The 232,595-nt window shown below is 41.0% G+C and overlaps 1 protein-coding gene across 1 annotated transcript; it reads left to right on the forward strand.

The window, feature by feature from the left end:
• Nucleotides 1-14,025: 14,025 nt before the first annotated feature.
• Nucleotides 14,026-189,036, forward strand: LOC136858471 (acyl-CoA Delta-9 desaturase). Its single transcript, XM_067138028.2, has 6 exons — nucleotides 14,026-14,215; nucleotides 114,063-114,271; nucleotides 159,055-159,185; nucleotides 173,539-173,744; nucleotides 176,783-176,968; nucleotides 186,993-189,036. Exons 1-6 carry the CDS (start codon nucleotides 14,061-14,063, stop codon nucleotides 187,312-187,314), a joined length of 1,209 nt encoding a protein of 402 aa, XP_066994129.2. The 5' UTR covers nucleotides 14,026-14,060; the 3' UTR covers nucleotides 187,315-189,036.
• Nucleotides 189,037-232,595: the final 43,559 nt, after the last annotated feature.

Genomic DNA, 232,595 nt, shown 5'->3' on the forward strand with positions numbered 1-232,595 from the left:
TTGTTTTTCTTCCAGTTCTCGAATCAGGCAATCCTGGTGAGGATCCCATTCACTGGAACCATACTCCAATTGTGGACTTCGCGCGAACAACCGAGCTCAGGGGGAGGAGGACAATGATGTTAGTGACATTACGCTTTAGGAAGTGAAAATGGTGGTAAATAAACTCCACTGTCATAAAGCAGCAGGAGTAGATGAAATTAGACCTAAAATGGTGAAATATATTGGGAAGGAAGGAATGAAATGGCTTCATAGAGTAATAAGATTAGCATGGATTATTAGTAAGATACTTTCTGATTGGACGAAATCGGTAATTGCACCTATCTATATGCAAGAGAACAGGAGGGATTGCAGCAACTATCGAGGTATCTTCATTGATTAGTATACCAGGCAAAGTATTCACTGGCATTTATTATCTGCGCACTTTTTAGCGATAGATTTACACCTTAGTGCTGAATCGGTCGACCTCGGCAATCTTCGAGATTCGTACTGGCAATCTTTGTAACACCATCGCCCTCTATACTCCGCACGGCCTTACTTCTAAATTGAAGTTTCGCAAAACAAATGAGCATCGCCTTCCCTCTGTTGCCAGGGCGCTACGCCCGCGAGAACAGCTGATGCAATATGACCGCGGTAAACAGCCCTTTTAAATTGTAATACAGTACTCAGAAAAATGAATGAATATGGATTGAAAACAAATTCACAAAAACTACACTTTCTAACAACATCTGGCACTAAAAGAGAATATATTATTAACAATAAAAGAGAATGAGGAAATAACACATCACTAACGGCTAATGGCTGGCACAGAAAGGAGGTTATGGCATACAAAGGAAACAATCTACTGATCTCAGAGTCACTGGAACCCTCCAACAATATGAAAAACACACTAAATATTGAAGGAAAATGCAAAAGATCGCGAACCGTACTGAATACCATACGCGCTGAGCGAGATAGGTTAACCACGTGGCGAATGTAAATATTAGAATTGGCAACTAGGTTTCGAGATCGTGCTCTGCCGATATAAATCGATATGAATGGCAGCTTGGGATTGGTTGGATGTCTATGCTTCAGCGCATAACCACCAGACAGAGCCAAAATCTGCTGAAACGTCAATTTAGAAGTAGAGCCGTACGGAGTATAGTATACCTCTCAGCCTCCCCACTTTAAGAATACATGCGAACATCAAGAAGTACTCACTTTCTCCATCGGAGCGCTGCAAGCGTGGCCAGTCAGAACGAGCGGCATGCAATTCCCCACAGCTATTAGGCCTACATTCTGATGATCTTCCTGTTGATCGGCTTACTATTTAAGTATTTCAACCTCTCAAAACGTTCAGTCACTTCATGTCCAATGTTTTTTAAGAAACTCGGAATAAGAATTTTGCAGATTACCTGACCTAATTTCTCAGCATGATTAGAACTGTCATTTGAGTCGCACTTTAAAACCTCCGAACTCTTCAAAACAGGCAGAACTACGATAGTTAAAGTCATACAAGCTCCTGTATTAACAAATTTTGCAGCTCCACACACGAAATCATTAGCAAAGTTTATAATCCACACCAACCGTTCTGATGGATAGAAGAAGACATTACACTGATCTTGCTTAAAAATTATCTCCATTAGTGGAGAACTACATTTTTCTTGTTGAATTAGGCTACGGCATGATTCATAAGTTACTTCTTTTCTTATTTCCTTCACAACGAAACCACTGAGGAAAGCAAGCGATGCAAGTTTAATAGACACTAATTCCAGACCTATAAAAGAAATAAGGGTATTAAGTTTACTGCATAATAACAGTATGGTTATTATTTTGATTACTGTTATCTAATAACCAACAGTAAATCAATTTTGTAAAAGTGAGTATACGTACAATGCGGCTTGTGAAGATTTTGCAGGATGTCTGCCACTGTTCCTGGAATGTTAGGGATCACTTCCGATGGGACTGATTGAGATGACTTGACACAGCTAATAACATTCATCTCACGAGTACGTTGATTTCGCCGTTTCAAAGGAATTCCTAACTTCAAAATTTTGTTGAGGGGAAGTACTACAGCCCTTGAATCCAGCATGTCATTGTTGCCTGAAGTTCTCCTCAAAATGCTAAAGAACATTTCTAGGGAATCGCTGTTAAATACTCTAGTTAGCACAAAGTGAAAGCCAGACGACAATAAGTATCGGATACAGAGAACTGTAGAACACGTAGTTAGCCGAATAGCCTCGTAAGTTTCATTGCTGAGAAAACTCGCCCCTTGCTCATGGCATGCTTCCTTCACATCCTCAAGATATACCAGAAACTCACTCTTCAGCTAGTGAAGCCTGTCATCATCTGTGTTGAAAGAAATGGACCTTGTCAGGGCAAAACTTAGCGTTGTTGTGACTGCTAACATCATGGATATTGAATCATTTCTGAATCATTTTCATGAAGTATATAGTCGCTGTGCAGTCTTGGAACAGGTGGGCGTTTGGATGTCCAGAATGTTTTTGGAGATATTCCAGAGCTGTTATTATTGGTGTAGAAAATATGTCCTTCGCTCGTTTCACATTCATTTTTTCTATGTTGTTTGGGCTTACATGTTTTCGAGTCAGAAAGCGAACAGGTTTTACCACTTGATTTGCTTGCAATTCATATAAATTCTTCACGTGAGAGCCACTTATTGTGTCTTCTCCGTCAAACATGGTCTTCTCTAAAAATGTGTTTCTTACTTTCTTTAAAATGTGACATTGGTCAAATGCAAGAAATAAGGGTCGGTTCGGGTCATTTGGGTGAGTAATTTGTGGCTTCAAAATCTTGCTATTGGAAAGTCGTCTCATCATATTAACATTGGTCTTATGATTATCGGAAGCTAGACGTATTACAAGAAATCCACAAGCCTCAATCTCTCTGATAACAGACAGTGTCAAATTATACAGTCCCTTACCTGAGATTCGTTTGGTAAAGAAGTACGCGGCTGGAAGTCTGTACTTAGTGCATAACCCTGCTATCATAAAATAAAGCAAATTATTGGCGAGAATTTCAGATTCCCTCACATTCTTGACGTTCTTAATTTCGGATATAGTATTATCTGGAACAGATGTGGTTTTGTGACCAGAGAAAGTATCGAGCTTTTTGTCTTATTGCAATTGTTGTTTTATTGCCATTTCATCCACCATCAAGGAACATACTCTTTCAGCCTCATTCAAACGTTCAGATTCTAAGGTTAATCTCTCTTTCACAAGGTTCGTAACTCCTGTGTCGCATGAAGTATCACCCAAATACCTGGACAGTGTGCTCTTCATGGGCGCCCGCAAGGGGGGGGGGGGCAAGGGGGGCACTTGCCCCCCCCCTGGAATTCTAAAGATGTTGATGTTCAATTGTTTAATATCATACCAGATTATTTCATAAATTGAAATTACTGACAGTCATCTAGCATATGTTATAACTGGAAGTTTCTGTAAACAATTTAATGTTGCTGACGTTATATTGGTTTTTATATTCAAGAAAATTGTTAATGTGCCCCCCCCCCCCCTGGAAAAGATCCTGCGGGCGCCCATGGTGCTCTTAGAAGGCAACTTTAGTATATTTTTCCTAGCATACCTATAACCTTTGGGCGATATGCATTCCCAAACTATACTGTGTTTTACCGTGGATTCTGTCCATCTCGGAGAGCATTTCTCAAAATTCGCTATTTGCTCAAGAAGGAATGAAGACTTGGCATTTGAGGGATCATGCACGGCTGTTTTAATTATTCGTGACAAGGCTTTATGATAATTATTGTTATAAATCTCCAACTCCTGATTAGTTTTATTCAGTTCGTTTTCAAGACCTGAAAGTTTAGCCCGCGCTCCCCACAGTTTTAGTCGCAATTTATTCGTTTCTATTTTGAGTAGCTTCTCGTCTAAAATGCCGCACTGGACATCAACGGAACGGTGAAAGTCATGATTTGCGGGACACTCGTGCAGGGAAACACCTGAAGTATTACTTTCGTCACAGCTTGGCTCAGTTGATTCATATTTCCGTTTCTTACCTTTGGCAATGTCTGAATGTTTTATAATAGGTCTACGTTCTGCTTTGAACTGTTGGACTTCGTAAGATGGATAAGAAGGGAAAACAGAGGGAACAGCAGCATCCTGCAGTTTCTTAATTTTCTATCCAGGTCGATAGTCAGACTCACGAAAATGAAGGCTACATACCACAGGAGATCTAGAATTTAAATTGGGCCTGAAGTCTGCTCTTGATATAGCTTTAAGCCATTGTTCTCTGGGGTCAGTTCGGTTGGGAAATGATACTCCTTTCACTTTACTACTCCGGCTTGTGCAGCAAGGCACGCAGCAATACACCATTGCTATTGATAGATAGAAACCTGCAATAGGACATTAATATGCCAAGTTAATGTAGCCTTTGGCAAGATCGTAAGCAATAACTAATTAAAGCAAATATATTACGATAGCCTTCAGTGAAGTAAGAAATTAGATTAAAAGGGTATGAGAAACTCGAACGGTGCGCCGTTGTAATTACTTATTTTAATAAATTACTACCATTACATACCTTCTTATGATGAAATAAACAGTCTGTACTTCCACTAATATCATAACTCAACACAATCTCAGTAAACCACATAAAGAAACGACACTCGACACCAAGGTAGATAGAGTATATTAGGTAGGCCATTCCCGCTCAAAGCGCTGTCATTGGTTGATCACGCGTGACGTAGCCGGGAGGGCTAGAAGCGCGCGCCTGCATTGCCTGCATGCAGCATAAACCTCGATAATTAAGAAAAATAAGTTCAATTTCTTATACATAATTAAAAAGCTGGCTTCATTATAATAAAGAGGTACTTTACATACCACCTGCAATCAGTGATATAATACTGTTGATAGAAAATAGAAGAAACTTTAAGTAATTACATCTTAAAAGCCGGCTGTAAGAACAATACATGCATAGAAACACTGGAACAGTTATTGGTTTAACTGTATTTAAAACTCACGTTTTGATGACTTAGGAAGGTGTTGAAGAGGCTGAAGCTGCCCACAGTCGACTCTTTTTCGCTTAATACTTCTTCATAGCATCTATATGATGTTTTTGTTGAGGTGACATATTCTAATGAAAGTCCTAGTTCTGACTACAGCGATATAATATTCTAGTCAAGTTCTGATTTTATTATAGAAGTCAAAGTCTGCATTACTCTTTCACATTTAGAAATATAAATCCCGTGAAAACTACCAAACAGTACATCAAACTGCATAACATTTTGATACCATTCTTCGGTTGGACGAGTAAGGACTTCTTTTGAAATGATTGATAACCAGTCGTGAGGCACTTCCTGTGGCAAGGCAAACATTTCACCTTTGTCACCCAAGCTATCATCAACAGAGCGACATTTGAATTCCAAGTAGCCTGCAAGATATTTGATTGCATCCTGGTTTACGTCTTCAGTTTCGAAGTTCTGGCTAAAGTCTTCCAAGTCTTAACAACTCCAACGTTTCTTCCTGTTCATCTACGGGTACAGTTGTTAACGGCCCCTCAAAAACATCTATATATAGTTCATTGCTTGCGGAGCTCAAGAAATCTTCCTCGTTATCAGCATCAGGATGAAAAGTACCCGTATCACTCGGCAATGAATTATTTTCAACTTTCACTGACGCACTACAGGAGAGAGGGATTTCATTACTCCCTGTGAGTAATAGAAGTCGAATTCTGTTACGAACTTCAAAAGGAAACGGATTGCTATAAAAAAAAAAAAAACTCCTAGGCCACGGGCACGTGGTTTAATCTGGCAGTTAAAATATAAGACATATTTACATGTTCCATGTCTTCAAATAATCCTAAGAGAGAGTTTGTAAATATTATGAACCCCTTCTGAAACGGAAGTAAAGTTTTCCGTTTACCAAATCTCACTTGTGTAATCACCTTTGAGAAAGCGCTTCAGAATATTTTCCTGGCTCCTTAAGTTTAAGCAGTATCCACTCCTAAGGGGAGTCTTTTCATCTTTAGGTGGCCTGAAATTCAACACGTCGAAGGTGTCATTGACTAGCTCGATGAAGTTGCTTTCAGCGTCCTTGTTTAAAGTATACCGCACTGCCAGAGCTGTGCGCAGCCATTCTCACATTCTGACAGGATCTGTCTGTTATACTCACAAGATGAGCCTCATTAAATGATGTGTAGTTGATAGGTCCCCTGTTTGAATTTGTAATAGGTGTTCTATTGTCGTCTTCTGAAATTCTGAACCATCAGCTAACGTCAAACATTCATCTAAAAAGTTGTTTCTCAATAATTTCAAGAGGTGGGGTACATCACAGAACCCCCATACCTTCCTTTCATCATCCACTGGACTGGCAAAAAGTTCTTGTCCTTGTTTAGGGTACGTTTAGTTCCTTCCACACTTTAAATTTTTGCCCCCCAGGGTCACAAGTTACTGCGACAATATGCATGTCACAAGCCTCAAGTTTAAATTACGTTTTTTAAAAACTCTGACGTCATTGTCACGTCGAAATCATAAAAAAATCGGTTGCTTCCATGCAGCAAAGAGCCCTCGAACCATCGCTACCTGGACGTTGCTGTGAGGCCCTAGTATGCGGTCATCAGATGAATGGTATGAAATACGTCCGTCTATAATAATTTCATCAAATGTCAAAACCGCGATCTTTTCAGACTCCTTGTAATTTACTGCGCACCTCACATTTTGGAAATCTGTGGTACAAGACACCAGTTGTTTTTATCCCCAATTAGTACATTGTGCCATAGCACAATTAACTAAGTATTATTTAGAAACCTTACTCATCTTTAACACAACAATCAATACAATACTGAAAATGTTACAAGACTGCGTACCGCAAAATAGACCTATACTGAAAGTGAGTTCCTTATCGTTCACCGCAACAACTGCCGACAGACCTCCACGTGACGTCAGCATGAGGCGATGTTACGCTGGAAGCAAAGCGCGGGAGTCGGGAATGAGCTCCCCTGACTCGACACATTGTTTACTCCCTCTTTCTTGTTGTTCCTAACGTGCCTTCAGCGCGGGTCTCGTCCACGCTTCTAGCGCCACAGCGGCCAAAGTAGTCCCTACGTGATGTTCGCAAAGAAGCACGCAAGCCGAGCGAAGTGGGAAGGCTGAGAGTAGTGATGGGCTAGCGACGGAATCGAGTAGAATCGAGTAATGTGCTCTTAGAATCGGTATTACTCGACTCCAGCCTCGAGTCCAAGCATACTGGTGTCGCTATCTGTGGACATGCCTTAGAACTAAAATCTACTGTACTGGAGTGCACGGCATTCAGGGTCACCCACAGAATATTTTTGTGGTGTGGAGTGCAATATGTTTGCTGCTGATGATTGATGTTGTTCAGTCATCGGTCGTCAATAATTCGATTGTTATGATTATTATTATCATCATCATAGGCACTAAAGGTTGTGACTTACTAACAAACTGTCAGCTGTTTAGCTAGAACAGAATGACGTTCTGTCCGCTGATTTGCTGCGTGAACGTACGTCACATTCTGGATGCCTCATCTTAATACCCGACATTATATCTGCCGAAAGTATGATGTACATATAAACTGCTGTAATTCACCTGTTCCCCCGGACGATTGTAGGCTTTGGCGCGGTTAGCAATAGGCTATGGTTACAAGAAATCTGTCATACTAACGATCATATTAGCACATCTACGCCCGTGTATATGCATAATGGCTACATGAGATATAATTTACCAGTAGCGAAGCAATACAATGTGTGCAGAAATACCGTCTATAGTCTACAAATAGCACATGTTTAAAATACACTAATTACAACATACATACCGTGACAGGGATTTGAAATAATAATAATAATAATAATAATAATAATAATAATAATAATAATAATAATAATAATAATAATAATAATAATAATAATAATAATAATAATAATGTTATAACTTTTACGTCCAAGTACGTACATTTGTATGGTTTTCGGGGATGCCGAGATACCGCATTTAGTCCCCCGGGAGATTTTTTACGTCCCAATAATTCTACCGACACTAGGTTGACGTATTTGAGCACCTTCAAATACTACCGGAATAAACCAGTATCGAACCGGCCACGTTGGGCTATGAAGGCCAGATAAGCTATATTATCAATATTAGAATAGATGGCATATTCAGTGAAGTGTGTGCGAGACGCCGTAAACGGATATTTTCATATCTTATTATGCGTATTAAGTGGCATTATTATCGTTCTCAAGTAATTATCAAATTTAGGTTATTCCTTTTGCGCATTCATTCGGTTTTTTCATATCGTACTGCGCTGTCGCAATCCCATAAACCCTCAGCGACCGCTTGTACGCATGCTTCATCCATCTACGAGCCGGCGAGTGAGCGAACGTGTGACGTCATGCTATCATCGAGCCTTCGCAAGCGAAGCGAGTCCGAGCCTGGACTCGAAAGAATCGAGTACCGCGATTCCAGGCATCACTCGCGCACATCACTAGCTGAGAGGTATACTAGAGGGCGATGGTAACACAAACCGTTGCCTACACTATAATACAAGGCCTGGAAATAGAGCCCGTAAAACGCTATAGAAGTGGTCACACTGCAGTTCATTGGCGGGCCGCTAGGATCGCTACCTTGCCCCCTGTTTACCAGGTTCGCGCCTTTAAACGTGTGTATTGAGTTGGTTATGAATGTGTGTATTCTTGTGATAATAAGCACTCGCACGTTCAATCATGGTTTATTGCTGTGTTCCTTATTGTCATTCACGACAAATTAAAGGTAGTGGAATTTCATTTCACAAGTTTCCAGTGAATAGTGCTTTAAAAGAACGGTGGCTTGTTGCTATATCTCGCAGAGGAGACAAACCGGGATCTCTCTGGGTTCCTACAGAAAAATCGAGGGTGTGCAGTAAACACTTCAGAGAAGAAGACTTTAGTATATGTACATCTAAAAAGACACTCCTGCCTAATAAAGTCCCTTCAGTTTTTACAGAGTTCCCCAAACACAAACAAGTCAGTTTAAAATGTAGGAAAGCTCCTAAGAAAAGACAGCTTGAAAAAACGGACAGTAAAAATGAGTATATAAGAAATAAGAGAAAATGTGTGGAATAATCGGATTCTCCTGTGCCTGATAATACTGGAGAATCTGACCTAATAAATGTAGGCACCACAACAGTAGGTACGCAGTTTTCTCCCGTCCTAAAATCAACAGTACCAAAATACATTACCAGGAAATTAAGGAAGGAGATCAGAAGAAATAGAAAGCACGTGACAATATTAAGAAGTTGCGCGTAAAAATTCGTGACTTGGAAGCAGAACTTAGTAAGGTAAAGAAGGATCCCGGAAATCTTGCAAGTCGAGTTTCTAAAATTCAGAAGGAAGCTGAGGGAGGTAATATGAAAGCAAACGTTTTGTTAGAACAACTTCAGACCTTTGGAAAAAAGAAATGTAAATACCAGGAGACTACAGTTAAAATTTGTGTGCTATTATCTTCAAGGTCGCCAACTGGTTATCGGCTTCTCAGAACACTCGATATTTTGCATCTTCCTCATCCAACAACGTTGAAATCGTATGTTGGATACTCAAAAGGGGAAACGGGCATAACTTCGCTAACTAAAGCCCGATTACTGGCAGAAAAACTGTCGTTAGTGAACGATAACGAAAAGGTTGGTTCCCTTATAATAGATGAAATGTCCATAAAGCCGAGACTTATGTATGACAGGAAATTATATATGTTTATTGGACTGAATGACATTGACATTGACGCTCTTGGAATCGAAGATAGGTTGGCCAATAAACTACTCTGCATTTTGTTCAAGGGACTCTCTACATATTACAGAATACCGGTGGCTTTCTATTTCACTTCATCCGTTACGGGCTCACAACTTGCAAAATTAACCTTGGATGCGTTAAATGCTGTTGAAGAGTGTGGTTTCAGAGTGATCAGAATTGTGACCGACAATTCTCAGGTAAATGTTTCGATGTTCGAAACATTATGTGGAGGAAGCATTACGCATGAGATACGACATCCAGCTGATAAAACTAGGCCTCTGTTCCTAAGTTTCGATCCCAGTCACGTCATAAAAAACGTGCGATCCCAACATTTGTCACGAGACTTTTTTGTAAACAATTGTGTCGTGACCGGCGATCATTTGAGCGGCCTTTTCAAACTCCAGAAATCTTCAATTATGAAGCCGGTGAGGAAACTAACCAGAAAAGTAGTTTACCCTACAAATTTGGAGAAAATGAATGTAGCAAGAGCCAAAATTGTATTTTTCCCCTGAAACAATCGCTGGTTTGAAGAGTATGGAGGTGGTTTGTCCCGAGAGCATTAAACACAGGAACAGTTTAAAAGAAACAATTTCTTTCATGGAGCATTTTATGAAGTGGTTCGATGCCCATGATGTCTGCAACACCTCGTATGGGACATATTCCAGGAATGAGAACAAACTGGCATTTTTCAGCATTGAAGATGAACGCCTCAGTAGGTTAATAAATGATTTCCTGTCATATATCAAGAACATTCAAATGCATCCAGAGAAAGAGAAAAGATTCACGAGGGAAATGTCTTGACTACCCAATCCACTGTGGCCTGCGTAAAATACCTCATAAGTATAAAGTTTCATTATGTCTTGACGAGGAATCTAACAAGCGATGATATCGAGCTTTTCTTTAGCCACCTACGACGCAAAGCGGGATACAATGACACAATGGACGCAAGGTCATGCCTTAACGCAATCGAAACAACGCTCCATACAGGAATTATTGCGGCATAAAAACATGGCAATGTTGAGCTGAGAGATGAAAATAAGATCCGCAATGTACGAACCAGTTTACTACAACCAAGAATGTGCCAGATGGATGAAAGATATAGAAGGAATGAAAGTCGCGATGATGTGCAAATTCCGCAGCTTCCTGAACACGTAATATCTATCATTACAAAACCCTTGCAAGGTAAATTACATCAGATCTGTGTGAACAATACTTTTTTATTTAAGTGTTCGCTAGTACATAAATATGATTAATTTGTTTCAGATTCAACAGCTACAATACCTGGTATTTCTATAGCTATGGTAGCAGGATACTTAGTGCGTGTGGTAGAAGAACAAACAGACTGTGAAGGCTGTTTAGAACATATCACTTCTCCAGCTAGTGAAAGTCCAACATTGTGTCTTATTCGCTTTCAAGATCGAGGAGCCCTCAGATACCCGAAATCATCGTTTGTGGCTCTTCTGCAGCGCATGACGGAATTTGTTACCTCTGCTGTGCAGTATTTACCCCGACGACAGTTACTGAAAATGTGTACGTTTTTTCTTAAAGCCAGGTTCATCAGTGAAATTAAGTGTAGAGAGTGTAAAGACGACAAACTACCTCTTTTTCTACTCCAAAAATTTCTGAGACCTCTATTAGACAACATTGCTTCGAGCCACTCAAGTAGAAGTGAGAAAGTTTTGAAACTCGATAAGAAGCCCCTGAGTAGGAAAGTCTTAAAACTGTAGACACCTACAACATTCAGCTCTCTTTGTTTAGGATATAATTTACTTATAGACATACACGGCCATGCGAACACAAGGGGGCAACAGCGCGATCCTAGTGGCTGAATGGTGATCTAAGATGGCACCCGTTTTCATTAGTGCATTTCAAGGCCTTGTATTACAGCGTAGGCAACGCACAAACTATGAATCGCCTATGTATCGCTGCGCGACATCTGGCGTACACTTTACGTACTAGAACTGTTGTTATTTACACAGCAAAGCCAAACTATAGAATTCACTCTAGGAATAAGATTCGCATCGAGAAATGTATTATAATGTTATATAATGTGTGTGTGACACAGTTGTTGGCTTAAGATAACAAAGGTTTAGAAAATTCATATCGATCGATCATATTATCGATTCACTTTAGATTTCATTTCCATTTAGTTGGCAGTCCTACCGGCACCGAGAGAGCTCCCTCCTTACTTCTCAAACTCGTACACTAATCTAGCGCTAAAAAGAGCGCAGATAATAGGAAGGGAGGATGCGATCAGTGGTTGAGAGTAAGTTGGACGAAAACTAGTGTGGTTTCAGATCACAGAGAGGCTGTCAGGATCAGATTTTCAGTATACGCCAGGCAAAAATTCTACGAGAGGAATAGACAGTTTGTTTATGTTACGTAGATCCAGAGAAGGTATAGAGTGCCAACGGAAAAAATCTTGGCCGTAATGGGAGATTATGGGATTAAGAGTAGATTATTAAAAGTGAGAATTGGGCTGCAGTTGAGAAGTGACGGTAGAATGAGTTCTTTGTTCAAGATACTTACACGATTAGGCAAGGGTGCAATCTTTCACCTTTGTTGTTCATAGTTTACAGGGATCATCTGCTGAATGGTATGAAGCGGTAGGGAGGGATTCAGTTAGGTGAAAATATAGTAAGCACTAAGCAGTGTGGCCTATGCCGACTATTTGGTCTTAATGGCAGATTGTGCCGAAAGCCTGTAGTCTTAATATCTTGGAACATGAAAATAGGTGTAATGAGTATAGTATGAAAATTAGCATTTCCTTTGGTGTCAGTAGGTAAGAATTCCAAGAGAATTGGTTGTCAGATTGCGGATACCAAGCTGAAATAGGTAGATCATTTCAAGTATTTAGCATGTGTGTTCTGCCAGGAGAGTAGTGTAGTACGGTGAGATTGACTCAAGGTCGAATAAAGCTAACGCACTGAGCTCACAGTTGTGGTCAACAGAAGAAGGAAGTCAGCTCCCGGTCGAATCTAGCTTAACGCCGGTCTGTTTTCAGACAACTTTGCTTTACGGGAGCGAAAGCTGGGTGGAATCAGGATATCTTATTCATACATTAGAAGTAACAGACATGAAAATAGCGAGAATGATTGATGGTACAAACAGATGGGAACAATGACAGGAGGGTACTAGAAATGAGGAGATGAAAGATAATTTAGAAATTAAGTCAATGGTTGAAGCTGTATGCATAAACCGGCTTTGGTGGTGAGGTAATGTGAGGTGAATGGAGGAGGATAAGTTACTGAGGAGAATAATGTTCTCTGATATGAAGGGCAAGAGAAGTAGAGGGAGACCAAGACGACGATGATTAGACTCATTTTCTAACGATTTGAAAATAGGAGGTATAGAACTAAACGAAGCCATAGAACTAGTTACAAATAGAGGATTGTGGCGGTGGTTAATAAATTCACTAAGGCTTGCAGACTGAACGCTGAAAGTCAGAAGTGTCATAACAGTCATTAATGAAGATGTATGTATGTATGTATGTATGTATGTATGTATGTATGTATGTATGTATGTATGTATGTATGTATGTCTTCTCTTCCTTCTTCTACCGCTTTTCCCACACCTGTGGGGTCGCGGGTGCGAACTGCGTCGCACTTGTGGATTCGGCCCTATTTTGCGGAAGGATGTCCTTCCTGACGCCAACCTTATATGGAAGGATGTAACGACTATTGCGTGTTTCTGTAGTGGTTGGTAGTTTAGTGTGTTGTCTGAATATGAAGAGGAAATTGTTGGAACAAACACAAACACCCAGTTCCCGAGCTAGAAGAATTAATCAAGCACGATTAAAATCTCCGACCCGGCCGGGAATCGAATCTGGGACCCTCTGAACCGAAGGCATCAACGCTGACCATTCAGCCAATGAGTCGGACTATGTATGTATGTAATTATAATTGAAAGGGCACTTATGGCCTATTATTGTTATTATCCACCATGTGGATTGTCTTCGTGATACATATCGTGTAGCTGGAAGCTTGCATTCGTTGGGTGGTGGCTTCGAACCTCACAGTCGGCAGCCATGAAGAGGTTTCCCACTGTTTCTATGTACACATCATGCAATTTAATTTCACGGTCACAACCTCCCTCTCCTACTTCTTTCCTATGCCGGTATCGCAGATAATTTGTATTTGTTAGAATGACGTTAACGGTCAGCAAACGAAGACAAAAGTTGGCATTGTCGCCAATAATGCTAACCAAGTAGACCAGGGAGTTCCAGGTAGGCAGACTGTCCACGCGCTAAGTGGTGAAATAATAAACACGAAGTTGACACATTACTTAACGCTGTATTCGCAATAACAGAAACATTTGAGGTCGCTCGTCATTGCTAGCCGAACACTTGAATGAAACGCTGGTGCTATGTCAGCGACTTCACTTTAAAGTGCCCTGGTAAAATGCCTGCAGGCCTCGTTACGGCCACTGCAAGGAAACGACTCGACGATGTGTCAGCTGGAGATCAAGATAGCGCTGAGGACTCGGATTACCACCCTAACCACAGGTACAGTAAACAACCGACATTCACATATTAATTTTCATTCTAAGTCTGTACAATGATTACTGTTGCTGTTCGAGGGAAATGTAATTAGATTTGGTGATCCTTAACTTAATTATGTGTTGATAATTTCACTGATCGTGGAGTAATGCAGGTAAAACTTACGTAGAGAGTGTCGAAGACCTGTCATTCCAAGTAGACGAATATTTCCATCGACTTCACATCCATCGCGCCTTTTTCTTCTTTTTGGCCTTTTCCCAGTTACCTGCGGTCAGTACTACGTATGTATTAAGGTCTTTTTACAGCCAGATGCCATGTTTTTGTGCTGGCTGGTAGTATGGTGTGTTGTATTGTGTTGTGTTGTGTGTTAATGAAGAGAGGATAATGCGACGAACACAAAAATTCAGTTCCTGAGCTAGAGGAATGAACCAAACGTAGCTAAAATCCCAGGTCCTGCCGGGATTGATCCTGGGACTCTCTGCAACGAAGACCGAATACAAGAAGCTAGACGATTTCAGATCCATCACTATAATAATAATAATAATAATAATAATAATAATAATAATAATAATAATAATAATAATAATAATAATGGCGTGTGGCCTCCGGAGAGGCCTGGTGCATGTCTTTCGAGTTGATGCAGTGGGCGACCTGCGCGTCTGTGATAATGAAGTCTAATGCTGAAAATGTCACAAGCACCCAGCCCCCGAGCCATAGGAATTAACTAATAAAAGTTAAAATCCCCGACCCGATCGGGAATCGAATCTGGGACCCCTTCAACCAAAGGTCAGCACGCTAACCATTTAGCCACGGAGCCGGCCAGATCCGTCACTGGTAAGGTATAATTTTTATTTATTGTAGGACTTTTAGTGCCATGTTCGGCTCGGCTGGTACAATTCCTTCTAGTTGACGTCCATAGGCGACCTGAACATCTAGGTTGAGATGATATTAAAAATGAGGTAGCTACCCCTGCAGATCAGAGGCAGAATGTCGGCCTTCGGATCCCCAGACCGGGGTTCAAACCCGACAGAGGTAGTCGGATTTTTGAAGGTCTGGAGTAAAACGGAACGTCAAAATTGACGAGCAGTCAGGCCATACGATTCTTCGTCTTCTTCTTTCTTTATTTCTTTCTTAATCTGTTTACTCTCCAGGGTTGGTTTTTCCCTCGGACTCAGTGAGTGATCTCACCTCTACCGCCTCAAGGGCAGTGTCCTGGAGCGTGTGACATTGGGTAGGGGGATGAAGCTGAAGAGGAGGACCAGTACCTCACCCAGGCTGCTTCACCTGCTATGCCCAACAGGGGCCTTGTGAGGGGATGGGAAGGTCGGAAGGGATAGACAAGGAAGAGGAAAGGAAGCGGCCGTGGTCTTAAGAAGTTAGATGCCTGGAGGAGAAGTGGAAAACCACGGATGGCTGAGGAGGGAATTGAATCCACCTCTACTCTGTTGACCTCCTGAGGCTGAGGCGACGCCGTTCCAGCCCACGTACCACTTTTCAAATTTTGTGGCAGAGCCGGGAATTGAACCCGGGCCTCCGGGAGTGGCAGCTAATCACACTACCACTACACCACAGGGGCGGATTATTATTATTATTATTATTATTATTATTATTATTATTATTGTTGTTGTTGTTGTTGTTGTTGTTGTTGTTATGAGATAGTGAGAGAGTGAAACTCGGTGCTGACACACAGCCAACTACTGTCGAATAACACCAAGGGGTCTACTCAAGGCTTAACGTTCCGTCCGACGGATGATTCACCATCACCAGCGTCATATGCCTTCAGTCCATATGAGAATTGCGGAGAGGTTTCGAATTGTATCCAGGCTTTTGGCACGTAATCTAGTGATAAATTATGTACCACCACCTGTCCTACCCTGCCGGCCAAAATTATAATGGTGAAAATGTTTTCGACCAACGCGACTCAAACCGGCTAACCACGATGTGAGACCATAAGTCTACAAAATTGACGCCTTAACGACCGTAGCCATCATTATTTCACACTATATCGAATTTCATATGTGAACGTATTTTTTAAAATAATGTGGAGAGTGGAATTTCGTCGATACTGCAGTTACTTACCACACTCAACTTTTACCAACATAAAATATACCATCAAAAACCTTTCTAAGTGCGCGTGGAGCAGTAGCTGCATACCACAGACATATAGAGGTAAACTGGCAATGAGCAGCAGTATTCTGAAGCCGGAAGCATGCGGCTGCGGCCATCTTATGTCACTACACTACCCCGATGCATTAATGTAAAATAGTAGCCGAAGCGGGAATATTGGACAGCAGATAATTAAAATAATTAAAAGCACATCGAAATAATAACAACAAAACTGATTAATTAGACCTATTAGGACCTTCATTTTACTGTTTAAAAAAAAGAAACACTGGTATATCAATTTACGACTGCTTAAAAATAGTCAACCTGCCTTAGACCGATCTGTGGTCAAATCTGCTTCCATTCAACTCTCTTACAGCACGATTTACACGTATTTTCAGGTTTGTTTGTTTGTCCAACCCTTGTCACTTTTCTGTATGGGGTCGGGTATGAAGTGAGATGAATCTGTCGTGGCGAGTTTTTATGACCGGATGCCCTTCCTGACGCCAATCTCAACAGAGGAGTTAATGAGCTGAAATGAATCACGTGATATATGGTAGTAGGAAGGGAGAGGGTGAAACCCGATGTCGGCACATAGCCTTTTCCTGTCGTATAGCACCAAGGGGTCTGCTCGAGGCTTATTATCCCCATCCGACGGACGAATCACCATCAACAGCGTCATATGCTCTCACTCCATTTGAGCATTGCGGAGTGGTTTGGAATTTAATCCAGGCTTTTGGCACACAATCTAGTGATTAGATATTGTATACCACCACCTCCCCTACCTTGCCGGCCAACATTCTGATGGTGAATTTTTTTCGACCAATGGGACTCGAACTGGCTAACCATGGTGTCAGATTGCTTTAGAGTTCAACGCCACCAGGCGGATTCTGACACGTATTTTCAGGTACAGTAATGAAATTACACTAATAAGGCGATAAAAACGTGCGTGTCCTTTGAGTTTAGATCTGAAGCATGTAAGCTTAAACTTGAAAAAACAACAACAACAATGTTTTATACAACTTAGCTGTGACTTCATTAGGTATGTTGCCTTTCATGACTGAGCTTAAACGATTACATGTATTCTTCCCGAAATACATCTCAGTAAGTTTGCACACATGAACATCTTTCGTAGGAATGTGCAGATTACCTCCATTCTTAAAAGAAATGAATGGATAAGGATTTTCCAACAATAATGTCATGGGCGCCCGCAGGATCTTTTCCAGGAGGAGGGGGGTGGGGCACATTAACAATTTTCTTGAATATAAGAACAAATACAACGTCAGCAACATTAAATTGTTTACAGAAATTTCCGGTTATAACAGATGCTAGATGACTGTCAGTAATTTCAGTTTATGAAATAATCTGGTGTGATATTAAACAATTGAACATCAACCTTTTTAGAATTCCAGGGAGGGGGCAAGCACCCCCCTTGCCCCCCTTGCGGGCGCCCATGAATAATGTTTAATGTTATTTATTTTACGTATTACTAACTACTTATGTTTTCGGAGACGCCGAGGTGCCGACATGTTGTCCCGCAGTTCTTTTACGTGCCAGTAAATCTACCGACACGAGGCTGACGTATTTGAATACCTTCACATAGACGTATCTGAATACCTTCAAATACCATAGGACTGAGCCAGGATCGAACCTGTCAAGTTAGGGTCAGAAGGCCAGCGCCTCAACCGTTTACGCCACTCAGCCCACCTAAGGATTTTCTTTCTTGTAGGCTACAATACCTTCCTTCCAAGTATCATACGGTATATGACAACTGACTAACATCTTTACCACCAAATCCTGAGGTACATTCAATAATATTCTGTGATAATAAACCTAACACCTATTTTGATTGTTACAAGCTTACCAATCTTCCACTCTAATTTTAACAGTAATTTTGATATCCTTACAATTTATCTTTGAAGATTAGAAGAGATCGAGGCCACTATTATTCCATTACTAACAGCACCGAAACAAAAACCTAACTTATAACCCAATGTTGTATTATTGTTATCATTACGCCCTAGCCGCACTCCATCACAAGGAGGCTAACACCGACAAATATACACCGGAAGGAAGTGAATTAGGCATTTTTATAGTGAATAAGATTGTATTAAAAAGTAGGCAACAGGTGTACATGAGCACATGTACGCCACTTACTGGTGTACTGAAACTCCCATTTCTTCCTTATTCTTTCTTCGTAAGTAGGAAAAACCACAACCAAACACTACGCAGGTATTCACCATTCTGCCGCACAATAGTTAGCCGAAGCATTATTGTGAATTGTGCATTAAAACAGCATAAAACAAAACTGCACGTAACACAGTAACATGCATGTTTACCGTGGCTCTGTAGTGACGTAAGATGGCGGCGGCCGCAAGCTTCCGGCTTCACTTGCACCAATGCTACGAGATAGGGCGCTGCCAGTCTATTTACTATATGTCTGTGCTACACACACACAAGATGGCTACAATTGCGTTATGTGAGCGAGACAATACACGATCGACTGATGAATGATATCGATTGCCATGGATACGTCGACTATTTGAATGGTAGGCCCTAAACTGTGCATAACGAGCTCATATTAATTACTATTCCATTATTTCATACTCTGAAAATATTGCACCTTAGTCGGGCGAAAGTAATTTACATGTTTATTCGTTTCGAGCATTTCAACTGACACATTAAACCTAAGTTTCGGCCGTGCTTTATATCGAGTAGAGGGGCGTAGCCACGGGAGGGTTACTGGGGGTTAACCTTCCCCCCCCCCATGGAATTTTTATAAAAGACAATAAACAGAAACTGACGATAAACAAGTGAAAGTCGACTCAAAGGGTTGGCTCCTTTGAATATTCATAACGACAAAATCTTGAATCCTGAATCTATTTTCTAAGGAGCATCGAAAGTTGCATTTTAGGTTGTAATCTGAACATACCATTCACCGTAAAACTATTTACTTTGATCACTTGTTCTGTATTTTAATGTAACATGTTGTAATGTACCGGTATATCAACATAATTTACTTTGTATCAGTGTCCTTATGACATTCGTGCATGCGCGCACCACACACGCACATGTACCTTCATTGGGTTCTATCATCATTTTGTAACTATAACTTTGCCAACCGTCGATCCTGGCTACGTTACTGATCAGGTATGAAGTGACATGAATCTTCGTAACGAGTCTTTACGACCGGATGATCTTCCTGACTTCAACGTCATTAGAGGAGTTAATGAGATGAAATGAAATGTCGTATGGCTTTTAGTGCCGGGATATCCCAGGACGGGTTCGGCTCGCCAGGTGTAGGTCTTTCTATTTGACGCCGTAGGCGACCTGCGCGTCGTGATGAGGATGAAATGAGGATGAAGATAACACATATACCCAGCCCCCGTGCCAGTGGAATTAACCAATTAAGGTTAAAATCCCCGACCCGGCCAGGAATCGAACCCGGGACCCTCTGAACCGAAGGCCAGTACGCTGACCGTTCAGCCAACGAGTCGGACGTGATACATGATAACAGGAAGAGCGAGGGTGAAATCCTGTACCGGCATATACCTTACTCTTGTCAAATAACACCAAGGAGCCTGCTTAAGGCTTAACGTTTCCATCCGCCGAACGTATCACCATCAACATAGTCATATACCCTCACTCGATATGAACTCGATGGAACTTAATCCAGGCTTTTCGTCACGGTTGCCTCGATCGTGCATGATTTGGGTGGCGATGCGCCAAAAATTTTCATAATATTTAATTTAAAATAAGTATATCCGCCATAGTGTGGAATAAAATATTGTACTCAATAAGTGGTAAGTTCACCTTACTCGTTTCGAAATTTCGGCCTCGCCTGCGTTTCGACGTAAACATCTCTGTCGTAAGGTAAGCATCACATTGCATAAAGAACTATTATCGACCTGCATCGGTCTCATCTTTGGCTTTGAATACGTAAAAACAAGCAGCAGAAGCAGGTTCAGCTAGCACCTGTGAAGAAGGGAGTGAGAATATGGTTTATGGAGCCGGTTGGAGTGTACGTCTTAGTGGACTTGGCAGACTCATATGTATACATTATAGAATCTTATGGCTCATGAGGAAAGCAAGGGGAAAATGCATCAGTCCTCATTTCGCTAGTAGGGTTACACTTCTTCAGTGACGTAGAGGCTTTCTGATGGTAGAGCTGTTTAGGAACCAACACCCTTCCAGGGAGGATTCTACACACATACACACATTGTTACTCCTCAGGAACAGTTAAGCCGCTGCCTTGGAAATATTTGCAAGTAAGGAGACGAACAGCTCGGCTAAGCGGAATGTTTCGAGCTGCTAGTGGAAAGATGGCTTGGAATGGCATTAGAAGACAAATGAGCTTGAGTTTTTAAATGTAGAAAAGATCATAAAATGATAAAGCTGGAATTCAAGAGGACAAGTATTTGTTTACAGGAAGAGGAAATAGGGATTGGAATAACTTATGAAAGGAAATATTTGATAAAATTCTTTGAAATCACTTAAGAACAGAGTACGTAAAGAACTATTAGGGGATCGCCTCCTGGGCGACAATCCTAAATGCACATTAATGGTGACTGATGGACGGATTAAAGAATTCGTGAGTTTAAAGCTGTAATAACGTTATTGGTTTTACGTCCCATTGATGATTATGGTTTTTGGAGACACAGAGCTCTCGGAAGTTTGCTCTGCAGGAGATACTTTAAGGGGCTGCCTAGCCGATGTCGTAAAGACGTGCTTGGCTTACTCGGAAGGGCATGGGTTCGATTTCCCGTCAGGAAGTCGAAATTTTAGAAACAAATTTTCAGCTTCTGGAGAGACACAGGGGCCCTGAGGTTTACTCAGCCTACATCAAAAATGAGTAACAGGTTAGAGCAGAGAGCTAACCACTCTAATCCACTTAGCGCCGAGGTTACGGTTAGTGGAAGCGTTCACCTTCCACAACTCCAAGGGCCTTCATGGGCTGTACGAAGATGACTTTGCTTGAGAATTATTTTAATGTGCCAGTAAATCTACCGACACGAGGCTGGCATATTTGAGCACCTTCAAATACCACTAGGGTAAGCTGGGATCGAACCCGCAAACTTGAGCTCAGAAGGCCAGCACTCTACCGTCTGAGCACTCAGTCCGGCAGTTTCAAGTTATTTTAGACAGAGAAATCCGGCCTTAATGGACTGTCCACGTTTTCTATCTTGACATTCTGAATATTTCCCTCCAGTATAATACTTACGTTTAAGTTGCCATTTGTGTAGATGTCATGAACTCTAGTTTTATAGTCAGAATTCACGTAACATAGGCAGCCACTGACAAAATAATTATGATGCGAAGTTGCACATTTGTGTACGGTACCTATGATCTGTACAGGTTAATGAGATACACCGCATACTTATCGTCAACAAAACCAACATTGTTATATTGCCTTCATTTGGCTTATAAGCCCAGTTTGATCCATCTAGTTGATTCCTAACTTAGTCTATATTTCCTCATTCCGATTCTCCCCACCTGTTTGTACCAGTAATATTCTCGCTACTTTCACATGTAAATGTAAACAGCCTATGGGCTGGGTTTAAAGCCATTGTTGAGAAATGTGTAAACAGGTATGTATCTTTAAAAATAGTGAGAAATGTTAAGGATCCACTATATTATACCAGGGAAATAACGAGATTAAGAAGGAGGTCCAGATTAGAAAGAAACAGTGTTAGCAATATTCTTGCGGGAGTAAGGAGGAAGGGACTTATTAGGAAATTAAATTTAGCAAAAAAGTCAGCTAAGGATAACATGATGGCAAACATTATTGGCAGTCATACGAATTTTAGGGATCAATGGAAGGATATGTATACAGTAGATACTTTAAGGCAGGAACAAGTTCCAGGATGGACATTCTAGGGATCGTTAATGAACAAGGGTAGCGTATATGTGAGGATTGGCAGAAGGATCCAGTTAACAGTATATAAAGGTAGCTGGGTATAAGGATAATGCCCAGATAGATGAGGCGACTAATACTGGTGAATTACTGAAATTTACCTACGATAACAAAGACATCTAACAAAAAAAGATACAAACGTTGAACGCTAGAAAATCAGCACGGATTGATAAGATTTCTGGGTATATATTAAAGCCAATGAGTTGGGATAAAGTGTCATATATGAAATATTTGATTACTGTTTGCATGAAGGGGTGATACCAAATGAACGGGGAGTTGCAATAGTAGCTCCAATATACAAGGGTGATAAGCATAAAGCGGATAATTACAGATCGGTCAGCTTGATATGTAATGTAGATATGATACTGTATAGGCTTTTGGGCTTATGACGTGTCAAGAAAATAAGGTGAAATTCTTTACGATTCGCAGAGAACTGTGCTCCGCGTCATCAGAAGAAAATCTCGACTGCCCACGAGAAAGCCTTCTTATAAGAATATATATATATATTGTGCCCTACTGGACTCTGAGGTTCCGGCCAGGCGAAAGCCGGTCTCGAACCCAAGGTACAGTAGTGATAGAACTCTCACAAACGTGAGCTGGTGCACATAGTCTTACCTGAACACACGTCCATACTCAGCCGGATACAAGCGCTCTTCTCAGGGATAACATGGGGATCAATGGGCAACATAAAAATAACACTAGGACATGTGACTAATCAGGTAAGAATCGGCTAAATTAAAATTAAAAAAATATCTAACAGAAAACATCGCTGCATTCAAAGTTTAACAAACAGGGATTTATTACATAAAATTAAATTATTTACAAATGAAAGAGCTTTTCAAAATGCTTGGGTCAAGATAATGTTGAGCCGATGACAACCAGTTCACTGCCTTCACGAAAACAGCTGTGCTGTAACAAGCATGTTACAATTATGTAAGTAACGAATTCTAGAAAAACGGATATCTGCTGAAATACACATCTAACAGTAATTCCCATAAAATGTACTATGCCTCGTACCATCGAACCCCGGTGCAAACAAATATCACCACAAAATGTACCGTGTCCTGACTCGGCCACGAACCCTAGTCCCATGAAGAGTAAGGCGTATAATATTCATATGCAAACAATATAAAAGAACACAACCAACATATCCTAGGGTGTCAATATCAAACGGGTCAGTGTAAAATGAATGTAGAGCAAATAGAACATTAAAAAAATCTCTCTCAGCTTTCAAAACATCAAGGTCGTCTCTTCCCCTTACACACTCGACAAGCTGCAAGACGGCAATATCACCCAGTTTCAAGACTGTGACGTCAGACACCACACCCTCACCCTCCGACCACTTCACCAGCGACAGTCCACATAATTTACCAGCTCAGCTGGGCTGCAGGCTAAGAAATCTCGCCTCTCAAAAACACCGTACGTAATCTGACTGCTAAAGCACTCCTTTAAATACACCTGGGCTATCCGCCCTTATCTCACTATCACCAGCACTATAATATATCTTACTTCCGCCTCCCATGGGCTCAACCTTGATAATACAAAAACACAAATCACTAAGTGATAGTCACATGGCCATACTAAGGCATCTCCAATACATCAAATACACTCTCTAACTGTGCTGGGCTTTCTCATATCAATACATACAGTCAGCTGTCTGCATAATGCTCATGTCTCTCAAATATTCGGACTCGCTCGCCCTGTCAGTGAAGCTAGGTGGATTACGGGTTATATCCTGGTCACAACTATACACATCTACGTCTGCAGAAACAAATGCCTAAATGCGATACAATAAAAAGTGCCTGCCTGTTAGACTAACCTCCTATGACCAAGGGAGTTCGATCTGACCCATAAAGACAACACGTACGCTAATATAATGCAATCAAAGGAAATATAAACACACCCACAACGAATCTACAAACAATCATCTACCCTAATGTACGGGGTTCGAGCTTGAGGCCTAGCTCTATATTACTAAGAAATATTCCTACCATAGCTAATCTGTTGACTGACGGCCCCCCTATTCCTATCTAAATTTAAATGACATGCTTGAAACAGAATTGGAAAGCTCTGACCTTATGTTATTGATGACATGACGGAGCGGCCCTCCCTGTGGACCACTGAATTTACCACATCATGACAGACTGCGACGCTTGCAGCAGATACTGTTGACCACTTGGAGACATTCTTTCTTGCGTGACTCCTTCGTACAGCTCCCTAGATGGTTGGAAGATGTCCCCTTCGACGTCGCGCTGATCAGGTGCTCCCAACGTTCCTGGATCGATGCCCGTTGTCGTGTTGGCTTCAGCTCCGGTTGTGGCTTCCTCGCAATGATGATGTCAAAACTCGTTCTGACTTGATGCTGGGTTTACTGAAAACAAATTCATTCATTACAGACTGTCCAAACTCGATGCCTGTTTCCACTACTATCGTGTCTCACACGTTACATTGACCAAGTCTTGTTCAGAATTTTAAACCTGGTACACAATAGTTTCTTCACTACTCTTAGTCACTGTTATTTCATCCCTTCACTCGGACAACATGTAGTACTTGAATTACCCTGACCCTATATTTATTTTAGCATTTCGTACTGTTACAACTTGACCTCACAGAAATATGAAGCTACTAGTTCATCAGTCTCTTACAGGCAGTGCCTCATCTCCCCATAGCATATCCTCACAGGTAAAGTCAAGAATTCAGCTGAATATTCAAGTTGATTACTTACTTCCTCGCAGATACAGTAGTACTAGTAGTATGTGCAGCTCGAAGACAAAGCGTTGTTCTCAGTACCAACACGCAGTATGACGACTCGTTCAAGCAGCCTTCCGGTCAAAGAATGAGACTGATATGCCAGGCGGCCTTACTTTTATAATCAGTTAGCGTAACCACGCCACTTGATCGCGTGCAGGATACGCGCGCCCGCGATTCGCAGTTCTCCCGCGCAACTCCCGCCAAGTACTCTATTTAATGAATGCATTTATGATTGCAGCCCCAATGCATATCAAAATTAAGCAGAAATTATGCAGGTTGCAATTCTTGCATCAAATCCAATGCAACTCTTCCGTAACCAAAGATATTAATTTAACTCTTTCTTCCCTCCTACTGTAAGTTTTGCCGGGATCCGGGAAGCGTCCCCAATCTTCATTACGAGGCTTGGCTTGGGACATAACTCCCTTTAATGAGGTTCTGGAGATTTCTCATAATGACGCTCTAGCTCCCTTCACACAAGAACGCTTCTTCTGGACTCCTTTATGAAATATACTCTAAGACAATGACTTCGTGGGTGGTCTTATGTAATCCCAATATCCAATACTAAAATCTATGCCATTGGCTCATGAACCGTATGGTTCAATATATATATATATAATAACTTGTCCTGACTGACTGACTGACTGACTGACTGACTGACTGACTGACTGACTGACTGACTGACTGACTGACTGACTGACTGACTGACTGACTGACTGACTGATTCATCGTCGCCGAGCCAAAACTACTGGACACAAAGAAATTAAATTTTGGGGATATATTCATATTAGATGTAGGTGCTCGCTAAGAGAGGATTCTTGGATATTCCGTCGCTAAGGGGGTGAAAAGGGGGAGGGGTGAAATTTTAAAATGATTGTATCTATATCTCAAAACTTTAAAAGTTTACAGATGTAAAAATTGGTATTTAGATTCTTCTTTAAAAATAAGGAAATACGTATTATTTTGTTTTCAGAAAATCCCAATAGGAGGGATGAAAAAGGGTGAAAAAGTGGTTGAATGCCTTTAATCAGGATACCGGTACTTATATCTCAGAAACTGAAGATATCACAGACCTGAAAAATGGTAATTTTGATCTCTTTTAAAAATAAAGAAACACATTTTTTTGTTTTTGGAAAATCCAAATAATGGGAGGGTGAAAAGGGGGGGGTGAATTTTTAAAATGAGTACATCTATATCTCAAAACTTTTAAAGTTTACAGACGTAAAAATTGGTATTTAGAATCTACATTAAAAATGAAGAAACACGTATTCTTTTGTTTTCGGAAAATCCCAATAGGAGGGGTGAAAAGGGGTGAAAAATGGGTTGAATGCCTTTAATGAGGATACTTATATCTCAGAAACTAAAGATATTACAGACCTGAAAATTGGTGTTTGGGATCTACTTTAAAAATAAAGAAACACATATGTTTTTGTTTTTGGAAAATCCAATTAATGGGGGGTGAAAAGGGGGTGAATTTTTAAAATGAGTGTGTCTATATCTCAAAACTTTTAAAGTTTATAGATGTAAAAGTTAGTTGGTGTTTAGAATCTTTTTTTGTTTTCGGAAAATCCCAAAGGGAAGGGTGGAAAAGGGTGAAAAAGGGGTTGAAAGCCTTTAATGAGGCTAATTATATTTCAAAACCTGAAGATATTACAGACCTAAAATTGGTATTTGGGATCTAATTTAACAATAAAGAAACAGGTATGTTTTCGTTTTTTTGGAAAATACAAATAATGGGTGGGGGGGGGTGAAATGGGGGGGGGGGTGAACTTTTAAATTGAATGTGTCTACATCTTGAAACTTTAAAAGTGTACAGATATAAAAATTGGTATTTTGAATCTCCTTTAAAAATAAAGGAACACGTATTTTTTTGTTTTCTGTAAATCCCAATAGGAGGGGTGTAAAAGGGTGAATAATGGGTTGAATGCCTTTAATGAGGATACATATATCTCAGAAACTGAAGATATTACAGAACTGAAAATTTGTACATGGGATCTCCTTTAACGATAAAGAAACACGTAGCCTATTTGTTGTTTTTGGAAAATCCAATTAATGGCGGTTAAACAGGAGTGACAAATTGGGGGGAATTTTTCGAAAGACTATATCTACAGAATATCTGAGAAACGTAAAATGTTACAGACGTAAACAGTGGATATTTGGAATTTCCTGTAAATGTAAAGAAACATAGGTGATTTGTTTTTGGAAACTCCACTTAAGGGGAAATAAAAAGGGGTTAAATTTTGAAATGAGAATTTCTACAGTATATCTCAAAAAACTTAACATGTTACAGAAGTGAAAAATGGTATTTTTTATCTCTATTAAAAATAAAGAAACTTGTATATTTAGTTTTCGGAAATACCACTTGGGTGGAAGGGGGGGGGTAAAAGTGACTGAAAATGGTGTTGATTTCTTTTAATTAGGCTACTGATAACTCAAAAATGAAGATGTTACAGACGTGAAATTTGATATTTGGAATCTGCTTTAAAAGTAAAGAAACACGTATTCTCGGAAAATCCAATGGGGGGGGGGGTGTGAAAAATTGAAAATACATTGTCTTAATTGTATGAGAATACTGACATCTAATAAAAACTAAAGTTGTTAGGGCCTACAGACGTGAAAATTGGTATTTGGTTCTCCTTTAAAAACAAAGAAAACCCCATTTTTTGGGGAGTGGAATCATCTTGGGGGGCGGGAGTGAAAAGGAGTTGAATTCCTTTCATGAGGACACACAAACAAGTATTTTTTGCCGGACAATTCTCTTGGGGGGGGGGGGAGGAGTGTGAAGGAAGTGAAAAAAGTGAATTATTGTTATGGGGATACTTATATCTCAAAACTGAAGGTAATAGACGTGAACATTGGTGTTTGGAATCTCCTTTAAACATAAAGAAACACTCCTTCTTTTATTTTTTGCGGGGGGGGGGGGGGGTAAATAAACTTAACTGCGGCGGGGTATAAAAGGAGGTGAGAACAATTGATGTTACTGTTCATAATATACTTATAAGGAGTCTCCGTTGCTCAGGCGGCATCGCACCGGCCTCTCACAACTGGGTTCCGTGGTTCAAATCTCGGTCACTCCATGTGATATTTGTGCTGGACAAAACAGAGGCGGGACAGGTTTTTCTCCGGGTAGTCCGGTCTTCCCTGCTATCATTCATTCCAGCAACACTGTGAAATATTTCATTTCATTTGTCATTTATCGATCATTGCCCCAGAGGAGTGCTTCGGCAGCCGGCACTGTTCCTACCGCTAGATGGGGCTTTGTTCATTCCATTCCTGACCCTGTCGAATGACTGGAAACAGGCTGTAGATTTTCGATGTACTTCTTCTGATCATGAACCGATCATTTTTAATCTTTCCTGGGTTCGTTTTCAACAGCCATCTTTTCCTTTGGAGAACGTTCTTTGATTAGAGTAGATTCTCCTGGCATATAAATAAAAATTTAAACACATTTGAAATACACGATAGGAATGAGATTGACCGTCAAAGTTTTCACCTCTATAATAAGGTCAATAATGCACTGAAGTATGGCATTCGTATCACCAGAAATCCCGCACACTTGCCTACGCGCGACAATGGTGCTGGTCACATTGTCAACAATGACAATGGCAGCAAATGTAATTTACCGCCAAGTAACGGTCTTGCATCTTGCTGTGGGGTCCAGAACTTGTAATAATAATAATAATAATAATAATAATAATAATAATAATAATAATAATAATAATAATAATAATAATAATAATAATAATATGTTCTGGACCGTCGTCAAATGTGCGGACCGCGCTGGAAACGGGTCCTGGACGGGTAATGACTAAGAATGCAGTCCGGCCGCGGCTTCATTACCGCCCTAGGCACCCAAGACGACACCACGCCGGATCTCCTGAAGGATTTGATCCATAATAAAATGCTTATAGGAAAAGATGGCAAAGATTTAGGGACCCAACTGACCGGGTGGAATACCTGAATCGAGTCCGGGCAGTACGAAATCGATTGCTGGAAAGAAAGATTGGAAAATTTGAGAAAACTTGCCGTAATCTATTAGAAAACCAGTCAGATCGCGAATTTTGGCGGATTCTCGCAGAAAACGAGTCAGATCACGAATTTAGGCGGATTATATATCTAAAACAATAAGCATTCAATTATACATTTCAGTATAATACCGTAGCGAAGCACGGGTATCTTGCTAGTAAGAATATATATCTGCGAAACGTAAAGAATTTCACCTTATTTTCTTGACACGGCATAAACCCAAAAGCTTATACAGTATCATGTCTATAAGTACGGGCCGTAAAAGTATCAATGGCAACGGTGATATGTATATTTTGTAAGTTCTGGGAAGGCTTTTTTCTGATTATTTTAGACACGTTTGCGAAATTACTAACTGATTTGATAGAAGACAGTTCGGGTTTAGGAGAGGTTATTCCAGTGGGGCTCAACTTGTAGGATTCTAGCAAGAGAGCAGATCATCATCATCATCATCTGTTTACCCTCCAGGTTCGGTTTTTCCCTCGGACTTAGCGAGGGATCCCACCTCTACCGCCTCAAGGGCAGTGTCCTGGAGCTTCAGACTCTTGGTCGAGGGATACAACTGGGGAGTATGACCAGTACCTCGCCCAGGCGGCCTCACCTGCTATGCTGAACAGGGGCCTTGTGGAGGGATGGGAAGATTGGATGGGATAGGCAAGGAAGAGGGAAGGAAGCGGCCGTGGCCTTAAGTTAGGTACCATCCCGGCATTCGCCTGGAGGAGAAGTGGGAAACCACGGAAAACCACTTCCAGGATGGCTGAGGTGGGAATCGAACCCACCTCTACTCAGTTGACCTCCCGAGGCTGAGTGGACCCCGTTCCAGCCCTCGTACCACTTTTCAAATTTCGTGGCAGAGCCGGGAATCGAACCCGGACCTCCGGGGGTGGCAGCTAATCACGCTAACCACTACACCACAGAGGCGGACAAGAGAGCAGATACCCGGTATATTTGATTCAGGAGGTCAAATGGTTTGCTTCACTATCGACCTGTTGAAGGCTTTCGATAAGGTAGATCATGAGAAAATACTGACGAAAATGAGGGCTGTTGGATTAGACAAAAGAGTGGTTGAATGGGTGGCTAAATATCAGAGAATTAGAGAAGGTGAAGTATGCTTTTAGAGGCTGCCTGGCCGAGGCGGTAAAGACGTGCTCGGTTCGCCCGGAAGGACGTGGGTTCGAATCCCCGTCAGGAAGTCGTAAAATTTAAGAAATTAGATTTCCACTTCCGGAGGTGCACATGGCCCTGAGGTTCACTCAGCCTACACCAAAAATGAGTACCAGGTTAATTCCTGGGGCCAAAGGCGGCCGGGCGTAGAGCTAACCACTCCACCCCATCAAGTGCCGAGGTTACGGATAGTGGAAGCCTTTACCTTTCACTCCTCCAAGGGCCTTCATGGCCTGTACGGAGATGACTTTGCTTTGCTTTGCTTTGCTTTGAAGTATTCTTTTGTAATGACTAAGAATGGAGTCCCAGAGGGCAGTATTATTGGCGCTTTATGTTCCCCTATATATCAAAATATGAAGGTAAATTTGGAATTCAAGAGGAAAAATTGGAGCAAATATTCATGTATAAGACGAGGATCAAGGAATTGGAATAATTTATCAAGGAAAATGTTCGATACATTTACAAGTTCTTTGAAAACATTTAAGGAAACTGATAGGAAATCTGCCACCTGGGCAACAGCGCTAAATTCAGATCGTTGATGACTGATTGGTTGACATGTTACTTCCAACATATGAATAAGATATCCTGAGTCCACCCAACTTTCACGCCCGTTGCTACAACAGTCGCGTAACATCATAAGATTCCTTGCTGTTGAAAATCCACAGCCGGTTTCCAGTCATTTAACCGGGTCAGGAATGGAATGAATGAAGCCTCCATCTAGCGGCAAGGATAGGAAATGTGCCGGCTGCCGAAGCCTGTCGCACTCCTCTGGGGCAATGATAAATGGCTGACAGATGAAATGAAATGTTAATAGAGAGTTTTGCTGGAATAAAAGATGACAGTGAAAACCGGAATATCCGGAGAAAAACCTGTCCTGCCTCTGCTTTGTCCAGCACAAACCTCACATGGAGCGACCAGGATTTGAACCGCGGTATCCAGACGTGAGAGGTCGGTGCGCTGCCGCCTGAGCCACGGAGGCTTCTTGCGTACTGTTATGAGACCAAATTATCCCACCAGCATGAAATAATCAACCTGGATATCCTGCACCGTAAGGAGGCTTTTATTAGATTGACTGAGGAGTGTGTGGGATACGACTCTTTCCAGAAAAGAACGATCCCCTTATAGTCGTAACGGAAAGGTGAAAATATTTATATAATGAACCGTTGTTGGTCTAAATATATCGAATCGAATCATTGATCGTTGTATGCGGAGATACAAAGGTAGAGAAAACAGCAGAAAATTAGCTAAAATTAGAAATGAATTCCACAAGTTTCGGATTCGATCACAGACTTGTAGACCAAAAGTTAAAAGTGACCTGCCACTGTCAGTACCTGATTAAATTTCCAGTGCGAGGTGTTTCTAAGAGAACCCGTTCAGTTCAGAGACATTGCCTTAGCTTCTCACTCCGTCAAGCGCTCAAGTGCTTGTGGGGCTTTAAAAATTAAAAGTGATGTTCGTATCGTTCGGAAGCCATGTTAAGTTATGGGTTCCGTGACCTATAATTAAAAAATCAAGTCATGTATAAATCCTGTCTTGTTTGTTTGTGTGTTTTTTGTTTCTTTGCTTCCTTATTCTTGAACTACGAGCTCGTCGTATAATAAAAGGAGCAGTGGATAATATTCGCCTCACTAATATGTTAGGCGTAAACCAAGAAATTAGGAAATAAATTCTGTGTACAGTTAAATTTCTAACCATGTCACGATTGACTATAATCCTAAGGGTTTGAACAATAGGCCCTATGCTGGCAATCACTAGTTACGGTCATCCACTCTCAAAGAGTCTGTTGGCACTTGGTATAGGCGATCTCCTTATACTGGGAGATAATCGGTCCCTTCATTCGTTAGCCACCTGCATATAAAATATTATTTTTATATGCAGTCGTTGCCCCCTCTCTACCGCGGGGAGGTGAATGTCAGGATTTCACCGTCATTGAAACAAGGACCAAATGGCATTTCCTTGTTTCTCTGGTTCTTTAGAGAGGACGAGTCCACTATCGTAATAAAAAAAAATGAGGACTGAATCCTCTCATCCTATGAAAAGCACACGAGCTCTCTCCTTAGACAAATGACAACAAACGACAAATAACACTGCAGGACATATTGGCAACAAAATATGACACGCACAAATACCTAAAATAAAAACATAAATGAACACTTGTCTTGTCGAGATAAATACATGCTCGTCTTCCCAGTCGGCTGCTTACCTGATGTTTATTAACCTGCTGCCGTGATGGGTGGTTAACAAGGTCGTCTGCCTTTCTACGTCCCAAACAAAACATTCCTCTTCGTTGTAGAATCACATTTACTCGGGGAAGGTCGCCGCAAACACAATAGAGATAATACATGACAGTCTGCGAGTTATCGAGGGACAGCGATTAGAGCTCTTTCTAGCGGAGTGACCTGGACTTACTGATTCTGTCAGGAGCACGTGTATTTGTTTGTGACATTTTGGTGTTATTTATGCGTTTGCAGTAAGTTAACATAAGTAAATAGTAGCGTGTGTCATTCCTTTACATCTCCTCTCAACATGAGTGGAAAGATATGTGCTGTGTTTGGCTGCAATAACTATGAAGTGCAGAAGGATTCACGGTCTTTCTTCCGTTTCCCCCGTGACAAGAAAATGTAAGTAAATATTGTGTTTGCATATATATTCTTCTTTGCCTTTGCTGGCGGGACCTAGTGTTTACAGTGCACTATGTCTTCTGGTATGGGCTAGAGCAATCTTGTTACTTTCATTGATCTGTCTCAGTCGCCTCTGTGGTGTAGTGGTTAGCGTGATTAGCTGCCACCCCCGGAGGTCCGGGTTCGATTCCCGGCTCTGCCACGAAATTTGAAAAGTGGTACGAGGGCTGGAACGGGGTCCACTCAGCCTCGGGAGGTCAACTGAGTAGAGGTGGGTTCGATTCCCACCTCAGCCATCCTGGAAGAGGTTTTCCGTGGTTTCCCACTTCTCCTCCAGGCAAATGCCGGGATGGTACCTCACTTAAGGCCACGGCCGCTTCCTTCCCTCTTCCTTGCCTGTCCCATCCAATCTCCCCATCCCTCTACAAGGCCCCTGTTCAGCATAGCAGGTGAGGCCGCCTGGGCGAGGTACTGGTCATTCTCCCCAGTTGTATCCCCGACCCAAAGTCTGAAGCTCCAGGACACTGCCCTTGAGGCGGTAGAGGTGGGATCTCTCGCTGAGTCCGAGGGAAAAGCCAACCCTGGAGGGTAAGCAGATTAAGATGAGAAGATCTGTCTCAGCTTTATCCTTCGCTTTGACAAAATGAAAGTGACTGAGGTATGAGTGATGCTAGTAATGCCATTCCTTCTGCAGCCAGTCCCTGCTATGAATGGTGTGAAAATATTGTTCATAGGGTCGGTTGGTGCATGCATTTCAGTGGGCTTGGCAGACTGATATGCAATAGCAACTTCTGGCTCGGTGAGGAAAGCAACGGGAAACTACCTCACTCCTCATTTCCCTAGTACGCCTCTTCAGTGATGCCTAAGCAATCTATGACAGCTGATGGCGGAGCTGTTGAGGATCCAACCAGCTTTCGGGCTGAGGACTAAACATACATATATTCTTCCAGTGACAAAGAGATCTTTATAGTACTTTCTAAACTTCTGACCTGCTCAACCCATATTTTAACTGGCTTAAAATTTATAATAAGCTTATTTGATTGTATAGTGCAGCAGTTATTCTTCAATACCGATGTGTTGTTGTAGGTGTGAACTGTGGGTTTTGAAATGTCAGAGAAGTGACTTCGATAATGTATTGTATGTGAAAGAAGGACGTTACGCTTGGATAAGAAGTATGCGATCTGTTCAGATTATTTTCAGGTCAGCGACTTTACAAATCCCCGACTATACAGTGAAGGGTATGTTAAATTCTTACTCTAATTATACGCAAATATTCCTCAAAACATAACTATTGATAGCATTTTCATACTTTTCTTTATTTTATCCCACTCCTCAGATTAAAGCCGTGATTGGTACCAATAAAGAATCTCAAAAAAAAAAAAAAAAAAAAAAAGAAACATCAAATGCTACCGACCCTTCCAAAAGGGGTAGTCCTTTCAAGAGAAAAATATTGACAAGTGTCTTAATGTGATGATTAGGGCCCGGATTTTTTAAAAATGCATATGCGCATATGCAATTGCATATTTTGACATATTTTGAGGGTTAGTGCATATTCTAGACGTAACAGCATATTCCGGTATATAATGTCTGAATTTAAGGATAATTACAAGAACTACTAAATACTGTAAATCTGTTTTGTACATCCCTAGCTAGTTGCCTATTTTATGTGCATTCCTCGCTAGTTGGTATTTTCGACTGTCTGTGTAACGGCACTTTACTTTCACAACTGAAAATGGCAACAGATAGCTTAGGTGTGGGTAGGCAGGCTGGACTTCCCTGAATTCCTTTCTCTACCACAGCAGATAATAATCTCAGGGGGCTGGGCACTTGGTCAGGAGAGAAGTATCTTCAGTTCACTAGTTACGTTCCATTTTAGTGCCCTGCATCTCATTTCTAAAAGTGTTAGTTTTTAAAAAATGCCTAAGGAAAAGAGCAGCAGAAGAGATTTACTAAATCAGTGGGTGTCGGGTAATAGGGACTAATCAACAGATGGTGTCATCGTGTACTGTCAAGTTTGCTCAAAGGAAGTGAAATGTGAAAAGAAATTTCAGCTTGAACAGCATTCAAAAACAACTGCACATATTAAAGCAAAGGAGGGGAAGAGCAGCACACCACAACAACTACTTTTTACACAGGTAAAGCCCAAGTCCTGTAGTCTTAATACATTTTCAAATGATCTTTGTCGGGCTTTCGTATGCAGCAACATTCCATAGAATAAATTAAACAATCCAGTTCTGCGATCATTTCTCGAGAAATATTGCGTAAATCAAAAAATACCAGATGAATCAACTCTTAGGAAAAATTACCTACCTCCGCTATATGAATCTACCCCGGAATTGATCCGTTCTGATATCGGAAGGAACTGTGTCTGGATATCGGTGGATGAGACAACGGATTCGTGTGGCCGTTACATAGCAAATTTCGTGGTTGGTAAATTACATCCAGACGAACCCGGTAAGCCACATCTTCTTGCTTGTAAAGTACTGGAGAAAACCAACCATAGCACAATAGCAAGATTTGTAAATGATTCTCTGCGACTATTGTGGCCATCTGAAATTGAGACTAATTGTTGTAAAGTGCTTGTACTACTCACAGATGCAGCTTCGTATATGTTGAAAGCAGCAAAGGCCCTCCAAGTATTTTATCCAAAACTCATACACGTAACCTGTTTAGCGCACGGATTACACCGCATTGCAGAACAAATACGCGCACAGTTTCCAGCTGTTAACAATGTAATTGGATGTGGGAAGAAACTGTTTCTGAAAGCACCAGCTCGTGTCCAGCTCTACAAAGATTGTCTACCTGAAGTTCCTTTGCCACCTGAACCTGTCCTGACTAGGTGGGGGACATGGTTATCTGCAGTATCATTTTATCAGGAACATTTTAATGAAGTGAAAGAAGTGGTTACAAAACTTGAAGATGAACATATTGCGTGTGTCCGTGATGCAAAAGGTGTGTTTGAAACCGCTACTGTTTATCAAGATGTGAATTTCATTCATGCATATTTTTCTAAACTTCCAAAAGCCATTGAGAACTTAGAATCTTCTGGTACTCCCCTCCATGAATCACTTGATCTCGTTGAAAAAGCTGCATCATGTTGAATTACTCTCCAGGCGAAATTGGAGAGAAGATTAAATGCAAGTTAGAAAAGGTGTTGAATTCGAACCCAGGACTGAAGAAGATTAAGTTAATTAGTCAATACTTGAGTGGAACTAGGGTATCCTTGCCAGATGTATGCTCCGAAACGTTGGTGCCCATGTATAAGTACTGTCCAATTACGTCAGTTGATGTAGAACGATCATTTTCAGCCTATAAACTCATTTTGACGGACAACAGACATAGTTTGTCTCCAGAAAACATTGAAAGACTACTAGTTACCTATTGTGATGCTTCTTTTTGCAATAAATGATACCTGTAAATAGGTAAGTGAATAAAATTGCATGTTTTTAAGAGCATATTTCCTTATTTTCCGTGCATATATTGTAACTTTTTAGTGCATACTTGCATGCATATTTTCAGGTTTTTTGGTGCATATAAATCCGGGCCCTAGTGATGATACAATGTTTTTTAATGAGGGAATAGACAAAATCTAACCGGAAACGTTCAGGCAGGAATGCTAAATCAAAAAGTAATGCATAAATAAAAGATCAAGCCCTTTTACAGCACCGCATTTCACATCTTGAGTAAATGTCTAATTTCAGTCTTTAAATAATAACCTGTTGAATAATTCTTCTTTCTTTTCTCCAGAATTACTTTAGCAACTTCGAAGTTAGTATCTTAATAACACTTTCTTTCTTAATAACACTTTCTTTCCAGACGTAATTTATTTATCCATTTCCGTATTTGAATTTTCACCGATATTTGAATTTAGCGCGAATTTTCATGTCACGCCACTAGGAGCGCCACTTGCGAATTGTCCCGCATTTTAACAAGGCTAGATCCGGAAGTGTCGTGTGTTGTCTATACTGTATTTGCTGTAACTCAACACGTGGTTTAAAAGGGTCTTCTCCCAGCCTGTCACTCAGGGTCACACGTCTCAGCTGGGCAGCATTCTTACCTCCATCCTCAGGAGAAACACCTCAATATTACGGGCGCCTATGGTCCTCATACATCTCGCAACAAAATCTCTTATTGATCTGGTACAATTATTGTTTTTCCAAACTCGTAATTCAACATCGGGTAGGCCTTCACGTGCTTTGACATGCGTTACCTGCCGAGATTTTCCCAGAAAAATCTTCCTAACTCAATGGTGAGGCTGACCGTCCACAGCTTACTCTGAACCACTGAAAAATTCTCTCACAGCACTAATCTCCCGGTTCGATACCACGTCAGGCACTACTGACCTTACTTTCAGGATGACCATATCACCTCAGACTCTCTCAAATAAAACAGACAGGAATAACATTATCTGACAAGACCTCAAACTCACTAAACAGTTGCCCATGTCTACCAACATCTAATACAACGCTAATAACCCTGAACTAATGCATGCATGGTCCTAAACCTCCTAACCTATTTACATTTATACAAAGACTTGTCTGAAGGCATGATTAAATTAATATTTACAAAAAATGCGAATCCTGGTTTGTCCTAATCCATGCTGAACATTTGTTCAGACTTATCTGTTCCTGTGACGTTCGCTCGTCCATCCAAGGCCGCACTGCGTGACTTAGTGCATGATTGCACTACTAACGTTCATAGTTGCAGGTCCTCGGTTCGGCTCCGTGCGGTCGTCCGTGAATGGTGCCATCTGCTTGATTAACACATTCTGTAGGAAGCTCCGTTACCGTGGGAAAATCAATTTGCGCAGGGAGATCTATGCGTTGGAAGTTCAATTTGCTGCCTACTGCAATTAATGCAGATTATTACATTTATGGATATGGCTTACGACTAGGCCCATCCCTCTTGCGACTATCCCTCTTGGGAAACGTTTTATTTCAGTTTCTGCTAACTGAAGCTCAATCCGTCTCCATGAAGTGGAAATGACGTATGGCTTTTAGTGCCGGGAGTGTCCGAGGACATGTTCGGCTCGCCAGGTGCAGGTCTTTTGATTTGACTACCTTAGGCGACCTGCGCATCGTGATGAGGATGAAATGATGGTGAAGACGACACATACACCCAGCTCCGTGCCAGCGAAATTAACCAATGATGGTTAACATTCCCGACCCTGCCGGGAATCGAACCCGGCACCCCTGTGACCAAACGCCAGCACGCTAACCATTTAGCCATGGAGCCGGACAATCCGTCTCCATAAGCACATAGTCACTCTTACTACATTCAACTACGAACAACTCGTCTTCACAGCTCTCTTTTTGATCCCGGGCACTGACTCTTTCTTGGTTAATTACTCGAAATAGTCTAATTAACATGAGTCGACATGTTCGCTGCACACTTCTACTTGAAGCGAACTCGGTAATTATACTCTATTGTCTCCGATTGTACCTTACGATACTGTCTTTGTTCAAGAGCTAGATTTCCGCAATACGTATGGTACCATGTTCACATATCAACAACGAATCCGTCTCAAGGATCACACCCTTTTTATAAGTTCCCATGAGGGACGCGGCGTGAGTCAGCTCCCCGACAAACATTGCCTTCTCCTTTGTGTCAATTAAGCTTCAGTTCCCAAGCTCCATAAAAATGTGAATATTAATTAGTCAGAGCAGCAATATGAGATGTTTTCAGCTTTTTTTTTTGTTGTTTTTTGTTTTGCTAGTTGCTTTACGTCGCACCGACACAGATAGGTCTTATGGCGACGATGGGACAGGGCAGGGCTAGGAGTGGGAAGGAAGCGGCCGTGGCCTTAATTAGGGTACAGCCCCAGCATTTGCCTGGTGTGAAAATGGGGAACTACGGAAAACCATCTTCAGGGCTGCCGACAGTGGGGGGTTCGAACCTACTATCTCCCGAATACTGGATACTGGCCGCACTTAAGCGACTGCAGCTATCGAATATTTTTAGCTAAAGACACTTGGAAAATTACATAACAACATTTCTCTGTTTTACACTCGTAAACAGCTAACTGGCGTAAATTTGCAGGTCCAAACAGTCATAAGATCTCCCGCTCTTCTACTCGTGGGATTGAGTTGGGTAATTCCCCTAACTTCTGTCTCTGCCAAAAGCTTCGTTTCTCTCTCATACAAAAACCACACCCGTGCGTGGCGTAGGTGGCCAACTATACTGCTACCCTGAACGTTCGCGGGCTTTCAAGTTTTCATGCCTCGGTGTCAGTAACGTTACATATTGGCCCTATCACATAATAGGGGCTGCCTGGCTGAGGCGGTAAAGGCGTGCTCGGTTCGCGCTGAAGGACGTGGGTTCGAATCCCCGTCAGGAAGTTGTAAAATTTAAGAAACGAGATTTCCACTTCCGGAGGTGCATATAGCCCTGAGGTTCACTCAGCCTACACCAAAAATGAGTACCAGGTTAAGTCCTGGGGGCGAAGGCGGCCGGGCGTAGAGCTAACCACTCTACCTCATCACGTGCCGCGGTTAACAATGGTGGAAGCCTTTACCTTCCACTCCTCCAAGGGCCTTCATGGCCTGCATGGAGGTGTCTTTGTCTTTGTCCTATCACATAATACAATATGGTTCAGTGCACATATGAGTTACTATCTCAAAAAAAATTACTGAGGCGGTAATACACCCCTAGGCTTGAGGTGACATGCAGAACTAATTGAAATGAATAGTGAAAATCCGAATGCCGTTTACATCCAAGTCCAGCCCCCATCGATGGGGGTGAGAAGAGATGAAAGAAAGGAATGTCCAAAATGACCGATATGATGGATGTGTTTGTGTTATGTTCCGGCATAGCTCACAACCAAACTTGGTAAACCCATGACTTACTATCATGAAGAAATACTGTGGGGGGTAAAACAACCCTTAACGAGGGGGTGGGGAGGGGGCGACATGCATAAATAATCGAAAACGACCACTATTAGTGTCGAATCCATAGTTTTGGGAATCACTGAGATGAATTGTGACACTCCGGTTGCCGTTTTTTTTTTTTTTTTTTTTTTTTTTTTTGCTATTTTGCTTTACGTCATGGTTCATGTTTGTGGGTTACTGTAGTCACGTCCTAGTTCGTGAACCATGGGCAACGGCTGAGTGGCCTAGTAAGTGGTCCTGAGAGTCGGGATACCAGTTACTATGGTATGGAATGTGAGTGGGCATCTCGGACATATTCTGAGTCGTGGCCCTCCTTGTGCTCAGGCGGCTAGGACTATACAATTCACCGGTGGTCCATAACCCGTTAGAGGAGAGATCCTCACTTGGACTATGTGCAAGTAGGGCAGCATCCTGCTTCATGAATTTACCGAGCTCAGAACACTTTAAGCAAGCCTCGGACCTATGGGAGTAATGGAGTCCCACTCCCATTTGACAGGCGAGGGACTCCTTGGAAACAACTTGGCGAACGAAATGGAATTCGATGGGAAGCTATCAATATTAATGGGGCTTATGGAAGAAAGAAGGTAGAACTGGCTGAGTCAGCAAAGAGGATGCATTTGGATGTGCTAGGAGTAAGTGATATTCGGGTAAGGGGAGATAACGAGGAAGAGATAGGAGATTATAAAGTGTACTTGACGGGTGTTAGAAAGGGAAGGGCAGAGTCTGGGGTAGGGCTCTTTATCAGGAACCATTGCACGCAACATAGTTTCTGTTAGACACGTAAATGAGCGAATGATGTGGGTAGATTTGTCAGTTGGAGGAATTAGGACAAGAATTGTGTCCGTGTATTCACCATGTGAGGGTGCAGATGAGGATGAAGTTGACAAGTTTTATGAAGCATTGAGTGACATGGTGGTCAGGGTCAACAGCAAGGATAGAATAGTGCTAATGGGCGATTTCAATGGGAGAGTTGGGAATAGAACTGAAGGATACGAAAGGGTGATTGGTAAATGTGGGGAAGATATGGAAGCTAATGGGAATGGGAAGTGTTTGCTGGACTTCTGTGCTAGTATGGGTTTAGCTGTTACGAATACATTCTTCTAGCATAAGGCAATTCACCGCTACACATGGGAGGCTAGGGGTACCAGATCCATAATAGACTATATCTTAACAGACTTTGAATTCAGGAAATCTGTTAGGAATGTAGGAGTTTTTCGGGGATTTTTCGATGATACAGACCACTATCTGATCTGTAGTGAACTAAGTATCTCTAGGCCTAGGGTAGAGAATTCAGGAAATCTGTTAGGAATGTACGAGTTTTTCGCGGATTTTTCGATGATACAGACCACTATCTGATCTGTAGTGGACTAAGTATCTCTAGGCCTAGGGTAGAGAAAGTGAAATCTGTCTGCAAACGAATAAGGGTAGAAAAGCTCCAGGATGAGGAAATTAGACAGAAGTACATGGATATGATTAGTGAGAAGTTTCGAACAGTAGACAGTAAGCAGGTTCAGGATACAGAAAGTGAATTGGTGGCATACAGGGATGCTGTAGTAGAAACAACAAGGGAATGATGAAGTGAGAGCAGCCTGTAAACGTAAAATGAAGGCTTATCCGAAATGGCTCCAAACAAGGGCCGAGGCAGACAGAGATTCTTACGTAGATGAAAGAAACAGAGCGAAACAAATAGTGGTTGAATCCAAAAAGAAGTCATGGGAAGATTTTGGTAATAACCTGGAAAGGCTAGGTCAAGCAGCAGGGAAACCTTTCTGGACAGTAATAAAGAATCTTAGGAAGGGAGGGAAAAAGGAAATGAACAGTGTTTTGAGTAATTCAGGTGAAGTCATAATAGATCCCAGGGAATCACTGGAGAGGTGGAGGGAATATTTTGAACATCTTCTCAATGTAAAAGGAAATCATCATAGTTGTGTTGCAAACAGCCAAGCTCATGGGGAGGAGGAAAATGATGTTGGTGAAATTATGCTTGAGGAAGTGGTAAGGATGAAATTAGACCTGAAATGGTGAAGTATAGTGGGAAGGCAGGGATGAAATGGCTTCATAGAATAGTAAAATTAGCATGGTGTGTTGGTAAGGTACCTTCAGATTGGACAAAAGCAGTAATTGCACCTATCTATAAGCAAGGGAACAGGAAGGATTGCAACAACTATCGAGGTATCTCATTGATTAGTATACGAGGCAAAGTATTCACTGGCATCTTGGAAGGGAGGGTGCGATCAGTCGTTGAGAGGAAGTTGGATGAAAACCAGTGTGGTTTCAGACCACAGCGAGGCTGTCAGGATCAGATTTTCAGTATGCGCCAGGTAATTGAAAAATGCTACGAGAGGAATAGGCAGTTGTGTTTATGTTTCGTAGATCTAGAGAAAGCATATGACAGGGTACCGAGGGAAAAGATGTTCGCCATACTGGGGGACTATGGAATTAAAGGTAGATTATTAAAATCAATCAAAAGCATTTATGTTGACAATTGGGCTTCAGTGAGAATTGATGGTAGAATGAGTTCTTGGTTCAGAGTACTTACAGGAGTTAGACAAGGTTGTAATCTTTCACCTTTGCTGTTCGTAGTTTACATGGATCATCTGCTGAAAGGTATAAAATGGCAGGGAGGGATTCAGTTAGGTGGAAATGTAGTAAGCAGTTTGGCCTATGCTGACGACTTGGTCTTAATGGCAGACTGTGCCGAAAGCCTGCAGTCTAATATCATGGAACTTGAAAATAGGTGCAATGAGTATGGTATGAAAATTAGCCTTTCGAAGACTAAATTGATGTCAGTAGGTAAGAAATTCAACAGCATTGAATGTCAGATTGGTGATACAAAGCTAGAACAGGTCGATAATTTCAAGTATTTAGGTTGTGTGTTCTCCCAGGATGGTAATATAGTAAGTGAGACAGAATCAAGGTGTAGTAAAGCTAATGCAGTGAACTAGCAGTTGCGATCAGCAGTATTCTGTAAGAAGGAAGTCAGCTCCCAGACGAAGCTATCTTTACATCGGTCTGTTTTCAGACCAACTTTGCTTTACGGGAGCGAAAACTGGGTGGACTCAGGATATCTTATTCATAAGTTAGAAGTAACAGACATGAAAGTAGCAAGAATGATTGCTGGTACAAACAGGTGGGAACAATGGCAGGAGGGTACTCGGAATGAGGAGATAAAGGCTAATTTAGGAATGAACTCGATGGATGAAGCTGTACGCATAAACCGGCTTCGGTGGTGGGGTCATGTGAGGCGAATGGAGGAGGATAGGTTACCTAGGAGAATAATGGACACTGTTATGGTGGGTAGGAGAAGTAGAGGGAGACCAAGACGACGATGGTTAGACTCGGTTTCTAACGATTTAAAGATAAGAGGTATAGAACTAAATGAGGCCACAACACTAGTTGCAAATCGAGGATTGTGGCGACGTTTAGTAAATTCTGAGAGGCTTGCAGACTGAACGCTGAAAGGCATAACAGTCTATAATGATAATGTATGTATGTATGCTTTACGTCGCGACGATGGGATAGGAAAGGCCTAGGAATGGGAAGGAAGCAGTCGTGGCCTTACGGAAATCCATCTTCAGGGCTGCCGACAGTGGGGTTCGAACCCACTATCGCCCGGATGCAAGCTCACAGCTGCGCGCCCCTAACCGCACTGCCAACTCGCCCGGTAGGTTGCCGTTTTAGTTTATGTTCTGCCCCCACCGGGATGGAGGGATTATGGCTGTATGTGTGGATGTTCCAGTAGGCCTATTGCTCTCCACCAAACTTGGTACACATATAACTTATTATCCGAAAAAAAAAAGCGCGCTGTAGTGATATGACACCCCTAGAACCCGTAGGGGAGGGGGTGACATGAAAAAATGATCGAAAACGATCAATATGATTGTCTAATCAATAGTTTATGGGGTCGCTGAGATGAATTGTGACACTCTACATGCCTTTAAGTCCAAGTTCAGCCTCCATAACAATAAATCATAAAGTACAAAACGTAAAATATCAGTCAACCTCACAATAAAAAATATAAAAGAAATCGCTTCACATATACTTATTACGTGTAATAGAAAGCCTAAAAGCAAACATTCAGTAAAGTGCCCGGGCAGCACCGGGTAATATATCTACAAAAAATAAAATAATGTATTTCATGCAATTTATGTAAAAACGATGTTTGTTAAAGAATATTTTTTATTTCGCTTTTAAATAAATAGTTCTATTGAAATATTGTTTAGGGCTGCAACTCGGCCAACATATCTCTAGCATTCCCTGGAGTCCAACTACAAAACTTACGAAGTGACAAAAAGTAAGGCTCTCCGACACAAAGAAGCCATTTTGTAATGATAGGATGAATAGCTCCTAACTTTCAAATTTGAATCATGACTATCGTTAAACACGATATTTGACTGTGTTACAAATTACCACTGTACAAAGTATTGTAGCAAGAATACAAACATACTGTACAAGGGAAATTAACTTATATACATTTTTAAAACACTTTAGCGTATTTCTTATCAAAATTCCTATCTAGAGTGTGTCATACATTACTGCAGTGTCGAATTTTCAATTACAGTATATTGAATGACCGGAAAATTTTTACCGGTGGCCAGGTGCAGATTCAATCAATCACTACTCATCTGCATTTAGGGCAGTCGCCCAGGTAGCAGATTCCCTTTCTTAGTTTTCTTAGTCTTTTCTTAAATGATTTCGATAAATTGGAAATTTATTGAACATTTCCTTTGGTAAGATATTCCAATCCCTAATTCCCCTACCTATAAACGAATATTTGCCCCTATTTGTCCTCTTGAATTCCAACTTTATCTTCATATTGTCATCTTTCCTATTTTAAAGACACCACTTAGTCGAGCAGTTCGCCTTCTTTCGACCAAGTTGTTTGATACTATCTATGAGGATGCGCAGAAGTAAAGTTTATATTCGTAATCAGTCCCACCGCATTCGGCGGAGGATCATGAATTTGATTATGAATTACCGTATTCAGTTCATTGTTGCTAATTTAATAAGAAGTTTATTTTTTTCCAAGGTAATGTTAGAATAGTAACTGGCAAGCATTTAACTCACTGTAGTGTAAATACTTAGTAGGAAGTAAGTTGTTGTGTAGTTGAAGAAATATAACCTCCGTACATCCTCATTCGACGTACCAATCTTTTTTTTTCTAGGGGCTTTACGTCGCATCGACACAGATAGGTCTTATGGCGACGATGGGATAGGAAAGGCCTAGGAGTTGGAAGGAAGCGGCCGTGGCCTTAATTAAGGTACAGCCCCAGCATTTGCCTGGCGTGAAAATGGGAAACCACGGAAAACCATCTTCAGGGCTGCCGATAGTGGGATTCGAACCTACTATCTCCCGGATGCAAGCTCACAACCGCGCGCCTCTACACGCACGGCCAGCTCGCCCGGTGACGTACGAATCACCATGAACAAAGTCGTATACCCTTACTCCATATAAGAGCTGCGGAGAGTTACGGAATAAAACCCAAGCTTTCGGCACGCACTCTAGTGATTAGGAAATGTATAGTATCACCTCTAGTACCCTGCCGACTAATATTTTGCGAGTAAAAAAAAAAAAAAAAAAACTATTGGGACTCGACCCGATAATTAACGGCGAGGCCGCAGTACCTTTATCTACCGTGAAAGCTCGTCAATGTACTCCTCGTGTGCAGCTTATGTAGTTAGTGGTAACAACTTGCTAGTTTCGGAAGTCTTTAAAAATTCTGTAATAGCTGGACAGGAAGCGTGATGTCATCATCATCATCATCATCATTTGTTTACCCTCCAGGGTCGGCTATTCCCTCGGACACAGCGAGGGATCCCACCTCTACCACCTCAAGGGCAGTGTCCTGGAGCTTCAGACTCTTGGCCGGGGATACAACTGGGGAGAATGACCAGTACCTCGCCCAGGCGGCCTCGCTGCTATGCTGAACAGGGGCCTTGTGGAGGGATGGGAAGATTGGAAGGGATAGGCAAGGAAGAGGGAAGGAAGCGGCCTTATGTTAGGTACCATCCCCGGCATTCGCCTGGAGGAGAAGTGGGAAACCACGAAAAACCACTTACAGGATGGCTGAGGTGGGAATCGAACCCACCTCTACTCAGTTGACCTCCCGAGGCTGAGTGGACCCCGTTCCAGCCCTCGTACCACTTTTCAAATTTCGTGGCAGAGCCGGGAATCGAACCCGGGCCTCCGGGAGTGGCAGCTAATCACGCTAACCACTACACCACAGAGGCGGACAAGCGTGATGTATTTAACAAATATATACCAAAACCCCATGGCGCAACAGCTCCGAAGTGCCATGTCCTACCAACCGACCACTGCTCAGCCCGGAGGCCTGCAGATTACGAGGTGTCGTGTGGTCAGCACGTTATTCTTGGCTTTCTAGACCGGGGCCGCCATCTCACCGTCAGATAGCTCCTCAAAACCCCTGTGTGCTGTTTAAAACTTTCAAGTTCATTTTTATTTCGGGGTGGGGGACGGGGAGGGTTGTACACTCGTAAACGCCCCGTCCCCCCGCCCCCTGATTAAGGTAAAATACACGAGTACAGTCTTGGCTATACAGCGCTCTTCTAGTAATTCCAACAAACCCATTGTACAATTTTAAAGATAAATATTGCTATTCTTATTCTAAGATCAGATACTGAAAACGAAAGACTGAAATCTTACAACCCTGTTTTTCTCAGAATTAACATCATTGACTTAATGTTTTGCTTCTAAACCCACGAATGTTGATCTGAAATTGTTTTATCAATACGTATTCACATTTATCCACCTGGTGACCATGATCGCCATGATCGTTAATTCATCAAGTCTATATGGTCTGATACCCCATTTAGCCGGTTCGAGTCCCGTTAGTCGAGAAAATTGTCACCATTAGAATGTTAGCCGACAGGGTTGGAGAGGCATACAATTTCTAATCACTAGATTGCATGCCAAAAGGCTAGATTCAGTTCCAAATCTTTTTGCAGGGTTCATATGGAGTTATGGCATATGACGCTTTTGATGGTGGTTCGTCTGTCGGATGGAGACGTTCAGCCATGATCAGACCCCTTGATGCTATTCGACAGAAGTAGGAGTAGGCTAAGTTTCTAGAAAATAGAACTCAGAGAATTAGAGTAGGCGAAGCTTTATCTGTCCCTGTAATAATTAAGAGGGGAATTCCTCAAGGCAGTATTATTGGACCTTTATGCTTTCTTATATATATCAATGATATGTGTAGAGAAGTGGAATCTGAATTAAGGCTTTTTGCAGATGATGTTACTATGTACAGAGTAATAAATAAGTTACAAGATTGTGAGCAACTGCAAAATGACCTCGATAATGTTGTGAGATGGGCAGTAGGCAATGGTATGTTGATAAACGGGGTTAAACGTCAGGTTGTGAGTTTCACAAATAGGAAAAGCCCTCTCAGTTTTAATTGCTGCGTTGATAGAGTGAAAGTACCCTTTGGGGTTCATTGTAAGTACTTAGGTGTTAATATAAGGAAAGGGTAATCACATAAATATGATTGTAAATAAAGGGTACAGATCTATGCACATGGTTATGAGGGTATGTATTTAGGGGTTGTATTAAGGATGTAAAGGAGAGGGCACATAGATTTCTGGTAAGACCCCAACTAGAGTATGGTTCCAGTGTATGGGACACTCACGAGGATTACTTGATTCAAGAACTGGAAAAAATCCAAAGAAAAGCAGCTCGATTTGTTCTGGGCGATTTCCGACAAAAGAGTAGCGTTACAAAAATGTTGCAAAGTTTGGGCTGGGAAGAACTGGGAGAAAGGAGACGAGCTGCTCGACTAAGTGGTATGTTCCGAGCTGTCAATGGAGAGATGGCGTGGAATGACATCAGTAAACGAATATGATTGAGTGGTGTCCTTAAAAGTAGGAAAGATCACAATATGAATATAAAGTTGGAATTCAAGAGGACAAATATTCGTTTATAGGAAGGGGAGTTAGGGATTGGAATAACTTACCAAGGGAGATGTTCAATAAATTCCCAATTTCTTCGCATTCATTTAAGAAAAGGCTAGGAAAACAACAGATAGGGAATCTGCCACCTGGGCGACTACCCTGAATGCAGATCAGTAGTGATTGATTGATTGATTGATTGATTGATTGATTGATTGATTGATTGATTGATTGATTGGCTATATGCCAACACAGAGTTTCGCCCTCTCACTTCCTGCTATCATACGTCACCTCATTCATTTAATCTCATTAACTTCTCAGATAGGGTTAACATCGGGAGGGGCATCCGGTCGTAAAACTCACTACGTCATACCCGACCCCGTGGAGAAACGGGACAAGGATTGACACATTTCTTCTCCAGTTCTTATTTCTGCACCATTGATTACATTACCTCAGTTGCTGTTTCGTTTTCTTTTACTGAATTCTATCTCTGCAAAATATTCATGTTTTTTTAAACTTAATAACAAATTCTGTATCCAAACACATTTATAAACAAGAAATGTGCGTTGCAGCTTTGTAGCTATTGTTGAAGTACTGAGTTTTGATTGGTAGATTTTCGCTGCTGGACACTAATTTGTCCTTGATACTTCCTCCTCAACGGTATTTCAAAATCCCCTTTACTGAAACGAATGAGACACCGAACTGCTGACAGAAATGTGAGAGGTTGGCACACTTACTTTCTCTGCCGGCCCTCCAGGAACAGTAATTAGAGTCAGTTACTGCATTGTCCATGGCCGAGCAGCTGCCATCTTCGCTCCTGTAAGTACCTCACTTTAACTTGTTTGAGCAGAGATGGGAAATTGATGGTAATATTGCGATAGTTATCTATTAATTGGAGAGGGGTTGAATGGATTGCCCAGACAGCCTGAAAATGAGAAACCATTTGTACCTGATACTGCAACTCTTAGGCTAACTGGATGTTCGGTTCAAGGAAGAATAAAATATAAAAATATACTTTTTCCCCCTTGGCTTTCGGTCTTGCGAGCATGCAGCCACCATGCACGTATACATGAATAGGACAATGAATGGGATACAGAGAAGCATATGAGAAACAAATAAAACAGTCACGACTGGAAGAGAAAACACTTAGAAACACATTAAAGAAACATTCAACACTTTCTGATGGTCCAAGAAACGTTCATATAGTCAAATTTGTTTCACGAAGATCATCATCATCATCATCATCTGTTTACCCTCCAGGTTCGGTTTTTCCCTCGGACTTAGGGAGGGATCCCACCTCTACCGCCTCAAGTGCAGTGTCCTGGAGCTTTAGACTCTTGGTCGGGGGATACAACTGGGGAGCATGACCAGTACCTACCCAGGCGGCCTCACCTGCTATGCTGAACAGGGGCCTTGTGGAGGGATGGGAAGATTGGAAGGGATAGGCAAGGAAGAGGGAAGGAAGCGGCCGTGGCCTTAAGTTAGGTACCATCCCGGCATTCGCCTGGAGGAGAAGTGGGAAACGACGGAAAACCACTTCCAGGATGGCTGAGGTTGGAATCGAACCCACCTCTACTCAGTTGACCTCCCGAGGCTGAGTGGACCCCGTTCCAGCCCTCCTACCACTTTTCAAATTTCGTGGCAGAGCCGGGAATCGAACCCGGACCTCCGGGGGTGACACGCGGCTAACCACTACACCACAGAGGCGGACTTCACGAAGATACTGAAACTAAATATATTTCACGCTTAAAAGGGGATAATAGCACTGTGACACTGGTAGGGAGGGTGATTCGAAGTTCGTGGATCCTTTTATGTAGGTGGTTTTGAGCAACTTACAAGCCAATATTATGTGGTTGAGATCTGCAACACACGACGGATCACAATCACACATGGGAGAGTTCAACACACGGATTCTATGTACAGTAAATGGCTGGGGTAACAGCCGTGTCCCAAACGCATGCGGATGGGGTTGTAAGGGGGCGCCTCTGAAGACGCAAATATTGAAACCAGGGTCTTGTGGGAACTTCTGGCTCGATGACTGCATAATGTCGTCCTTTTTGAGCCTGTGATTCTCTTCACTCGGCCGACCACTTTACGACAAAAATATATTTCGCATTTAGCAATAATTTGTCTTTACTAGAATATGACTATTGTTATTTTTAAATAGGTATATTTTGTTATTGAATCTTAATTTTGTTATACAGGGTTATTCAGCTAAGTTGTCCACCTCAAATAACTCGTGGACGGTTAATGGTATTGACATTCCGTTTTCACTTTCAGCAATGGTACTATGGAGCAAATAATCGGACTTGAATTACTTTTTCATGACGTCAATATGTTCGGAGAACTTTGTTTTTTAACATGGATCTACACTATTTTATACTCATAGCCTTAAACCTATAAACATTACAAATTCAGCACCACCGAGTTCGATAGCTGCAGTCGCTTAAGTGTGGCCAGTATCCAGTAATCGGGAGATAGTGGGTCCGAGCCCCACTGTCGGCAGCCCTGGTTTCCCATTTTCACACCAGGCAAATGCCGGGGCTGTACCTTAATTAAGGCCACGGCCGCTTCCTTCCACTTCCTAGACCTTTCCTATCCCATCGTCGCCATAAGACATATCTGTGTCGGTGCGACGTTAAGCAAAATAGCAAAAGAAAAAAATCAGCACCTTGTTTATTTTGAAAATCGGGCATATATTTCTCGAGAAAACGAGCTTCATTTGCCAGCTGCAGACTGCCCTGTTCGATTCTCGCTACGAATGAAACATGAGCTAGCTGTTGATATACAGAGGTGCTTCACCTTCTTCTGATATATAGGCATTCTTTACTGTACTCGTAAATACATTATGACATCATGTATGATTTAAGACCTTTAATGTTGCCGTAGGTAACAGGTAAAGGAAAAACGGATATGCGACGGGTTCTATGAGCCTACTTTCTTATCCTGACGTGACATTAAACCTTACAGGATCGAACGAGCTAGCTGCGCGGTGTGGGCCGCTTAATTATTGACTTATATTTAGGAGATGGTAGGTTCGAACGCCACTATCGGCAGTCCTGAAGATGATTCTCCGTGGTTTGCCATTTTCACACCATTTTTACTTTAATTAAGGGCATGACCGCTGTCTTCCCGGTCCTAGTGCTTTTCTAACCTATCGTTACCGAAATCCCACCTGAGTTAGTGCTAACACTAGGAAAAGAGAAAACCGTACATGATGGATGTCGGGAAGGACATCTCCCCGTAAGACGGGGCCACATCGCTATGCGTGACACGGATCGCAACACATCCCCACCAAGTTGTGGGAAATGTGGCAGAGAAAGGAGAAATAAACAAAAAGAAAAGAAGGCGTAGTTTGAATGTTTTAAAGCAATGGGGGTAGTGGAAGTGAGTATTATTTGAAGAAGGAGTACAACTGGGCAATCACCCCTTCTTAACACCAATCAGAAGGGGAAAAATAGAAGTGGTTCCATTCTTTCAAGAATGAACAAAAGAAGGAAGGGATAGAAGTCTTCAGGGCTGCTGACAGTGGGATTCGAACCCACTATCTCTCGGATGCAAGCTCACAGCCGCGCGCCCCTAACCCCGGTGGTATTTGAAGGTATTTGAAGGTGCTCAAATACGTTAGCCTTGTGTTGGTAGATTTACTAGCAAATAAAAACCTCCTGCAAGACAACATTCCGGCACCTTGGCGTCCCCGAAAACCGTAAAAGCCAATAACATTACTATTATTATCCATACATTTTATCATTGTGTATTTAGGAGCACGGTAGAGAGAATACCTACTGTAGCTGTCAGAAGAAGGTAAAGCAACTCTGTACTGTATGTCAACAGCTAGCTTATGTTTCATACGCAGAACGAATGGAACAGCGCAGTCCTCAGCTGGAAAATTACATTTTCTCGAGAAGTACTTATCCAATTTTCAAAATAATCACGGTGCTGAATTTGTAATCTTTGTATGCTGACGACTTGGTCTTAATGGCAGACTGTGCCGAAAGCCTGCAGTCTAACATCTTGGAACTTGAAAATAGGTGCAATGAGTATGGTATGAAAATTAGCCTTTCGAAGACTAAATTGATGTCAGTAGGTAAGAAATCCAACAGAATTGAATGTCAGATTGGTGATACAAAGCTAGAACAGGTCGATAATTTCAAGTATTTAGGTTGTGTGTTTTCCCAGGATGGTAATATAGTAAGTGAGATTGAATCAAGGTGTAGTAAAGCTAATGCAGTGAGCTCGCAGTTGCGATCAGCAGTATTCTGTAATAAGGAAGTCAGTTCCCAGACGAAACTATCTTTACATCGGTCTGTTTTCAGACCAACTTTGCTTTATGGGAGCGAAAACTGGGTGGACTCAGGATATCTTATTCATAAGTTAGAAGTAACAGACATGAAAGTAGCAAGAATGATTGCTGGTACAAACAGGTGGGAACAGGTAGGAACAATGGCAGGAGGGTACTCGGAATGAGGAGACAAAGGCTAATTTAGGAATGAACTCCATGGATGAAGCTGTACGCGTAAACCGGCTTCGGTGGTGGGGTCATGTGAGGCGAATGGAGGAGGATAGGTTACCTAGGAGAATAATGGACTCTGTTATGGAGGGTAAGAGAAGTAGAGGGAGACCAAGACGACGATGGTTAGACTCTGTTTCTAACGATTTAAAGATAAGAGGTATAGAACTAAATGAGGCCACAACACTAGTTGCAAATCGAGGATTGTGGCGACGTTTAGTAAATTCTCAGAGGCTTGCAGACTGAACGCTGAAAGGCATAACAGTCTATAATGATAATGTATGTATGTATGTATGTATGTATGTATGTTTAAAACTAGCTGTATAAAACTGTCAGTATTCGGGAGATAGTGGGTTCGAACCCCACTGTCGGCAGCCCTGAAGATGGTTCTCCGTGGTTTCCCATTTTCACACCAGGGAAATGCTGGGGCTGTACCTTAATTAAGGCCACGGCCGCTTCCTTCCCAATCCTAGACCTTTCCTGTCCTATCGTCGCCATAAGACCTATCTGTGTCGGTGCGACGTAAAGCCAATAGCAAAAAGAATATATATAAAACAGTGTAGTTCCATTTAAAGAAACCGAAGTTAGTACCATTATCTCAGAAGATTGACGCCATGGAAAAGTAATGCAAGTCCGATTGTGAGCCCCTTGGTAGCATTACTGAAAGTAAAAACAGAATGTCGATATCTTGAACGTTTCACGAGTTATTTGAGGTGGACAACTTAGCTGAATATACACTGTACGTGTACTGTATATCTATAAAGGAGAATGTCTTCTCGACTGACTGATTCATCCACTCGTTAACGCCCAGCCGACACTATTAAAGTTAGAGGCATGACATTTTAAGGATATTTTAATATAGGTATGTAGAAAATAATGTGCTAAGAAAGGGTTTTACGAAATTTTGATTTAAAGGGTTACTGGTAAAACGGGAAACATTAAAAATTTACACTTTTTCGATTTTCTCGGCTGCAAAATAAAATACAACTTCGGTTTTGCACTAAGATATCATAAAGTTTGAACAAAAAATTCTAGCACTAAATCAGATATGACCGGGCGAGTTGGCGGTGCGGTTAGAGGCGCGCAGCTCTGAGCTTGCATCCGGGAGATAGTGGGTTCGAATCTCACTCTCGGCAGCCCTGAAGATGGTTTTCCGTGGTTTCCTATTTTCACACCAGGCGAATGCTGGAACTGTACCTTAATTAAGGACACGGCCCCTTCCTTTCCACCCCTAGCGCTTTCCTATACCATCGTCGCCGTAAGACTTATCTGTGTTGGTGCGACGAAAATAATTGTAAAAATACAAAACAGATATGTAGCAAATACTTCATAACAAAATGAGATATTAACGCTATTCTTGCTAAGAAATTGTTATCTATACTGTGAGTACGACCAATTCTTTAATGATGGCTTAATCGTGATATTGTTGTATTATTATTGTAAGAGAGTCCGGCTCCATGGCTAAATGGCCAGCGTGTTGGTCTTTGGTCCAGAGGGTCTTGGGTTTCAATTCCTGGACGGGTCGGGGATTTTAACCTTCATTGGTTAATTCCGACGGCTCGGGGGCTGGGTGCGTGTGCAGTCTTCATCATTAGCATTCATCTAGATAGGGCCTCCTCCTCACTGACTCACAGGTCGCCTGTACGGCGTCAACTCGAAAGACCTGCACCAGGCCTCTTCGGAGGCCACACGCTATTATTATTGTAAGAGACAGCTAGGAGCAATCTGATATGAACAAGTGTCACTACGTTCTATCTGCGTAAAACGGAAATGGGTAGGCCTATAACTTCTAATGACCGAAAATTGAATAATGAAATGTGCGTGCTGTTACAACGCTGTTTGGAAACCTTTATTAATCTTTGAATAATGCGATGAGAAATGTTTGATTTGGGGGAATGGGACATAATTTAAAGTTGACGTCTATGGTTTACTGCAAAGGATGATGTTAAAATGGGCTGTAGTTGGTTTTGAATGGCGTGAAATTATTAATTGAAAAATATGTTTTGGAAAGTGAAAGTGTGATTTTAACGTTGGATATGGAGGTAACTGAAATTTGTGATGGTGGAAATGTCCCCTACGCCCTGAATGTAGAAAGAAGATCTCGTTCTCTGAGCAAATAAAAGTTACGTGAGTTGAATTTCATAAATCTGATTATTTGGAACGTTTACAACGTTTGGTGGAGAACATTAACGTTAATGTGGTTATAATATCCTAGACGTTGGTGGAGAACGTTAACGTCAAATAATACTCTATAGCATCGTTCCGATCATCGCTGATGGGGCCCGCTTCTTTAGATCGTCTTGTCTGATGTACGGTACTCAAGTGTTGTGTAGAGAGAGACGCGAAACAGTCGTAACGTACGTCGCTGTGCAATGGGATGAGTTTTCTTATTTGTCTCATGACGCAAATGGCAATAACTACCCGCGTTCCGCTCAGTATGTACAGGATATATTCCGACCTTCAAGTTACGGCGGAGCTCGTGAATTAGTGGCCGCGAGTAAACTTTTTCCTTTTTTTAATCGAAGTTGGTTGCAACAATGTATTGTACACTAAATTGAATACAGTGACTTTTCCAGTGAAAATATTACGTTTTTCTGGAGAGCTTTACAAGGGTCATTTTGACCTTAAGTCAATTTATCACGACAATTGGCACAATCTCTGTCTTAAACGGTGCAACGGAAGAAGACTACGTGTGACGGCTTTTTGTGGTCGAGGCTATAATTATTATACTTGTGTGTGCCAGAGGAGAATCAGTTTATGTACCCCGCATGCCACTCATACCTTACGACTACCCTTTCGACTTCAAAAGGATGCAGCTTCCTATAAAAGTCTGTTTTCCAATGACAATCAATAAGTCATAAGGAGAATCGTTGAAAGTGGCAGGAATCGATTTAAGGAAAGTCTGTTTTTCCTATGGTCATTTCTATGTTTTAAGATCCCGAGTAAATTCTCCGTCAAGTTTAGTGATACACGTCTTATAATCAACTATATCGCTTTATAAAATAATATAAAATGATGTATTTATTATCATTGTAAATTTGCGCAATTTTAAAATACCAAATTGACTTTTATTTATCCAACATCTATAAATAATAATTCTTGGCACTGATGAGTAAGTCGTTATTAAATACAATCCTTATCGTTTACAATTAAAACACCCGTGGGCGAAGCCGCGGCGGGTAATGTTAGTATTTTCATTATGTTGATTTGTCTGTTCGGGTGGTGTGTGGTGATGAAATCTTTGTTCAACTTTCTCTCATAAGAGGTTGTCGAATGACAACGTTTATTTGTTGTCCAGCACTTGTTTCGTTTCTCTGCGGGGTCGGGTATGAGTGGTCGTGATTATTGTTTTAAGAGGAAGTACAACCAAGCAACCGTCCTTTATATAACACTAATCAGAGAGAGAGAGAGAGAAAATTAGAAGGGACTTCGAGAAATGAAGTTATCGGCCAAAGAAAGACAAGGGCCACGAAGGGCGTGAAAATGAAAAACTCCCTAGGCCTCGAAAAAGTCGAATGACAAAGTAAAGTAATATAATTTGATGAGGTACCGCTAATGTTGGAAATATTTTCTTCCTGTTCGATAGAATCAGGTGCAATTCTCATCTCTAGACCAGTTTGAGGGTCTGTAGCAGGGTGCGATCATCAGTGAGAACACAATTGCAAAATAAGCTCCATCCTAGAAGTGATATTTCCCTAGTCAACAAAAAGAACCTTGCCTTCTATCTTTGAAAGGTATTGGAATCTGTCCGTAGCATAAGCAGTGTATTGGTAGCATGAGTGGTGAGGGTGACGTACTTTCTCAATTCTGAAAGATTAAGACGACAACAATGATGATCATAATGTTAATTGGTGTTTTAAGATCGTCATTTCCTCTAGGTTACCAAATAATTTATCTCTGATTGTTGACCTTAAAGACGCGTTCACGTGATCATTGTTCTGTTCCTAAAATAGCGGGTTCGGTCAAGGCTGAAATCAGTGCAATTTGAGAATGTTTAAACGTAGCGACCCCCTGTAGCTGGCTTTTGGTACGTTAAAGAACTCCTGCAGGGCAACATTTCAATACCCCCATCGTCTCCTAAAATCTATAGCAATTGAAAATACGTTAAATTATTATTATTATTATTATTATTATTATTATTATTATTATTATTATTATTATTATTATTATTATTAACAACAATAATTTACATTTGGGCGTTTCTGAGATTGGTGGCAATATATTATGTTCACGTAAACAATACCAAATGAAAACATAAATTGCATAGGCATTGCTTAACAATAAAACGTTACATACATACGCCATATATACATCTTCATTATAGACTGTATTACATTCCAAGTTCGTTGTGCAAGCCTGTGTTAATTAATTAAACGCCTCCACAACCCTCTATTTCCAGCTATCTGTGTGGCCTCCTTTAATTCCACTCCTCTTATAAAATCGTTAAAAACGATCTATTATTCTCGCTTTGGTATCCCTCTACTTCTCTTACCTTCAACGGCCGAGTCCATTATTCTCCTACTAAAAAAAGTAGATAGTATGTCTTCCTCCATTCGCCTGACATGACCCCCACCACAGAAGCTTATTTATACGTACATCGAGTTTATTTCCAACTTAGCCTTCATCTTCTCATTCCGAGTACCTTTCTGCCATTGTTCCCACCTATTTTTACCAGCAATAATTCTCGTTACTTTCATATCTGTTACTTCCAACTTAGGAATACGATAAACCAAGTCCACCCAGTTTTCACACCCGTTGCTGCAAGAAATAATATAAAACAGAAATTCACATGTAAACAAAATTCGCGACAAATTACACAAAAACAAGGTTATATAATAACGAAAGAGACAGCAAGAAAACGACAAAAACATCATAACGGTTAAAGATTATTTACAAGTAGTAGAATAATAATACAGTATAATAATGATGATAATAATAATAATTTCGTGTGGCTATTTCTAGCCGAGTGCAGCCCTTGTAAGGCAGACCCTCCGATGAGGGTGGGCGGCATCTGCCATTTGTAAGTAACTGCGTGTTATTGTGGTGGAGGATAGTGTAATGTGTGGTGTGTGAGTTGCAGGGATGCTGGGGACAGCATAAACACCAGGCCCCGGGTCATTGGAATTAACCAATTAAGGTTGAAATCCCCGACCCAGCCGGGAATCGAACCCGGGACCCTCTGAACCGAAGGCCAGAACGCTGACCATTCAGCCAACGAGTCGGACAATAATACAGTAGAATCCCGTTTATCCGAAATAAAGGGGGCGGAGCCACTTCAGTTGACGCGTTTTTCCGGATGACACATGGTAAATATTTTCGGAAGTTAAAAGTCGAAATAAAAATGCATAAACTCTGTTAAGCAGAGGTGCATACTGTGTATTAACATTAAAATGTTTACGTAATATCGCTCATTGTATAAAATCAGTGATTTTCTTCTGAATTTTCTTGGTGCAGCGCTGTCGTGCAGCTATGTCGCGCCACCGTTTAATCAACCATACATCAGGTGGTGTAGATTCATTGCTTTGTTCAACAAAACGCAAAGCAATCTGAAATAATGAAACAATTTTTGTTACTACTGAATTGAATACTATATGCAGTCATTTTATTAGGTCCAGTGCATCCATCATCTGCTGTAACTCAGTTCTCAGAACTGCTATTGTCAAGGTCGGAGTCTCAGACGATACTATATATCAATTCCTATCTTCGCGTTTGTCGAGAGCTGGCTGCTAAAGGAAGGGCATGAAAATGAAAGACTCCCTAGCCCTCGGAAACCTAATCTAAAGTAAGGAAAGTTTTCGACAATATGCAGGGTCTCGCAATTGACTGTAATGGAAGAAGCTGCCTCATTGCTTTTGCTGGAGGTTATTGGGCAATGATACGACGTCTCAAATGTAGTAATGCAGCATTTGATCGTCTCCTTACAAGAGTATTCGACAGCCAAGACCTCAGAGTCCAGGTCAAGTTATACAGGTGTAACGAAAAATTGGGTAAACTTCAGAGATGGATTTCTCATACAATGTAGAGAAGACGAAAAGGTTATCCGGAAATACTTGGTTGCCGCGTTATTAAGGCTTATAAGTAGGATCGTTGAAAAAAAAATGAAAGGTTTGCAATGTGTAATACCGTGTGTAGGATGAATGATGTAGGATTGATTCTCTTAACACCCACACATGGATTCCAGTCCTGCAAACGAACATACGTTCGTGTACTTGTAATCCACTTACTTTCAATACGTACAGAAGGCACTTATAGACGGAATAATAGAAATAGAAAAATGGCAGGTCTGTCGAACAAATACGAGTATCTTGAAAGAGGCCAATACCATGTACAATAAGGCAACGATTGTCAAACATCAACTTCGATGGACCAGCCACACCGCCCGCGTGCTTAACATAAGCTCACCGGACAAAAAATGAGTCACCCCTGGAGAATTCATTACAATCATCATTCAATATCGTGTCACCCTATCTCTGAACTTGATGACCGCCTGGATTCGGTTATGAAATGAGTTCACAAGGTTGTACATGTACGTCGCATGTTCGTCTTAACTGTGTAAGTTCAATTCATCAAGTCAAATCATAATCAATAATCAGAAACGTACACAATTGTAGCTGCCTAAATGGTCGTTAAGACCGAAAGCCAAAATTTAAAAAATAGAAAAGGTACTTCGCATGCAGATTAAGCCACTCGCTGAGGATTTGATCGAGCAATCCCACCAAGTTGCGGGGTTGCTGATGTAGGTGTTTTATCCGCTTTTCCAACATGTCCCACAGATTTTCCATGGGGTTAAAGGCAGGTGATTTTGCAGGCCAATCGATATGTAATAGGGTGGGGAAGTGTTCATAAAACGAGTCACATATGAGTCCAGCCCGATGAACTTTGCTGTTGTCATCCTGAAAAATTGAGGCATCAATAGCATACTCATCATGCAGATGTTGACTGAAAGACAACACCTGATCATCCAGAATATTTAAATAAACATGCTGGTTCATGTGCTCAGTGAGCGGGGCCAATCCATAATACCAAAAACGCCCCGAAAACATCACAGGCCCCTCTCCAGCTTGAACCTGACCTTGCACACATCCAGGATGAAATGCTTCATTTGGCCTTCGGTGCACTCGACGACGTGTGTCATTGGACTACAGGCAAAAACGTGATTCGTCAGACCTCATTACGCTTCGTCACTCAGCTACTGTCCACGTTCGATGATTTCTAGCCCATTGAAGACGCGCAGCTATGGCCTCTTGCGAGGTGACCGACTCCAAATGTTCATTGCATGCAGTTCCCGTCGCAATGTTTTCCTGCTAACAATTTGGGATGGACCTTCATTCACTGACTGCAGCCATTCCTGTCCGCCTTGGATTCACGCGTCTTCGGTCCCTCTCAGTCAGGATACTTTTCAGACCACAATTTTGACGTCGTGTTTCGCGGCCACGTGTAGTACACCACTGCTTGTAGACACGTTGAACAGTCCGGTGCAAAACACCAACAAATCCACGCACCGTATGGCCATGGGCACGGCCAAACACGATTGTCCCTTTTTGCCACTCTGTCAGATCCTTACATCTACCCATGTTGATGTACACTGTCCGCTTGAAACATCAGTGTCTCACTGACCGCTACTGCCGTAAGCTCTCGTAGAGGGAGTGCGCGTGCGGTTGAGCAGTGCCATCTGTACAGGCTTAATGATCCATTTGTGCGTGCGCACTAGGATGACTATTTTTTTGTCCATTGAACTTACATCGGTGCAAACAAGTGATGTATTATCAATTGAAGTTTGGATAGCTTAATCAGAGAGTACAGTAAAAACAATATAAAAGCATTCTAAAGTCTAATATGGAGAGCTGTCAAACTGACATCGGAACCTAGGAGGATGTAGCGTCTGATCGGCCGATGTGGTGGCGTATTGTTCTCGAGAGTCCACAACGTTTTGAACAACAGCGATAAAATAGGTCGTACAAAAGAAGGGAAGAACCATAAACAGAAAACGACCGTCAGGCTCTACAACAAAAAGGATCGTTGTTAGATTTGACGTACCAGCACTCTGGCACAGCTTGTGTGGTCTCGTCAGTCGTCGTCATAATCAGCAACACTGATGCATTCCGAAGACAATCATTGAACGGTATGCGACAAAACAAACATTACTGATCATTTCCTGTCCACGTTTGCCCATCAACGAAGTATTTATTCATTTATTTCATTTATGTATTTTATATAATAAAAAGGCAGTAATCTCCATACATCTCCTTGGACGGACGGAAGGTAAAGGCTTCCACTATCCGTAACCTCGGGACTAAGTGGGATAGGGTGGTTAGCTCTACGCTTAGCCGCATTAGCCCCCAGGGAATAATATGGTGTAGGCTGAGTAAACCTCATGGCTATGTGCAACTTCAACTTCCTGATGGGTGATGGGGAATCGAACCCATGCTTCTCACAAGTAAGTGGAAGAAGCTTACCGCGGAACATTATTTCCGGGGCGTCACAATGGGCCGACTTTGCTTCACGTTAAGCAACAGTACGAGGAGCGATTTAATAAGGAGGCACCAAATAACAGAATAATATTAGCTGTTCCCTCATACGGGATCAGACAACAGGGCGCCCAAGAACAGTCACCACAAACGAGAATCATGGACGTCTTACCTAACTGGTGTTACGTACGGTTCCCAAAGCGTAGTCATGGAATATTGGGCCCATATTTCGTCGAGGATACTGCACAGAATCCAAATACAGAGGATCAGGCAGTCTCGTTATTACCCCGTTCGTGCGGGATTTACGCCGTTTTTGTCGCGTGAGGAACTTCCCCTCCAACAACAATGGATGCAGCAAGGTTCAGCTACAGCCCACACCGCGGGGGACTCACTTGCTCTTCTGCAACAACACTTTGGTGATCGCCTGATTTCTCGTGGAGCTCCACTCCCGTACCCTTCCATCTCCCCAGATCTCACGTCCCAGATGTCTACACATGGAGCACGTTGAATCAGTACCGGGCGAGTTGGCCGTGCGGTTAGGGGCACGCAGCTGTGAGCTTACATCCGGGAGATAGTGGGTTCGAACCCCACTGTCGGCAGCACTGAAGATGTTCTTCCGTGGTTTCCAGTTTTAACACCAGGCAAATGCTGGGGCTATACGTTAATTAAAGCAACGGGCACTTCCCACTCCTAGGTCTTTCCTATCCCATCGTCGGTACGACGTAAAGCAAATTCGAAAAAACAAAAGCAAATCAGTTCACAAGATTACCCACCTGCAAATATTACGCGAGAAGATAACATCATTATCTTTATTCATCAACATGTTCAATAATCTTCAGATACTTTATGATCAATATGTGGCACGTGATGGTACACGTTTTGAACACAAGTAAGCTTCGGGCTTAAGTGACTGCTTATGTTAAGGAATGCATATACCATGGGAATTATAGCTCTATGAAACACAAACTGCTCTTCATTAATATTTAATTAATTTGAAATGTGTTGTGTATGTCCTGATGAGTGTAGATTTCTCACTGGAATTACATCCCACACCGCGGGGGAGGCCTGTTTGTTATGCAAGTCAGCGTAAAAGATTATGTGATAAAGGTAAATAGCATTAATGAGTCAGAGCCCTAATGCTATGAGGTGTCTATTTTAATGATGGAACATTTTACTCCAAGTGTACTCCTTTTATACAAATATTAATATGAAAATAAAGGAGACCCTGAGACAGAGATGAAGAAATGTATTGTGAGTATCAATTAGTCTCTTATGAGCACTAACTGAAAATGATGTTAATAATCATCAGATAATTGAGTAATAATGTGTGACAGGCTTCAGTCTTTTATTACATAACGGAATATTTAAACTGTGGAAAGATTTACCGACCACAAACAAAGCAAAGCAAGCTTACAATAGGGCTATAAAGTTAGGGATCTAAGTAATTACACACAAGAAATGTTAAAAATGGCCCTACCATGTTCCATTTTAAATGATGGTTGGAATTTGGGCATGGTGATAGCGTCAAAGGATATCCAGCTTCCTTGGCTACATCGTCAGCGTTGCGACCTTGTATTCGGATGGTCACCGGTTCGATTTCCGGACAGATCGATGATTTTAACTGCGTTTGGTTAATTTATCTGTATGTGGACTGAGATTTTGTGTTTGTCTCAATACAGTTCTCTTCAAATCAATGTATACAATTATGTATAAAATAAGAGTTTTGTCTGTACATTGCTCAGAATTTAAAAAGGATGGTGTTTCTGTATGAGTCGTGTCCACAGTAACAAGGAAATATACTTTTTAATTTCCCGTAATTTCGGTCTGTCTGTCTATATGTCTGTATGTACACGCATCACAAGGAAATGGCTGGAGATAATTTAATGAAAATCGGTGTGAAAAGTCGGGGAATAAGTCGCTACAATCTAGGCTATAAATAATTTTATTCACGATGAGTGAAATGGTAGTTCAGGAGAGGGCCTAACATATAATTCTCAAATATTTACGTTATTAGTGGTCGTATCTTAATGAAAATTGGTATGCAAAGTCGGAGAATAAGTTGCTATAATATAGGCCATAAGTAATTGCATTCACGCTGAGTGAAGTGGTAGTTTAGGGAAGGCCTAAAAATTAATTCTCAAATATTTATGTTATTAGTGGTCGTATCTTAATGAAAAATCGGTAGGCAAAGTCGGAGAATAAGTCGCTACAGTCTATGCTATGAATAATTGTACTCACGCTTAGAAAATGGTAGTTTAGGGGGAAGGCCTAACATTTTTTTCTCAAATATTTATGTTATTAGTGGTCCTATGTTAATAAAAATCGGTATTCGAAGTCAGGGAATAAGTCACTATAATCTAGGCTCTAAATAATTTATTCACACTGAGTGAAATGGTAGTTTAGGGGAGAGCCTACAATTTAATACTCAGATATTTATATTATTAGTGGTTGTATCGATAAATACTACATAACTTAAGTTACATAGTATTAAATTTCCGATCATTTATGTCTTATACATTGTTACCTTACCGGCTATGATCACAGAGATATTCATGCATTGGGATTTTTGTTACTGATTGTGAGTCCTATCAGCGGCGAGTCACGAGAAAATAGGTAAACAGAATTTAACGAAAATCGGTATGTAAAATCGGAGAATAAGGAACTACAGTCTACGCTATAATTTTATAAGATGCCCTAATATCGCAGAGTCGAAAGAAAACTAAATGTGAAGGGCTACAATATAGAAAGCTCATAAAATTGATCAGCAATAACATTACATTGACCATTGTTTGTTGTGATGTGGTCTTTGTCTTCTGTTGGCTCTCATCTCCGATAGATGGGATTATTGCTGCGTACCGAATATATATATTTTAAATTTGCTTTACGTCGCACCGAAACAGATAGGTCTTATGGCGACGATGGGATAGGAAAGGGCTAGGAGTGTGCAGGAAGCGGCCTTGGCGTTTTTAATTAAGGTGCAGCCCTAGCGTTTGCCTGGTGTGAAAATGGGAAACCACGGAATACCATCTTCAGAGCTGCCGACAGTGGGGTTCGAATCCACTATCTCCCGGATGCAAGCTCACAGCTGCGCGCCCCTAAGCCACACGGCCAACTCGCTCGGTCGTACCGAGTGCAACAGCCTGCCTGAATATTGACGCCAAGTAGCTGGGGGAGTTTGATAACTTTCTTCTTTAGCATGCCATTACTCTGGTTCATAAATTTTCTGAAATTACTGGTACGTAACACACTGCTTCGTCATAGCATTCGAGCTATACAATCCCTACTCTGAGGCACTGACTTGAATGAGCAGTGTGCACATTTAACGGAATAATGGCAGAGGAGTGTTCACGGCTGTCTGCGGCCTAGTCATTCCAGCTCTGGAACTTTGGACTGTTAGATCGGCACCGTAGTAGCCTACTGTTCATTAAAAGTGAGAACATTTCCCATTTGATCGAATATTTTTTATAACATTGCTTTTAATCGCTACATTCCTACTGACGTTTTTGTAATGACCTATGTTGACTTCAGTTAGGAAAACCACAAAGTCAGTCTTTCTGAGAATCCCGTAGCGAAGCGCGGGTACATCAGTTAGTAAATAAATAAAGTTAGTAAATAAATAAATACATAAATACTGAGAGCGTTACCTCAATATCCATCTTACGAAAGGAGTTGTGCTTAATCGCTAGGTTAAATGAAGTGGCGTAGGTGTGTTTCGTTTGATATAACCCAACGCTACCAGAATTTGAAGAAAGCGTTGTAGTTGGATCGAAAATAATACGAATATGCTGACAGCCACCGTATTCGGGAGATGGCGGGTTGGGTATGAATTTTTATAGTTTCCCATTTTCACGCGAGACAAATGCCAAGGCTGGCCCTAATAAAGGACCACCTACTCTGCAAGAAAGATCCTAATCCCAGCTTGATTCTGATACTACATTTTTCTTGTGGTTGTTTCATTGTTTCAACAAGTTTTGGCTATTTAGAAGGCAGACTAAGTCTTCTCTCAAACATTTCATTCACCCTTGGGCCAACATCAGTCAAATGTAAAAGAGTATACAGGGAATAATATTTGTTGCATTGTCTGTATGATTCACAATGCGAATATAGTGTTTTTTCCCCTCATGACTTATGTTTTAGATCAGGAATGAAACTGAATATAGTATATTCTTCATCTGGTGGTTCAGTACTCACATTATTTGACAATATGTGAAATTTGTACCTAAGCATTAAATGAGAAAAGTTTTCAATTAGCCGTATGGCCTCCTGGATGAAGCACTAAAGTCTGCGTTCCCTTAAGATTATTATATGCTTCGCGTTGGCACCAATGGAATGTTGGTTATGAAACAGTGCGTTTCGTGAATGTGCTGACATAGGAGTGCAAGAAGACCTTGAATTACATTAACTTAAGTTAATAACCAGAAAACTACAAGCATATCAGTAAGTAAGATACTAAAATCAGTTTCGTGAAGGAAGTCATTCTTCTCGAACAAGTTCATGCTGTTGTTTATGGTGTGTCACCTTTAACCTATAAAACGCAATCCCTTAGTTTAACGTAATCTTTGTGTTCAATATGACTTATGTGGTCAGTTGTTTAATCAATCAATCAATCAATCAATCAATCAATCAATCAATCAATCAATCAATCAATCAATCAATCAATCAATCAATCAATCAATCAATCAATCAATCAATCAATCAATCAATCAATCAATCAATCGATCGATCAATCAATCAATCAATCAATCAATCAATCAATCAATCAATCAATCAATCAATCAATCAATCAATCAATCAATCAATACTGATTTGCATTTAGGACAGTCGCCCAGGTGGCATATGTTCTATTTTCTAGAAATACAGCCACCCATTCAGTCACTCTTTTTTCTAGCACAATTGCACTCATTTTTGCCAGTAGTCTCCCATGATCTACCCTATCAAATGCCTTAGATAGGTCAATCGCAACACAGTCCATTTGACCTCCTGAATCCAGGATATCTTGCTGGAATCCTACAAGCTGAGCTTCAGTGGAATAACCTTTCCTAAACCCAAACTGCCTTCTGTCAAACCAGTTATTAATTTCGCAAACATGTCTAATATAGTCAGAAAGAATGCTTTCCCGAATCTTACATGCAATACATGTGGGTGTGACCGGGCATTAAGGAGTATGAGGGAGGAGTTGGAGAGTTTGAAGGAGATAATTAGGATTCTCTCAGAGGACAGGAAGGAAAGTAAGCCTCCTTTAAAAATGTATAGGATACAGTAGGTGTAAAAGAGGGATGGGAAGGAAAGGGAGGAATTGTAGAAGATAGGTGGTCTAATGTTTTAAGGGGAAGGAGATTGCAGGCTAAGGGCTCTTTTTCAGGATCAGAATTCAGGACAAGTGTCCGTGAGAAATCGGTAGAAAAACGGAGAGAAGATGAGGAACAGGGAACTGTTGCTGAGATTTGTGGAAGTAGGGAAAAGGCAGGAAAGGGAAATGTAGAGTACCGGCAGTGGATAGGAAAAGACAGATGGATCAGGGTCATGGGAGGGAGAAAAGGGAGGAGGAAGTAGCTTCTGCAGCAGTGAAAGAAGATAGGGCTGACCAAAAAAGGAGGGGATCAATTTTCATAGCAATGAAATTTGAGCATGTAATTGGGTGTGGTTCAGTACAAGAATGTTAGTCGCTTGCGCTTTTCAGTTAGAAGGTCCAATAACGTATAATCATAAGTATTGTTCTCAGAAGTAAACGTGTAACGTTTTAAACCCTGATGGTCCTAGAGAGTCTTTCATTTTCACGCCCTTCGTGATTCTTCCCTTTCTTTTGCCGATATCCTCATTTTTCGAAGGGTCGGACCCCTTCCATTTCTTCCCTCTGATTAGTGTTAATAGAGGATGGTTTCCCAATTGTACTTCCTTTTAAACCAGCAACCATCACCACCTTACCATTATAGTACAAGATGAATTGTTTAAAAACCATATTATTAAGATCTGAAAGGTGCCAAAATTACTCAAGGAAACGAACTTCTAAACCTAGTACCGCTCCCTCTCAGGGTTAATGAAGTTTCTGTTACGGAATTCCTCATCACGACGCGCAGGTCGCCTATGGGAGTCAAATAGAAAGACCTGCACCTGGCGAGCCGAACCCTTCCTGGGATATCCCGGCACTAAGAGCCATACGACATTTCATTTTGTTACGGAATAGTAGTAATATATCATTTTAATGAAGTGGAAAATATCTGAAATGGTAAAGGGTTGGTCTAAGTACATCGCACACATCATTTAAAAGAAATATTATTTATACATTGTGAACAAAATAATTCTACTAAGAATTGTGCTTAATCCCTAATCGGTTTTCTGCCAACGTTGTTTGATTATTCAGGGTCTGGCTTCGTTATTTACTCCTTGAAACCATAAGTATTACCACGAACAAGGTACAACGGCCGTTATAATTGACATTCGATCAACCTATTGATAGTCGAATTCAGGTTCAACTTTCTTTACAGTACCCATATTGCCCATGACAAAGCAGGAGTAGCCAATATCTTAAGGAACTTTCATTGAACACGTCTAATTACTGTACGGACATTATGTTACAGAAGTGGTTATATTCTTTATAGGCGTAAAGCTATTATTTACTTTTAGAGGTTATGTGAACCTTAAAAAACAATCGCACACATCACTAACTCCCAGACAGGGTAGAAGGCCTTACATCGTCCCATCACATTACTGACAAACACGAACAGATCACACATTAACTAAAATGTAGGTCTTTTACGGCACAACTTGCATTAAGCCAGATTTTTTAATTTCACAATGTGAACTAAAGGAAATTGCACAAATCAAGAGAAATTTGCAGAAAATTGATAACGATATAACGTCTGGATAAGTTAAGATACTGTATTTCATTAGTCGTTACGCTTGGCATATTGACAGTGTGTTCGTTCGTTAATTGTACCAATGTGTCCACAGATGCTTTTTAAATGCGGTCTAAGTGCTCGTCTGTAAGCGTGATTATCAGTCAAGTCCCAGTCTAATTGTTGTGACGATACGACGGTGATGGTGACGGTGACCGCGCGTTTAGGGTCGAGTAGCTGTGAACTTGCGTTCGGGAGATGGTGGGTTTGAATAAGGTTTTCCAGGGTTTCACATTTTTACACCAGGCAAATGCTGGGGCTGTACCTTAATTAAGGCCACAGCCGCTACCTTCCCACACTTAGTTGTGCCAGACTCCTCACTTTCATCTCAACTGGTAGGATTCCAGCAAGATATAGCAGATATCGTGGATTCAGGAGGGCAAATAGACGGTATCGCTACTGACCTATGCGGAGCTCTTGACTGGGTAAGTCATGGGAGACTACTAACGAAAATCAGGGCTATTGGACTCGACAAAACAATGATTTAAAGAGAAAAAACCCCAGAAAATTAGAATAGGTGTAGCATTATCTGATCCTATAATGTAATTAAGAGGTGATGGTTCCACTAGGTATCTTGATTGGGCCTTTTGTTAATATTTTACGACCCCATTGGAGCACTTTAATCAGTCATATATATTAAAGTCTAATAGTATTAATCAACATTTCAGCTTATTCTTCCGCTCGCAAAACTTCTTCATCCTATCAGACCTGGCCGTCTTTTTAGGTTGTCAGTAATGGTGTACTTCCTTCGTTCAAATGTTATCAGTTTGAATCGTAGGTGTTTATTCCTTAGAATCCTCTTCTCTTCTCTACCTTCAATTTGGAACCATTATATATATAAATGATATAAGTACATTACCTGCAAAAAGCCTTATCTGAGAGATTTTATACTGTATAGAGTAATAAAAAATTACAGGATTGTGAGCAACTGCAAAAGACCTCTTCGAAGTTGTAAAGTGAACAGTAGAAAAGGGCATGATGGTAAACGGATTGAAAAATCAGGTTGTAATATTCACCAAGAGGAAAATTTTTCTCAGTTTTAATTACTGTGTTGATGTACGCCTCGGCAGCGTAACGGTTACCGCAAATATCTGCAATCTTCGGGGGCCCGGGTTCGATTCCTGGAACTGCCAGAAATTTAAGAATAGCAGGAGGGCTGGTATGTCGTTAAAATGGTACATGCAGCTCACCTTCATTCGGGGTGGTGGTGGGGGGTGCCTGGAAAGAGCTGCACCACCTCAGGATGAGGGCCAGTTTTACTTACTTTGGTGATAGGGTGACGTCGGCCGCGTGGTGTAGGGGTAGCGTGCCTGCCTCTTACCCGCAGGCCCCGGGTTCGATTCACGGCCAGGTCAGAGATTTTAACTTGGATCTGAGGGCTGGTTCGAGGTCCACTTAGCCTACGTGATTAGAACTGAGGAGCTATCTGACGGTGAGATAGCGGCCCCGGTCTAGAAAGCTAAGAAAAATGGCCAAGAGGATTCGTCGTGCTGACCACATGGCACTTCGTAATCTGCAGGCCTTCGGGCTGAGCAGCGGTCACTTGGTAGGCCAAGGCCCTTTAAGGCCTGTAGTGCCATGGGATTAGTTTGGTGATAGGGTGAATACACCTCAAGGAGATCACTGTAAGTACCTAGGTGTTACAGTATTGTCTGTCTGTTAGGTCATCAGCCCAGAGGCTGGTTGGATCCTCAAATAGCACCACCAAAGGTTATGAGGTTATAAGGAAACCCCAAAAACCAATGGCAGCACCAAAATGAGGCGTACTAGGCAAGATGAGGAGTGAGGTAGTTTGCCATTGCTTTCCTCACTGGGTCAGAAAGTACTATTGCAGCATGACTGACCCTGTGAGCAGCACCTTTCATAACACTCAGATGCACTAGTCGTGCTCTGAATGTCATTACTCAACACTACCCATACCCCAGCAGCTTCCATATTGTCACAGCCATGGATGTTGACTGGGACTTCAGTGGAAGCTACACTTTACTCTGGCCTGTGCCAAGAGATGGATGCAAAAGAACTGTATCCATCAAGAAATGACAGCAGGCACGTTACAGTATTATACTGGGGTAATCACATTAAGGATATTGTATATAAAGGTTACAGATCTCTTCACATGGTTAGGACGGAACTTAGGACTGCAGTAAGGATGTAAAGGAGAGGGCATATAAGTCTCTGGTAAGACCGCAATTAAATTAAGGTTTCCGGTGTATTGGAGCCACACTAGAATTACTTGATACGAGAAGTGGAAATCGATCCAAAGGAAATCAGCACGATTTCTTCTGAGCAATTTCCGACGAAAATGTTGCAAACTGCCCTGAAAAGACTTGACAGTAAGGAGACGAGTTCTTCGACTGAGCGGTATGTTCCGAGTTGTCAGTGGAAAGATGATGTTGAATGACATTAGTAGACGAATAAGCTTGAGTGAAGTCGTATGAAGTAGGACAGATCATAATTTGAAGATAAAGTTGGAATTCAAGAGAACAAATGTTCTTTTATAGGAAGAGGAATTAGGGACTGGAATAATTTACTAAGAGAGATATTTAATAAAATTCCAGCTTCTTTGAAATCATTTATGAAAATACTAGGTAAACAATTGATAGGGAATCTGCCACCTGAGCGACAGCCCGAAATGCAGGTAAGTGGGGATTAATTGATTGATTGATTGATTGATTGATTGATTGATTGATTGATTGATTGATTGATTGATTGATTGATTGATTGATTGATTGATACAGATGCAGTTCGCATGAGGGCTCCGTTAAGTTATTCCTTTAACACAAATACAAGTTTATTTGACCGTAAATATTTCTATGGATAGAAGCTAGGAAGAAAGAAACTACTCTTTAGAACATACTGTATATGTGAAATGTTCCCACCGTCAGTGAACTCTGCTGTTTTGAACCCTCCATATAAAAGGTTATAAAAATATTGTTCGTGAGTGTTTAAAGTAGTGGTTAACACGCTGTTCATTGTTAAATAATATTGACGTAATGTTCGTTTCAACAAGTTAGAAGCCTTGATATTTGCTAGTTGATTAGTCGTTTCAAACATCTAAACGCTTTTGACATGGCACAGAAATGAACGTTGTCAGTTAACAGACATACAGTAAGCGTTTTTGGAAATGCTCGAAGTTCTCGAATATTGCGAATCAGATGTAGGCCTACAGAGCCCACCTGGTGGCCATAGTCATTAAGACTTCAAGCCGCTCCTAGTATATTTGTTAAAAGAAAAATCACCATCAGAATGTTGGTTGGCAGGCTAGGAGAGATGGTGGTATACAATTTCTAATCAACAGATTGCCTGGCAAAAGCCTGAGTTCAGTTACAAAGCTCTCCACAGCGCTAATATGGAGTAAGGGCATATGGGCATATGGCGCAGTTAATGGTGATTCGTTCGTCGAATGGAGACGTTAAGCACTGAGCAGACTCCTTGGTGTTACTCGACAGGAGTAGGCTATGCCTCTCTGGGTGAAGCACAGTAGATCTAATTGGTCGTAGTGTACAGTCATACAGTGACCTCTCATTTTTATAAAATAAAATATATTTCACAGGAAGCTGAATGAAAGTAGGAATTCTGCTTTCAGTATTGCTTTTCCTAACATTAGGGCTGCAGCATTATCATGATAAGACAGATATTTAATAATTTAATACCGAGCGAGTTGGCCGTGTGGTTAGTGTCACGTAGCTGTGAGCTTGCATCCGGAAGATGGTGGATTCATACCCCACTGTCATCAGCCCAGAAGATGGTTTTTCGTAGTTTCCCATTTTCACGCGAGGAAAATCCTGGGGCTGTACCTTAATGAAGGCCACGGCCGCTTCCTTCCCAATCTTAGTCCTTTCCCACTCTTGTGGCGCCGAAAACCTTTAATGTGTCAGTGCGACGTTAAACCCCTAGCAAATTAAAAAAAAATGAACATAAAGGCTTCGTCCACTGATCTTTGTTTGTGTACAAACTAAATAGTAGTAATGACATTCTATAAGAAACACTGAATATAACATTGTTTTCGGTTATGTTAATTTAACATGCTTATAATATTACAGAGAAAATGTGTCAGTGTTAACTGACACTGAGAAGTCAAAGTGTTTCCATCACTTGCATTGGCCTTTCCTTTAGTCTGTGTGACCTCTCCTGAATAGGACTTCAAGGAAAGATCTATCAACTTCAGGCATAAACTCAAGCATTGCTTTGCAATATTTCATCTTGTTATCTGTCAGCTTTGCGAAGATTCTTGTCTCCATCAGTAATGAAATTAGTCCAAACTCTCGGGATTTTCTCCCTCTGTGGATGGGGGTGGTAGAATAACACCCCCGGTAACCTCTGTCTGTCGTAAGAGGCGATTGAAAGGTGCCCCAGGGGCTCTTACCTTGGGAGCGTGACTTGGTGACCATGAAGCCCTCAGCTGAGTCCTGGCATTGCTTCCACTTATTGTACTTGTGCCTATCCGACATCCCTTGGTCAACTCTTGGTCTTTACCGACCCCGACGGTATTAGAGCATTCGAGGCCTAGGAGGTCTTTCATTTTCACGCCCTTCGTGGATCTTGTCGTTTTTGGCCGATACCTTCATTTTTAGAAGTGTTGGATCCCTTCCATTTTCTCTCTCCGATTAGTGTTATATAGAGGATGGTTGCCAAGTCTGACTCGTTGTATGAATGGTCAGCGTACTGACCTTTGGTTCAGAGGGTCCCGGATTCGATTCCCAGCTGGGCCGGGGACTTTAATCGCTTCTGATTAATTCTTCTGGCTCGGGGACTGGGTGTTTGTGTCTGTCCCAACACTTTCCTCTTCATATCAGACAACACACCACACTACTGACCACCACAGAAACACGCAATAGAGATTACATCCCTCCATATAGGGTTGAAATACTCTCTAAGCAGCTGTGAAAGAATTTATTTTTAATGAGTGGCCAAGAGTAGTAATGTAATTGTCTTATTTTGGATTTGGATACTGTGGATTGTCATGGGGTGCAGGATGAAAAATAAAATTATAGATTCGTTTCTTGGAGAATACCTGAGTCCCTACACAATATCATCATCATCATCATCATCATCATCTGTTTACCCTCCAGGTTCGGTTTTTCCCTCGGACTTAGCGAGGGATCCCACCTCTACCGCCTCAAGGGCAGTGTCCTGGAGCTTCTGACTCTTGGTCGGGGATACAACTGGGGAGTATGACCAGTACCTCGCCCAGGCGGCCTCACCTGCTATGCTGAACAGAGGCCTTGTGGAGGGATGGGAAGATTGGAAGGGATAGGCAAGGAAGCGGCCGTGGCCTTAAGTTAGGTACCATCCCGGCATTCGCCTGGAGGAGAAGTGGGAAACCACGGAAAACCACTTCCAGGATGGCTGAGGTGGGAATCGAACCCGCCTCTTCTCAGTTGACCTCCCGAGGCTGAGTGGACCCCGTTCCAGCCCTCGTACCACTTTTCAAATTTCGTGGCAGAGCCGGGAATCGAACCCGGGCCTCCGGGGGTGGCAGCTAATCACGCTAACCACTACACCACAGAGGCGGACCTACACAATATCACTTAGGTAAAAATAATGAGTTTTCTTTTACCACCGCTTCTAAAATATGTACACAGTGTACTAGCTGAATTATTGCCACTTCTGCCCATCATGCACTCATTCCATATACACCACTACTGATTAGTTGAGAGTGAGCAGCTGGACGTTTAGTTCACTGTGGACCGGGCGAGTTGGCCATGCGGTTAGGGGCGCGCGGCTGTGAGCTTGCATCCGGGAGATCGTGGGCTCGAATCCCACTGTCGGCAGCCCTGAAGATGGTTTTCCGTGGTTTTCCATTTTCATACCAGGCAAATGCTGGGGATGTACCTTAATTAAGGCCACGGCCGCTTCCTTCCAACTCCTAGCCCTTTCCTATCCCATCGTCGCCATAAGACCTATCTGTGTCGGTGCGACGTAAATAGCAAAAAAGTTCACTGTGGTAAAGGAAAGAGCTTGTTTCTCCTTTTGGGCAGTAAATCTCATTTTTCAAATCAAAGCATAATACTGGAGATTGGTTGTTCCTATCACTTTGTCTCCTCTCACTTCCTGGTACGACTCTTCACAAAAAACCCTACAAGGTTTACTAGCAGGAAGTAAAAACCTTGTCATTTTATACACTCAAACACTTCGATATTACAGGGTTCTGTATAGGCCTATATATAAATATTTGAAATTCAAAAAGAAGAACAAAATCCACATACATCGTGTTAAACTTAGTCAATGTTTTCACAGTGATGACATTTTAAAGTAGAGATCAACCCATAGAATCTTAAAAATAAAATTCCAGGTGCTCCATTGTCTGTATTGTCATTTATTTTGCCAAATTTTAATATATATATCCGTTTTAGGCCAATTCAAGAACGTATGATTAGTTTTTACCTTTCTTGTCTGTTTGTCCGTTTGTCTGTCTGTTCCACCATCACGGGTAAACGGCTAAATATACCTCGACAAAACTTCATATATAGAGTCTACTCATCCAGGAGCAGGTTTCGATATGTATATCATTTAAAAATCACTAAATACACTGGGGGTTTATAGGAAGACTAAGAGAGAGTTTTCAATTTTTCTTTTACACTATTGATGATATCTCGACTAAACTTCAAATTTAGAGTCTACTCATCCAAGCGCAGGTTCTTCTTCTTCTTCCTAGCTTTTCCTCCATGTATTTGGGATCGGCAATGGTTGTTGATTCAGCTCAGTTTTACGGCCGGATGCTCTTCGTAACACCAACCTCATGTGGAGGGATATATTCACTATTGCATGTTACTGGGGTGGTTTGTAGTGTGGCGCTTTGTAAGTAGATAAAGTGAAGTGTATTAAGACGAACACAAATACCCAGTTCCCGAGCTGTAGGAATTAACCATACGCAGTTAAAATCCTCGACTCGGCCGGAAATCGAACTCAAAGCCATCTGAACCGAAGGCTAGTACGCTAACCATCAACCAGTGGGCTGGACCGTTAATCGCTATCACCACTTTATTAAAATAGCCAGCTTACATATACACTGACTGACAGAGCAAATGCAACACCAAGAAGGAGTGGTCAGAACTTTATGCCAATTACAGGGTAGACTGACGTCACTGAGGTATGCTCATGATGTGAAATGCGCCGCTGTGCTGCGCACGTAGCGAACGATAAATGGGACACGGCGTTGGCGAATGGCCCACTTCGTACCGTGATTTCTCAGCCGACAGTCATTGTAGAACGTGTTGTCGTGTGCCACAGGACACGTGTATAGCTAAGAATGCCAGGCCGCCGTCAACGGAGGCATTTCCAGCAGACAGACGACTTTACGAGGGGTATGGTGATCGGGCTGAGAAGGGCAGGTTGGTCGCTTCGTCAAATCGCAGCCGATACCCATAGGGATGTGTCCACGGTGCAGCGCCTGTGGCGAAGATGGTTGGCGCAGGGACATGTGGCACGTGCGAGGGGTCCAGGCGCAGCCCGAGTGACGTCAGCACGCGAGGATCGGCGCATCCGCCGCCAAGCGGTGGCAGCCCCGCACGCCACGTCAACCGCCATTCTTCAGCATGTGCAAGACACCCTGGCTGTTCCAATATCGACCAGAACAATTTCCCGTCGATTGGTTGAAGGAGGCCTGCACTCCCGGCGGCCGCTCAGAAGACTACCATTGACTCCACAGCATAGACGTGCACGCCTGGCATGGTGCCGGGCTAGAGCGACTTGGATGAGGGAATGGCGGAACGTCGTGTTCTCCGATGAGTCACGCTTCTGTTCTGTCAGTGATAGTCACCGCAGACGAGTGTGGCGTCGGCGTGGAGAAAGGTCAAATCCGGCAGTAACTGTGGAGCGCCCTACCGCTACACAACGCGGCATCATGGTTTAGGGCGCTATTGCGTATGATTCCACGTCACCTCTAGTGCGTATTCAAGGCACGTTAAATGCCCACCGCTACGTGCAGCATGTGCTGCGGCCGGTGGCACTCCCGTACCTTCAGGGGCTGCCCAATGCTCTGTTTCAGCAGGATAATGCCCGCCCACACACTGCTCGCATCTCCCAACAGGCTCTACGAGGTGTATAGATGCTTCCGTGGCCAGCGTACTCTCCGGATCTCTCACCAATCGAACACGTGTGGGATCTCATTGGACGCCGTTTGCAAACTCTGCCCCAGCCTCGTACGGACGACCAACTGTGGCAAATGGTTGACAGAGAATGGAGAACCATCCCTCAGGACACCATCCGCACTCTTATTGACTCTGTACCTCGACGTGTTTCTGCATGCATCGCCGCTCGCGGTGGTCCTACATCCTACTGAGTCGATGACGTGCGCATTGTTAAACCTGCATATCGGTTTGAAATAAACATCAATTATTCGTCCGTGCCGTCTCTGTTTTTTCCCCAACTTTCATCCCTTTCGAACCACTCCTTCTTGGTGTTGCATTTGCTCTGTCAGTCAGTGTATAAAGTAGCAGCTCCATACCACGGAGTTCAAACGAAGTCTGATGTTACTTCTTCCTAAAGGGCTATTCTTCTTCTTCTTCTTCTTCTTCTTCTCCTCATCTCTCCTGATCAGTTGTTGTTTCTGCGAAAAGTGGGGAGTAGGCCTATTACTTTTGTGATCCTGGAGAGTATTTCATTTATTAGCTTTTCATAGTCTTTTCGCTTATGTATACAGAAACTTCATTTTTAGGGTTTTTAAAGTTATATGAGGCTGGTGATCTCGTTGTTTTATTCCTTAAAACAACATGAGTACCATAAAAACTATTTCAGTTAAGGGGTCAATTTGAAAAATGGTATCAGAATTGGAACGGGAATCTCAGGAAGTTCAAATTAATAGAGGGGTGTTAGATTCCCTCCTCAGCCATTCTCGAATTGGTTTTCCGTGGTTTCCCACTTCTCCTCCAGGTAAGTGCCGGGATGGTACCTAACTACAGGCCACGGCCGATTATTTTCCTCTTCCTTGTCTATCCCTTGCAATCTTCCCATTCCCCACAAGGCCCCTGTTTAGCATAGCAGGTGAGGCCGCCTGGGAGAGGTACTGGTCCTCCTTCCCAGTTTTATCCCTGACCCAAAGTTTCACGCTCCAGGACACTACCCTTGAGGCAGTAGAGGTGGGATCTCTCGCTGAGTCTGAGGGAAAAACCAACCCTGGATGGTAAACGGATTAATAATACTTGTTTTACGTCCCACTAGCTACTTGTACGGTTTTTGGAGACGCCGAGGTGCCGGAATTTCGTTCCGCAGGAGTTCTTTTGTGTGCCGGTAAATCTACCGATACGGGCTGACGTATTTGAGCACCTTCAAGTACCACCGGACTGAACTGGGATCGAACCCGCCAAAGAATATCTTTTTACCGCGACAGGTTAATTCCTATGGCTTGGGGATGTTTGCATTTTTCTAACTACGCATTTCTTCATTTTCATACAACGTACTGCAGCACCAACCACCATGCAATAGTAGGATATAGGCTATCCCTCGACAAAGGGTTGACGTCAGGAAGGGTGCAGTGTCTAAGACAAAATAATTTTGTCGAATGACGCCGAGATCGTCAACATACAATTAACAACGCCATAGAGTGTCGTGCATTTTCATCCGACTTCAAAAATCTACTACCTTAGATGGCATCGAACCCATTATCATAAGTCGGACGCTCTACGCTTGATTCTTAGAGGCCGCTTGTTTTACAGAGGTTCGTCAAGACAATTTATCGGTAATATGATTGAATTAATGATGCCAACCAGTTTGAATCTCTACATTTGGAATTCTAGAGGAATGTTTCGGTAAAAGTTTTCGTACAAGGAAATTGTCCTTGCAGCAAGCGGAACATTAGACTCGAATGAACAAGCGGTGAACGGCGATAGTCCGTTAGTTTGTTTCTTCACCAGGACTTTCGGTACTTACAGCAACCGAGAAGTAGGTGAAAGAAGTAGGCCATAACCTACATTAAGCCCGCGTTCTTCCTTTATTGTGAACTCGCAGACCCATGTCTATGGATCCAAAAATATTGATAAATTTCATCCCTTAATAAAAGTTGCTCTGAGAAAAGTGATACGGTTTGTCTTCGAGTCTTCGGTGGTACTTAATTTTACACCCATGACTGAATGATTGGTTTATTGACTGCAATTTAAGTGTATGACACATCAAATAGATCACCATTCGCAATTTACTTTACGTCGCACCGACACAGGTATGTCTTATGGCGGCGATGGGATAGGAAAGGCCTAGGAATTGGAAGGATGCGGCCGTGGCCTTAATTAAGGTACAGCCCCGGCATTTGCCTGGTGTGAAAATGGGAAACCACGGAAAACCATCTTCAGGGCTGCCGACAGTGGGGCTCGAACCCACTATCTCCCGATTACTGGATACTGGCCACACTTAAGCGACTGCAGCTATCGAGCTCGGTGATCACCATTCGAGAAACTTTGGGAGAAGGAAAGCTTCTGAAGAACTCCGAGGATGTCCGATGAAGAGCCATGTACGGCAAATGGTGAACATTTATTACATGTATTACATTGCACCGCTGGTCGAAAGCAAGCAGAACCAAGAAATGAAATCGACTTTCAACTTTTTAGGTCGTGTCGAGTACATACACAGTAGTACATTACTGATCTGAAGGTTCGAGCAGGCCAAGGCAACATGTCGACACTCTGTAGAGCACGTTGGATTACAACAGCGGCATGGGGGCGTGCTGCTGTTGAAAAACAACCCCCGGGAATGCTGTTCATGAATGGCAGCACAACAGGTCGAATCACCACACGGACGTGTACATCTGCAGTCAGGGTGCGTGGAATAACCACGAGAGTGCTGCTGTTGTCATAGGAAATTGCTCCGCAGACCAGAACTCCCGGTGTAGGTCCAGTGTGTTGACGCCGCAGACAGGTGGAATGCAGGCGCTCACCTGGTCTCCTTCTAACCAACACAAGGCCATCACTGGTACCAAGGCAGAACCGGCTTTCATCGGAAAATTCAAGGGACCTCCACTCCATCCTCCAATGAGCTCTCACTCGACACCACTGACGTCGCAGACGGCGGTGGTTTGGGATAAGTGGAATGCACGCCGTAGAGCGCCTGGCTCGGAGCTGTCCTTCAAGTAACCGATTTCGAGCATTTCGTTGCGTCAATGTGGTGCCAATTGCCGCTCGAATTGCTGCTGCAGACGCAGTCCGCTGCTCCACAGCCATACGCTGAATACGGCGGTCTTCCTTCCCGTTGGTGCCACGGGGATGTCCGGAGCCCGGTCTTCTTACGAGCGTACTTTCTCGTGACCACTGATGCCAGCACGCATGCACAGTGGAGAATTCCTGCCAAGTCGTCCTGCTATAGCGCGGAAGGAAAATCAGCCTTCACGTAGCCCTACTACACGGCCTCGTGCAACCGCAGTGAGCTGTTCATACTGGCCTCTTCGTCGTCGTAAAGGCATTCCTGACCCACTCACAGTCACTCCGTTCCATCTCACTCTCGCACAGTACAGCCCGTATTTAAAGCAAACCTGATGTGCAACGTCATGGGGCCGCTACTACCGCCACGCTAATGCGATTTGCGGGAAATTCTAAACAACGTCATATTTCAGATGTATAAACACGCCTACCAGCGTTCGTTAATCTAGCACAACCCCTTGTTGGTGTTTGGATATTTTTCCGCCAGTGTAAGTCTTAAAAAGACTGGACTAACACAATTGTTGTGACTGAGATAACTTTAAAAAAAAGGAGTCAACATTGTTAGAGCGGTAATCGTTGACAAACCTTTCCTGAATTCATTTTGAAAATTCCTAAAAAGAGAATGCTTCCCAAAATTTGCAAGAAGGTGATTTTCTCAAGGAGTTTACCTAAAGGCGAAGTAAGTTGTTTATATCATCGGCTGCTCCTTTCTTATGAACAAGTTTAATGGTAGTTTTCAGACATTCTGGGAAGGTTGGTTTTCAAAGAACATTTGCAATAATTTAATAACTTTGGAGAGATTCCATCCCACCCTGTTGAAGGAAAATTTCCTAGGCTATGTATGTCTGATTCTTAATTCTTGGGTAGTCACAGGGATTAGATAGACTGTTTTAACTAATCTAGGTAGGTTGTTAATCTCACAAAGACAATTTTCTGTATTAGTTCCATTAGTGATATTGCCAAAAAAATTATTAAATGTAGTGCACACTTCTTATGGGTAGGTAATTGTAAAATTATTCATTTTTAAATATATATTTTTAGGAATGCTGTTGCAAAGTTCATCTCCCTTCCTTATTTCATTTACAATTTTCCATACCGATTTAGTCACGTTACTGGAGTTTGTTAGCTTTCTAGGATAATTTTCAGCCTTTAATTTAGTAATAGTCTCTTTATAGTGAGCTCTGAGGAATTTGTACTCATTGTAATGGTATTCTGAACTGGCTGACTTGAAAATCTCATATGCTGCTTTCATCTTCTCTTGAATGTAGTTCAGATCTGATTATTCTAACCTACCTACCAATATTCTCTTTTCCCTCAATTTTATTTTTAACATTGTAGGCTTTGTTATAGTGGTTCCTGATAATCTCATTAAATGCATCCCACATATTATTAACATTATTGACTATGAAGATTGGATTCCATTTTTCTGACTGAGGACTTTCTTTTAAGTAATTAACGTTCAGGACCCTTGTAAGATACTGATATGTGTGCATATTTATGTTCTTATGCTGGACTGAAATTTTATGTGATATACAGTATCTATTAACTGACCACTGTGATCAGAAATGTGGCTCTCTATAACCTTAGCATGGTAAGAATTTGAATCTATGTTTGGTATAATGTGATCGATTCCTGTTTTTGAGGTTGGTGTCATTCTTGTTGGACGCTGCAAAATATCTCTAGTGTTGTGTATTATGAGTATATCACCCAGTTTTTGGTAATAGACAATTTCAGTTAAACAATCTGTATTTAGATCTCCTAGCAGTACAACTTTATTACCTCTGTCGACTATGTTATACATTAACTCATCCAAGTTTCCAAGTAAACTGGGTATCTGTAGTCTGCATACCAACGACAATTAATTTTTCAGTTCCAATTTCTACATTTACAGCAAAAAGAAAAAAATAATTCCATTTCTACACTAGACTGGTTTGCATTTGTTGCCTTCTTACAAACAGAAGATCTGTCATCTCTACAATAGGCCTATATAGCAACAACTCCTCTCTTGTGTGTGCCTCTACAGTAACTTTGATCTGACCTATAATTTTGAAATGTGTAAAATATAAGTTGTTCTGTTGTACGACCGTGTTCTGTTATAATGAATATATCAGGCTTGTTCATTAGTAGGAACTCCTCTATAACCTCTGTTTTATTGCTGAGATATTGCACATTTTTGATGAACTGTTATTAACGTACTATTTGCCGTTTATTCTGAGACATCACTTCATGAACATTTGTTGGTATCTCTAAAACAATGTAAGCAAAGCAAAGAAGCAAAGTCATCTCCGTACAGGCCATGAAGGCCCTTGGAGGGGTGGAAGGTAAAGGCTTCCACTATCCGTAACCTCGGCACTTAATGGGGTGGAGTGGTTAGCTCTACGCCCGACCGCCTTTGCCCCCAGGAATTAACCTAGTACTCATTTTTGGTGTAGGCTGAGCGAACCTCAGGGCCATGTGCACCTCCGGAAGTGAAAATCTCGTTTCTTAAATTTTTCGACTTCCTGACGTGAACCGAAGACGCCTTTACCGCATCGGCCAGGCAGCCCCTATGATTAACACCTGCATTGGTATTTATTGAACTATTGAAGACCCTGACTGCATTTAAAGTCCGCCTCTGTGGTGTAGTGGTTAGCGTGATTAGCTGCCACCCCCGGAGGCCCGGGTTCGATTCCCGGCTCTGCCACGAAATTTGAAAAGTGTTACGAGGGCTGGAACGGGGTCCACTCAGCCTCGGGAGGTCAACTGAGTAGAGGTGGGTTCGATTCCCACCTCAGCCATCCTGGAAGTGGTTTTCCGTGGTTTCCCACTTCTCCTCCAGGCGAATGCCGGGATGGTACCTAACTTAAGGCCACGGCCGCTTCCTTCCCTCTTCCTTGCCTATCCCTTCCAATCTTCCCATCCCTCCACAAGGCCCCTGTTCAGCATAGCAGGTGAGGCCGCCTGGGCGAGGTACTGGTCATACTCCCCAGTTGTATCCCCGACCAAGAGTCTGAAGCTCCAGGATACTGCCCTTGAGGCGGTAGAGGTGGGATCCCTCGCTCAGTCCGAGGGAAAAACCGAACCTGGAGGGTAAACAGATGATGACTGCATTTAAATTATTATTAAAGGTAATATTGTCACTATTGTTACTTACACTTTCCCTAACGACTCTGCTTCATTTGACCTGAACGAATTTTTGCTATATTTTTGCCAAACCTTCATTTGAAGTTTAGCCTCTTTTACGAGTTTCCCTGATTCTACTGTAAGGGTCTTCATTTGAAGTTTGGCCTCTTTTACGAGTTTCCCTGATTCCACTGTCAGGGTATAGATTTTCCATTACTCTTACTTTTTAAATTTTAAATGTTACAAGTTTCTTTTCGTAAGAATTCTTTTCCAAGCTTGTTTAAGTGAAGACCATGTGTGGTGTATAATTCCCTATCTAATTTGCTTATATCTAATAAGTGGACATTCTGAAAATGTTTACAGATTTTTGCAATTCTTCTTACATTGGTAGACTAAATTTATACAAGATTCTTGCCTGAGATCATACCTATGTGGAATATATATTATTACAATTACATTCGTGTTAGTCAAAATTAGTAATACTTTTTTAACTTTTATTGCCTTTTAACTTTCATTTCCATACACGTCATTTGATCCACCGATGATAACCGAACAATCTCCCGAAGTAAACGACGCACATTCTTCCTCCATCCCATTTGCAATCGCCGCAGCTGGAGCTCCCGGATTTACTGTCGAAGTGACCTCGATGTCTTCCGTTAGCTTTAACACACCAGACGCAATTTCCCGTCCGGTACTGTCCGAATAAATACGCACTTTCTTCACCTTTCTAGTTTCCGCATTCTTTTAATTTCCTTATGATTATCATTACCCTTGTTTAATAGTATCGGTACAAAGTCATCTATAACTTCCCGGAGAACACTAAACGAATTTGAAATTGGCACTTCCACTATTGCATTTTTAGGCCTATCTGATGTTATCTTTTTACTGCTTTTGGCCAAATTTCTGAGTTTTCACGCCTGTCTTTCTTCAGCCTCTCAGTTTCTTCCACTAATTTCGCTAAATCTTCCTTCAACAATTTTATAATTCTATCTTTTGATAACAATTCCCGCCTGGTTGTATTGCAGTCACAATGATCACACATGCACTGACGAGAGGCAGTGGCGTATAAGAACTGCTGCTGTGAATAGGAAGTCGACAACAGACTGCTCTTATATTTCCATTAGTGGGCAACGATGAAACTAGTATGTAGTGACCTCGTTAATGCCATCCATATTACACGCACGCTTATACACACTCAGAAGAATAGAATAGTCTCATGGATTGGCGACCATTGAACTTCCCTGCCATGTTTCTCACTTTCAGCTTTCCTATCCGACTCCCTTCGGTCAACTCTTGTTCTCTACCGATCCTGATGGTATTAAGTTTGAGAGACTTCGGGAGCCTTTTTCACGCCCTTCGTGGCCCTCCCTCTCCCCCTTCTTTAGCCGGTCTATTCGTTCTTCGAGGGATCAGATCTCTTCCACTTTTCTCTTCTGGTCAGAATTAGAGGGTATGCTTGTTGAGTTCTCCATTCACGGCCAGTGAATGAATCAATAGTCACGTTCCTGTGGTTAGGATTCCACGTAAAATCGAAGTTCCCGTCACTATATTCATGTTATCAATAGTCATGTAAAACTGCAAGCTTGCATTTTTGTACTTTATCTTAAAACCTAATCAGTTCCCCATTTGAACGTTCTTAACCCTGTTTGAGAAGATTAATGTCCATTTATAAACATGCAAAAACCCGTGGCACGTACAGCTCATTAAGGACCTTGGTCTGCCAAGACGACTGCTGCCCAATCAGATGACCTGCAGATACTGTCTTCTTCTTCTTTGCCTACAGATTTTCCCACTCCTTTACCGGGCGAGTTGGCCGTGCGGTTAGGGGCGCGCAGCTGTGAGCTCGCATCCGGGAGATAGTGGGTTCGAGCCCCACTATCGGCAGCCCTGAAGATGGTTTTCCGTGGTTTCCCATTTTCACACCAGACAAATGCTGGGGCTGTACCTTAATTAAGGCCACGCCGCTTCCTTCCCATTCTTAGGCCTTTCCTGTCCCATCGTTGCCATAAGACCTGTCTGTGTCGGTGCGACGTAAAGCAAATAACAATTAAAAAAAACACACCTGTGGAGTTGCGGGTGCGAAATATGTCGCACATGTGGATTTGACTCCGTTTTACGACCGGATGCCCTTCCTGACGCCAACCCTATATGAAGGGTGGTGGTTGGTAGTGTGGTGTGTTTTGTGAATATGAAGAGGAGAGTGTTGGAACGGACACAAACACCCACTCCCCGAGGAGCCAGAAGAATTAATCAGAAGCGATTAAAATCCCCGACCCGGCTGGGAATCGAACCCGGAACCCTATGAACCGAAGGCCAATACGCTGACCACTCAACCAACGAGTCGGATGGCCTGCAGATACTGTATTGGCACATAATCAGCATGACGACATCCTCAGCTGTATTGCTTGGCTTTCGTGCCTCACGCGGCTGAGTAAACTCCGTTCGGGCCTTCAATATAGAATATATATTTTTTTTTTTTGCTAGGGGCTTTACGTCGCGCCGACACAGATAGGTCTTATGGCGACGATGGGATAGGAAAGGCATAGGAGTTGGAAGGAAGCGGCCGTGGCCTTAATTAAGGTACAGCCCCAGCATTTGCCTGGTGTGAAAATGGGAAACCACGGAAAACCATTTTCAGGGCTGCCGATAGTGGGCAATATAGAATTAACATCTTGGATTTGTGAGGAATAGAACCCGACTCTCCGGTTAAAAGGCAGGCAATCTACCCCTACACCACGGGGATGACCATTTAAGAACATACAGAAACGCCAAATTTCTTTATAGATTGTCACAAAGGGTTAAGCGATATTAAAAACCAACCATTCCGAACAAATCGGACAAGTGATTGTGAAACGGAGTTAAAGAGGCTTAGACTTAAGCTGTTTATGATTATCACTTGAAACTACAGGAAAAGACCAACCTGAAATCGTGTAATCTGTCCAGATGAACTACAAGATTGCACTTGAAACCGAGAAGATTTGTTCAATCTGTCAGCTAACAGAAGTATGCTGATAATAGCCCTCAGAAGTCCTATCCTCATTTAAAATGTAAACGTTTGAATCATGTATGTATGTATGTATGTATGTATGTATGTATGTATGTATGTATGTATGTATGTATGTATGTATGTATGTATGTATGTATGTATGTATGTTCATTCCTCAGCCCAAAGGGTGGTTGGATCCTCAACAGTTCTACCATTAGCCGTCATAGATGGCCTAGACATCACTGAAGAGGCGTACTAGGGAAGTGAGGAGTGAGGTAGTTTCACTGAGCCAGAAGTTTGACTCATAAAGCACTGTAACTTCCAGTGCCTAGAGATACAGGATGCATTACATGGTCACAACACTCACTCCATGGAGTGGAAGGGGAAGCCTATGCTTGGTTCTAAACTGTGTTATTATACCGGAATACCATTATTCTTCTTTCTCTGCCACGTTTCCCACACCCTAGTGGGGGGGGGGGGGGTCGTACGTGCGATTTGTGTCGCACATATGGACTTGACCCAGTTATACGGTCGGCGCCAACTCAATGTGCAATCCACTATGGCAAGTTTTTGTGGTAGTTAGTAGTATGGTGTGTTGTTTGTAAAAGGAGAGACGTGTATTAGGACAAAGGCAAATATCTAGTCCCCGAACCACAGGAACAAAGTAGACGCGGTTAAAATATCTACCCCAGCAGGGAATCTAACCCGAGACCGTCTGAACCGAAGGCCTTTAGCTGGCCATTGAGCTGAGGTGTCGGACTATGGAGGAATAAAATAAGCTTGGAAATCTTACAATCACTCGCAAGAAGAAAATGATTAGCTCATGAAACTCAGCATTCTCTGTTTTAGTAAAATATTTATTCCAGATAAAGAGTGAGGCCCATATCAAAACCAAATAATAGAAAATGAAGAATTTGAAATTATTTATTTGCTTATTCATTGCACACAGCGGTCCAGCTTCTTGGCTCAGTGGTCAGTGTTGTGGTCTTCCGTTCAAAGGGCTCCGGGTTCGATTCCCAACCGGGTCGGGGTTTTAACTTTGCCTGGTTAATTCCTCTAGCTTGACGACTGGGTGTTTGTGTTTGTCTTAATATTCATCATTTACATAAAACACATTGCACTACAAACAAGCACAAACTCACTCAAACCGAGCAAGTGGATGTTCGGTTTGGGTCACGTAGTTATTAGCTTGTATTCGAGAGATAGTGGGTTCGAACCACACTGTCGGCAACCCTGAAGATGATTTTCTGTGGTTTCGCATTTTCACATCAGGCGAGTGCTGAGGAGCTGTACGTTAATTAACGTCACGGCCGCTTCCTTCCCACTTCTAGCCTTTTCCTAACCCATCGTCACCATAAGAGCTGTCTGTGTCGGTGCTACGTAAAGCGGATTGTATATTTGTAAGTATATACAGTAGATAGATATCACGCACTAGCGAATGCATCACTCCATATAAGGTTGGCATCCAAATGGGCTAATTCCGTCCAAAGTACTGATCCCCAGGTAACAGGGTAAAGGCGAATAAGAATAAGAATAATAATAATAATAAGAAGAAGAAGAAGAAGAAAGAAGAATTGCACAAAGCAGGCGTTCTTCACACCACTCTTTCATTAAATTAATATTATTACATTATATTGTAGTAATATAGCAGCCGGCCTAAACGGCTCGGACATTTGAGGCGCTAGCCTTCTGACCCCAACTTGGCAGGTTCGATCCTGGCTCAGTCCAATGGTATTTGAAGGTGCTTAAATATTCCAGACTCGTGTCGGCAGATTTACTGGGACGTAAAAGAAATCCTGTCGGTCAACGTTCTGGCACCTCGGGGCTCCGAAAATCGTCAAAAGTAGTTAGTGGGACATAAAAATAATATTATTATTATTAGTAACTAGCTGATGTACCCGTGCTTCGCTACCGAATTCTCAGAAAGACTGTATTTGTAGTTTTCCCAACTGAAGTCAACATAGGTCATTGCAATGACGTCAGTAGGAATGTAGCGATTAAAAGCAATGTATCATATAAAATACTCGATCAAATGAAAAACCGCACATTTTCTCACTTTTAACGAACAGTACTACGCCGCCGATCCAACAGTCCAAAGTTCCAGTGCTGGAATGACCAGGAAGCCGCGAATACTCCTCTGTCATTATTCCGTTAAATGTGCACACTGCTAATTCTAATCAGCTGGAATGCTATGATGAACCAATGTGTTACGTACCAGTAGTATCAGAAAATGTATGAGCCAGAGGAAAGGAATGGCAAGCTAAAGAAGAAAAATGCAACTCTCCAGCTACTTCCGCCAATATTCAGGCAGGCTGTTATACTCGGTTTGCAGCAGTAATCCTATCTGTCGGACATGAGTGGCAGCAAAAGACACAAAGCACATCACAACAAACAATGGTCAATGGTGAATGTAATGTTACTGTTGATCAATTTTATGAGCTTCCTATATTGTAGGCCATCGCATTTAGTTTTCTTCCGACTCTGTGATGTTAGGGCATTTTAATTAAATTCTGTTTACCCATTTTCTCGTGACTCGGCGCTGATACGGACTTAGCAACAAAAGTCCGAATTCATGAATATCTCTGTTATCATAGCCCTATAGGTAAAAATGTATGACATAAATGATCGGAAATCTAACACTATGTAACTTAGTTATGTAGTATTTATCGATAGGACCACTAATAACATAAATATTTGAGAATTATATTTCAGGCCTTCCGCTAAACTACCATTTTACTCACCGCGAATAAAATTGTTTATGGCCTAGATTGTAGCGACTTATTCCTCGACTTTACATACCGATTTTCATTTTCTCTTCAGCCGTTATCTCGTGATGCCTCTCCGTACAGCCCACGAAGGCCCATAGAAGCCCATCTGTAACCTCGGCACAAACAAGGAACACCCTTGACCTCGAGCGCTCTGAAAAGCACGAAAACGGGCTTAGAATGTAGATCATTCATCATAATAACAGTGGTCTGAGTCATTCCCATACAAAACGGTGCGTTCTACCTCAAGGGACATCTGAATAATCTATTCAAGCCCTATGAGAGGAACTTGGGTAACGCATGGAAACATAAAAATATAATACGAGGAAAAACACACATGCCGAGAGAATATGTTGCATTTTCTATTAAATCCTATGCTTAAAATAATTATGATATGTAAAACACAATTGTACTACTGACTTAATAGCACACATCTCACTAAAGCCACATTTTTACATTCAACACTTTCGCATTCAAGCAGTCCAGTATCAAAAGTCACACTAATGCCATTTTCAAACGATGAAATGGGTATGTCAGTTTCATAATCTGATTTTTACCATGCATATTGCAACATAGGCTTGTACCTTGGTGCAGAAAATTGATCCTATATTATAGATTGAAATGCCAATCATGTAACTTTACTTATAGTTTTTCACATTCTAGTCTTACAAAATCAGCGATCTTTCTCGTATAAAGCCTATATTGCAGAAATAAGTATATATCAAGAGTTTGGCAATATTTTGTTGTTTTTGGTGCCAGTATCTGAGGTTTAAGATCTATGTCTGGAAAACTTGCTTCACCTAACCAGGAATCACATAGCAAGGGGCACTTTTGACTTATATGTTCACCAAACGTTTCATTTGCTCTTTCGTTATTTTTCCACTTTTGCTTGCCTCGACATGGATGTTTCGTGAACATTTGTCTCAAGTTTCTTTGGAAAATGTATGTCGAAAGTGCCGTGTGTCTCTTGAAAACAGATATATAACTTGTTAGATAATCTGGCACTCATAGATACATCCACACCAACTGTATAGCAGTGTATAGAGCGATGTTCAAACTGCAACACGTAGTTTTCTCCTCTGTGAGATAGAACAATAAACTTGACTTTGGTCACTGTTCCAAACGTGCCCTATACCAGCACTCCTCTCTGTTATAGATCTGTTCACTTCCTCCACAAGCTCTTGTGCCCTCCGATGTACACTATTGTCTTTTTCTATGTTCTTACGCCTGTCGAATGTAGTAAGGTACATTTGTGTCCTCGTCTCGAGGTGGTGCAGCTCTTTTCAAGCAAATCCCCCATGGAGGTGAGCTGCTTATACCAATTTAACCATGTACCAGCCGTCCTGCCATTCTTAAATCCCTGGCAGTACCGGGACTCGTATGCGGACCACCGAGGACAGCAGCTAATCCTGCTATCCTTTGCGCTATGGAGACGGACACAATGTAGTAATATGTCTGGATGAAATGCCTTATTCAGCGTTAAGACTGTCGATAAAATTAATCGAAGCTTTGACATTGTTCTGGCCAATAATTTTAAACACTTCTAGTGCCCACATTTGCAGATGTCAGTAGTGAACTGTAGAACCATAGGCCCTTGATCTATCAAATTGCGACATTACATGCTCTTTTGAAGTTTATAAGACAGTCTGTTTCCTTTGAAATGAGCTCCCTCTCATCGTTTGTTACAGCCGGTTTCCACTCATTAGACCAGAACAGGATAGGATCTGCGCCGGCTGCCGAAGCTTGTCGCACTCCTCTGGGGCAATGATTAATGCCTGACAGATGAAATGAAACGATATTGGGCAGTGTTGCTAGAATGAAAGATGGCGGTGGAAAACCGAAGTACCCGGAGAAAAACCTGTCTTGCCTTCCCTTTATCCAGCACAAATCTCACATGGAGTGACCGGGAATTGAACCACGAAACCCAGCGGTGAGAGGCCGTTGCTTCTTGTTACTCACATAATTTAAAATGAACTTGTAATTTGATTTACTTTTAATGCACTCATAGAACCTCATTAGTTTGCTATAGGAGTTGAGGTACGATTGTAATTGTCTTCATTGTTCTGCAGGATGCTGCCATCAATCTCTTCTAATACACTGGGCATTGTCTTTTGGCTGGAGATAGTTCGTACTGATTTTAACTTCGCGGCTCATGTTGCTCTGGAGATGAAAGTCGTATACTCCTTGAACAGTCACCTTTAGGTACATGCCCCCTGTGGTTGGGGGCGGTAGAATAACATCAACGGTATCGTAAAAGGCGACTAAAAGAGGACCCAGGGGCTCTTAATCTGGGAGCGAGTATTGGCGATCACGGGGTCCTTAGTTGAGTCCTGGCATTGCTTCTACTTACTTGTTCCCGGCTCCTCACTTTCATCTACCTTATCCGACCTCCCTTGATCAACTCTTGCTCTTTTCCGACTCTGATGGTATGAAGTTTGCGAGGCCAAGGGAATCATGTTCACGCCCTTCGTGGCCCTTGATTTTCTTTGGGCAATACCTTCATTTTTCGAAGTGTCGGATCCTTTCCATCCCTCCCCCCCCCCGCCTGATTAGTGTTAATAGAGGATGGATGCCTATTTGTACTTCCTCTTAAAACAATAATCACTACCACCACTTCAGGTACAGGCTCTTTCTGCCCTTCAAAATCAGTATACATTATATATCTAGTGTCACGCCATGCCTTTCTGTATCTTCCCCATTATATTTCTGCATTCTAGTGCTATATTTCATAGTCTATATCGACTCCGTTGTTTCCAAATTCAACACGTCGCAAATTTGTCTCCAACATTTTGGCAATATCATGGGGCTAATTCTCCTGGTAGTGCCGATGTACACAGTTTACATTGTAATCCGCAACAGAATACTCCAAGAGACGTACTCGTATTGCAGCTACAGTACTTGTCAATGCGAATAGGCCTACATCATGCCACCGTCTACTCGTAAATGGCGTTAGCAGGCAGCTGTTGAGTTCTGCGTTGAAAAGTCACAGTCGCTGTTTTTGTGAAGAACGATCTACTGTAGATTCTATGCAAAGTTGTGATTCTTGCACAGAGATGGAATGTGTTAACATTTGCATGGAACGTCAAACATTCCAGGAAATTACTAAGCATGGGATATTGTAAGTACGGTAGAGTGGTTAGGTCAATGTCCGGCCACCTTTGCTCCCAGGAATAAACCTGGCACTCATTTTTGGTGTAGGCTGAATGACATCAGGTTGGCCCAAGGCGGGTTGGAATGCAGAAGCAGGGGAGGGGAAGGCCCACACGGTAAGTAAGAGTTAAAAAAAAATATATATATTTGGCTTTAGATCAGTTACAGACCAAACAGCCATCTGGATATTACAGTACGCTGGTTTGAACTTTACAATTCATTACAAGTAATTGTCACAGTGTGAAATATATACATATACATATACATATACATATACATATACATATACATATACATATACATATACATATACATATACATATACATATAAAAGACATAGACGTTGCAAATCATTACATTGAAATCACATAATTTCACAAAAAATCAATCAAATTTGTAGACAAGTTGTTGTTAAATAGTTCCCAATAATAGTATACACTTTTCTGTTTTTGGTCGCCAGTAGTGTATTTACACAGGTTGGTAACTGTTGCTTAGCGTGAAGCAGAGCTGTAAGAAACACATTTTGTTGTTGGTGGTAATGAGCACATGCAAAAAAGAGATGGTTTAGGTCCTGAATCGACTGACCATCACAGGAACAGTATGGTGTGTCCACTACGTTGATGCGATAAAGGTGACTTCTAAAACTTCCGTGGTTGAAGCGCATTCGGGTGATAGTCGAGATGAATCGTCGTTGAGTGTTCCATTGTGCAAACCAAGGACGTCGCGGGGGGTTCTGTTCAATCGTTGAGTAAAATTTACCTTTGTGGCTCTTTGTTTCTTCCCACTTCTGTGACCACTGACTATAGGCTCGTTGGAACATAATCACTGTATAATCCATGAAGTTGCTGGGAGTATTCAGGACCTGTCCACTGACACATGCTTTCTTCGCTAAGTCATCTACATATTCATTATGTGGTATCCCGATGTGGGCTGGTACCCATACGAAGTTTACCCTTGAACCGCGTCTTTGGAGTTCATATGTTTTTTGAATAATACTGATATGGTAGATATTGGGTTTCTGGAGGATAAGCGGTGTAGATAGTGTGGAAAGGACGCTCAATGAATCTGTAAGGATAGTGATACTCTTACGGTAGAATCGTCTGGCATATTTGAGCGCTTCTATAATGGCAATAGCTTCTGCTGCATAGATAGAAATATGTTCTGGCAAACGAAAACCTTGAGCTTCATGTTGATCAGGACAATAGAATGCACATCCTACGCCACTTATTGGTATTTTTGAGCCATCAGTATAAATTTTAACAGACGAAGGATACCGGAGAGTCAAATCCTCTTGACATAACTGCGCCAATCTGTGATCCTTTTGTAGATATGTTAGTGATCTGTCCACTTCCATAGGGCATATGCAGTGTTCAAATGGAATATCATATACGTCTGCCACACTCTTCTGACAGTTTTGGGTCATTAGTGAATCTATATATGTGACACTTTGCAGCAGGAGATCTCTTTGATTCAAAGAAAGCCGGTCTTGATCGTCTGCTAAATGTTGTAATCTGCGAAGAGGTATTAGAACTGTTGAATTTTTAGTGTGATAAGTAAGAGTTCATTGCTACAGTTGAAACTGTGTGACAGCTACCGGTAGTGTTCCGTGTTGAACCGGTGATAAATAATTGTTCTGCAGCTATGGAGTTCAACAAGATCACCAAGGACAAGCCTTTGTTCCCATTTTGACAGAATAGTTTCGAATATCGATAGGAAAAGAAGGAATAAATCAGGAATAAATATCGATGAGATGTGCGTGATGTACGTGGAGTATATGAAAATAGGGGCTCCGTGCAAGTCTCACTCTGTGCAAATGTCACCATCCTACCTCTAACCCACCAAGTACTGTTAGGTAGAGTGAAAGGCTCCGTGTAAGTGTTCCAGCTCCCATTCTATAAGCTCGTTTTCGTGCGGATCAGAGCGTTCGAGGTCAAGGGGGTCCCTTGTAAGTACGGTAGAGTGGTTAGGTCAATGTTCGGCCACCTTTGCTCCCAGGAATAAACCTGGCACTCATTTTTGGTGTAAGCTGAATTACATCAGGGCCGTGTGACATTCCACACTTTTTTCCGACTCCCTGACGAGGAATCGAAACCCACTCCGGGTGAACTGAGTACGCATTTACCGCCTCGGCTGGGACGCCCCTGCTGTAGTACCATTCGATCTTATGATTCAACCAGCAATGACAAGGGCTACTTTTTACAGCATAATATACTTTATATAGGTTGTAACATAACTATACCGACAAAAAAATCAGGGATGTTCTTCGTGTTTTGTTACGAACGATGGAGTGCGGAGAAAATGAGGTTACTTTGCTACCTCCGGGCGCATGACTCAAATTGACGAACAAAAAAATTATCGGAACATCTTTAGGTTTCTGTAAGCAAATTATTCTACAGCAGTTATTACCTGTAGCTAGGAGTGCACCCAGGATTTTTCTTAGAGTGAGTGGGGTATAATAAACAATCAAGTTCTAAAAACAAACTATACTCAACAGCAGTTTTTCTATATCTTTAAATATTAAAAGTCAGCATGTAGTGCATTAAAGCAATACTGAGATAAATAATAAAAAGGTAGTAAGAAAATTCCGAAGCCTTCGTGGCTCAGGCAGCAGCGCGTCGGTCTCTCGCCGCTGGATACCGTGGTTCATTTCCCAGTTACTCCATGTGAGATTTGTGCTGGACAAAGCGGAGACAGGACAGGTTTTTCTCCGGGTACTCCGGTTTTCCCTGTCATATTTCATTCCAGCAACACTCTCCAATATTATTTCATTAATCATTGCCCCAAAGGAGTGCGACAGGTTTCGGCAGCCGGCATATTTCCTATCCTCACCGCTAGATGGGGGATCATTCATTCTGTTCCTGACCTGGTCAAATGACTGGAAACAGGCTGTGGATTATCAGTAAGAAAATCACCGTCTTTTCAATTATATATTTCATATTGTGTTATTTAATACATTTAACCTATCATAAAAAACATTACAAAATTCAAATCCTTATTATCCTCTCTTCCTTGCTTACTCATTAAAAATTACAAAAATGTATGTTTCTGACTGGGCTGGTTGCTCGGACCCGAAGAACCCCCACCCCTGGTCGGCGTGCCACTGGCTGTGGTTAAAGAGACGTGGAATTCAAACTCATTAAAGTAGAAAGAAGTCGGACTCCCGGAATCTACACCTTTGCCATCTCGGTTAGGATACCGCATACTGAAAAGGCGGGAAAATTTTATGTGCAAATGCCGTACTGTGAAGGGTTAATCTGGTATTCCTGCTATTTTCCTTGTTTTGAAAACATCCTGTTGACAATAAGCGGCCTGCTGTGACACATTTTAGTTAGCTTACCTGACCACATTCCGCCACTCAGCACACGGTGTCGTCATGCAAGTGCGACCGCGTCATGAGATATACAAACTTACAAATTACTGTCAATTTCTCCCAGAGGAGCTTACATTCGGCCTTTTCTATGACAAGATCTACTGTACAGTATAATCTCGATATTATTAGACCGAAGAAATAATACAAGTTATGCAGACATCAAAGGTCAATAAAAATACGTTTTCTTTTAGACGAAGTGCTGGGTATAAAACTCAGATAATTATAGTAGGTGAAGCGTTAACTGATACTGTACCGATCCTGAGGAAGGTCTCGCAAGGTAGTATTATTGGACCTTTATATGTTTTCGTATGTACAGTAATTTCAGAAAGTGTCCAGCTCCAGGGCTGAATGGTTAGCGTCTTATTCTTCGGTCCTTGGAGCCCTAGGTTCGATTCCTGGCCTCGTCGATGTATAATCATTGTGAACGGTTTTCTCTTGCCTCGGGGACTGGATGTTTATACTGTCCCCAACATGCCTGCAACTCATACACCACACATAACGCTACCCTTCACCACACTAATATGTAGTTTTACAAGTACAGCAGATATAACTCATCCTCATCGGAAACAAGGGGCGTGTGTACGTGAGGATCTTGAAAAGGCAGAAGTATTCAGTCAGCAGTATGTAAAGATTGTTGGTTACAAGGATAATGTCCAGATAGAGGAGGTGACTAATGCTAAAGAAGTATTAAAAATTACATATTATAACAATTACATTTACAATAAGATACAGAAGTTGAAAACTAGAAAAGAGGCTGGAATTGATAAGATTTCTGGGGATATAGTAAAGACATTGGGTTGGGATATAGTACTATATCTGAAGTACTTATCTGATTATTGTTTGCATGAAGGAGTTATACCGAATGAAATGGAGAGTTGCTATAGTAGCCCCTGTGTATAAAGGAAAGGGTGATAGACATAAAGCTGTAAATTACAGGCAAGTAAGTTTGACATGCAATGCATGTAAGCTTTGGGAAGGCATTTTTTCTGATTATATTAGACATGTTTGCGAAATTAATAACTGGTTCGATAGAAGGCAGTTCGGGTTTAGGAAAGTTTATTCCACTGAAGCTCAACTTGCAGGATTCCAGCAAGATATAGCCGATATCTTGGATTCAGGAAGTCAAATGGACTGTATCACGATTGACCTGTCTAAAGCATTTGATAAGGTGGATCATGGGAGACTACTGGCAAAAATGAGTGCAGTTGGACTAGACAAAAGAGTGACTGAATGGGTTGCTATATTTCTAGAAAATAGATCTCAGAGATAAGGGTTTTCGCAGATGATGTCATTCTGTATAGAGTAATAAATAAGTTACAAGATTGTGAGCAACTGCAAAATGACCTCGATAATGTTGAGAGATGGACAGCAGGCAATGGTTTGATGATAAACGGGGTTAAAAGTCAGGTTGTGAGTTTCAGAAATAGGAAAAGTCCTCTCATTTTTAATTACTGCGTTGATGAGGTGAAAGTTCCTTACGGGGATCACTGTATCTAGGTGTTAATACAAGGCAATATCTTCATTGGGGTAATCACATAAATGGGATTGTAAATAAAGGGTACATATCTCTGCGCATGGTTATGAGGGTATTTATGGGTTGTAGTAAAGATGTAAAGGAGAAGGCATATACGTCTCTGATAAGACCCCAACTAAAGTATGGTTCCAGTGTATGGGACTCTCACCAGGATTACTTGATTCAAGAACTGGAAAAAATCCAAAGAAAAGCAGCTCGATTTGTTATGGGCGATTTCCGACAAAAGAGTAGCGTTACAAAAATGTTGCAATGTTTGTGCTTGGAAGACTTGGGAGAAAGAAAACGAGCTGCTCGTTTAAGTGGTATGTTCCGAGCTGTCAGCGGAGAGATAGTGTGGAATGACATTAGTAGACGAATACGTTTAAGTGGTGTCTTTAAAAGTAGGAAAGATCACAATATGAAGATAAAGTTGGAATTCAAGAGGACAAATTGGGGCAAATATTCGTTTATAGGAAGGGGAGTTGGGGATTGGAACAACTTGCCAAGGGAGATAAATATCCAATTTAAATCATTTAAGAAAAGGCTAGGAAAACAACAGATAGCGAATCTGTCACCTGGGCGACTGTCCTAAATGCAGATCAGTATTGATTGATTGATCGATTGATTGATTTAAGATTTGATCCATTTTTAAAATGTTGCCTGTGCACCTTGTTGCGTTCGCGCTACACAAGACCTGGAAGTGCGTTGTTCAATTAATTTCCAATTTCTTTGCAATCATTTAAGGAAATGCTAGGAAAAAAACAGATAAGGAATCTGGCACCTGGCGACTGCCCTAAATGCAGATCAGTAGTGATTCGATTCGATTCGATCACGTTTTGGGCATAAAACCTTGACGCATCGAGTTCGCAATCTCACCGTTAGATTCTCTTAACTGAGACAGAGAAGTAGGAAGTGAAACTGAACTACTACGTTTTTTATTAATGAAAATCTGTTATTATAGTGAATTGCTGCGTCCTAAGTTGTAGGCTTATATGACACATTGACAAGCAGGTAGGAGGTACTGTATTACTTCTCGTAATTGTTTCCTACAGAACCAGTTCTGAGAGAGAAAAGGGTGGTTTGCTATCTCTAGACAGGGTTGGTAGCAAGGATGTCTCTGCCCGCCTGGTACTTTTCTAAGGTCTGAAATTTACTTTTCCAGCAATATGACTTCAATAAAAGCGCAACAATTAAAATTCTCTTTCAGAATGCCTTCGATGTTTATTGACTATCTGACTCATAAATAGAAAAGCGCCATTGAAAATATCCATTTCGATTTACTAGATTCACTACATCTCCGAGCGGAGTGGCCGAGCGTGTTAACGCGCTACGGGTATGGCGCTAAGCTCTGCATTTCGGAGATGAGTGGGTTCGAACCCCACAGTCGGCTGCCCTGAGAATGGTTTTCTGTGGTTTCCCACTTTCACGTCCAGGAAAATACTGGGACAGTTCCTATTCATAGGCCACAAACCGATTCCTTCCACCTCCTTCCCAAATTCCATTCATCCAGATCATCACAGTCTAAACGGCAAATAATGTAGAGGCAGTACGGCTGTCCACCATCAAACTAGGAGGGCTGCAAACCTGAGTAACAGAGAATAGTGCTGGAGCTACATATAAGACTGAGGTTTCGCAATGGCTGCATATAAGAGAAGGCCTATGAATGTTCTAAATACGGTAACATAGCATCGTACACATCTGCGCACAGCCCTGCCAGCCCCATTTGTACCGGCCACTGCTACACAGAGGATAATAATTAACAGTCAGGAGTCCGACGTGCTGGCCTCTGGTCACAGGGGTCCCGGGTTCGATTCCCGGCAGGTCGGGAATTTTAACCATCATTGGTTAATTCCTCTGGCGCGGGGGATGGGTGTATGTGTCGTCTTCATCATCATTTCATCCTCATCACGACGCGCAGGTCGCCTACGGGAAGCTTACAGTTGCGCGCCCCTAACCTCACGGCCAACTCGCGCGGTGTTCTTACTACCATCAAAGAAGTAAAAATACCTGCACTTGGCGAGCTGAACATGTCCTCGGACACTCCCGGCACTAAAATCCATACGCCATTTCAATGTCAACAATCAGAAATTGCTAAAGCCTCTATTAGATGTTCCTACTACCATTTTTTTTACAATGGCAACGATGGGACAGGAAAGGCCTAGGAGGAGAAAGGAAGTGGCCATGGCCTTAATTAAGGTACAGCCCCAGCATTTGCCTAGTGTGAAAATGGGAAAACCATCTTGAGGGATGCCGACGCTGGGGTTCGAACCCATTATCTCCCGGATGCAAGCTCACAGCTGCGCGTCTCTAACCGCACGGCCAATTCGCGTGGTGTTCCTACTACCACCAAAGAAGTAAAAATACAAGTTGATTCATCAATCAGTGGTCAGAAACTCAGTGTAGGAAATCAAATCACCGACTGAGGCAAACTAAGTTACGTACAAACTAAGAAATACGGTGAAGTAACATTTCTGAAGACATACAAGAAAAGTAAAACATCTGCACTTCAAGATACAGAGAAGAGGGTAGCATAAAGAGCTACTAGGCTTCTTCCTGTCCTATTTCCAGTGTATTGGGGTCAGACACTCGATGTGGATTTGTACCAGTTTAAAGGCCGGTTGCCTTTCATTACTACAACGCTATGTGAAAGGATATAAATTACTATCGCGTAGTGTGTGGTGGTTGCCAGTGGGAAGTAATAAAATGGCGTATGGCTTTTAGTGCCGGGAGTGTCCGAGGACAAGTTCAGTGTTGTACGTAGATAACAGTGGAGACTGGTGGCATCTGAAGCTGGGTGTTGCACCAAGTATTTCAATGTCAAAGTTGTATATGAGAAGCTTACGTAAGTAACAAGGAATTCTATTATCGTTATGTAATGACCTGCATTCCTTTTAAAACTGAAATATATCCCGCAATTGAAAAGGAAATTAGAGGCTAATAATTATACAGTATAACTACAGTTATCCGTACTTCTCTTGAATTGAAATTTTGCCCTCCTGTTTTTTTTTCATTGATGCAAAATGTTAGTAATATTGTGGTTGGATCGGTGTGGCGTACCCCAGCAGCGTGGAAAAGAAATTACCGTTGCGAGAGGAGAGAAAGCAGGCGTGAAGTTATCTCTACAGTGACTCTATGTACAGTGTGGCCAAGTCCAGTCCAGCCGCCATGTTTTAGCCAAGTACTCAATCAGCTGATAGATGAAAGGGAGTGAAATTATTATTGTTTCAATAAAGAATAGACTAGTTCAATGTTTTAAGATGTTATTTATTTTGATTATACTGTAGGCTATTTGTTATATTCATAGTCTGTCTACCTGACGTAAGACTTCAAAATGTAGATTTATACGTTGTATACAAGTCACAATTTATTTAAGAGGTTGGAAATTCTGTGTTGGTAACTAGGCATATAATAACATTTATATAAGGGCCTATAACACATGTGGCATAAAATAGTACAGTCATTGTCTTGAATAATGTATGTAATGATTCTAAAGTTAGCCTATATTTAAATTTAAAAAAATAACATTACCATATTCCAGGTTACATGGTTTTACATATCAGAATATACAACGCAGTATCATCAAAATATTCATAGAGGTGTACTTTTTACGCATGGCTTATCGGTACCGTACGTATTTATAATCTTAACACACCCAGAAGAAGATTTTAACCTTAAATGGTTAATTCCCTTGGCTCGGGGACTGGGTAATTGTGCTGTCCCCAACATCCCTGGAACTCATACATCACACAACACTATCCTCCACCACAATAACACGCACTTTCGTATACACGGTAGAAGCCGCCCACACTCGTCGGAGTGTCTACCTTACAGGGGCTGCACCAGGCTAGAAATAGCCACAAGAAATTATTATTATTATTATTATTATTATTATTATTATTATTATTATTATTATTATTATTATTATTATTATTATTATTATTATTATTATTATTATTATTATTTATTATAAGCACTCTCCTTAGACTTCTAAAACACCTTCAGAGTCTAATAAGCCGAAGCAATCTGAATACTCAATAGTACCAATATTTCTTAGTGGTATTCCACTATATTACACAGCACAACATACTTTATTTTGTTCCCCTTTTCCCTTCTTAGGAGTATATGGCGTCTCAAAGTCCTCGACGTGGATATGAGTAAGTGCTCTCTAATGTCAGATATAGTAGTGCGAAACCGTTGAGATACCGTCTTACGGCCGCTATTGCTGTGATTATCTTCGAACATATGTTGTAAAACATGTCAGTCATTAGTGTAATTAATTAGAAACGTTTTGGGGAAAATTCTCTCTTCATCTTCAATATAGGTAAGGGGCAGTCAAGTGGAGACGGACCATCTACCAAAAAAGAATAGTAGAATAGTAGTAAGTATGTAAAGGAGAGGGCATATAAGTCTCTGGTAAGACCCCAACTAGAGTATGCTTCCAGTGTATGGGACCCTCACCAGGATTACTTGATTCAAGAACTGCAAAAAATCCAAAGAAATGCAGCTCGATTTGTTCTGGGTGATTTCCGCCAAAAGAGTAGCGTTACAAAAATGCTGCAAAGTTTGGGCTGGGAAGACTTGGGAGAAAGAAGGCTAGCTGCTCGATTGAGTGGTATGTTCCGAGCTGTCAGCGGAAAGATCGCGTGGGAGGACATCAGTAGACGAATAAGTTTGAGTTGTGTCTTTAAAAGTAGGAAAGATCACAATATGAAGATAAAGTTGGAATTCAAGAGGACAAATTGGGGCAAATATTCGTTTATAGGGAGGAGAGTTAGAGATTGGAATAACTTACCAAGGGAGATGTTCAATAAATTTCCAATGTCATTGAAATCATTTAAGAAAAGGGTAGCAAAAGAACAGATAGGGAATCTGCCACCTGGGAGGCTGCCCAAAATGCAGATCAGTATTGATCGATCGATCGATCGATTGATTGATTGACTGATTGATTGATTGATTGATTGATTGATTGATTGATTGATTGATTGATTGATTGATTGATTGATTGATTGATGTTCGAATAACGCATTTAATAACTTAGTGGGTGTTAAATAACGAAGCAACATTTTAAATACGGTCTTATTTAGTCCATTCCGTATGCATAGAGTTCAACTAGGAAGGATAAGAAGTCCTCTATAAAGATGAATTCAATTGAAATGGAAGGAAATTTCATTATCAACCTCACCTAACCTAACCTAGTCATGTCACGATTTTGGTATGGTTTGCATACTTAGCCTTTGTGTATTTTATTGACTTACGGCATATGTACATGTAATAAGTTTGCTCGTGTGTATAATTACAGCGTGGTTTCACTTCAGTTCAAGTAATAGTAAATTTCAAGAAGGGAGCTGAATTATCTACACAAGGCAAACACCAAAGAATACGGTTATAGTAATGCGTATACAAAATAAAGGCTGAAATAGATAACATAAAATTGAGTGAGGGCGCGAGAGAGAGTGTTTATTTACTTCATTCCTCACAGAGCTTGAAAATTAACTTAATTATGAATATCTTCATTGATTATTTACTTTGTTAAGGGAACCTCCATCATTGATATGCACATTGAGGTTAGTTTGTTGATGGTTATGTCTCGTGATTTCCCTATGTAACTAGTCAAGTTGGCAGCAACATGAGCCGTTAAAAAAGGAGAATAGGGAGGCGATATTTGCTCTTTAGTGCCGAGTACTAAGTATACGGTACAATGAGTTTTATTTGAATTCCGGCCCGGTAGAGTGGTAGCAGCTCCCACTGTTCTACAGCATTTTAATATTTGAAATGCGTAAAATGTTGTAACGAATGCAAAGCAATTTTCATGCAGGGCTAAGCTCCTCATGCCTATAAGGATGAGATATCCCTGCCGGCTACGGTAAGGTAATGCGAGGCGAATGGAGGAGGATAATTGACTCGATCTAAAAGAACAACAAAAAAGGAGGGAGACGATGATTATACTCCGTATGTAATTACTCCAGGGTAAGTGATATCAAAGCAAATGGGTCATTATTCCAGTTAATAATAAATGATTACGGAGGCACATCATTTATTCATAGAGGCATGCATTCTGAACACTGAAATGAAAATATTATGTATCTTTTAGAAGTCAGTGTGTTATTTTCAACAGACGAGCTTTCTCTATAAGTTATTTATGCCTTTCACTTACTTCTTCATATTTTGTGGATATATGTATTGCCACAAGAAATGCAATATGTCAATTCGGGTTCAAATCCAAAGAACTGTCTCCTGCCAGACACTGTACATTTTTAATTTTTTTCTTCAATTTTTTATTTCTCCACTTATTGCGAATAACCCTACCAGGTTCTCTAAGATACTGTATAACAAAGTAAGAGTTACATTTATAATGGTATATCGGATTTTATGGAACTTCCTTAGATATTCGTTTGAATAATATAATAGAGTAAACAAAGAGTCGAGACTGCTTATGTGAGCACATGTATTCCAGTCTGCTCTGCTTCACATCATCAAGGAAGGAATGCCTGATGGTGTTTAAAACATGCCATTAGTGCCAGCACATCCTCCTCTTTCTAACCACTTTCTCCGATATGTAGACTAATGGATCTTTACTTATCTTTAATGTTTGCTTTGATTCCCACGGGGAAAATTTCGACATCCATGTAACTGTAATTCTCTGACATCGTGACCCATTGTTACTTTTCTGTGTGAAACATTTCAAAGTTGTGGTTTTTTTCACTTGTTCGACTGGATGAAAAATCAAAAAAGCGTGATTTTACGTACCTGTTGATAAGTTATATTCATCATAGTCACGAGACACCCAGTTGTACGTAGAATCTGAACCACAGAGACATTAATTTTAATTTTAAAAATCCCACATGTATTGGTCGGTATGCGAGCCACGGCCGCCAAGGTGAGAAACCAGTGTTTCTATCACGCACCCCGACCAATTTGATTCACCAGCGTTAGGATATCCATCAATATTCACCATTTATTTTTACATGTTTCTTCAACAGACATCCTTAGTATTCATTAACAACCTTTTCCTCCTCCTAACACCCCCCCCCCCCCCTACTTGCACTCCCACTTTTCTGGGATTGTGATCTAGATGTTATGTGGTATAAATTCCTAACTCCAGGGAGGTGATTCTTCATTTCTAAAATCCCACATGCATTGGCTGGGATTCAAAATGCAGCCACCTTGGTGAGAAAAACCATCGAGTATACCATTTATCTGTGAGGCACCATGATCGTAAATCAGTCCATTACACCCAGTTAGGAATAGGGGATGGTTGCCTAGCTGTACTTCCAAAGAGTTGAACTTCTACAGTTTTTTGGCTATCATCTGCAATACATCTTATGAAAAACCACCACACAAATTGATGAGAATATTGATAAAGCAATTTTGGCATGGAGACGTTTATTTGTATTTTAGCACGCAGCACGGATAATGCTCCTTGTGTCAGAATTTTTGAGTTTTGATGTTGCAATTTTTTTTTTGCTATGGGCTTAACGTCGCACCGGCACAGATAGGTATTATGGCGACGATGGGATAGGAAAGGCCTAGGAGTTGGAAGGAAGCGGCCGTGGCCTTAATTAAGGTACAGCCCCAGCATTTGCCTGGTGTGAAAATGGGAAACCACGGAAAACCATCTTCAGGGCTGCCGATAGTGGGATACGAACGATGTTGCAATTTGGACGGCTGCTCCTTTAGATATCAATATATTTGAAACACAAGGTTATTTATTACGATCGTCTGCCTGCGGTTTCTACTGAACGGCTTTACGTTATTATTTCTAAGAAACCACTGTTCCCTTTACAAAAATCAAATGATCATAAAGATGTCTCTTGGTCATGGCCATCCATCAACGGCTGTTACTTTCAGAAGACCACCAGCCATAAGACATAGCCTGCATGGTTGTTAGGTAACGTTGTCTGGCTATCCATCCATACCTTACATTTCAGCCTACACGGTTGCTAGGGTTATAATTCCGTCACACTCTCTCCCCCGGTTGCCCGGTTGGTGGTCATCCGTAACTTCTAGCGGGGGTCTGTTCGATGTCTTCGTTCATTCATATATAAGTAAGCCTATAGTCGGCGTCAACCCAAGTCCTAAGTGGCCCCTTTGATGTTATACGGTAATCAAGTGAAGAAATGCGGAAAATATTCTTCCGCGTGTGAACACTTCCCCTCTTTTCCCCCTCTCAATCTCGGTTCTCGTCCTGAACCTGGCGGGTGATGTAAGCGGCGTTTATAACATATATAACATCAAAGGAACCGCCTAGGACTTCGAGTATAGCAGTTACCCGCGGCTTCGCTCGCGTGGGTTTCGTAATTTGATAAAAGTAATCGTTCTTCGGTACTGTACTAAGACATTATCTGAAAATCCATAAACTGTAAAAAATCACCGAAAAATTGAGTTTTATTTACCCCAGAAGCTCTTTGTAAACTAGGTTTACAGCATTGCCTTTTGGGGCTAAGATGACCATGCCACACAAAAATGTACATATGAAAAACAGTCTTCTCTCAAGTCGAAAAAACCCATCTGTAACATCTTCAGCTTTTGAGATATAAGTATCCCCATAAAAAGAATTCAACCCTTTTATCAGTCCTCCCTCTCCCCCAGCCCACCCCCACCTAAGAGTTTTCCTAAAAAATACACGTTTATTTATTTCTAAAGGAGATTCCAAATATCAGTTTTCACTTCTGTAACACCTTCCGTTTTTGAGATATAAGTATTCTCATAAAAATAATTCAACTCTTTTTTCACTTCTCTTCACCTCCGTTAAGTGCCTTTTCCGAAAACAAAAACAAAAATGGGTTTCTTTATTTTTAAAGGAGATTCGAAATACCAGTTTTCAGGTCTGTAACATCTTCACTTTTGAGATATAAGTATCCTCATAAAATTAAATAATTTTTTCACTTAGGCCTACTTTCCCCCTCCCCCTTAAGTGAATTTTCCAAAAACAAAAAATACGAGTTTCTTTATTCATAAAAAGAGCTTCCAAATACCAATTATCATGACTTTAACATCTTCAGTTTTTGAGATATATGCATCCTCATAAACATAATTCAACTCATTTCTTCAACCCCCGCCCTCTTAGTTGATCTTGTAATATCTTTAGCTTTTTTTACATGTAAGTATCCTCATACAAATAATTCAACTGATTTTTCAATACTTTCACTCCCACCTTAATTGGATTTTTCGAAAACAAAGAAATACGTATTTATTTTATTTTTAAGGAGACTCCAAAAACCAATTTTCACCGCTGTAATATCTTCAGTTTTTGAGGCATCACTATCCTAATAAAAAATAATAATTCAACACCCTTTTCAGCCCTTTCTACATCCCACCCCCACCTTTAAGTTAATTTTCCGAAAACAAAACAATACATGTTTCTTTATTTTTAAAGGATTAAAAATACCAGTTTTCACGTCTGTAACATGTTAAGTTTATGAGATGTTCTGTAGATATTCTCATTTTAAAAATTCACCCCATTTTTCAGTTCGCCTTAAGTAGATTTTCCGACAATAAATTATCTTTCTTTACTTTTACAGGAGATTCCAAATACCAATTTTCACGTCTGTAACAATTTACGTTTCTGAGATATACTGTTGATATAGTCTTTTTAAACATTCGGCTCCTGCTCACCTACCCCCCCCCCCCCCTAGTAATTGGATTTTTCAAAAACAAAAAATACGTGTTTCTTTACTTTTAAGGGAGATTCTAAATACCAATTTTTACGTCTGTAAATGTATAAGTTTTTGAGATGTAAATATACTCATTGAAACAATTCACCCCCTTTTCACCCCCTCAGCGTCAGAATATCCAAAAATGCTCCCTTACTGAACACCGACAATCTAATATAAATGTATCCCCAAAATGTATTTCTCTATGTCCAGTAGTTTAGGCTCGGCGATAATGAGTCAGTCAGTCAGTCAGTCAGTCAGTCAGTCAGTCAGTCAGTCAGTCAGTCAGTCAGTCAGTCAGTCAGTCAGTCAGTCAGTCAGTCAGTCAGTCAGTCAGTCAGTCAGTCAGTCAGTTAATCAGTCAGGACATGTTATTTTATATATACATAGATGTTTGGTACCACCTACTGCCATTTCTTGATGGATACAGTACTTTTTCATCTGTCTATTGGCACAGGTCAGAGCAAAATGTAGCTTCCACCAAAGTCCCAGTCTCATCCATGACTGTGCCAATATGGAAGCTGCTGGGGTATGTGTAGTGCTAACTAACGACATTTGGAGCACGACCAGTGCCCCCGTTTGTTATGAAAGGTGTTGCTCATAGGGCCAGTGAGAAAATAATGGCAAACTCACTCCTCATCTTGCCTAGTACGTCTCATTTTCGCGCTGCCCTCGGTTTTTGCGGTTTCCGTATAACCGCATAACCTTTGGTGGTGCAGTTTGAGGATCCAGCCAGCCTCTGGGCTGATGAACTGACAGACAAGATGTTTGGTATTTTCTAAAACTAACAATACTAGTTACATGTGATTGTGATGGGCGGGAGCTCTCTTCCACAATTGGTGGTCATCTGTGACCGGGGAAGGAGGATTCTGTTCATTGCCGTCATCCATTCAGATGTAATATGAATATACAAGAGGAGATATACTGGACCTCTGTAACATACTTAAGGTCTAGGAAACCGAGCTCGATAGCTGCAGTCGCTTAAGTGCGGCCAGTATCCAGTAATCGGGAGATAGTGGGTTCGAGCCCCACTGTCGGCAGCCCTGAAGATGGTTTTCCGTGGGTTCCCATTTTCACACCAGGCAAAAGCCGGAGCTGTACCTTAATTAAGGCCACGGCCGCTTCCTTCCACTTCCTAGGCCTTTCCTATCCCATCATCGCCATAAGACTTAACTGTGTCGGTGCGACGTAAAGCAAATAGCATTTAAAAAAGTCTAGGACACACATAAGAAGGCTAAGGTTGTATAATATTTATTGGTTATGTAACATATATTTCAAACATTTCACTAATTGGAATATCTTTTGGTATTTTTGTAGTACGTTCAAAACGAACTCCACGTAATAATTTGGATTACAATAAAATAATATTCTCTCCTCAGCTGGTGGTCATCCGTAACTGAGAGAGAAGAGCGTTCATTCATTCATTCATTCATTCATTCATTCATTCATTCATTCATTCATTCATTCATTCATTCATTCAATTCTGTCACACATTTTGTGACGCTAACTTCCGTCACGCAAATTTTCAATGACCCGCAGCCTTAAGACATATTTATGCCTAACTAGCTGATGTACTCGTGCTTCGCTACGGAATTCTCAGAAAGGCTGTCTTTGTGGTTTTTCGAAGTCAACATAGGACATTGCAGCGAAAAAAGCAATGTTATCATACAAAATACTCGATCAAATGAAAAACCACACATTTTCTCACTTGAAATGAACAGTACTACACTGCCGATATAACAGTCCAAAGTTCCACTGTTAGAATGACCAAGCCGCAGACAGCCGCGAACAATCCTCTGCCATTATTCCGTTAAATGTGCACACTGCTCATTCTAATCAGTGCCTCAAAGTAGAGACTGAACAGATGAACCAGTGTGTTACGTACCAGTAGTATCAGAAAATTTTTGAACCAGAGGAGTGGCATGCCAAAGAAGAGATCCATCTTACTCCCCAGCTACTTCCCGGCAATATTCAGGCAGGCTGTTATACTCGGTGTGCAGCAGTAATCCCATCTATCGGAGATGAGTGGCAGCAGAAGACACAGACCACATGACAACAAACAATGATCAATGTAGTGTTATTGTTGATCAATTTTATAAGCTTTCTATATTGTAGGCCTTCATATTTAGTTTTCTTTCCACTCTGTGATATTAGGGCATCTTATAGAATTAATTACAGCGTAGACTGTAGTTCCTTATTCCCCGACTTTACATACCGATTTTCATTACAATCTGTTTACCTACCTTCTCGTGACTCGGCGCGGCGCTGATATGGACTTAGCAACAAAAATCCAAATTCATGAATATATATGTTATCATAGCCGGTACGCTAAAAATTTATAAGACATAAATGATCAGAAATTTATTTTTTTATAACTTTAGTTATGTAGTATTGTATTTATCGATGAGACTACTAATAACATAAATATTTGAGAATTACATTTTGGGCCTTCCCCCAAACTACCATTTCACTCAGCGTGAATAAAAATATTTATGGCCTATATTGTAGCGACTTATTCTCCGACTTTACATACCGATTTTTATTAAATTCTATTCGGCCGTTTTCTCGTGACGCGCGTACATATATACATACCGGTACATACAGACAGAAATTACAGAATTTTTAAAAAAAATTGCATTTCCTTATTATTATGGACACGACCGATACATAAATACAATTATTTTTAAATTCTGGGCAATGTACAGACAAAACTCTTATTTTATATAGCCTATATAGATTGAAGATTTTTTTTGCGTCAGGTGCATTATCGCAATTCTCTTTTTTTTTAATATAATTTATTTTATGTATGGCAAGCAAATGTACCGTGTTTCGCTACGGTATTGCACATTGTATACGAATTACTACATAAATTGCTGCACACTCAGTAAGATTGTATTGAATTGCATTTCCCTTAGCGTTATCCGAGAAACACCACTGGGAGGACCTCATACGTTGTTTGCGATGTGAGGTGCGCATTGGGAAGTTTCAATGAATATTACAGGCCACGTTTCCTACCGCAATTCACAATCGAGTTCGGGAGTTTCTACTATAACGGCACCCTTACTTGCTTACTACCATTCAAGGCAAGAAATAAAAGGAGAGAACGGGTGTAGAAGAGAATACAGTAAGATTTATAACAAATGCCATTAAACACCTTAAGGTGCGAAATAATGGCCTACAGTCCGCAGTACTTTTGAAGTATGAACAGCCTCCCTTACTGCTATTTGAAGACGATTGTAACCCCCAATGGTATTTTGCAAACATCCCGCAGAATGGCAGCTTGACGTCTCTCACGCCTTCTACCCAACGAACAACCACGAGTTTACAGGAATAATGACGAAAATGGCATTATGATACTTCCCTGCTGGCAAGCAGCCAGAGACGTAACAGGTAGGTTCGTTGTCGGTCACCCATGCAGAGCATGAAACCCGTAGAAAATAGTAACTTTCTCCGTCATTTGAAGAATACGCGTAATTATGTACATGACAACAGTTGTTTAAAATGAAGAGAAGTTTCATATTCTGTCTTCGGATTTTACAGAAAATCAATAGTATAAGAGAAAACGGAAAAAATAAAGAAAAGAAAAATCCTGTTCTAGTTTCTGTATAAACCCCCAGTTTGTTCAGCGATGTTTAAATTATATTCATATCTAAACCTGCCCCTGGATGAGTAAAGTCGAAACATGAAATTTAGTCGAGATCTATCCAGCCATATCACCGTGATGGTGGAACAGCCGTACAGACAGACACGAAAGCTAAAAACCACCGATACGGTCTTGCGTTGTCCTAAAACGGATAAATATCTGAAAAATTAACAAAATAAACGAAATTACAGACACTGGAACCCCTATAACTTTATTTATATATATAAATTGCCGAGGGGAAAACCAACCCTGGAGGGTAAACCGAATAATAATAATAATAATAATAATAATAATAATAATAATAATAATAATAATAATAATAATAATAATAATAATAATAATAATAATAATAAAACATTGTATTAAGTTTTCTCCACTTTGGTCAGAATTTAATGTACGGAATTTCTGTTCTTTAAACACGCTGACAAAATCAGATGAATGTTTTGATTCCTTACTTCAAGTTGGTAATTGAGATTACTGTCACTTCAAACAACGAATCTTCAGAAATCTCCAGTGTAATACATTTACTATCCAGGATAAAATCGGAAGAAGACATTGTTCAGAAATTATTATTATTCATAGTTTACATGGATGAAGACACTCCTCAAGACACTCAGGACTTGTTCAGTTGGTTTTTGAAGGAAGTGTAGGCGGTAAGAATGGTAAGGGTAGGCCAAGGTGTGAATATGACAAGCAGATTAGAGCAGATGTAGGATGCAGTAGTTACGTAGAAATGAAAATATTAGCACAGGATGGGGTGGCATGGAGAGCTGCATCAAACCAGTCTATGGACTGATGACTCAACCAACAAGAACAACAACAAAACATGGATGATCTGCTGAAATGCATCAAGTAGCAGGGAGGGATTCAGTTAGGTGGAAATGTAGTAAACAGTTTGGCTTGTGCCTACGACTTGGTCTTCATGGCAGATTGTGCCGAAAGCCTGCAGTCTAATATTGTGAAACATGAAAATAGGTGCGATGAGTACGATATGAATGTTAGTCTTTCCAAGTTAGGATGTGTGTTCTCCCAGGTGAGATTGAATCAAGGTGCAGCAAAGCTATTGCAGTGAGTTCGCAGTTGCGATCAACAGTATTCTGTAAGTAGAAAGTCAGCTCCCGGACGAAACTATATTTACATCCGTCTGTTTTCAGACCAACTTTGCTATACGTGAGTGAAACCTGGGTGGATTCAGGATATTCATACATTAGAAGTAACAGACATGAAAGTAGCGGGAGTGATTGCTGGTACAAACATGACCGAGCTCGATAGCTGCAGTCGCTTAATTGCGGCCAGTATCCAGTATTCGGGAGATAGTGGGTTCGAACCCCACTGTCGGCAGCCCTGAAGATGGTTTTCCGTGGTTTCCCATTTTCACACCAGGCAACTAGGGCTGTACCTAATTAAGGCCATGGCCGCTTCCTTCCCACTCCTAGCTCCTTCCTGTCCCAACGTCGCCGTAAGACCTGTCTGTGTCGGTGCGACGTAAAGCAAGCTGCAAAGAAAAAAAAAAGGTACAAACATGTGAGAACAGTGGCAGGAGGGCACTCGGAATGAGGAGAAAATGATAAATTAGGAATCAACTCGATGGATGAATCTGTACGCATAAACCCGCTTCGGTGGTGGGGTCATGCGAGGCGAATGGAAGAGGTTAATTTACTTAGGAGAATAATGGATTCTGTTATGGAGGGTAAGAGAAATAGAGGGACATCAAGACGACTATGGTTAGACTCAGTTTCTAACGACTTAAGAGGTATAGAACTAGTTAAAAATAGAGGATTGTGATGGCGGTTAGTACATTCACAGAGGCTTGCAGACTGAACGCTGAAAGACATAACAGTCTATAATGAAGATGTATGCATGTATGTGAGATGTATTAAACAAGTTAACTTAGCGTCAGTGTCCAGCTCCATGGCTAAATGGTTAGCGTGCTGGCCTTTGGTCATAGGGGCCCCGGGTTCGATTCCCGGCAGGGTCGGGAATTTTAACCGTCATTGGTTAATTTCGCTGGCACGGGGGCTGGGTGTATGTGTTGTCTTCATCATCATTTCATACTCATCACGACGCGCAGGTCGCCTACGGGAGTCAAATCGAAAGACCTGCATCTGGCGAGTCGAACTTGTCCTCGGACACTCCCGGCACTAAAACCCATACATTTCATTTTTTACTTAGCGTCAGTGTCATTTTAACTTCGTATATAATTGCACGGTAGTTGGTAAGTGTCAGAATTAAATTAATTCAAGTTTATGTCCTTCGTATTTCTGACAATGTACTTAGGTTTATATTTGGGTACTTTAAGAAAATAGGATAAATGTATGAGGTCATGGGTAGAAATGGATGGTACTAGGATTCGCCCATAGATTATTACTTTACCCGGTTGTTCATTAAAACGAGATCGATCAGTGTGTGATGAACGGTTAGTTATATATACATAATTCATTGGGTTGTAGGTGGAGAATTAATTACTGCTATGGCTCATTACCGACCACCACAAAAACACGCCATAGTGAAAACATCCCTCCACATATGATTGACGTTAGGAAGGGCATCCAGCCGTAACACAGGACCAAAAATCATACGTGATACAGTTCGCACTCGTGACCGTACCAGCAGCGGGAGAAGAAGAAAAAGAATGACAATTCAACTTTGCTTGTTGATGTTACAATCAAGCTGTGTTCAGGTTCTCCAGCTCCATATCTCTCAGTATATTCGACACGAGTGACCTGATAAAGTTTCATAAGTCCTCCTTGAGGTTTGGTTTATAATCGAACTCTGACCTCTGGCGTGGGAGGCAAGGATGCACGTTGTACAGCTACACTGTCATCCTCATAGTAAAAAGATCCTGGCCAGAGAGAGGGCGTCACCCTCTAGGTGGCCCGCCCCTTCCCTTCGGGAAGGGGAATGAAAACCTTCCCCTAGTAGAAAGATAATTAGGGAATATTGATTCAGGGATGTCACATAAAGTGAAAGCCGCGAAGTACCGGTATTCAACGACTTGATTCACGTCGAGATTAAATAACATTCTCTTAGTAAACTATTGAGGAATAAATAGTGGGCTATGGTTATGAAACCTAAATATATATAAACTCAAGATTCACTTATTGTGTAAGGGAGCGTCTTTCATCAACTCGTTAGCTGTACACTCCCCTGCTTTTATGACACGAAATACAGTTATGATACACCTGGCGGGCCCGAAGGGTAAGGTCATCATACCAGAGTTGCAGTATTCCTCTCTGACAGGAAAGGCGGACGTGAAGCAGCTCTCGTTTACACTTGGGCGAAAGTTTGTTGTCTGGAATGAGGTAAGGTAAGTCTATTCCTGATCTGGCAATTATCCCCTCCTGTATTGTTCTGTCGCTGTCCACATACCCCGAGGTGGCCTGGTACATACGAATGTGTAGAGTATTTCCGCGTGACGTTGACATATCCGTCAACTCGGATGTTATCCTTTCACATCGCGTCTCACATAAGGGGTTCTCAGTCCATCAGAAGAGTGCTACCAGAATTAAGCCCCAGCTTCTACGTACTTGTGCATAGTTCCTTCTGGAATCGTTTCTGTCAAGATTTCTTTGACTAGCTCTCATTCTCATCTGTCCACGACGTTATTAAGTTAATTCAGTTTGTGAGACTGAGGGTGGTCTTCATTTTCTTTATCTGATACCTCTGTTCTGTGAGGAATCGGAAATATGCTAGCATTTACGACACGGAGAGCCATTCAAGCCAGCACCCCAGGTTTTCTGCCATTGTAACAGCTTTGGAACAAAGTGATTATTCATTAGAAGATTTTCAAATACTTTTCTCCCCATTATTTTTGCTAGCAATTTAAAGTCGCCTAACTCCTACAGGTTTTCGGTGGGAATGTGATAGGAAAGGCTAGGACTGGAAAGGAATTGTTATAATTTCATGCCGATTGCCCTGTTGTTTTACTCATAAAATAAAGACAACGGTCACCACTACAAGCAGCTCTGTTTTCGTCAAATGGCTTCTATACTACACGAAAATTCAGTAATGTGAATTTCTATCACTGTATCAAGACAAAATAATATGATTCTGTCCAGCTGCGTAACATTAGGGCCAAGCAGGCGGACCTGGGGCTTTAAGGGCCCCCGCAGACTCCTCGTAATAATAATAATAATAATAATAATAATAATAATAATAATAATAATAATAATAATAATAACTATAATAATAATAATAATAATAATAATAATAATAATAATAATAATAATGATAATAATAATAATAATCGTATGGCTGCAACTACCGGGTTGCAGGTATTTTTGAAGTGGTGCCATTCAAGCAGCCTGCATACTTGCTGTCATCAAGCAGTCGTGTGAACCGAGCTCGATAGTTGCAGTCGCTTAAGTGCGGTCAGTATCCACTATTCCGGAGATAGTGTGTTCGAATCCCACTGTCGGCAGTCCTGAAGATGGGTTTCCGTGGTTTCCCATTTTCAAACGAAACAAATGCTGGGGCTGTGCCTTAATTAAGGCCATGGCAGCTTCCTTCCTCCTCCTAGCCCTTTTCTGTCCTATCGTCGCCACATAACCTATCTCTGTCGGTGTGACGAAAAAAAATGAGCAGTCACCTGAAACTCTACCGGAAAGTTCCTTAGGCTTAATTTTTGGATGTAGAGTGTTTGTTTAATATAACAACAATTACGACACAGAGGGCGATTCAAGACATCATCTCAGGGTTTCTCCATTCTGAAGCCAATGGTTCTTCGTTAGAAAATTCTCGATTGTTTTCTTCCTCATCATTTTCACTAGTAGTTTAACGTCACCTAACTTTTACAGCTTTTAGGCGAGAATGAAATAAGAAAGAGCTAGAACTGGAAAGGAATCATTCGTGATTTAATTAATGCACAGCCCCAGAATTTGTCTAGTGTGAAAACAGAACACCACGAAGAACCCTATTCAGAGCTGCCGGCCGTCTCCCGAATGAACACCATAACACTCGTCAATTGTTTCGTAGTCGTTGTAGATTACGTCAGTCTTCTTGAACTAAAAATTGCATAATCGATTTCCGCTTCAGTTTCCTATAATTTAGTACGGTGTCGGGCTTGAAACTAGTCTTTTGAAAGCAGTTTGTGATGATCTGCAGTGCTATTTGTTTCCATGTCTTGCTCAGCATGAGGGTTGCATCCAAATCTGAAGAGATATACCGTATAATAGAAAGAAATGTATATACAGTCATTCACCTGAACATTTGGACCGGCACTTGTACGTTGGAGTGAGTGCCGCAAAACCTGGTGGAAGCTGTAAGACACCTTGATCCAAACTCATATACGCTTTTATTTGTTATAGATTGGTACTAAGGATGCCACCAAACCATACGAGTACAACAGATGTCTACTCGACGAAAATACCGGCTGAGACGCCCCAGCTAAAACACCAGCCGTACAAACAGGAAATCGTGTGGAGGAATGTGATCAGTTTCTTGTACCTGCATTTAGGAGCGCTGTATGGCATCTACCTGCTGCTCACTATCGCTAATCCGCTCACCTTCCTGTGGGGTAAGTGAAAACGGCGTCTTTTGTAGTGATCTAAGTGTTCTCATATTCTTCTTCTTCCTCCTCTTCTTCTGCTTCTGGCACTGTCTCCTCACGGAAGGATGGAGACCATCATGGAGTATGTTTTCTTATTTTTGTATTTTCGGTATAGAGTTGCCATATCATGGATATCGAACCACTGTAGGAGATTCCACGTCCAGGATAATCTCCGCCCGCATACATGGTTCTCATCTATCTTGTCTTCTGTGATCTGTTGTATCGGACTATATTTGTAATTTTGGAAGATGTGACCGAAATAGGCTGTTTTCTTGCGTTTGGCGAGTCCTAAGACTTCACATGAATTCCCAGCATGGCGGTGGTGACATTATCTACCTACGGGATCTTGAACACCCTGCGATACATCTATATTCCAAAGACCTACAGTCGGTTCATTGATGGAGACTTTAGTATCCGCCCTTCGACACCGTAAAGCAGTGTCGGTATTTCACAATACTCCACGACACGTCTACGAATTTCGAAACGGAAGTCCGGCTGCACACACGATGTTTAATTTTAGAAACACACATCTTGCAATGCCGATTTTGGTTTTCATTTCTGTGCATCTGTCCACCGTCTTTCGTGCATATGTCAAATTTAATCGGAGTCATATAATGTCCATTTTACAATCAATTAAAACAGGCTGCCTTAAAGTATGGTTTAAAGAAGAAATGACAAAGGAAAAAGGGGTTAAGAATATGTGGGATAAGGAAATTCAAAAAGTGATCACTGACAAAAGGGATGGTTACGGCACTACTTTACGATGTCGAAGGATGGATGCTAAAGGCTCAATCAACTAACCGACTGTAGGTCTTTGTGCCAACTAGTGAAATAGAAGATAAATTAGACTATCACCGGAAGAGAGCAATAGCAAAATGAGAATTCCGCACAAAACAAGGAGAAATCTGGGAACTTTTTCGTTTCATACTTAGAAACAGAAGTAATAAGACCGCGACCACAGACATTTAAATTACTAAAAGAATTAAACAATGAATTAAGGAGGTTGTAAAAGTTAATGAAACATCTCCGAAATTATGGCACACATACTTCCAGAATGTTTGGACAGGTATTCATAGAGAATCATTCACTTTACAAACATCTCACAAGAACTATTACCAAGCGAGTGGCTGCGTGGTTTGGGTCACAGAGCTGTCATTTTGGATTTTGGGTTTGAACCCCACTATCGGCAGCCCTGAAGATGGTTTTCCATGATTTTTCATGTTCACACCAGGCAAATTCTTGTACTGTACCTTAATCAAGGCTACGGACGCTTCCTTCCTACTCCTAATCCTAATCCTATCCCACTGTTACAATAAGACCTACCTGTGTCGGTGCCACGTACAGTACATTATAAAAAACACAAATAAATAACCAAGAACTATTATGAATCCGTTACTCTAGAAGAACAAGAGCTTGTACTCAAAAGACTTAGAGAAATGGATAAGCACCTGAAGAAGATTCATGAAATATAGAGTTATTCAGATACTCAAGTAAATAATCATACGAAAATGTGAAATGGAGAAAGATCATTCGAGAGTTGGCAAAAAACAATATTGTTATTCATATTCATAAGAAGGGTTATGTGAAAGATTGTGAGAAATATAGAGTAAACTTATGATACAAAGTGTGTGCAAGTATAATTAAGTAAAAACTACAAAAATATTACGAAAACGAAATTGGAAATGGACAACAGGGATTTCAGAAGGGACGATCAAGCACTGATGCCTATTATACTATGAGAATATTAATAGAAAAATACAGAGAATTTAACATAGAAATCCACATAGCATTTCTTGATTTCAATAAAGCCTTTGACCAAGTTAACAGAAAATGCTTAACATTTTAGCTAAGTACAATGTCAACTAAGTTCACAGTCCAGGTGCACACCTCTGTTAATTGGGTTTCCATTCCATCTGTTGTATATTTTCAATTGTATATTGCCCCCTTTAATCCCGATCGGCTCAGCCGGAGAGCGAGAGTCCCAGACGTGGACCGTTCGCTGTCAGGCTTTGCTTATTTTATAAGGGCAGGTAAGACTTAAGGACTGACGACAATTGAAAAAAAACATTTAAAACAATAGGTCTGGCATTTATTACCACTATCACTTCATATAACACAAAATAACGAAATTTAACAAATTCATCTTGATGATTTTGATTCAGATTCTTCTCCAAAAGTTGTCTGATACACTACACCTTCATTCCCCAACCACACCGATGCTTGCATTTTGCTGTAATATAAAATAAATAACCATTAGCCTACATCTGGCTTGAATAAAAATGAAAATCATTGTAGGAGAACCTCCTCTTAACACTGGTCGGATTAAAAGCAAATAAAAAAATTAACAACAGTAAGTTATTCCAGGTTTCATAAACTATCCTAGGCTATCGCGATAGCATCTACCTTTACACAAGTTTTTTAAATTTTTTAATTTAATGAAGAAAATTAATTAATAATGGCGTCATTAAACTTTACAAATATTATCAGAAGTATGACATCATTATCTTTCTTATTCGTGGATAAATTCCATCAATATTAGTTCGCCTTCCTGGTGTGAATTCTACTGAACTATACTCTTGAAAATATTTCCATTACGTAATTTTACTGAATCATTGCTCTTCAAGACCTTACCAAAATTAATTACATTCACAAGAATTATTATTTCCACCAAAATCCTTTTGAACTGCTTTGAATAATACATAACATTAATTAATTCATGTTACTCGACGCATTGAAAATGAATTTTACAATATTTACAATTTTTATACTTTGCTCATACGATTTTGAAATAACACACGCTTATTCATTTTTGGCTGGTACCTTAACGCCAACTTTGCGTAAAATTCAAATAAAATTTACTAAAGGTGTTTATCATCTTAAAATAAATCATCACAAACAACGCTGGAATAACCTGGGCCCAACATGATGAACACGTGGCCAGGTCAGAACCACATTTCAATAAATCACAGAAAAAGATTACTAACTACTGCACTCATTCCACAATCACACAAATGATACACGATTATTATTTACATATTTTACAATCGGATTCTGGAATTCGAATATTAAGTTTTGGATTTTTATTCTCCTATCCATGGAATATTCAGGTGACGGTATCGTATAAATAATAACAACACACGACACTCATAGAAATGTGATTAAATCTGGGCAATCACTTGTAAAGAAAATAACAGAGTTAGCACAACGTTGATCATCGAGAAAATCAGCAATTCAATATTCAGAAGAATTGGTCGACTAATAACACGCACATAGATATTGGTTAAACATTAATATCATCGGACATGTTGTTCAGGAGTCGCGATAAATCTTCAGAATTGATTGATTACTAGCAGTTTTCTGCTGGCTCCACCCGCAATGTACAAAGTATGGTGTTGTTCGTTACTATCCTCACGGATGTATTTGCAAAGTTTCGAGTTAATGAAATAAAGCACATTATCTGATGTGGTAATAGAATGTAATATTATGTCAACAAAACACTTGAAAATACATTACACAAAGAAATTGATTAAACGTTCCTTGGAACAACACTACGCGCCGAACTGTTAAAAAGTCCTTCAAAGATCTTCGTAATGGAGACAAATGTACTCATAACTTTTCTCATAATCTACCAATTTAAATAGTTATTACGTCAAAAGAAAGCGTTTGATCCACTGAGTGTTTTTAGACCAAAATGAACTGCGTACCTCAATTAGAACGAAAGATATGATTGCTTAAATAAAACAAAAATCTTGAAGAAATCAGACGTCAAATTGAATGTGCACTCATAACTTTCCTCAGAATTAACCAATTTGAATAGCCAAGGGCTAAAATGAAAGAGGGTGATCCACTGAGTGTTCTTAGGCCAAAACGAATCCCGTGCCTCAATTAGAACCAAAGATATGATTGCTTCAAAGAAACAAAAAATTGAAAAATCAAATAATTTGAGGGAGGCGGAAGTGAAGTGATTCATAGTACCTGGTGACAAATCTGCGCATGAATACCTTTCAGTTAAAAAAAGAATGAAGGAAATCGACCGGATAGAATGGCCGGACTGACTTTATTTTTCATAATTTTTTAAATATATAGATGTATTTAAACACACATTATTTGATATTGTCTGCTTATTAGCTGTTTAATACATGTGTATGTATTGTACATATTATGATCTGGTATTTTAAATATTGGTACTCTAGTATTAAGGATTGTACATATCATACTTTTATCTTTCTATTTCTGTTCATGTCTATTTTAGTGTTTATGTATTGAATTTTATCAGATAAATTGTATATTTTGTATAAACCATGGAGGTATTTGAAACAATTTGATTACCTTATTAAATAATAATAATAATAATAATAATAATAATAATAATAATAATAATAATAATAATAATAATAAATGATAATTAATAATAATAATTATTATTATTACTATTATTATTATTATTATTATTATTAATGATAATTAATAATAATAATAATTATTATTACTATTATTATTATTATTAATGATAATTAATAATAATAATAATTATTATTACTATTATTATTATTATTATTATTATTATTATTATTATTATTATTATTATTATTATTATTATTATTATTATTATTATTATTATTATTATTATTTAAGAATGTAACCACCCAGTTAGGCTTTACATACAGCAATTCTGGGGTGTAAGCTAAATGACTAGAGCCCGGATTGTTCTGTAATTACACATACCTTTACTTGTAGACAATTGAAAATTAGAAATGTACGTGAATTGGTGTTCTGATATGGTTGTACATGTGTTACATATATTTAATAATATTTCATATTTTTACATATTATGTGAAGAATGTAACATATTTGTACATATCTAGGTAATTATTCCAAAAATTAAAAATTATGTCAGCTCGTTTAATTTTCAGACTATTGTAATTGACGAATATCATCTGACTTCTTGCGATGTTGAACTGTCCTTCTCAGACTACATATAATTTTATCGGATGAGCGTCAAAACATCATAATGGAAAACATGGAGAAGTACTTGGTAACACAGTGCGCATCACTATATAAAAAAGAAGAAGAAGTTCCCGTACTATTTGTATTACTTAATAGGGGTTTAAAGAGAGATTCTATATTAACTTAATTTAGTAACATGCATTTATTCCATTTTCAGGGCGCAACAGAGCTACAACGATACATTGTGTAATATACTCCGCGATTTAAACTGCATAACATTATTTTTAAATATTTGAAGTATTTTGATTACGCCCTTAATTCGATTATTCAATATTGTCAAAATTAGATAAACTATCTAAAGCAACAATGGTGTCATAAAGTATGAAGGTATTTGAAACAATTTTATTACCTCATGTCATAACCAAAAGTCATAAAAAGAATATAGGAACATTTTTGTAAATTTAGTGCATTAACACTAATACGTATTTTTATGTTGTTATTATTATTATACAATCTTCCTGCAACAGCTGCAGGTTGCCCAAAGACAAAGAGTACCTTCACAACAATAATGGATGTGGATACAATAGATAATGTGATCGTATGGATGTTAAATATAGGCAGTCGAGTGAGGCATGTCAAACATTTATTTGAGGTCCGCAAGCATGGTTCTTGAAGATCATGATGGACTTCTTGAGTGTGGTAATGGCGATGTTATAGATAAAATCTCTATTTAGCCCAAAGGTATTGCAGAAGTTGACAAAAAAGGTAGGTATTGTTCCTCGAGCACCTAACATCAAGCCGATTACAGAGATGGATGAGAGCTTATATTTTCGCTTGTAGAAGTCCGCCGTTTCTTCATAAATTCTTCTTTTTTCTGCATCGACCTCTTCCGGCTGGTTTTCGTTGGTCTCAAATCTAATTGTTGGATCAATGATGAAACCTTCAGAACAGGATGGCTTAAAAGCAATTTCACTGATATTTACTAAATTAATATGTACGTATTTCACACTTTGGTATTACATACTTACAGGCTGTAAACTTTCACCTTTGATGTTCGTAGTTTACATGGATCATCTGCTGAAAGGTACAAAGTGGCAGGGAGGGATTCACTTAGGTGGAAATGTAGTAAACAGTCTGGCCTATGCAGACAACTTGGTCTTAATGGCAGATTGTGCCGAAAGCCTGCACTCTAATATCTTGGAACTTGAAAATAGGTGCAATGAGTATGGCATGAGAATTAGCCTTTCAAAGACTTAATTGATGTCAGTAGATAAAAAATTCAACAGAATTGAATGTCAGATTTGTGATTCAAAGCTAGAACAGGTCGATAATTTCAAGTATTTAGGATGTATGTTCTCCCAGGATGGTAGTATAATAAGTGAGATTGAATCAAGGTGTCGTAAAGCTAATGCAGTGAGCTCGCAGCTGCGATCAACAGTATTCTGTAAGAAGGAAGTCAGCTCCCAGAAGAAACTATCTTTACACCGGTCTGGTTTGTTTTTTTCTTTTTTTTCTTTTTGCTATTTGCTTTACGTCGCACCGACACAGATATGTTTTACGGCGACGATGGGATAGTAGGAAAGGCCTAGGCATGGGAAGGAAGCGACCGTGGCCTTAATTAAAGTACAGCCCCGGCATTTGCCTGGTGTGAAAATGGGAAACCACGGAAAACCATCTTCAGGGCTGCCGACAGTGGGGCTCGAACCCACTATCTCCCGATTACTGGATACTGGCCGCACTTAAGCGACTGCAGCTATCGAGCTCGGTCACACACCGGTCTGTTTTCAGACTAACTTTGCTATACGGGGGCGAAAGCTGGGTTCACTCAGGATAGCTTATTCATAAGTTAGAAGTAACAGACATGAAAGTAGCGAGGATGATATCTGGTACAAACAGGCGGGAACAATGACAGAAGGGTACTCGGAATGAGGAGATAAAGGCTAAGTTAGGAATGAACTCGATGGATGAAGCTGTACGCATAAAGCGGTTTCGGTGGTGAAGTCATGTGAGGCGAATGGAGGATGATAGGTTACCTAGGAGAATAATGGACTCTGTTATGGAGGGTAAAAGAAGTAGAGGGAGACCAAGATGACGGTGGTTAGACTCAGTTTCTAAGGATTTAAAGATAAGAGGTATAGAACTAAATGAGGCCACAGCGCTAGTTGCAAACAGAGGCTTGCAGACTGAACGCTGAAAGACATAACGGTGTATAATTATGTATGTTATTACATATTAATCCCGACCCTATAAATGACTCTCTGGTGTATAGTACCTCACGCTCACTGTATGTCTTGGCGTAGCTGCGCGATGGTCGTAGCTGGAGCTGGGCTGGCCATCAGACATCATCCCATCATGTCGCACACATGCTCGGTAGGACTGAGGTCTGGAGACCTAGCGGGCCAGCGTAACATGTGTACACCATGTAGAGCACGTTGTGTTACCCTAGCGACACGAGGGCTGGAAGATTGGTTCCTGCAGTATGTCTAGATATGGTCGGATGACAGGATTGAGAACGTCACGGAATTCAACGCATTCGTCATACTCCCCTGAATGAATACCAGATGCGATCGGGATGTGTGGCACCCCCTATCCCACACCATAATCCTAGGCGTAGGTCCGGTATGGCGACTGTAAATACACAAGGAATTATTCCGCTCATTTGCACGTCTACAAAGGCGAACACAGCCATCGCTTTGTCCAAGACAGAAACGACTCTCATCACTGTTCTCCACTCGCCTCTCCAACGCATTCTCTTCTGACACCACAGGAGATTTGCTCTGCTCTAGGGGGGTTGGGGGGAGGGTGGATACTGAATGTTAATTTTTTATTTTAGCCTGATTTACACCTAATTTGGTGAGACAGTTAATACAATCTAAATAAGAAAAAACAAAATAATATTTGGCATAAATTGAGCTATTATCGGAATTATAAAAAGCGTTCAGGGCCCAATGCATTTTTGTTTTCTTTTTTTGAAACTTAGTCTCTAAGAGTATGAAGATCAAAGGAATAATTTGTAGTACTGCATTTGTTATTGATTTAAAGCTAACATTTTCAACTTAATTTGTTAATAAGTAGCATCGCATCGTATTTCTGAACGTTTTTAGTCACATTAAAAATGGATACAAAAGTTATGAACAACATATACGTGAAAGCTTGTGCAAATTTTGAAGCTAATTAGGTTAAAATTGGTTTTTCCCGGGGCATTTCGAATTACAGAAAAGGTTACTTTTGAGAAAAAAGCAGAACTGGAGGGTGTGTGCCCAGTTAAAGGGATGCGTAGGTGTGAGTTAAATGTCTCCGCAGGACCTTTTAAAATTGCTGCACATGCAATAATATTTTGGAGTGTTTACTAGTATCAAAATCTCATTTCTGGTTTATCTGAGCGAAATTCGAAGAATTTAGTGGTCTGTCGAAGTCTATGGCAATTCTTCTTCTTTCCTGATATTTCACAAATTTATTGAGGTCAGCACTTCATCTGGATTTAGCCCATTCTTAGGGCCGGATGCCTTTCCTTCCATCAATCCCATGTGGAGGGATGTATTCACTATTTAGTCTTCTGTTCGTTTTGGTAATGTAGTACTTTCGAGCATAATGTCATCTTACCTCTACAAAAGCAATACATCTTTCATTCTAGACGGGTGAAACAGAATGGTATAGTGGTGGTGGTGGTGGTGGTGGTTTATTGTTTTAAGATGAAGTGCAACTGGGCAAGCATCCTCTATTAACACTAATCAGAGGAAAACAGAAAGATCTGCTAACCTTCAAAAAATTAAGTTCTCGGCAAAAGAAAGGTAAGGACCTCAAAGGGCGAGATTATGAACGACTCCTTAGGACTCGCAAACCTAATACCATCGAGGTCCGAAAAGAACAAGAGTTGACCAAGGAAGGTCACATAGGAAAGATGAAAGCAATGAGACTAGCACACGTGAGTGGAAGCAATACGAAACTCAGCTGGGGGTACCGTTGCCTCCAACCCACGCTCCCAAGTTTTGTGCCCCTGGCCCACTTTTATCCACCTCTTACGGCAGGCAGGGGGTATTTTGGATATATTCTACCACTCCTATAACCATACGTGTTAATGATATACTGTAAAGAGTATTAATGAGGTTATTGAGGTGAACAAACAATTTATTTTTATAAGAGTGATGTTTGATTAACCTCAAAAAATTATTTCGAATTTTAAGGTCGCGTTTCTTACTGGAAACAATAATAAAGAGGCGGTTTGAAGGCTACCCTTTACAGGTAGTTATATATCGGTGTGGACTTTTTTAAATGTTCAACATTTATTCCACACATACATGGTGTCTATCGTTGACGGTTAGATAACGTAAGCCAAAAATAGCGCTCAGATGGACATTTTTTCTTTGATTTCCTTGACTAAAATCACCACTGCTCGGTTCCCTTTCTTCGTATGTTGTTTCACATACCTGAAACTGCCGCGATAAATACTCTATTATCATCATTAGTCGTCCTGCTCATTGCTGGGCGTGATGACCTCATTTACTTTATCAGTTCTGTGTTGCAGCCTTGACGAGACGTTTCCATCCACAGCAGTCTTCAGCTTGTCTGAAGAGGTGGGTCACTGATCTTCTTCGCTGTTCTTCGTGGTCTACTGCCCTAAACTTTGCTTTGCAAAAGGGTTTTCTCCAAATTCTGTCCTTCTCTTCTGAAAATATGGCCAAGGAACTGGAGGTAACACTCACTTGCACGGCAAGATAGATGTTTCTGGACGTTTAGTTAGTTTATAATGAAAGCATTTGTTCTTCTTTCCATCCAGAGTATACGTAGTATTATTCGCTAACACCACTTCTCAAAGACATAAATTCGATTTCTGTCATTAGTTTTCATGGTCCAGGTCTCTCAGCTGCATAAAAAACAGAGAACACTAGCGAATCAACCAAGCATATTTTCGGAGCTTTTAATATTGCCCGGTTCTTTCAGATCTTGCAGAGCTTAACCATTGTAGCTCGACCTAGGACAATACGTCTTTATATCTGTTTTTTCATAGTTTCCCGTGTCACTGATGACTGCCCCCAAGTATATGCATTCCAAATACGCTATACAACAATGAAAACCCCATTAAAATACGTTTGATATCTCTCAAAATAAGCCCGCATAAACACAAACATGTATGGCCTATGCGGGACTTTATTTCTTAATATAACAGATTAAATTTCAAGTTTGTTTCGCACAACGTTTGTTTAACATTCCGTCTTCATTGGAAGAATTTTTAGAATCATGGAGAAGCTGATGATCACAGTGTACACTCAGGAAATCACCACCTTGCAATCCATATTCGCTTTCAGGCGGACTGACTAACGTCTTTAATTCATTAGCAGTAATTAATTTCTTACATCACATTTAAGAAACTTCGGTCTGTCCATTTTACTGCTATTTAGAGACAACACTCATAAACACCATTAATTAGAGGCAGAATACTTGTCCAACACTTGTTATTCTAATGAAATGTATAATTTTCCACCATGAGAGGGTGCGGCGAGCCAACTAAAGAGGAACTCACACCCTCTTAATACAATAATTGCGTCTTTGTTTATACTCGAAGTATATATAGTTGTGTCAACACCGAATTGTTAAATATCGAAAATAATGCACAATTTGTGCGAGTTGGTTTACTTTGTATAAAATATCTGTTGCCCTGATAAGCTAACGTAATTGCTTACATATAGCCAATAATAATATAGAAGAAATATAATATCTAATGTTGAAAGAATTAGTAAAATCGGTTAAGTAGTTCCCGAGATCACCTTCCATATACAAAAAAACTCACAACTTTTTCTTTTTATTAGTACAGATTTGATTTTATGTCTACAAACCTGTATGATGACCATTGTGTTATTTCCTCAGGCATATCAGAATAAGACAAAGAATTAGAAAAGCAATGATATCCCCCCGCCCCCAGGGCCACGCACCTTATGAGTGTGTAGTGAAGACCACAGGGCACTGCTTTCCCTTATTTGTGCCAGACTCATCTCCTTTCTGTCCAAGCACATTTAGTCGGCACTCGCACTTTTTCGGTTCCGATGCTGTTAGGTTGGCGAAATCTGGACTTTCATTTCCACATTTTCATCCTCCTTTTCCCTAGCCGATGCGGTATTGTCAAGGGATTAGAACTGTTATTTGTTCTCCTAAGAAGACCGATTAACCCGTTGCTTTGCCTTTTAAAACAACAATCACTGCCACCATTCTTGGAATTAAATGAAAAGAAAGCCTGAAAGTACAAACATATAAATAAACTAGCTGATGTACCCGTGCTTCGCTACGGGATTCTCAGAAAGACTGACTTGGTGGTTTTCCTGACTGAATTCAACATAGGTCATTACAAAAACGTCAGTAGGAATGTAGCGATTGAAAGCAATGTTATGACATAAAATACTCGATCAAATGAAAAACCGCACACTTTCTCACTTTCAACGAACAGTACTACGGTGCCGATCTAAGAGTCCAATGTTCCAGGGCTGGAATAACCAGGTCGCAGACCGCCGTGAACACTCCTCTGTCATTATTCCGTTAAATATGCACACTACTCATTCCAATCAGTGGCTCAGAGTAGGGATTGTATAGCTCGAATACTATGGTGAACCAGTGTGATACGTACCAGATATATCAGAAAATGAATGAATCAGAGGAATGGCATACTAAAGAATAAAATTATCTTACACCCCAGCTACTTCCCGCCAATATACAGGCAGGCTGTTACAGTCGGTACGCCCAGGCGAGTTGGCCGTGTGGTTAGGGGCGCGCAGCTGTGAGCTTCCATCCGGGAGATAGTGGATTCGAACCCCACTGCCGGCAACACTGAAGATGGTATTCGGGAGATGGTGGGTTCGAGCCCCACTGTCGGCAGCCCTGACGATGGTTTTCCGTGGTTTCCCATTTTCACACCAGGCAAATGCCGGGACTGTACCTTAATTAAAGCCATGGCCGCTTCCTTCCACTTCCTAGACATTTCCTATCCCATCGTCGCCATAAGACATATCTGTGTCGGTGCAACGTTAAGAAAAAAAGTGGTATTCCGTGGTTTCCCATTTTCACACCAGTCACACCAGGCTGTACCTTAAAGCCAAGGCAGCTTCCTTCACACCACTATTCATTTCCTATCCCATCGTCGCCATAAGACCTACCTGTGTCGGTGCGACGTCAAGCAAATTTTAAAAAACCTCGGTACGCTGCAGTAATCCTATCTATCGGAGATGAAAGGAAACAGAAGACAAACAGCACATCACAACAAACAATGGTCAATGTAGTGTTATTGTTGATAAAGTTTATGAGCTTTCTATATTGCAGGCCTTCACATTAGTTTTCTTTCGACTCTGTGATATTAGGGTGTCTTACAAAATTATTTATATCGTAGACTGTAGTTCCTTATTCTCAGACTTTACACACCGATTTTCACTAAATTCTCTTTACCCATTTTCTCGTGACTCGGCGCTGATATGGACTTAGTAACAAAAATCCAAATTCATGAATATCTCCGATTATATGCGGTACGGTAACAATGTATAAGACATATTAAGTGATCGGAAATTTAATAACTTCTTACATAACTACTACTAACTTACGACATAACTAAAGTTAGGTTGGTTATGTAGTATTTATCGATAGACCACTAATAACATTAATAACTTATTTGAGAATTACATTTCAGACCTTCCCCTAAACTACCATTTCACTCAGCGTGAATAAAATAATTTGTAGCCTAGATTGCAGTGGTTCATCACCCGTCATTACATACCGATTTTCATTAAATTCTTTTCAGCCGTTTTATCGTGATGCGTGTACATACAGACAGACAGAAATTACGGAAAAGTAAAAAATGCATTTCGTTGTCACTGTGGACATGACCGACACAGAAATACCATTCTTTTCAAATTCTCAGTAATGTACAGACAAAACTCTTATTATATATATAGATAGATTTATCGATACGACCACTAATAACATAAATAACTTATTTGAGAATTACATTTCAGGCCTTCCCCTAAACTACCATTTCATTCAGCGTGAATAAAATAATTTATAGCCGAGCTTGTAGTGGTTCATCACCCGACATTACATACCAATTTTCATTAAATGCTCTTCAGCCGTTTTCTATTTATGCGTGTACAATCGTACAGACAGACAGACAGACAGACAGACAGACAGACAGACAGACAGACAGACAGACAGACAGACAGACAGACAGACAGACAGACAGACAGACAGACAGAAATTACGGAAAAGTAAAAAATGCATTTCCTTGTTACTGTGGACATGACAGATACAGAAATACCATTCATTTCAAATTCTGAGCGATGTACAGGCAAAACACTTATTTTATATATAGATTACATTTCAGACCTTCCCCTAAACTACCATTTCACTCAGCGTGATTAAAATAATTTATAGCCTAGATTATAGCGACCTATTTCCCGACTTTGCATACCAATTTTCGTGAAGATACGACCGCTAATAAAATAAATATTTAACAATTAAATTTTAGGCCTTCCCCTAAACTACCATTTTACTCAGTGTGATTAAAATAATTTATAGCCTAGATTATAGCGACCTATTTCCCGACTTTGCATACCAATTTTCGTGAAGATACGACCTCTAATAAAATAAATATTTAACAATTAAATTTTAGGCCTTCCCCTAAACTACCATTTCTCTCAGCGTGTATAGCCTATATTGTAGCGACTTATTTTTTATCTTTGTCTAGCGATTTTCATTAAGACACGACCACTAATAACATAAATATTTGAGAATTAAATTTCAGGCCTTCCCCTAAACTACCATTTCACTCAGCGTGATTAAAATAATTTATAGCCTAGATTGTAGCGGTTTATCACCCAACTTTACATTCCGATTTTCATAAAATTCTCTTCAGCCGTTTTCTCGTGATGCGTGTACATACATACAGACAGACAGACAGACAGACAGACAGACAATAAAAAATACTCTGTACTCAGCAGTAATCCTGTCTACCGGAGATGAGGGGCAACAGAAGACACAAAGCACATCACGACAAACAATGGTCAATGTAATGTTATTGTTGATCAATGTTATGAGCTTTTTGTATATTGTAGGCCTTCACATTTAGTTTTCTTTCGACTCTGTGATTTGTAAAATATTTTATACCATAAACTGTAGTTTCTTATTCTCCGACTGTACATACCGATTTTCATTAAATACTGTTTACCCATTTTCTCGTAACTCGGCGCTTTCCAAATTCATGAATATTTTGTGATCATACCAGTACGGTAACAATGTATAAGACATGAATAATAGGAAAATTAATACTATATAACCTTAGTTATGTAGCATTCATCGATTACACCTCTAATAAGAAATATTTGAGAATTACATTTTAGGCCTTCCCCTAAACTACCATTTCACTCAGCGTGAATAAAATAATTTACAGCCTAGACTATAGCGACTTATTTCTTGACTTTGCATACCGATTTTCATCAAGATAAGACTACTAATAACAATATTTGAGAATTAAATTTTAGGCCTTCCCCTAAACTACCATTTTTCTCAGCGTGAATACAATTATTGATAGCTTAGATTGTAGCAACGTATTTCTCAACTTTGCATACCCATTTTCTTTAAAATACGACCACTAATAACATGAACAGTTGAGAATTCAATTTTAGGCCTTCCCCTAAACTACCATTTCACTCAGCGTGAGTAAAATGATGTATAGCCTAGATTGTAGAGGCTCATCCCCCGACTTCACATACCGATTTTCATTAGACCACTAATAATATAAATAGTTCAGAATTCAATTTTAGGCCTTCCCCTAAACTACCATTTCACTCAGCGTGAGCAAAATGATTTATAGCCTAGATTGTAGAGGCTCATCCCCCGACTTCACATACCGATTTTCATTAAATTCTCTTCAACCGTTTTCTCGTGATGCGTGTACAGACAGACAGACAGACAGACAGACAGACAGACAGACAGACAGACAGACAGACAGACAGACAGACAGACAGACAGACAGACATTAGGGAAAAGTAAAAAATGCTTTTTCTTGTTACTATGGACATGACCGATACAGAAATACCATTATTTTCAAATTCTGAGCAATGTACAGACAAAACTCTTATTTTATATATATAGATATAAATAAATACAAACGTCTCTCTAAGAATTGCCGACAGTCGAATTCAAAAGTACCTAGGGCATATCTCGTATCGGTGGATAACGGCTGTTGTGACTAGTGCTCAAACGAATGTAGCTGATCTGTTCGGTGAGCAATCTTAGCCATAATGTTTTCCATCCGTACTTCCCCACTTACGACAAAACAAACATATTCTACTGTATGATCGATCACCCATGTGAAGCAGTTCATACCGACCTCTCCGCTGTGTCAGCTCCTGGATCAATACAGTATGTCGAAGGTTATTTTCTTGGCGAAGCAAATCGAACGTCAGGTAAACGAAGCTGATAGTTGCACTGCATTGCAGAACAGCTTGCATAAGCTATTGTTACCGCCTCTTACGTCACAGTGTATATTAGCGCTTCCTTGTTTGAAGCATTATGCTCGAAGCAAGTGTGGCGAATGAAAATCAACATCCACCAACATATACATGAGCCTACTGCCAAGACAGGGGACATTGTGTACACTTAAGGTACTGGGTTCGCGAAGGCTAGGGAGTCTTTCGCTTTCATACCTGTTATTTTCCGGCTCCATGGCTAAATGGTTAGCGTGCTGGCCTTTGGCCATAGGGGTCCCGGGTTCGATTCCCGGCAGGGTCGGGAATTTTAACCATAATTGGTTAATTTCCCTGGCACGGGGACTGGGTGTCATCATTTCATTCTCATCACGACGCGGAGGTCGCCTACGGGAGTAAAATCAAAAGACTTGCACATTGAGAGCCGAAGTCCTCCGGCACTAAGAGCCATACGCCATTTCAGTTTTTTCATACCTTTCATCGCCCTTCCCTTGCTTTTGCCGTATGCATGAATATTTCTACTACGATTATTGTTAAGAAAAGGTTTCCTTGTTGCATTTTCTTTTAAAAATACATTAAAAATCGCCCACCATAGTGGCACAGACGCTTGGTCGTTGTCCTGTTCTGAGGTTAGCAGCTTCGACATGGCTGATATCGATAGCATTTGAGGGTGTTTTATTGCGATAAATCCCTGCCGTTGGCTTTTTCACGACAACATTTCAGCGCCCATTATCTCCTAAAATCTAAGGCAATTTATTATTATTATTATTATTATTATTATTATTATTGTTATTATTATTATTATTATTATTATTATTATTATTATTATTATCATCATCATTTATATATTAAAAGAGTGTACTAAAAACCAGATTTGCTTCATTTTTATTTTATTCTCTCCGAAATTATCTGCCGGTGAATCTTGAGTCATTGAAAGGTCTGTAAGTTCAGCCAAATTTGAGTAATCATAAAATCAAATCATTAAATGATCACTCCAGTAATTGCAGGCGAAGGCTTACACTAACCCGCAATACATTCTGTACTTAGCAGGTTGCTAAGCGACCAACACTTTCATTAATATTCTGATATATGTGATTTTCATCTGAAATAATGTCATTGCTTGCAGCCATGTTTGATTACTACCTGTCAAGCCAGAGAGTATACACTTCCGCTGGTCATGGAATAATACTACTCCCTGCTAAATACTCTGATTTTCTAACCTTACCCAGCTTCCAAACATATTCAACAGATGGCAGAGCGTTCCTAATAACTTACATGCTGCTAAGAGAAAAAAGTCTATGTACAAACAGTTCCTATCATGGCATACACTTTAGACATTGTCTGCGAAGACCTATGGAAAGATAACCTAGCTACAGGAGAAAGAGCGAAGGCCATGTGTCTTTATAAAAAAGTTCTCTGCGTGGCAAAAATCACTCCTTCGAGACTAACCTATAAGCTTACAAGACAACCGTTCTAGATAGAAGAAATGCGATCAAAAATACGATTGCCTTCTAAGACACAATACCAAGCTTTACGACAGGAACTGCAGGATAAAAAAGCGAATATATGGATACATGTTTACCAGATAGACGGCACGATGACGTCAGAATGGATGAATGCCGACAACGAACTGAGCACTCCATAACGCGCTTCTTATAAAATTTTCATAAAACCATTGAAAGGGGCAGGCAAAACAATATGACTATGACAGAAATATCAAGACGAGTTATCTGATCAATTTATAACGACTGCTGCGGAGCAAGACAATCCTCTAATTATTATTATTATTATTATTATTATTATTATTATTATTATTATTATTATTATTATTATTATTATTATTATTATTATTATTATTATTGGTCCGCCTCTGTGGTTTAGTGGGTAGCGTGATTAGCTGCCATCCCCGGAGGCCCGGATTAGATTCCCGGCTCTGCCATGAAATTTGAAAAGTGGTACGAGGGCTGGAACGGGGTCCACTCAGCCTCCGGAGGTCAACTGAGTAGAGGTGGGTTCGATTCCCACCTCAGCCATCCTCGAAGTGTTATTCCGCGGTTTCCAACTTCTCCTTCAGGCAAATGCTTGGAATGGTACCTAACTTAAACCACGGCCGCTTTCTTCCCTCTTCCTTGTCTATCCCTTCCAATCTTCCCCCTCCCCACAAGGCCCCTGTTCAGCATAGCAGGTGAGGCGGCTTGGGCGAGGTACTGGTCCTCCCTCCCAGTTGTATACCAGACCCAAAGTCTCACGCTCCGGGACACTGTCCTTAAAGCGGTAAAGGTGGGATCCCTCACTGAGTCCGAGGGATAAGCCAACCCTTGGGGTGGGGGTAAACAGATTATTATTATTATTATTATTATTATTATTATTATTATTATTATTATTATTATTATTATTATTATTATACCAGGTTAATTCCTGGGGACGTTGTTACCTGAGTGCCTCCATCTCGAAATCTTCCCTTCCTAAAAAAGGGGAGAAAGAAAGACTTGATAGGCTGTAAAACGTTTGTTTTTACACTGCAGGTTCAGGTTTGTGACTCGTTCTGCAGATGTACTTTTGACCTTCTTCGATCCCTTACTGAGTCTAGTTTTCTCCCTCATACGTTTTCTACCTGCTTATCTATACTAATATATAAAGATGTAAAGTTTGGTTGTATGTAACGGCTAATCTCAATTTAAGCCCCTTGATGCAAAAAACGAAACTCGGTAAGCCGTACGGGCCCAAAAACCATGTTTTAAGGCCCTAAAACCAACCGTTGTGGATATATTGGCACCACTCTACCCCTGCTCTAGGAATCGTATAAAGAAAAGAACTGCCGTAACCATGGCAACGTCAGCTCCAGGATTCTACAGCAGCAAGATTATCTGCAATATATCACAAAAACCTAGCATGTTACAGACATGAAATTTGGTATTTTGAATCTCCTTTAAAATAAAAGAACACAAATTTTTGTTTTCACCGCTCGAGCCCATAACAATTATTATTTATTTTCTCCCCCGATCTGCCTTACACTTCAATGCTGACATTTCTAATGTGCCTTTGTTTAACTCTGATTCTGTTCGGGGCGGGAGGGTGAAAAGAAGTGAGTATATATATATATATATTAGAAACTAAAGATGTTACAGACGTTAAATTGGTAGGCTCTACTTGGAATCTCTTTAAAAAATAAATGAACGCACGTTTTTTGAAAATCCACTTAAGGGGGTGAAAAGAATAAAAAAGCGGATGAATTTTTAAAATTAGTATCTTCTTCTTCTACTACCGGTTTTACCGCGAACTGTGTCACACATATGTGGATTTGACGCTGTTTTACGGCTGGATGCCCTTCCTGACGCAACCCTGTGTGTGTGTGTGTGTGTGTGTGTGTATATGTGTGTGTGTGTATGTAGGGATGTAATTACTATTGCATATTCCTGTTGCGGTTGGTAATGTGGTGTGTTGAGTGAATATGAAGAGGAGAGTGTTGTGACAAACACAAACAACCTGTCTTCGAGCCAGAAGAATTAATCACACGTGATTAAAATCCCGCACCCAGTCCGGAATCGAAACCAGAACCCTGTGAACCGACGGCCTCAACGCTGAACACTCAGCCAAGGAGTGGGGTAGTTTTTAAAATGAGTATATCTACAGTATATCTCATATACTTAACATGTTACAGGAGTGAAAATTGGTATTTGTAATCTTTAAAAATAAAGTAACAAGTGCTTTTTGTTTTCGGAAAATCAACTTAAGCTGGAGATCGAAAATAAGTGAAGAAGGAGTTGAATTCTCTTTATGAGGATACTTATATCTCAAAAAGTAAGATGTTACAGACGTGAAAATTGTATTTGGAATCTCCTTTAGAAATAAGGAAACCCTTTTATTTTTATTTAAAAGAGGACTGTTCCTCACATGTAGAGTTCCATGTCGCATGTTCCAGATTTAGCTCTGCCAGTAGCCTGGTCACCTTAGCCTCAAAAGGTAATGCCACAAACGTGGTTTACAAAGAGGTTCTGGGGTAAATGAAATACAATTTCTCAATGATTTTTTATACTTGAGGGATTTTCAGATAATGTCTTAGTGCAGTACAGAGGAACAATTAATTTTTATTAAATTACGAAATTTTCGCGAGCGAAGCCATGGGTAACAGCTAGTTAGTAATACATTTGGACACTTGTATAAAGTGTGCCAAAATTCTTAAATTTGTGGTCAAAAAACCTTCAGTATATTTTATTTACGGTCACATTGTAATTTCACTGATGTTTTCTGATAGATATCGTTAGTACATATCAAATTACACCTAACTCGCCTCTGTGAAACATACACGCCAAGCTATACAGCGCAGTGAGTGACTTTCGACAGTCAAAAACACACCTTAATTTGGCAGCCATCTCGTGAAGCAGTCATGCGCACTAGACACATCTTGTGCATTAATCCTTCTAATTTAAAATAATACAATGCCAGAAAAAAAGCATGCAACATACCCAAGGACTGTGTTCAGTGGCACCAGGGTATAATATGTGCACACTCAAGGGTTGTTGTGTTAGTGATTCATTTGTCACGAACATCGGCGATCAAATGGTGCTCAGGAGGCCTGTGCGTGCGCACTCTGTTTTCACTCTGCAGGCAGTAACTGTGCTGAGTAAAAGTGTTTGCAACATTCATTCTAGGGTACAATCACGCCCCGCTGACGAGTACGTGCTCCTGTTGAACAATTGCAGCCATTTGATGGGGGTCGCATTGTGGGCCTGCGGGAAGCTGGATGGACGTATCGATGGATTGCTGCACATGTTGGGCGCAATGTCTCGGTGATGTGTCGCTACTTTCAGGAGTGGTCTGTGAAACGTTCCCACACCCGTAGACCAGGCTCGGGACGTCGGCGTAGTACAGACACACGTCAAGGTCGACGCATTGTGCGAGCAGCGGTGGCCAACCGAACATCATCCAGGAACGAAATCCGGTCACATATTGCAAGTGCTGTGTCACCAAGGACCATTGAGAAACGTCTGCTTGCATCAGGGTTACGATCACGTGTGCCTCTGGCCAGGCTACCACTGACACCACGACACCGCCAACCATGGCTACTCTGGTGTCGTGAAAGAGTCGACTGGAGAGGGGAATGGCGCTCTGTTGTCTTCAGTGACGAGAGTAGGTGCTGTCTGTATCCGAGTGATAGACGCGTATGTGCACACGTGTATGGCGTAGACCTGGTGAGCGGTCTTTTCCAGGGTGCATTCGCCCCCGACACCCAGGTCCCATCTCAGCCTCCATGCTGTTAGGTGGCCATCAGTTACAACTCGCAGTTGCATTTGGTGTTTCTGCAGGTTAACGTAACCAGTGCCCGCTAAATTGCACAGATTGTTGTTCCCGTGCTACTGCCATTTCTTCGACAGGAAGGTGATGTGCTTTTTCAGCAGGCAATTCATGTCCACATATAGCTGCTGCGAGGCAGCGTGCTCGACGTCGTATACAACAACTGCCCGGGCCAGCAAGATCACCGGATCTCTCGCCATTTGAACACGTATGGGCATGATGAAGCGCGAACTTACGCGTTCTCCAGAGCCTGCAAGAATGCCGAATTGCATCAAAAGGTGCAAGATGCTCGGGACAATCCATCGCCATTCGGCACCTTTATGATCGTTTGATTGTACGCTGTGTATTGATGCAACTGTTTGGCCACCCTTTGCTGTGACATGTGTTTTATTTAGTCTGAATTTGTTATCATATACTCCTGCAATGATGAAATACCTGTCACATCGCTTGTGAATAAAATTACCATGTCCTTGAGGATGTTGCATGTTTTTATTTCCGGCAGTGCAAATGTAATATATTTTAAGTTATAATCACTTTTTGGGTTTCATGAAAAATGTTACACGGATTTTTCCCCATAGACGCCCGACCCTACTTTAAAAGATGGTTCACATCAGGAGGGAAAATGGAAGGGATTCCACACCTATATAAGCTGATAAACGATTAAGGTCTTGACACTGTCAATCCAGGCTTGTACATACAACGTAGCTTTAAGAAATTACACGAATACTCCAGCTGCCAGTTGGTGAGTAGAAAGATAAGTAACTACTTAAGAACATCATCTACGTCGTCTTGCTGTTCTTGCTATTGAATGTGTCCTCACTGCGAAACTGGACTATGAAGAAGTGATAAACTCATTTGTAAACAACAGGGGAAGGGGGGAGCTGTTTTTGATCTAAATAAGGCCCTGCTATTCTGGTTTCTGACAATACTTATGAGTAAGCTCAGGGAAATTTGTATGATCATTTGTGTTTATAACTTTACTTTTATGTAAGTTGCGTAATTTTTGGGTAAGTGCAAGTAGTCAAAATGAAAAAAAGTCAATTAAGCACCATAACAATACGTAAAATAATCAAAGAAATACAGTTCTATGCACCTTTATTGAGGGGAGGCGTCAACATTCTCATTAACCAGCGGCAGCCTATATATCTAAATATGAGCCTGGGTATTAGATATCTAATTTATATACATTATAGAATATGATTTTTTTTCTCTGCCACGTTTCTCACACCGTGGTGCGGTTGTGACACTAAAATCTATATTAATTTTCAACCGATAGGTTAAGAAGTAAGTCTAGACATGTTATGCTCACCTCGAAGAACCCGGTTACGTTTGCCCGCTAGGAAGTCGAGAGAGAAATGTGGAAATATCACAACTATTTCGGAGGAACATATTCGTATGTCCCTACTAGGGTTATCTCATTCCGTAGGAGACTGAAGTATCATGTTAATTTCACGGGACAAAGGCAGCCACTCCATCCCACTTAGTGCCAAAGTGGGAGCCTTTACCTTGGCAATCAAAGGTTGCTGGAGCTGATTCTATGACTCAGTCATTGCACGTTCGCTTCAGGTGCGTAATCAATAAGAATGATATTGAACCCTGTGTGTACGATGAATTCGGTGAGAACGGTCATGAATGGGAAGAACATCAGTATGATACACCGTTGAAAGCTCGTTGCGTTTTTAACTCTTCAGTGCGTTCAGCAATAATCCATGTAATTTGCGGAACTTAGAGGGCTTAAGCCAGGCTTTGCTCGTTGTGCACATGAGTGGACTCGATAGAGAGCGAAGACGGAGGAAGAGGTCGCCACTTGGACCAGGTTTTGACCATTCATCACACCCGCCATGAACAAGTATAAGGCGTACGTAAAGTACTGTACATTCAATCCGGAAAGGGAGAATATTATTTTTATGTAAAGAGATTGTTTGTGTATTGCAGGTCGAAAAACTTATTTCAGAAAACAATGCGTCAAAATACTCACTGAAGCACAAGGAAATATATAAAGATATTCAAAGTGGCGAAAAAATTAACTTTTACAAGGAGTACATTTCTGAAATCATTATACCAAAATTAATATATTCTTATTCTTCTGCTTTTCACACACCAGTAGTCTCGGGTGCGAACTGTGTAGCACATGTGGTTTTGGTTCTGTTTTAGTCCGGATACCCTTCGCGACGCCAACCCTATGTGGAGAGAGGTACAGTTATCATTATCGCATGTTTCTGTGCTGGTTAGGAGTGTTGTGTGAAAATGAGGGAGTGTTGGGACAAAGACAGACACCTAGTCCCCGCGCCAGATGAATTAATCAGACACGATTAAAATCCCTACCTGGATGGGAATCGAACCCGGGATCCTCTGAACCAAAGGTCTTAACGTTGAACATTCAGCGAACGAGTCGGACACCAACATTTATATTTATAATAAGAGTTTTGTCTGTACATTGCTCAGAATTTAAAAAAAATGGATTTTCTGCATCGGCCTTGTCCACAGTAAGAAGGAAATGCTATTTTTAATTTTCCGTCATCTCTGTCAATCTGTCTACCTGTCGGTATCTTCGTGTACATGTAAGAATGTATGTACGTACGCGCAAAACGAGAAAATGGCTGAGCAGAATTTAATGAAAATCGGTATATAAAGTCAGAAAATATACTTTAGGGTATAATATTTTGTATTCTTGCTGACTGAAATGGTAGTTTAGGGGAAGACCTAATCCTATTGATAAATACCAAACAGCAAAAGTTAAAGCGAATACAATTTCTGATCATTTATGTCTTATACAGTTTTACCGTACTGGTTATGATAACAGATATACAGGGTGATAAATTTAAAAGTTCAGAGCGGAGTGCCGAGGATTAGGTGCGTTGGGAAGCGGAGACAGCCAGCGCAGTGCCCGCCATGACAAGCAGGCATAGTCGGCTCAAAGAAGCGGCATAATTACGCCTACTGAAACTAAACGAAGCTGAACTTGCCGGCTACATAGATGCTCTGGACAAATAAGTAAGTAAATAAATAAATAAATAAATAAATCAACTTAGGAAATTAAACTGAACTCACCAGTAACAAATAAATAAATAAATAAATAAATAAATAAATAAATAAATAAATAAATAAATAAATAAATAAATAAATAAATAAATAAACTAGGAAATGAAACTGAATTCACCAGTATTTACAGAGGTTGCTGAAAATGATCTCCTTCAGCTGCAATGCAAACTTCACATCTTGTAATGAGATTTCGAAATACACTTTGTAGTTCATGGACACGAACGCACAATGTTCCTAATTACAATTTTTAATTCTTCTTTAGTTTGAGGATTATTCCTGTAAACTTTTCCTTTAAGATTTCCGCATAGATAAAAATCACATGTGCTTAAATCAGGCAAACGAGGGGGCCATAAGCCTTTACTGATGATCTGATCATCATCGTAACCGTCGCATAGAGCTACGCGCCGTACGGGCCGTTGCACTATCCTACTGGAAATAGCCGTACCTTTTCTCTTCTTCAGTCAGTTCAGCAAAAAATGGTTCCAGAATGTTGTGAATATAACGGTCAGAAGTAATCGTGTCCTGAAAAAATATCGGACCGATAATTCGTCGGGCACTGATAGCGCACCACACACACACCTTCACATCGTGCAGAGGTCTCGGCTGTAAAATGTGCGGGTTGTCTGTATCCCAGATTCTATTGTTCTGTGAATTGACATATCCACTCAAATGAAACCAGGCTTCGTCGCTCATAAAAAGGAAGTTCGGATCCACAATACCGTCGTGGACACTATTCATTAGCCAAATGCAAAATCGTATTCTTGCATTGAAATCTGTAGGCAGTATGTTATGGACTGTATGAGTCCGATAAGATCGTAAGTGTAATAATTTTGTTGCATTACGTGCTGAAGAAGGTGAAATACCACTTTTCTGAGGTACTCTCCGAAGCGACTTACGTGGACTGACCTGGAGTCTTGCATGTATAGCTTCTAACCTCTCCCCTGTGAGAGTTGTTCTCCTTCGCTTCTTTTTCTTATTGCTTACGGAACCAGTTCTACGCCACTTGTGAACGAGCTGATGCACGTAACGTTTTGATGGTACTGTCGCACCGGGAAACTGTCTACGGAATTTTCGAAGGCACCTTTTAACTGGTTTCTTCTTCTTGTGCAAATAACACTCGACAAAAGATATACTTTGCTCTATAGTGTATTTAAATATCGTGATAATAACCTCACAACACACCTTAAAAGTCCAATAGTTTCTAGCGAACTGAGGGACAGAGTGCTAAACAGCTGCGCGCTGGCAGTGAACACTTCTTATCTAGCCAGTGTTGGTACAAGCCATATGGCGCTCGCTCGGGACTTCCCACGGTATGAGAGCAGAAGTCTGAACTCTTAAATTATTCTCCCTGTATGAATGAACTAGTTGTGTATAGCATGTGTATGATTACTTTTTGTCCACTCGTCACAGCGTTCTCCAGATTCTGAGGCGCATAACTGGGTATGCCTCTCCCTGTCAGCGTCTTGTCATGACGTACTCGCTTCCTTGCTCTCTGGGCCCTTTGCAGTTTCGTATTATTTTTTTCGTTATCTCTGATCTTGATTTTATCTCCTCCTTCCGGTATGAAAGAGAACCAAGTATCGCGTTAATATTTTTAAAAATACTGACAGGTGTACAGAGCCTTTAAAACGTCACCGATAAGATCTCCGTAGCGACTCAGTCTGCAGTCTATAGAGCTAGTTACCGGTTCTTCAGGAGAGACTTGAGTAGTAGGACAATAGGGTTCCCAAAACATCACAGTCAGCACTTTTCCTGCTGCGTCAGCATCGAGGTCATTGACCCCTAGTAGTGTACCTAGGCCGGTTCCGACTCCGAGATCATTGACCCCTAGTATAGTAGTAGGGCATTGACAGTTTGCGGATTTTGCATACGGGAGCGAGCCTAACATCACAGTCACCATCTTGAGGGATGTAACCTCACTTTAACGGCTAGTTGCCTTTCCCGAAGCCTAAGCGACTGAGCCTAACCTCACATCCGCCATCTTGAAGGGACTATCCTTAGTTTGACTGCAAGTTGCCCTTTCCGACGCCAACTGCACAAGATGGCCGCTATACACAGCTCCTTGTGAGTTGGCTTAGGGGCGCTTGCGCAAGATAGCGGCTATACATAGGCTCTTATAGGACGACCTAGGGACGCTTGCGCAAGATGGCGGCTATCCAATTGCACAAGATGGCGGCTATACACAGCTCCTTATGAGACGGCCTAGGGGCGCTTGCGCAAGATGGTGGCTATACACGACTTATTATGGAGAAAGATGCCGGCCATGGGCGCTTGCGCAAGATGGAGGCTGCTCTTATGAGACGGCCTAGGGCGCTTGCACAAGATGGCGGCTATAAACGGCTTCTTATAGAGAAAGATGCTGGACATGGGCGATTGCAGAAGATGGCGGCTATACATCGGCTATTATGGAGAAAGATGCCGGCCATGGGCGATTGCACAAGATGGCGGCTATACACAGGCTTATATGGAGAGAGCTAGCTTAGAGGCTACTGCGCAAGAGGGCGGCTGCTCTTATGAGACGGCTTAAGGGCGCTTGCGCAAGATGGCGGCTATACATAGGCTCTTATGGAGAAATATGACGTCTATGGGCGCTTGCGCAAGATGGCGGCTATACACAGGCTTATATGGATAAAGCTAGCTTAAAGGCTACTGCGCAAGATAGCGGCTATACATAGGCTCCTATGAGACGGCTTAAGAGTGCTTGCGCAAGATGTCGGCTATACACAAACTCTTATGAGACTAACTCCTAGAACCTGGGTCAGAGGTTAGTGTGCAAGATGGCGGCTATACATAAGCTCTTAGGAGACGGCTTAAGGGCGCCTGCGCGAGATAGCGGCTATGCACAGGCTCTTATGGTGAAAGCTAGCCCAGGGGTGTCGTGACACAGGCTTTGCCACGACGAGAATGATAAATAATCAGATTGACTTCCTCCGAGCGGTAATGAGGGATTGTTCAATGGGCCTGGGAGATTTGCTACGTGTGAAGAGACGAAGTCCTCTATTTCCCAAAACCTTCCTTTAATAGCAGATTGATGAGTATGTATAATTATATACAGTATTTACAATCTCCTTCCTAGCTTCAAATGACGCTGACATAGAAGACTTGGCGTGGTCGAAGTATTGAAGTGAATACTCTAAGTCCACACTTGGACCTTATTATTATTATTATCGGAGACCTGACTGACAGGGCTTCCGCCCGCACTTCTAGCCGACTTGTTCCAAAAAGCCTCGATCAGGGTGTGTACCCCTGTTTTATACCTTCACTAACTTTCGCCTCCCTTCGAGAAGGCCATCGAAGTTTCCATCCTATGGAGAATGTCCTCAGACACACGAAAACGGAATTGCCTCTTCCGTTCACTCGCTACCCACCTTTTCTGAAGATATACTACGCACCTTTAGCAGGGTGCAGCTTATGATTCACCTACTTCGACCAAGCCTTACTTCTAATTACACAACTTGTGGCTCACAGCTTTTGGTGTGCCTTCAACTCTTAAATCTTGTATGATTCTTAATTTACTTATATCAGCATTATAATTATGATTCCTTGGCCTTGTTGCCATTACATAGTCATTACTATTAACTTATAATTTCCCTTATAATATTAACGTATATCTCAGCGACACCATTCCTCCTACGTCCCGGTCATGGGTTCGATCCTCGGAAGAATGAGTCCTGAGCTCCAATCTGGGGCTGACACGACACCTCCCCCCTTTGGGGAAAAATGAATGCAATACCTCTGCATTCATTTTTTACTCTTACTCTTACATCCTGTTAGAGTCTCCATGCTCTTGTTCGTGGGTGCGCTGTGCCAAGTTATCTCTGATACTTGCTCTACCTGTAGTAGGGCGTTCGTGTAACTCTAATCCCGACAGCGATCCTGAGTGGCTGAGGGCCCTTTCAGCCAGTCGAGGATGCTGAAACTGGACAGTAATGTCCTCATCAGAGACCTTAGCTCTGTGGTCATTAGCGATCACATTCTGAAAAATACATATGTTGGGACAGCGCTCTCTACTATCTTCTATGCATTTACTTAAAGGTCTACACCTTCTACAGCAACCACAACAGTAACAACAACAGCAACAGACTATTATAAGTACTGCAAACAAAATAATACCAGTTACAATTTGATATACACTTGTATACTGTTGGGTCATTTGCATTTTAAATTCCTTTTCTTTCTGCATTACCAGTGCTTCTACATCTTCAGTCTTATGACTGGCTAACCTTAGGTCGCTTATATGATTCAGTAAGCTTCCTACTGTAACCCTATTTAATTCTGGTACATCCTCTAATTTGATCTCACTGTCTAATTGTTCACAACAATCATATATTAACATTACTTCTGGCACTAAGTCTTTCCTTGTTGTCGTATTCACTGAACCTGCACTCTGAATTTTACTTGTGGGACTGTAAACTGTACACAAGTCTGTGAATTGTATTATTCCCACACCATTTAAACTTATATCACTGGTAATATCCTGACAAACACTGGTGACCTTAGTTTCATGAGGCGATACAAAAATATACATGTTATCATCAATAGGTATCCATAAGAGTTCATAAATCGACATCACACTTTTCTTGCAGTCTTCTGGAATAAAGCTAACACCAGTTAACAACTTGACAATACAACTACCCTTTGACATTACATTATTAATAGGAAAAATTGCCTTGCATAATCTCTGTCCATTGTCAGTCCACTTGCATTGTTTCACTTGTTCATCACTTAATTCTACATATGTCTGTCTTTCTTGATCAACTAATACATACTGTTTTTCATTAGATATATACACAAAATGGTTTGGATTACTCTTCATGGGAGAGGGGAAAGGTATACAATGGTACAAATTGTACTTTATTTTGTTAGTAAGAGGGGTGCGTAAAATATACACCAAGGTATCTCGAGTTATATATACACTCACTGATGATATTTTTAGAATCAAGTACCCATAAGTGACTTGCAAATCATATGGCAGATCATAACCCTTAGGGAAATCTCTTTGGGCCTTCTTATATGCCCTTACTAGATCATCGGGGCTTAACACTTGGACACTCACCGTGCCTGTCTGAGAACTTACAATACTATCTAATAAGATCTGATAATGCTCGTGCAATTGCATCAGAAATCCTTGCAATTCAATTAAATGTTTATTTAATGATATTTGCATTTCTGATTGTCTAAAAGCCTCATTTATACCCGTTGTTTCATTCTGAATGTAACTCTTAAGTTGCTCAAAGTTTTCACTTAGCTTGAGTTCATTTGCTGTGATGTCATACAGGGTATTATTGACAGATTGCAAAGTTGACTTTACAACTAACATTTGACTTTTTGCTACTTGTATCATGGACAATTGTTCCTGTTCTAGTTCCTTAATTTTGCCCTCGTAATACATTGCATCACTGTCATCGAGCGTACCAAATAACGTCTTTGCGATGGTACCAATTGCATTTATTAACCCGCGCTTGCTTCGTTTCCCGTTGCCTTCCGGTGTTTCGATCCTAGTAATTTTCCTAATTAAATCTTTAATCCCTTGAATCCTTTGAAATTGTTGCTCTACTAACATTATCTCATGTTCGCACTTAATATGTACTTCCTTTTCTATCTGAATACAGAGGGTTTTAGTCTTCTGTAAATTTCTACGGGCTATCACAAATAGATCTGCCAAACGTGTAAGGTTAATATAAGTAACCAGTTTCCATTCTACAGTGTATAATTGTACTTCTCCTTGATAATCAAAATAGACTCCGGCTGTAATCTCGTACCGTTTCATCTTGAAATCCAATTGACTGGTGGGTATGGACACCCCTAGCAACATAACTGCGACGACCAGCATTCTCCAGGTCGTGCGGTCTGTCATCCCTTCCATTCACCTCGTTCGTTCACCTCCCTGTAAGGTAAACAGCGACTTTCACTTTCTTGTCACTCTCCCTTACACACTATACTGTTAGGTGTTGTGGAACCTACCCTCAACTGTTTATCTGTACCTGAATACACACTTAATGTGACTGACTGTCTTACTGTAACGTTTGTCTTCTCATAATTATGCTCTGTACTAGTCTACTAGTATACTCGTGAGCAATTTAAATAAATCTACGAATTCTTTTTCGTAACTGATATCTCTGTAAAACTTCACTCTTGGGCAGCTCTAACAAAATTTTAGAGCCATCATTAGCCCATTCAAAAATTCTCTTCCTGTTTGACGTACCTGCGTCACTTCTCCTTATCCTTACGGACAGATGAAAGGCATCATTGGCAATTAAGAATTTGAATAGCGTCTGTTAAAGACTGCAGAGGATTTACCTCCAGGAATGGTTACAGAAGTTAAAGTTAAATACAGGTATGAATCTACCGAAGTGATCTTTTTGGATTGTACTCCGTACCCTTGGAGTCACATCTCACGGGATGGTTCTCAACGTGGTGAGAAAATTCCCTTCAGTGGATTCTGTTCCCACGAGAATCACACTGTTGTGGAAAATCACCGGCCTAATGGTGATATTTCCCAGGCAGGACCCGCCTCACTGGGTTCCATGCCTCACTCAGGACGCCCGTATTCGTGCATAAAGGACTAAATACAAGGCCATTCCCTAAGTGGAACCTTTAGTCGCCTCCTACGACAGACAGGTTCGAGTCGTGGTGTTATTCTGGCTGTGTAACTGTATGGGAAGAAGAGTACCAAAGTGTAGAGTGTTGTTTGCGTAAATCCCCGACACCACACGGGGTTATCCTCATGATAACGACCTTCAATTAGATATCATATGGATTACATAAAACATTTATCTGTGAAATTTTTCTGTACCATGAATGAATTTCGTTTCAGTGGAACTAAGCTTGGCTTCACGCCCTTTCTGATTTTAATAATTACAACGCTACCTAATTTACTCATTTAATTTCTAGTGACAGTAAGTGAAGGCTTTTCAGAACGTGCATATAGCAAGTGTAGATAATTTTAATCCTCATTAAGAACTCGAATTCTCTCCATATTCAGTTTGAACCCTGCGGTTCATTTTGACGAGTTGATATCTGGACATACAGTCTCGTCACCTGTAGTCTTTCTGACGGGTACTTAGGACGTACTCACCATGGTACTCCCGTACCAAAATTCCTAGGTTCCTCTCTTACATAGGTTAAAATTTCTAGTACTTTCCTGATTTCGACGCGACCTGACAGAGTATTTCAACTAACTCTATCAGCGGTACACGATAATCCACAATGCCGTTGGAGTGAGGGAAGTGTAACTCACTGCGACCTAAATAGGAACCATTACCTTACATTCTTCTCTAATTAATGTACATTTTTAATCTATTCTGGTGCACGATAATTTGTCTACCACGCTTGTTTACCTGTAACGTGCAATTCACTCCCGATACCTTAGTAATCTTATAAGGACCTTGATACGGTGGAGAAAGTTTCTTTGAACGTCCCCTTCGTAGGGCATCGTTACGTAACAACACGAGATCTCCTACTTTGAATGAAACTTCATTCTTAGCCTTATCATAGTATTCCTTATCTCGTTCTTTGGTTTTAATTAACGTCTTTCTAGCTATTTCATGGCTCTCTTGCAGTTGTCTGGTTAACTGCTCCAAGACATTCTGGCATTCATTATAATTTGGCTCTGGTTTCCTTTGAAGAACACCAGGGATATTTGCCTTTCGCCCAAATATTAACTCAAATGGTGTATAACTTGTGCTAGTGTGCTTGGTCGTATTATACACAAACATTGCCATAGGAAGATAACTATCCCAGTCATCTTGTGAACTGCATACATAATGTCTTAAATATTCTGAGAGCACCCTATGAGAGCGTTCCAAACTACCGTTAGATTGCGGTCGAAATGCCGCTGTATGGACCTTCTTGATTCGCAATATTCTACATAACTTCTTAAAAACATCTGACATAAAATTTGCACCTTGATCTGTCAGTATAATATTTGGTATACCGAATATACTAATTACACTATTAATCAGAGTTCGTGCTATGGTTTCTGCACTTTGGTCCGGCATAGCACTCGCAATTAAATACTTAGACAGCTGGTCTTGACAGGTGAGTATGTACCTGTTTCCTGCTTCCGTTACATTTAAAGGTCCTACCACATCTAGTGCTATTTTCTCAAAGACTGCTTTCGGAGTATCTGTGATCTCCATTTTTGCTCTTACTTCAGGCCCGGTAATCTTATTCTTTTGACATGATGGGCATGAGCGTATATACCTTTCTACATCCTTTTGCATCCCTTCCCATTGATAATGGTCTTTTATCCGGGCATACGTTCTGGATATGCCCTGATGGCCTGATACTAATGACTCATGACATTCCTTAATAATCTCTAATTTATCTTGTTCTGTTAGCTCCGGGCTAGTGTTCCTAGCCTCTTCGGTTACATCCTCACTATCACTACTACCTTCTTCGCTTCCACTCTCAGGCTCTGTCACCTCTGCCGTGGCGTCCTCGGATTCAGAGCTGAGTCTCCGTGGTTGCACATTTTTATCTGAGCTAACAGGTCCTCCTAAGTTGTCATTAGCCTCACACTCCTCATTACTAGTCTCTTGGTTATTATCACTAGATTTAACTACTCGCACTTTTTGATCAGGCTCTTCGTTTCTAACTGGAATTCTACTTAAGGCATCTGCGTTGCAGTTACGTTTGCCTTCCTTGTACACTATCTCAAAGTCGTACTCTGCTAATTTCAATCGGAATTTAATTAATCTAGAAGATGGGTCTTGGACATTAAATACCCATTTCAAAGGCTTATGATCTGTTACTACCGTAAAATGCCTGCCGAACAAATACGGCCTAAAATACTTCACACTCCAAACAATTGCTAGTAATTCTTTCTCTGTCACAGAATAATTTCTTTCGGCCTTATTTAAAGTCCTGCTAGCGTAAGCTATCGGCAAATCCTTACCTATCTGTCCTTGTGACAGCACTGCTCCTAAGGCCTCATTACTAGCGTCTGTGGTCAATATGAAAGGTTTCTCAAAGTCTGGGTACTGCAATATCGGTTTCTCTGTTAACTTTTTCTTTAAGATCTGGAATGCCTGCTCTTGCTTATCCGTCCATTCGTACGGTACTTCCTTCTTAAGCAGCTCGTACAGTGGTTTCGCTATCTTACTATAGTTCGGAATAAACCTACGATAATAGCCTGACAAGCCTAGAAATCCTTTCAGCTGTTTCGTAGTGGTAGGCTGAGGATATTCTCTTACTGCTTGAACCTTTCGATCATCAGGTTGAACACCGCCCTTAGTAATTACATGTCCTAAGAAAGCTACCTCCGTTCTTAGAAATTCGCATTTATCTGGACCTAATTTGAGATTTACCTCTCTCAATCTCTGAAAAACATCACGTAATCTCTGATTGTGGTCCTCTACAGAGCTAGCATACACAATCAAATCATCCATATACGCCAAACATTTAATGCCTTCTAAGCCTGCTAGTGCTGTTTTCATCAAACGCGTAAAAGTTGCTGGCGCGTCTCGAAGTCCCATAGCTAATCTCTTGTATTCATAGTGCCTCCCTAAGGCAGAAAATGCTGTCTTTTCTCTGTCCTCAGGCTTCAGCAATACCTGATGGTATCCACTGGCCAGATCCATAGTGGAAAAATACTTCGCTTTTCCTAGGGCATCTAATATTTCAGAAATTAATGGAATAGGATACGTAGTTCCTATGGTGACGTCGTTCAAAAGTCTGTAGTCCACTACGACCCTCCACTTCTGCTTACCAGAAGCATCTAATTTCTTTGGGACTAAAAGGATGGGACTAGACCATGGGGAAGTCGAAGGAGTAATAATATCATCCTGTAACATCTGATTTATCTGACGACCTATCTCTTCTTTCTGAGCCTCGGGTAACCTATATTGCCTCACATGAATTGGAGGTTGATCTACGCGTGTGGGGATAGCATGTTGAAGTATATTCGTATGCGTTAATTTATCCCCTTCTAAGTGAAAAATATCCTGATAAGCCATGCAGATAGCGTAAATTTTCTCCCTGTCTTGGGGAGCTAAGTGATCTACTCTAAGCAGCTCCCGTATTCGCTGCGTTCGAGATTTACCTTCCTGATTATGATTATTATTATCATCCCTCTGCGCGATCGGCCTCTTGGCCTGACTATCGCCCTTTACAGCTATGGTTTCTTCAACCTTGTGTACCTCCGCTGTATTTTCGCTTTCTACATCCAGTAACTTAACTACTGGGCTTTTTAATCGCCACTCCCTGTCAGTAGTGTTCAACATACTAACGAGTGCGACATAATCCTTGGCTTTCGTTAAACACTCAGCTAGGTATACACCTGGCTTTACTTCCTGCCGCTCTATCAAGCCTTCGGCTGACGGTTTGTCTACTTCTATGGCTACGATTTTCTCCACTCTTGGTTCGAGCACCACCCACATATCCTCTTTCGCCCCTAGTGGGTATCTTTTTCCTGCTATCACAGCATAGCCTTCCTTATAATTTAAGACGCTGTCTCTTAACACGTCCTTTCCAATTATACCGTCTTGTTTCAAATTAAAGTCGTTGTCCACTACATGGAAGTCTGGACATCTACCACCAACGGGAATTCGAACTTTTCCTTTGGTTTGCTTCGAACCTTTCGTTATGCCTCTTAACTTCAGAATTTCCTTGCGGTTAACCCAAGCACCGTAAGGAACACTACCTTCCTTAATAAGAGAGACATCACTTCCTGTGTCGATTAAAAATCTTAAGGCATCCTTACGCCCGGTTACCGTTATTAATACGGTACCCTCTTCATGCTGTCCGACCTTACTGGGACTGATGGTCTTATGGGAGATCTCAAGCGTCCCTGACTTGTCTCCCTTATCTAGTTTAAAGCCTCTCTCTCGGTTTTAAACCAGCATTCTTTAGCTGAATGCGACCATCGCCTACAAATTCTACATCGCGTCTTTTCGCGTGTTCTATCACGGGAATTATTATTATTATTACCGTTACAACTCTGAACATTCCTAGTCTGTCTTCTAGGCAAGAACTCTGTTCTACCTTTGGGCTCGCTATCGCATCTGGTGCGACACTGCCACTGTAGGTGGCCAACCTTGCCGCAAGCGTAACAACGCCTGAATTCCGGCTTCGAATTTCTACGTGGGCACTCTGCCTTTTTGTGCCCTCTTTCATTACACTTAAAGCATTTCGGTCCCACCTTATTCGCGCTCTGTTGGTAACCAGAGGTGCGCACTATGTTCACCTCGTTACCGGTCTTACCGGTCTCTCTATTTCTGTTTTGGTTAGCTAATTTCTTTCTACACTGCCGTGCCCAATGGCCTGGCTTTCCGCAATAATTACATTTTATCTCTCCTGCGGCGTTTCTTCGAGGAGTAAGGGATTCCTTTGTCTTAGAACTCTGATTCTTCTGCTTACAATCTCTAGCTATATGTCCCTCCTTATTACAATTAAAGCATATTAGCAGCACCTTGTTATAATGGGGAGATTTACTAGGTTTTTGCGCCCCTTGCGTGGCCTTGCCTTGCCACCGACCCTTCGTGTAGCTTACCGGCTGGGTGTGCGCGCCTTCTTTTCTAGAAGCCGTACTATTCCTGAGGAGTGCCTCTCTCTCCTTCTGGGAATTAATCATGGCTTCTTCTTGTCTAGCAATAGCTACAGCCGCCTCAAAAGTTTGAGGGCTACGATCCTGTAGCTTACCCTGTATTCGCGCTGTATGAATCCTCTGAGTGAAAGCCGCTATCGCGATTTTCACTAGCATTCTGCGCTGCCCTGTACGATATTCTATTGGTTCATTCTCCAGGATAGCGTTTCGAAACATCAACGCCATTTCTTCAATTCTATGGGCCCACTCGGCCACGGTTTCCTTCGGTCCCTGGCTTTTTTGGAACAATTGACACAAATACAAGTCAAAAGTGCCCTGTTTTCCATAATATTCCCAAAGAGCTTCCTTAGCTCTTCCCAGTTGATTATGTCACATCTAGATAATAACTTTTCGCGAGCAGAACCCGTAATCTTTGTCAAAATATATTTAAAGAATAACGGTTGGTCCCTATCCTTGATCATACTCTGTGCGGCATCCACATTAGCAATAAACTCACGCAATTGCTCTGGTTTGGCACCACTAAATTCATGACCTATTAACCGATATCCCTCAGTAACTGACACGTATAAATGTCCATCCTGTGCATCCCCAGCACTATCATAGTCAGAAACATTATCTGGCACATCATTGGGTACATTGGAATCTGCCATATTTACAACACTTGTGGGTACTTACCACTGCCCGAATATCTGCTGTCTTCTCTCGGTGTCTCGGCGTTGAGCTCCTCCAGGTGCCTCCTGCTGCTCTCCTGTCCTGATGTCCGCTTCCTTCTGCGTAGGCTGGAACGGTAGGCCTCTCGTCTGCTGCTCTGGACCGGATCTGCGAATCTTCTTGCTTGAGCTAGCCTCTTCTGCGTGGCTCTTAAAAATCTGTCTCTTCACTGAGGCGGAATCGAACCCAGTACCCCGCAGCTGCACACCAGTTTTGTTTTTCCTGTCGTGACACAGGCTTTGCCACGACGAGAATGATAAATGATCAGATTGACTTCCTCCGAGCGGTAATGAGGGATTGTTCAATGGGCCTGGGAGATTTGCTACGTGTGAAGAGACGAAGTCCTCTATTTCCCAAAACCTTCCTTTAATAGCAGATTGATGAGTATGTATAATTATATACAGTATTTACAATCTCCTTCCTAGCTTCAAATGACGCTGACATAGAAGACTTGGCGTGGTCGAAGTATTGAAGTGAATACTCTAAGTCCACACTTGGACCTTATTATTATTATTATTATCGGAGACCTGACTGACAGGGCTTCCGCCCGCACTTCTAGCCGACTTGTTCCAAAAAGCCTCGATCAGGGTGTGTACCCCTGTTTTATACCTTCACTAACTTTCGCCTCCCTTCGAGAAGGCCATCGAAGTTTCCATCCTATGGAGAATGTCCTCAGACACACGAAAACGGAATTGCCTCTTCCGTTCACTCGCTACCCACCTTTTCTGAAGATATACTACGCACCTTTAGCAGGGTGCAGCTTATGATTCACCTACTTCGACCAAGCCTTACTTCTAATTACACAACTTGTGGCTCACAGCTTTTGGTGTGCCTTCAACTCTTAAATCTTGTATGATTCTTAATTTACTTATATCAGCATTATAATTATGATTCCTTGGCCTTGTTGCCATTACATAGTCATTACTATTAACTTATAATTTCCCTTATAATATTAACGTATATCTCAGCGACACCATTCCTCCTACGTCCCGGTCATGGGTTCGATCCTCGGAAGAATGAGTCCTGAGCTCCAATCTGGGGCTGACACGACAGGGGTTTCTGCATAAGATGGCGGCTATACATAGGCTCTTATGGACTCTTCCTCCTCCGAAGGGACACAGCCGCCGTCCTCCTCCTCATCCGTATAGCAAAAGGGCAAAAGGTCTCCTCCTCCTCCTAGCAAAGGGGCAACTGGGCAAAAAAAGACACCTCCTCCTCATCTGTAGGGCAAAAGGGCTCCTCTTTCTGGCAAAAGGGAATAAGGGCTCTTCTTTCTGGCAAAAGGACAAAAGGGCTCCTTGGCAAAAGGGCACCTCCTCCTAGCAAAAGGGCTAAAGGGCTTCTCTTCCGGGCGAAAGGGCAAAAGGGCTCCTCCTCATCTGTATGGCAAAAGAGCTCTTCTTCCTGACAAAAGGGCTCCTCTTCCTCGCATAAGGGCTCCTCCTCTTGGCAAAAGGGCTCCTCATGGCAAAAGGACAAAAGGACTCCTCGTTACAGTTACTGAGGTTACTTAAATCCCTCCTCCTACGGACAGATGCCTTCCTGAATTGAACTTCACATTACTCGTACAAACAAATATACTTACGTTATGCAGCGTTGTCCTCGTCGCATAAGTTTTTCGATTGAGGAGGGAGCGGTAGGAGGAGGAGAAGGTATTACTTTTTTCAGCATGCAGAAATATTGCAGGTTAAGCAAATGCTGTATCCGACAAGACACACCAGGTTCAATCTAGTTACAGAATGCAGTTGCAAAAATATAGAATTGACATGCTGTATGTCTTTATCCGACAAGACAAAACATGTTGACTATTAAACAAACAACTTTTATCGCTACTGTGGTGTATGTTTCTATTCGTCAAGACAAGTTACAATTAGCACACACTAGAATTGACTGTAGAACAAGACAAAACATGTTCAGAACAGAAAAACGTATAGCGCAAAACATGATAAGATTAATCTTTCTGTTGATACAATCGCACTCCTATGCAATCAACGCGCACACATAGAATTGCAAATGTTGTATATCTCTTTCCGACATACTTCTTCATCACTGCAGATAAAATTATATTAGTTACTACTAAGCTGAGGATACCGTTGTCCTAAGGAGATGGATCTTGCGGAATCGAACACATGCAACAGGAAAAAAGATCTGTTTAGTTATCGTAACAGAATAAAAAATCATACTACTGTGCAGATAAAATGATTTTACTACTTGGCAGGGGATACCTTTGTCCTACATCATATTGTGTTAAGGAGAAAAATTATGGATTCAAACCCTGTTTTAACAAAATAAAAATAATAGGATTGAACCTTTGTTTACGAGGGAGAGGAATAGAAGTGTACTTCCTCTTAAATAAAAAATCACTACTATTATGCAGATAAAATGAGCTGTAAGAGGGATCGGAAATATATATTGTTAACTTAACCTTATTTTAGGGACGAATACTTACGCGACACTCTTTTTAAGTCGACAGGTGTTTTGAATTGATGTAACCTCGAAGGATTTATTTCTACGAATCGAACCCTCAGCCTCATAAACTACGACATAGTAGGACAGAATGCTGACACTTACAACAGGTATTTTTGTGTTTAGAACACTAATTGTCTGATTGAAACATTTTATGAATATAGATTTAAACACTAGAGTTATTTTATGGTCTACTGTAATGTTTACAAGACTACAAAAGGGCAAAAGGACGAAAGGACTCTTCCTCCTCCTCCTTACCACGCCTTCCTCCTAGGGATAAAGGACTAGTGGGCTAGGGTGCCTATCCTCTCTTTATCCGTGCTTGAGACCGGCTCTACATCTAGAGATGGAGTTAACACCCTAAGGAAGGGAGAATGTTGGAAAATAATCTATACAAATATAGCAACCCGATTGACTATATACTACAGAAGGATGACTTAGGTGAGGGTAGGTGCTGGGAATGTAGGAAGGTGTTTAGGCTATTGTACTGTCGAGAGAGAGCTATTACTTAATAATACCTACACGACGTAATACTTGCTCTATTTCAAAAATATCTTCTTTATACTCTGTGTAACCGGCCTCTCGATAGGCTCTTAGCAGTTGCAAACGTTTTACGAGTACGTTCGAGTCTTTACAGTATCTTACGTCTACATAGGGTAAGAGGCTTGTTGTGAACTTTGAGCCTATATGCAGACAGTAGATGTTTAGCGACTTGTTTTGATGTAATACGTGCCTCAGTAGTAGCGTTTCCAGGTACAAACTTAACTTGTTTCGATAGCAATTAAGCGTTGAAATTTTCTTCTACTTCATCTTGCATTTCTTCTTGAGATGTTTGCACGGCGACAGTACGTGTAGTGGGCTTAGAAAATGAAGCGAAATCATAAAGCTCTAATGGCAATGAAACATTGAGATCTTCTTTTTCTTATTCTTCTCCTTTTCCTTTATTACTGTTATTATCAGCATCGTTATCCTTATTATCATGACCATGATCTTGCCTCTCTTTATCTCGAAATGTGTGCTTAGTAACAGAACTTGTAGCAGTCCTAGACAACAATGGAGAATTAAAAATCTCTCGCAGAGGTGTACTTTTTAAAAATAAATCAGTGTTTGCTTGACTACGGTTGAGCTCTTTGTATTTTCTTCTCGATGATGCTACATTACACGCGGCTCCGTGACGTTGAACGTTGTATGCGTTCTTGAACTCTCTTCTATAATGTTTGCATTGAAAAATTGTCCTACATGATATCTCATGACGTCTCTTGAGATAGCCTCGGGAAAATGCTTTTCCACACTCTTTGCAAATATAGGTAAAAATAGGATTTTCCATGACGGACTTTATCATCTGCTACAGATTCTTCTTTTTAAAAGATACAAGTTAAATCTTTAGACACTTGTCACGCTCTATTTCGATGATGCGAACAGCTTAACGATTAGCAGAAAACTAACACTAAAGCGTATAACCAAGGTGGCAAACAGTGAGGTTTAACCCCGTCAAGATGGCAGCAGTGCGGTTAGTGATGTTCTGTTGTTTAAAATTCCGCGCCCACGTGGTTAAAGATGGCAGCTGTTATTTTGACAGGTGTAAAAAAGCACGTGGATTTTAAATTCCGCGCCACGACGTGCATAAGGTGGCAGCAATGAGGTTTAGCGCCGTGAAGATGGCAGCAGTGAGGTTAGCAATGCTCTATTGTCCTTAAAAGTGAGGTTAGGGTCCGTCAAGATGACAGCTGTCAAAAACGCACGTGGCCAAGCACGTGGCTTTGTTTACAAACAAGAGCATGTGGTCATGACGTCACGACCACGTGGTATGTTGTGTCAGCACGCGAAGTTTAAAATCTACGCCCACGTAGTTAGAACTTGTCAAAAGCACGTGGATTTTAAATTCCGCGCTCTACGTAGTTAAGTTATTGCACATAGATACGAATGAAGCAAGTAATCCGCACATGAAAGCAATCATTCCGCACTCATTCATGGAAGTGAGGTTAATTTTCCAGAAAATAAATCGCTATATGTTATCATAGATATTCCTTGCTATAAGTTCCATTTTGTATCATAGATCCACCTGTAAGTAATCATTTGATACTCATTTATGGAATTGAGGTTAATTTTTCAGAGAAAAATCGGTAGATCATATCATAGAGGAATGGATGAAAACCTACAACCTGTTTTCCAGTCAGTGACCGAGTCAGGGATGGAATGAGTGAAGCCCCGATCTTGGGGCGAGGATGGGAATTGTGCCGGCTGCCGAGGCCTGTCGCACTCCTCTGGGGCAATGATAAATGACTGACAGATGAAATGAAATGATAGTGGAGAGTATTGCTGGAATGGAAGATGACAGGGGAAACCGGAGTACCCGGAGAAAAACCTGTCCCACCTCCGCTTTTTCCAGCACAAATCTCACATGGAGTGACCGGGATTTGAACCACGGAACCCAGCGGTGAGAGGCCGACGCGCTGCCACCTGAGCCACGGAGGCTCATCAGGTTATATCATAGATATTCCTTGCAATTTTAAATACCATGCTATTCTTTGGTCCACTCTATCCGTTTAGAATTTTAGTATCAAAAATGGTGTCAACACACAAAACTTTCTACCCGTATATCACACATTATGAACAGTTTTATGAAATCTTTGACAATATAACTACCTCTACGACCTGTCCGACTCATTTAAGGGATTAAGGAAATTTTTCCAGAGAATGAATCGATAGATTATATCATAGAGCAAACTGCAGCGAAGAATCAACGAAGAGCTTAGTCCTGTACCTCTGTATGAGGTTTGACCATACTCCTTGCTATTCGAAGTTCCATGCTTATTGCTTTTCGTGTGTCCAGTCTATTTCTTAAGAGCTTTGGTATCAACAATGGGATCAACACTCAAAACCTTCTACCCTATATCACACATTATGAGCAGTTTTATGAAATCTTTTGACGATATTAGCTCCACGACCCGTCCGAGTGCCTCATGAGCCTCGGTGCAAATTTGAGTACTGTCAGTGGAGGCGTGTAGATTTATATAACGAACAAACTTACTTTTGATTTCGAAGGCGCAGATTAGTCTATCTATTTGTCGACTGGAGTACTTGTGAAGACACGAGACGAAGTGACTCTCCTCCTTGCATGATTAAAGAAGAAGACTCTGTATATTTATAGAATAGTCGGAAAATAGCCTGTATATTATTGGCATGCATCTTCGGGTGACAAATCTTGCAAAGCCAAACGTAGGAAAGAGAGAGACAACGTGAACCGGGTATATGAGGGTTAGAGGGTTGGTCCTACTGATATACAATTTGAAAAAAATAATTCGATATCTCGCACCACTATAATTTTTTCAGCTGCTGAATTTAACCAATCAGATAGCTTCGCGGTCGAATTCAAATGGGCTTTGTGATGCGGTGTTGCTAAATTTTGAAGTGGCTTAAACCGGTTTGAGAGTCATGCCGAGAAAGCAGCATCAAACACACCGTGGCGTGGTTCCAGCTGGTGTCACCCTAACGTACTTGCTATGGTACGATCCTGTCAGCTCGGAGGTCCGTGTTCATATGCCTCCCCTGGCGAAATTATTTTCCTTCGATGGGTGCTCTAAAGCCTGTCTAAAGGCCCGCTCCTACCTAATGGAATGGAATCGAATCGAACTGAACATAATTTGTTTTTAACATGTGTTTAAATTGGAGATAGAGATGGCGATCGCCACTAGTCGAATCGAATCTAACCGAACGGAACATGATTCTCTGTCAAGAATATTTTTCGACTAGCGGAGCGGAATCGAACAGAATTATCAAGATTCGTGAAACTTCGTAAACGGTCGGGTCGAGATCTTTCGGACGACCATTTGGCGGCAAATGTGTATCAGCTTTAGCTGTTTCTTGGATACGGTCGGGAACGTTCCGTTTTGGGATAGTTTATTTGACTTATTAATACTAGACACGAAAAAACTTATCACTTTAGTTCAAAAATATAATTTCCTCTACTACAAGACCCACGAGCATTACTGCAACAACGCCAAAAATAATGCCTGGGAGGAAATAAGCAAGGCTATGAAAAACCAAACTTATCAGAATAATCAATTTTGTGGTAGGTTACTGTAGTCTATACACAATTATTTCATACTTTTGTTGACTACATCACAAAATCATGTTATGTTGGAGTCCACATACAGTATATCATCATCATCATCATCATCATCATCATCATCTGTTTACCCTCCAGGTTCGGTTTTCCCCTCGGACTTAGCGAGGGATCCCACCTCTACTGCCTCAAGGGCAGTGTCCTAGAGCTTCAGACTCTTGGTCGGGGATACAACTGGGGAGTATGACCAGTACCTCGCCCAGGCGGCCTCACCTGCTATGCTGAACAGGGGCCTTGTGGAGGGATGGGAAGATTGAAAGGGATAGGCAAGGAAGAGGGAAGGAAGCGGCCGTGGCCTTAAGTTAGGTACCATCCCGGCATTCGCCTGGAGGAGAAGTGGGAAACCACGGAAAACCACTTCGAGGATGGCTGAGGTGGGAATCGAACCCACCTCTACTCAGTTGACCTCCCGAGGCTGAGTGGACACCGTTCCAGCCCTCGTACCACTTTTCAAATTTCGTGGCAGAGCCGGGAATCGAACCCGGGCCTCCGGGGGTGGCAGCTAATCACGCTAACCACTACACCACAGAGGCGGACATACAGTATATCAGTACGATAATTGACATCACTTCCCACATGAGATGTATCTTTAAGTGTTTATTATATTTACAGTGAACGATTTCGTAAGTGGCATTCCCTAGGTTTCAAACTGTCGTATATGTGTTCCTAACAAATAGTAGGCTACTGTATACGAAATTGCTCTGATGTGGACTATAAATACATTTAACAGTCTTTAATTAATGTTACAGAGAGTTGGCCATGCGGTTAGGGTCGCGCAGGTGTGAGATTTTATTCGGGAGATAGTGGGTTCGAAACGCACTGTCGGCAGCCCTGAAGATTATTTTCCGTGGTTTTCCCATTTTCATACCAAGAAAATGCTGGCCCTGTACCTTAATTAAGGCCACGGCCCTAGCCATTTCCTATCCTATTGTCGCCATGACCTATCTGTGTCGGTTTGAGGGAAAGCAAATTGTAAAAAATAAAAAAATAATATTGAGGCTACCTCGATTAATGATTTCATCCTGCCACGGGAGGCAATCTGTTGCATTAAAGAAGTTCTAAAAATGATCACGGACTCCCATTGCATCTTAGGTAGCATTTCCTCCTGTTAAATTAAACTTTTCTGTTAAATTCTACTATCTGAAATGGTTGTTGAAATTACAATACAGTAAATCTGAAGTAGGCCTACCGGCGAGATTTAGCTTCATCGCGCATTAAACATTCCAATAAGTTTGAATACTCTCCGTTTGGCTCTCTTGTTCATTTCATGCACCCAGAAACTTCTCCGATCTCTCATAATTTTCTGCCTCCTCACACCTTCTATCAGACCGTCCATTGCTAGCCTGAAGTTTCCCGCAGGATCCCGTTCGATTCTGTTCTGCTAGATGTGAGCGGTCGAGTGGAATTTTCGGCTGTTCGGTTCGATTCGATTCCACTAGGTGGGAGTGAGCCTTTAAGCCACGTGCAGATTTAGCAAAGCCCATTTGAATTTGCCCGCGGAGCGATCTGATTGGCTGATAAAATAACAACGGCGTGAGATTTTTTTTTTCAAACTATTTATCAGTATGATCAACCCTCTAAAGCTCATATACGCGGTTCACATTGTTTCCCACCACCCTGTATTCGTAATTTCCTGTTTCTAAGGTGTACATCAGAGATGTTGTCAAATATGTTTGACATCACGACGACTGGGCAAGGAGGGTGGTAGTTGGTCAGATATCTCCCGTATTGTCCTTTTAAAGAGCTAGCAACGCTATGTTAAGTCTCCAGTTTGTACATCACTAGTTTATAACCACACAAATATGACTCATATTTTCGTATAATGCCCGCAGGTGATTTTTTTTATCACTGGTTTAAGAGGATAGCTTCACTTAAAGCAGCACAGGAAAGTTGAAAATATGACCACCCTTGCGACTGGAACAAGACATCTTCAATATCCCAGTGAATGAATGAATGATTTGGCTGCGACGGCTTCTTGGAAATACCATAATGGCAGAGGATGTTGCCTGTCAAACATGCAAAGTGTAAAATAGAGAATGATGTAGTTATTAAGGTTCAGGAATAAAATACACGTGGAATGGTGCTACACATTTTAAGTTATTTTCTTATTGTTCGGTTTTGTACTGTGCACTACATTCCGTTTACATGATTTCAGCTCTGGTGGTGTCCTCGATGTCCGCGGTGGGGATAACAGCAGGTGCTCATCGACTCTGGGCGCACCGCTCATTCAAAGCCACGTGGCAACTACGTCTTATACTCGCGGTGTTTCAGACCATCGCTTTCCAGGTGAGTTCTCTTGATAACAGCAGGAAATTTGTGTAGGAGGGTATCACTGTTCAATGCTGAATACTCGTATCTCCACAGGTTCTGTCGTGCTAACATTGGAGCACCATCAGCGGACAAATAGTAGATAGTAGATAGTTCTTCAGACAGTTTGCATAACATACTGTATAGTTGAACTGCGATACTCTAGCTCGTAGCTTATCTTAACGATAAATAGGAGTACCTTTAATTAGTGGCTTACTCCAGCTTCATAATAATAATAATAATAATAATAATAATAATAATAATAATTAGAGCCTCCTCTGCGAACCATGTGACCTTGCCGCGGTGGGGAGGCTTGCGTGTCCCAATGATGCAGATAGCCGAGCCGCAGGTGCAACCATATCGGATGGGTATCTGTTGAGAGACCAGACTAACGAATGGTTCATCGAAAGGGGGGTAGCAGCCTTTCGGTTGTTGCAAGGGCGGCAGTCTAGATGATTGACTGATACGGCCTTGTAATAATATTCAACATGGCTTAGCTGTGTTGATACTGCTACACGGCTGAAAGCAACGGGAAACTACAGCCGTAACCACCTCCCGAGGACATGCAGCTCTCTCTGTATGAAAGATGTACTGATGATGGCTTCCTCCCGGGTAAAATATTCCGGAGGTAAACTAGTCCCCCATTCGGATCTCCGGGTGGGGACTACACGAGAGGGGGCGATCATCAGGAAGATGGATACTGACATTCTGCGAGTCGGAGCGTGGAATGTTAGGAGTTTGAATCGTTGTGGTAGGTTAGAGAATCTGAAAAGGGAGATGGATAGGCTAAAGTTAGATGTAGTTGGTATAAGTGAAGTACGTTGGCAGGAAGAACAGGATTTTTGGTCAGGCGACTACCGAATTATCAACACGAAATCAAACAGGGGTAATGCAGGAGTTGGTTTAATAATGAATAAGAAAATAGGGCAGCGGATAAGCTACTACGACCAGCATAGTGAAAGAATTATTGTCGCCAAGATAGACACCAAACCAGTGCCCACCACAATAGTACAGGTCTATATGCCTACTAGTTCAGCGGATGATGAAGAAATTGAAAGAATATATGAGGAGATAGAAGATTTAATACAATATGTCAAAGGTGACGAGAATCTAATTGTGATGGGAGACTGGAACGCAGTGGTAGGCCAAGGAAGAGAAGGTAGCACAGTAGGAGAATTTGGATTGGGACAAAGGAACGAAAGAGGAAGTCGGCTGGTTGAATTCTGCACTGACCATAATTTAGTCCTCGCCAATACTTGGTTCAAACACCACAAACGACGGCTGTATACGTGGACGAGACCTGGAGACACTGGAAGGTATCAAATAGACTTCATTATGATTAGGCAGAGATTCAGAAACCAGGTGTTGGATTGCAAAACTTTCCCAGGAGCAGACGTGGACTCTGACCACAACTTGTTGGTCATGAAATGCCATCTGAAGTTGAAGAAATTGAAGAAAGGAAAGAATGCTAAAAGATGGGATCTAGACAAGTTGAAAGAAAAGAGTGTGATGGATCGTTTCAAGGAACATGTTGCACAAGGACTAAATGAAAAGGCCGAAAGAAACACAGTAGAGGAAGAGTGGAGAGTCATGAAAAATGAAGTCAGTAGGGCTGCTGAAGAAATGTTAGGAAGGAAGAAAAGATCAACTAAGAATCAGTGGATAACTCAGGAGATACTAGACCTGATTGATGAACGACGAAAATACAAGAATGCTAGAAATGAAGAGGACAGAAAAGAATACAGGCGATTAAAGAATGAAGTGGATAGAAAGTGCAAGGTAGCTAAGGAAGAATGGCTGAAGGAGAAGTGCAAGGATGTCGAAGGCTGTATGGTCCTGGGAAAGGTAGATGCTGCATACAGGAAAATCAAGGAAACCTTTGGAGAAAGGAAATCTACGTGCATGAATATTAAGAGCTCAGATGGAAAGCCACTTTTGGGAAAGAAGACAAAGCAGAAAGATGGCAGGAGCATATCCAACAGTTGTATCAAGGTAACGATGTAGATAATTTCGTTCTGGAACATGAAGAGGCTGTTGATGCTGATGAAATGGGAGACCCAATTTTGAGGTCAGAGTTTGACAGAGCTGTGAGTGACCTAAATAGGAACAAGGCACCTGGAATTGATGATATTCCCTCTGAATTACTGACTGCCTTAGGAGAAACCAGCATGGTAAGGTTATTTCATTTAGTGTGCAAGATGTATGAGACAGGAGAAGTCCCATCCGATTTTCGGCAGAATGTTGTTATACCTATTCCCAAGAAAGCCGGTGCTGACAGGTGTGAAAACTACCGCACTATTAGTTTAGTATCTCATGCCTGCAAAATTTTAACACGTATTATTTACAGAAGAATGGAAAAACAAGTTGAAGCTGAGTTGGGGGAAGATCAATTTGGCTTCAGAAGAAATGTAGGAACACGTGAAGCAATCCTGACTTTACGTCTGATCTTAGAGGATCGAATCAAGAAGGACAAGCCCACGTACATGGCATTCGTAGATCTAGAAAAGGCATTCGATAATGTTGATTGGACCAGGCTATTTATGATTCTGAAGATGATAGGGATCAGATACCGAGAACGAAGAATTATCTACAACCTGTATAAAAATCAGTCTGCAGTGATAAGAATCGAGGGCTTTGAAAAAGAAGCAGCAATCCAGAAAGGAGTGAGGCAAGGCTGCAGTTTGTCCCCTCTCCTTTTCAATGTTTACATAGAACAGGCTGTAAAGGAAATCAAAGAGAAATTTGGAAAGGGAATCACAGTCCAAGGAGAGGAAATCAAAACCTTGAGATTTGCGGATGATATTGTTATTTTATCTGAGACTGCAGAAGATCTCGAGAAGTTGCTGAATGGTATGGATGAAGTCTTAGGTAAGGAGTACAAGATGAAAATAAATAAGTCCAAAACAAAAGTAATGGAGTGCAGTCGAACGAAGGCAGGTGATATAGGAAATATTAGATTAGGAAACGAAGTCTTAAAGGAAGTAGATGAATATTGTTACTTGGGTAGTAAAATAACCAACGATGGCAGAAGTAAGGAGGACATAAAATGCAGACGAGCACAAGCAAGGAAGAGCTTTCTTAAGAAAAGAAATTTGCTCACTTCAAACATTGATATCGGAATTAGAAAGATGTTTTTGAAGACTTTTGTGTGGAGCGTGGCATTGTATGGAAGTGAAACATGGACGATAACTAGCTCAGAAAGAAAGGGAATAGAAGCTTTTGAAATGTGGTGTTATAGAAGAATGCTGAAGGTGAGATGGATAGATCGAATCACGAATGAAGAGATACTGAATCGAATTGGTGAGAGGAGATCGATTTGGCTAAATTTGACGAGAAGAAGAGATAGAATGATAGGACACATCTTAAGACACCCAGGACTTGTTCAGTTGGTTTTTGAAGGAAGTGTAGGTGGCAAGAACGGTAGGGGTAGACCAAGGTATGAATATGACAAACAGATTAGAGCAGATGTAGGATGCAATAGTTACGTAGAAATGAAAAGGTTAGCACAGGATAGGGTGGCATGGAGGGCTGCATCAAACCAGTCTATGGACTGATGACTCAAACAACAACAATTAGAGCAATGACCTTTACACAACCATTACAATTCGGTTCTCGAAACCTTTAGTGTACTAAAGTTAATTAATTGCCTTTGCAAGGCTTAGGGAACAACATAGTGTCAGATTTCTCAGACAACAGATTTTAATCCAAAATTTGTTTCAGAAAAATTAGAAATAAATATCTTTGCTTATGAACGGTGTATTCAGGATTCGAAGTGAATGCAAACTATAGCTTTTCCTACAGAGGTCATTTCTCAAATAGAATTTTGACGTGTTTGAAAATAAGCATATTTTCCAGGTTTTCAGCCCGGTGGTATTTGAAGCTGCTCCAATAAGACAACCTCGTGTCGGCAGATTTACCAGCATATAAAGAAATCTTTCGGGACAAAATTCCGATCCTTGGCATCTCCGAAAACAAAAATTATTATTATTATTATTATTATTATTATTATTATTATTATTACTTTGGCACCGGGCGAGTTGGCCGTGCGTGTAGAGGCGCGCGGCTGTGAGCTTGCATCCGGGAGATAGTAGGTTCGAATCCCACTATCGGCAGCCCTGAAGATGGTTTTCCGTGGTTTCCCATTTTCTCACCAGGCAAATGCTGGGGCTGTACCTTAATTAAGGCCACGGCCGCTTCCTTCCAACTCCTAGACCTTTCCTACCCCATCGTCGCCATAAGACCTATCTGTGTCGGTGCGACGTAAAGCCCCTAGCAAAAAAAAAAAAAATACTTTGTCATCTTTCACTCTCAATGTCTTGGCTGGCTTCTGTCGTTGAGGGAAAAACAATTAAACTGATTTCTACTTCGTATTTAATTTTACTTAGCAATTAGTAAGGCCCTCACTCCCATGACAATACTGTCGTAATAGGTTGGCATTTAACAGCACTTAAGTGTGAGACATATGAATGAGTAAATTTATTGACCACTTTTAGCGGCAACATTTCAGCTATATGATATTTCTGAAGACATGGCAGGGGAAGGGATGATAAATATAAAGCATTGTTAATGTTACTGCACTCTATGTATCTAATGGTAACTGAGATGCTGAATAATTATTGGGAGTGGAAGTAAAGAGTATCCGAACAGTTCACTGAGGAGGAAGTGCGGGAGCGATATTTACTCTGTAGATGATTGCTGTTATTTACCAGGATGTTATCCTCCAGAATTCAGAGAGCTCCCAACTCTAACCCTTTTTAACACAACCTTCATCAGTTATCATAAATACATAGCTTATAACTACAATAGCTGAAAAACTGTCAAGGGTTACCATTCTCGTGTGCAGTTAAATACAACCGACAAATTAATTTCTAGAAATTCTTCCAACCAAAATTCCTCTAATCGCTAGCAAATGTTTAATATTCTGATTATAAAATTGCTCCACAAATTGAGAGAGCTTCACAATTAACACTGTTTCACGACAGCCTGTAAGATATTATTACTGTTATTATGTGTCTCTAACTGTTCTATGATTTAAAGTATTGACTTCTTTTACGTCGGGTTGAGTGGCTCTGACGGTTGAGGCGCTGGCCTTCTGACCATAACTCGGCAGGTTCTAACCTGGCTCAGTCCGGTGGTATTTGAAGGTGCTCGAATACGTCAGCCTCGTGTCGGTAGATTTAGTGGAACGTAAAAGGACTCCTGCGGGACAACATTTCGCCACGTCGGCGTCTCCAAAAACCGTCAGAAGTAGTTAGTGGGACGTAAAACAAATAACATTATTACCCTATTACATCTTTTGCGTTGGTCACACCAGTGTTAAACTATCACAAACGGAAATGCAGTGTAAAAATCTGGATTCTGACGGAATGATGTATTACGTACTAAATTCTTAATTGTTGTTACTGCTATTGCTTAATGCCAGAAGCTTGAGACAACGCTATTAACATCTCGTGAACTTAGCGCTGGGGTGCTGAAGTTTATACTAGTGTATGTATTTCTAATTCACTTGAGCTAGGGTTAGTAAGGAAATGAGTCAGTTTTATCATATAATTGAATCCGCCCATGGTGAAAAGGGTTTTAATTTCACTTTTAGATATTTTCTACAAATTTCTTCGTATCAGCTGACATGTTGATAAAGATGCGAGGCACTCTTGTGCTAGAGTGAACATAAATTATTCCACAATATTTTAAAGAAGGCAGAACTAGATCTCTCTCTCAACGTCCTCAGCAGCATGAGCTACTTCTAGCTCTCACTCAACTCATCAATTTATCAATTACTTTTGGGTTCAGCAATAGTTATTGAAACTCCAAACTTACTTTATTTCAAATCATCAGCATCATTTTCTAAAGGCAGTGCCTGTGTAGGCGGGATACTAACTGGAGGGTGATTGGGGATTTAAATGAGATTATGGAGTGGGTATGTGGGAAACTGGGAGTGAGATTTCTAGATCCTAATGGGTGGGTAGGAGATAGGGATCTGCGCTCAGATGGCCTTCACTTAAACCGCAGTGGTACACATAAGTTAAGAAATTTGTTTGGAAGTGTTATAGGGAGGTACATCCAGGGAAACGGGGTGGACTAGGGAGCGGTTATAAGGAAACAGGGAACTAGAAATCAAGTAGGGATGACATAAAAATGCTAGTCCTCAAGTGTAGAAGTACAATTCAGTGATAGGATTTAAAATAATTTAATAGATATATACTCACCAGATATTGTAATAAGAGTTGAATCATGGCTGAGAAATGATATAATGGATGCAGAAATTTTCTCACGGAATGGCAGTGTGTATCGTAGAGATAAGATAGGAATGGTAGGAGGGTGAGTATTCATTCTGGTGAAGGAAGAATTTGTAATTTACGAAAAAGTTAACGGTGACAAACATGAAATTCTAGGTGTAAGGCTCATCTCTAAAGATAATACGCAAATTGATGTCTTTGGACTGTTCAGACCGGGAAAAGGTAGCACAGACGTTGATTCCGAATTATTTGATGATAAGATAATCAGCTACGTGGGAAACGATGAGGAAAGGCACGTGATTGTAGCGGGTGATCTGAATTTACCACATGTCAATTGGGAAGGTAATGTGAACAACAGGAAGCATGACCAACACATGGAAAATAAGCTAATATGGGAAGGAGAGCTGATTCAGAAAGTGATAGAACCAACTAGAGGGAAAATATCCTGGACGTGGTGCTGGTAAAACCAGATGAGCTCTATAGAGAAACCGAAGTAATAGATGATATTAGTGATCATGAAGCTGATTTTGTTGTAGTTAAAAATAAATGTGATAGAAAGGAAAGTCTTAAATTTTGGACTATTAGGCAGTACCATATGGCTGATAAAGCAGACATGAGGCAGTTTCTAAAAAGTAACTGTGATCGGTGGAAAACGGTAAATAAAAATGTAAACAGACTCTGGGATGGGTTTAAAGCAATTGTTGAGGAATGTGAAAACAGGTTTGTACCTTTAAAGGTGATAAGGAATGGTAAAGACCCACCTTATTATAATAGAGAAATAAAGAGACTAAGAAGGAGGTGCAGATTGGAAAGAAATAGAGTTAGAAATAGCTGTGGAAGTAAGGAGAAATTGAAGGAACTTACTAGGAAATTGTATCTAGCAAAGAAGTCAGCGAAGGATAACATGGTGGCAAGCATAATTGGCAGTCATACAAATCTGAGTGAAAAATGGAAGGGTATGTATAGGTACTTCGTAACTTTTGATAAATACCAATAAATAATAATATATCATAAAACATATCATAAATAAAAATATATATAAACTTAATAAAGTACTTGAAATAAATTAAATTAATAAAAATAATTAATCGAGATGTCCGTAGTATGGGCGCCGGAGTTCACCAGAATAGATCCCTCGAATTTAGGTAGAGCATGATAATTCTTTATATCCCAGGGCGTGTACATAAAAGCTGCGTACTGGTACATCTGCTTCAGGCCTTACCTAACCTTCTGAAAACGACTAAATAGGTAGGAACTGCACCTAGGTTCATCAATAACTCCACTGATTCTAAAATAACTAACTATATTCTCAATAAAGAAGCCTCCGTGGCTCAGACGGCAGCGCGTCGGCCTCTCACCGCTGGATACCGTGGTTCAAATCCCGGTCACTCCATGTGAGATTTGTGCTGGACAAAGCAGAGGTGGGACAGGATTTTCTCCGGGTACTCCGGTTTTCCCTGTCATCTTTCATTCCAGCAACACTCTCCATTCTCATTTCATAGCATCTATCATTCATTAATAAATCACTTTGGGAGTGGCGACCCCATTGTAATAACAGCCTATATATGTTTCATTCATTACATCCCTGACCCGGTCAATGACTGGAAAACAGGTTGTAGGTTTTCATTCTCAATAAAATCCATGCATGAGCACCTCATCAACACATCAAAATACACTTATAATACACAAACAAAATATTACTGGAAGACTGCATATTTACAACAACAAAGAAAACAGTGGGAAAAAGAAAGCGAGAACTAAGCCACCATTTGTAGTTATTTCGTTGAATAATGTACATATAAGTAGATAAGTACCCTTCACTGTCTCTGTATTAACACGACTTGCCGATTCTCATAATCGGCACTTATAACATCACACAGATACTGTACCTCGTAATACTGTTTTCACATACTTTAACACTTGTTGTAAAGATATATACAGTTGAGCAACACACGCTTGTCGTTCCTGAACATCAATTATGGAAAGTCTGAGATAGCTTTCACCAAACATATAATACCAGGGCGCCACAAGTGCTACAATACCTAATGCGTAAGCACTATACTATTTGTCGATCAGCCACTTTCCACGAGCATAACAGACTACGTTCCACAAACGTTTGAAGTCCAGTCCAGTATAGAGCAGTAGCGTCACTTCAGTACTGTATATCCAGTTTCACTACCGTATGTGTTAGCACTACTTCCTTTCCATACAGTGTTTGTGGTTATGGTTTCCCGCCGCATGATCAACCTTTATAGACATCAGCATTCCCCTTCCTCTCACATGATACGCCTAGATTGATCCTGGCCAGCCAATCATGAGTGTATCCTCTAGTCAAGACCATGCCGTGAACTTCTTCCTGGTCTCAAGACATAAACAAACTCTGGGGTGTTTCACATGAGTCATAGAACTTTCCGAGTACAACAACAAGCTCATCTCATCAGACTGGAATATATACATGACTCATGCAAAGCTTCCAACTTCAATATAGCAATGTTTTCCCAGCCGTTGTACAAAACAAATTACTCATACCTACCATATGTGGAGATCTCCAAGCTTAAAAATATTGATGACAAAATATACAATTGAAATGCAGATAACAATAATAATAATAATAAATCGGATACTGACAATAATATCTCTCACTTCTACATATAGTGCGAGGGTGTGATATATGTACTATCACAACTTTAAGGCAGAAACAGGTTCCAACAAGGACATTCTGGGAATCATTAATGAACAAGGGTAGTGTGTATGTGAGGATCTTCAAAAGGCAGAAGTATTCAGTCAACAGTATGTAAAGATTGTTGCTTACAAGGATAATGTCCTGAGAGAGGAGGTGAGTAACGCTAAAGAAGTATTAAAGTTTACATGTGGTAACAATGAAATTTACAATAAGATAAAAAAAGTTGAAAACTAGAAAAGCCTCTGGAATTGATAAGATTTCTGGGGATATACTAAAGACAATGGGTTGGGGTATAGTACCATATCTGAAGTACTTATTTGATTATTGTTTCTATGAAGGAGCTATACCAGATGAATGGAGAGTTACTATAGCAGCCCATGTGTATAAAGGAAAGGGTGATAGAAATAAAGCTGAAAATTACACGCCAGTCAGTTTGACATGCGTTGCATGTAAGCTTCGAGTAGGCAAACTTTCTGATTATAATAAGCATGTTTGCGAAATTAATAACTGGTTCGATAGAAGGCAGTTCGGGTTTAGGAAAGGTTATTCCACTGAAGCTCAGCTTGCAGGATTCCAGCAAGATATAGCAGATATCTTGGATTCAGGAGGTCAAATGGACTGTATCGCGATTGACCTGTCTAAAACATTAGGTAGGGTGGATCATGGGAGACTACTGGCAAAAATGAGTGCAATTGGACTAGATGAAAGAGTGGCTGAATGGGTTGCTATATTTCTAGAAAATAGATCTCAGAAACTTAGACTAGGCGAAGCTTTATCTAACCCTGTAATAATTAAGAGGGTAATTTCTCAAGGCAGTATTATTGGACCTTTATGTTTTCTTATATATAGCAATGATATGAGTAAAGAAGTGGAAACAGAGATAAGGCTTGTTACGGATGATCTTATTGTCTATAGAGTAATACATAAGTTAGAAGATTGTGAACAACTGCAAAATGACTTCGATAATATTGTGAGATGGAGAGCAGGTAATGGTATGATGATAAACGGGGTTAACAGTCAGGTTGTGAGTTTCACAAATAGGAAAAGTCCTCTCAGATTTAATTACTGCGTTGATGGGTTGAAAGTTCCTTTTGAGGATCATTGTATCTAGGTGTTAATATAAGGAAAGATTTTAATTGGGGTAATCACATAAATGGGATTGTAAATAAAGGGTACAGATCTCTGCACATGGTTATGAGAGTGTTTAGGGGTTGTAGAAAGGATGTAAAGGAAAGGGAATATAAGTCTTTGGTAAAACCTCAACTAGTGTATGGTTTCAGTGTATGGGACTCTCACCAGGATTACTTTATTCAAGAACTGGAAAAATCCAAAGAAAAGCAGCTCGATTTTTTTCTGGGTGATTTCCGACAAAAGAGTAGCGTTACAAAACTGTTGTAAAGTTTGGGCTGGGAAGACTTGGGAGAAAGAAGGCGAGCTGCTCGACTAAGTGGTATGTTCCGAGCTGTCAGCGGAGAGATGGCGTTGAATGACATCAGCAGACGAATAAGTTTGAGTGGTGTCTTTAAAAGTAGAAAAGATCGCAATATGAAGATAAAGTTGGAGTTCAAGAGGACGAATTGGGGCAAATATTCGTTTATAGGAAGGGGAGTTAGGGATTGGAATAACTTACCCAGGGGATTGTTCAATAAATCTCCAATTTCTGTGCAATCATTTAAGAAAAGGCTAAGAAAACAATAGATAGGGAATCTGCCGCCTGGGCGACTGCCCTAAATGCAGATCAGTATTATTTGATTGTGATTGCCTATGCAACCATTGTTCTCTGTCCTCAGTCGTTTCATTTCATAGTAGGAGTAACAATGCCGATTCTGTGCCAAGTCTTGAAGGAAGTGTTTCTTCGGTCGTCCTTGTCCTTTCTTCCCCGTGCTTATCCTTTCTAGTAGATTGGTTACAATTTTATTATGTCGGAAGGTCTGGCCAGTGAATATAGCTCTTCTTGTCTGTATCGTTAGCATCAAAGAATCAGTTCTTTCTTTTCTTGAATTTCTTGCAGGATGCTTTTCTTTATCCTCTTTTCAATCAATTTAATCCATATCATTTTTATCTGGACCTATATCTCAAACGCTTCAGCTCGTTTCCAGTCCCGATCTCTGATTGTCCAAGATTCATACCCATACAATAGTAGCCTACACTCCATACAAAAGACCTTACAATTTTCTTCCTAATTCCAAAATCTAAATTTGCACTGATCAAAACATTTAATTACTAAACGCCTGATTGCCAAGCGCTATTCGCTTCTGATCTCTTTGCTGCACCTGTTGCCACTTGTGATTAGACTTCCTAGATAAGGGAAACTGGTGACTTCTTCCACTCTTGTCAGTAAGTTTGATGCTGGTGTGAATTCGTTCAGGATGATTACTCACAATTAATTCCTTGGTCTTCTTAACATTAATGTTTAAGCGTGAATCTGACAATGCTTATGACAATATATTCAGCATCTTGGACAACTCCTTCTCGGAGTTTCCGAAAATTACTATATCGTCTGCAGATCGAATGCATTGGATACGGTGCTCACTTATTTTAACTCTTTTGTATTTTCCTTAAACTTGGTTATAGCTTTATCTATGGATACCTTAAAGGGGCGCAGTGAGATTGAGCAGCCCTGCATTACGCCTTTTATTATTTTTGCTGTCGGGACACTTCTTCCATCTACATCCAGTTCAAACCTGTAGCTTTAAAAATTTTGAATAGCTTGTCCCAACTCACGCTATCAAAAGCCTTTTAATTATCTACCAACGATACTTAGGAGTTTGTACTTATCTCCAATCTCCTTTCTAAAATAGTTCGGAGATCCAAAATTGCTTCTCTTGTTCTCGTCCCTGTCCTAAATCCTAGCTGGTCCTGATCAATTTGTAAGTTTAAATTTTTTACTTATCCAGTTTTTTTTATAATAGATAGTAGTATTTTGGATGTATGAGAGAGCAGAGTTATGGGTTTGTGTTTGGAGCATTGTACACTACTTCCTTTCTTTGGTATCACAACCGTTCTACTTTTGATAAATTCTTCTGGAATTACCCGGCGAAAATCTTGTCCTGCCTCCGTTTTGTCCAGCACAAATCTCACATGGAGTGAACGGCATTTACGTAAATATTGATATATAGAAGATATTTCAAGTTATATCCCATATTCGTTAGCTGTTCTCCTAGTATGTTATCTGAACCGGTAGGTTTATTTTAATCGCTGAAGTGCTAATTGAAACTCCATTCTTGTAATGGTAGAAACTTTATCATCTTCCTCTACTTCATGTTCCTGTTTAATACACGTTAGTTCGTTCAGCACATTTTCTCCATGATACAGTTGTTCAAGGTATTTCTTCCACCGTGCACTGATGTCATTATTATCTATTGAACCAAGGTCATGGGTTCACTATTAATATTTTCCCATTTTTATTTGTTACTACGGAGCTTTTCACTTTCGGTTTCCAGTTGAATATTTTATTTAATTTGAATTAATGTAAATACCAAGTTTAATGAAAATCCAGTGAGCGAGTGGTGAAGACATGATGACGGGTATCTGTGTGTCAATTTCTGGAAGAAGCGGATGGTGTTGACTGTAGAAAATTTGCGAGCACTTTATGTAGAGCAGGTAGACTGTTACCTTGGACAGGTTGAAACGATTGGAATAGTATACATTGAACCCACGAGAATAAGGCGAGTTTATAGGAAGTAGTTGTAATGAAAAATAATTTTTCTTGACACGGTGTAGTGATCCTGAGCATTACAGGATAAGATTTTTGTGCTGATTTGCATCAAGTCGTGCTTTACAATAGAACTAGCCAATTTAGTGAGAAGGGAGCCATACTTTCTGATTTCGACTCAGTTTAATGTAACTTAAAAGCTTTTTAGCCTGTCGAACACACATGTTCTGTATAGATATTACACTATAACATACCTTAAAAAAACCACTCGAGACGATCTTTAAATAGATTATCGTTAAAAAATATAATTGCCGATATAATAGGTTGACCATTAAATACTCATTAAGTACCCTTGCTTATTTTTAAAAATGAATTGTAATACGAGAAATAATAATAATGATAGCGACTACAGTGATAATACTAAGGGAACACTAGGGCTAGAGCACCTAAGGGGGAGGTGCAGCATGTCATTGACCTGGCTAAGGAGGAGGGAATGACGTCATAGAGCGCAGTGGACTGGCAGCCGTTTGGAGTCGAGCCAATGAAGCAGCAACGGTTTTTCAAACGCCGCGCACTGTATGCTGGAGTTGAAACAAGGCAGGACCTAATTAACACGCAAGAGGTCGCGTCCGTTTCAGAATGCGAGAGGTCGCGCGAAGGCAAATTGCGCACGCTTAATATTTTAATGAGGTGCTATTTTCCTTTTGCAGTGAATGCTCTCATAAAAATATAAATATGTACCCTGCTTAACTGCCTTTTACCTATTACTAACATAATACCCAGTAAAAAATATTTTCTCAATATAAAAAAATGATTTTTTTGTTGCAAAATCTGGTAAAATTACGTTAGTTTCTAAAGAGCGCGAGAGGTCGCGCGTGAGCAAATTCCCTCAACGTTTACATTTGTACATTTGAATGAATGATTTGGTCACAATTCAAGATAAACCTACAGCACCACATTTCACTCAAAGCCACCATAAACATCATGAACTTTAGTTAAGAAACTTTCTTGGAAATGCAGTCATGTAAGAATGCACTACGCGAGGGGTCTCACGAAGGCAATTTGCGCTGCAGATGCGAGAGTGAAAGAAAACTTCAACGTCAGGCGAGAGAGAGGGAGGTGAGGGATATAACGAGCGCCCTAAACTCTACAGCGGGTCACAACGAAATTATTAACAAATATTAGAAAGTGCGGCAAACTGCCGCGGGCGCGACCTCTCACCTGTTAAGAGAAGTTCCAAATTTCAAATTCATAGATGTTTGGACAAAAATAAGCCTAAACATTTCCAATTATTGAATGTGACTTGGTAGAATCAGATGATTTTCTTTTAAGAACGAAACACGTCATTCTTTGTTTAATAGTGTGTATTCCTTGTTTAATAATGTGTTTTTTACAGGTGTGTTATAGTGTTTAACTTGTGTGTTCGACAGACTGAAAAGATTATAAGTTACATAGAACTTGTCAAGTTTAGGACATCCGAGGTACGAATCCCCGAGCTGACAGGCTACCCTGAGCTTGATTCTTCCCTTCTCCCAGACAAGTGTTGCGGTAGTACCGTATTCAGTCTTCTAGGACACTTTTCCCAATCCATAGTCCAAGAAGTTATAGTTTAGTGTACCTCCACCAACTTTGTCCAGACTTTCTGCACACAAGTGGAAGACTGTTCCAAGCCCTTTACACCAACTGATAACATGACCCTTTTGGGTGTTACTTTCCGCACGTACCTCATCGTACATCTAGTTCTGTTCTCTTCTCCAGAATCACATCTATGAGTGGGCACGTGATCATAGAGGCCATCACAAGTTCAATGATACAGACGCTGACCCACACAACTCCAGGCGAGGATTTTTCTTCTCACACATCGGCTGGCTGATGGTCCGCAAGCACCCTGAAGTGATCGCCAAAGGGAAAACCGTGGACATGAGTGACTTGGAGGCCGATCCCATCGTCATGTGGCAGAAGAGGTGAGTGTAACTCGGCTTCATCAGACCAGTGGAAATATCCAGTACTTTACAATCATGACGGCAAATTCACTTTTAATAATTTAATTTGTATTGCTCATAGGGTCGGTTGATGCATGCATTTCAGTGGGCTTGGCAGACTGATATGTAATAGCAACTTCTGGCTCGATGAGGAAAGCAACGCGAAACTACCTCACTCCTCATTTCTCTAGTACGCCTTTTCAGTGATGCCTAGGCCATCTATGACAGCTGATGGCTGAGCTGTTAAGGATCCAACCAGCCTTCGGGCTGATGACTAAACGTACATACAATTTAATTTGTACTCATATTCAATTACTTCACCGGATTCAAGGATCCAACAACGAATTCATTTTATAAGGATATACAAACTTTGAGGCGAGTTGCTGAGAACATAAAATTCATACATTAGTTTAAAGATTTATTTAAAGATTTCTTTATATTACTATTTATGGCTCGTCTATATTAATTCTAAGTTGTATTGTAAGGTGTCTGCCAGTTTTAACCATTTCGAAAATGAAAATCCACAGCCTGTTTCCAGTCATTCTACCGGGTCAGGAATGGAATGAATGAAGCCCCCTTCTAGCAGCGAGGATAGGAATTGTGCCGGCTGCGAAGCCTGTCGCACTCCTCAGGGGCAGTGATTAATGACTGGCAGATGAAATGAAATTATATTGGAGAGTGTGGCTGGAATGAAAGATGACAAGGAAAACTGGAGTACCCGGCGAAAATCCTGTCCTGCCTCCGTTTTGTCCAGCACAAATCTCACATGGAGTGATCAGGATTTGAACCTCGGTATCTGGCGGCGAGAGGCCGGCGCGCTGCCGCCTGAGTCACGGAGGTTTCGTTTTAACCATTTTACGAAGTAAATTATTATTATTAACCTTAGTGGCCACATTGGTCCTCTTGAATCGTTCCACTTCACTTTCTCTTTGAAGATTGTACTGTTTGGTTCTAGTGATCTGCCCAGTAATTTTCCATTCATTCCGATTGTAATTTTCTAATTTCGTCTAAAATCGTCATAGCCGTTCTACATGTCATTTCTGCTGAATATTTTTGAGTCTTAAAAAGGGTATTAATTTTATTATTGTTCTCTGCATCTGCAATCTCGAGTCCAACTGCATTGATATCTTGCTGAATTTCGTGGATCCATTTCGCTCCTGTCTCTTTACCAAGATTTCTCATCACTAGTTGTGGTAAAAGCCGATTTCTTGGCAGTCGAAAGATGTGAAAGAAATGCGGGATTCTTTTCTTCTTCACTGTGCTGGTGATTGTGTCAATATCTCGATAGACAGTTTCATTAGGAAAGATTCTCCAAATTCCTTCGACCTGGTATTTTTTAAGTTCTGATGATTCTTCTTTCAGTTTTGAGGAGATGATCAGTTCTTCTTTCGTTTTTAATTTGGAACAGCGTTGCACAAGCGTAAGTGGCTTCCGGGAGATTTACGGTTTTATAGTGTTGGATCTTAGTATCTACTGACAGGCACTTCCTATTATACGTCGAACAGGTCAGAAATTGGGTTGTTAGTTCTATTTATCCATGTTTCTTTCTCCTTTAACTTGTGTGTGATTATTTCTCCAAGATATTTAAATTGTTAAACTATGTTTTTTTAATCATTCATGAAGAATTTATTTATGTTGAGGGGTTTATTGGGCATGATCTTAGTTTTTTCAACGGATATTTGCAATCCCAATTCTAGGATAATTTCTTCTGGAGACTGGTGATCTGGGCACGACTTATTCCGAGTCAAGGTCTAAGAGAGCTAAATCGTCCGCATATCCCATGCATTTTGTTCTTATTGAAGGTTTTGCTCCAATTTTGATTGTAGGTGGGTTTTCCTTTTGCCAAAGTTTCATATTGTAATCGAGAGCTATATTGAAAAGCAGTGGAGATAATCCTTCACCTTTTTTGAGACTAGTTTTTATTGTAAAATTTTGAAACTTCTCCCCAGAACTTTACCTTGGAATTTGTGTCGGTTAGTTTGATGATTTTTATTAATTTGGGATGAACACCGTACGATCTGAGAATTTTCAAAAGTTTAAGGATGTGGATACTATCATGTGCTTTTTTCAGATCTATGAATGAGACTTATTTCTGCTCATGTAATATTCCATTATTACTAAATTAGTAGTTAGTCAATTATTTAATCATTACAAATATTTGATTTCAATATTAAATATTTATTTATTTATTTATTTATTTATTTATTTATTTATTTATTTATTTATTTATTTATTTATTTATTTATTTATTTACAAGGCCATAAAGAGGGAAATTCCCTTCCCTAGTGCTTCAAAAGGAACGTTGTATATTTCTCTACATCTCTTATTCTGTTATATAATTCCTCTAACACACATATCATATGAATCAAATTTGATGTTGATTTGTAGCTTTACATTTACGTCCAGTTCTCTATAGAAATCTATTTTACATTAAAAAAAAACGCAACGAAGATGTCTACAAGAATTTTCCATTGATTATAATTCTAAAAGTTTATAATTAACTTAATTAAATATATTTAAGGTAATTATTTTCTATATATTCTCTCCATTGATTAAAATTATAACAGGTTATAATGAATTAAATATATTTCATGTATATATTTTATTTACGAACGAAACCAACTTCGAATTAGCATGTGATATATTCTTGAGAACTGTATGCTATTACTGAAATTACCTGTATATCGTCGGCAACATTGAAGATGTTAATCCATGACTTCTCGATTTTCTCAGTAGGCAAATACTGAGACTGTACCTTAATTAAGGCCACGGCTGTTTCCTACCCTCTCCTAGCCCTTTCCTATCCTATCGTCTGCAAAAACCTGTCTGAGTGAGTGTGATGTTAAACCACTAAAGAAACATATTAAATAACAGTGGTTCGGCATCACATACATGTGTTGTACCTCATAATATTTTATGATCTACAGAGCTGTTGTATTATATTTTAAAACTATAACAGCTAACCTATTAAACTGTGTGGTTTCTAAGGAACTTGATAGAAATAATTTGCTGTATTACAGGTTGTATCTCCTTCTGATGCCACTGCTCTGTTTCATTTTCCCTACGTGGGTGCCCATTTCGTTGTGGGGTGAGAGGCCATGGGTGTCCTGGTACGTTGCCGGAGTGATGCGCTATACCTTATCTCTCAACTTCACCTGGCTGGTGAACAGCGCTGCTCATATCTGGGGCACGAGACCCTACGAGAGGTAAGAACACAGTGTATGTTCATAAGTAAGACCTGAATATTCAGGTAATATTAACATAAAAACTGTATACATATATGTACGAACAATATGTCAAATATACAGTAGAATAAAATCACATTTCTTTGCTGCGAAATGAACAGATTTCTGCATCTGAGTCAATCAGTAAAACTAGGTCATTTATAAAGAGAATTTTGTGGACAGAGAAGTTATGTAAATAATACAGCAAATAATTCATCCAGCTGTGTCCGTCAGTATAGGGTTTGTATAACCATTATTCTACTTTCCATATGCTGTACATTTTGTCACAGTTTCTGACGATTCATTTGGTCGAATACTTGAGAATTTGTATTCCTGATCGCTTCACTTCCCACGTCCCTCTTAACGCATATTTTCTCTCTCTCTGCATGTTGCCCGCATTTCCAATCACAATATCGGCCATCAACGTAGAAAGCAGTTGAACTTTAATAGGCCTGCTACCCCTAACTTTCCCTACTCTCTGCACATCGTCTATGTCCACTTCGCTAAAATTGATTTTCATTTTCCGCTGAATTAGGTCCACCACTTTATAAATTGTGAGCACTTTGTCCTCCCTCTTCTCCTCAGGCACACCGTATGTAAATAGGCATTTCTTCTTGCGATTTAGAATACTGGCTCCCACTTCTGCTTTAAGTTTCAGCGCCTCCTCTTCTATTCGTCCTTTTTTCTCCCTTTACGCTGCAACTTCTTCGGCATTTTTCCTCACTTGGGATGTTGTGTCGTCTGCCCTTTCTCGGAACCATCTCTTAATATTGTCGAACTCCCTCGTTTGCTCCTGTATCATATTTTTGAGTTGCTCAAAGGGGCAGACTTCAACAACCACCTCTTTTACTACCCTTCTGATAGCTTCCACGTCTTTCCAACTCAAATTTCCACTGGAAGTCGGACCTGGGTTCAGCTCGACTCCCCCAATCCATAGCATTGCTATAATCACCGCCGCTGTCAACATTAACTCTCCTTTCGTTCCCATTTCCATTCTCCACCCTCCGGGTTTCACTTCTTTCTTCCCTGCCATCTTCCTATGATCGCCCTGTATTGCTCCACACCAATCATCGTCAATAAAACCTTCACTTCTTTCCTGCACTGCCACCTGCGCTCCCCTCTCGCTCTCCCGGGACCCTCCACTCAACAGGTCCGCGCTCGTCAGTGGCTTAGGCTGTACTGGTCGAATACTTTCTCATAGTTAATGAAAAATGTTGAATCGCTCAACCCCCTGCGTTTCGTAATAAGCTAGAATACATAAAATATTATCGCCAATAGATGGCATGCTGCAACGAAAGAGAGCATTATTATTCTCTTTACTATGTGAATATCGGTGGCTAAGAAGTCATAACTCATATCTGAAAAAAGTGACATTTTTTTCAGGAGGAACAAGAACTTTTCAGAAGGCAGTTTTCTGTTACCATACTTGGTATTTTCATCGACACTTTGGAATGCTGACGATTTTTTATTGACAGTGAAGTTGCAGATACGAGGACTCCCTTTCCGTTCCTCCGATTATGAAAACGCACGCATTATCTTTTCACATACTACATTCAAGGTTGCTTAGCTTCAGAGTGATCACATGTTCTGGCGTTCGAAGGTAGCTAAGTTATTGGCGGTATATTCAGTACAAAACAGAGAGGTTTGATGCAAGTATCTGGAATTAAAATTTCAAGACTCAGTTCAGATCCCCTGGTGAAGGTACTGCTACACGACCAGGACATGAAGTGATCAATGTTACACTTGGCTCAGACTTTCCTACATTAGAAAGCACGCTCAGAACGACTGATGTAAGCATCGGAATTCGAATCTCAATTCTCTGCAACAATTGCAGTTAGATGCCAGAACCTACTAAAATTGGTTAGATATATTTCGAGGACTTACGCTAAACAGAATCAAGTGACATTAGCATGATTTTGAGGAACACCGAGAAAACTTTGGCACATTTCTACAACTTATTTATTTACAATATGAATCCATTGAGTGGCTGTAATTGTAGGAAAAGGATTTACTTACCTTTCACATACAACACAACTTAAGGAGCACTTTGTTGGTAATAAGAAAATAATGTTTAATTTAAATATTATTTTATGATAATGTAGCATACTAGTAATATTGAACTTTAGCAGTCACATTCATAACTTATTATTAGGGGGCGGGTGTTGTTGAAATGTCATATTTTTTTCCCTTTGCATTAGGACGTTGCTTAGCAGTATAGAAAGTCATTCTGCGATATAACAAACGATAATAACAAGTTTAATTTCGCATTCATTTGAATTTTTTGCCAATTTGGGATGATCAGTCGTTACTTCAACTTTGAAGATGGTTTTAGGTCAATATAAAGCATTTTGAAGAATCTGTAAATCATTTTAAAATGTTTCTTTAAAACTTATTCATGCATTCCTTATTGCCAGACTGATAAAGTCCACACGTGACAACATCAAATATTATGTTAACATTGATGTTTTCATGGCCCGTACTTGTAGACATGATAATTATGGATGTCAACATAAAAAATTATCAAGTGTCAGTTGCTGGTGACTAAGAAAGGGTACATCATCATTATCTAAAGGCTTTGCCTTGTCGCTGCAACCATTGATCTCTTCTCTCTGCGATCCTTTTCATCTCTCCATAACCTTGGCATCCCATCATCTCAACTACCTCTTCAATGATCTTCTTCCGTGGTTTCCCTCTGCCCCATCACCTTGCCTTCGAACAAGTTCTTTATGAAGTCCTTATGACGGAGAATGTGAGCGAAAACTGACTTTTTTCTCCTTTTTATCGTTGTTATTAAATGTCTCTGTGTGTTTATTTCTCTAAGCACTGCTTCATTAGTTTTCTTCTCAATCCAGCTAGTTCTTGTCATCTTCCTCCATAGCCACGTTTCCACTGCCTCTAGTCGTTTCACGTCCTCCTTCAAGAGAGTAAGAAAGGGTAAGGAAAGGATTTATACCTGTGAGTCTTGTGTTTACAACATATGTGCATGAACATGATACAGAACTCTGATAATTAGGAGAAAATAATTATTTCCTAACGTCTCTAGAGTACAAAAAATGCACCAGCCATTCGCCCCCGCGTACCACAAGGCCAAGAATAAATGGAAACGATAAGGGACTGTAAACAACAGTTATATAACTTCCCACTCCAGTTCAGAATTATCATCCTAAGAAGTTCTGTGCAAGAAAAATGCCAACAGAGAAGCCACTACGAAGTGTATTTTTAATTCTGTTAGTGAATTAATTTGGAAAAGACGTGTTTACAACACATAGGCGTGTTTTATTCGGTGAATTGTGCTGTATTACAGCGAGTGCGGAAAGGTGGTTTGTTGTACAACAGCACATTTAACGAGAAAAACATCTTAAATATATAACGAGTGCGAAGAACAAGTGTTCCCAGGTTCCTGGGGAACAAATTGCTAGCACTACATTCAGCAAGTAATATGTCCATATTTATATACACTCCCAAATAAATTAAAGGTTAATTATTTCTGTAAAAACAAGAGCTGTCCAGTGAAACCACTGTTACAGTCACCAGAATTTATTTGGTCAGATATTTTAAAGTCTTTTTTTTTTTTACTTATTTTACAGCATTTTTCCATAAATATTAGGGCATTTTATTGATCGTTGTCAGTGAAATTTTATCTCATCAACATCCGCCCCCTGCTTATTATACAGTACGGTAATATACCTTCTACAACACTTCATTAAAATATCCATATTTAAATATAACCTTCTGATTATCATATTGAAATGCTAATTTGTCAATAATTACATACACATTTCAATATATCATGTTAAGTTAAAATAACGAAATAAGGAGATCCATTTGAAAATATAGAGCATTTTAGACCAAATGTCGACACTAGACATATGTAATGCACAGGTCTATTTGTAAGAAACATAATTATTTGTGCACTAATGACATTGATACCAGCCATATTGAACACTAATTGTACACAGTTCAAAAAATTAGAGGAACATGTTGTTGAACGTATGCCACGCTCCACAAAATAATAGCTCACACCAAGGTATATTACCAACTAAACCTTTATACAAAAGCACATCGATGGATTCACGTGCATTTTCAGAACACAACGGAAATGTCCAAATACGAGCGAAAACAAAGTGATAACAGTCCTCCAGGGTGGATTTTTATCACAGTTGGAGAGCTTCAGTATGGTGTATGTCCTCCACGAGCATTTATCACAGTTTGGCACCTACGTGGCATGCTCCGCTTAAGTCGACGGAGGTCACGTTGCGGTATCAGGTCCCATTCTTCAATGAGAGCCTGGTCGAGGTCTGGGAGAGTCTGTGGTGGAACAGGATGCCCACGAACACTTCTGTCAAACCTATCCCGCACATGCTCGATGGGATTAAGTTCGGGACTCACTGCTGGCCATTCCATCTCTTGAATGTCCAGTTCTCGCAAGACAGCTCTGGTGATGCGCGCTGCATGAGCCCTAGCATTGCCGTGCATGCGTACGAATTCAGAGCCAACACCGTATGCAGCAACCAACACATGCTGTAGCAGTATTTGCTCGACCCCGCAGTGGTAAGATTGCCACGGACGACGACAAGATCTGTACGGCCATCAATACTGATGCCACTCCACACCACCACAGAACCTTGTCCGAATAGGTCGCCTTCCTGGACAACATTTGGCATTTACTGCTCACCACGGTGTCTCCATACACGTTGACGTCCATCACACTGTGTCTAGGGAAATCTGGACTCGTCTGTGAACAACACAGGTCTCCATTGGCGAAGTTGGCAGTTGACGTGGGTACGGGCAGACAGAAGGCGAGCTGCACGATGTTGCTGCGTTAAACGGGGCACTCAAATAGGACGTTTGGGTCGTAAGGACACTTCTCTTAACCTGTTCTTTACCGTCTCGTCAGACACCGTAACTCCAGTGACCCTTCTGAGGTCCTGTTTCAGTTCTCTGGCAGTTGCTGAACGACGCCGCAACGCACAGATGGTCAGATATCGGTCATCCTGTGGAGTTGTCATGCGTCCACGACCTTGTCCAACCCTCCTTGTGAACTGGCCTGTCTCACTGCAGCGATTGCACAAGCGTTGAATTACTGACGGAGAGACATTGAGATCCACAGTAACACGATGAGAAGTCCATCCTTCCTGGATCAAAGTGAGGCCCTTGCAACTTGAACCTCGTTAAGATGTCTCATGGAATGTGCTAGTTTACGTACAACGTGCTCAAATGGCCGCAGTATTCTGTGTACCTCACAACGACACACGGACGCACCGCTATTCACTTTGTTTTGAGTGGTCACCTGACATTTTAATGCATGGCTACGCCTACAGATGGAGTATAACTTCGATTTGACATACTCTGAGTAGCTAAGGTCTCAAGGTATGGTGTACGACCATTGGAACCCCATCTACCAAATTAACGTTCACATACCAGATGTTACAAAACATGTCCCCCTCCCCCCCCCCCCTATTTTTTGAACTGTGTATCACTGGAATTCTCTAAAGTTCATGCATTACATGTGAAATGTCAAATATAAGATTATATGGTGTACCAGGTTAAAACTATTTTAGCAGGTAAGGTATTTCGTGGATATGACATTGAAAAAATAAAAACCGGCATCTACTCTATTTTCTGACGTACGCAATACTTTTTATCCTCTGTACTTCATATCACACGACAGTCCTGATTCTTAGAGCAGTTTACTATTTTCATTCAAGAGTGCTTTACTTGGGGCAATAAAACCAATGCTATCTGCAGTAGACATATATATTTATATAAGCAAATATGTGGATAATTCAGAACATAAGTACTTTCTATGAACTAGTTAACCACTGGAAATACTTAAGTTGTGTATGGTATTTTATATGATGATCTTGGATTTAGAATGTTAAACTAGTAGTATTTCTTGTCCTAGTTTCTTTCCATGGAATTGCTTGTTGTACTCTGGTTGTTGGGTAGTTAGGTTTTGACTTGACGTTATTATCACTTGTAATGTTAAGCTAGTAGTAAGCTCAACATATACTATTGTAAGCCGTAATGTTAAGCACTGGATAAACTTAAGAATGTTAAACTAGTAATATTTCTTGTAATATTTTCTTTCCATGTAGTCGCTTATTGTACTTTTGTTTTGTTGTTGTTTACCTTATTGTCACATTAGGCCTACTGCAAGTGACCATTGTCACCGGGATATTTCCCAGTTGCGATGTATTTGTTAATAATAATAATAATAATAATAATAATAATAATAATAATAATAATAATAATAATAATAATAATAATAATAATAATAATAATAATAATAATAATAATAATACAGTCCAGGAAATGGGTTAGATAGGATTGCATTCTAAACAGTCCTGGGGAATATCTGATGCGTTTCAAAGAGCGGGAATTTCCAATCAATCAGCAATGATCTGCATTTAGGGCTGTCGTTCAGGGAGCACATTGCCTATTATCGTCTACCTAATCTTTTCTTAAATGATTTCAAAGAAGTTGGAAATTTATCGAATCGATGTAGTAGAAGGCACCGTTGGTAAATTATTCCAGTCCGTATTTCTCCTTCCTATAAATTAATACTTGTTTTATAAATTTATTTGAATGAGCTTTCTATTACCATACGTTTTTAAATATAATAGCCTACCTCGTTCAAGAAATTTATTAAAAACATAACCCTGTCACGAATTTCAATTCTCTCATAACAGTGATTCTGATAAATGATTCACCTAACTGTTGTACTCCGTCTGTTACACTTCAGATACTCTTTTGCGCTCACTGGTAGAATCGATCTGAAGTTCTTTGGAGGAAAATGCATTTTCGTATAAAACTCATTAACACCCAACTCGCTGGTCAATAAATCTCATTGTAAGGAACAGTAGGCCTATATCAGTTCATACCTTGTCCTCTAATTTAACAAAGAGAATATAATCTTCATTCACAATTAAAATAAATAGCTTTATCACTTTAAAAGATATAGTAGTTAGGAAATCGATAGGCACCAACTTAGAGCTTTGGTGTTATCCGCAAAAAATAACTATCAAGTACATTGAAAATGTCCTCTCTAATGAAAAATTTACTCTGGAATGTTGTAATGCACCCTAATTAATTACTTGTAACTACGAAATCATCACTGTGAGTACATTTGATTTGAATGTGAGTGCATCTGCTTTAATATGATTTACATCCAGGCACACAACACGAACGACACGGTCCTAATATATCATATTAGTTTTAAAACCAAATTTCAAGAAAAATATCACTACAGTAAGGTTTCCTCTTCAGCCCAAACGAGCAGAAGAAACTAAACATCCTTAGCATATGCTCATGTTTCATTTGAACAAACCGAATACCGCGCCATTTTAGTTAAGCTGCATTAAGGTCTGATATATTGAAGATGGTCGTGGCTATAGACCTGAAGAAAATCTATTCTTTTAAAATGTGGTCCTGGCGAAGAATTTTGCGCATACCTTGGACAGCACTTCGTACCAGTGACTCCATTACAAACCAGCTCAACCACAGAATCATCAATGTGTGGACACACTATGTGACATGGGAATGAGAGCCATTGTTGGAAATGTTCCCGCTCAATGGTCGAAAATTATCAAGAATATGTCCGACTCGTTGGCTGAATGGTCAGCGTACTGGTCTTCGGTTCAGAGGGTCCCGGGTTCGATTCCCGGCCGGGTCGGTGATTTTAACCTTAATTGGTTAATTCAATGGCTCGGGGCTGGGTGTATGTGGCGTATTCAACATTAGAAATCATCCTAGGTAGGGCCCTCATCTTCACAGACATGCAGGTCGCCTAATAATCCGTCTACTAGTAAAGGACCTGCGCCAGGCCTCTCCGGAGGCCATACGCCATTATTATTATTATTATTATCAAGAATATAACCGGGTTCAACCTCTTTGGTGCAGCACGTCTCGCCGAGGACCGCAAGAGATGGAGACAACTGAGCAATAGCCTCCTCGGAGAGCTCAATCCTAAGAACTGAGGGAAAGATACGAGAAAAATTTATATTGTACAGGATGACCCAAAAGTCCGCTAACATTTGACGAGAATACTTCACGGAATATTGGAGGTAGAGAGGCAATAACTGATACACATGACTGGCATGACATGGGGTTTTATTGACACCACAATAAAGTACAATGAATGTCCAACAGATGGTGCTTCATACGATACACAAGCAATAATTAGCATTTAAAAAATCAAGGTTTAGCAAAGCTAGTGTTCTTTATAACACATGCTGAGCACGTCGGCCGTCATTCATCAACAATACCTGTAGTCGAGGGACAACGTTGTGAACAGCACTTTACAGCATATACGTAGGTAAGGTGAGAAATTGCCGTCGGATGCTGTCTTTTTGTACCCCTAATGAGGTCGGACGATCGCGGTAGACTTGCGACTTCAGGTAACCCCACAACCAATAATTACACGGATTGAGGTCTGCGACCGGGAGGCCATGCATGGCATGCCGCGATTGCAGGTGCATCTGACGCACTCTCTCTCGACAGCTCATTTTATACCGTTCACGGGTCTCATGCGGCATCACTGACGTGTTGCTGTCCAGCGCCTTCTGTTGGCCTGTTTGTGCACTCGTTGTTAGTGTCAATAAAACCCCATGTCATGTCAAGCAAGTGTGGCCATTTGTACCTGACGTATTGCTGTCCAATGCCATCTGTTGGTCATTTTAGTACTTTTGTTTTAGGTGTCAATAAAACCCCGTGTCATGTCAAGCATATTTGGCCATTTGTACCTGACATGTTACTGTCCAGCGCCATCTGTTGGTCATTTGGTGTACTTTATTTTGGTGTCAATAAAACCTCATGTCATGCCAAATCATACGTGTCAATTATTAGCTTGCTACCTCCAATATTCGTGAAGTATTGCGTCGTCAAATGTTAACGGACTTTTGGGTCATCCTGTACTTGCATCATTGCAATGAATACAAATAATTACTGATCAAACAGAATAAAAATGTAACAATTCTTATCATTACTGATTTATGCTTTTTAACGTCACTGAACACAGTATAGTACATTTTCTTCCATCACTGAACCTTAGTTTAATCTGCATTAGCGTGGTTATCATCTTCCGCCTATAATTTACTTCCTTGGTCGATAGATGCAGAGTGGGTCTTGGCCCATAAGTAGCCACGGCTGGTCGGTGGTCTAACAGCTCTGCACTCTGACTGGCCAATCGAGCAGAGGAGGGGTGGCCACGGTTCTACCGTGACTCTACGCCTCTGCATTCGGGATACGGGACAGGGCTGGACCTCACGGCAGGCCTCAACCGTCGGCTGTCCTGAGAATGGTTTTCCTGCACTAAGGCGAATGCCGGGAAAGTTCGTAGTATAGGCCACGGCCGCCAACCCCCTTTCCTTCTCCGTGCATCTCCTTCACCGTAACAAATCTCCCGGCCTGGGAGATGGCGTCACCGTCTAAGAGGCCCGCCTCCCCCTTCGTGGGAGGAATGAAAACAGTTTAGTAGTAGTTACTTCCTTCTGATGTTGCTTTCAATCCTTCATAAAAGGGGTGATGCACTGATTAGACGAATTTTCGACGACTTTTGAGATCCTGCAGCTTTTTTGAATTGATACTGTGCCCCATAGGATATAACGAAGACAAATAGACAAGATAGACGAAGACAAGATAAATAGTTCACGTTGGAATGTGAAGCATGGTAACACTAATCTTATTCTACAACAAAACATCTCTTTAAAGGAACTTGAAGTACGAGTACCAACTATATTGAACTAAAACTAACTTTAGTTGGTTCTTTTAATCGCACTTTTTTCCCCTCTTGTATTAACCCTTACTGGAATTTCAACATTAAGTTAACGAAACTAATAGCCTTCAAAGCTATAAATAAAGACAGAAAATGTTTAAGCCTTTACTCTGGCATACGAAGGAGCGTGTTTTAATTTTTTTTTGTGTTATTAACTTAATTTTTAAAAAGTATTACTTAGCTCATTTTAGTTTAAGACCATCCATATAGTTTCTCCTGTTTGTGTTCCAGGCGCATCAGTCCGATGGAGAACGTGACTGTGGCTGTGTTGGCGTTCGGAGAAGGTTGGCACAACTATCACCATGTGTTTCCATGGGACTATAAAGCTGCTGAACTGGGGGACTACCGCATGAATTTTACTACAGCATTCATCGACTTCTTCGCGCGGGTGGGCTGGGCCTACGATCTGAAGACTGTCCCAGTTGAGCTTGTGAGGCGACGGGCAGCACGGACTGGGGACGGCACCTACGATGGGGCAGTATGGGGGTGGGACGACACTGACATACCTTCTGAACATGTCGAGGGTGCACTAGTCACTCACAAGTCAGACTAGGAGTACGAACTAACCAACAGACGTGGGTCATCAATAAATTATCCATGTATGAACTGTGTTACTTGCCAATGGATATAATGAATAAGATCCATCACTATTGCATAATTAAAAGAAAATACCTTCTTGTGTCGGACGATATTTGTGGAGAACACCTATCAAAAATGCATACAAGCTGTGAAAAATAACTAACATGTAACTGAAAATAGTCCATTGCAGAAAAGTTCGACAAATGATCCCTTTTCGTATTCCTCATCACATATACAACAACAACAACAACAACAACAACAACAACAACATTGGATAAAATACACTGAAACTTTAAATCACAAACAGTTAAAGTAAAAAATGATGTTACAAACTATTTGTATTGTTTAATAAAATAGTCAAACATCATAAACCCAAAAACAGTGCAAATTCCAATGCCAATGCATCCATTTGTTGAACAGACTAATAGACAGGCAAAGCGACTACTGAAAAATATGCAGAAGGCTAAATGAAGAGCATTATTTCAACAAAGAAGGCAATTTTACTATAAGGACATAGTTTCACTCACACCACTGCAGTTATTCCAAAACCTATAAATAACCAACAGATATATAATACAATTTATTTTGTCTTTCATATACTACTTAACACATACAACTTAACAGATCAAAAGTATCTAACTGACTCCTTGGTTTTAAGTCAAATACTATTTCCTTTCGTAATGTATTGGTAGTAAATACCAGCATCCATCAATTACTGAAATAGTGAGCAAGTACAGAGAATTTTTTCCTTTTGATATATATAATAAAGAGTGGTAGACTCGATCCCTGTTTCAGTAAGACCAAAATTTAAAATGGACATCATGTTGTTATATGTTATACATCCCTCGACTTCTTAATATTTTAAGACATTTCGTAATAGACCGATTTACTTTAAAACTGCCCTAAAGCGAGGACACTTAACGTGTTAAATCTCTAATATAATGACATCCGAGAGTTTTATGTAGTGACACGGCTGCCATTCCCACAAGAATGGTACGATACGTACCACTTCGCCGACTGATTATAGCACAGCGAATGATACGGGAAATATGAATTGTGAATAATGAGAGCATTTTTTCACTCCAGATAAGACTAATTTGCCTCCACTTCCCAAAAAAGTATGTCAAAAATACAGAATAGCGTAAAGTTATATTTTTTGGCTCTAATAACTGAAGACAAGGTGTCCGTAATTTGCAACCTCATTTATAGACTCACTGATAGGAATTCCAATATACAGAAAGATACACGTGCAATTTACTTGAGACTAACACAGGAAGCAGATTCAACGCACGATTGCATCATACATTCCCAAATGTTACACCTTTTTATATGGAAGATTAATGCAGATTTAATTCCTCTATTACAGAGAAGTTTGTTTCAGAGTGATTGTCTTGAGATAGCTAAGTATTTCAGTATTTACATAGTACCTAAAACTCTATAATCCTCCAGAAATCAATCTCTTAGTCTGAACATCAAATAGGATGTTAAACAGTAAATTCTCCATAACGGAGCTGCATTGAGTATTTTACAATGATAATGAAATGTAATTTTTCCTCATCATAGTTTTAGATTACGGTATCTCAATTGTCTATCTACTTAGAAACACCTGTATTAATTATTCTTTATGACGATATTCACTGTGTATCTCTTTTGTATTTTGTATGATAATAAAACTTGTAATATAGGACATAGTATGTCTCAACAGCACTACTCTTTTCTGTCCTCACACCACGCACCTCTTACGTCAGGTAGGGGATATCATGGATGCTGTCCTACTACCCTCACCCTCAGGGGGTTATAGTTTTATATAATATAATAATCTCTGCCATCTTCTACAACTGCTTTGGAGTTTTTTTGCTAGTGGTTTTACGTCGCACCGACACAGATAAGTCTTATCGCGACGATGGGATAGGAAAGGACTAGGAGTTGGAAGATGCGGCCGTGGCCTTAATTAAGGTACAGCCCCAGTATTTACCTGGTGTGAAAATGGGAAACCACGGAAAACCATCTTTAGGGCTGCCGACAGTGGGGTTTGAACCCACTATCTCCCGGATGCAAGCACACAGCAGTGCGCCCCTAACCGCACTGCCAACTCGCCTGGTGGATATGAAAAGAAAGCTGGTCCTACCGAGTACGGTGACGGATCTAAAGGAGGGCATACAAGTCTCTGGTAAGATCCCAAATAGAGTATGGTTCCAGTGTATGGGACCCTCACCAGGATTACTTGATTCAAGAACTGGAAAAAAATCCAAAGAAAATCAGCTCGATTTGTTCTGGATGATTTCCGACAAAAGAGTAGCGTTACGAAAATATTGCAAAGTTTGGGCTGGGAAGACTTGGGAGAAAGAAGAAGAACTGCTCGACTAAGCTGTCAGCGGAGAGATGGTGTGGAATGACATTAGTAGACGAGTAAGTTTGAGTGGTGTCTTTAAAAGTAAGAAAGAGCACAATATGAAGATAAAGTTGGAATTCAAGAGGACAAATTGGGGCAAATATTCGTTTATAGGGAGGAGTGTTAGGTATTGGAATAACTTACCAAGGGAGATGTTCAATAAATTTCTAATTTCTTTGAAATCATTTAAGAAATGGCTAGGAAAAAAAGATATAGGGAATCTGCCTCCTGGGCCGCTGCCCTAAATGCAGATCAGTAGTGATTGATCTCTTTAGCTAGTCCGTTTGGTTAGATCATTCTCCCAGGTATTTGAACTTTTGAGTTCTTGTTTTGGCCGTTAGCCTCCGGAGTGAGATTCAGTAAAGTACCCCCTTTTATAAGAGGACAACAATAAGTGTTATAGTCATGACAGCGCGCGGCTGTGAGCTTGCATCCGGGAGATAGTAGGTTCGAATCCCACTATCGGCAGCCCTAAAGATGGTTTTCCGTGGTTTCCCATGTTCACACCAGGCAAATGCTGGGGCTGTACCTTAATTAAGGCCACGGCCGCTTCCTTCCAACTCCTAGGCCTTTCCCATCCCATCGTCGCCATAAGACCTATCTGTGTCGGTGCGACGTAAAGCCCCTAGCAAAAAAAAAAAAAAGAATGTAAAAATATATGATAAATAATATTTGTAGATATCGTTGAAAGGTTAAGTCTTGACTTTTTGTATTTTTATAGGTATTGTGACATAATTTTTCACCTCCTTCAATAGCATTTTCTATCCAAGGTGAGCATGTAAACTTCTCATATTGCTAACACTATTTAATAATTAGTTAAAAGTATCGGCTGAAGTTTGTAGTCACGAATAAGACTTGAATCTTCAAAAATATTCGTCAGGAGTCACTCTTAATCATTTGAGTTCCAGCGTTGGACTCAGTCCGACATTTTTTATACGTAGTTCAGGTCCTATGTTGGACTTGGTCCGACAAAACATTTAATGTTTTATTTCTTGTAAATGTGCGGGGAAAATGGCGGACTTGCTTTACCCCGTATATAGCATAGCTATTCCTGTGTTAATGCGTTTCATTTGAAGTATTATCTTTGGAAATGCATTACATATGGAATAATGCCTATGTTCTGCAACAACATTGCGATTACTAGCCACGGCGTGAACCGATGCTATTTAGATCAGTAATGTGATAGTTGTGATTATGACATTGATTTTTCCATTCAAAGGGAAGCTACACATTACTGATGTTCAAGAGGATAAGGAAACCAAGGATTGTTCTATATGTTCTGAGAGAAAAGTGAAGAGTGGTAGAGGTCACTTTTCTGCGGAACCTCTCCATGGAACCCAGGGCTCCATGTCAGAAAGTGCTCCCGAAAGTACTTAAATAAATATCACTACGACTGTTGGTTACTGGTTGATAATATCAAGTTTGTACAGAATTCCTTTAAAATTCGTAATTGTATAAAATAAATAAGTGTATATTTTTCCTCACATTCACCTGATTTGAATAGGATCTGCAGGGGTTTCAAATGGAAATATAATTGGACTCCACAGGGTTTGAAGACATTGTGTTTTAAGAGTGATACATAAGAGGGTGCACGCGACGGCCGCTCCCCTCGTCCTACCATCACAGCGCCCCTGCTGTAACCTTCCCATGCCTTATTTCCATGTATCTTTATCTCTGCCGCCTATATTTCATGCACAATTGTTTCATTTCTTCATAGGGGAATATATGACCAGTATTTTCAGCAGATTCATGCAGATTCTCCAGCATATTCTCTGATTTGGGCAAAAAGAGACTAGCGAAAGCCAACGATTTAATTTCCATGTTCATTTTTTTACAATTGTTTTACATCGCACGGATACAGATAGGTATTATGGAGACGATGGGCAGGGAATGGCTAGAAGTGGGAAGGAAGCGGCCGTGGCCTTAATTAAGGTACAACCCTGGTGTGTAAATGGGAAACCACGGAAAACCATCTTCAAGGCTGCTGACAGTGGGGTTCGAACCCACTGTCTCCCGAATACTGGATACTGGAGTTAAGTCTCTTCCACCCCAGGTTTAATCCCTCTATTCCAGTTCAGGAGCTTTAGCCCAGGTTCACATTAGTTTCTTTAGTACGATGTTTAAGAGGATCGGCGATAGTTCGTCTCCTTCTCTGACTACTGTCTTTATTTTAAATGAATACGAGATTATTCCTTAGAATTTGACATTCGAGATGGTGTCTGTTAGGTTTTGCTTTATGAATCTATCATTTTCCAGTCAATTCCAAATTCCTCCAGAACGTTAAATAAAATTTTGTCTGTCAACCGAGCCGTACGCTTTTTGGAAGTCAACAAAGATGATCACATTCGTCTTGCCCTCAGAATGCTTTCCAGGTTGAAAATCTGTTTTGCGCACGACCTCCGTTTTCTGAAATCAGCTTCGCCTTCCCCAATAAGATGGGCTGTTCTTTCTTCTACTCCGATCATCAGAATTTGGGGCAGTGTCTTTTACTGACTGGAATTACAGAGATCCCTCTGTAGTTATTCACGTCCGTTTGATTACCTTTCTTGTGGAGCGGGTGGATAAGCACACATGAGGCGGAGAACTTTCTACTGCAAATTCTCTTCCGAACTCCTACATTTCTACCATCTTCATCCAGAGTTGTGTTATTTTTAAACTTTCTGATTAAACGCCTGATCTCGTCTATGCTGGCAGTTTGGAAACCAGGTTATTGTGGGATTGTTTCTGGAAATCTAATGTTTCTTAACGTTCATCACACTTTGACAGTTCTGATATCTCCTGGTTTTACTACAAAAACTTTCTGCCTTGTTGTTGTGTTCTGAAGTAAACACTGTAGTTGACTATGGCTGAAACTACACCAAACACATCACATGTAATTCTGGAACTCCGAACTCCTCCCCTGTGGGGTACTCGTACAACTATGCACAGCGAAGGCAGAAAAATAATAGCCATAGTGGTTGATAAAATTACAACAGCGTGAGTTATTGACTTTTTTCCTATTATCTATCAGCAGGTGAGGAAAGCAACGGGAAACTACCTCACTCCTCATTTCCCTAGTACGCCTCTTCAGGGATGCCTAGGTCATCTATGACAGCTGTTGAGGATCCAACCAGCCTTAGGGCTGAATACTCAACATACAACATACATCTATCAGTAGAAGCAACTCTCTATACAAGGTTCAGGTTGTTTCCGCCCACCCTGTATGTTAACAGTGCATTGCTCGTTTCAAACGAAACATTGTCTGCAGTGGCCACTAGCAGGAATTTCTTGTAAACATCAAAACAGAGCCCATCTCTCTTGATTAGTTTATATACACTGTTTTCAATATCAGCCACAATCAACGCTGCCCATCAATTCACGTGGGACGGTGAACTTCAGCTCAGAACTAATGGTTGACTCAACCATTCCACCATCCTTTTATACCCCCGAAATTCCGACATTCGCTCTCTGAAAAACAAAGGCTTACTCGTCTCTGGATGAACCAAATTGCTAGCAACGTCAGTAAAACAAGCAAGGACCAAGCGAGTTGGCCATGCGGTTAGGGGCGTCCAGCTGTGAGCTTGCATTCGGGAGATAGTGGGTTCGAAACCCCAGTTTCCCGTGGTTTTCCATTTTCACACCGGGCAAATAATGGGAGTGTAACTTAATTAAGGCCACGGTCGCTTCCTTCCCACTCCTAGCCGTTTCCTATCTTAACGTCACCACTTGACCTATCTTTGTCGGAGCGATTTAAAGCAAATTGTGAAAAAAAATTGAAATACAGAAAAGTAATATCAAAATTCAGAATAAAAAAGTATCTTCAATACCGCCATTTTTTCACTTATTAAGCCATGTAAGTGATTTTTCACCAAAATAATTAAATATTAAACAAACAAAAAAACCAAACCCCATGGCACTACAGCCCTTGAAGGGCCTTGGCCTACCAAGCGACCGCTGCTCAGTCCGAAGGCCTGCAGATTACGAGGTGTCGTGTGGTCAGCACGACGAATCCTCTCGGCCGTTATTCTTGGCTTTCTAGACCGGAATTAAATATTAGGAAACATAATATCCTAGATAATTTAGATATTTAGTTTTAATCTTTATTATTCTCGGCATCAACATGTATCTTAGGTTTCTTTAAGTGTTCTCTTCTTTGTTAGTATAGTCTATGTTCATAAAATGTTAAAAGCAATATCATGATTGTGATATATTATCAATATGTTATAATCACTTAGATGTTTGTTTTTAATCCTCGGTATGAAAACGTACCTTACGCTTTTTTTTTTTACGTAGGTATTCTTCTTATTAGATTTTGTATGTTGATTGATACATTTAAGTTACTGTGGCAGTTAGTGGCCAAAGAGACCTCTAGTTGTAATTCACTTTAAATAAACACATTTCTACATTCCTTGGAAAGAAATCCCTTTAGTTCTAGTACTAGCAGGTTAGCCGCAATGGGTGGTTTGGTGTATTCCTTTCCCTCAATCTTCTTCTTCTTCTTATTATTATTATTATTATTTCGCTTTTCTCACAGCTGTGGACTCGCGGGTGCGAACTGTGTCGCACATGTGGAGTTTTTTTTTTTTTTTGCTAGTTGTTTTACGTCGCACCGACACAGATAGGTCTTATGGCGACGATGGGATAGGAAAGGGCTACGAGTGGGAAGGAAGCGGCCGTGGCCTTAAACATGTGGATTTGACCCTGTTTTACGGTCGAATGCCCTTCCTGATGCCATCCCTAATGGAGGGATGTAATCACTATTGCGTGTTCGTTTGATGGTAGATAGTGTATTATGTTGTCTGAATATGAAGAGGAAATTGTTGGGACAAACACAAACACCCAGTCCCCAGGTCAGAATAATTAATCAGACACAATTAAAATCCCCCACCAGGCCGAGAATCGAACCCGAAACCCTCTGAACCGAATGCCTCAACGCTGACTATTCAGCCAATAAGTCGGACCATTCTTTTCCCTCAATGTTTAAAGCAAAAGGAAGGGGCCATAAAATCAGTAAATAATGCCAATTGCTTACGTCCCACTAACTACTTTTACGGGTGTTGGAAACACCGAGGTGCCGGAATTTAGTCCCGCTGGAGTTCCTTTATGTGCCAGTAAATCTACCGACACGAGGCTGACTTATTTGAGCAACTTCAAATACAACCGGACAGAGCTAGGATCGAATCTGCAAAGTTGGGGTCAGAAGGCTAGCGCCTCAACTGTCTGAGCTACTCAGCCCGACGGACCATAAAATCCTCAGACGCCAAACAGTAGGGTGCCAGATACACAGATGGTGAGTTTATCACAGTTTGGCGTTTTGAAACAGATTTTCGGTGAGCTTAAAATGTATTCTCCTTATTTTACCGTGGTCTACTAAGCATTTCAGTGCGGCTCCTAGGCTGAATGGTCAGCGTATTGGCCTTCAATTCATAGGCCCAGGTTTGATTCCCGGTTGGGCCGGAGATTTTAACCGTATTTGGTTAATTCATCTAGCTCGACGACTGAGTGTTTGTGATCGTTTCTTCATCTACACTACCAGCAACCACAGAAACACGCAGTAGTGAATACAGCCCTCTACATAGGGTTGGCGTCAGGAAGGGCATTTGGTCATAAAACTGGCCTTAATCCACGTTAATGGCAACCTAGAATAACTGGGAAAAATACAGGAAAGAAAAAAATGAAACATTCATCGAAATAACGTCCGAAGCAAACAAATTAACTTAAAATATTCTCGGGAGGCATTTTCATAATCAAAAGTAGCGGAATGGCTTGCATGTATTCAGAGTCGGCTGGCGCATTAGGTCACAAGGCCACGTGCTCTCCCAATAGACATTAATATTTAAATTTTTACTTCTCAATACATTATACAGAAGATGCAGGTTTTAAGCTCATACGGAAGGTGTCTAGTACTTCTAAACTGCGAAGTCTGGCTTCAGGATAGAGTGTAAAATCGTATATAACAGCTGTCGGTCACAACCCCCAAGTGACCGTAGAGCAAAAATTTAAAGTATTATCGGCACACTTTATCTTGGTGCATTTGTGTACGGGGGTGAGGAGTAAGGAGGGTTCCGGTAGTGCTGCCAACTGAATGAAAATGAAATCTGAATTGAATCGAGAATATGATCGATCGATATGAAGTTTCTAAACCTTTATTATCTTAAGCCAACAACTGTGTCACACACACATTATATAAAATTATATAACATTATATAACATTTCTCGATGCGAATCCTGTTCCTAGCATGAATTCTATAGTTTGGCTTTGCTGTGTAAACAACAACAGTACTAGTACGTAAAGTGTACGCCAGATGTCACACAACCATGCTTAAGCGATTTATAGTTTGTGTTTCAAAGGTTGCCAGTACGTATCTCGAATATTGCCGAGGTCGACCGATTCAGTACTAGGGTGTAAATGGACCAAGATAAAGTGTGCCGATAATACATGGTCTCCAAACGTTACCGCTGGCTATGTTACTTGGGGAAGATGACTGCTGTAATGAGAGAGCCTCGGTCACAAGCAGACTGTGACCGAGAACGGTAGTAGGTAATTCTCTGAAGGAAAAAGAAAGAAAAAATGCTACACAGTTCACTGACTTGTTTTTCCGAATGTGCCATTGTTGAAAATAATACTGCAACCATACCAATGACTACTGTGATAAGAGACAGTATTAGATAGAATGAAGATATTCCTGAGAAGTACGATGACTGCAGAGAGGTAAAAATGCGCTGGCTATGATCGAGAGATTTGCTACAGCTAAAGAAAGAAGGGTGAATCTGACATAAGACATGTTAATAAGGTAAACTTAGGTGTGTTTTGGCACAGTGTATTTTGTTGTTTACACTCTCATGTATGAATATGTGTTTCTTGACTTATATTGTCCATGCCCGTATTTAAACCAAAACGTGGTCCTCCTGTACGAAAGGTCACGAGCCGCCGCTGCATGTATTTTAAGAAATAACGAGACGCCATCCTCAAACATTGGAGGTAAGTATAATATTTATTTCCTGTTAGTGGCCCATACTCATCAAATGATAAGCATGTGACCAGAATTCCCGACTTCGTACCACGAGTACTACGAGAGAGAGAGAGAGAGAGTAAGCGTTTCCTCAAGAATGTAACCCCCGGGCAGGATATCCTGGATTAAATGCGGGGCAGGAAGTGGCCCGTTCACCCTGACCTTGGGGCGGCTGCCTTGCTTTTCGCACGGTAACATACTGGTCAAGTTGGTAATGTATACAGCAGGTAGTACTAGTAAGTGTTGAATATATCAAATACCGATAGTGCAAAGGAGGTTCGAATAAGCACCCCATGGCTATCCCCGACAGTAACTGCATGAGAGGTCTGAATCATGTCGTCACTGGTCTTGATTTGTCCATATTGCTGACTTTGAGACAGCAAAGCAGTTTATTAGAATAAAATACCCAATTTTGACGTAAATCGCAAAAATAGAGTTTTCTTTTACTAGTGTGTGATATTTGAGAAAAGAGATAAAAGTTGAGTTTCTCAAGCACACAAGAGTCAAAGGACATTTTACGAATCCACTGTACATCTTACAATATCATACAATGACTGCTTCACGAGAGTATCAAGTTAAAAAAATATATAATATTGATTTTCTAGTTGTAAATACCTTCATGGTGATCATGGAGATGGCTGTGAATTCATGAATATTGACGTTATTAAATATTGATCTTCCAAGTTGTAAATTCATATATTTCATGGTCATCATTACGATCAACGAGAGGGCTGTAAATTCATGAAAATTAACATGATAAAGTTGATTTTAAAGTTGTAAGTAGATGTATTCCATGGCCTTCATGACGATCGCGAAGAAGGTTGTGAATTCATGAAAATTATTATGATGATTTTAAAATTGCTAGTTTTCGTATTTAATAGGCATCGTGGTGGTTATAGAGAAGGCCATGAATTAATCTGTCAACAAAGAATTTAATTTTAACCATGATTGGTTAATTTCGCTGACACGGGAGCTGGGTGTATGTGTCGTCTTCATCATCATTTCATCATCATCATCATCATCATCATCATCATCATCACGACGTGCAAGTCGCCTACGGGAGTCAAATCAATAGACCTGCTTCTGGCACTAAAAGCCATAAACCATTTCATTGAAATGAAATGAAATGTCGTATGGCTTTTAGTGCCGGGATATCCCAGGACGGGTGCGGCTCTCCAGGTGCAGGTCTTTCTATTTGACTCCCGTAGGCGACCTGCGCGTCGTGATGAGGATGAAATGATGATGAAGACAACACATACACCCACATACAACACATACAGCCCCATCCCATTGGAATTAACCAATTAAGGTTAAAATCCCCGACCCGGCCGGGAATCGAACCCAGGACCCACTGAACCGAAGGCCAGTACGCTGACCGTTCAGCCAACGAGTCGGACAACCATTTCATTGTTTCGTACATTGTATAGAAAATCTAATAGTTATGAACGTCTTTGTGGAGGAAATTAAGGTAGCGGAAGGGTGTGGAGTTTCTGAAGCTGTCATTAATATATGCATCTTTCTTACTTTATGCACTAGAGTTTATGTTCTGCTAACAGGGAGTGAATTTTATTTTTTATTTTTACAATTGGCTTTACGTCGCACCGACACAGAGAGGTCTTATGGCGACAGTAGGATAGGAAAGGCCCAGGAGTGGGAAGGAAACGGCTGTGTCCGTAGTTAAAGTACAGCCCCAGCATTTCCCTGGTGTGAAAATCGGAACCCACGGAAAACTATCTTCAGGGCTGCCGACAGTGGGATTCGAACCCACTATCTCTCGACTACAAGCTTACAGCTGCTCGCCCCTAACCACACCGCCAACTCGCTCGGAGCGTAAATTTCTGCTGTAGACAGTGTCGAAGGTAAATTGAATGAAAGTAATGTATAATTGAAAATCTAAATGAAATCGTAGATAAAAGCTGCTTCTTCTTCTCTTTTACAGATTTAGTTTTAATCTTTGTGTGTGTAATTTAATTAGTAAAGGCAAGGATTGTGCCTGTGTATAAGGTGCCAGTTCGCCTCCGTGGTGTAGTGGTTAGTGTGCTTAGCTGCCAGCCGCGGAGGCCCGGGTTCGATTTCCGGCTCTGCCATGAAATTTGAAAAGTGGTACGATGGCTGGAACGGGGTCCACTCAGCCTCGGGAGGTGAACTGAGTAGAGGTGGGTTCAATTCCCACCTCAGCCATCCTCCAAGTGTATTTCCGTGGTTTCCCACTTCTCCTCCATCCAGGCTAATGCCGGGATGGTACCTCACTTAAGGCCACGGCCGCTTCCTTCCCTCTTCCTTGTTTATCCCTTCCAATCTTCCCATCCCCCGCCCCCACAAGGCCCCTGTTCAGCATAGCAAGTGAGGCCCCCTGCACGAGGTACTAGTCCTCCCCAGTTGTATCCCCGACCCAAAGTCTCACGCTCCAGGACACTGCCCTTGAGGCGGTAGAGGTGGGGTTCCTCATTGAGTCCGAGGGAAAAACCAACCCTGGGTAAACAGATTAAGAAGAACAGAAAGAAGATACCATCCCAGGTTAACTCGGTGCGCTACGTCACGCCCCGGCCAGTTATGGCTGCTAGTTCTGTAGCCAGATGGGTTCGAATCCCCTGTCCACCATCCCCGTAATGGTTTTCAATTTCAACTACAGGCAAATACCGGGATGGTACCTTTCTAAAGGCCACGACTGCTTCCTCCCCATTCCCAGCCCGTACAATCTATACATATATAAAACAATAGTTTTGTCTGTACATTGCTCAGAATTCAAAAAGAATGGTATTTCTGTATCGGTAGTGTCCGCAGTAACAAGGAAAAAATACTTTTTAAATTTCCATAATTTCTGTCTGTCTGTCTATTGGTATGTACGCGCATCACTCAGAAGAGAATTTAATGAAAATCGGTATGTAAAGTATTTTATTCACGCTGAGTGAAATGGTAGTTTAGGGGGAGGCCTAAAATGTAATTCTCAAATATTTACGTGTCCGCCTCTGTGGTGTAGTGATTAGTGTGATTAGCTGCCACCCCCGAAGGCCCGGGTTCGATTCCCGGCTCTGCCACGAAATTTGAAAAAGTGGTACTAGGGCTGGAACGGGGTCCACTCAGCCTCGGGAGAACAACTGAGTAGAGGTGGGTTCGATTCCCACCTCAGCCATCCTGGAAGTGGTTTTCCGTGGCTTCTCACTTCTCCTCCAGGCAAATACCGGGATGGTACCTAACTTAAGGCCACGGCCGCTTCCTTCCCTCTTCCTTGTCTATCCCTTCCAATCTTCCCATCCCCCCGCAAGGCCCCTGTTCAGCACAGCAGGTGAGGCCGCCTGGGCGAGGTACTGGTCATACTCCCCAGTTGTATCCCCGACCCAATGTCTCACGCTCCAGGACACTGCCCTTGAGGCGGTAGAGGTGGGATCCCTCGCTGAGTTCGAGGGAAAAACCAACCCTGGAGGGTAAGCAGATTAAGAAAGAAAATATTTATGTTATTAGTGTTCCTATCGATAAATATTACGTAACTTGAGTTATATAGTTTTAAATTTCCTATATTTTATGTCTTACACATTTTTACTATACCGGCTATCATAACAGAGATATTCATGAATTTGGTCACAAGAAAATGGCTAAACAGAATTTAATGAAAATCAGTACGTAAAGTTGGGGAATAAGGAACTACCATCTACTCTATAAATAATTTTATTCAGCCTCGTTGAAATGGTAGTTGAGAGGAAGGTGCCTAAAATGTATTTTTTAATTAGAATGTTATTGGTCCTATCGAAAAGTAAAACATAACAGAATTATAGAGAATACAATTTCCGATCATTTATGCCATATACTGACTATGATAAGGTTGGTGGTGATGGTGATGCCCTAATATCACAGAGTCGGGAGAGAACTAAATGTTAAGGCCTACAATATATAAAGCTCATAAAATTGATCAACAGTAACATTACATTGGCCATTGTTTGTTGTGATGTGCTTTGTGTCTTCTGCTGCCACTCATCTCCGATAGATGGGATTACTGCTACGTACTTAGTATATCAGCCTGCCTGAATATTGGCTGGAAGTAACTGGAGAGTTAGAAAACATTTTTCAGCATACTATTCCTCTGGTTCATAATTTTTCTGATAACTATTGGTACGTAACACACTGGTTCATCATAGCATTCCAGCTATTCAATCCGTATTCCGAGGCTCTGATAGGAATGAGCACTGTGCACATTTAATGGAATAATGGCAGAGGAGTGTTCGCTGCTGTCTGCGGCCTGGTCATTCCAGCTCTGGAACTTCGGACGGTTAGATCGGCAGAGTAGTAGCCTACTGTTCGTTGAAAGTGAGAAAATGTGCGGTTTGTCATTTGATCGAGTATCTTATATGATAACATTGCTCTTAATCGCGGCAATCCTACTGACATTATGTTGACTTCAGTTGGGTAAAGCACAATGACAGTCTTTCTGAGAATTCCGTAGCGAAGCACGGGTGTAGTTACACATACACCGAAAGGTAACACTCACATGGGGAGGTCGCCATGTGGTTTTGTAGAAAAGACTTCAAATTTTGAGGATTTGTCCTTCATTAAAATGTATTTTAGTCTTGATTTTTGCCAATGGGCCTTGTTCAGAATTTAACATTTAAAATCTATCCTCACACTTTTGTAGTCTTATTCCCGCAGTTATTTTAGACTTGTTGCCGTGGCGTACGCAGCAGTAATCCCATCTATCAGAGATGAGTGGCAACAGAAGACACAAAGCACATCACAACAAACAATGGTCAATGTAATGTTATTGTTGATCAATTTTATGAGCTTTATATGTTGTAGGCGCTAAATTTTGTTTTACCGGCGTCTCCCAAAATCAACAAATGTTGAACATACGTAAGTAGCATTTCTTCCTCTGTTGATTTCCCACATCCTGGCGGGACCTAAGATGCGATCTGCATCGCACATATAGACTCGGTTCAGTTTTACGACCGTATATCTTTTCTGACACCAACACTATCGGGAACGGTGGTGGTTAGCAGTGAGGTGTGGGATGTGTAAATGGAGAAGCGTAAACAAACACTAACACCCAGTCCCTAGTCAGAGGAAACACACAGACATTGGCAAAATCCCTCACCCACACGGATTTTCAACCTCCACACCTCCTAATTAGAATCAATCAATCAATCAATCAATCAATCAATCAATCAATCAATCAATCAATCAATCAATCAATCAATCAATCAATCAATCAATCAATCAATCAATCAATCAATCAATCAATCAATCAATCAATCAATTTTTTGCTAGTTGGTTAACCTCGCACCGACACAGATAGGTCTTATGGCGACGATGGGACAGGAAAGGGTTAGGAGTGGGAAGGAAGCGGCCGTGGCCTTAATTAAGGTACAGCCCCAGCATTTGCCTGGTGTGAAAATGGGAAACCACGGAAAACCATTTTCAGGGCTGCCGACAGTGGGGTTCGAACCTACTATCTCCCGAATACTGGATACTGGCCGCAAATCAATCAATCAATCAATCAATCAATCAATCAATCAATCAATCAATCAATCAATCAATCAATCAATCAATCAATCAATCAACACTGATCTGATTCAGGGCAGTCGCTGAGGTGGTAGAGTGCCTATCTATCATTTACCTAGTCTTTTCTTAAATAGGCCTAATTGCAAAGAACTTGGACATTTATTGTTAAATTATTCAAACCCCTAACTGCTCTTCATATAAATGAATATTTGCCCCAATTTCTCCTCTTGAATTCCAACCTTATTTTCATATTGTGATCTTTCCTATTTTTAAAACCACCATTCAAATTTATTCGTCTACTAATATCATCCCACGCCATCTTTCCACTGACACATCAGAACATACCACTTCATTAAATGCCTACATATTCATGACCATCGTTTCGAAGATGTTGACAGTTCTTGAAAAATCAGAATAGGCTTGTACTTGAACTGAATATCTGAGCTATATCTATACCACGTTTCAGCTTAGTCGTTCCGGTAGTGTAGGCATGATTGATTGAGAAAGAAGCAGACGCCATTTCGTCTGAAACTATTAAGCGACTTGTTGCAAATTATAAAATTTTCGGGTCAATATTTTGAAATAAAACGTAGTTAATCTTGTGACAGATCCCTCTGAGACTGTTTGTGCACAAATATATTTAAATTCCATTAAGAGGTTTAGACGAGATGTGGTTTCGAATGGTAGACAGACAAATTACATTTCATTTTTATACATAGAGATTTAAGTAAATTTATTGACGTGTCCACGCACGTCGGTACTAGGCTAATAACAACAATAACAACAACAACAACAACAACAACAACAACAAAACCTCCCGTGTTTTCAACTCCGGATAAATATAACACTCAGAGCTACCAATTCTAGCGACAAGTCGCTAAACTTTAGCGACGGGTGACATTTCTAGCAAATTTAATATTTATACAGCGAGAATTTTGGTGGATATCGGCTTCTGTCTGGTTTTGGATGCCGGATTTTGAAATGTTCTAGTAAATTCTGAATAAATAACTGGCTGCGGGGGTTTCGGTCACGTAGCCATCAGTTTGCAATCAGGAGATAGTGGGTTCATGGGTTCGAACCCCACTGTCGGCAGCCCCGAACACGGTTTTCTGTGGTTTCCCATTTTCACACCTGACAAATGCAAGGGCTGTACCTTAATTAAGGCCATGGTCGTTTCCTTCCCACTCCCAGCCCTTTCCTATCCCATCGTCGCCATAAAACCTGCCTGTGTCGGTGCGACGTAAAGGAATTTATATAAATAACTGCCTAAATTCTGTCAAAAACCCCATTTCCGATTTAGCTGAAATAGTGGTTATACTCCTTCATAAATTGATTCCAGTGATGCTCAATGTACACCTGTTCACACTAATATGGTCTAATCTTTCAAATAAGTATATTTCTGGACAGTAGTTTTTGGATATAAAGATTGCCCGGGAGTTAATCCTTTAAAAAGCTACCTGATTTTACTCTCCACTGTCCATACCTTGCACACCCAATAGTGAAATTGGGAGACTGTTTACCCACCACAGCAGTAAAAATCTAAATTAACAAATAAATTAGACCTGCAGTGTGTAAGAGTTGAAGCAATGCTTCATCGTACGAAAGAATCGAATTCAAAGTACCGTTCAGTATTGAGTCTCATGAACTGCCTGAAGTATATATAATTTCTCTGCTGTGAACTCGTGATTTATCGCGAAAATGTTCCTCTAATTCAGAACTTTAATTTCTCGCGCTTTTATGTACGATTATGTATTTATAAGACTGTCTATATTTTAGCGACTTTCTAGTTATACTTGTAAACATGGTCTATTGGCAACATTGATTTCAAATCAGAATGAGCGGGCTTCATAAGTATGTGCTGAAACGGAGTAAAACTAACAAGGAGAAATGCAGGTATGTGCTATGGTCTCAGGACATCCGGTGTGATAAAATTGGGTGGCGCAGACAGGAAGTAATGTATAAAACAAAGTTTCGGGCACTCCTTCCTTCTTAGAGGCGTCCTCCTCACACTATAGGCGATGCGAAGTATTTCAGCAACAAAGAGGTTGTTAGGAAACATCCTTCCAAGTCCTGTACCGCTGGTCTCAAGTTAACAAGATCACCAAGCCACACAGACATGTTGGTCCTACAGCAGGGCTTACTGAGATGCGAATGATCCATTTGTGTACAGGGGGTTAAGAAATCTAGCTCGTTTGCCGTACGGTCGATCAATAAATTTCTGTCCTTTCAATAAAGATAGTTTCCTATAGTATAAGTACAAAAAAGAACACCATAGGATAACGTGACACAAGAACACGTTTAAGCACAACTTTTAATTTTTGAACACTGAAACATTAGATCAGAATGTTCATATTTCTGCCCAAACGAACGCTGAAATAGTTCGTATTCTTTGATTTGTTCAGAGTGTTTGTATTTATAAACACTATATAGACAAACTTGTCACCATTAGTAACCTAACTCCATAGCACTACAGCCCTGAAGGGCCTTGGCTTACCAAGCGACCGCTGCTCAGCCCGTAGGCCCGCATATTACGAAGTGTCGTGTGGTCAGCACGACGAATCCCCTCGGCCGTTATTCTTGGCTTTCTAGACCAGGGCTGCTATCTCACCGCCAGATAGCTCCTCAATTCTAATCATGTAGGCTGAGTGGACCTCGAACCAGCCCTCAGATCAAGGTAAAGAATCTCTGACCTGGCCGGGAGTCGAACCCGGGGCCTCCGGGTAAGAGGCAGGCACGCTACCCCTACACCACGGAGCCGGCCACCATAAGTATTAAGTAATAAATGAGTCATAAATACGTTGCAGGATTGTGAGCGACTGTAAAAAGACCTCGGCAAAGTTGCGAGATGGACAGCAGACAATGGTGTGATGGTTGAAAATGAAAATCCGCAACCTGTTTTCAGTCATTCGACGGGGTCAGGAATGAAATGAATGAAGCCCCCATCTAGCGGTGAGGATATGAATTGTGCCGGCTGCCGAAACCAGTCGCACTCCTCTGGGGCAATGATTAATGAATGACAGATGAAATGAAATGAAATGATATTGGAGAGTGTTGCTGGAATGAAATATGACAGGGAAAACCGGAGTACCCGGAAAAAACACCTGCCCGCCTCCGCTTTGTGCAGCACATCTCACATGGAGTGACCGGGATTTGAACCACGGAACCCAGCGTTGAGAGGCCGGCGCGCTGCTGCCTGAGCCAGGGAGGCTGTTGGTATGATGGTTAACGGGCTGAAAAGTCAGGTTGTAAATTTCACAAAGAGAAGTCCTCCCAGATTTAATTACTGTGTTGATGGGATTGCACTAACTCTTGGGGATCACTGTAGTCTAAGTACCTAGTTGTTCACATAAGGGGTAATCACATAAACGGGAGTGTAAATAAATAAGCGTAACAAATCTCTTCATGTGGTTATGAGGGTAATTAGAGGTTGTAGTAAGGGTGTAAACGAGAGAGCGTGTAAGTCACTGGTAAGAACCCAGTTAGAGTATGGTTCTAATATATAGGACGCTCTCCAGGATTATTTGATACGAGAACGCGAAAAGATTCAAAGGAAATCAGTACGATTTGTTCTGGGTGATTTTCGACGAAAGAGTAGTGCTATGAAAATATTGCAAACTTTGGACGGGGAATACTTGGGAGAAAAGAGACGAGATGCTCGTCGAATGTTTCGAGCTGTCAGAGAAGGAATGGCTTGGAATGGCATTAGTAGACGAATAAGCTTGAGTGAAGTATTTAAAAGTAGGAAAGATCATAATATGAAGATAAAGTTGTAATTCAAGAGGACAAACTGGGGCATATGTTCGTTAATAGGAAGAGTAATTAGGAACTGGAATAATACTTCGAGAGAGATGTTCGATAAATTTCCAGGTTCTTTGAAATCATATAAGAACATACTAGGTAAATAAATGATAGGGGAATCTATCACCTGGGGCGACAGCCCTAAAAGCAGATCAATGGTGATTGATCTATTAGCGTATTCTTCCATAGCCCACTCCCTTTACCTATAGTTTACAACACGTGCCTCTGTCCCAGTGGCCTGGGTTCCACGTCCGGCTCTGCCAGACTGGTTTGAGATATTGCACGCGGTATCATCTTCTTCTTCTCCTCACGGCGCCTATCCGTTTCGGATGTTGGCGATCATGATGGCTATATTTGTCTTGTTTGTGGCAGCGCGGAATAGTTCAGCTGATGACATCATCATCATCATCATCTGTTTACCCTCCAGGTTCGGTTTTTCCCTCGGACTTAGCGAGGGATCCCACCTCTACCGCCTCAAGGGCAGTGTCCTGGAGCTTCAGACTCTTGGTCGGGGGGATACAACTGGGGAGAATGACCAGTACCTCGCCCAGGCGGCCTCACCTGCTATGCTGAACAGGGGCCTTGTGGAGGGATGGGAAGATTGGAAGGGATAGGCAAGGAAGAGGGAAGGAAGCGGCCGTGGCCTTAAGTTAGGAACCATCCCGGCATTCGCCTGGAGGAGAAGTGGGAAACCACGGAAAACCACTTCCAGGATGGCTGAGGTGGGAATCGAACCCACCTCTACTCAGTTGACCTCCCGAGGCTGAGTGGACCCCGTTCCAGCCCTCGTACCACTTTTCAAATTTCGTGGCAGAGCCGGGAATCGAACCCGGGCCTCCGGGGGTGGCAGCTAATCACGCTAACCACTACACCACAGAGGCGGACTCAGCTGATGACATATTGCACCAAACTCTAAGGCTGTCAAGCCAAGATATTCGTCTTCTTCCAGAACCTCTTTTGCTTGTTGATTTTCCCCTGAAGTTTTTTTTTTTTTTTTTTTTTTTTTTGAGTAGGTCGTATGATATGCTCCAGATACTGCAGCTTTCGGCATTTCCTTATCTTGATCAACTGAGGTGTTGTGTTCATCCTTCTCACTACCTCCACGTTTGTCATTCTCTGGGTCCAAGATATTCTCAGGATCCGCCTATAAAGCTATGTTTCACAGGCCTCCAGCTTCTTCTCTGTGTTTTTATTTAAGATCCATGTCTCTCTCTGCCTCAGGTAATACAATTAAGGAGAGATGTGGGTTCATATCCCATTTTGTCTATCCTATAAGTTGGTTTGTGTGGTTTTCTTCTTCAGCACAAGGCAAATGCTGGGATGTATCTAACGGTCCGCCTCCGTGACGTAGTGGTTAGCACTATTACCCACCGTACTCGGTAGACCGACTTCGATTCCCGGTACTTACTGATACGTAAGAATAGGAGGAGAGCTGATATGTGGCTGAAATGGCAAATGCAGCTCACCTACGCTTGAGGTGTGCATTTTTACCATCGTAAGAAGTTAAAGCCATCTCTGATGAAGTGGAATGTAAAAGATTCCACAGTCCGTAACTTCGGCATAGCGGTTAGCTTTATGCCCCCAGGAATTGACCTGATACTCATTTCTGTTGGAGGGTGACTTAACTACAAGGTCCAGAAGTGGTCGACTCGACTTCCTGAAAAAGGAGTTGAATCCACTTACTTCCAGATGAGCTCACCTTTACCGTCTAAGCTAAGAAGACCCCTCCCCTCCCTTCGAAGACTTGCTCCGATTAATTACGGACAACACAATCAAACTGGCTTCACACGCACTAAATGATGTGAAGGACCTTCTGAGAAATAGCAGCAACAACAAAAGTCCTTAAGAACCTGTCTCTACCGAATGGAGATGGCTGCAAGCTTGAATTCGGGAGGCAGGCCTGAAGAGGTGGAACGGCTGCTTCACAAGAGGCCAAACTAAACCCCATCAAGTAAAACAATTTACAGGAAATTGCGAGGTGGTATAGAGTCATTTATCTGTACCTTAGCTGAATAGTAATTGTTAACTATTGTAGGGTATCAAACTGCAACTATTAGCTCGGAATTTTGAATTCTCTGACTCGCTATACTTATATTCTTTTTCTTAATTTTTACCCTTTCTCCTCTTTCTTAACTGTTAATTACCGTCTTTATCTGTTTACCCTCCAGGGTCGGTTTACCCCTCGGACTCAGCGAGGGATCTCACCTCTACCGCCTCAAGGACAGTGTCCTGGAGCGTGAGACATTGGGTCGGGGATACAACTGGGGATAATGACCAGTACCTCGCCCAAGCGGCCTCACCTGCTATGCTGAACAGGGGCCTTGGTGGGGGAATGAGAAGATTAGGAAGGATAGGCAAGGAAGAGGGAAGGAAGTGGCCGTGGCCTTAAGTTAGGCACCATCCCGGCATTTGCCTGGAGAAATGGCAAACCATGGAAAACCACTTCCATGATGGTTGAGATGGGAATTGAACCCACCTCTACTCAGTTGACCTTCCGAGGCTGAGTGCACCCAGTTCCAGCCCTCGTACCACTTTTCAAATTTCGTGGCAAAGCCGGGAATCGAACCCGGGCCTCCGGGGGTGGCAGCTAATCACACTAACCACTACACCACAGAGGCGGATCTGTTAATTACCATGTAATACATTTTGACGTATCGTCTAAATTCTATAGACCACTTCCGGTATTCGCAACTTGGACGCCATACATACACACATACATAGCTCGCATCCGGGAGATAGTGGGTTCGAACCCCACTGTCGGCAGCCCTGAAAATGGTTTTCCGTGGTTTCCCATTTTCACACCAGGCAAATGTTGGGGCTGTACCTTAATTGAGGACACGGCCGATTCCTTCCCATTCCATCGTCGCCATAAGACCTATCTGTGTCGGTGCGACGTAAACTAGCATACATGCATAGATATTGTACATACATACATTTTTTGTCAACATTAATTTTCATAGATCACAAAATTATTACTGACTCTTTGATGATATTCTCTGAAGTTTTAAATTTTTATGGTCTGTTGTAGGATCCTCTATTTTGAAATATTCCTTGGTAATTAACTTTTCATAACTTTCAATGATTTGTCCGTTCCTTTCCACTTTATATGTAATCATGTTTTCTTTCCATAAACCTTTCAATCTACGTATTTGTTGTACATTACCCATAAGACTCTCATTCATCATGACGTATATAATTCATAGTTCAGATATTCACTAGCCGGGCTGAGTGGCTCAGATGGTTAAGTTTTTTGATTATGAATTGTATTTTAGTATAGTTTTTTGACGTTTTCTGTTTGTGAAGTCGCTGGCTTTCTGACCGCAACTTGGCAGGTTCGATCCTGGGTCAGTCCAGTGATATTTGAAGGTGCTCAAATACGTCAGCCTCGTGTCGGTAGATTTACTGGCACGTAAAAGAACTCCTGAGGCACTAAATTGCGGCACCTCGGCGTCTCCGAAAACCGTAAAAGTACTTAGTGGGACGTAAAGCAAACATGATTTTCTTTTTTGCTAGGGGCTTTACGTCGCACCGACACAGGTAGGTCTTATGGCGACGATGGGATAGGAAAAGCCTAGGAGTTGGAAGGAAGCGGCCGTGGTCTTAATTAAGGTACAGCCCCAGCATTTGCCTGGTGTGAAAATGGGAAACCACGAAAAACCATCTTCAGGGCTGCCGATAGTGGGATTCGAACCTACTATCTCCCGGATGCAAGCTCATAGCCGCGCGCCTCTACGCGCACGGCCAACTCGCCCGGTCAAACATTATTATTATTATTATTATTATTATTATTATTATTATTATTATTATTATTATTATTATTATTATTGTTGTTATTATTGTTATTATTATTATTATTATTATTATTAGATATTCACTGCCTGATTCTCACTGCAATTTATTTATTTATTTATTTATTTATTTATTTATTTATTTATTTATTTATTTATTTATTTATTTATTTATTTATTTATTGTCTTGCTTTACTTGACCCAAGTAAGACTATTAGTTTCTTCGAATTTTCACCTGTTGTCTTATTCAGGGGTTTGAGATATCGTAGTGATAATCACTGTGTACTAACTGCATTGCGTGAAGTGCCCGTGACGGTGTGCTTTCCTGTAGTACCCTTTCTGGTGTGTTTACTTGATTGTTTGAGACTAAAAGTTTTAGTAAAAGGTGGTGGCCCTCATACAGGTATAGCAATACTAGCAATTTTCTTGGACTGGAAAGGAGAAATCTCGTAAAACTGTTCCAAGAATGGTTGATTAAAGATCCCCGTGACCCTGAGTACTCAGTACACTTATTCCGTGTAGTTGCAAACTTGCATTCGGGAGATAGAGGGTTCAAATCCTACTGTTGGCAGCCCTGAAGATGGTTTCCCATAGTCTCACATTTTGAACTAGGGAAATGCCGTTTTTATTTAACCAGCTATAGGTAATCACATTATAGTGGATCAAACCCACTGAAAATGTAACAAAAAACTCAACGTCTATTTCTCTTCGTTTTATTCAATCAATCAATCAATCAATCAATCAATCAATCAATCAATCAATCAATCAATCAATCAATCAATCAATCAATCAATCAATCAATCAATCAATCAATCAATCAATCAATCAATCAATACTGATCTGCATTTAGCGCATTCGCCCAGGTGGCAAATTCCCTATTTGTTGTTTTCCTAGCCTTTTCTTAAATGATTTCAAAGAAATTGGAAATTTATTGAACATCTCCCTTGGTAAGTTGTTCCAATTCCTAATTCCCCTTCCTACAAACGAATATTTGCCCCAATTTGCGCTCTTGAATTCCAACTTTATCTTCATATTGTGATCATTCACAGGTAGCACAATGAGTCTAAGGGAAGACATGTTCATATAGTTACATAAGAACTCTCTTCTCGACAAGTATTATGAAGAAAGTTGGCTTCTTGGTTTTGACTGAATCCATCATAGGCCCAATGTAATACAGTGAGGAATGTCTGAAACGTCACAGACTACCTATGTATATCAAGCGTTATACAACCCGCTCCCTGACAGGAAATGCTGTAAGGTCACAGACTGGTATTCTCAGAAATTCAGATGAGACATTGTTTGTCGTTAAACAAAGTTCGTAGCGTACGTTTTGGCTATTATCAGTTCGTGAACCGTGGACAATGAGGTACTGGCCTAGTAAATGGTAGAACATACAAACGGACAATGTAGTAAAACTTCACGTACTTCAAATACTATGGTTATGACATTTTCTTATTATTTTAATGATATTATTTCAAGTACAACACGAAAATGTAATTCTGAGAGAAAGAAAACGACATTTCATGAACCAGAGTATCAACAAATTTCGTCAATTCCTTGTACTAACGAAGAAAAGAAAAAAAAAAAAAAACTTCCTCCGTACAGGTCAAGAAGGCCTATGGAGAAGTGGAGGCTTCCACTTCCCGCAACCTCGGAACTAGTGGTTTAGTGTGGTTAACTCTAGTTATTCTCGAGGCCATGCGCCTTTCCAGAAGCGGAAATAGGCCTACTCCCGTGGGACAAACTTCCGGCATCTCGGAGTCTTCGTAAACCGTCCGAAGTAGTTCGTGGGACGTAAAAACATTATTATTATTATTATTATTATTATTATTATTATTATTATTATTATTATTATTATTATCATCACCGAGCTCGATAGCTGCAGTCGCTTAAGTGCGGCCAGTATCCAGTAATCGGGAGATAGTGGATTCGAGCCCCACTGTCGGCAGCCCTGAAGGTGGTTTTCCGTGGTTTCCCATTTTCACACCAGGCAAATGCCGGGGCTGTACCTCAATTAAGGCCACGGCCGCTTCCTTCCATTTCCTAGGCCTTTCCTATCCCATCGTCGCCGTAATACATATCTGTGTCGGTGCGACGTAAAGCAAATAGAAACAAATATTATTATTATTATTATTATTATTATTATTATTATTATTATTATTATTATTATTATTATTAAAACAGTAGGCATGATAACTGAATGGCATCTTCCATAGACTTCACACCAAGGTGGCTACTGTTCACATCCCGGAGTATACGTCTACGAGTGGAAATTTTTAAATGTCACGTTCCTGTGGTTCGGATTCTTCATAAAACTGCAGATCCTGTGACTATGGCCACAATATCTATAGCAAAACCTCAAGATTTTTTTACAACAAAACAGTGAGTTTGCGACCTCTAGAATATCCTTTGTTTTATTGTCTTTCATCGTCTTTCCTTTCATTAATCGTTGCCGTATTCTGTGAGTAGCCGAGACATTTCTTTCGTCTCTCGTGGTGCTGAACACCTAGAGCGCACTTAAAATGTCCACCTCCGTTGTGGAACGGTTATTTCTATTAGCTGAAGTTCTTGGAGGCCGGGGTTCGGTTCAAGGTACTGCCAGACATTTGTTCAAACAGGTACACGCAGTTCACCCCCGTTGGGGGATGTATATGAAAAGAGCTACCCTGAAATTCAAATACCAATAAATCAATTATGAATAAATATAAGGCAGTCAAGACAAGTGATTTCTTTTGTTATTCGTTTTTGCTCGCACCGACTCAACCAGGTCTTATGGCGAGGATGGGACAGGTCAGTGCTTGGATGGGAAGGGAGCGGTCGTGGTACTAATTAAGGTCAATCCCAGCATTTGCCTGATGTGAAAATGGAAAACCACGGGAAACCATCCATCTTCAGGGACGCTCACATTGGAGTAAGAACCCACTATTTCACGAGCAGAAGGTCACACCCACGTGACGCGAGCTGTTCAGCACACTCGCTCAGTCTGTGCAAAGTGAAAACATGGTAGCAGTTCTTTAAATATCACAACTACCACTACAATACATACATACATACATACATACATACATACATACATACATACATACATACATACATACATACATACATACATACACAATCATTATGCACTGCTATGCCTTTCAGCGTTCAGTGTGCAAGCCTCTGTGAACTAACTAAGCGCCTCCACAATCCTCTTTGTAACTGTCTTTGTTGCTTTGTTTAATTCCACGTATCTGACGAGTTTGCGACCTATAGAATATATTTTATGTTACTGTCTTTCATTGCCTTCCTTTCAATAATCTTTGCCTTATTCTGTGAGTAGTCGGGACATTTCTTTCGTCTCTCGTGGTGCTGAACACCTACATCGTCCTTAAAATGCACCTCCCACCCCCACCTATGAGGCGCTTGTACTCCTTACTATAAATAGACACCAAAAGAAAATAAGAACATACATTTCCAAAAAAATCCGTTTACAAAGTTTTTTATTATTTGTATTATTATTATTATTATTATTATTATTATTATTATTATTATTATTATTATTATTATTCATATCCCCCCGTAAGAGCTTCGCTGGCTCATGTGGCAGTGCACCGGCCTCTCACTGCTGGGTTTCGTGGTTCAAATCACGGTCACTCCAAGTGAGATTTGTGCTGGACAAAGAGGAGGCGAGACACGTTTTTGCCAGGGTACTGGTTTTCCCTGTCATGTTTCATTCCAGCAGCACTCTCCAATATCATTTCATTTCATCTGTCAGTCATTAATCATTGGCCCGGAAAAGTGTGGCAGGCTTCGGCAGCCAGCACAATTCCTATCCTCGTCGCTAGATGGGGACTGCATTCATTGCATTCCTGACCCGGCTGAAATCGGAAACAGGCTGTGAATTTCCCATTTTTTTATCCCCCCTCATAAATTGTATTTATATGGACCCCTGCAAATTTCAGATGTTTTTCATTATATTATTATTATTATTATTATTATTATTATTATTATTATTATTATTATTATTATTATTATTATTATTATTATTTACACTTATGTTCATAAAAACCAGTACACCTTGAAATACTAGGGATAGGAAGTTCATATTCACGGGACATGTGCATTAGTATGTTCTGAAGAAATAATTAGCATTTGAACCATATCGGAACTCTGGTTCAAAGTCCATATCGATATATCTGCGCACCACCACCGACCGGTAAAATGTGCCGACTCCTCTCGTTGTCGCTATAAACCGAAGGTAATGGATCAGTGTGACTTGAGCAGACGTGTAGGATGCCTCGCAGAGGTATGTGAGAACCGTACCGTCAAATGAGTGAGTTTGAAAGAGGACGCATTATTGGCATGAGAGAACGTGATGCATCCATTCGGGAAACTGATGCTTGTGTGGGACGAAGTGTGTCGGCAGTGCAACGGGTGTGTACCGAATGGTTCACAGAAGGCCGTAGAACACGACGAGATGGGTCTGGTCGCACCACCCAGACCATCCCCCGTCGACACCTCATCCGAATGGCATTGCAGGACAGATCTGCGTCCTCCTCGGCTCTGGCGCAACAGTGTAACACATCGTACACTATCAGGAGTGACAGTCCGTCTCCGTTTATTACGGTCTGGGTTACCGGCACGTCGTCCACTGCTCCGCCTACCTTTGACTAATGTGCCTAAACATACTGGACTGCAATGTTGTATGGAACGGCGTCACTGGGAACAGGAATGGCAGCAGATATAGTTTTCGGACGAATCCAGGTTCTGTTTGTTTGAAAATGATGGCCGCATTATGGTTTGCCGCAGACAGGGGAAGAGGCATCACACTGACTGCATTCGCACACGACATACAACGCCAACTCAAGGCCTTATGGTGTGGGATGCTGTTGGGTACAACCACAAATCACAGTTAGTGCGTGTCCAGGGTACTGTGACCACTTTGACCTACGTAAATGAAATCCTGAGACCCGTAGCCATACCCTTTCTGCACGACATCCCAGACGTTATATTTCAGCACGACAATGCGTGGCCACATGTTGCTGCGCGAACACATGCTTTCTTGTTGTCACAGGATATCAGACTGTTGCCCTGGCCCGTCCGATCACTGGACTTGTCGCCAATCGAAAATGTGTGGCATATGGTGAAACGACGGGTGCGGCGCTGTGACCCAATGCCAACCACCAAAGATGAACTGTCGAACTACTGCCAGAATCAAGAAGGGCCGAGACTGGCTCATTATTTATTTCCACCTCAACCAAGGGAGTCAAACCCTTTACTTCCGTGGATATTCCTAAACAGCCCGCGGGTCAGATGGGAGAAGGTTCACCGAAAGAAAAAGATTTATGATGGTCAACAGGGGATGGTAATTCAGCACCATAGGCCTGAACCACCTCCCGCTGTAGTCAGGAACTATTTGGAGTGGTCACACAATGCCGCGCGAGATGACCGGCGACTCCACACCGAAAACATGTAATATTACTAGTTCTAGACGGAACCTCTACCCTAGAACTCGCGCTAACACCCTGAGTGTTACGAGATCGAGAGGGGCATTTATTGCGCAAATGATCGGGGGCATCGCAGCTATAACACTTTCTTAATAAGACAGGCTTACGAACAAGCGAAGACTCCCACACATTATGATCAACAGAGGGAAACCTTGTAACACGAAGCGAGTCCGCATGGCGAACACTTTCGACAGATACCACCATCGCTTCCAACTCCGCGAAACTATGAGGTTGAGTAGCAAAAAACAAACAGGAGCGGTGTGACGGGGAAATGCTCTCTACGATCGTAAGAACGATCTCCTCCTCAGTATAATGTAACGCAAACACCCTGGCGTAAAATTTGACATCAGAAATAAATTCAGTTAAAGGCTCATCCGAGTGTTGAACCCTGAAGTAAAATTTTAATACTCAAGAGTTGAGAGTTCTAGCCGGAATGAAATGGGTAAGCAAATGGACATGAAACTGCTGAAGAGACATAGCATTGATTATTTTATCGGAAAGCACTCCTGTCGTATATGGATGAAGAATTTGCAATATTTGAACGTGAGTTAGGCCGAACACTAGGGCATGATCTTGAAATTCAACAAAAAATCGCAAGAACGCGACTATATCATCCGCGGAATTTACCGAATAACGAGGAACGTTTTTCAACATACTATTTAATGGCTGAGGGATACTAGAAAAGGGCAAGTTCACAGAGGGCAAGGTTGATTGTTGAATTGAGGGATCAGCCTGGGGGAGAACCCTCGGTAAGGAACATTGCTTCGACTCCAGCGAGCCTTGCTGCCCATCAGACTCAAGATTGCAAATACCATTATTCGATTCCTCCTCGACCCGATTGACAGAAGGAATAACAGGTTTCGATTTAATGGAAAGTGCGGCCAACCAAGCCTCAACCTTTCCCAAGAGTTGGACCGACTTGTCCTTTGGAGCTCCAACTTGACTTAATAATTCCTCCTTTAATTCTAAGGAAAGTAAATCTTCTACACGTTTTAGCTGATGGAGGCACGCTACATCGTTTTCTAGAAAATCCATAACTGAGGATTTATCAGTTAAATTAGCTTGAATAAGGGGCGCCGAACTCGCAACCTCACTGTCGGAGAAATAGGGCACTACGATGACTTTGCCTAAATTTGTTCTTAATAATAGCTCATCCGTTTTAACAGTCCCTTTTGACTCTAAATTACGAATTAATAATTCGTATAAGAGTTCCCCTTTTCGAAGAGATCCAGGGTAGGCCACGTCTCGAGTAGCCATAATGCAAGTATCTCCGGCCACCATGCAGAATGACGAACACCGTAAACGAAGGAGACCTCCCGCTCTCAAAATCGCCTGAAAAACTCTTAGGAGTTCAAACCACGTTCTGCTACCAGAATAATGCACCGGTAATTGCCGGTGGTAATCAAAGAAAATGCGGGCCAAAGGATTCTACCAGCAGGGCGACGAACATAAGTTAATAGATAAATGAGCGCGGGCCAGGGCTAATTGCTAAGCCAAAATTTATGAATCCAACAAACATATTATAGCGATAAGAAAAATACACTCACTTACAATAGCCAGAGATAATGCCTCTATTTAGGTGCATAGTCCCTCAAAGGGGGACCAGCCCCATAACCAAGCAACAGGTTTTCCAAAATTTTAAGAAGGAGAGCCTCCAACATTCGCTTAACTCATTAGAAAGATTAAGAAAGAACACGAGTTACATAAATATTATCCCTCAGACACAAAGCTCGCTAAACGCATAACTCTGAAATTCGAACCCAGGAAGCAGAAAGCTTCCTGTCAAGGAAAGTTAGACTTCAACCACGACCTTGTAAGGATTCTCGGTCCGTTTTAGATACATTGCTTCACTTCAAAGAGGGCGAAATCACATACAGTGCCCAATATCCGTAAAAACTTAAGTACAAACATACCAAACGGGGGCTCAGCCACCCAGCAAACATTATAAAAATCATTAGAACAAACTAGAAATGACCCAGTTAACTCAACTTGCTATTCACTTCTCTTAAATTTCTTTCTTATTGACGTCGCTTTAATCTTGGGAATACTAATGTTCGTATCATACACACTGTACCGATTTTCAAGTTCCTAGATATTAGATTGCAGGCTTTCAGCACAGTCAACCATTAGCACCAAGTCGTCGGCATAGACTAAACTGCTTACTACAGTACATTTCTAGGCAAGTGAATCCCTCCCTGTCATTTTATACTTTTCAGCAAATGATCCATGTAAACTATTGACAACAAAGTTAAAAGGTTACAGCCTTGTCCCACCGCTGTAAATAATTTGAACCAAGAACTCACTCCCAAGCGTAAGGCTAACCACTCCACCCCACCAAGTGGCGAGATTACGGATAGCGGAAACATTTACCTTCCTTCCCTCCAAGGACCTTCATGGCCTGTATGGAGCTGACTTTTTGCAAGAACTCATTCTCCAATAAATTATCACTGCAGCCCAATTATCAACATATATGCTTGTAATAACCTTCCCTTAATACCATGATTCCTCAGTACGGCTAACATGTTTTCCCTTGGTACTCTTCCGTTCGCCTTCTCTGGATCTACCGGTACGTAACTGTATATTTCAGATTAAAATACTAGTGGGCCTAGTTTACAATTATTGAAGCATTCATCACGATCATCAGTCTTCAATTTAAAATAAAATTATTTGTTTAATGTTCGTTCAAACTCTTAACGGTCTTACGAAGTGCCAATTTAAAATGAAATCAATAGTTCTAATAACGATCAACACATTCAATACCACAATTTGTGGAAGTGGTTAGTGACCAGGGGATACCGATCTGTGTCGAGATCCTCAATTATATCTTCATTTCTCGGCTCATCAGATCTTTAAGATTTCAGTTGTACGGAGTGTAGTTCGTAAAAATGACTCATAGAACTTCAACTCACCATTCAAAGCCTTCATAATAAACTTCATTGCTTCTAAAATATTCATAAAAACATTTTCATCCTCTCATGATTTCCAAACCACACATTTTTAAACGACAGTACATTCCTCCACATTTCCTTAATACTGTGTATAGAATATAAATTATTATTTTCCGTACGGTAAGTGTTATTCTGGCGGCTGCTGTACAGCAGTTGCTTATCCTACAATATTTTTTCTATGCTGAAAAAAGTATTACCGAGGAGGAAGAGGAGAAGGCCATAACGGCCTATGTATAACAGCCATCTTGTTCAGTAGCCTCTAAGCTAGCTTTCTCCATAAGAGTCTGTGTATAGCCGTCATCTTGCGCAATCGCCTCCTATGTCGTCTCATAAGAGACCATGTATAGCCGCCATCTTTTGCAATCGCCCCATAGCCGGCATCTCTAACAGCATCTCAGTTTAAAAACTAAGTTAATAGTATGTTGAGAAGTGCAGCTCGGTAAGTATGTTGAGAAGGGCAGCTTGCTTTATAACTATGATCGTAGGAAGGGCAGCTTGCTTGTGGCGTGGCTAAGTCCCACGCTATAAAGTTTACTTCCGTCAAGATAGCAGTAAGCCATGTGCATGTAGTTAAAGATGGTGACTGACAGCTGTCAAAAAGCACGTGGATTTTTTTCTAATTGCCCGCTACTACATGCCTAAGGTTGCAGGCATGTGGATTTAGCCCCGTCAAGATGCCAGCACCGAAGTTTGCGATCGTCTGTTGTTTAAATATGGTAGCTGTCAGGTTGACAACTGTCAAAAAAGCACATGGAATTTTTCAAACAGCCCGCTACTAAGTAGATACAAGGTTTAGTGTCGTAAAGATAGCAGCACGATGCTGCCTTGTTTAAAGATGGCGGCTGTCAAGAAAGCACGCGGAATTTTTCAAATTGCCCACCACTACATTTCAAAGGTATGAGTTTTAGTGTCGTAAAGATAGCAGCACGATGCTCTGTTGATTAAAGATAGGAGCTGTCAAAAAAGCACGTGGAATTTTTCAAATTGCCAACCACCACATTTCAAAGGTATGAGATTTAGTGCCGTAAAGATAGCAGCACGATGCTCTGTTGATTAAAGATAGGAGCTGTCAAAAAAGCACGTGGAATTTTTCAAATTACCCGCCACCACATTTCAAAGGTATGAGGTTTAGTGCCGTAATGATAGCAGCACGATGCTCTGCTGATTAAAGATGGTTGCTGTCAAAAAGCACGTGAATTTGCTTACAAACAAGAGCTCGAACCCGCCACCACATTTCAAAGGTAGTAGCTAAAGATGGCAGCACGATGCTCCGTTGATTACAGATGGCCGCTGTCAAAAAAGCGCGTAGCTTTGAAGAGCACGTGGAATTTTTCAAATTGCCCGCCACCACATGCCAAAGGTGGAATCCATGAGGTTTAGTGCCGTTAAGATGGCAGCACTGAGGTTAGCGATGCAAGATAGCGGATGACAGCTGTTAAAAAAGCACGTGGAATTTTTTAAATCTCCCGCCACCACGTGGCAAAAAGTTTATGTATAGCACCCATCTTGCGCAAGCGTCCTTAAGCCGTCTCATAAGAGCAGCCGCCATCTTGTGCAATAGCCTCTAAGCCAGCTTTCTCCATATAAGCCTGTGTATCGCCGCCATCTTGCGCAAGCGTCCCTAGGGAGTCTCATAAGAGCCTATGTATAGCAGCCATCTTGCGCAAGCGCCATTAAGCCGTCTCATACGAAGCTATTTATAGTCGCCATCTTGCAGAATTAGATAGCCGCCATCTTGCGTAAGCATCCCTAGGGTGTCTCATAAGAGCCTATGCATAGCATCTATCTTGCGCAAGCACCCCTATGCCGTCTCATAAGAAGCTATGTATAGTCGCCATCTAGTAGAATTAGATAGCCGCCATCTTGCGCAAGCATCCCTAGGTGTCTCATAAGAGCCCATGTATAGCAGCCATCTTGCGCAAGCATCCCTAGGCCGTCTCATAAGAAGCTACATATAGTCGCCATCTTGTAGAATTAGATGGCCGCCATCTTGCGCAAGCATCCCTAGGGAGTCTCATAGGAGCCTATGTATAGCAGCCATCTTGTGCAATTAGATAGCCGCCATCTTGCGCAAGCGCCCTTAAGGAGTCTCATAAGGAGCCGTGTATAGCTGCCATCTTGTGCAATTGGCGTCGGGAAGAATATCCGGCCGCCGTAAGACCGTAAGACCTATCTGTGTCGGTGCGACGTAAAACAACTAGCAAAGAAACTGCTCAATATAGCGTCGGGAAGGGCATCCGGCCGCAAAACTGAGGTTAGGGCCCTCCATGAGGTTAGGCTTGCTGTCCTGAGCGTAAAAAATTAGGTTAAGCCCCTCCAAGATAGCGGATGTGAAGTTAAGCTCGCTCTCTTAGGCGTCAGGAAGGGCATCTAGTCGTAAAACTGAGGTTAGGCCCCTCCATGAGGTTAGGCTTGCTCTCTTACGCGTCAAAAGTAAGGTTAAGCCCATCAAAGATGGCGGATGTGAGGTTAAGCATGCAGTCTTAGCCAACGCAGTCAATGAGGTGGAGGCCTCTCCCGCGAGCATGTGGAGGCGGAGGCGGCCGAAGACCCGGAGGTGGAAGCGGCCGCAGAACTGTTCACTTATACTACTAACGACGATATATCATAGGGTAAAAGTAGAAACCCAAGGGATATAATTATAAATTACTTATCTCTCAAGAATTCAATGCGTACGGTTGAGAAAAAATCACGCTATTACGTTACTTAGTACAAGAAATTGTTTCTATCGCCTTCGTGATGCAGTTGGTTAGATGCTCGGATCGTGTGGTCAGAATTGAGGGATAGAATCTTGGCACTATCTCGGGTTTTAAGGGTGATCATATGTGAGAAGTCCATGTCTTAATGTATCCATAACCACCGTGGTATAACCCCTTTAAAATACTTTCTATAGCGTATGAGGTGTATAGTGCACCTTTCGTTTATTAATGTTCCCGCGGTGACTTCCTCTATTACGCCGCGTTGGAGCATTAACTGAATATACACATGTTTAAATATTGCTCCGGCCACAAAATTTTAAGCATCGGGTCGAAAATCATACCTAGACTCTGAACTGAGATATAATTTATGAACACGAGCTACAACAACATGGTGCATATTCGCTTCTCAGGGTATATTCGCTTCATTATATTCCCATACGCTTTAGACAAATCGTAGATTCCGTTGAAGAGTATCTTTCCGTTCAACCAGTCATTCCGTATCCATACGTCAAGGACATTATCTGATCATCACCTAGTATTTAGCATAAATTAACTCAACAGATCCGTATATTATCATACTACTATGTACCACAAGTTACTTAAGGAATAGAAACGCGAAATCAAAACTATATCTAGTTTATTAGCATGCTAATGTATTATAAAATTGAATAATATGCATCCATTGGCAATAAAGAAGGGAAAATCGTGTGAAATTACAAATATCATTCTCAAATGCTTGACTTCCGAGATAAACATATTTGAAAAATCTTTAAATTATCATCATATTTGCTTACATTTTCGTTAAGTTTCAAAAATATACCATATCTTCCATGTTTAAATTGATACAAGGGGAAAAATAGGGACCAAAACTTTATTAATCTAAGGAGGAATGGAATTTCTTCCTTTTAATATTGTTTGGGATTTTCTTTAGGGCATCATTTAGGTTTCATCTTTCTTTTCGGTCTGTTTGACCAAATTTACTTGGATACATGTTTGGATTCTTGTTTGTGACTCATCACGTTACGAGATAAGCATTACCATGTTTAAATCTGGGTTCAAAACACCCATGCAGTTATTAATATTCCTAATCATAACCCAAAATGAATAAATTAAAACAGTACATCACCATGTGTACAAAATAAACCAAATAATCTTACTACAGAGTGCCCTAGATATGATAGTACGTCAGTCTAACCTGCGAAAATCGTGCCATGCATTCCTAATCATGTGCCAATATATTTACATATTCTCAAATATCTCTTCGCTGTGCCATGGTTTTGTCAAAGTAAACCGTACTTCATATTAGCGTTAACGCGCTGACCTTCAAATATGTAAATATGCGAGACTCCATTCTATTCCTGAATATATATATTACGTAATGTATAACAAACACGTAACCTATCAATATCTTCCGCTGAAAGTTACTACGAGACACATTATGTTTGGCTCGAGACATACATTCAACTTAACATGGCCTAAATCCTTCACTTGCAGTGCTAATCCAAATATAAATATAATATGTAACACAGGAATTCGCAATTCAATCATCTATCCCATTCTCAAGCAACGAACAGAAACATATTTCCTCACTCTAATTACAACCTGATTATTCTCTCATACACTGCAACTTCGTAATATTTCAAACATTTCCTTACAATACAATTATCGTACTGGCCATGATTGCGACACATATTGACCTGAAGTTTTAGGTTACGTCCCGTATCTCGCCTGCATTTTCTACAATCACAACTGGTTAAACGTTTCACGGTCTACACGTATGGATTGGCACTAAACATGCACAAATGCTCAATCAGATCTAGTCTCCATTAACCTTAAAATTATCACATTAGCACCATAGTTATATAGCATAAATTGGCACATTTCATCGGCTAATAATTGGCATTTATATTCACATATCCTTTAATTGGCACTACATCTCTTACTTCTAGCACTCCTGCACACATATAAATATATTTCATCAATTGATTTCAAATTCATTACGATGCAACTCATAATACTTATCTCGTAACGGGATTTTGCTGCTGGATCTCTCCTGGTCTATGTCATCTTGGAGTAGGCAGCCCCTGCGATCCAAAGATTACGTCATCTGCGGCTCCGGCTGGGGATCTTGGCTTGAGCTATTTCGTCTTGAGCGACCATTTCCATCTGTTTAAGCTGAGTCCATCTTGTCACCAGTTCTCATGCAATCATAAAAGAACAAATACATAGTAAAATTCATAGTATACTGGTGAATAGTAGGCTATTCAATACGTAATATTTGTTTTCAGAATCTCGTATTGGTCGAAAATATTCCTTTTTTAAATTTAGAGATTTCTCTAATTCGGCCTACTTCTTGATATTTCTTTCGCTTAAACAGATATTGTCTCCCTCCTGGAAACAATAAATTATGCCTTCCTTAGCAAGGATTTGCCGCTATAATACTAATTTCGGCAATGTATAACTCGGCTGAAGTTTCCTTTCGTTTCTGAGTTTAGGTGTTACAGTAACGAATATTTCCTTCAAATCTACGCCTTTTCTGCCGATATTTTTGCAGATGTAATCTTCACTGCTGTTTGTATATTAATACTTTAGTATTTAACGTTGCGTTGTCCCTTTTATATCCTTCCGTAAGTCGTGCTGCTCCTCTTCAACTCGTAACTTTTTCTTCTCAAGGTAGTCAAGAATCGGTTTCATTCAAATTTTTTAGTCCATCATTATTTAATCTTGAGATTCTTTTTCCTTGCGGCCGGACGATATCGATTTACTAGATCTCTACTCTGTGTACTTGCACATTACCTGAAGCTATTGTGCGCCATATTTGTCCACTGTTTCCATGACATTTACGGCCGCTAATGTAACGTAATGGTACAATAGTGATCCATTTCATCTTCTGTTGAATTTTTTCTGTCTGCTTTTCTGTTTGTGGAAGTATCACAAGAATCATTGGCATGAAAGATGGTAACTGGAAAGCGAACTAATCTACAAATTATCATAATATTCCTCTGAACAAGATAGGAGGACGAGAAGTTACAGGTACTCCTAAGTGCTTACTGCACGCATTTCTAGAACACTTAACTAGGTCTGTTCGAAAAAATTGCGTATCAAGTTGTACGGAAACACTTTTTATTTCTAGTTCAGGTCATTTTATGGCAGGACAAGCTATTATTAACCTATCTACGGAAAGCTTTTCCTGATACATTTTGCACTGGAAAGTGCAAATAATAATAATAATAATAATAATAATAATAATAATAATAATAATAATAATAATAATAATAATAATAATAATAATAATAATAATAATAATAATAATAATAATAACCATCATCATCATCATCATCATTATCATCATCATCTGTAATGAAAGGACAATGTGTGATTTTCTCCTGAGGTATTCTACACTCTCCAGGAAAATGCTAGTAGGCCTATAACTTACTGGAAGTCACGAGGCTCGTACCCCAAATCCTGTACACACAATACTACAGTCACCACAATAACACCGGTTGTCAGACACGTTTAGATACACTCAGATTCACGGGAATGATGGCCTGCGTACCTAAAACAAATCAACAATAATATTAAACTGAGTGATGCTGTACTAATGGGTGCTGATTTTCATTTCAGCTACATGCAGTAGTACAATATCTAATCGTCAGTGGCGGGTGCACCACCTACAGTATATTGTCGATGTATATAATTATGGTGGAACGTAAGGTGCACACCTGAAATGGATAATACTCAAATAATGAAAATCCACAGCATGCTTCCAGTCAGTGACCGGCTCAGGAATAGAGTGAATGAAGCCCCCATCTAGTGGCGAGGATAGGAATTGTGCCGGCTGCCGGAGCCTGTCGTGGTGGTGGTGATTATTGTTTTAAGAGGAAGTACAACTAGGCAACCATCCTCTATATAACACTAATCAGATGGAAAATATGGAAGGGGTCCGACATTTCGAAAAATGAAGATATCGGCCAAAGAAAGACAAGGGCCACGAAGGGCGTGAAAATGAAAGACTCCCTAGCCCTCGCAAACCTAATAGCATCGGGGTCGGAAAAGAACAAGAGTTGACCAAGAGAGGTCGGATAGGATAGATGAAAGTGAGGAGCCTGGCACAAGTAAGTGGAAGCAATGCCAGGACTCAGCTGAGGGCCCCGTGGTCGCCAACCCACGCTCCAAAGTTCAGAGCCCCTGGGGCCCCTTTTAGTCGCCTCTTATTACGACAGGCAGGGGATACCATGGGTGTTATTCTACCGCCCCCACCCACAGGGGGGCCGGAGCCTGTCGCACTCCTCTGGGGCAATAATTAATGAATGACAGATGAAATGAAATGACATTGGAGAGTGTTGCTGGAATGAATTATGACAGGAAAAACCGGAGTACTCGGAGAAAAACCTGTCCCGCCTCCGCTTTGTCCAGCACAAATCTCACATGGAGTGACCGGAATTTGAACCACTGAACCCAGCGATGAGAGGCCAGCCGCTGCCGCCTGAGCCACGAAGGCTCAATACTTAAATAAATGTTACTAAAATATTTCCTAGCAACGTGTGTGCTTCTAATGTCGGATTTGTCATGTTATATCAGTATCAAATAGAAAGTACACTGACCTATTCAGAAATATTGAAATGTTGGAAGAAAAGAGCACTGAAATCAACTTGGCCATATGAATATTAAGCTATACAAAAAAAAAAAAGCAAAAGTAATGGAATGCAGTCGAACGAAGGCAGGTGATGTAGGAAATATTAGAATAGGAAATGAAGTCTTAAAGGAAGTAAATGGATATTGTTACTTGGGTAGTAAAATAACTAACGATGGCAGAAGTAAGGAGGACATAAAATGCAGACTAGCACCAGCAAGGAAGAGCTTTCTTAAGAAAAGAAATTTGCTCAATTCAAACATTGACATAGGAATTAGAAAGATGTTTTTGAAGACTTTCATGTGGAGCGTGGCATTGTATGGAAGTGAAACATGGACGATAACTAGCTCAGAAAGAAAGAGAATAGAAGCTTTTGAAATGTGGTGTTACAGAAGAATGCTGAAGGTGAGATGGATAGATCGAATCACGAATGAAGATATACTGAATCGAATTGGTGAGAGGAGATCGATTTGCCCAAATTTGACGAGAAGAAGAGATAGAATGATAGGACACATCTTAAGACACCCAGGATTTGTTCAGTGTTTGTTTTTTTTTTTTTTTTTTTTTTTTTGCTAGTTGTTTTACGTCGCATCGACACAGATAGGTCTTACGGCGACGATGTGACAGGAAAGGGCTAGGAGTGGGAAGGAAGCGGCCGTGGCCTTAATTAAGGTACAGCCCCAGCATTTGCCTGGTGTGAAAATGGGAAACCACGGAAAACCATTTTCAGGGCTGCCGACAGTGGGATTCGAACCTACTATCTCCCGAATACTGGATACTGGTCGCACTTAAGCGACTGCAGCCATCGAGCTCGGTCAGTGTGTTTTTGAAGGAAGTGTAGGTGGTAAGAACGGTAGGGGTAGACCAAGGTTTGAATACGACAAGCAGATTAGAGCAGATGTAGCATGCAATAGTTACGTAGAAAATGAAAAGGTTAGCACAGGATAGGGTGGTATGGAGAGCTGCATCAAACCAGTCTATGGGCTGATGACTCAAACAACAACAACAACAACAACAAACTTTGCAGGGCCCTGTCCTTACTCAGAGTCAGCGACCATAATCTTCAGGATTAAACACAGTTCCAATCACACAAATACAGCATATAAAGTAAATTCAAGTATACACAATTATAATACAAAAACTGTCAAAATTTCCCTTTGCGAAAATAAAATTATCATAAATCTTTCAATAAATGGAATTCAAATTGATAAATAATAATTTATTTCCTGTATGGAATTTAAGTCGACAAGTGTAGGGAATCTGACTCAGGGCCCATGATACTGCCACAAAAGAAATAATGTTCTGAGATGAGACCTCTTTGATAAAAGAGCCTTTTGCATGTCTCTCATTCATGGCCATCCATCAACACTTCACATAACAGCCTGCACGATTTCGTGACGCAAATGTTCATATAACTCCAGTCATAAGACATATTTAAGTCAAAAACTCGAAAAAAAATATATACCGTGCAATTCATCATCATCATCATCATCATCTGTTTACCCTCCAGGTTCGGTTTTTCCCTCGGACTTAGCGAGGGATCCCACCTCTACCGCCTCAAGGGCAGTGTCCTGGAGCTTCAGACTCTTGGTCGGGGGATACAACTGGGGAGTATGACCAGTACCTCGCCCAGGCGGCCTCACCTGCTATGCTGAACAGGGGCCTTGTGGAGGGATGGGAAGATTGGAAGGGATAGGCAAGGAAGAGGGAAGGAAGCGGCCGTGGCCTTAAGTTAGGTACCATCCCGGCATTCGCCTGGAGGAGAAGTGGGAAACCACGGAAAACCACTTCCAGGATGGCTGAGGTGGGAATCGAACCCACCTCTACTCAGTTGACCTCCCGAGGCTGAGTGGACCCCGTTCCAGCCCTCGTACCACTTTTCAAATTTCGTGGCAGAGCCGGGAATCGAACCCGGGCCTCCGGGGGTGGCAGCTAATCACACTAACCACTACACCACAGAGGCGGACTACCGTGCAATTACTCATGCAAATATGGCATCAATGAATTATGGTATTTATGGAGGTTAGCAGTGTGGTGTACTGTATGTAGATGAAAATATGTTTATGAAGATGGACACACCGGGCGAGTTGGCCGTGCGTGTAGAGGCGCGCGGCTGTGAGCTTGCATCCGGGAGATAGTAGGTTCGAATCCCACTATCGGCAGCCCTGAAGATGGTTTTCCGTGGTTTCCCATTTTCACACCAGGCAAATGCTGGGGCTGTACCTTAATTAAGGCCACGGCCGCTTCCTTCCAACTCCTAGGCCTTTCCTACCCCATCGTCGCCATAAGACCTATCTGTGTCGGTGCGACGTAAAGCCCGTAGCGTATAATAAAAAAGAAAGATGGACACAAACACCCAGTCCCCGTGTAGCAGAGGAATTAACTGAATGGGACTGAAATCTCCGACCCAACCAGGAATCGAACCCGAGCTCTCTGAACTAAAAGCAATTTTAGCGAAGGACCAGAATCTTTTTCACAAGTAATCAGTAACAATTACAATTACTTCACAGAACGCTAATCTTAAAGATATCACTGACTTATTTTCCGCATGGGGTTGGAGTGATACGAAAGTTTTTTTTTTTTTTTTTTTTTTTTTTTTTTTTTTTTTTTTTGCTAGGGGCTTTACGTCGCACCGACACAGCTAGGTCTTATGGCGACAAATAAGAAAGTTTGAAAGGAAAAATATAATAGAGTAGAGCCCCAGTAATCCGAAATAATTGAGGCTGTGGACTGTTCGGATTATCCAGCTACATGCCAACGTAGGAGGTTCAGTTCTTTACGCCAAAAGAATACCAATTTGTCCAGTTCAGTGAAAGTTACTGTGTTTTCGTACAAACGTGAAAGTTACTTACATTAAGAAGAAAATACAGTGTTGTTAAACAGTGCATTACAAAATACAATTAAATATAGAAAGGACATTTTAATTCAACAAACGTGGTTTGTAAGCGCAGTACAGAACACAGTACAAAATTGCTTACAGTACAGTATTTGCCAGTTTGCTAGAATTTAATCGGTACTGTAAATTTATTTGGATAATATTCCGCTATATACTAGTTTAAATAATCAATTTTAAGTATATTACTATGATTAAATCCTTTGTATTAGATTGCAGGCGAGGTCCGAAATTTCGGATTTGCGGGGTTCGGATTACCGGGATTGTACTGTACCTCGTTTTTTATTCTTAGGAAATATGCATTAAGTGGCTATCGTCACTAAGTGGAATTACAAATAATATCGTGGGACTTTCAAAATGATGTTTTCCAATCATTTTTTTAGTTAGTTTTGTTGGGCACGTTCTATTCGCTGAAAACCAAAATAATCGGCAAATGGTTAGTGCTATCAAAAAATAAGGCTCACCATAAGATTTAAGACAAGTATCACATATTTTATCTGTAACTCTAAAGGTTCTCCAGCAATTTACGCTTTTCATGTCAAAGCATACTCGTCAAATGCTGTCCTGCTGATTTCTTACCCAAGGTGGACTGATCACTAATATAGTGTACAAGTATGCCTTTGGAAACGAATTACAAGCGTTGTTAACGAAACTCATTTCGTTACCACTGACTTAAAAAAAGTGACAGCTTACACGTTAACGTTGGATAGAAATAGAAGTCAGTGACTTCGCCCACTGTCGGCCTACGTTCTTCTCGTATATTTGTGTTTTTACTATGTGTTAGTGGTCCGCCTCTGTGGTGTAGTGGTTAGTGTGATTAGCTGCCACCCCCGGAGGCCCGGGTTCGATTCCTGGCTCTGCCACGAAATTTGAAAAGTGGTACGAGGGCTGGAACGGGGTCCACTCAGCCTCGGGAGGTCAACTGAGTAGAGGCGGGTTCGATTCCCACCTCAGCCATCCCCGAAGTGGTTTTCCGTGGTTTCCCACTTCACCTCCAGGCGAATGCCGGAATGGTACCTAACTTAAGGCCACGGCCGCTTCCTTCCCTCATCCTTGCCTATCCCTTCCAATCTTCCCATCCCCATACAAGGCCCCTGTTCACCACAGCAGGTGAGGCCGCCTGGGCGAGGTACTGGTCATACTCCCCAGTTGTATCTCCGACCAAGAGTCTGAAGCTCCAGGACACTGCCCTTGAGGCGGTAGAGGTGGGATCCCTCGCTGAGTCCGAGGGAAAACCCGAACCTGGAGGGTAAACAGATGATGATGATGATGATGATGATGATGATGATGACTATGTGTTAGTGTATTCTACTGTTCGTAATGTTTACATAAGTAATCTGCGTATAATGATAAGGTTTTGTCGATCGTTAATTCATTACAATCGTTTGTTGTCTCCAGATTTGAAAGAAACCGTCTGCACAAAATTGCCAATATCGAACGATACTGTCGGTCTCGATATTTGTTTTCAATATTTTCGGAGTATCAGTGCTTTTTTTTTTTTGTGACTTTGGTATCGATACCAAAATATCGTCTTGAATTTGACGTCGCAACGTCCCTACTATTTTTGGCTTCATGGTTTATACCTTCGGGCATTATCTTCGCCCTTGGTGCGACACCTTGCGAATACTGGGACTCCAAGTTGCTGAACTCTCGATGAGATGTATATTGATTACTAGACTGTAACGACCGAGCTCGATAGCTGCAGTCGCTTAAGTGCGGCCAGTATCCAGTATTCGGGAGATAGTAGGTTCGAATCCCACTGTCGGCAGCCCTGAAAATGGTTTTCCGTGGTTTCCCATTTTCACACCAGGCAAATGCTGGGGCTGTACCTTAACTAAGGCCACGGCCGCTTCCTTCCCACTCCTATCCCTTTCCTGTCCCATCGTCGCCATAAGACCTATCTGTGTCGGTGCGACGTAAAGCAAGTAGCAAAAAAAAAAAAAAAAAAAAGACTGTAACGATTACAATTTTATTTCAAGGAGTAAATTACGAGTAAAATTTACATTTGGGACAAAGTAACGATTACGAGTAACTATTATTAAAAAATGTATTCGTTACAAGTAATTCTATTACGTTTTCAGTTACTTCCCAACTCTAATAATATAATATAATATAATATAATATAATATAATATAATATAATATAATATAATATAATATAATATAATATAATATGTCCGCCTCTGTGGTGTAGTGGTTAGCGTGATTAGCTGCCACCCCCGGAGGCCCGGGTTCGATTCCCGGCTCTGCCACGAAATTTGAAAAGTGGTACGAGGGCTGGAACGGGGTCCACTCAGCCTCGGGAGATCAACTGAGTAGAGGTGGGTTCGATTCCCACCTCAACCATCCTGGAAGTGGTTTTCCGTGGTTTCCCACTTCTCCTCCAGGCGAATGCCGGGATGGTACCTAACTTAAGGCCACGGCCGCTTCCTTCCGCCTTCCTTGCCTATCCCTTCCAATCTTCCCATCCCTCCACAAGGCCCCTGTTCAGCATAGCAGGTGAGGCCGCCTGGGCGAGGTACTGGTCATACTCCCCAGTTGTATCCCCCGACCAAGAGTCTGAAGCTCCAGGACACTGCCCTTGAGGCGGTAGAGGTGGGATCCCTCGCTAAGTCCGAGGGAAAAACCGAACCTGGAGGGTAAACAGATGATGATGATGATGATAATATAATATAATATAATATAATATAATATAATATAATATAATATAATATAATATAATATAATATAATATAATATAATATAATATAATATAATATAATATAATATAATTGTGACTCTTATGTATGCTGTTTGGTTATGATGTTGTTTACTTCGTTACTTCAGTACTTTGTATGTTTTTCTGAAGTAAGTGCATTTGAACGTTGTTAAATTCACGAGCTCTCAAGCAGATATTAAAGCGATACAAACTGTATTGCACTTTTATGAGCCTGTGCTTAGGTGCCTTGGTAAATAAATAAATAAATACCTTATTGTGAAATATTATTCGGTATAAACACAAAATAGTCTGCCTCCGTGGTGTAGTGGTTAGTGTGATTAGCTGCCACCCCCGGAGGCCCGGGTTCGATTCCCGGCTCTGCCACGAAATTTGAAAAGTGGTACGAGGGCTGGAACGGGGTCCACTCAGCCTCGGGAGGTCAACTGAGTAGAGGTGGGTTAGATTCCCACCTCAGCCATCCTGAAAGTGGTTTTCCGCGGTTTCCCACTTCTCCTTCCTTGTCTATCCCTTCCAATCTTCCCATCACCCACCAAGGCCCCTGTTCAGCATAGCAGGTGAGGCTACCTGGGCGGAGTATTGGTCATCCTCCCTAGATGTATCCCCGGCCCAAAGTCTGAAGCTCCAGGACACTGCCCTTGAGGCGGAAGTGGTTGGATCCCTCGCTGAGTCCGAGGGAAAAACCGATCCTAGAGGGTAAACAGATTAAGAAAGAAAGAAAGATAAACACAAAATAACATCATATCTATTATTCTAGGCCGTGAGATCATCAATATAAACAGTATAATATATAATATTAATTAATGAATTAATTATTAAATATTTAGCCACCCAATACCGGAACAACGGTAAAAATAATGTCAAAACACACTTGTCTGATGAAAATTATGCCCATACGAACTACACTAACATAATATCTTGCAGATCAGGAAAAACATTAAGTTAAGCATACAGAAAAATATTGGTGGCTAAGTATTTAGCCACTAACCTGAAGTTTCGACCCCACATAGTTTGGAGAATCAGAGAAAAGAAAGAAAGAATAAAAGAAATACTTTGCCTCAATTCTATACCTGGGATAAGTAATGTAATTCTGAAGCTTGTTTAAAACATGCCCCGTCATTTTTCCGTTATGAAAGAAAAAACAGGTAGACAGACAGACAGACAGACATACAGACAGACGCCCTAATAACTCTTTAAATGACTTTTATTACAGCTGAGCCAACGGCCGTAGCCGTGTTGAAACACCGGTTCCCGTGAGATCTCCGAAGTTAAGCAACATTGGGCGCGGTCAAGATTTGGATGGGTTGCCACGCTCAGGCTCAGGCACACCTCTGCGGAGGTTCAGACCTGCCTTTGGGCAGAATACACCCTTACCCTACGTTATTATACCTGAAACGAATTAATAATAATAATAGTGT

The sequence above is a fragment of the Anabrus simplex genome, chromosome 1, assembly GCF_040414725.1.
Source record: "Anabrus simplex isolate iqAnaSimp1 chromosome 1, ASM4041472v1, whole genome shotgun sequence".
Classification (NCBI taxonomy): domain Eukaryota; kingdom Metazoa; phylum Arthropoda; class Insecta; order Orthoptera; family Tettigoniidae; genus Anabrus; species Anabrus simplex.

Bases quoted from the DNA above. Each gene is read 5' to 3' on its own strand.
- LOC136858471 (XM_067138028.2), top strand. From the start codon at position 14,061: ATGAAACGCTGGTGCTATGTCAGCGACTTCACTTTAAAGTGCCCTGGT. The intron at 14,216-114,062 runs GTACAGTAAACA...TATTTGTTATAG, and splicing joins GATTACCACCCTAACCACAG to ATTGGTACTAAGGATGCCAC. The intron at 114,272-159,054 runs GTAAGTGAAAAC...ACATGATTTCAG, and splicing joins TCCGCTCACCTTCCTGTGGG to CTCTGGTGGTGTCCTCGATG.